This window comes from Vidua macroura, chromosome 25 (assembly GCF_024509145.1).
Source record: "Vidua macroura isolate BioBank_ID:100142 chromosome 25, ASM2450914v1, whole genome shotgun sequence".
Classification (NCBI taxonomy): Eukaryota; Metazoa; Chordata; class Aves; order Passeriformes; family Viduidae; genus Vidua; species Vidua macroura.
In genome coordinates, this window is record NC_071595.1 from 4,904,490 (window position 1) to 5,142,371 (window position 237,882).

The 237,882-nt window shown below is 42.8% G+C and overlaps 9 protein-coding genes and 2 long non-coding RNA genes across 24 annotated transcripts; 5 read left to right on the forward strand and 6 right to left on the reverse strand.

Moving 5' to 3' along the window:
- Positions 1-27,045: 27,045 nt before the first annotated feature.
- Positions 27,046-38,216, reverse strand: RRAGC (Ras related GTP binding C). The gene is made up of 7 exons (XM_053998745.1): positions 37,950-38,216; positions 34,261-34,464; positions 33,375-33,574; positions 32,397-32,511; positions 30,808-30,950; positions 29,517-29,665; positions 27,046-28,990 (listed from the first exon to the last, which is right to left on the reverse strand). Exons 1-7 carry the CDS (start codon positions 38,214-38,216, stop codon positions 28,839-28,841), a joined length of 1,230 nt encoding a protein of 409 aa, XP_053854720.1. The 3' UTR covers positions 27,046-28,838.
- Positions 38,217-40,194: 1,978 nt separating this feature from the next.
- Positions 40,195-47,382, reverse strand: MYCBP (MYC binding protein). Of its 3 annotated transcripts, none has more exons than XM_053998573.1 (5): positions 45,378-45,497; positions 45,106-45,178; positions 43,367-43,415; positions 42,528-42,657; positions 40,195-40,289 (listed from the first exon to the last, which is right to left on the reverse strand). In XM_053998573.1, exons 1-5 carry the CDS (start codon positions 45,390-45,392, stop codon positions 40,245-40,247), a joined length of 312 nt encoding a protein of 103 aa, XP_053854548.1. In that variant the 5' UTR covers positions 45,393-45,497; the 3' UTR covers positions 40,195-40,244. The 3 variants fall into 3 exon arrangements, with proteins under 3 accessions (XP_053854548.1, XP_053854549.1, XP_053854550.1); XM_053998574.1 differs by lacking the exon at positions 45,378-45,497 and adding an exon at positions 44,212-44,474 and having other exon boundaries at positions 45,106-45,333; XM_053998575.1 differs by lacking the exon at positions 40,195-40,289 and adding an exon at positions 44,712-44,899 and having other exon boundaries at positions 42,619-42,657; positions 45,378-47,382.
- On the forward strand, positions 45,772-50,395 carry LOC128818868 (uncharacterized). 3 transcript variants are annotated; one of them, XR_008440579.1, is made up of 4 exons: positions 45,772-45,861; positions 47,074-47,186; positions 49,141-49,276; positions 50,186-50,395. It is a non-coding gene; the product is annotated as an uncharacterized LOC128818868 (long non-coding RNA). The 3 variants fall into 3 exon arrangements; XR_008440577.1 differs by lacking the exon at positions 47,074-47,186 and having other exon boundaries at positions 45,773-45,861; XR_008440578.1 differs by lacking the exons at positions 47,074-47,186; positions 50,186-50,395 and adding an exon at positions 49,451-49,540 and having other exon boundaries at positions 45,773-45,861.
- GJA9 (gap junction protein alpha 9) lies at positions 47,402-63,423 on the reverse strand. 4 transcript variants are annotated; one of them, XM_053998570.1, is made up of 4 exons: positions 63,156-63,423; positions 50,748-50,860; positions 49,409-49,768; positions 47,402-48,814 (listed from the first exon to the last, which is right to left on the reverse strand). In XM_053998570.1, the coding sequence occupies exons 3-4, from the start codon at positions 49,745-49,747 to the stop codon at positions 48,215-48,217; spliced, it is 939 nt and encodes a 312-aa protein (XP_053854545.1). In that variant the 5' UTR covers positions 49,748-49,768; positions 50,748-50,860; positions 63,156-63,423; the 3' UTR covers positions 47,402-48,214. The 4 variants fall into 4 exon arrangements, with proteins under 4 accessions (XP_053854545.1, XP_053854542.1, XP_053854541.1 ...); XM_053998567.1 differs by having other exon boundaries at positions 47,402-49,768; positions 63,304-63,423; XM_053998566.1 differs by having other exon boundaries at positions 47,402-49,768.
- On the forward strand, positions 55,025-60,772 carry LOC128818866 (NF-kappa-B inhibitor delta-like). Of its 2 annotated transcripts, XM_053998572.1 has the most exons (12): positions 55,025-55,104; positions 55,722-55,810; positions 55,892-55,925; positions 56,127-56,248; positions 56,704-56,888; positions 57,371-57,476; positions 58,145-58,291; positions 58,466-58,517; positions 58,981-59,138; positions 59,519-59,632; positions 59,969-60,133; positions 60,426-60,772. In XM_053998572.1, the coding sequence occupies exons 1-12, from the start codon at positions 55,089-55,091 to the stop codon at positions 60,483-60,485; spliced, it is 1,248 nt and encodes a 415-aa protein (XP_053854547.1). In that variant the 5' UTR covers positions 55,025-55,088; the 3' UTR covers positions 60,486-60,772. The 2 variants fall into 2 exon arrangements, with proteins under 2 accessions (XP_053854547.1, XP_053854546.1); XM_053998571.1 differs by having other exon boundaries at positions 55,722-55,925.
- Positions 63,424-63,646: 223 nt separating the features above from the next.
- On the forward strand, positions 63,647-104,233 carry RLF (RLF zinc finger). Of its 3 annotated transcripts, XM_053998696.1 has the most exons (8): positions 63,647-63,799; positions 68,896-69,050; positions 74,269-74,350; positions 82,897-83,029; positions 92,044-92,246; positions 96,457-96,593; positions 98,780-98,921; positions 99,090-104,233. In XM_053998696.1, exons 1-8 carry the CDS (start codon positions 63,647-63,649, stop codon positions 103,818-103,820), a joined length of 5,736 nt encoding a protein of 1,911 aa, XP_053854671.1. In that variant the 3' UTR covers positions 103,821-104,233. The 3 variants fall into 3 exon arrangements, with proteins under 3 accessions (XP_053854671.1, XP_053854672.1, XP_053854673.1); XM_053998697.1 differs by lacking the exons at positions 63,647-63,799; positions 68,896-69,050; positions 82,897-83,029 and having other exon boundaries at positions 74,321-74,350; XM_053998698.1 differs by lacking the exons at positions 63,647-63,799; positions 68,896-69,050; positions 74,269-74,350; positions 82,897-83,029; positions 96,457-96,593 and having other exon boundaries at positions 92,218-92,246.
- A 3,274-nt stretch (positions 104,234-107,507) lies between these two features.
- ZMPSTE24 (zinc metallopeptidase STE24) lies at positions 107,508-120,931 on the forward strand. 2 transcript variants are annotated; one of them, XM_053998704.1, is made up of 11 exons: positions 107,554-107,643; positions 108,445-108,540; positions 108,833-108,979; positions 112,275-112,361; positions 112,989-113,105; positions 113,417-113,569; positions 115,506-115,647; positions 116,332-116,492; positions 117,871-117,975; positions 118,680-118,823; positions 119,130-120,931. In XM_053998704.1, exons 2-11 carry the CDS (start codon positions 108,478-108,480, stop codon positions 119,352-119,354), a joined length of 1,344 nt encoding a protein of 447 aa, XP_053854679.1. In that variant the 5' UTR covers positions 107,554-107,643; positions 108,445-108,477; the 3' UTR covers positions 119,355-120,931. The 2 variants fall into 2 exon arrangements, with proteins under 2 accessions (XP_053854678.1, XP_053854679.1); XM_053998703.1 differs by lacking the exon at positions 108,445-108,540 and having other exon boundaries at positions 107,508-107,643.
- KDM1A (lysine demethylase 1A) lies at positions 119,343-150,533 on the forward strand. 3 transcript variants are annotated; one of them, XM_053998700.1, is made up of 20 exons: positions 119,343-119,493; positions 125,985-126,150; positions 130,942-131,001; positions 134,770-134,903; positions 136,578-136,656; positions 137,588-137,680; positions 138,412-138,518; positions 139,380-139,461; positions 140,572-140,666; positions 141,510-141,652; positions 142,127-142,217; positions 143,076-143,210; positions 144,183-144,256; positions 144,909-145,020; positions 145,404-145,536; positions 146,268-146,455; positions 146,829-146,943; positions 148,004-148,131; positions 148,486-148,632; positions 149,697-150,533. In XM_053998700.1, the coding sequence occupies exons 1-20, from the start codon at positions 119,440-119,442 to the stop codon at positions 149,880-149,882; spliced, it is 2,322 nt and encodes a 773-aa protein (XP_053854675.1). In that variant the 5' UTR covers positions 119,343-119,439; the 3' UTR covers positions 149,883-150,533. The 3 variants fall into 3 exon arrangements, with proteins under 3 accessions (XP_053854675.1, XP_053854676.1, XP_053854677.1); XM_053998702.1 differs by lacking the exon at positions 119,343-119,493 and adding an exon at positions 122,873-123,172; XM_053998701.1 differs by lacking the exon at positions 130,942-131,001.
- Positions 150,534-151,346: 813 nt separating this feature from the next.
- On the reverse strand, positions 151,347-183,299 carry LUZP1 (leucine zipper protein 1). The gene is made up of 4 exons (XM_053998699.1): positions 183,204-183,299; positions 159,039-162,308; positions 156,386-156,550; positions 151,347-155,894 (listed from the first exon to the last, which is right to left on the reverse strand). Exons 2-4 carry the CDS (start codon positions 162,198-162,200, stop codon positions 155,859-155,861), a joined length of 3,363 nt encoding a protein of 1,120 aa, XP_053854674.1. The 5' UTR covers positions 162,201-162,308; positions 183,204-183,299; the 3' UTR covers positions 151,347-155,858.
- A 6,511-nt stretch (positions 183,300-189,810) lies between these two features.
- On the reverse strand, positions 189,811-191,828 carry HTR1D (5-hydroxytryptamine receptor 1D). The gene has a single exon (XM_053998815.1). It carries the CDS (start codon positions 191,657-191,659, stop codon positions 190,523-190,525), a length of 1,137 nt encoding a protein of 378 aa, XP_053854790.1. The 5' UTR covers positions 191,660-191,828; the 3' UTR covers positions 189,811-190,522.
- A 33,854-nt stretch (positions 191,829-225,682) lies between these two features.
- Positions 225,683-228,675, reverse strand: LOC128818876 (uncharacterized). Its single transcript, XR_008440582.1, has 3 exons — positions 226,980-228,675; positions 226,839-226,869; positions 225,683-225,918 (listed from the first exon to the last, which is right to left on the reverse strand). It is a non-coding gene; the product is annotated as an uncharacterized LOC128818876 (long non-coding RNA).
- Between the last annotated feature and the right edge of the window lie 9,207 nt (positions 228,676-237,882).

Sequence of the window (237,882 nt, forward strand, 5' to 3'; positions counted from 1 at the left end):
CAGAAACATTTCATCAGTGGTCACACATTTAAATTCTCAATGCTGCTTTTCCACCCCAGGTAGCAGAACTTTCCTCACATTCAAGAATTTCTTATTGTTGTTCTTTTTGGAGTATCAGAATCATTATTTTGCAATTATACAGAACCATTTGAACTATACATGACCTACACAGTTTTGAGAATGAAAGAGTTTCACTAATGAACTTCTCACAATATTGAGAGCAAATCTCACACAGCTGAATTTTCCTTGATTGTACAACCATGAGCACACATTTTCAGGAGGACACAGGAGGGTTACAATTTCATTATTCATTACTAGCAATCCAACAATATTTTCCAGTTTGTTTTGTTTACAAGTGAAAAGCCCAAAAGTGAAAACCCAGAGAAAATAACATGTTAAATTTAGAATTCAGTGCTAAAGCAGCACAGACTACCTGAAGTTAAAGGTCTTACTGCAAGATAAAGTTCAGACAAGAAAAACAGATTGGGAAATAGCATTATGTACTGTTTCTTCTGATGTGAGAGAAAGCTATATGTTTTCAGATTTTGGCCTTCAAATGCAGGTGCCAATAAGGTTCAGCTCCAGGGCTACTGAAACTGTTTCACAGTACCAGAAGTCCCTGTGCTACTGAATGACGGATAAAAATAGCTCTTATACTCACACTGGTCATCAAATGAAGCCAGCACACGAAAGTTTTTAATATGATCCTGTAAACAAAAATTCTAGATATAAGCAAGAGTAGCATGCAATAGAAAAGGTGAAGCAAAGCTCAACATTTTGAAAATAAATCCAAGGTACCTGTTGGCAAAATAGCTTTGTATAAACCAGCTACTCTCATGACAACACAAAATCACCAATATAAATGAGGATGCTAAAATTGTACTGGTCATGTATGTGAACTATAACAATGTAAGTGGTGATAAGCAAGCAATTTTAAATAGAAAAGTAAATTTAAATGTTGAGAACAGAAAACAGTGACCCTTGCATTCACCTGCCTTTGACATCACCCTGTAAATGACTGTCAGAATCAAATCACAGACCCAGTCACAGAAGGATTTCACACCAACTTTGTCCAGCATTTGAAGTAAGTATTTTGAATGGAGAGCAATAGTGAATTAAACTGTAGCTTTCTAATATAAATGGGAAATCCAGCAGCCAAAACATATTCTGATGAGAATACATCAGAATTAAACTTCAACTTCTTTTTAAAACAAAGACTTTTAGATGCTAATGGCCATTGTTTTCTCACTTAGTAAGCAAAAAAATTGTGCCACAAAAGGTTAGATGATTGCAAAGATTTAATTGACTGTCTAAAAGAAAGGAAAATGTTTCTTAAAAAAGCTAAGACGGACCTCTTACCTCATTCCTACAGTAAAATGTCCTGTAACAATAGAGATGTGATTTGCTGAAATTAAAATGCTATTATGGTGGAATTAGCACTTCAATATTTTTAGCAGCTTAAATATGCCTTCCATTTTTAAAGGACATCTGATAACAGATAATTACATTTCATCTCATAGAAACTGAGTTGTTTTCTTAAGGAAAAAATACTTTTCTTTTTTCCCATGAAGGTTAAAACATAGCCATCATTAGTAGCAGCAATAGGATTTAGGTGCCTGCTTCAGCTTAGAGGATATATATTAGCATATAAATAGCCATTGGTGGCTGCTTGATTCTACCAATTTTATGTTTTAAGGTGGCATCAGAATGCACTTAGCAAGAAACACAGGGGGCAGTGAGATATGTGCTCTGAGAGGAGTTCTGTGATATGGTGGTTCTATAGAAAGGGCATCTTTTGCTATTAAAAAAAATCACCTGTTGTTATGTTACTGAGTTTTATGTTTACTATATCATTTAAATACTCTAATTAATGAGTTCTACAGAGCAATATGACACTGTTAGAAAAAGGTGCATTGGTTTATGCAGCAGTTCTTTCCTGAGAATATGAGAGTATGTCAAGGTAGTGCATTTTCTATATGATAAATAATTGTTTATTTATTTCATATTTACCTGAAATGTGTCCAAAATTATTTCTGCCTTTTTATTGATGGGAAAAAAAATGGAAAAGCGAGGTGCAGTTATTACCCTGAACACTACTTTCATGCAATACATTTCCTCATGGGGGGCAGGCAGGGAAAGAAAGCCACGAGCATTCCCTGTCCTCTGTTTCAGAATGACCTTCAAGATTTACTGCTTTAAAATGTTAATCATCATGAGTGACATTTCTTGTGTCACTGAGCAGATTGCAGCAGCAGAGGGAGAAACGTTCTTTTTAACAACTTTCCTCCTAGCCAAGGAGGAGTGACTTAAGGTAGAGCAGAGGTGAGCAGATGGCAAACACACTTGATGCATTCTTATGAGGGAGGTGAGGAGGGCCTGCAGCAAAACAAACCTGCCTTGATGTATGACGGCGATTGATGAAGAGCCATGGATTTCATGGTTTCACAGAATTCACAGAATCCCTGGGTTGGAAGAGACTTTCAAGATCATTGAGTCCAACCCAGCCCCAACACCTCAGCTAAACCCTGGCAACCCAGTGCCACATCCAGGCTTGTTTTAAACACACCCAGGGATGGGGACTCCACCACCTCCCCGAGCAGCCATTCCAGAACTTTATCACTCTTGCCATGAAAAGCTTTTTCCTGATATTCAACCTGTATTTCCCTTGGGGCAGCTGAGACTGTGACCTCTGGTTCTGTCAGTTCCTGGAGAAAGAGCCCAACCCCAGCTGGCCACAGCCACCTTTCAGGAGCTGCAGAGAGTGATGAGGTCACCCCTGAGTCTCCTTTTCTCCAGGCTGAGCACCCCCAGCTCCCTCAGCCCTTCCTCACAGGGTTTGTGTTCCCAGCCCCTCTCCAGCCTCGTTGCCTCCTCTGGACCCTCAACATCCTTCCCAAACTGAGGGGCCAGAACTGGACACTCAGGTGTGCCCTCAGCAGTGCCCAACACAGGGGGACAATGACCTCCCTGCTCCTACTGGCCACACCACTCCTGATACCGGCCAGGAGCCATTGGCCTTCTTGGCCACCAGGGCACTCTGCTGGCTCATGTTCAATCTGTTGTTGACCAGTACCCCCAGGTCCCTTTTCTCCTGGGCACTGTTCAGCCACACTGTCCCTAGCTTATAACATTGCCTGAGGTTATTGTGGCCAAAATGCAGACTCAGCCACATTAACTCCCTGCAGCATTATAAGTTTTGCACATGTGAAGCCGTTTATTGATACACACAGCTGAGTTTATTCACCTTTTCAGCAGTAACTAAAAATAGCACAGCTATAACATTTATGTAACTAGGTGACATTGCTTAATTCAAAGCCTCACACAGAGTAGCACAGGTATGTATAGTCTTACATAAATTCTGCTGACCACTCACCTTGTACCAAGCACACCACTAACTTCTGCATGCCTTCTTCAAAGTTCTGCTTTCTGTTGCCAAGGCTTGAGACCTACTGATGCTAACATTTCTACTCTGTCATAAGCTGGACAGTGCTCCCAGCTCGGCTGTCTAGCTGTATTCCTACAGATGCACACGTAGCTCTTTTCCTCAACCACAGCAAGCAGCTGCTCCAACAGTGCAGGAACACAACCAGCTGGGATGAATGGTGGTTTAGTCTCAGTGGCACATTCAGGAGGCATGGGAAGAGGGATTGTGAAAGAGAGATACCTGGTCAGGTCATGGAGACAAGAGTGTGGTCGTGGGAGTTGGTATGTTAATGGTATATTAATGGAATTATTCTATAATAGGCCATGTTTCTGGTTCTTGTTCTTAGTTGGTTCAGGACCTGTCGCATACCAGGTCGTGCTCCAAGTTCACGTTTGTGATGGGACCCCTCCCTCAGAACACCCCTATAAATTGTTACCTTCATCATGCCTCCCATCTTTGGAACTTGCCCCTCAGATGATGAAGTTTTACACTTGTTATTTCATTATTTAAGTTCTTTATTTTTTGGGCAAGTCCATCCTTCCCTGACGCATCAGCCGGAGCTGCACTAGCTCTAGGCCGGCATCGAGAGTGGGTCACACCCCGGGAGCAGGATGACCCAAGGTACAGCTACAGCAACTACTTTATGGCCTTTTTGGCTGTCAATCTGTGCTCTGAGGAGGCAAGGCTGAGGGGAAGGCATTTTGCATAAGATAAAAGAGGATCTATTACTCTGGGGAATCTGGTGGCAAAAGACAAAAAAGGAGACAGTGGACCAGCTTAAATATTGGGGGGAGGTTTAAAGGTAGGGTACAAGTCATCAGCCAATTGGGGTTATCCTGGAGAGGAGTAAAAGGCAGGGTTCACAAAAGCATCATCCAGTGAGGGAAGTAGGGGGGGATTGGGATGTCAAACTTCAGGGGATTTCTGAAGGGGAATTCCAAGCAGGAGGTTGGCCCAAGGTAGGATTGACAGGGAACTCACTGGAGCAAGGGGCAGGTATCAGGATAGATTGACAGTGGGATGGGTGGGTATAATTTGGACCAAACCATTAACTTGGGCAATAACAGAACATACCATTAAAAGGAAACACTGCAACAGTTCCCATCCCTCTATTTTTGCCACGTTCCCCCCAGCTGGACTGGACTTGGGGTCGCAGCAAGCCAGATTGAGACACAACAGCAGCTTTCAACCTCTGCTGGTGCAGGCTCTCAACACACAGGAGCACCAGGCAAGATGATGTGAGCACTCTGGAACCACCCAGCTCATAACTGGAAGGAACGCTGCTCAACTTGTCTCCCCAAGCAGGTCAGAGGAAAGTGTTACCTGTCTTAAGCAATTGTATCTGTTGTAGATGTCGGCGAACCCAATGGGAAGAATGATGATGTCTAATTCCATTTCAGAAGGCTGAATGATTGCTTTATTATAATTGTGTTATAATACATTAATATGCTATATAAAAGAGGATACTAAATACTACATGCTACTTTCTCTAACTATCATATCTAACTAACTCACAACTTGTGACCCTGTTCTCCAGAGCCCAGACACAGGTGGATCCGATTGGCCATCAGGCCCAAACAATCCACCATGGTCCAACCAAGAGCTCACTCCAGGTAAACAATTCTCCAAACACATTCCACAAGAGAAAAACATAGAGCAGAAATAGAAATTGTTTCCTCTTTCATTTCTCTCTGTGCACCTCAATAAAAAATCCTGAGAGAGAGAGAAATGTGCTTGCCACATGTATCCAGACAATTTCTGGGGAATTAAAGCATTACCCAGGAAATGTCATTAATGTGTATCAGCTTTAGCGGGTAACAGCATAAAAATAAGATAGTCACCATGAAGAAGTAACTAACTCCTGATAATAAATGGCCTAAGCCCTGAACTTTTTAGGGTCCCTCTGTAATCACATGCAATATAGGAGGGAAGAGAGCCATTCTGTGATTCTGTGTTCTCCCAGACAACTGGCAGTAGGACAAGAGGACACAGTCTTAAGCTGAGCTGGGGGAGGTTTAATTTGGACCTCAGGAAGAAGTTCTTCACAGAAAGGGTGGTTGGGCATTGGAACAGGCTGCCCAGGGAGGTGGTGGAGTCCCTGACCCTGGAGGTGTCTAAAAACAGGCTGGATGTGGTGCTCAGTGCCATAGTTTACTTGTAAAGGTAGTGTTAGGTCACAGATTGGACTCAATCATCTCAAAGGTCTTTTCCAACCCAGCTGATTCTGTGATTCTCTGGTTCATACTCTTCTGTGGTTCATACTCTTCTGGAGAAGCTACTGGAGCACCTAAAACTCTGTTAAGGTCTGGCATTCAAGTAACTGAACCCAACCATTCATGTGTATGTGTTTTGTTTTGAAAAAAGGAGCTATACAAACACATCTTGCATGCTATTGATGCATCCTGATACCTAACACAGCAATCTCCCATGCTCCAAAAGGCTTTTTAAAATTAGAAAGTAGCCAATACTATAGACACTGCTTTCATGGATGCCACTTCTGAATATTCTGCCTGCCAATACTAAGCCCTTTTAATCAAAGCTTAGAATCTTTGTTGCTCACTGACCTTCCTTCTTCATTTTGGCCTTCATTCATTCAACAACAAAACAATTGGGTCCACAAGGGGCATAGTAAAACATAATTTCTGGCACCACAAGTACCAATATTTGAAATGCTTGTTGAAAAAGTATAATAAGAGATTTTTAGATTGGGCTGATTCAAATAGTTATTAAAAGTGTTAATGTTTAATTATAAACAAAACATTGGAAGAAATTAGATACCAGTCCCATCACTTTTGAAATTACCATCTCACTCTCAGTTAATCAAGTCAAAGAAAGGTCAAAGACCTCTATCTTCTAACAAACATGATTCTTGATTCATTACATTAGTCAAAAATTTTAGATTGCAAAAATCTGCTATAACCCTACAACTCTATCTGCATCATTATAATTTTAAAATATGTTATTTCATCTCCATGACCTTTGCATTATAGTTTCTACTGAATGAAGCAGGGCCAACACCTTGCAAATGAAACAGGAACCCTAACCAGGCACTCTCTTCTTGATTAAAAGAGCTGCTGAAAAGAATTGTTTTTCAAATTAGTAAAGTCTAGTTCTATGGCTTTTAAGTCACTAAACCAGAAAAGAATATTTTTACAATAAAGGGAGAAAGATGGAAGGGAATATATTACCTCTTAAAAGTAATAAAAATGCTTATAATATATTACTTCTTAAAAGAGCAGCTTAACACCCCAATATTACAGGGGTTTAACAAACATACCAGAAATTTTCTCTGCTAAACAGCACAAGGCTCGTCTATTATAAATCCCAAAATGGTGATGCATTTTTCTTCAAGAAGCTTTGTGAGCTCATTAACAACTCTATAAGTTTCCATGACATTGGAGACACCACTGTTCTTCCTCTACCTCCATATTTGAGGTATTGACATAATAATGAACATTAGATCTGTGCACGTCCCTTTAACAGTTGTACCCAAGAGAGTTTAAGGGACCAAACTAACTAACCAACGAGAGAAAACCAACATCAGATGTCATTTGGATTTCTGTTTCCCAGACAAAGAATATTTCTCATGTATAAATATTTTGCCCTTTCCAAAAATCTGTAATAATTTATACCATAATTCCTGTCACACAGCTTGTTTAGAAATATGCCTGGCAGTTAGGCAAACTGTGGCTCAGTGATCAGAAGAATGGAAGTCCCACAAGAACAAGGATTGAATGACAGTATATATTGTGAGTGTGACAATGCTTCTAAATGTTTCTAAAGCACAGTTTAACCTAACCACAAAGCTAATTTTGCAGCCAGAATTATGTTGGTTTATGATCTGTCTATAGCCACATAAATAGAGAAGGAAACTGAACAATAATTCCTTAGCAAGGAACACACCTTGCGAGGTGTGCACACGATAGCTGAATTTTTTTCTGTGGCAGAAGAACTCAAGGAGGTATAAACATGGCAGCCCTTGTATGCCAGAAATCATACTCCTCTCAGGCAAATTGTGCTTTTCCTGCTTTTAATGAGACAATCTCCTTCGTGGGAGAAGCTAACAACAGGAGAAGTGTCTTTGATGGGATTCATATGCATCTTTCTTTTCAATTGGAGCAGCTTTGTTGCAGGCCCTCTCCCTTTCATCTCAGAGAAAAATCTAACATGTCTGACCTGAAAAAACAGGGGATTTTAATAGGCATTCCCAGTTCATCTGACTAGGTAAATAAATGTTTTTTCTTTTACTCTCATGCTGATCACTAAAAAACCTTAGTCTGAAAGAGAGCTTTGTTCATTTGTCTTCCTGAAACAGCTGAGAAATTGCAGACTTCACAACTGATTCTATTATGCAGCCATGTACTTTTTGCAAACATAAGCATTTGAAGAAAATATACCTCAGATCAGAAAAAAAAATTATTGTGATAAATGTGAAGAGTTACCAAAAAATCATCTCAAAGTATTTTTTAAAAAGATTAGACTATTTGTAGGCTGCAGCCTCTGTCTGTAAAACCCTTTGATCCATTCTCCAGCTATAAGCAAAAGCACTGCTAGGATACTTCTGAATTCCTGAATTACCTTAAGCAAAACTTAATGACACTCTCTGAACTATCTGCTTTACTTCCAAATATACTACTTGAAATTGAACCAAACTTTAACCAAAAGGGAAAACCCTTCTCTTGAATGAAGATCTAACATAGTGACTGTAAAAATGAAAGATTTTGTAAAAGCAGTGTGCCACTAAGTTATCTTTAGAAACTGCAAGTATCTTCATAAAGAGTTAAATATATATAATCAAAAGCAATAAACTCGTAAATATTTGCACTAATGCATTCAAGAACATGCTTACATTCTTGTTAGTAAATATTTGCACTAATGTATTTAGAACATGGTTACGTTCTTGTTGGACTATTTAGTGTTGTTGTAATAATTTTTATTCTCTTAATTCATTCTCATTGGTGAAGCAACAAAGTGTAAACATTACCATGTGATCACACACCATGGAAATCAAGTGAAAAATGGAAGCTGATTTCTGCCAGGGTAGGTCTGGCTGCAGAGCTGTAACCTCATCAGCAGAGTTCCCATTTCCTCAAACCCTACCTTGCCCAGTCAAGCAGAGATACAAAATTGTTTGGTACCTCAAGGTAGCAAGGAATGAAATTCCACTAAAATACTTTAATGGTTTTCAAATTGATACTTAACATCTTGAAGAAATAAGATTACAAACAGCTTAATCACAAACTTATTTTATAAGGGCAAACTATGGTGAAATTTGCCCACTTGTTTAGCTGCCTCTCAGTTTAAACTGGCATTTCATATGTTAACTATTCCTGTGATTTTCCTTACCACAGGCTCATTTCCACTCTCCACATGAAATAATTCAGTCAACTTAATTTGAGAAAACAGACCAAAGGCATAGACCAGTATAAAGAATAACATTAAAATGTGCTTTAAAGGGACAAAATCAGAGCAGAAAAAAAGTCTTGCAAGAAACAAACCAAACTGTTGCTCAGCACATCCCATGCTGCCCAAAACATGTAAATGCTAAAGCTATATTTCTACATAGCCATTCACATGCAACTTGTGACTTTAAAATAATAATAATAATAATAATAATAATAATAATAATAATAATAATAATAATAATATAGGTCTGAAATAAAGTCTACACAGAGTCAGGTAATTTAACACTACTCTATTGAAAAAATACCTGATCTGCTTCTTCCTGTTAGCAGGTAATTCAATATTGTATTGCAAAAACAACCCAGAAATGTATGTCACATTCTGTTGACTGACTGGATGGGAAATGTGCTGCCAAGACAGACAAGCCTCCTGAGTGCAAAAACATCTGTAATCATAATTAAACAATAAAGTGCTGGCAGCATCTGTTTCCTCATATCCCTGCAGGGCTTATGTGTAGCATTGGAGGTGATCTCACCATACTGGCCAAAAGGGTTAATTACTGTACATTGAGAAGGAGAAAAAGTAACATTCTGAGGGGAAAGTATCGCTGAGGAAATGTGCATTACTGGATCAATGGCCATTAACTGAAGAACAGATTCACAGCAGGCTGTTAATGATGAGACAAAGATTACAGCTAGATACATCTTTCTGGTAAGGTCATCTGCTCAGAAGTAATAATAATGATGAGGCAGCACACACTGGAATGGATGTGTAAACAAAACACAAAGAGAAGGAAAGAAAATGATGAAGATGGAAAAAAATTATTTCAGCTGATACTTACTCATTCCACTAAGTATTTTAAGTACTGTGAGCCAATGATAGCAGTGGGGGAGCTTCTTTCTAACCACGCTTTTAGCAGATGAAGGATTTCCTCCCCCTTCTCTTTAAAAACTGTCTCTCTAGAGGTCTGTGTTGCAAAGCAGTCCATAAAACTTCAGGGGTTTTAAAGGGTCATGTTCACAGGGCCAGACACATGTATTCCATTATAACTGTTGAACTTATAAAAACGTGTCATTTTGAATTGTGAAGATGAAGTATAACACAGTGAGATATGTTTAGTTTCCTGATGCCTTAAGAATATTTTGTTCACTGTATAGTTATCACACACTTATTTCTGCAAGGCATGCTGCCTCTTGTACATGTCAGCTGAAACGACAGCAGCCCTATTCAAAGACAGATGATGAACCTCCTGCTGTGCTGGCAAACAGACACTCAACGAGACTTGACTTTCACTGCTAACAGGCATGGACAGTGAACTTTGCAAATGAAGCCTCAGACTGAAAGAATGTGTCCAAAAAGCCCAAAGGTTCAGTCTCTAAGCTGTAGTCTCTGCCCCTCAACTTGGTCAAAGCAGCTCTCTCAGTTGGCCTTGTTCTTTCTGGGTCTTTTAATCAACTTGTGAATCAAGGAAAGGTTTGAAATGGGAAAAGGCATACAACTGGACTATTGACAGTCCAAAATAAAACTTTCTGGAAAAGCAACATAGTTTAATAGAAGCATAATCTGATTTTCCCCTTAAAATAAAACAACAAATTTGCTTTAGTTTTGAAATATTATACCATCATTTTGCATAAGAGCTTTTTCTGATAGACTTTGCAGTAACTGAAATAACTTTGTATGCTGAACTTTATTTCACTACAGTAACCCAGTTACTGTAAATTTTCTAGTTAATTTACTGAAATAATTACTTGGAAGGCAAGCAGGGAGACAATCCAGGACTATTTCCCAGAAGAGGATGACAGAGATTGTGCACTGATATCTACATTACTTAAAATAATTGTAACCTGATGACTGACAAGACCTTAAAACTAAAGAATACCCAAGAAGCTAAAGCATGGAAGTTCCTTTCAAATGCCAGCAGCCAATTCTATCCTTTGGGTATGCACTTGCTTCATGTTCATAATAATCAAAAAAAGCATTAATCTTTGGTGCTTTTGAACACTCATGTTACATAAGGAAGAACTTTCTCACCATATTTCTAATGGCATATGGTAAAAGACTTATTCCAAAAAAGCAAGCAGGAGAAAGCAGCACAGCATTCTTGATCCTTCAAGGAAGATCTCTATCATGCTTAGTAGCTGAGTATGTTCTTTAGTCAAAATTATTCAATAATCAATGTATAAAAGCAGGCTAGGATTTTTTAGACAACAATTATCTGAAATTAATACCATTAAAAGGAAAAATAATACCTCAATAAGTGTTTGTGTCTTAAGAGCACAAAGTATAGAGAAATATTATTAGAGTCTGGAATTTACCACAGTGCAAAGCAAGAGCAAGTCAGAGGAATCCAGGGCAGATATCCAAGTTTGGAAGTGAATAGATATTTAAGTTTGGAAGTGAATAGAGCCATAGGAGAAGGGCAGAGGGAGAGCAATGATGGTATCTTTCCTTTCAATAGAATTTTACAGATTTATGAATGACAGTAGCCCTCCATACATTACTTTCATCTGCTTAATTAACTGCAAGCAAATTTGGCAGAAGAATGAAGATACAAAGCTCTTTTCAATTTCGTTTTTTAAAAACCCTACCAAACAAAACCCAGCAAAAAAAAACCCCAAAACCATGCCAAACAAAAAAATAAAAACCAACCAACCAAAATCCCCCCCAAACAAAACAGAAATGAGAAAAAACATGTCCCAAAGAACTAACAGATAAATAGAGGGAAAACATTCAATTTGTTGTCCTGTTGAAGTAAACTCTACGCTGTAAACTCAGTAACTGGCCATCCTTCAGCACACACACTGCCAAGACAGACTTCTCAAAATTAAGAATTTTGTAAAACACCACGGCACCCTCTATATTCTCACAGACAAGTAACAAATCCAAGCTGATTTAAAAGTGCAAATCTTCATTTAGATTTATTATAAACACACCACAAAAAAGTGCAATTGAAAGAAACAAAGAACAAAGCAAGCAATAAATTATTATCTCCATGTTTTCATAAAAATTGGGGTTTTTCAAATATTCACAGACAGATGGGTTTTCTTTCATTTTTCTGGCAAACCATTTAGTCTGCTTTTCTTTGGCATATCACTACAAAATATGGTGTGCTTGCTGATTGAGATATTAGGAAACTAACACAAGTTTTAAAAAAATTTAAAAACAAACAAAACCAGAAATATAGAGGAGTGGCTTTTTTTTTTTTTTCCTACTTGCTATCCAGAATACTTGTTAGAATTCTGCCCTTAGGCTTAAATTCAATCCTGAAAATGAAACAACACATTTTACAGTTCCAATTAGTGTCCATTTATACTTTGATGTGCTGGTTATGTGAGTCCTGAGAACAGAATATGTTGTAAAAGACATCAAAGTCAAATTTACCTGATGATTCCATAACAAGACTCTAAATAGAGAATGGTTCTTACTAGAGAACACACTTCCTTTTTCACAGATGATTTATCAGGGCTTCACAGCTCTAATCTATGTGTTATTGATAGGGACTGATACCATTCTTCACCTTTTTCCAGGCTGATAAAATATATACATGGGAGAAAACAAACATTTCATCTATCATAAAAGGTAAAACAGCAGTTTAAGGACACAGTTGCTCCACAAATTCTGGGATTTTAAAAGGAATTAATAGAATAGAGCTAATTATAGTTTAATTGCTTTCCTTAAATGTCAGATAGAGCCAATAAGCAAAATACATGAGAATTTATAGACTTGTGATTGCTCTAACCAGTAAAATCCAGTCTAGTAACTACAAATTATAACTCGGTGAACAGGATACCTTGAGTTAGTTACAATTAGATGACATTATAAACCTCTGCATTTTGCCTGTTTAAAATTGTGTTGTCTCAAAACTGTCAGATTCCTGAATTCCTCACTCAGATTCATTTTAACGTCCTAAGGGAAAGGGTTTCACCTATTTTCTCAACGTGGCCTACAGTCACAGTTTTGTACAGCTTTGGGTCAAGAAGATTTTACCACTCTCCAGCTCAGTTTGCCTTCTAGCTGTATCTCTAAGACTAATCATAAAGTCTCTTCTTTTGAGACAGCCACCACACACATAGTGCCACCATTCAGTTTCAGAAGGCTTCAACCCAAACAGAGTAACTCCATAAAATTTCAGATGGCTTCAAGCATTTGCCTAAACAGAGTGCCACCATACAGTTTCAGAAGGCTTCAAGCATTTGCCTAAACAGAGTAACACCACACCTCAACAGAAGGCTTCAGGCAGAGTAACTGAAGAACAAGAAGATGCTTGGAGACTTCTGAAGTGGAATAATGTTACTCTGCATGAAGCCTGAAGCCGTAGCAGAGAAGCTATTCTAAAATACAGTCTGAAGATGCTTCAATCCAGAGTGAATGAATGCCCCCCAAAGGGATCTCAGTGATTTTAGGAGCCTTTACTTAGAACATTGCAATGGTGGGAATAGCTCATCTAGCCTTGTAGGGTTGGATTTCCTTCCTGGCCTGGCAGGAGTAGCAGCAGAGATTTTAGCACCATAATAAAACAAGAGAACTGTAACAAAAAGATGGAATCTGACCAAGCCTTCCTGCAGACAAATTCTCTATTAAGACTGAATCCATTCTGATTTCCTCTTTGTCTATCACAATGAACAACCTGTGCATGAAGATTATCTGATCACTTTAAAAAAAAACACATAAATTGCTTGATTTTTTTTAAAAAACAGCAAACTCAAATTTAAAGCATTGTGTTTATCACTATAAACATAGTGAGGGTTGATTATGAAAACATCAAAGATGAAGCTTCTTTCAGTGTTTTGTTCATTCTACATTTGATAGCTTTCAAATGTAGCCAGGCAATCTGAAATGTACAGCTAGAGAAATGTGGAGAGGGGTTCCAAAGGAAAAAGGAAACAGGAATAAAATTCGACATAGATCTCCTCTAGTAAGTACACATTTGATTAATGAAAGACCTCACCTCAGAGCTTCACAAAACAGTGCAAAAATAACATCCTCAAAGAACTACTACAACATCTGTGGGAATTTGTTGTAGCAGCAATTCTATTCTTTTCTCTGGTCTCATGTGCTAGAGGGAAGAAAGTAGACAGTTATGAATGGATCACAGAATTTCTTTTTGTATGCATGGTAGGGTAAGTCCTACTTCCTGTTAAATGGAAATGCCTTGGCATCTAATGCTTCACAACTGCAATTTTATATTGAGTTTAGATAAACCTAATGTAATTTAGAAGAAAATAAAATAAAACAAAAGAAAACCTAAAAATAATTATACTCTTAAATCTTCCCAAGCATTGAAGGCTCTTATTATTATGAAATAAGACCCAAAATTAAATTAATGCTATCTGCACCTACTTTCATAGAACAAATAATCTATATTTAGGTAAAGTGATGAAATGAATATGTTAAGCATGCTACAATAAATTTCCTTTTATATATCCACCTTACAGAATGCAGGACCTAGTTGGCTTGTCTTTATTGTTTTTAGTACAATTTTACATTACGAATTATAGTTTCATGCATGGTGTTAAAAACTCCCACAGATTATTATCTCTGTCAAAACCAACCTATATTTCTACTATAATACTGCAAATCTGAAAGGATAATACAACAGACTTAAATTATAAAACATTTCTGCATTTGGAAATATAAAAAAGTGCAAGATTTGGAAATGCAAAAAAGTGCATTGTAACATGACCATTCAAAATTTCAATATAGAGAGAAAGTAATGCAATATTTCTTCTTTCCCAACAGACAGAAAGACAGATTAATTAGCCAGAGAGATGTCAGTGTGCTGGTCTACACTCCTTCACTCAGCTGCAGATAGGTGAAATCATCTCACTGTGTATGGATCTATCTCTCCACTACCATTGGGGAAAAAAAAAAAAACAACCCTGCAGTTAAGAAATGCCTGGCTAATAATATATTTAAAACCCCACCTGACATGATAAATGAAAGAGAATAAATGTATACAGCTAGTGAAACTTCCAGGGAACAGGGGGAGACTTCAACACTTTTGCTGACAGTGACTTTACTGTCAGTGGCCTGTCTCTCTTGGAGGCAGCTGTCAATCAGAGCCCATCCTTCTCCCCCTGAGGAGTTCATTGTGCCTGCAGACAGTTGTGGAATAACTGCTCCTAGGCGTCAGGGCGGCAGATGGAGTGGATCTGTCAATCATTGTCACTAATTATTAACTTCTGTCACTCAGAGCAAGGCAACATATCTCTGCCTGATCCTCTGTGATTTGATCTGCTACGCCACCTCAGAGACAGGCAGTTCAACCTTTCATTATGTGTCACACACAGAGCTCTGCTGGGTCAGCCCTCCTGGCTCGCTGCTCCAGCAGAATTCTGCTTCAGCCTCAGAACGTGGCAGAGAGGAGCCGGGGCCAAGGACACGCTCGGCGTTCCAATGCGGTGGTCACTCCTCTGCTGTAAACATTTTGAAGCTGAAGAAGCACAGAAATACCAGTGTCCTCAGTTTTAAGAAAGGGGAAGAAAAATCATCTAGATATAAGCCAAGCAGGTCGGATTTTCACAGGATGAAAATACTCGGAGAATTAATTTCATCATCATGTGCAAGGATCATCACGGAAAGAAAAGAAAATGACAAACATTCTGCAGGCTTCTGAAGACTGGTCTGAAAAGAAGAGACGGGACACGTGTATGAATTAGACACATTGTGAAAAACCACAAATGCCCTGCATCAGCACTTTTTAAAAGCAGAGGTGATCCATTTTCAGCAGTGCATTGTCCACAGTCTCTTGGTACTTTTGAACATTTCCAGACAACCCAATTTAGCTGAGTACAGGGCACATTTAAAAAGTTAATGGGTTCAAGAAGTCATTAATGGTTGAAATACAGTATTAGTGTGTCCCATTTCCAATGTTAAACTTAAAGGTTTTAAAAATTCAAGTAATTCAGAAGTGCTAAGATTTTGTTTTCATCTTAAATTCTATTAACTCTTTTACCCAATACCACTTAGCCTGACTATATCTTAATAATTAGCTATGCCAGTTTATTTACTTGCTTAAAAAAAAAAAAAAAAAAGGTACTAAGAAAGTTTAAATTTTAAAGTCTTTTCCAAAGGATACAGATCCTAAACAGCCCTAGGTTTAGTGCTTCTCTCTTTTCCAAAAAAAAACCCACCAAAAAAACCAAAAAGCCCCACAAAAAAACCAAAAAAACCCCCAAAAAACAAAACCCCAAAGCCCCCCACAACAACAAAAAACAGCAAGCAAACAACAAAAATAGACTTATTTACATATTTACTTTTAAATACTCATTTCTGTCTTGATGGGTCTCTTGAAGATCCTTCTCCATTTTTCTCAGAATACTTCCAACTCAAAACCAAATCAAGTTTCAAACTGGTAAACAAAATAATAACAAGGAAAATCTGAAAAGGGGAACCATTATTGCAAAAGGCATAACAAACCATATATTATATGATTATATTATTATAAGGGTTTGATATTCCCAATTTATTTCCTCATGCTAGACCATTGAATAGAACATACGTTTCAGTGCCTCTAATTATAGGGACTTTTGATAATATAGAGTTTTCTTTGGAAAATAGGAACAAAAAGAGACCACGAGACTATTTCTCTTTGGACCCTGACCATCTGTTGTCATTACAGGTCAAAGAACATTTAATTTCCTTTCATTACCTTTGACAACAGGAATCACTAACAGAATTTTAGTTGAAGAAACTTTTATAAAATATTACAAATCAAATAAATTGCATCTGAACCTCTAAATGCAATGCAGTGGAAAACACAATAGTTCTTTATTTTATCAGCTGTCTGGTCATATATACATCATCTATAACTAAAACCAAAAGTATTGAGAATGCTATTTATCCAGAGTTAGCAAAAGGAATTTGACAGCTGAAAATGAAAAATCACTAATAAGCATTACAGTGTATTGCAGAGTTTAAACAATGTGATTAAGGAAACTTTTGCAATAATAAGGAGTGTATGCAATTCTATTTTACCTTGCTAAAGAATTCCTTTGGGATTCTTACTCTGTTATACAATAACTAAACTGGAATATTATGTTAAACAAGCCTCACATTCTACCTGTATTCAGTATATATTTAACACTAAGAAATAAAGTTCTTTCAACTTATTGCCTTTCACTAAAGTATTCATATTTTCCCTCAAATTATTTGCACAGAGCAGTAAGTAGAGCAGAAAGAAAGTCAAAAAGCCCTAACTAATGCTTTGGCCACTTAGATGTTTAAACATGCACTGTAAACACATTTAAACCATCTCATACAAATCTATTTTTAAAAGAGGAAACTAGAAATTCTTCAGGAAGACAGAGTAGAAATTTCAGGGAGGGAATACAGTGAAGAGATGGTGGGAAATAAAGCATTTACCATTATCTCCTGCTGTGAGAAGCCAGTAATAAAACAAAACCAAAAGGAACAAACAAGTCCTGCAGCATAATTCTTCATGGAAAAACCCAAAAATGAAAGAACAGCAGCACAGACAATAATTACATTGTCTATACTGTTGTCTTAATGTTTAGAGAATTAAAAGCAAATCAGTCAAGATATGCCCGAGAAGAATGTGCAGATAAGAACTGCAAAATTTGTCACTTATGCTATCTGCTGTGGTCAGCAGTGATTAGACTCCACCAAGTCACCAAAACATTATCAAGAGACAGAAATTAGATCAGATGGCTGTCACTGAAATGCAAGATTCCACAAGAGCCTCACATCGTCTAGAAAACACCACACTTGATATTGTGTTCCTAAGTTATACTGAATTACAGTTTCTTTAAAGTTTGAAAATTAAGCCTAATTTTCAAACTGAATTTATGTTCCTTAATTAAGTTTACTTAGGGCACTATTTGAAAATATTCACTGAGGAACAAAATATTCCAATAACTGCTGTTATCTGCTGCTATCAACATCTTTTGAACCAGCAGCTTCACTACATCTAAAGCAGAGACAATTACTCAAAGCCTTTAAAGTCAAAATTCTCAAATTTAAAGTTCTCTATAAATTTCTTCAGTTTGTGTATTGAAATCTGCAAATCATTTGCAACTACTCTGGCGATACAGCTTGCAAATTACTATTTAGCAGTCAGTAATTCCAGATACACAAATATTTTCTAGACAAGTAAGTTACTATTCTAAAGCACAATAAAATTTTCAAAGAAAACAAAGTACGCACATGCAGAAATAATGTTTTCCAAGCTCAAAACAATTAAATGATTACCCAATACTACTTTAAATACTTCAAGTTCAAAATTGTATGCATCTGAACCAGCATTTGCAGTCCACGTGCTTTCATAGAGTTCCAAAGCAATGATGCAAAATCACAAAAACGCATCCAAATTTAGCCCTTTGATTTGTTCAGATTTTAAACCCAGCCACAAGGAGGTTAAATTCATAGATCTGTATAACTGCTGTTTGTGTCAAGTAGGTTGTCACAGGAACATATGAGTGAAAGTTTATGCTACATTTCAAATTAATTTCAGCCAGATGAGGCAAACCAAAGTCTCCAACACTCTTTCCTTTATAGTGTCTCCGCTTTAATCACATTTCAACTTACAGTGCTGCTCTTACAACCATTCCTGGATTCAACATATTTAAAATATAATCAATAGAGAAAATCAGAGAGGAGAAACATGTGTCTTGACCACTTCGTTTGGAAAACACTAAACTCAGTCTTGACAGTTCATGTTTTGAGACAATTAAAAATGGCAGGAACCCATAACTGTTCTTCCTAGCATCAGTAAGTTTTATTGGTCATGCACACAGGCATGAAGAACTAAATATTCTTCTCTCCAATCTTCAGAAAAAGGAAATACAGAACTCATAAAAGAACCATTCAGCAATAAATTTATAAGTGAGACCTATCACCCTAATTCCACTCAGTTGCCAGTCAGCTCTGAGTTCCCTGTGTATCTAAATTTCCACTGGCCAAGTTCCTAGTGCTCTAGAACTCCTGCCTGAACCTTCTCCTTGCTGTATTCTCTACAAAAAAAAAAAAAAAAAAAAAAAAAAAAAAAAGGACTAGCCTGCCTCAGTTGCTCACTGAAATCAGACATCCAAATCCTTAACAAAGTAGACTCTTAAGCCCATCATTTGCTTTGGTATTGTCTCTTTGCTTTAAAGCAATTTGGTAAACAGGCCCTTGTGGAGCCCAGTTCTGGTCTGTGGGCATTTTTTATATGGCACAATGAACACGAGATATTTAAGATCACACTCCCCATGTCAATGTAAAGAAATTCAAAGGTTTTCCAGTATCATCATTGGAAAAAGGACAGAATATATGTTGTGCCACAAAACATAAGATATGAGAACTACAATGCTGAAATAGCAGCCTACTGTGAACCTGCCTTTTTTGGCTTTCTCATGCTTCAGTCTTCCCTTCCCTGAAGGCTTCCCATGCTTCCATTTAACATCAAATTTTGTTCTCTTTATAAACAGTTACAAATACAGATAGCTAGCTAAGGCACAACATGGTAAAGACCATAAAGAAACTGGAACTCTATTCAAACTTCAAGAGACTTTTAGATATTACAATAAAGATTCTTAAGTGACCAAGGATGAATACATTTATCACTACAAAAGAAGAGTTGTGTGGCAGTCACATTATGCAAAGATGCTGAAACAATCAAGAATAGAAAATGAGCACAAGGTAGAAAATTTTTAGAATTAGGCTAATATTATAATCCCTGTGCTGTCACTATAATGGTGGAGAGCAGCACCAGAATATTCATTCAAGTAATGCCTTTCCTAGGCTAATGAAAAATATTATTCTAATGTTGAAAATGAACATCCTGCCCTGTCCAAATCTGAGAAACAATTTACAAAATAAAATGTCACATTTGCAGCAGTCCCAGAGGGACATTTTCTTTTTCCTCAGAGAAATGAATCTGGTAAAAATGATAATAATTCTTATTCTTGCAACAACAACAACAACAACATTTCATACTCAATAAGCAGGGATGCTTTGTGATCTCACAGAAATGCACGGAACCCGATAGTCCTAATGTTTGATTCTGAATGTGTCTGTCAGGAAACAAACGCGAGCCTTCAGCAGCCGCGGCTGCCTGATTAGTTTCACAGTCACTCCAGCGAGCTATCAGCTTCTCAGCGTGAAGTTCTCCTGCATCACTGCTCCAAGCCTTTAGGCAAAGGATTCTAATAATGAGTCGCAGTGCCGTGACTGAGGCCACACTTCTGCTCTGGTGAGCTGCTTGCTGAGAGGGACTGCATACTCCCTCATTATCATTTTACAGTGCTTTTTTATTATTATTATTATTTATTTTTATTTATTCTTTTGTATTCCTGTTCCTTCCTCCAAATGCTTGGTGCATTGCAGTGAGAGTGCTAAGTGCTACCACCAGGACAGAAGCCATATGCTCATGTTTAATAACCTTCTGGTGTGAGGTAGTCACATAAGTTTAGGCGGAGTATTATGTGGAAGAATAAGTTAAGATACAGTCTTCTAGCACATCCTAATAAATAGATGTAGACACCCTCCTTCCAACCAACAGAGGTTACAACTTCTGTTACTCGACACATTTCTCTTTTGTTGATGGAATTATCCAGGATTAAAAATAAAACAAGCAAAGAAAGGTGACTCACTTATTTAGCTGCACCTTAGCAGCTAGGATAAAAACCAGATTTTTTATCCTCCTACCCATTTATTATGCACTGCTGGAACAGGAATTCCTCTAGAATTTGATGAATGTTGCTTAAACCAAAAGTGGTTGTATCAGTTACATCTCACACACACATAGAGTGCTACCAATTTTCCATTTATTAATCATTTGGCAGCATCAACTCAACAAACATTATGGACAAAACTGACATCAGACTTTACATATTTCATGCTATTATGCCACTTTAATAAATGTCCCACTATTTCAGGACATATCTGGATTACTTGCAATGTCATGTGGTGATGATAGTATTTTCTCTTGTTCATTCTTCATGTAATTAGAAACCTCTTGTTATTTTAATGTTCTTTACATAAGATCTAGATTTACTTGAGTGCTATCAGACTTTATAATTACTTCTCTGGAGAGGAAGCATGACAATAAAAAAATGAAAGATTTAGAATATGCACATATAGTTCTGATTGACTGAATCCCCAAGCAAAACCAGGAAATAAAGTGATTTTAGAGCAGACAGTAAATGAATAACTAGACTATCATATGAGGAATCTTGAAGTTGCCTTACAGATATGCTATCTACATGTTTAAAGCTAAACAGAAAGAGGAGCTACCACCAATCCTCTACAGAGCTACTTATTTATATTTATATATATATTTATATCTATCTATATATATATATATATACACGCACACTTTATCATTCCAGTATCAGATATTAAAAAGGAAATTCAGTGAGAGTAAAAGGTGGGAACTTCAATAAAATTGCAGTAAACTTTTCCTGTTTTATCAAGAGTTACACATAGTAGCTTCTATACAGGATTCAAAGGAAGGAATAACGCAAAAGCTGGAAAAGATGTGATCAGCTTGGTGTGTCTTCCCAAATCTATGAGAGAATGTTGGTCTGAAAGGTGCACAGCTGGACCATGATATTCAGAGCTTCACTTAAATTTATTCTGTCCTTATGGTATTTTCAATTAAGTTTTGAGAAGACTATATGGTCTTGGCATTTTGAACAAGTATATTCTGCAAAAGGCACTATCAGAAAAGAACAGAAAGAGTGTAACACAGAGAAAAATGATTACCCAACTTTTGACTGAAGGACTTTGCTGCAGACACAGAAGTAAAAAAATCTTTTTTTTTTTTGTGTGTGTGTTGAAAGCATCTTTTCCAAAGACAAGACCTCCCCGAACAACTCTTACATTCATTTACTTTTGACATATTTCAGTCCTCCCTTCAGACACTACTGCTTTAACTGTCACCACACCTGGTGACACATCATCCTCACACAAACACAACTGCTCAAAGAATAAACCTTAAATAAACCTTAAACTTTCTACTGCTCCTTGAGTTTTCTGATTTATTTTCTTTTATGATAAACTGCTCAGATTATCAAGCATTTCTGAAAGTCAATGCAGGTTTTGAAGCTTTTTTAATAATATTACCAAGACATATATTGGAATTATATTTGGAAATATATTTAAATTAGGCAGACTTGAAAATTCTATAAAAACTAATGTATTAATAAAGTCAAATGTAATCATTGTGATTTTTTTTAACATCAAAAGACTCTTATTTGACTGAGTCAAATATATCTGATTTTTTTAACTGAACTGACCAACCAACTGTGTTTTCCAGCCTAGTCCATTCAATGATTCTGTGATTCTGTATGCAGGAGAGGCAAATTAAGGCAGTCATTTCCTAACCTAAAGTTGCTATCACTGTGCTAATTGTCACTTCTGAAAACTGACATCATTCTTTGTGACAGCAGAAGGATATTTAATAATCTTATGATCTCCCCTTCAGAAGCATTAACTTATAAAGGAATTTTTTCCAGAAAGCAATTATTTTAATCAATGCTCAATCAGGTAAGTTATCATCCCTTAACAATTGTCTTTAACAGCAATTAACTAGAAGTAGTTTCTAAACACTCTAAGATCAATGCTGTCAAGAGGAGGGCACCTCCTGTTCAGTGAGGTAGTTCAGAAGCAGGAAAAAAATACATGTAAAGACATTTAGAAACAAAAGAAACACACTGAAAAGTAAATTTCTTCATCACTGGTAGAGATTAGGATTTTTTCATTTTTTTCCTTTCTTTCTCCCAGGGAATTTTCTCCCATTTGTTGCCTAAGAGATGGTGGTGAGGATACCTGAGGGAAGTGGCCAAGGTGAGGGGAGGGTGCAGCTGGCTGCATCTCTTTGCTTGGGGGGTTTTGGGAAGTGCAGATCCCGAGGGATTTAAGGAAGGGCAGAGATCCCGAGGGATTTAGGGAAGGGCAGAGATCCTGAGGGGATTTAAGGAAGGGCAGAGATCCCGGGGGATTTAGGGAAGGGCAGAGATCCTGAGGGGATTTAGGGAAGGGCAGAGATCCTGAGGGGATTTGGGAAGTGCAGAGATCCCGAGGGATTTAAGGAAGGGCAGAGATCCCGAGGGATTTTGGCTGGGGAGGGCAGAGCTCCTGAGGGAATTTGGGAAGTGCAGAGAGCCTGAGGGATTTTGGGAAGGGCAGAGGGATTTTGGGAAGGGCAGAGATCCTGAGGGATTTTGGGAAATGCAGAGGGCCTGAGGGATTTTGGGAAGTACGAAGATGCTGAGGGATTTTTGGCTGGGAAGAGCAGAGATGCCGAAGGATTCAGGCTGGAAAGTGCAGGGATCCCGGGGGATTTAGGGACGTGCAGGGATCCCGATGGATGCAGGCTGGAAAGAGCAGAGATGCCGAGGGATTTTGGGAAGGGCAGAGATCCCGAGGGATTAGGAAAGGCAGGGATCCCGAGAGATTAGGGAAGGGCAGGGATCCCGAGGGATGAAGGCTGGGGCCGAGGGCCGGGCTCGGCTCCCCGCCGTCTCTCCCATCGCAGCCGGAGCAGGGCGAGGCAGCGCCGGTGCTGCCGTGCGGAGCACTCGCTGCCACCGCGGGGCTCCGTCCTTCGCTGCTTCCTCCCCGCTGTGGCTGAGGCTTTGCCCAGAGCAGCCTTGAGCTGGGACCTCATCAACACCGATCTCACCGCAAAGGACCCTCATGGTCTGCTCGGGGGCTCAGGGGAAACCCGAGACCCTGACCCGCTCCCCACCCCTCCAAGAGAGCCTCATTTCTGTTATCGATACATATTATAATATAGATATTATATAGATGGTATAATATAGATACATATTATAATATTGCCTTTTCGCAAATATTAAAATGGATTTTATATGCGTGGAGTTAAAGTAACTTTGTTACAAAGATACAGCTTTTATTTCTGTTGTTAATTAAGCTTAGACATAGTAGTGAAATAGCTGATATCATTTTGCTTGTGCTAAAATGCTGCTGGAATGGGATAACACCCAATGGACACAGGGTGAGCACACCTGTACAGATCTGCCACCCATCAGCACTCACCATCTGAAGGCAGTGTGGGCCAGCGCCAAAACTGAAGGTGATGATAAAAAACTACTAAAACCACAGCCAAGGAATACTCACACTCTTTTGCTCTATGCTCTTTGTCCCCTATTGTCCTTTATTAAACTTTTTTAATTTTCACAGGAGAGTGAACATGTTTTTCACAATTTCTAATTTATAATAATTTGGAGGGAAGAGGCTCATATTTTCCATTCCGAGGGAGGTTACTGCCTTCCTTGTCAGACACCTGTCGTTCCAAGACAATCACAATTCAGAAAACTGGGCAATAGATCCTTATGCTTCTCTGTACTTAACACACAGGAAATACCAAGTCCCATTCTAAGCTGATTTTTTACTTACAGGTAATGATGTCAGCTGAATAGCAAATGCTGGACTTGCTCCTTCCTGCACCAAGTAACTTATCTAACAAAATAAATTAAGAACTTCAAGAACCAAAAATTTTAGGATTTTGGGGTTTTTTTTAACAAGGAAGAACTGAAAACCTCAGGAAATTTTCACTCCACACTGCTGATGGGTGATTCAAGACATGGTTTTATTAAGCTGTTGTTTGGCAATTATATTATCATTTACAGAAGTTTTCTTGTGCAATAAATTCGCATTTTTTAATATAATGGAAAGTTTATTAGGAAATACTTTCAATTCACTGAAACAAGTTAGCACTTATCCACCTCCTGCCCAGAAACAGAAGACATACCAGCTGACAGTGGTTCCCAGAAGGTTTTCAAGTCACATATCATAATTTTTGTTCATAAACGTTAAAGTACATTGCAAATACACAAACGTGTAAAAACTGAAACTAATTAGATAAACTTTCTGCCTTACAGCTCTACCAGACTGTGTAATATTCTTTCAAAGAGAACAAGACAGCCATCTAGAGGGCATGAAAGATAAACTATCTTTAGATCACAGGAGAGCACTGAATAACCAATTCACTCACTGCAAGCCAAAAAAAATGGAATGGATCCACACTACTTTTAGTGTTAAAAACCACAGTATTTTTTTTTTTTTTGTTAAACCAGGCGGTTTAATATTACTTGATATTTCAACATATTTCCTCTTTGACTTTCTCTTACAGATTTCAGATAAAGAATAATCAGTTGGCAGCCTAAAAGATATCTGAGGGTGGGGAGATTGATGGTGGCAGAGAGGGATGGGCACAACAATAAAAACTTGATTGTAAAAATCAAAGTCAAGCAAGATGTGGACAGACTACAATAACTTCTCTTTTATTTGCTCCTAAGTGACATAAAACCAGGGAATTAACATCATTCCCTTTATCTTTGTTATGTCATAGAGTAAAAGGTTTTTAAAACACTTTGTTAGGGAATTACAGATTTAACCATATATTATGAGACAGCAACTTTCACTTTCTGTGACACTCTTTAGCCTCTCGTTCCCCAGTCTGTCCGGACGTGCAGGGTTACCCATCCCAGCTGCAAAATCCAACACTTTGTTGCGTTTCACACAGTGGGTGATTGCCCCGCCCTCTAATTTGTTAAGAGTTGACATTTCCTCCAAATTTAGTATCATAAGCAAACTTAATTAGCATCCCTTGAAGTCCAGCTTCCAGCTTGTTTATACAGACAGCGCAAGAAATTTTTACCAAATGTAAACCTCAAAAAACGCCAGCATTCAGAAAAGGCACCTCTAGAACTCATTTTTTAAAGGCTATGTTTCTCCTGCTACCCGTTTCCACAACTGTCAGGGTAAAAAACTGCGCTGGGGGGGCAGAGCATAGCAAGAAAAGGAAAGGAAGGGAGAGGATGGCCATATGCACAGCAGCAGGACTCAGTGGAAACGCATTTTTTAAAGTCTTCGTGCAGACGCGTTACCAGAGCGCCGTCTATCGCGAGCGGCTGCTCCAAGCCCAAAACTCAAACCCGCTATTCCGCACCAAAGGCAACACAGAATCTTTCCTGAATGAGAAAAGACCGCGCACACACAGGCGTCCGGCCGGCCGACAACTCCCAGCACCGCCGCGCCGCGCACTGCCCGGGCCAGACGGCGCGGCCGCAGCTCCGGCACCGCGGCAGCGCTACCCAGAGCTTCCGTGGGCGTTTCACCGCAGCCGAGTGACGGCCCAGGATCGCCGGTCCTGAGCCCGCCCCGGGCCCGCCCCGAGCGGGCAGAGCAGCTGCAGAGGCCGAGCTGAGCCCGCTCCGGCCCCGCGGCGCTCCAGAGCGGCCGCAGCGGTAGGCGCTCGCCAGCCGAGCTGAGCTGCATCACGCTCCGTGGGGACAGCAACTGACCGTCAGATACAGAGCAAGAGACGCGGTGAGGAGGGATTTCTGGGTGTCTTCCAGCCAAACGATAGGCGCTTTAGACCTTCAGAACAGCAGAGATACTGCCTTAGATTGCCCTGTCCCTCTTCCCAGACTTGGCCTTCCCCTCCATCCCTCTCCTGTGCTACAGCTGGCTTAATTGCCAACGGGAAACTCAGCCAGTCATCAGCAACGCCCCGATGCCCAACAATGCAAAGCTTTGAAAGGTACCTTGCAAGGGATTCCTTTATTCTTCAACAGAAAGAAATTTTATTCCCTCTCTCAGCAGATGGGTTACCATTTTGCCTATGCCCTGCCCTGTCAGCACCATTCTTCTCCTTATAAGCATACATCCTCAGTTGTTTGCAAAAAAAGATCGCAGAACATCCACACTACTACAGGTTCAGAGGAGGAAAAAGGGGGAAAAAAAGGCAGAAAAGTGAAGTCCCAATTGATGGTTTCCTCTACAAGTTCAGTGCTTTTATTGGAGATATTGTGATACTGCCTTCCCTTTTCTCTAATAGGATCTCTCCCTGCAGCAGGTCAGCAAGGAAAGAGAGACAAGTTCCTGCACAAGGAAGAATATAAAGCCTAATTCCAATCCTTCCTCCTCCCTGGCATCATAAAGATTTCAGAAGCCAAAAACTGTCTCACTAAAGCACCAACAGGTTATTAACACTCCCCTTGTGTAACAGCGTCTGATTTAGTTCAGTAAACTAAAGAAATACTCTACTCCTTACTAGAGACAAATTTAACTTTCAGAGCTTAGTTCTGAGTCAGCTTTTAATTAAGATGAAAGCTAAGGCTGACTAAATGGAAATGTAGTATTTAACTTTTTTTCAGTATACCATAAAAATAACATGGCTTTTAGAAGTTTGTTTAACCACATAGGCCTTTATAGACTTCTGTCCATAAAGACAAGCAGAAACAATAGTGTTACAGTTTGACTTTTTTTTCATTTTATTAGCACAAAATCCTGTAGTGGGTAAAAAGAAAGAGAACATATGCATGTACTTAGAACATGGAAAACTCACTGCACAAATGGGGATTCTTTCTTCCTGTTGTTTTGCCAATTACTTCTCCTCCTACCTTCAGAATTTGAACTGTGATAGTGCTTGCAAACTACAAAACCCAATCTATCTTAAGAGCCCACTGCACTCCCTTAATAAAAGCTCTGCAGCTCCATTAGCAAAAAGGGGCTCAGCCTAGATTTAAGAGAACAGACCTAGAGCACTTAAATTCCAGTTTCCTGCTGTAAAAAAAAAAAACATTTACACAGTATGTGCATACACCCCAATGTTAATGCATGTATATTCATTTTTACATATATCAATGGAAGCTCATTCTATAAGCACAGAAGCAGTCCCATGGTTATTTCTGACCACATAAATACAACAGTTGCAGAGATGACTTCAATTAGTTCTTCTTGCCGAAACTTTTAAAGTGGGACTTGGATAGTTGGTCCAATGGCTTTGCAACACCTATACACACATAGGGACAGGTAAAAGGAGGCAAGGTCTTTATGGGCCAGTGGCTGGGCCTCCTGCACAGCAAGGCTGGTCTACAGAATGACATCTGCAGTACTTATACCAATAAATTAAAGAATTCACATATACTGCCCATAGTATGAAAGTCAGCAGAATTCACAAAGTCAGAAAAACCACTATTCTAGTCAAATTGCACAGCGACAAACAAGAGGGTGTTTGTCATAGGACAGAATCAATGTACTCTCAAAGTCCAGTAATATTAGTAAATTATGGCACATTGAACTTAATTGCCATGCACAGGTAACACCCTCAGACATTTTGCTAGGAATTGTCTTGATTATCAGTCAGAGAGTGGAGAATCATCCACCATCAAAAGTCAGTGACCTTGTAATTGCTTTCCTTGGGAATAGCTGTAAGTGGCTGCTTTATTCCAACAGATGGCAGGTATTTCAGTTTAGTTAGCCATGCAGTTGTTTCCTGAATAGGATTAATCACAGATTTATGACATCCATGTTTTTGCAAAAGAGAGCAGGTAGTTTATTTCTGGTTTTAATCCTTCCCTTCCATCAAAGGGGACATACCAAGAAGTGTGGTCTGAAAGCAAAGTATCACTATCTCTTAAAATGAAGCTCCAGGTCAGTTCTCTAAACAAACACATGATCACTACAACAGAGCTCTCTATCTTGCATCCACTTAACAAGCACAAAATTCATGAGAACTATGAGCACACCAGCAAGAACAAGAACTACTTAATGGAATGATTTGAGACCAGTCTCAGCAAGCAAAAAGCTTGAGTTTCACAAGCCTTAATAACACCAATTTTGTTTTTGCATGACAGGAGGTAAACTTAAGCAAAAGAGGATATTCTACAGATTAATTTAAAAAAAAAAAATTAAAAAGTTAAGCAAGTGACTGTTCAGTGTTTCACACAAAACCCAACTCAATTGTTTGTAAGTTTTGACCAGGCAATCAGTCAGACACAGACTGTTAAAAGAGGACCCCAAACTGAAAACCTACTCCATTTGCAATACAGCTGATTTCAAACTGACATTTCTAACTCCACTGGCCTCAATGTATTTTCACAGTAGTTTCAGTTGCCCAACATGAGTTACAATCTGCTGTTCCACAGTTAGGACCACTCTTCTCTGAAACATACTTCAGGCTTTCAGACTACTCCTCTCTTGTTCCACAAAACTTTGGAGTGAAGAGCTGACAAGTCTATCCAAGGTCTTTAGCTTTCCTCTAGACTGCATTCCTAGGTGTGCCATTGTGAGTCACTGCTTTCATATTTGAGGTGCTTGATTGATGGTTGCAGATCCTGTGGGAGGCAACACCTACTTCAAAAACTTCATGAATGGCTTTGCGGAAGCAATGGAAATTGTAGTCTATCAAACCTGTCAAGGAGAGGAAAAACTGTGCTCAGATTGGCATATTTATGTAAACAGAGCTTCAAAATCAGTATCAAATTTAACTAATAGGTATTTTGCTACTTATTTAGTATAAATTTGGACTCAGAGGATTTAAGAAAGTTTCACTGATGCTAGTATTTATTTGTACTGTCTCATTTTTTTTTGAAAAAAAAGTACTTATTTGGAATAAAGACATATATTCATGACCAAACAGTAGGTAAGGGGCCCATTGCTCCATACTACTGATCCCACTAGAACAGATGGTAGAGACAGAGCTCATGTTAGCTACACAAGTCATTTTGGCAGAAGGACAGTGATTAAAGTGATGATTCACAAATTTAAAAATATGACCTCATTACATCTATCTCCAAAAAAATAAAAAGCTCCTCCCATAAGAAACTACACAAATTTAGTCACACAAAAATCAAGGTGACTTGTAAAGTCATACTCATATTTTACAGCTGATAAAAAATATTAGATAAAGGCTGTTCCATGGCAGAGAAGTTCTTACCTTTGCGCTCAAAACTCTCTTCTCTAAGAATGCAAACTAACGCCAAAAACTTTGTTACTTCCTTTAAGTACAGGACTGTTGTGTTATTGAGTTTGATAATTGCCATTGACTCTTTATCATAAGCACTTCCAGTGCCATCTTCTTTTAACCTAAAAAAGAACAAGTTAACCCAAGGCATAATCTAATAGGCATGCACATATAACTTCCAAGACAAACAGCTGTTAAATGCAGTTAGAAGAATATTACTCATACTGAACTAAGGAAATGGAGAACCTGCAATGCCAGTCTTAATACTATCAGTGAGTAAGACCATTATCAGACCTTAAGTTTCTCAGGAAAGCCAGATCTAAACAGGGCAGAGGCCTTCATTAGATACTATCACAGATGAGCAGTTAAGAGCAAGCTACCAGTGTGCATTCTTTTGATGTTTGGAGTGACATCTCAGTGAAATTACTTTTGGTAAATTAATACAAAGGTTTCTTTAGTGAGGCTGGGGAAGAGGATGCAACATGGAACAGGACACTTTTTGGTCTTAAGCTACACCAGCCTGCATTTACAAGAAGAGATGAGCATGCTGTTTTCTATCTTCAAGTTATCAGTGTTAGTTAAATTACTATAGAAGCAAATGATGTACTGCAAGTTACTTCTAAGCACTCCTAAAAAAAAACCCAAACCAAACAGTTACACAACCCTGGATCAACCCATCAGGACACAGACCATGAAATGCTGTGGTATTTTCTTGGTAGCACTGCATTTTCCAGGCTACAATCACAGTTCTAAGATAAGTTACCACTTCTTCAGAACCATTTCTAAAGTCCAGTGGGAAGTATAATTCTGCTGTAAATTGTGAGATATCAGCACTATATGCATCCTTCATAGAAAGTCAGCAGCAGAGGAGTTGATCTCACAAATGTTACTCTGTTCAGACTGCAGCAAGTTTCAACAATGTCACTGCAAGTTACACTTATGGCGTGCTATTGACCCCAATTATTTGCAGGTATTTATGTACTTGCTCCACCATGCCAAACCAGACACAGCAGCATTCAGATTTTACAAGAAACACAATTTCTACAAATGTCAGACAGCTGTCTAGGGCCACCAGTGGAGGGAAACAAACTAAGTATAAATGCTGCCAAATAATTTGGATTTATTTTAGTTACTCACAGAACCAATGCGCTCTAAAGACCAATTGATAGCATTTTGCTGCATGACAAAACCAGCAACAATTGCAGTTTGCAACCTATTCTACACCTTCAGAGGACTTTCTTTCCTAAGAGTATTCATCACTTACCCATATATACAGGAAACATCTATCACTACATCAATCATGTCACAGCACAACTCATATGACTGCATGTCCACAGGAGAACTGTCTGTTGCAATGTAGATTTTGCTGACTACATCGAAGAGAAAAGCTTTTTCAATGCCTGAATTCTTCAGAAAAAGAAAGAATTTGGATGAATTTTTAAAATCTCAAGTAGAATTCATACATTTTCACATTCTTAGTAGCAGAAGATGGTTTTAAATATAAGCAATTTAGAGGCTTTAAGACAGATTCAAGATTTAGAGCATATACCTTATAAATACAATAGCCTTGTTGCCATAGTACATATCAACATTATATAGCTGACAAAAACAAAACTGGGGACTCTGTTACAATTCATTTTAGTTTATTACTTAACTAATCATTATTAAGGTTACATTTTACTATGCTTCCAGAATGCATATTCAGCAATTTACCTTTTCTGTGTTCCTATTAACTCTAGAAGAGCCATAATTCACATCCTCCTAAGGAACTGGGCTCAGAGATGAGATATTTAATAGCAGTATGCTGACTCTTTTAAATTTATGCTTGTAGTATCTTGGCAGCTCAGTTTCTGCATGAAGCATTTGCCATGCAGTTTAACATGCAGAGCAACTAAGTCAGCTTCTGAAGTTAAAAATCCATGAAAAGTACCTTATTATGACTATGGAAAAGCACAATGCCATTTGTAACTGAGCACTTTGGTAACGTGCATATGCTCATATTAAGTTCAGAAGCCTTCTATGGTTCAATTTATCACACATACACTACTGACAAAGCTTCTTTTCTATTTATGCACCAGAAGCATTCCTTATCTCTTCATAGCTAGACTGAATACCCAGGACAGTGTCCCGAAGACATCCAGACAATCTTTCTGGCATCAAGATTACATCCTCATGGCACTGAGCAAGGTCAACATACCCTTTATCCACTGGGCCAGGTTATTATAAACAGTCCTCTACCAAACAAGCATTATATGGTAGCACAGGGTGACATGTCTAAGTATCAATCTCCTCCTGGATATAAATATTTTTTCTTTGTTGTCCAAATGCCTGCAACAGCCTCACAGACAACTTAAATGAGATGGTCTTGTCTCTAGGGTGATATTTTATTTGATTAAAAGTATAGAGCAGCAAATTTCTATGACACTAATTCCATAAGAAACACAAACACTAAAAGAATAAGGACAAAAGTCTCACAGGTCATATGAAATAGACAGCTAAGTCCAAGGCCAAGTTCATATTATCAAAAAAAGTCTCTGGCCAGTACAGCTACTTTAGACTAATAAGTGCCTTAGCAAAGTAATCAGTATACCCTGCAGGCAGGAAACCTCCATCAGCTGTTATAAACAGGCAAAATAGACTTTGTCAATATTTAGAGAAAGCCCACAAAGCACACACCAGTACAATTTAGCTGTGGTAAAGAGCTTTTAATATAGAAAACCAGGTTGCCAGAGCACACCTACATGAGTGCCACCCAAATCTCTCAAGGGCAGATCTAGCCAGCAATCTTTACCAGAAGGACTTGCTTTACCATTCTGGGTATTTCATTCAAAGTTCTGTTAGATGAACACTTACCGATATGAAGATATTAAGTAGGTTTTCCAGGGTTGGCAGTTGTGGAATGAGCTTCTGTACCACTTTACTGAAGGCTTCAAATATTGAATGGTCATAGATACTGGTCAAATAAAAGCTGAGATGAGGAGGGAGGGCAAAGAAAGAAAAAAAGAAAAAGAAGATTCAAGAGTATTTCAGAATTGTAACAGAAATGTTAAAGTTACATTTTCTAACATTCAGGCCTGCTACTTTTGCCTGGGATGCCTTTATCACAAATATGTCTGGACATTGCACAAAGATTCAAAGTTCTGAGCAGCTGGAGTACACATGAAACAGATTTTCCCCATCCTTGAGAGATGGGAGACCAAAAATAAAAATTTGAACATTGTTAGAACGCAGTTTGCCCACACAATGCTTATCATAAAGGTGTAAAAATGCTTAATCAGATTTCTTCCAGTCCCGTTCCCAGCCTTACACTTTATTCACATTAACATTGAGAGATACTGGTTCCACAAGAATCAAAAGAACAACAAAACCAGAGAAAAGATAGCTTGTTTCAAAGGTGTCTGTAGAAGATACCTTAAAAGCGAACCAAAGCTCAAGTAACAGACTAAGCTTTTAGAACCAATCACACTAATCACAGGGAAAAGTCAGTGCAAGTCAGGACTAGAAGGCAGAGAGGTTCCCCTCTCTTTCCCTGCCCCTCCAGCCCACATGCACAAATCTGTTACGCTGAATGAGGAGGACTTTCAATTATCACCGAGCAGGGATAAATCTGTCGATTGTAATCTGATACAGTAGCCTACCTCTTTTCTAGTCAGCCTAGCAGCTGAGGCTTGTTCAGAAATTCAGCAGCATATCTTATTCATACAAGTTGGTTCAATATTAAGAAACTACCCAGACCTTGCTCCAGTTGTTCCAGTAGGACATCTAAAAGCCTTTAATCTGTATGCATATCAGCAACAGTATGAATCACATATGCCAGAGTCTTTAACTCACCTAAGGTGAAGTTTTTCAAGCCCAGCATCTGTAAGATCATCATTAGCCCTCTGATGAATATCCCTCTGAGTTTCTATTTTATGGTCATCTGATAAACCATCAACTTTATGAATAAAAACTTCAAAGTTCATTTCTGGGTTGACCTTGTAGGCTTTTGAAACTGTAATGTGGAGTCTTGTTAAAGCTTCCATGTAGTCATCCTGTAAATCAGTTTTGGCAGGAATGAATGACAAAGTTGCTGCCTGATAACTATTCCATTCTGCACAAAGACAAAATATTTCAGTGCAAGAACTTCATTTCTGTAACTAAATAGAAGTATGGGATAAGAGAATACCTTGATGTATCATCAATCCAAGCAGCTTAGATTCTTTATGTCAATTAAGTTTCATTAGCTATACAAGGCTCAGCTACACAAAACCAGACTTCAGAGCAAAAGGTCGGTTACACTTCAGCACAAGGCAGCAGTGATCTCCAAGATGGTCCTAACAACCAGGAAACCTCCCAGGGTGTAATTCCTAGGTTTATAAGAAGCTACCAGATACCCAGTAGTACCAATATTGGAAACTGAGGTCAAAAGTGTGCTGTTATTAATTGAACTCCAGAGCAGAAAAAAGGGATAATTCAGACCATCTAGCTGAGCAGGTTCTCCCTATTATTGCAGAACAGGTAAGTTCAGAGTACGAGCCCTTTCCACTCTCTCCACCAGCAGCATATGTCCAGTCACTTCACCAAAACAAAACCACACACTAGAAGTCAGATGGCCAATGCATCTCTTCATACACAGCAGAAGCCTTATGAACTTATCTAAAAATATAAATTACTGGCCCCTTGATCATTCCTTTCACACAAAAAGCAAAAATAAAACTTCCTTGTGATTTGTATTTACCTGGGCATCAATAACATATATTAGAGCACCTGTTCCTCTGAAGATCATCTCATAATCAAATGTTGGATCAAAAAAGTCCATCTGTCCAGGAAAATCCCATATTTGGAAGTTCACAAATGAACTGTTGGAAATATCATCCTTGTAAATTTTGTTGGTACTTTCCAAGAACAGAGTCTCATTGGGAGACATTTTGTGAAACACCACCTGTTAAAAGAACACAAATAATAGTCTAGATTTTACCTTATTAGAATAAATTAGTGAAAGATTTGTGACTTGACTTCTACAAATAAGTTTACCCATTCTAAAATGTATAGCTTCCTTCTGGTAAACAGACAGCTTCCTGCATCAGCTAAGGAAATTGCCTACCCCTTAAAAGAACCAAGGAACTGAATACAGTTAAACATTTTCACAAATAACCCTACTGGCTGAAGACACAGACATACAAGTTACTCTTTCTTTCCCTGAAAGGCTAGTACAGTATTTTCAAATATATATATATATATATTTATATATATCAGCATATACTGAATATATATTATATTCAGATCTGGTATAAAGCCAGTTAATTAAATAACGAAAGCTTTTAAGAACTTTCCCTTTCCAGTCTTAGAAATTTCTAAAGAAAACTTCGCTTTTAGTCTGGTGTCAAGTGTTAAAACACAACATAATCAGATGGTTCCCAAACTACAACAGAAGAGTACAAAAATAACATCTCAGTTTTAGAGATGCAAACAGCTAGGTAGTTTGCCATCTATTAACACCTCCTTTTGAGTAGAGAAACACAGAATGGGTCAGGCTGGAAGGGAGCACAGTGGGGTTATCTGATCCAACCTCCCTGCTCAGGCAGAGTCATCCCAGAGCACATGACATAGGATTGCATCCAGACAGCTCTTGAGTAGCTCCAGTGAGGGAGACTCCACACCCTTTCTGGGAAGCCTGTTCCAGGGATCAGCCATCCACACAGTAAATAAGTAATTCCTCATATGTAGGTGGAACTTCCTGTGAAAGTTCACTAAAGAAAGGATGAAGGATTTCACACTAGTTGGCAAAAATAGTTTAGCTGCAAGATGACAAACATACTCATTGCCAGCACTCAAAAAGCCCCACTGGGATTTTAGCCCTTCCTTGTACTGAACTAGCAAAAACAGTCAGTGTCAACAGAGAAGGTTGTGCTAATGCAACTCAACTAGACCATAAGAAAGTTACTCCAAACAATGCAGTCATACACTAAGACTGCAAAGATTAAACAAGTTTCATATACAGCACTTGGTAAATCTAAAAACTTCACAATAGCAGCTGCAAACTTGGTAATTTTGGTTTCTTCAAGTGTTTCAGTTACAGAAGTCATCCATTAGAGACCTGATGCAACAAACTGTCAAAAAAACTGCAAGACAAACACCTCCACACCCAGTACAGTTTAGTGAGGTTCAAAGTAATACTTCAGCCTAGATTTTTAAGGCCAAGGGAAAGAATTTATTTCCCTGGGACAAACATCTTAGGAGGCCAGGGTCTAAACGAGGTTTTAAACAGCAGGACATTTGTATGGAGAAGTAAGAACACTTCTAGATACACGGCAGCTGTACTGCATTCTTCAAGGTTTGCAGCATAGTTTTAAAGTATTCTGAAATCCACATTTCTTTTGGAACTCAGCATCTCCCACAAAAGTAGGACAGAATTAGCAAATTCAGTTTAAAGTTGATAAGTCTCTGGGAAGCAACACTGTCACCTCCTTTTTCCTTTTCTTCCAAAATAGCACATTTCATCAGATTGATGTTCTCCACCTGAACTCTTTCCAGTTCCCTACTACATCAGTACAGTACATAAGTCCAGTTATGCAAGTCTGCACAGAAATTTGTTTATGAACTGAAGCACTGCATTCCCAAAAATCTACCTACAATTTGCTACTGAATACTCATAGGTTACACCAGTATGGAAAACCCAATTGACCAAAGGAGAAAAAAAGTCCCTCCCCAGGACCGTGGTTTTTTCTTTTGTGAGAGATCTCTTGTCAATACTGCTCTCAGTAGAAGCATGAAATGATTTAATAATTCATGTTTTTCACAGAAACTTCTAGATAATCACAAAGCCATTGCTTTCCCCAATACAACATTTATCTTGCATATACCCCTATTTTCTGGCAAGAGGATCAACAGCTAGTGCCCAGACAGAAGGGTTGGGTCTGGTTATGCCTATTTTTGAACTAGAGAGATTTAAGAGCAGGGACACTGTTAATAAGAAATTTCTTGATATTAGACTTTGCTCAGGCAGCCTCACAATGAGCTCCTAGGTACCAGAATCACAGCTTCTAATTCCTAAGTAAGGTTGGCAACTGGCAAAAGAAAAATTCTATGTCCCCTTACTGCATATTCAATATGAGACTATTCCTTTCCTATACAACTACTGGAATAGGCCCTCAAAGAATTGAAGACTACCAATCCTGGACAAAAAAAAAGTCCAAAAGCTACATCTATAAAGAGACTTGTAATGGCTTGAAATCTATCTGTAATCTGGAGTTTCTGTCTTCCTCTAGCTTTTAGGGTTCAGTTTTTTCAAAAATGGATAATACAATCAGATCTCTAATAAGAGTCTACAACGAATACCATTCACATGACTAAATGAGTTAGAAAAAGGCTTTCAATGAAAGCAGAACATTTACACATACAGTGGGAGCATTTGACCTAAATAATGGGGAATAACTGATAAGGCTAAAAAGCAACAACAGTCCAGTCTGCCACTGTATTTCAGCATAGCACAATGGAAAAGATTTCTCACTAACAGAGGCTGAAATCAGCTTAGAACTCATTGGTTTACTGCAGTCTTGGATCACCAAGCAGTCTGCATAAGGTTGCTAAAAGAAGCAGATGCATACCTTCTATACTGCAATGTCCATAAAGGCTCCTCTGCACAAAAACTTTATAGAAATCTCTGTAGATTTTCACACTCGCATCTGAAACAAATTTAAGGCCCTTAAGTCTAGAGCTGAGACTTATGCATTTCACTAGTAACATTTTCCCATAAAAATATCACCTGAAAAGTTCACAGGAGGGACTGCAAACGAAACTTGCACTGAGGGACAAGGATTGTTCTGACTGCTACAATTCTAGCGAGCTACCTGGCAAATGAAAAGTCAGTTTTGTCTTCTTTTTATTAAGAAACGCTAGTGACTTCACAAAGCTACCAACAAACCTAAGGCACCCAAGGCACCGGAACTGTTGTATTTCCTCCTTGACAAGTGACGCTCGTTTACTCCGTCTAAAGGAAACCAGAGGCTGTCTTTCTGCTCACACAAAAGCAGAAGTCTCTCTAAAAGCATCAAAGGGCAGAACAACGGCTCAAGTCTTCCAAATGAAAGCACTAGCTAAACACCACACACCTGTACCACGTAAGAAAACACCTCATGATAAATTTCACACCAGCGTCTTCACTTTTTACTTCTGAAGCCTTAAAAGTGAAGAAATACAAAAGCTACAACCTATGCTACACAACCTTCCTCTCTAGGGCAGATGATCAGAGTCCATTCTGGAAAGTAAACGTCTGTAAGGAGGAGGCTCCCGTCGCTCCAACTTCGCCACATGGGCCCACAATAAAAAGTAGAAATTGCCCGAACAGCAGCACGGCAGGGAGAACCAGCTCGGCGCCGGAGAGGCAGCGCGGCAGGCAGAGGCGGGGAGCCGCCGGCTGCCCCTCACCTTCTGGATGGAAGACTTCCCGCTGCGCCGCAGCCCCATGAGCAGAATCCGCGGCTTGGAGTCCGCCCCGCCCGCGCCGCCGCCGGGCCCGCCCGCGCCGCCCCCGGGCCCACCGGGCCCCGGGCCTCCCTCCAGCTCCGCCTCCTCCTCCTCCTCCCCGTAGCCGAAGTCCTTGGGGAACGAGTCCGCAGCCCCGAAGCTCCCCCCCACCAACGCCGGCTCCTCAGCTGTGCCTGGCGCGCCCGCCCCGCCGAACTGCAGCGCCATGTCCGCCCGAGCCCGCCGCCCCGCAGCCGCCAGCGCCCGTCCCGGGGCCTCCTTCTGCTCGCCCAGCCCAAGCCGACACGGCCCAGCCCGGCCCGGATTGGCCGCTGTCGGGCTCCGCGCCGCCGATTGGCTCGGGCGGGCAGCGAGCGCGGAAGGCTCCGGTCAGACGACCCGAGTCACCTGACGGCGCCGCCGCACGTGAGCGGAGGGCGGGGCGGGCGGCCCGGCGGAGCGGCGGCGGCCCCGCTCTGCACAGAGCCCGCCGGTCCCGCCCCGCTCAAGGCGCAAACCCAGCCGTGGAAGGGGAGCTTTCGCCGAAGCGGCCGCGTAAGAAAACGTTACCTTGCGAAGCAATAGTCTTCATTAAACAGTCATTACTTTTCTTCTAGCAGCCGTGGTGCAAGCCGACACTGAGCTGAAGCTTTAACAAATCTTTAGTGTTTTAAGGTTCGTGACATCCAAGTGCTTTCAGAGGGAAGCAAATACAGTTATGAAAACTGTAAGTTTGTGTTACTTCCCTGGCACCGACAGCTCAAGTCGGGAGCCCATGCCCTGTGATGCCTCGACTAACACCTTTACCTGCCTTGCTGCTTCTTTAGCAAGACATGCCAGTCACATTACTCAGAAACATGTTCAGCTGTACAAGACGTTTCCCACAGCACTACCCTCTCCCTATTTCCACATGGTGCAACTTAGTGCTTAATGTTCTAGCTTACATTCAAGGGAACTTTCTTCTGTCCTTCGTTCCAGAGGCTGGGGAAATTTTTTTTTGCCTTCCTTGTTTGGCTTTGGTTTGTAGGTTTAGGGCATTTTTTTCAAATTAATGCTTTACAGACTTAAAACAGTATTTCCCCCTCATTTTACTTCTCTTCTGGTCTGCTTAGGTCAACAGATACAATAGTAAGGTAAGCAATTATTACATTCACTAGCCCTTGATCCCAATGACTAACAAAAGTTCTGATCCATCCTACCACATTTTCAAGATAGTTTAACTTCCTTATTTTTGGGATGGGTTTTGTAGACAAACAGCCAATAAATCTAATACATAGGACAACTACTGCATTTAATTCCCCCTTCCTTTACTTTTCCTGTCATCAACTGCCATTAAAGCACCTAGTTTTAGGGTGGGAAACAAATGCAACTCTTTAAAATATTATTATTATTTAATTTATTTTTTATAAAGGTCTAGTTTGCATTTCAGAAGAGTCATAAAACCAATTCAGGGAAAGGAGAGAGGGAACATAGGCAAAATTAATAATAAGAAGTCACACCCACATCCCACCCCACCTGGATTTTATTTTATTTTCCCTGTTAGATGAATCAGAAAGCAGAACTCCCCACACTGTAGTGTTACATGTGCCACTCTAATTACACAGGACTTCCATCACAAGTAAGAATTTTGTATTATGTTCAGAACTGCACACACAGTTCTGGACACACAGTATCTGGATCAACTCTCCAAAGCCCAGCTTCTGGGAGCAGAGACATGGACTGCATGGGAAGAGGTACACCTCATGGAAGTTAAAGTGTAAGTTCAGTAGGTATTGCACTTCAACACTGTGCTATATCCATCACTTAACTATATTTGCTCTTCTGAGTAGTGTTACCCAGCAGCTTCAGTAGAAGTCTCACCTCAGTGCTGAGTACAAACATAGAAAGTAATTTGAAGGTCATGCTTTAATGTACAGTTGGTCCATCAGTGTCATGTCACTCCTTTCAGTTAAAAAGAAAACAAAGAGACAGATCCATAGTTCAACAGGACCATTGACCATGATGTGAAAATTACATGGAGTTGGCAAGCACAGTTATCTAGAAGTTATGATTAACTGTCATCTTTTCTTAAAAACAGAAAGCAAGAACATTGGCCAGTATGCTTAACTCAGCAGTTGCCATGGCATTTGCATGCTCATAGTAATGCATTCTTTCTTTAAGATGAAGTAACAAAGTAGACAATGCAAAGTTCACACACAAGACAGCATTTCTCAGGAAGCCCTTTATTAAGTCAAGGCAATAAAAGAAAAACTACTGTTATTCACCATGCTTCTCATCTTGAGGTGGTTCATACTGAGCCAGCTGTGGATTTAAAGAAAGGAATCTAGTTAGCAGCAATATTTCATGTAACACACTATATTAAAAAGTGAATGAAAATGTATGGTCTGGACTTGTTCCATTTACTTTATGCATTTTAGCTCCCTCATCCTTATGCAAGCCCATTTTCAAGTCAGGCAATAAAATAAATCTTCTCCCAAAACATCCATTTCTCACACTGTATAACCATGTAGCCATAACAAGGTGATTCTTAAATGCACTTTGAAGCACTCATGTCTTGCCCTTAACTTTTCCCTATTTTTAATTCTAGCAGTCTTTAAGTACTTTCATCTTAAATAGCAGTTGCTTGTGACTAGGGTACTATAAGCTTTCACTGAAACATGATTAAATGAAACACTCATTCTCATTGCAATAGTATCCAACCTAACATTTCTTACAATCATTCTAGCTCCATCATGCTTTCTGGAGAGTATAACCTGGAGAGTATAACCTGGGCAACTACAAACTTAAATATGACCTTTACTTGTAAAGTTACTACCAAAGGAAGATACAAAGTTGTTCACTTGGCCTCAGTGGCATTAAAGGCAAGTTCAAGCTTCAAAAACAGTTCAAGAATTGTGGCCATCTCTCTGAAATATCCTGGTTCAGTTTACTCAACTAAGATTCCTCACCTCTGCAAACTGCAGAGTAGGTTAAAAATAAAAAAAAAAGTACAAATAAAACTAAAAAGCATAATTAAAAATAATAAACAAAAAATATACATGTGTTCCTTCCTACCAGCAACAGTAAATTGCAGCACTCTGCTGCTAACAAGAACCACTAAAATTGTATTTTCTTATTGTTGCAGATATTTTACTACAACAGATGACTAGTATACAACCCAGTCAGTTTTCTTTTCTACCAAGGACCTGTGACTTCCTGTCCTCCTCCCAACACACATGAATATCTGACATTCGTGTGATGAATGCAACAGTAGTTACCAACAAATGCACAGATAAAGGCACATATTTTATGTTAGAGGACTGCTGCAAGAGAATGGTAGTGTTCTCCCTGCATGCTGTGTGAACTCCTACAGTATGTCAGAATGATGGGCATGACATTGTAGAGGAAAGAACAGGAAAAAACAAAACACACTAATACTGGAAAATACGTAAAGAAGGAGTTATTATTTAAAGAACGAAGCACCAAGGAACCCATGATTCCAAAAGGCTTACTTTCCTGCAACAAGTTTTGACTTCTTTAAACAAAGACCCAGATTACTCTGCTCTTATCTCTCTACTTACTATCAGCTGCATTTTTAAGTCTGCTAAAACAACTGGCTGGTCTACTGCTACTATGCCTAAAATTGTGTTCTTTGCCATATTTCCTAGTAAAAAATATCAAATGTAGCTGAGGAGTCATAATGGGTAACAGGGAAGAAGAATTCCTAGGACAGCAAGATGGCACTCAGGATTCTTGGGCATTACCCCTTTGTATTTCTTATCCATTCTCACAGAACTAAAGCGAGGTGGTTGTCTCCCAGTAAAAAACTCAGGGGTATTCACATATAACAGCCACCATCCTCTTTCAACAAATGCATGGAAACCTGTAGTGGCACGTAAGCTACTAGCATATAAAGTATCTCAGGCGTTTCCTTCTTCAGTGTTGTTAGAAAGCTGTTCACACCTCGGAGCTCTCTCAGCCTGCAGACTCATTAAAGAACCGCCCTGCCCTAGCTAGCACTTCAGATTCATTGTTGTTTCAGATAAAATACCAAGGTCACTTTAAGTAAAAAGCACAAATTATTGTTCCACACGGATCTAAATGCCTGTGTAAGATCCTGCCATGTGTAAGTCTGTGCCAAGCGACACAAAGTAATACATAATATTCCTCCTTCAATCTGCCTTTTGAAAGGGTTAATAATGGATACAGTACCTTACTTGTTTTTAAAACTGTCTTGAAAGCATGATCTACATAATATCAGACAACTTAAACACATCCAAACAAGACTCAATGCAACGTATTGAACATAATACACTTTCCCTAAGTAAATAAAATCCCTAGCTTAGCAATATTTTATGTTTTATTCTATAAGAAGTGTGCCATAAAAAAATAATAATCTGTACTACAATGAATTCTATCAGCATTTCTCAGTCATGAGGCTAAACAATGCAACATCATCTATAAGTAACTCTAATGGAAGTTAGTTCTATTCCAAGTAATGAAAATATTTTTCTTGTTGTATAATATGGAACTATAGAGGAACACCAAGTAGACTTTTACCTTGGTTTTCAGTTTTTTATTTTCTTCCAGCACAGCTTCATATTTTTCTTTCATCTCTGCCACTTCCAAGTGAAGTGCCTCTATTTCCGGATTCTCAGGAGCTGAAACTCCCAGATGATGCTTCAGAAAACTGATATTCAGATGTTAAGTATTTCTTCAGTTGTATAACTACATTTTAGTTTTAACACCTGTGTTGAAGTTAACACTGCAGTACACATAGTCAAAATTGCAGTAAGCCATTGAGATTACTACAGCAAAAAGTTACCAAAATAGGAGAGCTTTTCAAATTCGTAACTATATTCCTTAAAAACAAACAAACAAAAACAAGATATCAGTACAAATCCTTATGCGTTACTACCTCCTTTTCTCTTCTTAATGGCAGATGTTTTGAAGAATTAAAAGAAAAAAAAAAAAAAAAAAAAAGAAGCAATACCCAATAATGGAGGCTGCTTAAAAACAGCAAGAAACCACATATGCTAGTTCCCCCTTCTTCGTGTATTTAAAAACAAACAAAAAACAACAGAAAAAGGAAGTGTGAAGAAGCAAACTTCAGAACCCATTGCCACTGCAGGTACTCGAATCTAATGCTGCAGGTCTACAACACTGAAATGACCTATAACTTAGCTTCATAATTACTGACATACTGAAATACCCAGCTCTCTTGCATCCTGTCAGACTCTCTTAGCTTGTGAAAATGCAACCATTAGGTAAAATGCATTGATAAAAGTCAAGTTCTGAATGCAAGGCATTGAAATGAGTCTATCCAGTCCACCCATGAGTCAGAAGCAATACTGTGCATGAACTCTCAATAAATAAGTCACAACAAAGAAAAAGGATACTCCAGTGCACTATCTGGTTTCTCTGGCTCTTCATATAAGGCTACCAACACTGCAAATAGAAAATATTCAACAATTGCAAGAAGTTCATGCAACTCTAAGCTTTTTAAACACATATCAGCAGTCAGAAAGCATACATGTTGCATTTTTCCATTGAACAAGATTTTCACTTGTACACTTTGACATAAGCAACAGGTCTGCTGTATCAGAGGGGACAGAACATTCCACCTAGTAACAGCTAAAGAGAATTTTCTTGATCCCTAACCCCACATTGTGTTCTGGTTATTCTAGCGCAGAACACAAAACATCCTGAAAAAATTTACATATGCCACATGCACCCTAGTACTAGCTTTAGCCAGTAAGACTGAAATTCTAACTATATTGTTCATAAAACTACTTAAGCTACATCTTTAAACCACAAGACATCGGCAGTTTCGTAACTTCCAGCAGAATAGCAAACCTCCATTGAGCATCTACAGTTACAAAACTAAACAGCTACTAAATGGCTAGGTGACACTGATAATTTTTACGGGTGGGGGCTCTAATGGCCAAAACCGCCAAACAAAAGCAGCAATACCCCGACAATTTAAATAAAAAATTGCCATTTGCATAGCAACAGAACGGGAGACTGTCACATGAATACCCAGGAAGTTCCCAATCACAACCATTCCCTGCTCCCCCACAGGGGCCATGTGCCAGTTTCAGGTGTCTTGAGCTACACAACCAAACTGGATTTAAGCTAAGTACTTCCGAAGTTAAAAGCCAAGTTAGGCTGCCTCACTGCTTGGAAGACTTGGAAGAGCATCCCATAGGATGGTACTGCGATTGAAAAATCAAATGGTACTCACACACCAGGCCAAGATTCTTAGTGCAGCAGCTATTCGCTTGACATCCTAGATCTGCTGCTCCCTCTTTAAACAGCATATTTTCAATATTAGCAGAATATAATTTTTTTCAATATTAACATATTTTGCCACATTCTATTGGAAGGTTCTCAAAAAGATGTTAGAAGTACTTCGAAGATACCAAGTCACATGTGTCAAGTTTAGCATCATCATTTTCCCCGGTTTGATATGTAGAGTCATTAATCCAGAACTTAGTTTCATTCATTCTAGGAAAAAAAAGCACTAAGTTCTAGCCAAGAAAGGGTATAAAACAAAGGTTTAAGATAACATTTGCTGTTATTTCATCTCAAGCACTGACTTCCTCTGTTGAAGAGCTTCACGAAAAGCACGCATTGGAAGAAAATTAACCAAAAGTGCGCATTGGAAGTAGCACTTTGGTCGAAGAAGAGAGGTCTCCAACACACCACGCGGGGAAAGGACCCGCCTTCCCGTTCTACACGCACCTCCAGCACTCGCCCCGCACACGGTGAGCGTGCGGGGCAGGAGCGGTTTGCAGCCCTCGGGGCACGTTTCCAGCGGCCCGCTGCCCTCTCCCGGCGTGCACCGCCTCGCCGCGCACCTCGGGCTCCATTTCCAGGCCACGCCGCACCAAGTTTTCCAGGCGAGTTCTTCTGCCGGCCGCCTCGCCGGACTGAGGAGAAAAAGCGATCGGCGAGGCGAGGCGGGAAGCCAGTGGAGAGCGGCAAGGCAGCCCGAGGGACGACCGAGACGCTGCCGTGCGGGGCGGCAGCCGCTCGGTGGGAGCGGGACAGCCTGAGAGGAACGGCACCCGCCCGCAACGCCCCCGAAGAGCGCCCGCCGGCGCCTCGGGCGGCACGACGCGAGCCGGAGACTTACCCTTGGTGAGCATGTCCAGCACTCCCGACTTCTCCAAGTACTGGCGGAACTGCTCCCGCTTGGAGTCCGCGGCCTGAGGGAGGACGCCCACACGGTCAGATCGGCGGCGCGCCCCGCCTCGACTGCGGAGGCGGCCCTTTAGCACAGGCCGGTCCCGCTCTCCGCCGCAGAGGCGGCACGAAGGGCCGAGCCGGTGTCGGTCGGCGGCCCGCCGCTCCGCGCAGCCGGCACAGAGAGCGGCACCGCGCCCACGCCGGCGCGCTCCCCCCTACCTTGTGGTGCGCCATCTAACCCGCACGGCGCCTGCCCCGGCCGCGCGCCTGCGCCCTGCGCTTTAACGGCGCGAGCGCTTCCCCACGGTTACTACGGCGACGGCGCCGCGGCAACGGCCGGGGCCCCGCCCCGCGCACCGCCCTCGCTCCCCTCAGGGCGGCCTCGCCCTCCCGGTCGCCGCCCGCGGGGAAGCGGAGGCTGGCGCTGTGCCCCCTTTCTTGCGCGGCTCTGGCTCTTGTCCCGCTCTGCCCTGCTCTCCTCGCAGGGGGACGAGGAGACGGTTCCGGGTCTCAGCTCAGCCCCGCTGGCCGGGACGCGGCCCCGGAGCTCCCCGCGGGGAAGGCGAGCTGTGGCAGCGGCCATCGTCCGGAGCGCGGCCGGCCGTGAGCGGAGCCCGAGCGTCTCCGAGCGGCGGCTGCCGCGGTGTTCGGGCCGAGCGGCGAGCTGTCCTGCGGGTGGCTGGAGTTTTTTCTGTTTTCCATAGTAAGCCTTCTGGTTTGTGAAATTCAAAGTGTCTGATTAATAAATTTCAGTAGCTACAGCTGACTGAAATCACAGGAAAAAGTTGCAGCAAGCAGCAGCTGCAGAGGTGCCTACTCAAGAGCCTTTGAAAAGTGACACGTGGTGAAATCTTTTGCCCTAGCCTGTTAAAAAAAAACAAACAAAAAAAAAAAACTGTTATACCTGTTTATTTTTCTGAAAACACTGACAGATAAAATCTATTTATTGTAGAAATAATAATAAAAAATTATAAAGACCAACCAAATGATCTTGCACATATGATGTTAGGGAATTTTCACGCTTTTTCTCCATGCTCTTCCGCAATGTTTATCTTTTTCAGTAGTTACTCTTCATTTGGGAAGGTGCTGTGATTAAACAGAATGTCTGACTCATACCCAGACATAAAAAAGTTAATAAAATTCCCTCACAGCAGCAGAAAAATTCTTTTCTAACTTGTCTTGAACAACCCATACATGATGCCCCATACATGAACATCTAAATGCTATCTTTCTATTATTTAGACAGCAGGAACAGAGTGCATTAAATACAAGGCTTTTTATTATGGAGAGATTAAATGCAAAACAAGCATTAGCAGTTATTGCCCACAGAATTTTACGCATCAAGAAATGTGAGAACCAAAGCCACAGCAGCAGCATTAACTTGCCTAAGTCACACTATGTCCCAGTATATTATACAACCTTAAAATTTACAGCATAAACACAATTATGTATTTATGTATACACACAGAAGTGAAAAGGAGAGAAATCTACAGTGAATAGTTTTAATAGTTCTAGTGTGTATTTCTTACGTGGACAGGACCAAATTAATGTTGCTGCTACAAGCAAAATATCCTTTTAGGTCTTCTGGCTTCTTTTTTTACATGTATTGTACAGTTTTCAGTCAATCTGAAACATGGCTATCTGCTAAGCATAATGACAGTGCACTTCAAGAATTTCATTGTGCTGTAACATCATTATGCTACATCTCACAAATTATTTTTTTCAATAGATGAACAGTATGTCAAATCTGCTAGTAAGAAATACACACAAAAATACTAATGCATTCCAGCTGTGACCACCTCACCAAGTATTTACAGTGCTGTGCAACTCAAATAAATGCATTCCATACATGGAAAGTTTGATTACAAATGTACCATAGTATTTTGTTCATCTTTGCCTCCTTTATTATTTCAAGATGTTTCACGGAACTTCCTTTACACCATATGGACATGAACAGCAAGTGGATAAATGTCCTAATGTTTTGTTATCCCCATAAAAAGCATAAACACAAATGCTCCTCCTAAACAGGTAGAAGCTTTCTTTGATTTAAAAGTTTATCAGAATTTGGGGGAGAGACAAACAGAAAAGAAGTAGTTTTACTGTTTGATAAACCTTTTATATGTCTTTTGACATTGTAACTGAAATCAGGAAGGTACTACCATATTTGCTTTTTTTGGTTCTCTGTTTTTGGGTTTTTTTGGGTTTTTTGTTTTTTTTTTTTTTTTTTTTTTTTTTTTTGGTTTGTTGTTCTGTTTTCCATAGTAAGCCTTCTGGTTTGTGAAATTCAAAATGTCTGATTAGCAAATTTCAGTAACTTGTTTTCTGATTTTGCTGTCTTATTAGTGTTATGAAAAATGTCAAAAGTAAAGCTCACAACATATCTATAATTCATGATGTTTTAAAAAATTAGTGGTGTATTGAATTCTGATAGTATACTATAAGAAATTCACTTTTATTTTTCTGCTGAGAAAGTCAGTGGCGATATACTGAAAAAAAGTGTACCATGGAGCCAACAAATTAGTGATCTGTTTTGTAAATGCTTTTTCTCTTTGTATTTACAACAGTTTGAACAGTGGAATAAGTTTGACCTTCCGCTTTTGGTCAGCTACCAAATGTCTGTCTGAATTCTCAGACTGATTAGGCAGAGACATGTTTACCAATAAGTTCTTCTGAGAGCATCTTTAGCCTAATTTAATTTACTGGTCTTTGTAAAAATATCATTAGACTGTAAATTTTGTCTTCTACTTTTATTCAGTTTTAATAGTATCAGCTGTGATTTTATGCCTTTTTCCTAATATGTGGATTGAGAGGATGTACGTTTTCCTTTTTAGCTGGAGTGTAGAAGTTTATACACTGAGGTCTATGTCACATTTTCATTACAAAGGAAGTAAAGAAACTGTTTAAAATTACTTAGCTACTATTCAAAGGGTTACACAACTATGTAAACAGCTGGTGAAAGTTGAATTATTTAGCTGCACTTACACATAGGTCTGGGTTATATCTCTGTTCAGGAATTATCCCAGCATTGGTTAGTGCAGCTAATGGGTTAACTCACGCTATATTTGAAGATCAGTGGGGGCACGCCTACTGCTGGCATTACTTGACAGTGACTGTTGCCTAGACAGAGAGAAAAGCTTAGGACTATTCCAGCTTCTGCTTTGTGTAGATTCTGAGCTCACCACCCCCACAGAATCAGAAGTGTCTGGTCGGCTGGAATTTTTTCCATCAGCATTGTAAGGAATTTGGGCTTTGTTTACATTGAAACTGTTCTGTCTTCTGTCACTGTTCCTTGGAAGAGAATTTGTTGGTATTCCTGTGCTCTCAACCACTGCCTGTTGCCTAAGACTGGTACTAGGAAAAGTTGTACCAGGTTGCAATGAAGTTTGACATGGCATCTCAGCAAAGCTTCTCAAGTACACGTTTGAGGCAGTATCTGCATTCTGAGTATCAACAAGAAAAGGTTTCTTTTCAGCCTCTTCTTGTGCATCATGTGTCTCAGTCCAAAGCTCGCCAAGAAAGCCTTCATTATTATTTGTGCTAGCATTTTGAGTCTGATTGTCTAAAGCATTTGTAGCTGGCCTCTTCTTTGGAGATTTATTTTCCTGATTGCAATGGGTGTAATTGCTGCTGCTTTCTGTATGGTTATTTTGCACAGACTGAAACATAGAAGGAGAATTTAAAACTGGGTAGAGCATAGTGTCAGTTTGCTTTTCCATCAAAAAGGCGTAACTGCTAAGAGCACAAGGAAGTGTTTTCTGAGGGGTGGTGGATATTCCCAAAGAAGAGTGTGGTATCACAGAGTATTTCTTAGATTTGTTTATGTAGAAATTCTCAGAGTCATCTTTGTTTTTATTCTGCTCACAGAGTCCCATTTTAATTTTTCGGAATCCTAAGTGGATAATTTCTAGAATATTTAAAAGCAATGATACAGTTGCTATTGATTGCATAAATAATATAAACACTGTCTTTTCTGTTGGTCTAGATACAAAGCAGTCAACTGTGTTTGGACATGGGTCTCTCTGACATTTATAAAGGGGATCTAAGTGAAAACCATAGAGAAGATACTGCCCAATCATAAAGCCAACTTCCACTGCAGATCTTGTGAAAATATGTATCACGTAAGTGCAGAGCAAAGAGCCTCTTAGGGGTGCTTTGTTTAGCTTTCTTTGATCCAGTTGCCGGAGCTCTCTCTCCAGTCTTTTACGATTTTCAGTCATTTCTAATTCAGTGCTTTCAAGTTCCACCCTTACCTGAGCTTTCTTTTTTTGCCTCTCTTTTTCCAATGCTCTTAGTCTGTATAAGGCATGACCCATATACACCAAGGAAGGGGAAGACACAAATATAACTTGCAAGACCCAGTATCTTATGAGAGAGATGGGAAAGGCCTCATCATAGCACACATTCCTGCAACCAGGCTGCTCAGTATTGCATATAAATTCTGATTGTTCATCATTCCAAACATCCTCGGTTGCCACTCCAAGGACAAGCATTCGAAATATGAAGAGGATCGTTAGCCAAATCTTTCCAATGATAGTGGAATGAATGTGGACCTCCTCTAAAATGCCTCCAAGGAAATTCCAGTCTCCCATGGTTATTCTGCCATATTAACACTAAAATGTATGAAAGAAAAAAGTATCAAATACTGTAAATGTTGCATTCCTTCCTTAACATATTATGAAAAACACAACACTGGGAAAACTATCGTATCTCACATTGTAACCATGGGAACATGACCAACTGCTCATTGATAATTAGGTATTATTTTCTATCACCTATGAGATGGAGAACTGCATTATCTGCCTGTACCTACTTTATTATTAACATCCTGATAAGCACATCACTACAAGATATTAAACACCCTCAGTCTGCATCCTATCAGTGGAAACTAGAGTGCCTGACTTGTAGCAGGATTTAAAGAGCATTATGTGATCCATTTGAACCATCATCCAATAACAATGTGAGAGCAGTACATTTATATTTAGGACACTTATCAACATACAGGAATATTTCCTTGTCCTCTTTTTCAGATGTTCCAAGCCCCATTTCTCAGCTGTAATTATGGCAGTCCAATTAGTGTTTAACAGAAAATTGGTTCTATAAAGGAGCTCAAGAGGGAATAAATCATCTAATGAAAATGTCAATATTAATTAAAAATACATGTTGAAGCATATCATTTTGTGCAGACATTTGTTTTTTTGTTAATGGATGTCAACAATAAATAAATAGAATTGCTGTAATTGGTTTGCTTCCTCTGATCAACAATATCTGCATTTGAAATAGTGAATAGAGTGCCTAAGTGTCAAGTATTACTACTTTGGCCACAACTCTTTGAAAAATAAATAATTTACATAAAAATTCTTTACCAGCATTTTCATAAATTACTGTCATCTGAATACAGATAAACTGGTAATGTATGTGTGTAATTGTACATCTCACCTTTCTTTCATATATTTGTTTCTCCATTAACAGGATACTACATTGTGGTCAAAATTTTAAATTCCTTTTCAATATTTATGTTATTGTATACATATACAATTGTAACACAATTTTTATTATGTGTGGGGACAAGCAAAACACTTGTAGATTTACCTTTTCATTGTATGGACAGCACAATTCAATAGAATAGTACCTTACTTTGGTATTTTTTAGGATAAAGGTGCTTTAGCATAGCATTTTCTCTTCAAATGGGATTAATCTTCGCCCTATAAAACAGGAGTACTAACAAGTCAACAGAAGCTGGAATCTTATGGTTACAATATTAATGTCCATAGAGGAATCATTATGTTAAGCCTTCTAAACATGAAAATACTTTTGCAAATCAGTATACGAATAGGCAAGTCAGACATTTTTTAAAGATAAATGAATTAAAAATAAATGGTAAATTAAAAATAAAACATACCTTTCTTTACAAAAATATGAAAAACTAAACATCTTCGACGTCCAATAAAATATTACAACCCCTGCCATCTTCCATCTATGTGAGTAAATTGACACATTATAAGCAGTTTATTTTGCTACAGTAGCAAATAGAGTGTGAGCTTTGCACATGGAATTTATATTTGCTGGGGCTGAAGGGAGGAGAAAATCGATCTATTGTTCCATCTACTACCGCTTCAAGCATAATTTAACTATGAACAGTAAAAGATTCTCATTTTTAAAAAAGCTAGAAAGAAAAAATCTGCAGCTTTAAGTTCTTTGAGATTATCTTCTCTTTTGCCTCCATAGCACCTTTTAAGTTTTAGGAACAGTCTCAGCCTCAGAAAAACAGAATAAAACAGAACTTTCAGACTACATTTTAGTTTATGTATCTCAATAGCAGCAGACATTCAGCTTGCCTGTGCAAAAGAAGGTAAATCTTCCCAAACACTGTAATTGTAAATTCCTGCAGACAGTCTGTTCTCCTGCAACAGCTTAGCACCACATTCCTGGTGTAAAACATCAGTGAATGTACTTTTGGCCACTCCAACCTCACTCCCTCCTCACAGACAGCATCTCTTATATTCTGTGATTCTGCACTTCTCATTTATTCTCCTGAGACCATATTACTTGTCATAGTGATGTCTTTAAAATACTCCTGAAGTTGACAATGGTTTTGCTCTATTTTCCCCATCCATGTAATTCAGTATTTATTTTTGGGAGCAAATCATTATAATTCCTGTCTTAAATGTCAGATATACTAAAGATGTTATTCTTCTTGATAGTGATACTTATGTATAGCCTATAAAAATGACTAAGTGACACAAGTTCCATTTTTAATCCAGACCTTAAGCTACCCATCTGCATTACCTCAGCAGGAAAAATAGGGAGAACAGGCTGAAATATTTTCTGTTATAAAAGAGTGCACAAACTGTCTGGTCTCAAAGAACATTTTGGGTACTGATGGTAAGCTGGGGAAACCCTTTCAAACACTCTAAGAAATGTTGGGCAGGGGGGAGGGAAAAAAACCTTGGTTTACAAAAGGGAAAAAAGAAATAAATATGTCTATTTTGTGTATAAAATTTTTTTCTGGAGCCAGCATTAGCAGTGCAGTGGCCAAGGGCACAGCCTCATTAGGCATGCCTGGTATTAATGTGCAAGTACACTGCTAGGACCAATATGAGTTAAGAAGCATATCTAGCACTAGAATGTTCTTTTAGGTGATCCTCATCAGCACTCTGCAAAAGTGTAGTTCTGATTCAAATGTCCTATGAATAAACTTCCTCTGCTGAGAACTGTAAAAAGCTAATCATTATCTTTTAATTTTGGTGCTGAAGATCAGTCAATAGGTCATGTCCAATTTCACACTTGATGGCTTGCCTGAAAGTACTCAATCATTTTGGCAAGCAAGCATTTTCTAGCCAGCCATCTCTATGAAGTACTTAAAGCAGGATTCTAAACATGTGTCTTCTATTGAGTACTTAAAGTACGTCTCTAAATATTTTTCTGTTATTCATAAAACCCTCTAAGTCTGCTGAAGTGGTCCACAGACACACACACACCCCGTGCCAGCTCATGCAGAGATGCTGAAGCTTTGTTTGAAAACCTGAAGTGTTTGGTGAGACTGAGCTGCCATGGCTGGAGATTTACTTGCTCTGTAAAACCTAAATATTAAAAAAAAAAAATAAAATAAAATTCAACGATCCACAGTGTTCCAGGATGCATTATCTCTTTTAAAATAATACTACAGTTGAATGACAACTTGACAACTCGCGAGGGAAAATAAATTCAAGTGCCAACAATAATTTTATAGTGTTGATGCTGCTTTTTACCTTAGTTCAGACAGCTTGGAACTGTGACTATTTACATTAACTGTTTATAATAATATTCAGAATTTAGTAATTTAGTGTTGTATGGAGAGGCTATTTATTTTTCTTTCAGGTCTAGAAGCTACATCACTAGCGTTTTATTCACTGGAAAATATTCTCTAAATTTTTATGACTATATTGATTTTTCTTAGCTTAGGGTCAAACGTCACAGTAATTCTCCAATCATGGAAATAGTCTCTGAAGATCAAGGCCCTTTCATTTTTATACATCAATAATGTGCACTTTATGTGTACAATTGATTTTTATTTTCTACTGTTATCTGTCTGACCCACAATGGACAGCTAGATAAGTAGAGGCACAAACATCAGTGATGTGTCCTACATTTTCAGGCTAACATGAACTCACTCCCATAGTTTTCTTTCAGTAGTGAAGAAAGATCAAAAATTATAAACTGCAACAACGAGAAATTTCGACAACTGTACTACTCAATGTTGTCTTTAGGATCACCAAATTCAGCAGTACTGTGTTTGAAGGCAGACCAGAGATTACCATAGGAAGACTGAAGCACTACACTCCAAATTAGTGTATTTCCTGTGCTGCCTTATAGATTCACTTTTTATTGCTAAGATACACATGCAAATCAGTAGGTGCACATTTATATTTTCACTTTCACAAGCAAAATTTCTGAAGATGCTCTGGCCTAGATCAGGAAGTTTAAGGTTTTTTTTTTTTTTATAGTTTCTGTCTTTATCTTCGTTCACTGTTGATAGTTTTTAATTCATTCCTCAGCTTTAAAAATTTGTTTTTTCTGTATCCTTTTATATAGCTTGCTGTCTATTTTCCTCTCTTAATCCATGAAATTTTATTTATACATATACACTGGTACTATAGCTTTCTGTGCCTGCTTTTAGTTCTCTCCTGACCTTGCACCTCTTTGCATTTTCAAGTTTCCATGTCTACTTTATTAGGCTTCCTCCAGTCTTTTTTTTTCTTCTTTCCTGCCTGTTCTGTATCCATCTGCTGGGCTCAGGGCCTGTGTCTGTGGCTGGGGCCAGGGGAAGGGAGATGGGCTTCACCTGAGAGCTGCAGCATCTAGGTTGTACTCATGAGGTGTGAAAGTGGCTGAGCCAAGAATTAAGATAGGCTGCAGGAAGGGATGGGCTGGGGCAGCAAATGTGCATCCACTGAGGCTGGGGTATATAAACCACAGCTTCTGGTCAGGGTGCTTTGCTGCTCCTTCAGCTGCTGGCAGCTCCTAGGCTGTTTCAACTCTTTGGTCAGGTGTGTTCTGGCACTTAGAGAATGGAGCTGCCTGCCTGAGTAAGGCTTCAGGACTGGTGAAGGTTCAGCAGCCTATGGTAGTAAAAAGTACACTTGTGACGCCCGCCCCAGTCAGGATCCTGGAGGGAACCCCCCTGCTATGTGACATCCCCCAAAATAAACCAACCAGCCTTGGTGGTCTCAGAGGTCTTCATGGTCTCAGTGAGTCTCATGGTTTCCTGGAGTTGGGGGTCCCATGTGTCAGAGACTGCCACAGAAATCGGGCTGACCCCCCCATCCTAAATGCCCCCCTGCCAAGTGGGTCAGAAACCTCCCTCAAATGGGGCAGAGATCCTCCCAAATGGGAAAGACACACCACACACCCCCCAAGTGGGGGGATGGAGGGGAGCAGTGACATCCTGCAAATGGTGGGGGGGGAGGTACAGCCCGGTGTATCACCCCTCCCCCAATAAAGACACCGTGCCTGGCATCTCCAGTCTTCATGATCTTCGTGGGTCTCGTGATCCTCTGGAGTTCGGGACACAGAGCCCTCACGTAGGATGGGGAAGAGAGTCCCCCAGATGGGACAAAGACCCACACAAAATGATGGGGGCTGAGAGAGACCCTGGACTGTCGCCCCAAATCGGTGCTGATGACGCCACAAGGGAACAACCCAGGACCTGTGACCCTTCCCGACACCCCCTCAAAGGACCCCGACCCCCGGGTGACCCCGCCACCTTCACCCATCCTCTGGGTCCCGTGGGCCCCTCCGAAGCTCCGCCCCCCTGCCTTATCACTCGTCGCAACAGTGACAGCGTTGGCGTTTTGGTGGCGTTTCGCTCCGGGGCGGGGTTTCTTCGCCCAAGTCCCCCCAAAACGGTCCCCGCGCCTGCCCCGGCCCCATTTGTCCCCGGATTCCGCGGGGATGCGGCCCCAGAGAGGTATGGGAGGATAAGGGGGATGGGGGAAGTGTGTCGCGGGCCCTTTAAGATCCGCTTTTAGGGGATGCTGGCCTTGTAAGATTTCTGGGACAGGGTGCTGCCCTTTAAAACACCTGGGAGGGAGCGCTGGCCTTTTAAGACGCTCTTTTAGAGGACACTGGCCCTTTAAGAGCTGCTTTTAGGAGACACTAGCTCTTTAAGTCTCGCTTTTAGGGGACACTGGCCCTTTAAGAGAGCTGAGAAGGGTCTGCTGACCCTTTAGGCGACCTGGGGGGGAGTAGGGGGGACACTGGCCTTCAAGGAGCGGGGGGATTCCCGGGGCCTCCCCGCTGGATTCTCCCCGCGGGGGAGGAGGGGGTTCCCCGGGGAGGAGGGCGGTGACGGTGGGGGCGGGTGGTGACGCATGGGAATCCCCGTGACGTCACGACAGGGGGATTCCTGCCTCGCTCGGGGAGGAGCCAGGGTTCTGGGGGTCCCGGGGGGCCCGGTTATGACACGGCGGTTTGAGGGATCTCAGGAGTTCAGGGAGGACCCCCGAACAGGGTCTGGATGAGACACGGGGATCTGGGAGACGCCTGGGCGTTTGACATCCCGAACCTCCCCTTCCACACCCCCAGGTCCCCCCCGCGCCGCTCCGCCCCAGACGGTAAAGCAGCTGCTGAAAGAGCTACGGCAGCAGAAGAGCAGGGAAGGAGCGAGATCCCCGGTGGGTGACCCCCTCTCCCAGGTGACATCTCCCGCGGGGACACCTCCACTCTCCTCCCTGACCCCCTCGCTCTCCCCCCAGGTTTTGGCTCTGCCCTCCCCGCGCCCCTCGGATGGTGAGTGACCTCCGACCCCCCAGCTCCTTCCAGATCCCCCCACACCCTCTGCGCCCCATAAATCCTCTCCATGCCCCCCCCCCCATCCCTACGTCCCCACCCCCAGTCCTCCCTCTGTGCTTCAATTCCCCTCCGTGTCCCTCCCGCCAAACCTTCCTAGTCCCCCGCCAGGTCCCTCCCCATCACCTGGTCTTTCCTCAGGTGCTCCCTGGCCCGTTGCCCCCGCAGTGACGCCCAGCCTCTGTGCGGTCCCACATGTGTCACCCCATGGCAGCCCGGGGGGGGCCCACGGGGGAAGGGCCTCCGGTCCGAGGGGGTTTCAGGTGAGCTGGTTGGAGTGGAGAAGGGGGAGAAATGGGGCGTGAACTGGGAGATTAAAGGGGGGTCAGTGTGTTAAATGGGAGTCTATGGGGGAAAATGAGAGGGCAGTGGGGAGAGAATGGCGGGGGAATGGGAGGCAAAGGGAGGGAATAGGGGAAATGGGTGGGAGAAGGGGGAGCAGACAACTGGGAGGGGAATGGTGGGGCAATGCGAAGTTACACGGGGGTCATGGGATGGTTAAGGGAGGCAGTGGGAGGGAATGAAGGAAGCAATTGGGGGCAGTGGGAGCGGCAGTGGGGGGAGATGATGTAGGTGTGGGCAATGGGGTAGCAGCTCGGCGGACAAGGAGAGGAAAATGGGGAGGGGATCATCGGGGCAGGATTTGGGGGGGGCACCTGGAGCCCTGGGAGGTAATTGGGACGAAGCCCCCCTCCACCTTGACTGCTTCCCTCTCAAGGCTGCTGCCATCCCTGGCCCTGCCTGGCCCCATCCCACAGTGCCGTGGGGAGAATTTGGGGCCCCCCTGCTGGGAAGGGAGATCCAGGACCCGTATCCCGAACCCCAGAACCTGGCAGCCGCCCGCGCTGCACTGGGGGGCCGAGACCCCCGGGAGCTGCTGCAGCAGGACGAGGAGGGGGACACGTGAGTGGGGGGGCCATGGCAGGGCACTGGGGGGTACAGGGGTCATAACAGGGTGCAGGGATCAAAGGGTCCATGACGGATCAATGGGCTAAATTGGAGAAATTGGGGGGTGTCAATGGGGGGGCAATTTAGGGGGTCACTGGTGTGAAGAACAGTCAGTGGGGCCCATAGGAGTGCAATAGGAGGGCAGTGGGGTAAGTGGAGGTCAATGTGGTGTTCAGCGGGGGGGCAATGGGATGAAGTGGGGTCAGTGTGGGTGAGATCAGTGTGGGGTAAATGGGAGAGTCAATGTGGACTTCGGGGGTAGGCAATGGGGGAGTCAGTGGGACAAGGCAGTGCTGGGAAGCCCCCAGGGGCAGTTGTGAGCCACTGGGAGGGGCTATGGGGTGACAAGTCCTTTTGTGGGGTCTGTGTTCTGGGAGGAATGTGGGGGGTGGGTAGAGGGGCAAGGGGGGTCCCCTCTAACCCCCCTCCACCCTCAGGCTGCTGCACGTGCTCTGTGCCGGGGGACAGTGGGCACTCGCCCGGGCTGCAGCCGAGGCTCTGCGGGACCTGGGGGGACTTGAGGTGCGGGAGCACCTGGGCAAGGTGAGGGGGGGGGACACATCTGGGGGGCCTGAGGGGGCATCTGGAGGAGATCAAGATACAGGAGCAGCTAGGCAAGTTTGGGGGGGGGGGGGGGGGGAGGGGAAGCTAGAAGTACAAGAACTCCTGGGGAAGTTGAGGGCATTGGGGGTAAAGAAGGGGTTATAGGGGTAATAAGTGGGTCTTATTGGGGCAATAAGGGGGTGATGGGGGTAAAAAGACAATAATGGATCAGGGGGTGATGCGGGTAATTAATAATGGGGGTGGGGTAGTTAATTAATAATTAATCACAGGGTTCTGTTGCAGTCTAGTAACAGGGGGAGTGCTGGAGAATAAAGGGGTAATTAATACTGGGGGGGTAATAACGGATGATTAGTGATGGTATAATTAGAGTCCAATAAAGGGTAATGAAGGGGCAATTAATAACAAATAATTAATGAGGGGATGATAAAGGAATAATAAAGGGGGGCAGAGCAGTAGCAGAATACCAGGGTGATAATTTGAGGGTTCAGGGGTGATTGATGCCCTCCAACCACCCCTGATTCCCCCAGATCCCACTGACCTTCATTTTTTCCCTGCAAGAGCCCCCAGACCCCCTTTAGCCCCTAGACATCTAACTCCCCCCAGGAGTCACTCAAGTCCCCCTGACCCCCCCCATTTTATGCCCCTAGACTCCACTGCTGGTGGCAACAGCAGCTGCAGCCCCAGAGATTGTGAGGGACCTGCTTGTCCTGGGGGCCAATCCTGATGCCGCTGACCACGGGGGCCGCACGGCCCTGCACCTGGCCGCAGCCTATGGGCACCCTGAAATCCTCCAGGTGAGACCCCAACCCCCATGAGGACTAGGCAACCATGGGGACCACAAAACTCTCCCAAAGGTGACCCCAAAGTGGGTCCAGAAGGGGCACGGTTGTCCTGGGAGACCAGGGAACTGGCCTAGTGGGGTCCCTGCTATCCAGGGGGACCCCAAATCTTTCCCCTCGCCTTCCCAGGCTATGATGTCCTCAGGGGTTCCTGTCAACGTGGAGGCCAGAAATTTTGAGGGTCAGTAAATTTGGGGGGGGGGCAAGGGTGGTGGAGGGGCTTGGGGTGGGGGTGATTCTTGGGGAGTCCTTGTTTGGGTGGGATCGGGGAGAATTCAGTTGGTGGGTCCCCAACGGGAGGGGGACTCAGGGGTCCCTGATTTGGGGTATCTGACGAGTCCCTATTTCAGGGTGTCTTGGGAAAGTCCCACTTGAGGGGTACTCAATACAGAAGCGGCTTGTGGGTCCCTGGTTTGAAGGGGACACTGGGGATCCCTATTTTTTGGTAGCTCTTGGTGGGATTCCTGGTGGATGTCTCACTGTTTTGGGGAGACGGGGGATCTCCAGTTTAGGGGTCCTGGTTGATGGTAGGAGGGTCCCGGGTGTGTGTCTGTACTTTGAGGGGGTCCCTAGGAGGGTTCCCAATTCCAGGGGGCCCTGTCTGTGGGAGGGACCCTTCCTGACCCCACTTGGTTCTCCCCCAGGCCAGACCCCTCTGCACTGTGCTGTCCTGGCCCACAACGCCTCACTGCAGGGAGGGTACAGCCCCGCGGGGGGCTCTGGAGGGGGGTCCCCCACTCCCCAGGACCGATTCCGCTGTGTTGAGCTGCTACTGCAGATGGGGGCAGACAGCAGCAGTCAGGTACAGACCCTCAAAGACCCCCAGGTACCCCAAGACTCTCCAGGTGTCCCTCAGATCCCCTGGGTTCCCCGCACAGACCTCTGTGCTCCTCAAAGATGACTGTGTCCCAACTCAAGGTCCCTGTGTGCTGGGCAGACCTGAGCTCCTGGCCTTTGGGGTCCTTTGGGGTACCTTGGGAGGGTTGGGGAGGGGCAGGAGACCCCCACAACACCTGTGTGCCCCCCAAAGACCCCTGTGTCTCCCTTCAGGGTCCCCATGGGTTGTACAGACCTGTGCTCCCAGGCACTGGGATTTCTTGGGGTCCCTTTGGGGAGGTTGAAGAGGTTGTAGGGGGGTGGTACCTCCTGTGGGGCCCCCCCTGATCCCTGTCTTGCCCCCAGGACACCAAAAGCAGCTTGACAGCACTGCACCTGGCCGTGCGGGGAGGCAACCTTGCCCTGGCCCACCTACTGCTGCGCCAGCCTGGCATGGCCCCCCGCCTTGTCAACATGAAGGTTTGAGGGACTTGTGGGGCTGGGGGGAGCTCTGAGGGGTTCTATGGGGGGCTCTGGGTTCCCCCTAGGGCCTTGTGGGGCACTTGGCACTGAGGGACCTCTGTGGGGCTCTTGGGGCTGATTGGAGGGGTCTGTGGAGCTCTTTGGGGTTCTTTTTGGGGTGTGAAGGGGCTCTGAGGCTCAGAGGGATCAAAAGGGCACTGGAGGCTTTGGGGTGTCTTTGGAGAGCCTGGGGAGGCTGGAGATATTGGAATCAGATCTCAGGGGTCTCTGAGGTACCTCTAGGGGTGCTGGAGGGTGACTTGTGGGTACACTGAGCCCCCTCATGTCCCGCAGGCCCATGGGAACACCCCCCTGCACATGGCAGCAGCACTACCTGGGACCCCCAGCCAGGAGCCCCTTTTGAGGCTGCTCCTGGCCTGGGGTGCCGACCCCAGTGCCCGCAACCTGGAGCACGACCTGCCCCAGAGCCTGCTGCCCCCTGGGGCCCCCGGAGACCAGGTGAGACCCCCACATCACCCTCACACCCAGCACAATCCCCAGCACCTCACTGCACCTTAGAACTTACTCGTGATGGGGGGAAATGCCCGGAATTGCTCCTGGAACCCCAAAATCCCACTGTTTTGCCTCAGATCCCTGCTGCTTTACCCTCAAATCCTGCTGCTTTACCCCCTCACTTTCACAACACCCCCAAACCGTGGGGTTCTGTCCCAGGACCTTTGGGTGGCATCCCCATATTCTGGGGTAGAACCCCGTGTTTTGGGGACCTCCCTGAAACTTCCCTCTCCCACAGCTCCGCCTCCTCCTGAGGAGCCGCCGGGGGTCCCAGCGCCCCCCCCACACCGCCGAGTGACGTCAGAAGGCGGGGTCTCCCGGGTATCAGATGGGGGGACACCCCCATATTGGGGGATTTCCTCATGTTAACTTTCCCTGATTTCAATGAAATTGCCCCCAAATTTCTGTGAAACGAGTCTGAACCACATTGGTTTGCTGGGGGGAGGAACACGGAGGAGGGTCCAGCTCCCCTTTGCCCTCCCCCCCAGCCTCATTAATGGGGGCTGTTAATGAGAGGTGTCTCCTCCAAATTGGGGGATTTGGGTGGAGTATGCCAAATTGGAGGGGAAACCCAAAAACTGAGAGAATTCTCGAATTAAATAAAAACTTTCTTAAAATCTGAGTCTGTTTTTTCCCAGTGCCCTCAGTCTCCCCTCAGCCCCTCCCAGTGCACCCCACTGACCACAGAAAAATGAGGGGGTTCTGGAACAAAGGGCTTCAAATTGAGAAAACCTCTTTTTCTCTTCTTTTAAGGATTAAGTCATCGAAAAACCCTCCTTTGACACTATTGAAAGGCCTTAAATTAAGGGGGTAAATGGTGGGAAGTGTGAGGGGAAAAGAGCAGGAAACACGAGGGAGAAAGGGTGGGAAATGCAAGGGGAAGGAGGGTGATAACCATGAGCCAGCTGGGGTGACTTCCAGAGGTGCCCCCACATGCTGAGGTTTTCCCCTCCCGGCCCTAGGGGTGCTCTAGAGGAACTGGTGAGGGGAGCATCCCCAGAACCATCAAACGCCTCACTGCACCCACTGAGTCCCCTGACAGCCAAACCGTCCCAGCTCCCCCAATCCACCTTCAAACCTTCCCAGCATCGCCCAAAACCATTTTAGCCAGCTACAGCTCTTCTTTAGCACTCTCAAACCCCACCCAGCACCACTGAAAGGCCGATTGATACCACCAAATCAATCCCTCCCAGTTCCCTCTAAATCTACTTTAACATCACTGAAATTCCTCCTAGCATCTCCAACACCATACCAGCACCTTACAATACTCCTCCTAGAGAGAGAAATTATGGAACTTTCCTAATTCATTTTTCTACTTAATGGGGTTAATTAACTTTCAATTAATTAATTAATAATAAGCAGTGTTAATTTTCCACTTTAGCCAGCATGTAGTAAAGTTTTTTCACAGATTGCTATTGTAAGAGTAGTTTAGGGACAATTACTGAAATTTAAAGCTTTACTAAACCAACCTTGATATCCTTCAATGAACAAAGCCTGAGGGAGAGAAATGATGCTGAGAACTTGTTCTGCCAATTGACAGGGGCAATTTAAAGGACACAGACACCAGTGGAAAGAATGGTCTTATTTTACATGACTATTAAGGCAACACAAAAGTAAAATGCTACATTCAATAAAACTACACACTTGGCTTTAGCAACAAGGGAAAAAAAGCGCAAGGTAATGCACCAAATCATTACTACATGAGAGACAAGAGAGTGATTGAGAAAGATGCATCCAAAATTGTCTGTTCTATTTGCTTATCAGGGTTAATTATCCAATTACAGCTTCAGGTAATGAAGTCAGACACCCCCAGTTTGCTCCCCTCTCCTCGATTCATTTTTGTCTATACTTTTTTGAGGCCTGAGACAGAGGGTGCCCTTGGTTCTCAGGCCTGGAAGGACTGTTCTGTCTGACCAAAATGTGAAGAGAGCTTACTAACACTCTCTATGGAGTCCAGTGTACCCTGACGCAGTACAGCATCTGAGAAACACGAGAAGCTAAAACCACAAGGCATCACGCCACGGGACAGCGACATCTCCTTCGAGCGCACAGCGCCAGCCCGTGGCCGTTCCCCCGCTGCCGCCGCTCAGCAGCTGCAGCAGGCGGCGCTGCGAGCTCACCCAAGGGCCCCCAGGGGCGGCACCGTCCGGTCACGGCGCTCGAACGGAGCCCACGGCGAGGAAACGCAGCGCTGGGCAAGCAAGGCAAAGCCAGGCAAGGGACACGCAGGTGATACCTCTGTAACCTGGGTCAAACGTACAAGATGCTTGTATCGCTTGAGTTGTACCTATATAAACCTGAATCATAACTTTCTGTGCAATGTAATAGCTCGTATGTGGTAAACTAGTTGCTTAATGCTTAAATAAACAGAAACACGCCAAGTGAATAATCGCAAAAATAGACAAGTATAACTATATTGGGAAACAGCAGGATGTACTAACGAGAAATTGGCAAATGTAAAGCCAATTAGTCACAAAATGGAGAATTTAAACCGGTTATATCCAGAAAGATCAAGGAACACCATAACTGCACATGCTCCAAAGAAAGAGTTGAGAAGTTCAGATGCCAGGAAGACCTTGAGCCTTCATCGAAGAAGACCCCCAACACTAACTAAACTGGGGAAGCACAAGCGCAGTACAGAACTATTGTCTTGCCTAGAACTTCATTGACTTGTCAAGCCATGCCTACTCCTTCCTTCCGTCTTGCCATACCTTGCCTACCTCTCCCTTGAATTGTCTTGACTTTGCTTACCCCTCTCTTGCCTTCCCTTCCTGTAAGTGGAATGACCCTGGCTGGATGCCAGGCTCCCACCAAAGCCTGTCTGTCACTCCCCTAAATGAATGTAAAGTGGGGACAAAATATATATGTCATTAATTGAGATAAGGACAGAGAGAGATCTGCTCCGATCCATGGGTCCGGCGTCTCGTATCACCAGACACATTGCAAATTCTTGGTAAAAGCTATTTACCATCCTCCCCGTTCCCGTGTCTGTGCAACAGCCTCTCCAGGGCTATCCTAGAGACACGAACGTTCCGCTATCAACACCGCGCTGTTAACGGGGGATAAAAGCAACGGCAACCTAAGTTAAAACGCTGGCTCTGGCCGGCGTCCGTTACCATCTTGCAAGCCGCTTAGCCCTGCAGCCAGTCACCTTTACCGCAGAGGGGCTGGCACTCCCGAGCCGTGCCGAGCCGTGCCGCGCCGCTCCCTCCTCCCGGCGCCGCCGGAGCCCTCACGGCCCGGGGGGGCGGGGCCGCAGCGGCCCCGCCCCTCTGCGCTGAGGGCCGCGCGCGCCGCACCCCCGTCACGTGGGGCGGCTCGCGGGGGGCGCGCCCGCTCCCCGCCCCGCGCGGGCGCGGCGACGCGTCACGTGCGCGCATCACGTGGCGCCGTCCCTGGCCGATGAGGTCAGCGCCGGGTCACGTGAGCGGTGCCTACGCGCAGTGGGGCCGGGTGCAGATGGCGGACGCGGAGGCCGAGGCGGCGGCGCGGCCGGAGGTGCCGCGGGTGGTGCCGGCGCTCCGCGCTCGCCTCTGGCAGCTGCAGACGGAGCTGCGCGAGCAGGAGGTGTCGGAGGCCTCGTCCCGAGCCTACTGCCGGGGCTTCTGCCAGGTAGGATCCGGGCGGGGCGGGCCGCGGGGCGGGCTGCAGGCCGGGTGCCGCCCTGCGCGCTCGCTCTGCCGAAGCTGCCGCTGCGCAGGGCTCGGGGCCCCGTGCCCGGCTGCCCGGCGGGGCTGTGCACGCCCTGCCGAGGGCGCCCCGTGGGCTCTGCGCCGCCAGCCCGGAGCCGGGGCCGAGGGCACTGCTCGCCTGCGGGCTTTGGGATCGCTTCGGACCGGAACGTCCTGCGGCCCTCGGCTGGGTCTCTGGGGTAGGCGGGCCGCACCGCATTTCTCGGTGCAGTCTTGGCTCGCTTCCGAGATCTCTGGCTGTTTCACTTGTCTCGGGATCAAATCTGCGTGTTCCGCCTCGTTTGAGATCTGCCTTGGGGTGCAAGGAATGTTTGCTGGCCTGTAAGGACCTACAGGGCCCTTAATCACTGAATGAGCTGTGCTTTGGCTATCTTGTCTTGACTACTTGCTTAGTGCAACCCAGAGGAGCATCACCAATTTCTAAATCGAGACCCTACATTGCAGAAGAAGAGCTGATCTTGATTAAAGCCACAGTGATGGAGATAACTCGTTGTTAAGTAAACTCTTCCAGTGGTTAGTTTGTACTACCCTCACAGCATCATTTACTGTGAGCTCTAGGGTTGAAAAATTGTTGTTATGATGGTTGGAGAGTTGTCCCTGTTGAGTATGAAGAGATTATGGGGTTTAAAGTAAGAAAGAAAAAATCTGTTTTCTAAGCTAGTTTTCAACACCTCAGCTGATAAGACTATAGTATTTGGTGAATGGCAAAATCGGAGAAAAAAGCTTGCTGGGTTGTCACAAATCATGTATAAGTGGTGTTACCCTTCACAGTGTTCCATTTTGCATCCACAGGTTGTGTGCTGTACCATGCCATTCTGGGAGGATGTTTAGCTCATCACTTACTGAAACAAGAGAATAAGTGTATTTTCTAGGTTTCAAAAGTCTTTCAAACTGCAGGGTGCAGCTGCATCCTGCTGTGTTTGTCCCAAAATCAGTATATGTGACCTTGCACTGCTACAAAGTGTCACTCTGATCATGTAGGATGTTAAAACAATTTTACTAAAATTGTTTCCAATGGTGTACATTGTGTCAGAACATTGACACAAATATTCAGCTAACCCTTAATAGTGGCTGTCAGAATGATCTGTGTGTGTACATGTCCAGTTTCCCAGATTCCTTTGATACAGAAGAAGCTTCAGAGATACTTGATCAGTGGAGTGTGGTGAAAGACATTTCTGCTACCTAAAAAAATAAAGCAAACAACAACAAAAAAAACCCCCAAACCATGTCCCACAAATAATGTAGCCCTCTGTGTCCTTGTGCTCTTATTGTAGTGTGGTTTTAAAGTACTGTGATAGCACAGATAAAAATTGAAAAGGTTGGGTTTGGCTTGCCATCAGTCTGGCACTTTCTGGATTGTCTTGCCTGTACTCCAGGAGCTGCAATGGGGGACAGGGAACTGCTGGTCCTTCCTGAAGCAGCTTCATCCTTCATAGAGGATGGATTTGTGATGGCTTTGTGTAGTCAGACCACTGTGGGTGGGGTGTAATTTTATATCTGGGTTTCTCCTGATGGGATGTTTGTGATGGCTTCAATAACTTAAGGTCTGCCCATAAGTGAAATATAGGGAGCTCAATTTTGTATTAATTACTTGGAAGTTACCACTGATATCTTGTCATAAAGTTATTAAACTACAGCAAAATGTGCCTAGAAAGAAGCTGAATTTATCTGGGCTTAATTTTGATTTTGGGAAGCAGCTGACATAAGGAGAGCTGGAATGTTTTGTTTGCCATCCTGTGAGTACAGCTGAGGCGGGGGCCTGGAAGGTGCTCTGTTTTGCTGTGGAAATTACCATGGCTGTCAGGCAAACTGTGAACCAAATTAGTGAATTTCTTGTGCTTTGGGCTGTCTGAATGCTGTTTTACTACTTGTAAACTTGTGCTGCTGTGCGCAGCTTTCCAGTATCTCATGGGGAGTGATGCTGGATGTGACAATTTCCTTGAAGATCCCTATTTCCAAGCAGGGAAATGGTACTGTTGTCCAGGATAACAAAAGAAACTGCTGAAGCCTAAATAATGGGTTGACTCTGCAGCTTTATATTGTATAGGCATTAATGCTTTGCACATTCACCTTGGGAAAAACTTTGGGTTTTTTTTTTGTGGAGAGCAGTATGTACCCAAACAGCCAGATAGAACAAGTAAGGGTGTTTGAGACTGTGCTGTCATAAATGGGAAGAACAGAAGGGGAAGTTGTAGGATGTTACAGCATCCCATCTGCCAGTGCCCAGCAGCTGTTCGCTTTCTGAAATTTTTGAAGATGACATGTTGAGTGCAGTCAGATATGGGTAAGAAGATGAGAAAGTATTTTTCTTAAGAAGTCTTTTCTTAAAAAGCTGCATCAACAGGTCTGGAAACTTTGAGATCTTCATCTTTAAATTGGGTCTGGGCAAAAAAATGATGCTTCTGAGGAAGTGCAGCTAAGCAGGTGTTCTGTCATTGCAGAAAGTGAAAATCTGAGCAGTGTGGAGGGCCTAGGCTGGCCTGTATGTTGCACCTTAGGTGGATGTGGTCTCTGCATTCTCACCCCACTTTCCATCAGATGTGTTACTGGAATCAAAGAGGAGGGTGGGATGAGGTGTAAATGGGCATGTAAATTAGCCAGTCTTTATATAGACTACCAGGAGAAATCCACAGTGGACAACTAAACAACTATTACCTGTGAAATAACACCAGGGCTTTGAAGAACTTCTTTAATACAGTTACTACATTTGGCTTATTTGTCAGTATGCTAATACTAATAGCATCATAATGTTCCAAACTACAGATCCTTGAAGTCTAAGCTATTAATAAATCTGTTGCCTTGAATCTGTTTTTTACACTGAAATCATTGTTTATGTATTTGAGAAGAAGTTTCTCATAAACAGTTGCTCAGTGAATTCCTAATGCTAGCTTTAAGACTTTGATCCCAGTGCTCAGATTGCACTTGAGCAAGGCTGCAGTGTTTACTAGGAAATTTATTTAATCTTAGAGAGTATTCTGTTGTGTTTTATGATTTACATAGACCAGGTCATTTATGATCAAAGTGTCTGTCAAAATAATTGAGTACTAAATTTGGCTTTTTAAATAGATTGGGTTTAATGGATATATTTTTAGAAAAGTGCAGGGATTGGTGTGTTTGGTCTGTTTCTCTAGTCACTGTAATGGTACTGCTACTGCTGGCTTTACTAAACAGCTGATTTATGATAGTCATCAGTTGACTCTGAGGATTGCAGCTTGACAGTCTGAATGTGATTTGATGCTACAAAGCAATGTATGATTTGAGTTATATTATCAAATCCTTCATTAATCTGTTAAATAAACTTGAAGTCTGGTATTACTCACCATTATCTGCTGTAGCTAATGATCCTTGTGCTCTGCTTAAGGATGATTTCTGCAAACTTCCAATTCCATGCCCCCAGCTTAAATCTTTATAGATATTATGTGGGTTTTGGGGAAAGTTTGTAACTTCCATTCATCCAGAAGTTCTGTTCATTAATTGTTGGAGAGCAATCCACAAAACAGTGGGTTACTGATTCTTAGATGGTATTTTTTATAGATTTCTTAGGTGTAACACGATTCTGCTAGTCTGCATTGTTTTTAGGGGCTAGGACTAGTAGAGTGTAGTTATATCGCTAATGTGACATTGGACACTGGCTACTTCTTTCTTGCTGTGATGGAGTGTAGGTTTTATCTTAGAAGTTTTTGGTCATTATTATGACTGCATTTGATTTTAGCAAGCTTGTAGTAGGGTTTGTTCTGATAAGATCATGTGGGTTTTTTTAAGGTGTTAAAATAAGTTTGTTGTGTCAGAGTCCCAACTTTTAAGTGATTTGAAAACTGATGTGGCCTCACCATCCTTGTAGGACAATTTGACTTGTTTTGAATGGTAGGGTGAAGCAATCTGAACTTTTTTTTTCCCATGCAGTCTTCACAGAATTCACAGATTGGAAGAGACCTTAAAGATCATTGAGTCTAACCCATGCCCTAACACCTCAACTGAACCATGGCATCAAGTGCCATATCTAGTCTTTTTAAACACATCCAGGGATGGTGACTCTATCACCTCCCTGGGCAGGCCAAGTCTTGGCCCTAAGGATTCCTAAAACCACAGCCTCTTTCATTAGTTTTGTTTTCTTTCCAGCTGGTTTTAACCAAGATTGTTACCTTGTTTAGTCTAGGGAGAGTGCCACATGGCAGAGGGAGCTGGTAAGTACACAAGCATCACTGCTCTGGAGGTGTAGGAGAGTGTTCAGGGAAGGGCTGATGCTTGTGAAGCAAGCAGTCAGCACAGCTAAGGTGTCCTCAGCTCAGTGCCCCACTTGCGTTCAAATTGTACTTCATAGCACAGCATGGTGGTGTAGGTACCTTTTAAAAACTGTGGGATGTACTAGTGTTGTCCCTGTGTTGATGTGATTTCTGTTAAAACTGGCTAGATTTTCTATTGCTGCTTTAGTACTGTGCCCAGGTAAGGTGGGATTGATGTGGCCGAGGAGTACAATCTGGGGTGATTTTGTGTTTGAAAAATGCCTACATAATGATCTGATCTGGATTTTGGATCCCTTTCTGCTGGCTTCATGTTTGCTGTGTGGGTAATGCATGGATCTTTAAAACACTACACCTGTAGTAATATTCTTAATCTTGAGGTTTTGCCTATTTTTTTGCATTCTCACTAGTAATAAAGATTCCAGTGTTACATACATGGTTCTGTCTCCATGGTAGTTGTTCAAAAGGAGCTAATGTAGGACGTCTCCCTGAATTTTCTACTTAATAGCTCACATTTCTGCCAATTGCATCTAGCTTTCTCCCAAGTAGAAATTCTGATAACTTTATCAAGATAATGAAGTCAATAAAAATATATTTCAATAAAAGGGAGTACTTCTGTTGAGGTGAAAACCCGCTACTTTAAATTCTTCTTCAGAGTAAATATTTCTCGCTTCTGCAATTATTCCACTGTATGTGTCTGATGTTGTATATTGACATTTGTTTTTAAGCAAAAGTGTGTTATAAGAACTTCTAATGATAACTCATTTTGTTTCAGACACTGCTTCAGTATGCTGGCAGTCGGGGTGCATCGGAACATATTTTACCTTTTTTGGAAGTGTATCGGATCTCCATCCAAAGCTTTGCTAATGCAAGACCTTACTTGACTACAGAATGTGAAGATGTTCTTTTGGTACTTGGCAGGCTAGTGCTGTAAGTTTTAAGCTGGTATATTAATTTTTTTGTTGTTTTAAAAAGAACTGCACTTTATAAATTAAAGGACAAGCTGTTGAAATTGTTTATTGCTTAATTTGACAACTATATTTGCAATTTATCTAGTACATTTAGTACATTTTTAATTATACCACAAAAATGTATTTGAGCATTTAATTAATTAACATGGACAAGTTCTTTATTCTTCTGTATTTGGATAGTCATGTAGGTATTAGGAAGGTTCTCTTCTTTCTTAAAACATTCTGCAAGTATTATTTTCTGTAGAAGGAGCTTAGTGTAGTACTCATTAAACAGAAGCTTCAATATGAGATCTTCACACGTGGATTAATAAAGCTGTATGCCTTGCTCTGCAGTTGCAGCTCTGTGTGTCCGGTCCCTTCAGTGCAGGGGCATTCTGAACGTGTCCCTTGTTGAAAAGGACAAGCTGATTTGTGTTCATGGCAGTCTGAGTTGTTCTCTAAGACTGCAAAGCAGACTAGACACAACTTAAAGCACAACAATTCATGGAACAGAACAGAGAACATTTTACAGTCCATCAGCTCAATTGGGATGACCTGTAGTTCCTCAAAGTCTGTCCTACGTGCAAAGCAGCTTTTTGTAATTGAAGAGTGTAGACTGAGGCTTGTATGTGCACTGGGGTATAATCAGTATAACCTGAGAATGATAAGGTGATGTGCTGGTCGTTCCTTGCCTAGTGAGGTTTCATCTGAGGAGGGAGGGTAAAGATCTAGAACCTTGAATATGAAGATCATCATAGAATAAAAATGATTCTGTGACAGTTTTCGGGGGTTTTTTGTTATCAGTCTCTTACTTGTTTTGTGGTCTGAACTCGGGTATTCACTTTAAGATGGACTTTAGCAGTGAACTCCTTGGGCAAATGATTTACTTGGTAATGGACTGACATGCAATATAAATGAACAGCTCAGAACCAGATTATCTCCAAATAATGCCTTGAATTATCTTCTTTTTAATTGTGAGAAATACATGAACTAGAAGTGGTTTTGGGTTTTTTGAAAACATGTGAAATCAGGAGAAGTGTGGTTTAGGTTCTTACAGTGGAAACCTAAGACTTTAACTGCATTTACCTGGTACATGATACACACTTTTGGCAAAATATCTTCATTGCTTTTTCAGACTGTCCCCTTAAGGATAGAGTATTACTGTCTTCATTATACTATCATTAATTAGCTTGTGTATTTTGTTGTTTCCAACTTGAGTAATTTTAAAAGTTTGTCATTTAGTGCTTGTTTGCAGGGCATCTCTACTTGGAGTACTTTCTGTACATTTTGCCACTGTTAGATATCTTGGGGCGTAAATCCCAATTCTGTATCAAGATTGCTTTTCTCTTGTTGGGAAATATCAGAATATTCTGCTTTTGCTAATATGTTTTTTTTCCAGCTTTCAGGGGGAGGAGTTTGTTGTAGCTTGTATATTCAGAAAAATTTGTGTTAGAGTACAGTAGAAAAGCTAACTTGCTGAAATCTCCTCTTTCTTATAATGATTATATTTGAAAGGAATCTAAAGAATGAGAAATACAAAGAGTGAGGTGGAAGGCAAGGAGGATAATTGCATACTCAAATTAACTCTCCCACATTTTTTCTTTTTCATAAGTTTCCAAGGGAGTATGGGAGAAGTTAGAGCAGGAAATTAAAGATAAAAGTTGAGGTTCCATGAGGGAGGAAGACTGTTACCTAGTTAGGGGCAGAAAAACATACTGTTCCCATGTAATTGTGATTTTTGAGGAGACAGTTGGGTTACCCACAGCTGTCATATACACTGTGTTTTCACTGTGTTGAACCTTGACTGAAAGTGAAATGAGCAAACTTGCTGTTTCAAAGCAGAAGTGCTCTACTTCCTATTGAAATCCTCCTTCCCTTCCAACATTCCTCCTGGAGAAGAGGAAAAGAACTTCCTCCTCCTGACTTCCTTCTCAGCAGGATGAGCCAGTAACAGCACCACTCAGTATGCTGTGGTTTCCCCTGCTGCCTGCTGAGGTCCTCTGTGTGTTCAGAGTGCAGCTGGCATGATGCAGGGACTGTGCCTCCCGTAAGAAACATGATGCTCATGCAGTGTGAGATATTGTTGGTCCACTCTCCAACCTTAGGAAACAAAAGGAAAGCTTGGAGTGGTTGCTCTTGTAGATTGCAGATGTGACAAATGATTGAGGGTGTGTGTGGGTGGGAAACAAGAATTTTCTTTTTGGCCATGGCAATGGAGTGTCTTACCTGCTTTGCTCAAGTGGAACTTGGACAGGTTATTCTCACAGCCCCAAAGCACAGTGCATTCCCCTCACCCCCCAGTATTACTATTTCAAAGGTGTTGCCTCTGTAGAAGAATTAATAAAGAGTTAGCCATATCAGAGATGTCTTTCACTGACAGTTAGCTGGCTATCCTTGTGAATCTCAGGAGACCCTTGAAGCTGGTTATTCACTCAAGCTTCTGTAAGTGCTTTATTTCTGAGGCTGCTGTGAGGGGGAAGGTGTTACGTTACCATCAGTATGAAAATTTTACTTCCATCTAAAAATGGTTTATTTAATTATAAGATAAATAGATTAAAAAATAATAAATATTTGGTCATAAGTCACATTGTGTTTGCCACTAGCTAAGATTTACACTGCTTTCCACTGTCTCCTGTGTGCTGTGATGGCACTGAACTGAAAGGGAATTCACCACTTCTACAACTTTCAGGAGGTGTTAGTATGGTTTTTTTCAACCATAAAAATGAAAGGAGATTTGAATGCCATCAGCATTAAGAAGCAAAACTGTATTGAACCAGTCAGAGTAGTCTGCCTCAAGCTTGGAGCTCTAGCTCACCCATGGGTTGTACCTATGGAACCTGACAGATGTTGTTCAGGAGTGTGCTTCCTTCCCCCAGCACTCTGTGAGCAGGCACAGGTGACACTGAGCTGTTTGTGTCATAAAGCAGTTCTCAGCCTAATCCACTGCTGCAGTTTGCCTTACTAGCTTGCATTTACCACTTCACTGTCTGTCATTAAGAGCTAATTCAACTCTTAATAAGCACAGGATAATTCCTGGCAACAAGTGAATGATGTGTGCTGATAATCCAATGTACAATGAGTCATCTTTTTGCCTCTGAGAAGATTAGGATAGAAAAGTGTTCTAATACAACCTAAAGATAAACATGGTTCTGAAAGGTTTTAAAATTTAATTTAAAAAGTTTTTGTGAATGAGATATAAAGTGATTACTGAAAAATTGTATGCAAATAATATGTTGAATTTTGCATAGAATTATTTGCTGCAAAATAATTTATATCTAAGACATCTTTTCTTAAAAGATATTTTGAAGTTGAGTGTTTCAGATGAATAATATTTTTTCTAATAATGTAAACATTTTAGCACCCATTACAGTTTATTTGCAAAAATTGTGATTGAAGTTTAGAATTGAGTTTTGTATAGGTAGACATTGTGGTGGTACCGGGGAAGTAGGGTTAGAAAGGTTTGACTTGATGGCATGATCCTGGTATTTTGATTTGTGGCCTATTGAAGCACGTTGAGCACATTGAAGTTTGCAAATGTGTTACTGGGTGTAGCGTCTGTGTGACGTGTATGAAAACAGAACGCACACCTGGGGATTTTCTTGGTTGGTTGGTATGTTGTTGGTTTTTTGTTTTGGATTTTTGTTGGTTTTCTTGTTCCTTTGTTGGGTTTTTTAAGTTTTAGGGGTTTTTGTGTTCAAATAGAGTTCAGGTGTTTCATAAAGTTGATTTTGATAGTCTGTTAGCAACCATCTGGATCTAAACATTTGGGCTGGTGGGTTAACTTGTACTGCCAAGTTGGACTACAAGGCAAAACAAGGTCCTGGTTATTTTATTGAATTGAGACCTATGGCAGTGGGAATATCTGGTGGTCCTGTTGCCAGCTTTTTCATCATCAGCAAAGTCTTGTGCCTAATGGTGTGAATAATGATGGAATGACACTGGTGAAGGGTGTTGTATTTTCTGCCATTCTAATAAAAGTGCTTAGGGCTTTTTGCAGCAACCTCTATTTCAAGGAACCAGGATTGGGAGTGAACTCAAATGTATGAAATATGAAAAGGATGGCCAGATACTTATTCAATATTCATCCATTTGGTCTTGTTGATGTATTTGACTGCTGAATCTGGCTAAAAACTGAGTAGGCATAGCATTTGGTAGGTAACTGTTCAATGCATTTATCAGAAGTCAGGAGGAAGATGGACTTTCTTCTTGAGTACTAAGCAAATCTGAAACTCCTGTTTGCTTTATGGTCATCTCTTCCTTTTCCACTTGCCCAGGCTCAGTTCTTCTGTCTGTCTGCCATAAGACTGAATGTGTTGCCCTGTCATTCTTCTATTTGAGAATGTTTTGAAGAAAAAGTAGCAAGAGTTGAAACTATCAAAAAGTGTAGGTGTAGCTTACAGCAGTGATTCAGTGCTTTTTTATAGGTGATGTCCTAGATTAGTTTTCTTTCACGATTTATGAAAACACTTGTGCTGTGTGTAAGCCTCGTGTATCTCTAGGCAGTGTCATGGTTAGCACTTTTAGTTTGACTAGGTCTAACTGTTCAGTAGGGTTTTAGGCATTGGATAGCTCCTGTTTGAGAACAAGACAGGCAGCAGTCCTGCCGTGGCAGGTTGCAGTTTGTGCTGTAGGTATTGGAATGCTCTCCCAGTTGGTATCAAAGCTCAGAAGGTGTTTCTAGGTGCTGATGCTCCTCTTGACATATTTTGTCCAGATCCATTTTGGTGCTGATGCATATGTCTTCTGTCAAGCTGTCTCTTAGGGTTTTTTTTTCTTACATATGTCAGTACTGAAATGTTAAGTGAAGCTGGCTTTCATTCTCCCTCTAGGCGGAGACCATGCTGGACTCCAGTGAGCTTTATTTAGAATGGTTATTAGGTTTCCTTTGAGAAGAAAGAATAGAATTCTGTGATGCAATGATCCTGAGCTACATTGAATGGACTATCTTTATGATAAGAGTAGCTGCAACCTTAAATTGGAGAGATTGTGTGTAGTAAAAAGGAGCACTGTATCCATATGATGAATCAGTCCTGATTTACAGGCTGTTTCAGGCCTTTAATTGATTTGCACAATCTAACATGTTTCAGTGTTTCTGTCATTGCTTATCTGAATACTAAGTAGTATGTGCCAGAAATGTTATTTAATGTAACAAGACAATGTGTTCAGGTAGCTTGTTTACTTGCCTTTTGCTTTTCCAGGAGTTGTTTTGAGCTACTGCTTTCAATTCCTGAAAGTGAATTGCCACATGAGGTGTGGTTAGGATTCCATCAATCCATTCAGGTAAGTGTTCTGAATTTCTTTTTTGCAATTTACTTATTAAAAAAAAAAAAAAAAAGGCTGCAGTTGTATTCCTTCTCTTCTACCCTTCCCCTGAGTTCCACTTGTCCAGCATTGCTGTTACCTAGGCAGCAAGAATTTCTGAGCAGCAAAAGTCTGACTGCAGCAACCGTATTGGGAGTCTTAAGGCCCAACAGCGTATTTATAACCACACGGTTGATGGCAACTTAAGCAAGAGAACCTTAGTAAGTTCTGATGGAATGATTTGTATGAGAGACAGACTGAGTTAAATGAAGTGATTTAACAGCTCTGACATATTGCTTTGATGATAAAAGAGCTTTTGTGGAGGCCTGAGTGGCAGGCTAGTGTCTGTACCTGATTATTTGAGAGGGATGGAAATGATAGGACAGGTCTTTAGTCCAGGTGGTTCTTAGAAGTGTTTCTTTATGCATGGTGCTGAAATAAGCTCATGCTGCAACATTCCTACACTCAAATCAAGATGGCTAATGTGGACTGTGTAGGAAGAAGAGATGTTTTCTGGGTTTTAGTCTGGAGGTAGTACCTAGCTGTCTGCAGGAACTGGTGTTCCTCATGGAGCTGAAAGACAGGAGTGCTATTGATGTATTCATATTGATGGGCCCTTCCAGGACCAGGGACTGCTCTGTTTCTGCTATTGCCTATTCTGGCTTTAGCTGTGACTGGTGAAGTTGGAAGCTAAAAGTTACTGGTAAAGACCTTGGCAGGAAATAGTTGGAAGGGAACTTAGACCTTGCAGCTGTCTTTATTGCAAGACCTTATACCCCTTTGGGGATTTTCTCAGTCCCTGAGGCTTGGCTACTGCTGCATTAGCTCTGAAGATGCTAGTATTGAGCTTCTACTTTTGTTTTCCCTGCAGTTAAGGAAACAGGAAGTGTGAAAACTTTTCAGTAGACTGAAGATGAATAAACCTGTCACTTTAAACTGAGAGAAGCAGTCTAGCAGAGCTTTGTAGTCCTGCTTCTAGCAGAAGGGACAGAGATGGTCTGTGCTTGAGTGAGTCTAGGTGTAGAGAAACCTCCTTTTCCTGAAATATCATGGAATATTTACTATCATGAAACAGCTTTGTGTAGCATGTACTCGGTAATAGAAAGAAATGCAGTAGGTACAGTTTAAATCCTGTTGCCTTAGTGGTGACAAGGATCTGTAGTTTATTTTGAGTGCATAGGTCCTGTGACTCCCTTAGTGACTGTAGTAGAACACAGTGGACATTGCAGCACTCCAGAGCCAGGTTTGAAAGTTCATTTTGACAATGCCCAGCTATGCTGTCTGTCTGGCTATTGGCCAAAAGCTGGGCCTGTGCTCCCAACCTCTTTCTTTGTGGGGATGCCACAGGTAAGGGTGGTCAGCCACAGTTTCATCTTTTATGTTAGGGCTGATGCAAGACATTGAAACTTAGTGTTTCCAAAGTAACTCTTCTTTAATTTATTTATACAGTCATTTAGGGTAAAGAGGAGTGATTTGGAATCACAGAGTACCAGGTTGAAAGGACCTCAAGGATCATCTGGTCCAACCTTTCTTGGACAAAGTCAGGGTCTAGACAAGATAGCCCATCAGCCTGTCCAGCTAAATCTTTAAATTGTCCAACACTGGAGAATACACCACTTCCCTGGGGAGATTATTCCAGTGGCTGAATCTTCTCATTATGAAAAATTTTCCTTGGTTGTCCAATCAGAATTTCCCCAGGAGTAACTTGTACCCATTACCCCATGTCTTTTCTATGTGAGTTCTTGTAAAAAGAATTGATTTTTGTAGCTACCCATTAAATACTAGAAGATGGTGATAAGGTCTTCCCTAAGCCTTATGATCTTATCTTACACTAAAAGGCAAATACATTTGTAACTGACATGTCCTAGACCTGAAACAAGATGCTCATAATATGGGAGGGCATATACAGACTTTTTTAAAATTATAGCAGAGCTACAGTGCAGCTCCAGAAGTTGCTAGCTTTTAACTGGAGGGATCTGCAAGGAGAATTCTTGTTACCAAGTTTAGTGATTTCTATGATGTAACAGATCTATGCATTTCTAGGATTTTGAAATAAACAATCGGACTTTGATACGTCTGTCAATAGAGAGCAGAATTTTAGTCTGATGAGATGGCTCTATTTATGCTGAATATTTTGGAAGGGAGCTGTTAAATTCCAGTGGTAGAAGGGTGTGATGTCCCATTCTTAAGAGGGACAGAACATCCAAGATTTGTAAACCCTTGTGGCCTCAAGAATCTACAGAAGTCAGAGGATGCAGAAAACCAAAATTTTATTAGTAAATTACATGCTTGGCATGGAAATTGGTGTATTAGTGCTTTATCTAATGTGTAGGCACACAGCAGGGGGCTTGGATAAAGGGTTAAGCCATATTTTGTTCTTTCTCACAGTGTTTTATTAGCAACAATCCTTGTGTGTTATTACCAACAGTGCTTGGTTGGGTCCTCAGCATCTCACTACTGGTGTTTGAGACATACATGTAAGCCCTTGTCTTCTGGGGTTCTACAAAGGGTGGCACAAGCTCAGATCTCTTATGTCAACTTTTAGAACGAAGGGAAAATTCAAGATGTGCTGCTGCCAGGAGCAGTAATATATACTTGGCTTTTGTAGTGACTTTTTAAAGCTACGGCTTCCAGGTTTAGCACTCACCTAATGCTCCCCATAGTTCAGATAGTGAACTGATTAAACCTGGTGATATTCTGAAAACTTGCTGAAGAGGTTTGTGGACTTTTACAAACAGGTGTTTCTAATAAGATTTTGAAGTAGCTCTCTGGCAGAAGTATGAGAATGACAACGGTTGTACCCTGTCTTGGAGTACAGTAGGAACCCACTTGTCACCACAGAAGGAGTAAGTCAGTCATATGAAGGGCAGTAGGGACCTTCAGACAGGAATCACTTGTAGGCTGTCTTGTAGGTTTAAAGCCTGTGTGTGACTCTGTGATGTGCAGATCTCCAGGGAAATCCATTAGGAAAGCACTGCAGAATGTTATGTTAGCACATGCCCAAGACTCATGGATGTAAATGTGCTTATTGCTTTCCTAACAAAACAGACAAGTGTGGCTTCAGAGGACCATAACCCCTAATATGGGAGGTGTTTTTTGGATCTGCCTGCAGTAATTGTTGCTCTGTAACAATCTACACAGGTAATGGGAGTCAGTGAAATTTCAAAAAAAAATTTCATCCCAGGAATGTGAAAGGTGAGGGAGGGCTTGCATTTCAAAGCATCAAGGTGTGGGGACTGTCCTAGACCTGAAAGTGGAGTGTCAGTGGTGTCCAGCTTATACTGGACACACAAAATGCTGTCAAAATCTTCATTTGGTGTCTGAACCTGTTCATTCTGGTATCCTAAATAACAGCAGTTATGTCCCGCAGTCACCCGAGTTCAGTTTTCCTCATCCCTAAGCAAGATCAGAGGCAGCTTGGGCAAAATGAAAGCAAGATGTGAGATTGTATGGCAGGAGTCTCAGCATGCATTTATTTAGTGGCAGCAAGCAAAAAGACGCAGACACAAGTGAGGGAATGCTGTAAAAGATGAGTGAAAGGATTGGGGCAGAATTACAACAGGGCTCTTGATACAAGTAAACTGTTAATCTGGGGGAGGAGCTCAGTGAAGAAGTACTGTGTGGATCAATATAATCTAGTCAGGTGAAGAAGGTAAAACCATGCATTCAAAAACATCTTCAGTGGGAGTAGAGATGTGTTGTTCTGAGTATTGAATATGGGTTGTGGAACAGGGTTCCCTTCGAGCCTTACAAAGAGCATCAATGCTTTATTTAGAAAAACTGTGAGTTGAGGGAGAGCATAAGCCAAAAACCTCTGTAAAGCTGTATTAGATGGTGGTCACTCTAAACTGCCAGGACTGAAAAATCCTGATGTCTTCAGTAAACTTCAGTAAATTGTTTCAAGGCTTGTCTTTTCTTTTGAACTTTGTCCATAGACTCTTACTGTATTATTCTTTCCTGACTTCATCTAGAATGAAATGTTTATGTCCTGCTCTTTAGAACCTGTTTATGGTGTTGTCGTAACTTAATGAGATCTGTAAATGTTACATTAAGTTTCTTCAAGGACTTTTGATGTATTCATGATAGATTTTTGCATATAGTCCCATTAATGTTAGCTTGATATTCTTCAGCAGGTGCAATATGGTTCAGCTTAGCAGTGTAGTGGAAGGGGAGTGTACTGACAGTAGTTAATTACTTAGGCTACATATGTTGGCGAATTTTATATTTGGTATTTTGATATTGATACCCGGAATCTCAAACACAGGGCTGACTCAGCAAATTAGTTTGCTTCTATCAAAAGCCCCTTCTTTCTCACCTTCTTAGGTCCTTTCAGCCTTTAATACAGAGGTGCTGACATGTGATGGATCCCCATAGTTGGGCTGGGCTCTGCTCGCTCTGTACTGCATCCTGAAGCCCTCAGATTAGGGAAGAGGGCTATTGCGAGGACTTTGTTTATGTTGGATGTCTGGATCATTGAATGTCATAATCTGAGGGACAGTGGTATTTTCAGTACCTAACCTGTGTCCAGGTTGTATGATTTTTAAGTTTTTTTTGTCAGCCATGTCATTCCAATAGTGATGGCAGATGAGTGGCCTGCTCTGGCTGTTTCTGAGGCTGTGGCTTCTAACTCCTCAGTGCTTTGATGGGTAGCTCCAGCCCTTTGTAGGGCATAACACCTGTGCTAAATAAAGCTGAGTAAAGCTCATGGAGTTCAGTCTTCAAGGTGAAGTTTGAATGCATAGGCTCTTAAATGCTGATGGTTTTTTGGAGTTAGTCTTTGACCTGAAGTATACCTGAGACTGAGAGAGATTAATGCTGTAACATTAGTATGAGGGGAGAGAATGCATCGTGGATGATCTGGCAACCTGTTGTGTTGAAAAGACTTAATGCTGTGTGACATGTAGTTGGGAAGGGCCTGAAGTAGAGGTTGTTAAAATGGGCTTCTATTGATTTTTTTAGATAAGATCCAGTATGTCGTCTACCTGCATATCTGTAGCTGTTTTCTTAATCATCCTCAAGACTGAAGAGAATATACATAGACTTCCTATAGGAAGTATGTACCAGTTACAGAAACTGGGCTGTGGTTAGGTGTTTCATGGATGCAAATTCAGATCAGTTTGTTGTTTTACAGTGGTGTTTTTAAAGCTGTCCTGACGCTACAACTTGAGCATCTTTTGGCAATAGCATTGTGTTAAGCATTGTATGTCATTCACCTGGCTGGTTCTATTGGCATGCCATTTAGCTCAGTGTTAATTGGGGAATTGATAATGTTTTAGTTTTAAAAAGCAAAATAAACCCAAAAAACCCCACTTCATCCCTAAGGGTCTTTGTGGTGAGTTTTGTTTGCTGTTCCAGCATGCAGTGGAAGCAAAGACTTGAGAGGAAGAACAGCTGTGTGAGCCTAAGGATTGCTTAAGTGATGTTCTCAAATGCTTAAACACAGCCTGAAACCTTTGTGTGTCAGTGTCTCAGTGCTGTTAGCTAAGAGCAGTTTGAGCTCTGCTAAAGAGCATGTAAAGTCCCTTGCGTCTTTAGGGTCCAGCTGTGACACTCCAAAATTACTTTTAACCTTGTGAGTAGCGTTTCAGGCTCAAGACAAGAAACCAGTCATTGCAAGCATCCTACTTGTCTATCTTTGCATCTGCCAATTAGCACCAACTCCTCTAGCAATACCAACACCTGATTTTTTGAGGTGGTCTTACCAATAACTCACTCACTAGTTTTACTTCCTTTATAATCACTTTTAGAAATAGCATGGTCTTTAATGATTTCAAGTTAGCAGGTTGCTGTGAGCTAACAGTTGGAACACAGTTACAATAGTTACCTAAAACTAAAATTACCTTTGGGGAAATATCTACAGAAAATCTTTCGTACTGCTAAGGAAGATGAGATTGTTAAAGTTACGAAAACTGCTTGATTGTTGCATTCAGCTATGAGACTTCTAATTTTATCGTCCTTAGGAGGTGGAGGTCTGCACTATAGTTCTGCATTTGGAAAGAACTCCTAATGTGTGCTTTTTTTGCTCACTTTTGATGTTGGTTTGGTCTTTTTCTTGCAGTTGGAAAAATACTCATATAGGGCAGAAGCACTGATTTCCACAAAGTGTGCTTTCAGACATAATTTCAGTGTGCTTTCTGACATAGTTTGAAATTTCAGTGTGTTCAGTCTGAAATTTCAGTGTGTTCAATCTCTGAGGTTTCTATTGAGGCAGAGGCATGAGTTTGCTGGAAGAAAGCTCAGTTACCTGATCTACCTCTTCACTCAGAGGGCTTTCTCAAATCAGGTTGCTTAGGGTCCTGCCCCACCACATGTTGTCTTTAAGAAATGGAAAATGCACAAACTTGCATTAATCCTTTCAAAACTAGTGTTTACATATGGAAACACTTCCCGCACACACACTTAGAGAATTTCCTTCCTGTGACTCCCTCACTAGACAGCTCCAGCTACCTTCTGGCAATATAGTGGAGATAAAGACAGCTCTAAGATTTTCCTTTTCACCCTTTCTTCTGCACGTGCTAGTCTTTGCTGGACACTGGATGTGAATTACTATGGCAAATGAATTGTACAGGACAGTTGCAGACTAGGTGTTGTACTGCAGTGGAATTTCAAAAGTGCCAAATGGAAATAAGCATTTCAGGAACCTCTTGGTTATGCTTTTTGAGACTGTCCAGCACAGCTAGCCTTGTTTGCAGTAACATCTCACTGCTGACCAACGCTTAAATTACAGACCCTAGATACCTGTGATGCCAAACTGGAACCTAGCCAGCTGGTCACCAACCTGTTCTGATTCTTGGGGTTGTAGCATGTGCAGCGCTTCCATTTGCCTGTGTTGAGCTTCACTGGGTCCCTGTCAGTGATGTTCTGCAGCCTGTTGAATGTCCCGATGGCTGCCTGCCCAGCAGTGTCAGCTGCTCTCCTGGGTCTGTATGACCTGTGGGCTGGCAGATAATGAATGTGCTTTGTCCCATTATTCAGACAATAAATGTGTTCAAAAGACCAGCTCACTGTTGACACTGAGAAGTGCTGCTGGGAGACAGCTGCCAGTTGGGTTTGCACAGTTTGTCACAAGCCTTTTAAGTCTGGCTATTGAGCTGGTTTTTTTTTACCTGTATTTTGTCCACTTTTCCTTATTTTAACAATCTGGTTTTCAAGATACTGTGGGAGATTGTCAGAAGCCTTGCCAAGTATGACTGATGTCATCTGTAGCTTATCACAGAAGGTAGTCAGATTACTGGATGTAGTTTCCAGGAGAATTTGTCCCATGTTCTTTTTGGGGTCAGGCTATGCTGACTGGCCCGTAGCTCCCCAGGGTTTCTTACTCTTGGTAATTTCTTCAAGTCACTAGAAACCTCTCTCCAGTATAGCTAAAGGGTACAACAGAGGCTGTCAAAAGCAAGCCTGAGGTTAAAGATTGTGTTAAAAATACAAACAGCTTGAAACACAGCTCAGCAGAAGGAGGGGACATTGCCACATATTGAACTTAAGATCTGCTGTGAGAAGCATTTTTACTGAAGGTGTAGCCACAAATTGCTTACAGCTTTATTTGTCAGCATTAGGAAATTCTGAAAGATTACACTTAATTCTTTCAGTTCAAGTCACCCTACAACTGTTTCTCTACTAGGGACATTAAATGCTTGGAATTTGTTTCAAGTTGCTTTCTTTTCTATGTTAGACTCTTGATTCTTCCCATGTGTAATGTCTTTTTTTAATTCCTCCTTTACTCCTCAGATTTTCAGAATTCAAAGCAGTAGGGCGCTGATCACTCTGAGCAATGTGCTGTGTATTGAGGTTTTGTGGGTGAGCTTCAGCTGGAGGCCTGCTGGTCATGGAGAGTCTCTGGGTCAGGCTTCACAGCATCAAATCTGCTAGGATCAGAAATCCCTGGATCTTAGAGTAAATGCACTGGACATAGAATAGTTTCTAAGAAAATTGCATCTTCATTTCCAGTTGAAGGATGTTCTCATCTTAATGATGTATTATCCCATGGCATTCTTCAACTAGTGACTGATGGCTTTCATGGCTCTCAAAGTGAACTGACTGGCTCATCTTTAGTGTTAACTGTAGTTAACAGTTAAATGTTAACTGTACCTAAGTGTTAAATGTACCTTGTGTTACTCATTTTGAAAATTTAGTCTTTCTTCTGAGTTTTTCAATAGCATATGCTTTGATACAAAACCATCCTTTGCCTTTTATACAATTGCTTTGTCTCTTATACAATATATATACAGATGTACATGGAGAACCATAAAAATTGCAGAAGAGTTACAACTGCAGAATAGGCTTTTTGATTTAAGCCATTTCAGTCAACTCAGTGGTCTGAAATTGGAACATTTTGCAGTAGGATTAGAGAAGTGAAAGAACATTGGACTATTAAAATCCCAATGCAAACTTGTCAAAGCAGTAATGACTGGGAGGAATAGTGTGAAAGTATTAGTATGTAATGAAATATTAGGATAGATAATGTAAAATTACATTGGCTTAATTTTTAGCTAAGACTTTTAATGACTTTTTTTTACATTTTATAGGATTCACATGATGCTTTACTGGAATTTGGGAATAACAACCTCCAAATATTGGTGGATATCACAAGGGAAGGGGTATGGAAAAATCCAGTTCTTCTTAAAATTCTATCCCAGCAACCAGTAGAAACTGAGGAAGGTAAGAGTGTGTTTTTAGAGATGATGTGTGGTTGTTCAGAAATTACTTGGGCAGTTTTGGTGGGTAAGCAGTGATTTGAAGACAGAAGAGTTGCATTTTAAATTGTATCGTGGGGTAGTATTCATATGTTGCTAAATAATATTTATTATGAAACTGTCTCACTGGCATTTTGAATAATGTGTCCAATTGTACAACCAATGCATCTCTTCTTGGACTGTACTATCCATCAGTTTGAATATTTTGGAACTCCATTTTTAAAAAGAATTATTTCTTTTTTGATCATAAAAATACAGAAATTTTTCTTCCTGAGATGTTTTGTTTCTCATAACTCTGTGCTTTTAAATGTTTTTCTGAACTCTTCACAGGGAGGAATTGAGTATGTCCATACTTTTCAGAGGCATAAAAGATTCATGTGGAAGGGCAGTGTGGAGTGTTATTAACTCTAGGTTGGGAGGTGCTTTGTGTTTAGACTATGGAAATAAGATCTTGATTCAGAAACTGCTGAGAGGTGAGGAACAGGATGTGCTAGTGTCACTTTATGTAATATAGTCTTTCTAATGTCTTCTAGTAAATTCTTTCTTTACTCTGAATTTTTTCCCATTAGTGATGCCATTAAGTACTTGCAGGTATTTTATCTGTTTCATTAACAGTGCAGTAGACTGCAGTTTACTTCTGGTAGTCTAAAGTTAAAAATAATACAGAAGGGAAGAAGAGTTTAAAATAGTCTTAAAAATTAAGGAGAAAAAAAAGGTATTTTAAGTTAAGTTTTCTTCCATAGCAGAGTCCTTTCTTCTTTGGAGGCTTTGGGTAGCCTCTCTTTGAGTTGAAGTCTGTCAGTATTTTTAATAAATAATAAATAAATAAATTTAATAAATAAATAGAAACATGTTACAGTTATTGAGACAATATGTTGTTCCTTGTGCTAAAAAAAGAGCAGCTAAGTTGGACTGCAGTATTCGCTAGCCTTCATGTCAGGTATTAATAGCACGACAGAAACATTTGAACTGTTGTGGTTTAAACTCAGCTGGAAACATTTAGCCCCACTCAGCTGCTTCCTTTTCCCCCACCCCCTCTGGTGAGAGGGAGATAAGGGCTGAGTTGAGATAAGAACAGTTTACTTGTAAACAGCAATGAGATAAAATGAACAGTGACAGCAACAATACCAGTAACAACAGTTTATAAAAGAAGGTGATTACATTCAAAAACACTCTCTGAGGAACTCCTACACTTTGGCCACAACAATCCCCTGCAGCACTACAGTGGCAGGATGTGGCCAGGCAGAAAGGGACCTGGGGGTGCTGCTGGATAGCAGCTGGACATGAGCCAGCAACAGGTCCATGTGGTCAAGAAGGCCACTGGCACCTGGCCTGGATCAGGAGTGCTGTGGCCAGCAGGAGCAGGGAAGTGCTTCTGCTCCTGTACAGTGTCTGGGCTGCACCTTGAGTGCTGTGTCCAGTTCTGGGCCCTCAGTTCAGGAGGGACATTGTGATCTTCAAACCTGTCCAGAGATGGGCAATAAGGCTGGTAAAGGAGGAGTGTCTGATGGAGCTGGGGTTGTTTAACCTGGAGAAAAAGAGGCTATGGGGGGACCTTTTCACTCTCCACAGCTACCTGCAGGGTCTAGTCAGGTGGTAGTCAGCCTCTTCTCCCAGGCAAGCAGTGACAGGCCAAGAGCTCACAGTCTTAAGCTGCATCAAGGGAAGTGTAGGCTGGACATTGGGAAAAAATTCTTCACTGAAAGAGTGATTGTGCACTGGGATGGTCTGCCCAGGGAGGTGGTGGAGTCACGGTCCTGGAGGTGTTTAAAAACAGATTGGATGTGGCACTCAGTGCCATGCTTTAGTTGATGAGATGGTGTTAGGTCATAGGTTGGACTTGATGATCTCAAGGGTCTTTTCCAATATAGTTAATTCTGTGGTTCTGTGACATTCATTGGAGCTCTACTGCACAGGTTCATTTTTAGGTAGTCTGGAATACTCCACAGGCACATCTAAACAGTCTGAATGTGAGTCAGGAATCCTATATTAGACAAATCTGGCAAAAGCACATTTCTCAAGTAAAGTGTTAGACATTTAAAGTAAAGAGTACTTCTGAGAAGTTGAATATATGCCTAAAATGTTGCTTCTATCATGTGTCTTGCATTTGTGGCAATCTTGGAAACCTTGGTTTGTTTTTCTTCTTGCTCTGTCTGAGCAGCTGGAATTAGTCTCTTGACCTTGTGTAGGATATGGTTGGAGTTGGTATTAAGTAACTATCTGTAGATGTCTACTAAATTAACTTAATTGTTTGTTACCTTCAGAATCATACCAAGTAAATACTGATTTCTGTAATAGATTGTAAGTCACTGATGAGTTACAAGGTTTGGCTTTCTTTCACTTGTGTCACTTCTTTGATCTTTATGATGTTCTGTGCTAGCAGGCTCCATTTGATAGAAATAGGAGGAATCAAAGTGTAATTCCTGCAAGACCCGGAAGGGATGGCAGTTCTGCTTTTAGACCTGGGAGTTGGGGCTGCAGAAGGGGCTCCAGTGCAATGGATTTTCAGTCGCCTTAGTCAAACTGCCATTTTATCATTCAGTACAACAGCAGCTTCACAAAGTGTCCCTTTCAGTCATCTAAAGCTTAGTTTCTTTGAATAGTTTATATTTCATGTTTTTTGGGTTTTTGTGATGAGTACCTGAAAAGCATTCCTAGTTTTTGCTGCTGTGAGCCAAATGTGAGAGTAGCTTAGTGTGCCTAGCTGAAGCTGTGTTTTGTGAACTGGTAGTTCATGGTAATAATGATCATCAGATGCTTACTTGAGTAAACAGTCCTGAAGGTGTGTCAGGTTCCTGTCTTTCTTGTTTAGAGTTCTTCATTTTAATTCTGTTTTTAAATGCACTAGCCTAGAAGAGGAACTGACATGAAATATAAATATGGTTTGCCAAATTTGTTCCAGCAAAAGTTTCATAGCAGCATTGCATTGGGTTCTGTCTGCTGCTTCTGTGGCTGTTAATAAATTGCACTGCCATGTGCTGGGCTGGTGGTTTGTAATTTTTACTGTCAGCTGGCTGAGGATGGTTGGTTGGGGCATTAGTATTTGCTTGAGGAAAGGGCTTTAAAAAAATAATTTTAACTTGGGCCTTTTAGGTGACTAAACAATACCAGCATCCTGGTGGGACCATAGTTGATGCTGTTCAACAGTTGTGACATCCCATGTAGTTCTGTGCCTCAGGCAGTTAGCTTTAATAGACTTCCTCCTCACTTTTGTCTTAACAAACCCTGAATCAAGGAGGTTGAGGTAAGCTTGTTGCTGAGTGCAGCAGATGAATGCCAACAACTTGGTGTGTCTGTCTTGATGAGAGTTGGTTTGTAGGACAGCTGGGATAATTCTACAGCACACTGCTGCTGTAGAATACACAGACCTCAGTGCCAGTTGTGCATGCTTAACATATCTTACTGCACATCAGCACCTCTCCTGTTTTCCTGTTCCACAGGGACTTTCAGCAGAAATGCTCACCCAAGATGCTGTTTCTCTGGAATGTTCATCCTAGTGACCACAGAGTCTTTTCATGCTCTAGTGCCATCCATGCTTTATAAAGGTTGTATTCATAATATTGTGGTGTAACATAAATTATCTTTCACTGCAAGGGTTTTGGGTGAGAGAAGAATCTCTTATTGTTACTTTTTTGGTCCTGGCTTACGAGAGCTCTTAAGATACATGTAGAGTTGGAAACTGCGCTGCCCTTTTGGCTAAAGGAAGAGGGAAGGGTTGCCGAGGGTGTCTGCTGATTTTTATAGCAAGCTGTTTTAGTCTTGAGAAGTTTGATAGAACACTGTGACAGAACACATAACAGCAGGAGATCTAGGAAGAGAAGGAACAAGAAAGCCTGTTCATGGACATGTATGGAAATGTAACAGATTTAGGACTGAGTACAAAATTAGGTTCTCTGAGGGAAAACAACTCTTCTCATTTTGCTGTCTATTCCTCAGTTTTTGTTCCTTTTCCAGGAAAAGAGGAAACTTTCCACTTTAGAGTAAAGCTAAGTGCTTAAGATGTCTGACTAGTGACTCATTTCTGAATTTTGCTCCTACCATCATCACTTACATCTGCATGACAGAGGAGCTCAGTTTGTCATTTGCCTCCTTTTCAAAGTTCACTACACACTCCTTTAGGTGTGAAAGAATTGGCCTGAGGACACAGACCTGCCACCCTTGTGGGGACAGCATGTTCTTACCGGCTACTCTCAAAGACTGCAGCAAGTTGAGAGCCTCTTGTGCATACTGGCAGAGCATCCGCCTCCATCAAAGTTTCTCTCATTTGTGCTGGAAGATAAAAAGTGTAACTGTTAAACTGAAAGTGTTTAATTTGGCCGACTGCAGGTAGTCTTAAAATAATTCCCATGTCTTGACTAGCTGGCTCTGACACTTCAGTAAAATTTGATTTAAGCAATTGCCTAGTGCATGTCTAGCTGAGTAAACAAGAGGAATCTAAAGAATTCTTAGAGGAGGTAAAAAGAGTATTTTTTCCTAGCATGTCCTTTATTCCTCTGATGGACCTGAAAAAAAAGTATTCTTTGAGCCAAGAGGTGTAGAAATAGGGACTTAGAGAATTGCTTTGAATTGCTTGTGGCATTCAAATCATTCCTGCTAGGCCCATGAATAGCAGTTCCACTTGAAGAGGTGGCTGATCTGATAGTGGGTAAACCAGCTTTGTGGGAGTTTTCCCTCAACAGTGATCTCCTGGCCATCTGTTGTGGTAGTGTTAGCGTTCAGGAACACCCATAATCATGGAATATGATTATATGCAGGTGCTTTATTGAAGAGCTCTGGGAATCAGGGGTACAGACCCAAATCTGACTCCGACATGGCTTTTGAGCTGAACGTATTTTATATTCTATCCTTATATAACTTACATATTAATTATTTAATTTATATTGTTCTATTGTATACATTGATCGTATCCAAGCATGAATTTCTCGTGATTTCTCTCAAGCCCCTGACCACAGTTTCTCATGATTATTCTTATGATTAATCAGTAATTATATTTAATTACTAAACAATCATCACATCTAACAATTATATCATTTATCATATCCTGGTTACACAGGTGCAGGTACAAGGCCTATACTTTCCCAGGGTATTTTCCCAGGGCCAACTAAGCCTAACTTTCCTTCTGACTCCCCAAATCCCCATGATTTAAAAACCCTTTTACTATCAGTAGCAGTCTCTTATATAAAATATCCATATTGAAGCACTGTTAGCTTTCTTCGATGAGTATTCAAGCACAGTGTCATACAGATGCAATTTTTAAGGAAGAGAGGAGGCTTGTCTCCTAGCAACTGGGGATCTTACTGCAGGCTGCCTCTTGGTCAGGCAGTTCTTTTTGCTTTATCCATTGAAGTTCCTTTAATGTGAATTGTCAGCTGGCTCAAGAGTTTAATGCTCTGAGGTTTTACCTGTGAAAAACAGAAACCATTACCATAGATTTAAATCTTAAAATTATTCTCTAATGGACCACTAAGCTGACTCTTGCAGAATACAAGTAAGTTTCACTACAGGTATGTGGTGTGTACCTGGCACCTGAAATGATTTTTCTGTTCAGGTGCACTTTGTGAGTTTTCTGCCAACTAGTGTAGTGTCTGTTAGAACACACTGTTGCTTGTTTGGGCAATATTTAAAGTGCAGAAAGCATGAAAACTTTCTTGTTATGTGCAATCCTCTCTTTTAGAAATACCATACATACCATTGGTGTCTTAACTACCCATCTTGCATAGTAATAAGATGCTAAGTAGTGGAAGAGCCATTGAATAGAAATATTTTCTTAAGTTGTTAGTCTAAAGCAAGCATTCTTTTTTGACTAATCCAGAGTCTCTTGTAGGCAGCAGAGGTAACTGGTTGACTATAGTTGGTGCAGAACAACATTCTAGTATGAGTTTTATCAGAATGTCTCATGCATTTCCATGATTTCTTGTACAGTTCATCAGCCAGTTTGTTCTTTGGTTCATATGCATTACTGCATGCACTGTAAGCATGTGTTGAACTATCTTTCTTAATTCACAAGATTCTTTTGAATGATGTACAGATCTGGAGACTCGTATCAAGGCTTTTTGAAGATATTTATGTTAAGCTGGAAATAGCACCACAGATATTTTGAAGCATATGATTTCATCATGTTGGTTTTGCACAGCCTGATTTTTCATAGCAGGGGGGCCATGGAGGTGGCTTCTGTGAGAAGCTTCTGGAAGCTTCCACCATGTCCAGCAGAGCCAGTCCCTGATGGCTCTGAAGGTGGACATGCTGCTGGCCAAGGCTGGGCCAATTAGAAATGATGGTAATGCCTTTGTGATAACAGATTTAAGAAGAAACTCAAAACAAAGTGAAGGCAATTTGAATTTCAGCTAGAGAAGAGGAGGAGGTGAGAACATGTAAGGGAAACAACATGGAAACACCAAGGTCAGTGGAGAAGGAGAGGGAGGAGGTGCTCCAGGTGCCAGAGCTGAGATTCCTCTGCAGGCTGTGGTAAGACCATGGTAAAACAGATGTGCCCCTTCAGCCCATGGAGATCCACAGAGGATGCAGAGATCCACCCACAGCCTCAGGGGGAGGTGCCCGGGTGAATGCCTGGAGGAGGCTTTGATCCAGTTGGAGATGCAGTGGAGAGAGGGGGTCCCTGCTTCCAGGCTGGAGCAGCCTGTCCTTGCAGGACTGCAGCCCGTGGAAGAGTGACCCACACTGCAGCAGTTTTGGCAGGACGGTCTGCCCATGGGAGGGATTCAGGTTGCAGCAGTTTTAGCAGGACTGCTGTTCATGAGATTGGACCCACGCTGGAGAAGTTAATGGAGAACTGTCTCCTCTGGGAGGGACCCCACAGCCTCACAGGGGAAGGACTCTTCTCCCTGAGCAGCAGAAGAAAAACCTTGGGTGATGAACTGACCAAAACCCCCATACCCTCTCTCCCTGCACTGTAAGTGGGAAGGAGGTAGGGGTTGGGGGAAGAAAAGGTGATTTTTAAGGGCTTATTTTACTTCTCATTATCCTCCTCTGATTTTATTTGTAATTAAACTCATTTTTACCTCTACGTTGAGCTTGTTTTGCCCATAGAGTGTTTTCTTATCTTTCTGGTTCTTATCTCAAGTCACGAAGCCTTCATTAAATTTTTCTCTCCTCTGCCCAGCAGTAGCAGGGGAGTGAGAGTGAGTGACTTTTGTGGGTGCCTGGCGTTTGGCCAGTGTCAAACCAAGCCAAGTACATGTACTTTATCAAAGCTTTTGATGCTGGCTCTCACAGCATCCCTGGATTAAATGTCCAGGACACAGCTTGATAAATCCATAGTAGGATGGGTGAGGAGTGAGCTGATAGGTCAGGTGCAAAGAGTTACAGTAAATGAGATTGTCAGGGTGGTGAGCAGTCAGTGGTGGGGTTTCTTTAATGTCTTCATAAATCATATTGGTGTGGAAGTTGAATGTACATGAAATAAATTTGCTGATGATACTATGTTAGGACCTGTGATCTCCTTTGAGAGCAGAGCCCTTATAGAGAGATCAAAATAGACCAGAGAGCTGGGCAGTCACTAGCCATATGAATTTTAACAAGAGTAAGTAATGAATTCTCCGCCTGGGACATGGCAATCTTGGTTACATAGACAAACTAGGAGATGGAGAACAGCCCTGTGGAAAGAGGTCTGGAGGATTTGGGTTGATGGCAACTTGAATGTGAGTAAGCAGTGTGCCCTGGCAGCCAGAGAGGCCAACTGTGTCCTGGGGTGTATCAGGCACAGCATTGCCAGCCAGTCAAGGGGGAGGTGACTGTCCAACTCTTTTCTGTGCTGAGGTGGCTTCACCTTGGGTCCTGCTTTGGGTTGAGCAGTTCTGGGTACTTCAGTGCAGGAAGGACATCAGGCTACTGGATTGTGACCAAGGTGGGGGGAGGCCTTGAGGCTCCTCCTTATGAGGAGCAGCTGAGGTCTCTTGGCTTGTTGAGCCTGGAGAAGAGAATGCCCAAGGGTGACCCCATCAGAGTCTGTATCTTCCTCAAGAAGGCCATGATGGGGAGGTGCTGGTCTCCTGTCTCTGGTGACCAGCAGCAGGACAGGAGGACGTGGAATGAAGCTGTGTCAGGGTAAGCACAGGTTAGACATGAGGAAAATGTTCTTTACCCTAAGCGTGGTTGGATACTGGAACAAGCTCCCCAGAAAAGTGGTCACAGCACCAAACCTGCCAGAGTTCAGGGAGCATTTGGCCAATGCTCTTAGTCATACAGTTTAATTTGAAGTATTCTGTTGAGGAGCAGGACTTGTGGGTCCCTTCCAACTGAATTCTGTTTCTATGATAAACCCCTGGGAAGAGAACAAAACTAAATCTGTGAGGTATTTAATCCAAATAAGTAAATTTTGCTTGCTATTTACAAAAATAATCTGAAGTGGCATTTTTACTATTGAATTAGTTCATTAAATCTCATAATGATTAGTAGTATCTGCTTGTTTAAGAGCCTAAGCCTAGAATGTCTTAAACACAATTCTTCAAAAGTCCCACAAAGATAATATTTTCACCCTCAACTTCATTTTACATTTTTGGCATTACATGGGGTCTTAACAGCTTGGGTGGAAAACTTTCCAGTTGAAAAGCATGTAATGAATGCCTTGAAACGGTTTTTGATTTTTGGAATATAAAACCACAGTTGAAAGGTGATGATTCTGAACCTCAGTTAAACTGCTGGTATCTGTCTGGTGTGGTCAGTGTCCTTTAGCCATTGCTAAAGTACATACATCTTAATGGTGCTGTTTTTTGGGGGGCATGGCAGGGGGTGGCTGTGTGTGGGGGTCTGTTTTCTGTGGCTCAGCATTCTCTTCCTGAGAGAAACTTCCCAGAGTTTGGGAGAAGAGAGTTCATTGCAGTCACTTGTCACCATGCCTAGAGTTTCCTAGAAACACAGTCCCTACACAAATTTGCGAAGAAGTGTGAATGCAGTGAGACAATTTCATTTAAGTGTCATCTGTAAACTGGTCTGTTCTCAAAGGATTTTTTCTTTTCCTAGCTAATAAATTGATTACACGAGAAGGGCCTTCCTTTCTGCAGATGCGAATAAAACATTTGATGAAGTCAAACTGCATCCCTCAAGCCACTTTCCTGTCAAAATTGTGTGCAGATTCTCCAGAAATTGCAAATGTTTCATCTTTTCGCCAAGCCTACATCACATGTGTGTGTTCAATGCTGCCTAATGAAGACTCCATTAAGGAGGTTAGTAACCTATAGTCCGTTTTTAATATATATTTATGAAGCTTTTTAGAATTTATTTATGTAGCAGTAAGAGTTGAAGCTGAAGAGTGAAACTGTTGCAGCAGAGTTCCATAAGAGGAATTTTGAAAGATTATTTTGAAAGATTAGACAATGTGTGGTCATCCTTTTCCAGGAACTGGATGTGATTGGTCTGGCTAAGTCAGGTGTGGAAGTTAAATTGCTGAGCTCCTACAAAATAAACTACTTCTGTCTATATCTATAAGTAATAGCATATATACGCACACACAAGTGTATATATGCACATCTGTATGTGCATACTTCTCTAGAGGTATGTAAATACATGTGTATTATGTGAATGTCTAACTCTGTGTGTGTGCATACACACTGTGTATAAAGTTGTCCCTTGCACTTCTGGTACCTCCTGGTACCTTGAATTGATTCCGAGGCACGCATGTAACAAGAAATACAGCTCTAGAGTTGTTTGTTCACTGCTGCTCTGTGTGAATGTAGAAAGTAGAATTAAGGATCACTGTCAGGCTTTCAATGTTTGGCTTGATTTTGCCAATTTATTGAACCAATTAAAATGTTAATTAAAGCAGTTATCCTACACAGTAATTAACTATTGCAAGAGCATGAAGCCCAAATATTCTGTGATGTAAGATGGTTTTCTCTGCAAGACATGAGTGCCAGCCACATGTAACAATTAAAAAGGATTTTGAAATGCAACAACCAGATAAATTAAAGCCATATTGAGTGTTTTAATGTTAACTGTCTCTGTCAAATGTCAGTGTGAGTGTTTGCTGGGACACATAGGAGCTTCATATAGCCATCTCATTATCAAAGTAGGTTTTGTTTAATTTGGAATTCCTTTGGGAAAGACTGATCCAAAGGTGACGAGTAAAGCTCTTCAGGGAGTCAATTTAAGCAAATGCCCCTTATCCCATTCATAAAAAAAACTCAGTTGTGAAACAAGCAGTCATCTTTTGGAGGTCTTCTTCAAATAAAGAGTATCAACATGGTGTCCTACTGAAAATTGGTAGAGGGCTAGGTTAGTGGTAGGACATTTTTATGATGACATAAAAAATAAAGTATCACTGTAATGTTACAACTTTTCCTTCAAACTAAAGTAACATGGAAAACAAAGACAAGTTAAATCTTACATGGTTGTATGTTCTTTGGAATAACTTTGAGGAGTAAACTGTGTTAATAGAACATGGGGAGGAGGGCATCATTTTTTAACAATTCTAATTTCAAGTATCTTAGCAGTGTTTGTTCTATAGTCTCCTAACTTTCGGTGAGTTGTTGTTCTAGTTGGGTTTATAACCAAGTAATAGTGGTCAACATTTCAGGTTTAGTAAAGACAGCTCAGTACGTATCTGGTTTGTCACTTAAGTGACTGGCTGGATATTGTTGGATGATTTCAAGATGTGCATTTTGAGTTAATCTTGAATATTTAAAAAAAAGATCTTACAAACCATCTCACAGCAAAAAAGATCTCACAAACAAAAAGCAAAAACCACAAGATCTGAAATGAGATGAATTATCATTGACCAAGTTTGAGATAAACAGGACTTGAAACCAATTTTCTTGTTGCTTACTCAGTAGTTAATGCCCTGAATGCAAATGAGTTTGTCCAAAAAGAATCAAATTTCTATGGGAGAAGAGCTCTGATGTAGCTGTAGGTCACTCTGAGTGCCAGGCCATGCTTGTGCTGGAGCTGGTGTTGCTCCTGCTGGTCCAGCACACAACAGAAGTTTTGGGTCTGGTTGAGGAATAACTGATGGCTATGAAAAATGTGGGATTTATAATTCTGTAGCCTCAGAAACCCTAGTAAGTAGGTTTTAATGTTGTGGTTTTTGAAACAGTGGTGGTGGTATTCAGTGATTGTTGTTTTAATGGAACTGGTGATGAGCGTGCTCTCTGTCAGTAATGTCTGGCTGAGTAGCTCACAGGTAGCCTGCCATGTTGTCTTCAGATCTGTGGAGGAAACATGTCCCATACTTACATGAACTGACAATAGTTGTGTCTCTGAAACCCAAAACTTGGAAGATCAGACTTCTATCAAACTGCTGCAGGCAGCCTCTGCATTATTTAAGAATATTTGCTGTAGTATTGAGGAAATGACAGTGTATAATTGTAGAAATTATTAAAGATAAAAGTTTGTGTCACTTAGCTTTAAATTTAAATTTTAGCTTTTTAAATCTACCTTATATACTGATTGAAATTGTTACCTATAAAGAAGAGGAATAGTCGAGTGGAGAGAGACAGTAGAATACTGTGAGAAGGCTGGAGTTGCCCAGCTGTCAGACTTAGTCTTCCCACCCAAGCTGCAGCACCTGTGTAGCTGTAGGCACTGGAGGTCGATGACAACATAAGAAAGGTGCTGCTGGCAAGGAATGTTGGGGGGAGATGGCATGCAGCAGTGTCCTGTTACCTACAGGAGCCCCTTTCTCTCCTGGGCAGTGATCGACATAGTCACAATCCTGTCATGAGGCCATCGGTCACTTCTCAGCCCTCCCCAGCCTGCTGGAGGTGGCATTTGATTTACAGATACTGTATGGGTTTATTGTCTTTGGCATGGAGGGAGCAATGATGTCTGTTCCCTTAGACAGCAAAGCACTGTCACCTAAATCATTTTCTGAGGTTTCTCTTGTGCCAGGGATGAATCAGTGACAACTCCCTCCCTCCTTCCCCCCCCCAAATCTGTTGTATTTTACTTAATCAAATGCAAAACTGACACATCTGCAAGGCCTTTCAGCTTGTGAATTGCTCTGGAAATGTCTGCTGCAAGAGGTCAGTTCTGGGTCTCAAGTTGAACACCACAAGTCAGTGGACCCTAGCAAATGCTGGCAGTGCTCAATGAACTCCAGTGTCAAGCCTGAATGGGAAACTGGGTTAATATCCCTGCTTCTGTTCTTCCTGCTGAATGAGATGTTTGCAAAAATTAGTTTAACTTCCTGTTGTTTGTTCTCTGTCATTGTTATTCATGAGGAACAAGAAGTTTGAAATGTTTATAATGTGAACAGCTGTTTAAAGTACATATTGCTAGAGCACAGTCTGTTCTGTGAAGCAGAATAGATCCACTGGAAAAATGTATTAAAACCTAATGTTGTCTTAGTAGTAAATGGTCTTCATAATTACTGTTTGTGGCTTATATCCAAGCTGACACCCTGGTTTGATACACAGATATGTTCTACCTTAAGCAGACATTCCAGAAGTTCCTTGGGATTTGTCTCCTTGTTGTCGTTTAACCCTAACTAGACCCAGGCCCCTCATAGCTGCTTGCTCAACTCCCCTACCAGCAGTACCAGGGACAGAAGTGGAAGGGTATAAGTCAGAAAACTTGTAGGTAGAGGTAAAGATAATATAAAAGGTGAAGCAAAAACCGTGCATACAAGCAAAGCAAAACCAGGAATTAATTCAGTTCTACCCATGAGCCTGCACCTCCAGGAGAGCAAGGCACAGTCATGCATAACAGAGACTTGAGAAGACAAATGTCATTTCTCAACACACTCCCCTTCCTCCTTCTTCCCCTCACTGTATGTAATGAGCATGGTGTCATGGTCTGGAATATCCCTTTGGTCAGCTGGGGTCACATGTCCTGGCTGTGTCTCCTTCCAGCCTCCTGTGCTCTCCCAGCTTCCTTTGCTCTGTGAGTGCTGCTCAGCAATAAGAAAAACATCTCTGTGTTATCAGAAATCCCAAACACAGCCCCATACCAGCCCCAAGGAAGAGAAGTAACTCTACCCCAGCCAAAATCAGCACACTACTCTAAACACTTCTGTTTCTATCATCATGCTTTGAAATGTGGTTGTTCAGAATCAGCACCTAGGGGTGAAGAGAACAAGAGACCAGCTTTTTCACAGCTCTTGATCTTTACAGACCTGGGTTCTAATTTTCAAAAGTAACACAAGAATCCCTGTAAGTGCAGAGAGACAGAATGGGAAGTTTTAGGTAGATGGTTGCCTGCATGCAAGTATTTAGCTAAGCTGCCCAAAGTGGAAGGTTGTCCCAAATAAAGCTAATATTAAGAAGGGATCAAGAACTAACAGGTGAACTTCTCATAACATTTCGTAGCTGAAAGGTGTGGCATGATCTCTGGGTATGGGAGAGGTAATGTTTTGTTTGTGAGACCTTGATATAGTAAATGTGCATTTCTTTTGTAAACATACTGAGAATAAAGTGCCTTTTCTTTTTCATTTTCTTTAAGATTGCAAAGGTGGATTGCAAAGAGGTACTAGACATCATATGTAATCTGGAATCTGAGGGACAAGAAAACACTGCATTTATTCTTTGTACAACATATCTTACCCATCAGCTTCAAACAGCAAATGTGTATTGCTCTTGGTACGTATAAGCTGCTTCTGCTAACTGTTCCTCACTGGCTAGAATTGAGTGAATACAGTACAAAAATATGTAGAGAAGGTGGATTTATCCTTTATTTGAGAAGTGCATCAGACTGAAGCACTTCCTAGATAATTACTTCTTTTGTCACAAGTTGCTATGCTAATAGAGCAGTTAGACAAAAGTAATGTTTAAACAATTTAGAACTGAAACAGCACTCATATTATTGGCATGAACACTAATAATGGGGTAGTAGATCTGTCAGTGGTGGTGGGTCAGTGCTTTCAGGGTTGGTATTAAACCCCTAGCTTTGTGGTTCCACAAAGTATGTTGTCAGTCTGTTCTTCCCTTGGGAATACTTGACCCCATGAAAGTCTGGTGCATTTTTTGACCTTTTTTGACAGAGATGTCAGTATTAGGAATGAGCAGAAGTAACACCCTGTAAAAACTTCTCTCCGCTTCCCCTCCAAGAGCCTTTTTATATTTTTATAATTTCTGTAACTCCAAGAATTGTAGTACTAGATTTTGACCTGATTGTGACTGTGAAACTCTGCCCTCTTAACTGTCTGGAGATGCAGAACCTTCTGCACCTCTGTTTCAGCAGTGGTAAACTTGTAGAGCCAAAGCAGAGGGGCTGGTTTCTGCCTTCCAGAAAATGGGTTTGTAGTTTTGACTTTCAAAGCATGGCTAAATATGTGGTTTTCTTCCATTTAGATCCCCACCTGGATAAAGCTTTACATGGCCAGACATATCAAGAATACGTTGGGAATTTGGTTTTGGTTAGCTGTGGTATTGGTTATTTACTCCATGTTTTAAAGCCATTAAAAAAAGTTTTTACAGTACTTCAGTGTCTGCAGGATGATTGACAGTTCAGCCTAGTCTAGTCATGTGTACAAATAGGCCAGAAAGGTCTTGTTGAGCAAAGAATGCCTTGTAGAAAGAAATTAACTTTTTGGAAAACTCAGAAGGGGAGAGTTCACCACACTTGAAGTTTTAGAGGAAGTTTTTTACTATAGAATTTTTAAATTAGGGATTAGAGTAGAATTATATCTAAAGAGGTACAAGGCTAGAGTACAAGAAGTACAAGGTGCCATAGAGGTACAAGACTATAACATTATTCTAGGGTAAGTTACATTGCTTGCTTTTGTCCAAGAAGACATGATTTGTTCCAATAGCTGTATCCCTAGGGTGCAAATGAAGAGGGTCAGACTGTTGGGAAACAAATGTGGGTAGATTTTTTTGCTTGCAGTATGAAGTCTGAACTGAAACTCTTTAGCATTGGAATGCAATTTTCAGGTCCTGTAGGTCTAACTCAGACCTGTAGATTTCTCATCTCCATGTCAGTCTGACTCCCAGGTCAGGCCTACCTGAGGCTAATGCTACACAAAATGTCGTGCAGCTGTAACATGCAACTTGCACATCAGCTTTAAACTTGGCTAGCATAGGTGACAGGCAGTGATGGCTTGAAGATCCAAATGCTAGCACAGTCCAGCAGCATAAATATGTCCCTGCTTACAGAAGGTTAACAGGTTTGTGTCATATCATTATGTCTACACTGTTTTTAGTCATTCTTAGGAAAGATGCTGGGTCAAACTGTGTTGCCCTGTCCATGGATAGCACAGTTCCCCCTCCACTGCTGTCCTGACAGACTTACCAAATTCTAGCTACCTTCCTTGGGGATGAGATGGGAGAATTAAGTCTTCTGTCTAATGGTAATGCTGACATTGTAGAGATGTATAAATTGAAGTTCCAGTAGTGTACCTAGCAGTCCTTGTACAGCTGCTTGCTTATTGGAAGAGAAGTGGCAACTTTCCATTACGATTCATCTTACCCATTTTAAATTTCTGTGTGAGAGGTAAAGACTCTGGAAGTGTGGGACTGTTTTTTTTTTTTTGTCTAGAAAGGAAGTCTGCAGCTATAGATGTGTACATTAAGTGAGATGAATCCCAGTGCCAGTATCTTTCCCCTGTAAGAATCAGGAGATACACTGGAGTTGGATCAGATGCTAGAGTGGGACACAGGAACAGTTCTCTTCAGTGTCACTTGGAGATCAGGACCTAATTGAAGTGTATGCTGTCCTTGAATAACACTTAAATTTTTCTTGGCATCAGCTCTGAACTGACACACTGTGACTGCACAGATTGTCTGTATCTGCAATGTTCTTACATTCTGCTTTCAACTCATTGCAGGGAACTGACACTTTTCTGGAGCAAACTGCAGAGAAGAATAGATCCTTCCTTAGATTCGTTTTTGGAGAGATGTCGTCAGTTTGGCATCATTGCCAAGACACTACAGCATCTATTTTTCTTGATAAGAGTCATACAATCTGAAGTAAGTAACAGTCCTGAGTCTTTGGACACAGCTAGAGCTGATTATGTGAATTTATTGTTTTATTACTAATTCTATTGAACTGAAAAAAATATAGCTTATTTCATTATTCATACGTTCTGATTATGCCTAAAAACATACTAATAAAAATCTTCTGTTTCCTTTAAACAGGCAGAGGAAGCAGGACTTGCTGTGTCTGTGTTGTTGTGTGTGAGGGCCCTTCAGATCAGGTCCAACGGAAGCGATGAAATGAAGACATCAGTGTGTAAAACAATTGCTTGCCTTTTACCAGAAGACCTTGAAGTTAGAAGAGCCTGTCAACTCACAGAATTCTTACTTGAGCCAACTTTGAGTGGATTTAATGCATTGGAAGAGCTCTATATGCAGCCAGACCAAAAATTTGATGAAGAAAATGCACTGGTTCCAAATTCACTCCGCTGTGAACTGCTTTTAGCTTTGAAAGCATATTGGCCATTTGATCCTGAATTTTGGGACTGGAAGACTTTGAAGCGGCATTGTCTTAAACTATTAGGGAAGGTAGCTTCTGATTCCGAGGATGATGCAGCTTGTCATATGTCACTCAATGAAACCGACATGTTAGAAACTTTCTTTAGTGACTATGATGAGACAAAAGAACACAAATATTATGATGGGAAAGACACAATGAACCACCCTAAGGAGAAAGCAAGAGTAAAAAAACCAATTGGTTCTTCAGAAAGATACCAGAGATGGCTTCAATACAAGTTTTTTTGTGTGCTCTGCAAAAGGGAGTGTATAGAGGCCAGAATACTGCATCATTCTAAGATGCACATGGAAGATGGTATTTATACATGTCCTGTTTGCACAAAAAAGTTCAAGAGAAAGGAATTTTTTGTACCACACGTAATGGAACATGTTAAAATGCCACCTAGTAGAACACACAGACCTAAAAAGAAAATAATTCTGAAAAAAGAGAGATCACCGCAAAAGGCAACAGCTTCCAGCAGCCCACCCCCAGTGTTTCCAGAAAGGTCACACCAGGCACAGCTCCCCGAAAGCTTTGACGATGACACAGAGGAATATGTCACATTCAGCCAACTGGAAAATTGCCAGCTGCAAGACAGAGACATCTACCCCTGTCCTGGGACAGATTGTTCTAGAGTATTTAAGCAGTTTAAGTACTTAAGCGTACATCTGAAAGCTGAACATCAAAACAACGATGAGAACGCAAAACACTACTTGGATATGAAGAACAGGAGGGAGAAGTGCGCGTTCTGCCGCCGGCACTTCATGACGTCCTTCCACCTGCGGGAGCACGAGCGCGTGCACTGCGGGCCTCAGCCCTACATGTGTGTGTCCATGGACTGCTACGCCAGGTTTGGGTCGGTCAACGAGCTGCTCAACCACAAACAAACACACGATGATCTTCGCTATAAATGTGAACTGAATGGCTGTAACATTGTTTTCAGTGACTTAGGGCAGCTTTACCATCACGAGGCGCAGCACTTCAGGGATGCGTCGTACACCTGCAACTACTTTGGTTGCAAGAAGTTTTATTATTCAAAAACTGAATTTCAGAATCACCTTGCAGCACATGATATTAAAGTGTCAAATGGGGAGGGGAAGCAAACGCTGAACCTTGAAGGGTTGGTTTCAGAAGAAAAATCCCGTTATCTTCCAGAGTCTCAGCTGCTTGAACAATCTGAAAATTCCAATCTGAACGATAACTTCGATCCCTCAGGCTCTCAGGAAATTCCACAGGTGAAGGAAGAATCTCTCTCTGACAGTGAAGATCTCAACAGTGAAAGTAATTGCAGCCTGCATTGTGGGAAGCACAGGGCAGATGCTGCAGCAAGCCAAGGTCAGACATCTCCACAGCTGCTTGGAACAGTGGCTCATAACCAGTCAGTTCCAGGTTTTGTCATGTCCCAGGAAGGAGTCTTCCATCCAGCAAATATGAAACAGCAGTGTTCCAATGTGGCAGTTTGCTTTGATGAAAAAAGTCTTTCCTGTGGTTTTGAAGGCTGCTGTTCCACCCACAAAAATTCCAGAAGTATGCAAAAACACCTTCGAAGGGCCCATCCATACAACTTTAAAGGTAAAAGAAATATGGAAATGAAAACTAAATACTTTCTCGATCTGTTGAGCGATGCTCAGGACAGTAAATCCCCTACAGATATGAGTCCAGAGTTGGGTCATAATTCTGATACAAATGCTGACTCTCCAGAAAGTGTGTATTGTGCTGTAGATGCTAAAGAAAGCAGTGGCCTGAGGGAAGAAACTTGTCCTTCTTCCCCAGAAACATCTTTTTATGACAGCTCTAAAGAACTAGATATTGAAGATAACATGTTGGAACTAATGTTAGGTTTGAAACATCTAAGCTTAAAAAATGCTAGCATTCAAAATTCTTCAAGACAGAAATCTTTTCTGGGCTATTCATCTAGGGATGCCAAGTGCCCTGAGTCAGTTGATGAAGCTACCTCAAAATTTCACCTTCAAGAGCAAGAAGATAATTTACCCAGTCAGTACCTTACTCAATTGGCAGCTAAACCATTTTTCTGTGAATGTCATGGATGTACATGTGAGTTTGTGACCAGAGAAGCTCTCTTAATGCATTATGTTAAAAAGCATAACTATTCAAAGGAAGTGGTTCTTCAGCTAAATATGTTCCAGCATCGGTATTCACCATTTAAGTGTCACATTTGCCAAAGATCATTTACAAGAAAAACACATCTTCGAATTCACTATAGAAACAAACATCAAATTGGCTGTCAGATGGTGGCTCACAAGGCGTGTCCTAGTGAAAAATTTGATCATGTAGGTTTATGTACAGAGGACATGCATAAGAATAGCACTGCTCCAGTGCCTGCCTGTGCAAACAGTGTTGGGTTCTCTGGACATTCGGACTCTGAACAGCTGTGTCACCCAAAAAAGGAAGACTGCTCTTCTGAGACTGATTTGGAGTCCAATGAAGAGACAGACAATGATGTAACAAGAAAAACATCTAACGTAACTTCTCTGGACAGTCATAGGGAAGAACTGGAAGCAAGACAGGGAAGAGGGAGCAAAAGAACAGTTGCTAAAGGAAACTTATGTTACATATTGCATAAGTACCACAAACCATTTCATTGTATACATAAAAGCTGCAACTCAGCATTCACAAACCAGAAAGGTTTGATTCGCCATTACAGAACTGTTCACCAGTATAATAAGGAACAGCTCTGCTTAGAAAAAGACAAAGCAAGAACAAAAAGGGAACTTGTCAAATGTAAAAAAATATTTGCATGCAAACACAAAGAGTGTGGTAAGCGTTTTCTGTGTTCTAAAGCTCTTGCTAAACATTGTAGTGACTTCCACAATGAAATCTTAGAGGATCAAAAACTGCTTTCTGAAGCTGAGTCTGCCAGATTTGCTTGTAACCAAGCACACTGCCATGCTGTATTTTATACATTTAATAAGCTTAAACAGCATCTAATAGAAGAACATGCCAATGAAGAAAAATTAAACAAAGATTTTGAAATACATTGTGACCTTAATGGCTGCAATCGAATTTTCACAAATTATAGTAACTATTCTCAACATGTATATTTCAGACACAGTGAATATTATGATAGTCTTTTTGGAAATCAGAAAGAGGAGGAAGATGATGAAGATAAAGATAAAAATGAGCAAAATTGTTTGAAAGACAGCTTTAGCACAAGCAAGCAGAATGGGAAGCAATTAAAAGAAAAAGCAAAAAGAATTAGCAGAAGCAGGGAAAAGCATTTGCTGAATTTCAAAACAAAAGAGGAAGCCCTACAAATGTGCAAAGAGAAGTCTAACCAGACCCAGTACCCCTGCATGGTCCAGGGGTGCCTGTCTGTTGTCAAACTGGAAAGCAGCATAGTGAGGCACTACAAGCGCACACACCAGATGACCAACATGTACATCGAGCAGCGCCTTCAGAAACTCGTTCTTTGTGTTAAATGTGGCATCATGATTGAAAAGCAGTCTTGCTCTGGCACAGCTTCAGACTTCAATAAAAAAGGTGTAGAAATTAATGAGGATAAATCAGCTAATTCTGAGCCTGTGCAGGAAAGTGACAAACCCCTTGTTCCAAGCCCTGCATGTGATCCTCCAGATGTGAGTAATGAAGACCAAAAGCAATGTTCACCGAGTAGTGTGAATTGTGATGCCAGTGCCTGTGTGTATTCAGGCACTTTAAAATATAACCACAGTTCAAAGAACACTTGTTTTGAAGAGCCTAACACCGGGGAGACAACTGTGTGTAAAACTGAAGATCTTTCTGAAAGCAGTGAAAGAGAGAATAGCTCTTCTTTCTCCAGTTTACAATTAGATTTGCCAAGAGAGAAAGACCCAGAGGAATGTCAACATAGTGCGGTTAATCAGAATGCAAAAAGAAATGTACTTTGTGCTGCAAAAGACAAATTTCAAAAGCCTCCTGTGTCCAAACCATTTGATTTAAAGACATATAAACCAATGGGATTCGAGTCTTCATTTTTAAAATTTATTCAGGAAAGTGAGGGAAAAGATGATGATGATGATGATGATTGTGATGAGGTAGTAGAATGGGAGTCTCCTGAGCATTTGCCAGTAGATGAAACATTGCAAAAAGAGGGAGACAGTCAAGGGAATACACCAGTAAACAACTTTGTAAGTGATGAAAATGTAATCATAACCCCAAATAACCCTGGGCAGCTAACAGAGATCCAGCCCTTGCTGTCAGAGTCTTCATCTGCCCCTTCTTTAGAAAATCTGAGGGCAATCTTGGACAAGGCCCTAACGGACTGTGGAGACCTTGCCTTAAAACAGCTGCATTACTTACGACCAGTAGTAGTTCTTGAAAGATCCAAGTTTTCCACACCTCTCATAGATTTATTTCCAACAAAAAAGGCAGATGAGCTGTGTGTAGGAAGTACATAAGTAGCTTTGCTTAGAGCAGATAGCCTCCACTACTGCTGTACGGGGAGAACTTCAAATTAGAACAGTAATTGTTACAGTACACACTTTTTAGGTTAGTTTTGACTGTTTAATTCCATGAATGTATAATATCTGTCAAAAGTAATGGCCAAGTTAATTTAGCTCCCCATTTTTTTCAATGAACAATGCTGATTTTGGTGCTATTTAACACATCAGAATACTGGGGGCTTCCTCTTCAAGAGTAAATGTGCATGATTGTATATGGAACAAGTACTGGGGTACCAGGGTTTGGGGGGCGATGGAGTTATTACTTGACTTGAATGTGCACCCCAGGGTGCTTTGTGTAACATATTGTACACTACAGCATCTTATATTTTTTGAGTTATGAGTTTCAATAAATTACAGTTTTTCACCCATTTGTTTACTGTACAGTAAATCTTTAATGTGCTTTACTTGTAATTGAGTTTGGGACCATTCTGAGTGCATTGGACGGTGTTGCTTAAGTTTTATGCATTTGTAGATAATTTATCAGACTGATAAAATAGATACAGAAAAGTAAAGTATTACATTTTATTTTACAGCATTCTCTGTGCTTTTTTCAGACTTGAAAAAACTATAATTAGTACAAGCTTACTAATTACACTTATGCATGAGAAAGTCTTTGTTCCTTTAAAGGCAGAGGGTGTTTTCTGAGACTGTCTGGCACCACCTGAGCGTGTGATGAGTGTTGCCAGACTTCCAAACAGGTTGTGTCACATGAAAGTACCAGTATACATTTAGGATTCCCCGGTTAGCTTTTTGGACAATGAATGAAACCTATCTGGAAGATTTACCAGAAGAGTCAGCTAATATTTTAAGCTCTGTTTCTTGTTCTGTGTCACATTTCTTACCACACATGGCTACGTCACGAGGCCCAGAATCACTGTCCCCTGTATGGGGTATTTCCCCATCTCCGTGGGGATTCTAATGAGCAAGCAGCAATCACTGCTTCTTACTGACTGAGGCTTGGGTGTTGTTGGGGCTTCTGGGGTTTTATACTGTGATCTGAAAAGCAGCAGTGGAAGGGAAATGGAAAAAACTTCAGGAAATGTTTAAAACAGAGCATGAGTTTTGGTTGGTTGCAGGAGTAATGGCAGCTATCAGACTGTCTAGTGAACTGTGGTATGACCAAAGTGAGGCAGAAATGGCATCTTCATACTACGTTTAGGAAAATGAAATTATTTAGGCATCCTTAAAAGTTAGGTTAAAAATCATACATCAAGCAAGAGAAGTGTAGCTTACTGCCTAGCCTTTCATGTAATTTCCTCACTCTAAACTATAAGCTTCTTTTAATGAAAGAAATGTGGTGCATCAATCTTCTCACAAAGTTCTAAAAATGGAAGTAAGTTGTGTCAAAAGGTTAAATACTGCAACATAATCAGACAGCCTTCAGTGTGTTCCAAAGTAATTTCTCACTCTAAAATAATGAAGTACCCTTTAATTTCAAGTTTGAGTCATGTTTTAACATACTTGAATCTTCAAGATCTCAAAACAGAAGAGTTTAACAGCAAACTTAATAGACATGTGATGGCTGCTTCAGGTATTGGGCCAGAGAGATTCCCTTACCCTCTCAGGGTTTGAGTATCCCAGAGAAGAACCTGTTCCTTTGTGGCGAGCATCAATAGTAAATTCTTTGAGGTTTGGAGGCTTCAGTTTCAAGTCAAGCAGCTGTATTTCCCACAAAAGGAGTTGCATGTGAAACTCACTTCCTCAGATGCAATTGTGCTTTTACCAAATGCGTTTCGTGTGTGCCTGCAAACCACACAGAGTGCAGACTGCACAGTGCACGCTGGTACTCCCTGCACCTCCGGTGTTACAGAGCCTGTTGAGCAGGGTCCTTCTGTTCAGTTACTGCTCTTTCCACAGGCTGGGAAATACCACAGGACAAGACAGGGACAGACATCATTTCTGTCTGCCAGGTATGGAGACAAGTCCTGCAACATTCCTCCATCCAAGAGCTGCATTTAGAAAATGGTTGAGTTGCTTTGGGCTGCACAAAAGCAGCTTGGAGGCATTTTCCTGTGGTGATGTGGCACTCCATGCACTGCCAGGACTTTTGGTAATGTGGGCTCATAGGGTGTTCATACTTCAGTTGAAAGATACCAGTACAGCACTTGTTACAAAAATTGTATCTTGCCCATTTTAGAGACTTGTCAGTGTGTTTCAGTCTTTGAATTCCATCATCTGCAAAATGCACTACTGACTCAATGAGGTAATAGGTGTCGCACCATCAAAACTTGAACCTACATCTTTATCCCAATTTCCTCTTGGACTTTTTTATCTGATCTAATTGCCTGGCGCAGATGGGTGTCAGAGAAGGAGGCCACAAAAGGGTAAAGGTTTGAAGAGTTTTTACTGTCTATTTCTGTTTTCATGCCATGAGGTAGACCATCATTTCCCCTCCTAAGTGCTAACAGAATTTGTCTTACAAATGTTGTAACATTTCCAGCTTCTTGCTTTCAAGCATACGGGAGAGACATTTTGTTCTGCAGTAAAGGAACACCATTGCATTGACTTTCCAAAAAAAAAATTCTTAATGTGAAGAGCAGATACCTCAGAAAACACAGTTCATGGGGAATGTTGCTTCCATTTTTTTGAATTGTTGTCTTGAAATGTGTGGATTTTATAGGACAAAACAGTGTTTATGTGTTGTGCATGCCTAAATTCTCCAAGGCTGTGGGCTGCCCTGCCGTGTTCCCAGGGGTAGTAAAGACCTGTAAATACCTTAACAATGAGAGACATCCCAGACTGACCTCTCTTTCTAGCAGAGCTCTCAGCAGAGCCAGCAGCACTTCCTCATCTACCTTGTTCTTCTGCAGGGATATATTAGGTTACAGAAAAAGCTAGGTTTCAATACATTTGACAGGTCGTTCTTCTATATAGTTAAAAAAGGTAACTGATAGATAATGAGAACATTAAGTTGGCATTATTTTATTAAAAGTTAATGATTAAAAATCACAGACATGTTCTGTTATACTTTAGACCGGTAGAAATTAGATAAATGGCTGATACTAAAATGCCATATCTAGAAGTGGCTCAAAGTTAACACCCCTCTTACTGCATCTTTGTCAGATTACACGGTGCCTGTGCTCTGCATGGCACACTTGTCCCCAACCCTGCCGGGTGAGCTCTGGATTTCAGCAGCACCGTGCTGTCTTCATTACAGAGCATTACAGAGGCCAAATCTGAAGTGCGCGTTTCGGCTTTAAATAAATCAGCCAGTACTGCAGCAGTGTTAATTTTTGTACTTAGTGTTTCTCTAAAAGGTTTTGGACAAGTACTAATGAGGCTTTATATGCGTTATTGTGCATGGTCCAAGTAACTTATACTGAAGGAAAACAATTTAAACATTTGCCCAGATCCTCGCCATGCTGCCCCCACCACGCGCTTCACTGGGGTGGCCGTGACAGGCAGAGCTGAGCCGGAGCCCAGCACGGAGCCCACCATGGAGCTCCTCATGGAGCCCAGCACAGAGCCCACCATGGAGCTCCTCACGGAGCCAGCACGAAGCCTGTTGTGAGTAGGCACGACGGCAGAAGCCCACCATGGAGCCCAGCACGGAGCCCGCCGCGGCCGCCCCTCACGGCCGCCCCGCCCCGCCCTGCCCCGCCCCGTCCTCGGTTCCTCCGGCCGCCAGGCGGCGCCGCAGCGTGCGGCGGGTGGAGCGGCCATGGCGCTGTCCGGCGACCTGTGGACAGAGCTGCCGGCTGAGCGCCGCATCTTCTGCTCCGTCCTGCTCTTCTCGTGGGCCGTCTACCTCTGGGAGGCTTTCCTGGCGCACCGGCAGGTCGGTGGGGCTCTGGCGGGGACAGTCGCTGGCGGGCCGGGGCTGTGCGGGGCCCGGCCCGGCCTCACGTGGAGGATGTCCGGGGCCGGGGCCGGGGCCGGGGCCGGGGCTGGGGCTGAAGCCGGGCGCCGTGGGGTCTGTCACCTGCCTGTGGAGGGCTCGGCCCTGCCCGGGGCGCGGCCTCAGCGCGCTGTAGCGGATGGTGGGAGCGCTCACAGCGACGAATTGGGCGAGTGCGGTAGGGTCACCGGCGACTCGGCATCCCTAGCAGCTCTGTCCTCCTCCCCGGGACAGTTGAGAAGAGAGAGCGGTATGAGCAAAAATGAGGAAATGCGTGAGTTGAAATAGCGACAGTTTAACCGGTGAAGGAAAGAGGAAGGAAGCGCTGCGAGCTTCCATCCCCGAGCAGGTGATGCCTGGGCAGCCTCCGAGCGATAGCCACCCTGGAAGGCACATCCCAGCCCCCGCTTCTTATTGCAGAGCACGACATAGAGGACGGAGTGTCCCTTTGGTCAGGTGCTGGCTGTCACCAGCCAGCCACATCTCCACCCCCAGCCTGCCACCTGGCAGGTGTAGCAGCATTCACACACCGGGGTGTTTGAGCCCTGGGATCAGGGACAGTGCAGCCTGATGCCCCGAGAGGGGAGAATGTGTTTTGAAGTGACAAAGGGTAGGAGCTTTTCCTTAGAGAACAGGTAAGTATACTGAAACAAGACAACTGAGGGAAAAGACTTTTAGTCTTAAAAATTTTTCAAGTGGCAAGTTCTTTACTGAAAATGAAATATCACCTCGTTTGTGCAGCCACTCCGTAGGTCTGTGTTCTGGTGAAGTCACATGGTTTGCACAGGAGGATCTGGTGTTTGTTTTCAAATGAGCTTAGCTGTTAACTGTGGTGTGGTAAGTAACATCCTGTGAAAAAATCCGTTTGTGTGATCTGTATTTGATCACACATAAGTTATTAAATCAGCAGTTCAGTTCCTGGTTACAACATAATAATTATGCTTCAGTTTTATATTTAGAACTTAATAGAAAACTGGAATTTAAGAATAATTGTTCCTTTGTGTGTTGGTTTTTCTTTTTAATTTTCTGTGGTGGCTCATGGGATCATTTTATGTGTTATTTTAAAATCTTATTTATCTCCTTTAAAATATTAGGTGTAGATTTTTAAGTTTTGTCTTCAATTTTTCAGAGGCGGGTGTATAGAACAACAACACATGTACCACAGGAACTGGGACAGATCATGGACTCAGAAACATTTGAAAAATCTCGCCTCTATCAGTTGGACAAAAGTACTTTCAGCTTTTGGTCAGGCCTCTATTCAGAGGTTGAGGGCACTGTAAGTACCTTTCGTATGATATTTTTCATGTACTCAAACTGTGAAGTACTTTGGTTCTTAGTGATCCCATGCAGCTGCACCATTGGCATTCTGGTGTCTACAGCAAACACTGACATTTATATTCTGGTTTTCCTTGTGGCTGTATTTGCTACACAAAAAGAAGTAATTATTCGGAAAGCATGTCATTTCTTTCTGCAGTGCTGAGTCATACCGCACAACTACAGTGTTAACTTACATTTTAATTATACTCTATAGGAGTTTCCATTGCAAAATAATTAAGCAGCATGAGAGTTATTTTAAACTGTTAAAATACAGACCTTTCCCTGTGTTTGGAGGAATGCAACTACTTTCATTTTTAGGTAAAATTTAAGTAGAAAGTAAAAAGAGAAGCTTGTGAGAACAGGGAATGTACTAATGGATACTTCTGAAGTATAAGAAGAATTACACTGGGCAAGTAACATTCACATATATGAGAGAACAGAGCCATTAAGTTAGAACAAAATATTTATGTGTGTGATTTACAGTCTTAAGAGAAACCTGTTCTAACTCAGTGCTGAAATGCATTGCTTATCACTGGCACAAAAGGAATCATGAAATGCCTGGCATTGCAAAGTAAAATTGAATTATGATCCTACTTCATGATGAACCTAAAGAAGCATAAATGTCAGTTATAAAAGATAATGAAAATAGGATTGTAAAATAGAGTCAGTCATGTAACTGTAGAACAATGATGCAAACCCAGTACTCAGAAATTTGGGTTACCTCTTAACTTTCACATTTCCTGATCTCCTTTGTGCTGCTTGACCTGTATTTCATTTCCTTTTGTATGAACTTCTAAGAAGGATGTATTGTCAATGCAATCTGTTATATTCCTCTTGTTGGGATTTTCAGTATTCTCAGTAGAACTCGAGACAATTTTTATATGAATTTGAAAAGTTTTATGTTTCTGACTGATTTTAGAGGCAGTATTTCATTTGGAAATCAAAGCTGCTCTCTGGCAGTGGGTTGGTGGATAAGGTGACGTGGAACCAGCTAGCAAATACAATGAGTCAAAAGGCTCTGAAGCTTTTTCTTGATTTCCAGAACTTTAGCCAAAACAGGTTCCTAAAGTTTCTAAAGAAAATACGCATGATTGGAATGAGCATCTTTTACCACTGAATTTAGTGCCCTGCTATTCAAAGACTTGAATCAGTTATCTGTGCTTATCTTCTTCTGGGCCTACTGTTGTTATAGTTGCCCAAAACATTGTAGCTGCTAAATAAGAGACATGAGTTTGCCAGATGGACTGTTAGTTGAATAAAGAACTGGCTGGATAACTGCATACAAGAGATAAAGCAAATGGCTCAGTTTTGAAGTGGAAAGCAGTGATGGCTCTCAAGGGTCCACATCTGGGAGAATGCTGTTTAGTATCTTCAAGGGACTGAGCGTACCCTTGGCAGGTTTGCAGCTGACACCAGGCTCGGTGGGCAGCTCATGGGCAGGAGGGACAGATGCTGACCTTCATCGGCTGAAGGCAAGGGCTTATGTAAATCTCATGGAGTTCAACAACGCCAGGTGCAAAGGGCTGCACATGGGTCAGTTCAATCCACAGCACCAGCACAGGGATGAGTTGACTGAGAGGAGCCCTGTAGAGAGACTTCAGGGTCCTGGTAGATGAAAACTTGGACATGAGCTGGCAATGCATGATTGCAGCCCAGAGAGCCAACCTTGTGCTGGGCTGATCCCCAGCAGCAGGGGCAGCAGGGTGAATGTCCCCCTCTGCTTCACTAAGATGAGTGAAGCACAGAGGGAGATTCACTGCCACCCATGGAGAGGCACAGCAGGACCCATGTCCTGCCAAGTGGGGTGAGTGAGCAGCTTGCCAGCACGGTTCCTTATTAAAACTAGCTCTCCAGGTTATGTTTAGTCCATTTCCCGTTGTTTCCAGGCTGGGAGGAGGTGGTTGAGCCACAAGATCCTCTCCAGCGTGCTGCCTTTGTTCTCCTGAGCACTGCGTGGTAGGCAGTGTAGGGACAGCCACCTTTTGCCTTTGTGTGGAAACAATGTGGAGCTGTCTCTCTTCAGGAAGCAATTTTGTGTGTTTGGTAGTAAATATCATTGTGGGTAAAGCACTTTCTCTTGTGTCCTCTTTTATTTATACTCCTGTGTTTATTCACATTATTCTTTGTTTTCTCAGCCCACAAGGTCCAGTGTTGCAGTCCTCTGCCATCTTGTTTTTGCCTTGGGGGGACCGGGCAATATCTTGCCTTTGTTGGTTAAACCAGTTCTCTCTTTTGTACAGTTTTCTTTTCAAAGTTGTATTTACTGCTGTTTTCTTCAGTAAATTGTGACTCTAATGTATAATCACTGAGTTGGGTTTTTTTGTTATTCCCCTCCACCATTGAAAAGGTGCACTTGAGGTGTCCTTAATTTCTCCACTGAACTTTTCAAATCACCACACTTGCTTTGATCATTTCCATCTCCTCCTGACACTGAAAATACACCTTGAGTGTTAGGTTGTAAGAGTAAGCCTTTTCAAAATAAAGAAATACATAAACCCCATGTGTCATCAATATTGGAAGGCTGCTTGCTTGAAAACTGATTTTATGTATTGTGACGCATCACTCGCTAAGAAGGTAAATGTGAAACATTTACAAGTTGAGCTGTATGAGAAATGCTGCCAGGCCTGGCTGTGAGCTGCAGTGAGCACTTACTTCAGTAGCTCTAGCATGGGTATTTCTTTGATGTTGGTGTATCCCAGATGTTCACTCCCTGTTCCTTGGCAGCCAATATGTCAGGAGAGGCTGGGAGCAGGCACGAGGAGGAGACCATGAAGCTTTCTTCAACATGGCTGTAGCAACTCCAGTACTGAAACTGGGGCTTTTCTCTGGGCAGGGAACACAGGTGAACCTCTAGGAGAAGAGGGCAGCTCCTCTTCAAGAGGAGAGGCTGCAATATGAATATATGTGTGTGGTTATACAACCACAGGGCACATGAGCTTTAAGTTCTTCTGAAGATGTACCTTTCATCTGAGCCAGTACAGTGGCAAAGTATACAGAAAATAGGCTTGGAAATATGCTAGGTTTTCACAGGAAAAAATTACTTACCTGCTCTCTGTTTCTGTAAAGTAAAAATTAATTAATGCCAGATATTGCAGGATTGTTTTATCACTGCTATGATCAGAGGAGTGGCAAAAAGCTAATTATAAAACTGGTCTCATTCACCCTTAAAAGGTTCTTATCATGCTGAAACGTTAGTAGACTAAGATGAAAGTGTGTTTCATACTACCTCTGTGGTATGTGGTTTTGTTTTTAAGATGATTCTCCTCTGTGGAGGAATTCCTTTTCTATGGAAACTGTCTGGTCAGATCTCTGGTCGTGCTGGGTTTGGACCAGAATATGAGGTAAGTAGGTTTTAAATTCCTGTGAGAGTGTTTAGTCCCTACTGCAATAATTATTTTTAAATTGGTATTTAGTTAAAAGTGAGATTTAGCTAACCTGTAATACAGTAAAAATAACAGATATTTTCTGGTGCACACAATGACTCTGATTCTGAGAACTGGTAACAGAAAATTAGCTTGCTTTTAAATTAGCTTACTAATTAAAACAGCCTTATGTGTTAAAAGCAAAGTCTGGTATCTGCTTGAGTCAAATGGGATGGTGGGCTGGGGTTTAGGGAGCTCTTTATTTGGATGTTTTATTTTTACTAATCCTAGAATTGATCTACCTGCACACTAAAAGGGTAAGAAATTTGAGTCTACTGCTTATGTTACCTTTGTGCTGTGGATGAGGCATGTATCCAAATTTGTGTTCCAAATCTGTGTTCCAAATCCTTAGTAAGCTATTATAGTGAGCAATAATTAGTCATCATGAACAAGTTAATTCTGTGAATTTATCTAGCATCATCTTCTAACCAGTTTCAGTTAAACCACAACCTAAAAGCCATTTTTAACACCCAGAATATTTGTTAGTATGGGTCAGTAAATATCAGGTGGTTTTGATATCAGGTTTTGTTTTGTTTTATTTTTTAGATTGTTCAGTCATTGGTATTTCTGCTGCTTGCAACACTCTTCAGTGCATTGACTGGTCTCCCATGGAGTTTATATAATACATTTGTCATAGAAGAGAAACATGGCTTCAATCAACAGGTATTGCAGAGAGCACTTGTACTGACCAAATTGGTTCCGATTGCTTAGATAGACTGGTCCTTTCATGAATGTGCCACACAAAATAATGGTTTGGGTCAGGCTTTACTAAGGAAGAGTGCATCTGCATGGGCTTGAATCCATGTAAATGTAAGGAGCTACTAGGAGAGTTCCTTTTTGACTGACTCTGATTCTTATGACACTGTCATTGCTGTTTTGCCATTTGTCTTAACTGAAGGGATCAGTTCACTAACCAGAATGGCATATTAGTATTTACATTGACATCACTGATCTAATTTATCCTTTCTTTGCAGACACTGGGATTTTTTTTTAAGGATGCTATCAAGAAGTTTGTTGTGACTCAATGTATTCTGTTGCCAGTGACATCCCTTCTGCTTTACATTATTAAAATAGGGGGAGACTACTTTTTTATCTATGCCTGGCTCTTCACGTTGGTTGTTTCCTTGGTGAGTATGAGAAGAGGTTTGGGTTTCTTCCAGACTCCAGCTTACTGGCATGGCTCACCATGCTGAATGCAGCTGAAAGGAAATGAAGAAAAATCTAAATCTCCTGTGAATTTTAATGTCTACAAACTGTTAACAGAGTGTCTTGCTCTCAATATACTTGTTCAGGAATAATAGCTCATATTAGTTGTCCACATTAATGTCATATATATATATAATCTATTTAATACTGGAGTGTCTTCATCAATTGAAAGAGAAGCACTGATAAAGCTTTAGAATAGGTACTGGAAATACAGCACTATGTGGTGATTTGTTTTCCTTTCTCCTGAACATAGAGGTGAGAACCAGAAAATATGCCACGTTCCTCTCTCTCACTTTCTTATCACAAACTAGTATTTTATTTTTGCTCTGCCTGCACCTTCCTGTTGAGCTGTCCACATAGATTTTGTTCTGAGGTTCTACAGATGCTTTAGAACCTGATATAACAGGGGTTGGTCTATCTTTTATACTACAAAAGCTAGAAAATAAAGCATCTTGGCAAGCTGCAAACTTCTGTATTGAAAGAACATTTTCCTGGCTCACTCTTTTCCTCTGAGCTCCCTCCACCCCTGAGAGTTAAATGCATGCTTAGACAATTGGTGTGTTGCCACCTCACTGCAACTTTATAGTTGCATTTTCAGGCTTTAATGTGTTTGAACAGCATTTGACATGCAAAATCATCCTAAGAGGTATTAGATGTACCCTTTAGAGTCTGGTTTAGGGAAAATTCCAGTTCCATAACTCTGTAATCAGAGTTAGAGTTGCATCCTCCTACTAGTCTGTTATGCCTGCTGATACCAAGGCATTACACAAAGATCTGAGATAAAACCTTAAAATTAGGCCCCACGTGCCTATATGGTCTGAAACACTAGTCTGGACTGAAAAGCTGATTTTTACTCTATGAAATACCCTCCTACACCTTCTGCAAAATATCTGCAGAGATTTAAGCCCCTAAAAATTACAGTAACAAAACTTATTTTAGTGGTGTTTCATATTGATGCCCTCACTTGCTGTGACTTTGCTAAAGTCAGTTTTTCTGATTTTTGTTTTCATTGGACTTTTTCAGCAGTGCACCTACTGTCAAAAGTCTATGTACTTGTTTTCAGTAAAATAAAATGTATCAAGATAATTTTGAATTTAATGTTGATGTCCGTTTGCCTCTCATATTCTGTTCCTTTTTATCTAACCAGAATTTAAACTTATAAAACAAATAAATAAAAATAATTTTGTAGTGATCCAGAGTGTGAGGAAAGGGAGTTCAGCTTTTCTTTCCATCACATTATTCTAGTTCTGGATTTCTCAACTGGGCTGCAGCTGATGCCAGTTTGAAGAGATGCAGGTGCACAGTACTGATGTTTTTAGGTCAAGGCTATTAGTCATTGTGGAGACAGAGGCATTGGGCAGACAACTGCCTTAGCCCTGCAGACAGCTGGGAGACAGAAAGCAGGGGACATGAAATTTCTTGCCTCTTTTTAGACAGTTGTTTTGCAACTTAGCAGGAATTAGTCCCACTTCTTCTGTCTCTTGGTTCCTTCATCTCTCTGCTGAGTATGAAAAACTTTAGAGCTTTCCAGGCTTGCTGGAAGTGACAGCCTTTCACTGATGAGCCCCCTGCTCCCAGAGGCCTTGTCTTCTGCACTGTTCACAGTAGTTCTGCTCAAGTGTGTAGGTGGTTTGTGCACAGTTTGCTGAACTGTGGACTGGCCACCAGACAAAGCAGCCCATAGAGAGCCTGCCTATAGATCCCACTTCATACAGGACTCTGAATGACTCATGAATGCTGTATGACTTTATCAAATGTTTTTTTCTGAAATTGTGCCCTCTTTTTGAACTTTTTGCTCCACCTTTAGCACTAAATAGGTTTGTATGTCCTGTTCTTAATATCTGCATGTGTTTTCAGGTGCTTGTTACAATCTATGCAGACTATATTGCACCTTTGTTTGATAAATTCATTCCGCTTCCGGAGGGAGAGCTCAAGCAGCAAATTGAAACAATGGCAAAGAGCATTGACTTCCCATTGACTAAGGTGTATGTTGTTGAAGGTGAGGTTTTGTTATTTTTTTAAATAAAAAGGCTTTGTAATTTTAAACTTCTGGGATTTTAGCATTGACTGTGGATGCTGTAGTAGGGCAGTTGCTAACATTGCTCAGATACTGCAATACTTGCTAATGTCTGTAGCATTTGCGTGGTCTTTTTCCTGAAGCTCAGTGCACAGCCTGAACTCATCTTCTGGTTGGAAGCATTTTCCTGGGTCTGTGGAATGGAAATACACAGCTCGGTCAGGAGTGGAAGCACAAAAGTATGCAAGATTATAATTTTAGAACTGTGAAACAAAGGGAATAGCTGTTTCCTTTCACCTTTGCTGGCACATTTGAAAGAATTCTACATGATTTGGCACAGGTTCTTTGCCTGGAGCAGTGTCAATTCAGAATGCTCTTTCTACTCTAAATCTGAAATTGCAATCAAATTTGCTTTTCTTCTTGGACATCAGCTGTTCACGACTGCTCTTATGGTTTTAGTGCTTTTAGTGATTACACACTACATTTCTCTATTGGAGTCATCATTACTTAGATTTTAGAATATGTTTCAGTTTCCAAACAGATCTGCTTGATGTACAGTTCATTTGGGGACTTTGAGAATTCCTCTGGAAGAATCTGGTCTGTCATACTGTACAGGCTTCAGTGCATGGAATTATTCAGATCATGGTCTTTAAATTTTCCCCTCAGGTTCTAAGCGTTCTTCCCACAGCAATGCTTATTTCTATGGATTCTTCAAGAATAAGCGGATAGTACTCTTTGACACACTCCTGGAAGATTATTCTGCTTTGAACAAAGAGCCAGCAGAAGGAGAAGATGGTGAGAATGAAGAAACAAAGTCCAAAACCAAAGTGAGTTTGTCTTTCATTGTGTTGTTTATATTAACTTCTTGGTGAGATACTCCCTTGTGTTTTCTAATGTGTTTTGAAGGTCTTGAGTAAATTGCTAAAACCCAAACCCTAATGATTTCAACACTGAATTATGCCTTGTTTGCTAATTGGAATTCTGAGGCTATGTGAGTTCTGCAGATACCACCAGAGACTGTAAAAATCCACAGGGGCTTTAGCAAAACATTAGTTCCTGCATGTAAAAACTAGATCTTCCCTATAATTCTTTGAATAAGGGACCTGTTCGGGGTCCTCATCTTCTCTTGGGACTGCCATACCAAAGCTTCCCTTTGAAGAAAATACTTCTAATTCTTAGTGTGTCATTTGTGTGCCTTTTACTGCATGCAGAGTTTTTGGTGCAGGAGGACAGACAGATTGCACATGTGCATTCTCTCATGCTCTGGTCAAGAACAGGATGGTGGCCTGCCACTGGCCTTCCTTTGATGTGCAGCTGCACATCATGAGTCTGCTGGAACTGCTGTTGTGGCCTCAGAAGAGTATGGAAATGACTAAAGCTAATAGAGTATTTTCTGGATAACCTGAAGGACTTATTCTGAGAAAAACAAATGGCCTTGTGCAGTTTAGACCTAAGGTTAGGCCAATTTCTAGATTGTTGTTCAGTCCAGCTTCTGTTCCTTGACACGTCAGTGGTGTCCAGGGTTTTGTTTGGCAAATACTGCTGAAGTGGGTGGTGAGAGGGAGGGGATATTGAGCTCACCTGATCTGGTCATAATGAGAGACTGTGTTCCATTTCAACAGGTTCTTCAGCCTTTATGTTTGCTTCTGACTTGCTAATGGAACTTTGAAGGTGCAGATGTCCTTCCTAATTATAGCTTTAAGGCGTGTCATAGGGCTTTTTGAAGAAGACAGTTCCTTTTAAAAGGAACAGTACTGCCTTGGGAGGAAGGCTACATGTTGAGTGTTGAAGGAAACAAGTAACAAGGCTTTGCTCTCAATTCCCCTCTGAAGGTCTGCAGCTCTGAATACCTGTTTCCAGTGTAATGCTTTGCTTGAATAAAAAGACAGGATGAGAAGGGATAGGAGAGCATTTGGAAGGCGAATCTTCCAGTGTTCTTTCAGATTTGCATTAGCATGTTTGCATACATAGAAATAAGAGATCACCACCTCGTAGTAGAAATCTTCTTAACCTTAAAAGGTTATATTTCTGTAAGTATCTTCATGAAAAAGGCTCAGCAAGAAATTATATGTGTATTTCTGGTATTAGAAGGGAATGGCCTGATCTAGGGACACTTAAGTGATCAAGAAAAAAACAAATTAGTAAGAAATTCATTTGGTTGTGTTCAGACATACCTGATAATACTTCTGCTTTGTTATTCCTCAGAATAAGAAACAAGGATGTAAAAATGAAGAAGTTCTGGCTGTACTCGGTCATGAATTGGGTCACTGGAAACTAGGTCATACTGTCAAAAATATAATCATCAGCCAGGTAAGTTATTTTAAACTTTTTTTGCTTTTTTTTCCTGGAGCATCTGTAATTGTAGCTGTTTCCAAATGCCCTCTTTCAGATTTGTTAGTGTACATTCACCTGATATGCTGTGTGACAGGAAGCTGGTCTGGATCACAGCCATCCTTCTTTTCTGTTCTGTGTGTTTCAATAACAAAAAATATTCTGGCACCTTCTATTTTTAAAAAGACAAAAAACCCCCATTTGGATAGCTAATCACCCCCTCTAGAAAACTTGATAAGATATGGTCCTGCCTCTTTGCTCTGAAAAGCCAGGCAAGCACAGTGTTTGTACAGGACGCTGCACAGCTTGGATGGAAGCACAGATTGTTTCCAGGAACAGAAGTACAACACAGCACAGACACATTTTGTTTGGCTTTAAACTTTTCAGAACCTATACTTAATTCCAAGGAGATGGGTTCTATCCTGTACTCCCTCCTCTCTTCTCTTCTTGCTTTTTCATCTCCCTTCATTATTTGTTTTTTGTTTTTTGGTCACTGGCAGAAAATAGTGCTTCTTCTACTGTTGCATTTTCAGAAAGCAGGTAAAGACCAACTGTTTGTTTCTCTCTGTGTATTAGTTCAAAAGTAATCTACTTGTTTTTTTTACAGTGGCATCCATTTGCAAATCTATAATGTGATGTTATGTAGACCTATCTTAATCAAGAATATTTTTTCTTTTCTCCAGATGAATTCCTTCCTTTGCTTCTTCTTGTTTGCTGTGCTAATTGGTCAGAAAGAACTCTTTGCTGCATTTGGTTTCTATGACACCCAGCCTACCCTGATAGGCTTGATGATTATTTTCCAGTTCATTTTTTCACCTTACAATGAGGTAACTTGTTTTCAAGACATAGACTCTGAAGTATCATCCTATTTAAATAACGATTCTGTTTTTTCAGGGGAAGGTTGAATTTGTAGGGGCTGTATTGGGTGTCTCATTTTGATAATCAGGCTTAGTGCTGCATGTTGGGTAGCACTCCCAGTTTCAGGTGTGGCTTGGATAAAGCTTAGTGAGATCAGTCTACAACCACAGCCATGCGTGGGATGTGGGAAGCTAGGTTTGGTGGTATTTACTGGCACTGAAGGAATTTGCAGATAGCTGAATTTTAAAGTAATTTTAATGCATTTCTCTCCACAGGTTCTCTCATTTTGTTTGACAGTATTAAGCCGACGATTTGAGTTTCAAGCTGATGCATTTGCCAAGGAACTTGGGAAGGCTAAAGACCTATATTCTGCTTTGATCAAGCTAAACAAAGATAATTTAGGATTCCCTGTTTCTGACTGGATCTTTTCAATGTGGCATTACTCCCACCCACCCCTTTTAGAAAGACTTCAGGCCTTGAAAGATGCAAAGCAAGAGTGACAGCACTGATTGCTGGTTCAGAGACAGTGCTTCCATCTCAGAAGCAAAGTTCAGAGCTGCTTTTTAATTTTTTTTTAAATGGATAATGCGAATTAAGTGCGCTGTTAACAGCACCACAGATCTGAGTATCCTGAAACAGGTATTAAATTATAAATGACTTATTTTTAACAAAAACAAAACTGTGGAACTTAATTTAGAAAAAGTGCTGGGTGAAGACCTTCCCCCCCACCCGCCACACTGACTTTTATTTCCATATCATAGTATAGACTTTTAAAGGGAGGAAAACAAGTGTAGAGTTCAAAGCACCTTTCTCTTCAAGTTTATGTATGCCTTGAACATAGCTTTTGATGCTTTTTCTATTCTCAGCATTCTGTGAACCTTCCCAGTCTCACCCTCTTCACAGTGAAGAGGCTTTGGGTGACTTGATTTCCTGTATAACGATACTTGTGCTTGCCAGTGTGTTTTAAAAAGCTGAATGCAGCTGCAGGCTTTTCTCCTGCATTCATGTGTGTCATAATGAAAAATACTACTTAATAAAACCTACTTTCTCTGAAGTGTGGGAAGAAGGATGAATTATAGCTGAGGAAATGTACCATGTCTTCCTTGAAAATGAGCACTAGGTGGTATTTAGTAGCATTATAGTGGGATTAGGCTGCTCCTATTGCCCCCAGGGCTGCTGGGGGTATGGAAGGATGTTACAGAGAATCAGAATGGGACCCACACATTTGAGAAAATTGCTAATTCTCTCTTGTTCTCCCTTTTTCCACATCTCCGTTCCTCCATTTCTGTTGTGCTTTGCCTAGATTTCTTGTGTATATGGAAGTGTTCAGTTGCTCAGACAGTGTATCAGAGCCACACTTTCATTCTGAGGGGGCTTATCCTCCATTCCATTGAGGGTTTTTCATTAATATGAATCCAGCTGAAATAGTAGTGTTGGCATACTTACTCTTCATCATTGTTCTTATATATCAAAATTCTTACATACAAAAAGCCCAGGAAAAAGTTTGCCCACATCAGTTACTGAAGAAAAAAGTGGGTAAAAGTGGAAATGGCTTCAGCATTGATTATCTCAGACTTTTCTGATGAAAAATAGGATTATATTTACTTTTGTTGAAGTAAAAATAAAAGTAAGATATAAGTTTGCATGTGCATACAAATGTTTTAACCAGTGTGAATATACATACTCCATATAAAAATCAGACTTTCTATCTGTAGTAAATTAAAAAGTTCTGCTCAGCTCTGTACAAAGAGAGAAGTCATCAAAGCAAATTGTCATTGTTTCACATGTCATAATATTCTCATACATTTTATTGTTAGCTTAAATTTGTTTTTCTGATCATAAGGAAAAATGCCTTACAAGATGATGGGCACAATGATGTCTTGGGTGAAACAAGATGTTGCTGAAAGCCCTTTGTATGCCTTATTCTAATTGAGTTTATACCCCAGCAAATATGGAGCTAAGCTATAGATACGGATTTAGGAGACAGTTTTACAAGTCTGGAGAGCCTATATTTGTCATGTGAACTGTATTTAATAAAAGGCCCTCAAAAATAAAAGCATTAACTTGAATCTGTCAATTCAGAAGAATAAATGTGTCAAGTTTTGAATGAGATGTTGGCTGGTGTAAAGCTATGTTAAGTGTGCTCTGAGAAAATAATTTGTCTCATCCATTAGGTAAAAATTGTATGCAAAAATTAATTTTCTGGCTATTCCAGAAATTTGGGTAAATGCAAACAAAAGGGGATTAAAGTGTGAAGATGAAGGAAATGCCAGTTCCTATGGAAGCATGAAATACTTAAAATACCTAGCTCACAGGTGAAGATAGTGTTCTTATAGCAATTGCCTGTTACTTCCTTTTCTCCCCTATCAGTATTTAATTATCTCTGCAGTTCTTCTAGCTGGATTTCATATATAACTACTGAACAAGGTTTCAGAGTTGGTTCCATTCTGCTCCAGTTGCTTCTCAGCTCTACAGTTGTAAGTGTGTGCTGCTGAGCTCCTACCTGCCCACATTCCTACTGGGCATCTGGAGTGCATCAGCTACACCTTGCAGACCTTCTACAGCCTCATATTGCTTCCTGTCTTTCTGAGAATGGTCAAAATTACACCTAAATCTTCCTGTGCACCTTCTGCCTTCCCAGGTACCTAAATGCTCCCACAGTGTCTACACGGCCATGTGATAAGCCAGCATCAGCTTTGTGACAAAGTAGGTCTGCTTAAGAGCAGCCACCTCCCTTCCAGGGAGTGACCAATTTTAAGGAAAGAGGCAAGAAAATTACCAAGCGTGCATTTAGTTTTCTGTTACTTCTAGCAAATACTCTTCAGATACTCAAGGGAGCCCAGAGCAGAACATCTCTGGCATCTGTGGGACTGCTGGGCATTCATCAGCAGAGTCCTGTCCAAAGGCTGGAGCTTCAACTTCTGCTTCCTGCCTTACCAGCTTTTTCTGCTGGTCTAAGTAGAAACCTGAGAGAAGATACGCTGAGGAAAAGCAGACCTTGAAAGGTGACAGCAGGACTAAAACTTGAATCCTTTGTCAACGTGAAGCTTGATGGGTCTTGGCAATGTGTGCTGGCGGCCCAGAGAGCTACGTGCCCTGGGCTGATCCCCAGCAGGGATGGCAGGACGAGGGAGGGGATTCTGCCCATCTGCACAGCTGCCTTCAGCTCTGGCATCCCCTACACAAGAACGATCTGTTGGAATGAGTACAGAGGAGGCCACAGAGATGTTCCCCCCACAGAGATGGTGGAGCCCCTCTGCTCTGGAGACAGGATGGGAGAGCTGGAGGTGTTCACCTGGAGAAGGCTCCAGTGAGAGCTCAGAGCCCCTTCCAGGTGATAAAGGGGCTGCAAGAGAGCTGAGAGGGGCTTTGGACAAGAACCTAGAGTGATAGGACAGGGATGGATGGATGGCTTTAAGCTGAAGGAAGGTAGATTTAGATCAGATATTATGAAGAAATTCTTTCCTGAGGGACAACTGGCACAGGTTGCCCAGAGAAGCTGTGGCTGCCCATCCCTGAAAGTGTCCAGGTTTGACAGGGCTTGGAACAACCTGGTCTAGTGGAAGGTGACCTTGCCCATGCTTTAAGATGATCTCTAAGGTCCCTTCCAATCCAAACCATTCTGTGATTCTGTGATAAAACAGGCATAAACGTCTGCCTTTCACAGCGTTTCAAGCGCCTCCATTTGTTCACGCAGGACTGTTATGGGCATAGGGCTCCTTACTGCTCTGGGTCGCCAGCACCTCCTGCTGCTGTGCACGCGGGGCAGGTGCGCAGGCCGTGCGTGCCGGTCGGCTCGCGATGCCGGGGGCGATGCGCGAGCCCCGTGCCCGCTCAGGCTCCGCGGCGGCGAGCGCGGCCCGCGGGGCCCGGAGCGGCAGCGGCGCGGCTGCCAGGCCGGCCCGCGAGCTGCAGGGGGCGCTGCGGCGCAGGACCCGCCCGCGGGGCCGCCTCCGCGCGCGCGCGCGGCGGCCCGGACGTGACGTGGGGCTGGGGCCGCAGCCCCGCGCGGCTCCTTTGTGCGGCGGGGGCGATGCTGGCGGGCGGCAAGAAGGGCGCGGAGGCGGCGGCGGGCGGCGAGGCCGGGCCGGAGGCGCCGGTGCCCCCGCCCGCCGCCGCCGGGGCCCTGGGCTCCTCTTCGGATAGCGGCGGGGCTTCGGAGCGCACGCCCCGCAAGAAGGAGCCGCCGCGGGCCTCGCCGCCGGGCGGTGTGTCCGAGCCGTCGGCCGTCGGGGCCACCCCTGCGCCCGGCGCCGAAACCACCGGCATCGCCGAGACCCCCGAGGGCCGCAGGACCAGCCGCCGCAAGCGAGCCAAAGTAGGTGTGGGGCAGCCCGCTTGCGGGCCTCGCCGGCGCCTCGTGCGCGACGCGCTCGGGCCGGCAGGGGCGTCCCGGCCCCGGGCCTGGTCGGCCTGCCCTTCCTCGGGGCGTCCCGGTCCCGCTCGGCCAGCCCTTCCTCGGGGCGTCCCGGTCCCGCTCGGCCAGCCCTTCCTCGGGGCGTCCCGGTCCCGCTCGGCCAGCCCTTCCTCGGGGCGTCCCGGTCCCGCTCGGCCAGCCCTTCCTAGGCCCCGGCCCTGCCGGGGGGCTCAGCACGGGACCGGGCCCTGCCGAAGGGGGCGGGTAGCATGCCTGGGTCGGAGGGCTCCGGTGTCGTGAGTGCGAAGGACAAACACGCGGGCGCGCAGGAAGCCACATTGGATTAAGATTAAGATCAAGATATCTCCTGTTCTAGCTCACTTTCGTGGGCTCTAGGGAGGACTCATGCCCAGTCATAAAAGAGAGTTTTATGCAGCTGTTTAGGAACTTTCTGCGGTTTCTGATCGGATACCGAGCAGTAAAAACACCCCAAGTCCATGGCAGTGCATTGGAACGCTCGTGAACTTATATTTTATCAGCAAATTCTTCTGTTACTGTGGTATATGGATGCAGCCCCTCCAGGCTCATGTGCACGGGATGATGCTGGTTTTGCAGGGTTGTGAAGGTGATGGCCATGCCTAGTGCACTGTTCCTCACCTTCCCTCTGTTGCTGTTGGAGAGCTGAGTCAAGGCTCTGTAAGGGTGGAATTTAGCAATGAAATCTAACAGCTGCAAAAGGTCTCCAGTAGTTTGGGTCTGTAGTATGTAATTCTCATTTGTTCTGAATATATGAGAGCATAACCTTTTTTTTTTTTTTTTTGTAAAATCTTTTTTTGGAAACCTTGTTTTAGAAGATATTGAAGATCTGGAATGTGCCAGGGGTTAGGGTGTTTGACATGGAAGCTGAAATTACTTTTTGGAACTGTTTTGTCCTGTGGTATTGAATGTGGCTCTTCAGAGCTGTTGTGTGATGTGATGACTGAACTGGTCTTTCACACATACGAGCTGTTGGGTTGGTCAGTCTGGTGCATCTTTTAAATCAAAATAAAGTAGGTGTAGACTGGACATAAGGAAGGCATTTTTTGCAATGAGGGTGTTGAGGCCCTGAAACAGAGAAGCTGTGGCTGCCTCATCCCTGGAAGTGTTCATGGACACATTGGAGAGGGCTTGGAGCACCCTGGTCTAGTGAAAGGTGTCCCTGCCCAAGGCAGGGTGGGTGGAATGAGATGGGTTTGAATGTCCCTTCAGTGCAAACCATTCTGTGATCTTCAGAGGCAGCATTCCTTCTTTATAGTGGTCTGGTAACTAGTAGGAATTAGTGCTTTATGTGGTTGTGTGTTGGTGGTGTTTGCACTGACAGTACCCATCTGCAAAGGGTGTTTGTCTCTTGTGGCACCCCTTGAGCACTCAGGCCAGCATGAAGTGACCTTCCCATGAATGGTTGTGGTGTGAACACAGTTTGGGAGGGTATCTAGGTTAAAAATAAATCTAGAGAAGAGCTTAGGGTGTTTAATTGAACTTGGTTGTTCTTCAGAAGTTGTGGAGCTCAAAGGGATTGGGAGATTTCGAAGGGCCTTTGGACAGAAGGAAGCTGTGTGTGGCTTCAAATAGCCCTGGTAATGTACAGATGTGCTGAGTGCTCACCGTTACTTGCTTCAGAGGGGGAGTTCACAGGAGGTCCTGGAGGTGCAACAGTGTGAAAAACTGAATATGCTGGATGTTGTGGAATATAAATATTTAAAAGACAGCAGATAATGGATTATATTAGTATCTTAAAGAATCCAGGGTTTCCTGTACATAGGCTTCCCAAAGCTACTTTGAATTGTGCCCATTATTGCTCTTTTTTAGTGGCTGAACTTTGACTATGAAAGATTTTTTCTTCTGGTGAGAATTCCAGAGTTGTTTTTGTCATTTCCTGGTGGAAGCTGACCTGTTGGATATGGGAGGATCACTAGCTGCTTTCTTTTTATTTTTCCCATGGCTGCATATTGAAAAGTGCTTTTTTCCTTTCCAATCAGTAAGGGAATTCAACAGTGGTATACAGAACTTTCTTACTTTGGGTTAAAGCTTGGTTGACTAAGCAGTATGAGATGCAGCCCTTCCAGGCTAGTTCTTGGGGTTTCCATGTTCCTTCAAGTTGGAGTGAGTCTTTTTTGGCTGATAATTTTATTTATTTTTACTGGAGAACAGTAACAGAACAAGACATATATGGCAATAAAGACTGAGGGGGATGAGGGGAAGGGGTATTTCTTGTGTTGAGCCACTAGTGTGACCATTCTTGAGAGGCAGTAGCTGTGAGCCTCTGTACCAGGACAAGATTACCAGTAGGCAGCAAACCATACAGGGCACAGGTGGGATTTCTGCAGGAAATCTCATGTGCACTTCTGGTCATCAGTCTTAGCAGATGAAATTTGAGTTTGAATACATGGAGTGAACACAGAAGCTGCTTTTCATCATTTGGCAGGGATGTGAAGGAAGGGAAGAAAATGAGAGAGGTTAAATTATAATATAATACACATTAACTGGGCTTGATGAAAGCTCCTACTACAGGGTGCTGAAGATTTTTTATTTTAGGTGGAGGCAAAAGCATTTGGAACTTGTTATGCTTTGTTGCATTTTATAACATGGTATCTGCAGTAAGAGTCTGCATAACTCAAGGTAACTCAAGACGATTCTTTAAACTGTAAGCAATTTTGTTACTTGCAACATTAATGTTAGTAGCCTGACTTACAGGCATCTTCAGTGTGTTTATGTTCTGTTGTGCTTTTCACAGGTCGAGTATAGAGAGATGGATGAGAGTCTTGCAAACCTGTCAGAAGATGAGTATTACTCTGAAGAAGAGAGAAATGCTAAAGCTGAGAAAGAGAAAAAACTACCCCCACCACCTCCACCAGCTCCTGCAGAAGAAGAGAATGAAAGTGAGCCAGAGGAGCCGTCTGGTGAGTAGAGAGAGACCTTCTCCTCTGAAACTATTTACCAGATTTGTTCACAGAAATTAGGTAGGGCTGGGTGTGGCATCATGAATCCCATGTCTGGTTTCAATCTGGTTTTGAATAATTGTTCTACAGTGTTTTATTTGCTGGCCCCATATGTGGAAAGAGGGGAGAAACACAGAACAGCCTGATAAAGATAGGAATATGCATTAATTTAATTCCAAATGAAACCAAACCTCTTGTGCTAGGTTCTCATGATCCTTACTGACTTGTCTTTGGAAGCTTGTTGACCAGAATAGCCTCTCTGGCTCTCTGCTGCCACACCTGCATGTGTATGAACATTCACTTAGACTGGGTTTATGGGTGGGGGGGGGTTGTTATGCAGAAGAGTAGATTTAAACTACTGTGATTCCTGTGGCTTTAAACTGTGACTCTAGTTTTAAGTTCTGGTTGGATACTGTTTGCTTAAATTTCAGTATTAAATTTCAGTATTCAGTGCTTTCCTTATTAGCTTAGAAAGAGCTTCACTTTACATTGAGATGTTTTTTGGTCAGTCATGTTCAGGAGGCAGCTTTTGAAATTCGTGGTAGTAGCAGTACCCTATTCTTTACCTCCATTGTGTTTACAGCTGGCACCATTAGTGAGGTCTGTTGGTATCACTCAGCTGCCAAGAAGGTGATGCTTTTGCAAAGTTCAGAGTGAAGAGATTTCATGAGATAACGTGTATACTAATCGGTGTTAGACAAGAGCTGAAATCTAGCAGTTCAATCTTTGCAGGTTCATCGCTGATGTGAGTCACTGTTAGTCTTCAGTTACCTTAATTTTCTTTCTGGCTGGCAGGTTTGAGAACATAGGGCTGATGTTAGCTTGGGGATATCTACCCTTAGTCGCAGAAAAAATATTAAAAGCTGTGGGTGTGTTTTATCTCTTACAATTTGCCATTGTAACCTCTCCTTGTTGCAGCTGTTGGCTCCTGCCTTGATACAGGAGTACTGTAGCTCATATGCTTGACAGAAATACTTGCAGTGATAAAAATCCTGCCACCCCAGCTGTAGCTGATGTAGCAAAAATTGAATTTTAATAGGTGTAATTAAGCAAATATTTTAAGCTTACTATTTAATTTAGCTTAGACATTGTGTTTAATCCTTGAGACAATATTAATATGCTTTCTTATTTCTCTCAGATTCCATTTTGTGCCTCTAAGAATGATTACTGAAATCAGTTTGAGGCTTAATCAGTGAGGTACAGTGGAACAGGTTTTGTCCCATGAAGGAAGAAACATGGAAGATCAGCAGTGATGAGTCATGCTGTTTTATACACACAACAGCCTGTTAGTTACTTTGCAAGCACTGTATTTAGCCATCTAGATACAATCAGTTTTTAAATAGGCTGTATCTAGCTGCCTAGAAATGAGTAGATTTCAGGTCATCATATAATTTTTCTATTCCTAGAAATTCTGTGAATATGCATGAAGCAATAAAGTAGAAAGAAGACAGATTTCAAGCTGTCATTCCTCAGCTAGTCTTGCTGTAATTTTAAAGGTTTCTGAGACTATATATGTTTCTGGATCTCTCTATTTTTGTCTTTATTGATATAGGTGTCAAGAACATCAGGTCATCTTATGCTGGCTGTTAAAAGTGCATTGAAACTTCTAATTCAGCCACCCTTTAGAAGGAGGAGGCGGCATGGAGTCTGCTGTATATAAAACCAGTGTTTATAATTGAGGTTTTATCTCTGTCACTTTGAAGGAAAAATTGAAGTGTTCAATAAATACTGAATTGGACAGTAGTACTAGTGGAGGATTGCATATTGAAAATCTAGGAAATTTTTAGTTAGCCTGGGTATTGCTGTTAATTTATTTTCATTGCAGACCTTAAAAAAATCATTTCTGTGTTTAAAGCCTGTAAAAATGCAGGTAATGCAGTAGAAGCATAAACTTGTCACATTACAGCTTTTGAGCTGAAAAGCCTGATTGTGCAACTTAAAAATGTCCTGGTGCTCGTGTCTGGTATTTCATTAGCCTGTCCCCACAGACAGCTTATGGTGAAGGGGATTATTAAGTGTCACACTACAGGTGACAGCACAATGCTGGTCTTCCTTGAGTAGGTTCCATTCATGTGTTCAGCTGTGGGGAATTCCAGGTGTTCTGGCTATTACAGTCTGGATTTGCAAGATATACTGCATGCTACTGCAGAGCAGTTTCAAAAGGTGTGACAGTATTTCATGGTTAAGGGAATTTTCTGAGAGTATCTCTCCTCTTTTGACTTGAGGAATATTGTCTAATAGCAAAAAGCTTCCAAACTCCCTTTCAGTGCTGACTGATGACATTTGTGTTCTTGTTTGCCAGTATCCCTTTTAGACTCAAGGAGCTCGCTTCTTTTGGTTTTTTGGGTTTTATTTTCCTCTTAAAATATTGATTTTGTTTTTCCTCACCAAATTGGATTTTCATTTTTAGAACTACAGAAGATTTTCTTTACTAGCTCCTGGCCTTTTAGTGTTGTCAGTATTCTTACTTTGTGGTAATCCTATATTTTTAGGTGCTGTTTTCCAAGGAACTGAATGTGATCAAGATTAAGATCAAGGGAATGGTCAGACTTAGTGGTGCTTTGTCTCTATTTTATCGCACTTGTTTGTTTTCCTAAATAAATTCAGTACTCTGTGATACTTGTGTGCAGCTATTCTTAATTTTGAGACAGTGGATAATAATATGAAGTAGATTTCCTTCTGGACCTTCTTCCTAATTGCTCTTCAGCTCATGGTCTGTTATTCTGTTGCCTTGAGACTTTGAGCAGATTCTGCTCTCACACATGTTCTGTTGAGCTGCAGTAGTTTGATGTTAGCAGGGATCAGTGGTTTGCTTGCTGCTGGTTCCTTTTCAACTAGGAGAGGCAATCTTCACTAGCAGGCCTTGTTTCCACTCCTCTCTGCTCAGATTGAGTAGCATTTAGAATTGTGCCCAAGCAATCAGTAATAACAATGAGAAGAGGAAGATTCTGATTTCTTTCTGTAAGTAAGCCAAGAGCAATTTTTCCCCTCTGCTCACTGTCAGTATTAATTCAGGGATTATGAAGCCATAGACTAAAGTCACAGTCTGTTTAATTTCTTAACTTATGGAAGGCACAGGTGAAACTCTTATTGCAAATCAATGGCCCATGCTTGATTGTAAATATTCGTGTTTCAATTGTGTTAGTCTCTCCCAGAATGGAAGCAAGTCTTGAAATGTTCCCTGCAAAATAAAGTACTTGCAATGTAGATCAAGTAAAGAATTACATCTTGCTGTTGCAGATACGTTTATTCACAGAATCATAACTTGGGGCTTGTGAGATCTGTCAAAATACAATTATTTGTCACAGTCTCTCTGTGAGTTTTTTTATTTCCCAGCTGGCAAACTGATTTTGTACAAGTACTAATTGTGGCTCCTCTGCTGTACTGAGGGAAAATGTCTGTCTTGTTTCAGTTCCTATTTTGTTTTATTTGTAGATGTTTAATGTTGTGACATTCTAGTTTAATCCAGTTTAGCACAGTATGGAAACATTTGTTTAACTTCCTGTGTCTTGCTTTAGGGGTTGAATCTGTAGTTCAGATGAAATTCTCAGTTAGTGTGTTAAGAGCCTTAAATTACATTCTGGCAAAATTGTCCACCCAGCCTCTAAAGAGTATTAACAGTTGTATGTTCATCCTCAGGTTAGACCTTGCTCTTACCTGTTTGGAGATACGCCTGAACAGTTGTGCTCTAGGAAGCGGCTGTTCCATTCCAGTGACCATTGCAGTGTGTTTCAGTGCATGTTGCTTTGGACTTGATGACTGTTGAAGTGTGTGGTGTGAAAGAGCCTTGGTACAGCAGGAGCCAGCTGAACAGCACTGGGCCATCTCTGGAGTGTGCCATGGCTTCCTGAGCTCTGCAGGTGATGGGACTTCAGGCAGACATCTGGTGGTGGAAGAATATTGCTCATGAGCACACCTCAGAGTCAGTGCCTCCTGTGAAGTGAGCAGTGTGTGAGGTGTGTAATGGCTTTGTTCCTGCAGACACTGCAGCTGTACTCATCTCTTCTCAACGTGCTCTGTTCCTGCTTGTGTTGCAGTCCTGTTTAGGACTTAGATACAGGCTAAGGTAATTCTGAGACTTCAGATCTTTCAGATGTGTGCTTAGCCTTTCCTTATGTTTCCACCACTGGGAATGTTGAAAGACTGATGTCTTTCAGTGCTGGGTATTGATCACATCACTGATCAATGGCATGATGTGTATTTGGCTTCAAAGACAATCTTAGTGTGTTAGAACACTGATGATGTATCAAGGGTACTGAAGCCAAATAAGTGGTCTGAGCCTTTCAAGAATTGTTCTAGCATCAAGCTTAAAGGAAGAATTTATGGGGGAAAAAAATAGGGTCTCCTGAACATAAGAGGCTTTTCAAAATGCTTTAAACTACCTCTTTGGGATGTGGGGAGACTTGGGAGCACCAAAGGCAAGATTATTAAATTCTTAGGGTTTGAGATCCATAGAATCTGATGGTATCCATGTGCCAGATCATAAGTATTTAGCCACCAGGAATGCTACATGTGGTGTACTTCTTTATTTCCCATCAAATCTGATGTAAAGCATTCCAGTAACCTGGATAACACTTTAGAACAAAATTTTTTGGTGCCCTGAACCTAGGTTTCAGAAGATGGGATTCTCAGAAAATGGGTTTAGTTAGTTGGTAGAATTTAATACCTAAAACGCCAACTGCCGGGCCTTTATGTCCAGTATGGTTTAATTTATGGAGTAAGGTCCCTGAGTTCTCCTCTTTCCTTCCACAGGGCAAGCAGGAGGACTTCAAGACGACAGTTCTGGAGGGTATGGAGACGGCCAAGCATCAGGTGAGGGTGGCGTTTGATGCTTGCCACTGAGTAGCAAGAGCCGCCAAGTTAGGGATTGATGCTTGCAAGTGCGCATGGGTGTGGTTGTCCCGAATTTAGCAAGAGGTGCAGGAGTTGTGTAGCCACCCGTTGAAAAAGTGTGGGGTATTCAGATTTCAGTTGAGGTCTGTAACAACTGTGGAAAAGGGCACTAGCTAACCTGTGCTGAAATGCCTCAGGCCGATCTCTCATCCCTCCACTCCTCTCCATGTTCAGAGGAGTCTAAACATACAGAAAGCTGTTTCTTACCTAGCCAGTTTGTACCACCTAGACTGACACAAAGAGCTTTAGAACAGTGTACCCTTTTTTCTAATCTGCTGAAGAAGCATAGCATGGAGTACCTTTTTCTCCTTTCTTTTTGTCTTTTGAAAGGGTTTGTGTTTGGCCTGTGTGCCAGCACTTAGCCCAGGAGATTGTCTGCTGGGCAGATCCATAGTCTGCTGCTCACTGGACTGGACTAGGAATTGCATTCGCCATTTAGCCTTGGCACTGCTGCTGCTAGCAGTACTCACTCACTGCTTCCTTCGCAGGATTGGTGTCTTTACTCTTAAGTACTTGGAGTGCTACTTTAAATCTTCCTCCAACTCTGCTGCTTTTGCTCTCACTTCAGGATTAGGGTTTTAAACAAGAGTCAAAGGCTCCAGAACCTATTCTGTATGCAAGTTGCTCTTTTTGAAGCAAATAGAACTTCAAGATACTCATCTGAGAGTGCATCCTTTGCTGTTGTAAGTAATGGAGCTGAATACTGTTATCGATGTTACCACTTGCATGGAACTGCTGGCTATTATGGCTCATGGGCTTAAGGATGCCTTGCCTATTTCATTTTTAGGTAGGCATTGGCTGATTGGGTATTCTGCATATTTTGCATTTTGTATTATATGCTGAGAGTATGCTCTAACAACTGTCCAATTCAACAGCCAAAATCCTTTCATTCAGTGTGTTCATCTGCAGATGTTTTAGTAAGTCTTTAAATGAGCAGCATCCTTCAGGATTTCTTCTGTGGGCAAGGATATACTCAGAACATCAGCCAATTAGTTGCTAGTGCTGAATGTCAGGAAATGGGCAGGTATGTTTGTGCAAATGTGTGTGAAGAGGAGCTGATAATCCAGTCTAGGCAGAACCTTTCCAAGGAGAAGCATGTAGTTTTGAACTGGTAATCCCTGTAATGTGTAGCTTTCATGAAGTACAAGCAGTAAGGGTGTGTGTGAAATGGGATTTAGTAAGCCTGAAATCCAAATCCATTTAGATTTGAGCTGTGTAGTTGCAGAAGTAAATTCAGGGACATTTAGTTCTTAGAAGATCTTCCAGTGGTTGGCCAAATAAAAATGCTATCTTTGCTATTAATAGCTATCCTTTTTCTAAAATCTTGTATGATACACTCTTGTGGGTTGTTTTATTAGCTTTTTTTTCCTGAATACCTGTGCACATCTGGAGCTACTCTTATTCTAGTTTTAAACTTTTGGAATTGCCGTAATAGGTATTTGGCCTTAAAAGCCCCCCGACTCAACCCACCTTGGGAGTTCTTTTCAAAACTGTTAGTAGCACCGTGTTCTCTGGCTGCTCAATTTGAAGAAATAAATCCCAAAGCTTTTCAGGACACTGCCAAGCTGCCTTACATCCATACATCTGAGAGTTTGCTGGTATTTGATGACTACATGGCTTTTTAGGAGGTACCTGGAGAAGCACACTTCTTTTAGCACAAACCTGTAAGAGTCAGGGAGTCAGGTTCTGCATTTCAGGTCTTTACTGACCGTTCTGTGAAAATTGTGCTGCTGAGCTTTTTGCTAGCACTTGAGCATCTAGAGCCTTAATTAAGATTGTTAGCATTAATACAGTATCAGAGAACTGGTAAGTGATTTGATTTCCATGCCCAGTTTTACAGAATTCATAGTTGAGCATGTGCATTCCTACACAGATGTTGGCACACTTGGGCCAGTGTTAGGTGGAAGGACAGCAGAAGGGCTGGGCAGTGGTTGTTGCTGGAGAAATTGAAGTCGTAGTGGAGCTATGGGTTTCTATTCCATAGCTGAATATTAGTTCAGGAAACATTGTGGGTGTGTCAACTTCTCCTATGGTTAATTTTATTTTACTTGCAATGCTCTGTAGCTTCTGTTACTAATTTCTTCTTGTAAAATTTGTGTAACTGATTGCAGACAGTTGACTCATCACATAGGTCTTTTGATCTTTACTTGCAGATGAATTTTTGGTTATGGGTTTTTTTTTGGTCAGTTGGTTTTTGTTTGGTTGGTATTTTATTGTTTGGTTGGTTTGGGTTTTTTTTTGGTTGTAGGTTTTGGGGATTTTTTTGGGGTTGTGGGTTTTATTTGTTTGGTTGGAATTTTTGTGTGCTTGTTTTTGGTTGGTTTGTTTTGGGAGTTTTTGTTTTGCTTTGGTTTTTTTTTGTTAGTTTTACAACCATCTCCTTCCTTGATTGTTTTTCAGCACCTTTGGGAAGTAAAAATGCTTGAAAATTAAAGGGGTGTGTGGTGGCACCAGAATTAAAAGCAGGGAACTCCTCTCCCTGGTACAGTTACATGTACTTCTGTACATGAACTTCAAACTCTTGAACAGTTGTCTTGGTTAGTGTAACACACTGCAAGCTTATATTTACTTTGCAATTTATTGTAATCTTTTGAGCAATTCCAGTTTCAGCAAGTGATCTTAATCATACTGTGTTACTCGTGGGGTTTTTTGCCCCTAGGATGTATTCTGTCTTTCTAGATTGAATGCCTTATCCTCTGTCCTGGTCAAAGTCACTTCTAGGACGTGGGAGATTTATGTTTTTCTTGCTGTACTTCACATATCAGTATGTTGTTTTGCTCACTGTGCCTGCAGGATTTGTTTTCTGCCCTTGTGCTGTAGCACTTGATGCAGCTGTGTCTTAGTCACTTTTTCTGTAGTACAACATAACAGAGACTGAGGAAAGCAGGGTACAGAAATGTACAGAATGTTACATCACTGCCAGTGTGTGAATTGGTACAAGTGCAGGTTCCTGTATGAATGAAGGCTTTCCATAGAGAAAAGCTCTCCTGTATGGGTTCAGCATCAGTCTTTTACATGTGGAGCATTTAGAAAGAACAGTAGCCTGTTATTTGTAGGCAGCACTTGGGGAGGGAGCACAGGAAATGCATAAGTGTGATTGTATTTCATTGCACTGCCTCCTGTAAATATATCAGATATGCAAAATGGGAGTTTAAGGTGGGTTCCTCTAGCTGGGGGAGGTCAGTGCAAATTAAATTTTGAGAAGCAGGTGAGAGGGGATGGTAGATGCTGTGCTTCTGTATTACAGATATTTTGGCTTTGGACAGGTTCTAAAACAGTTTTCTGGTTCTGCTAGAAACTGGAAGCCACACAAATTAAGGGCAGCATCTAAAATAGTTCTGTTTTATTGTTCATGCATATATATGTATGTGTGTGTGTGTGTGTGTGTTATATAATGTATTGATATGTGCCCCCTACTTAGTTTTCAGGCTTTATTTTTTGGGGGGGTTTTGTTTGCTTTGTTTGTTTCATCCCCCCCTGTAGAGTAGCTTTTTCATTATCTCTAGATACCTGTAATTCAAAGAACTGTTGACTTGGAAACCTGTATGTCTTGCAGAAGTAAATAAAAGAACTAAATGAAAGCATCCCATTAAATTGGCCACCGTATCATCTCCTGGCTGAATGCACTGGCTGGGAAGGGCAGTGTTCCTTTGCAGTGCCTGTAGACTACTTGTCTTTTTATTGTAGGTGTGGAGGGTGCAGCTTTCCAGAGTAGACTTCCACATGACCGTATGACATCTCAAGAAGCTGCCTGCTTCCCTGACATAATCAGTGGGCCACAGCAGACTCAGAAGGTGTTTCTGTACATCAGGAACCGCACCGTAAGTTTGTTGTAAAACTATTGGTGAAAAAAGGGTAGGAAATGTGTGTGCCTTCCCAAGACTTTTTGGTTACCATGTCTAGTTGATTTAATTTTTGGTTTTGAGGCAGTGGGGTTTCATTTTTGGCATCCTGTCATGCTCTTAAGTTGTTAAGAAATGTGCTATCCAGTTCTTGATCAAAGCAGTGCTCTGAGCAGCATAAAGAATCTGTTGTGTATTTACAACATCCAAAACAGGGATCAAGGCTTTCTCCTGTATTTTGAAAAGAGTATTTTGGAAAACTGAAGTAAAGTTAGAAAAATTACAGTGTGAAGGCAAGAAATATTTTGAAAATTGCTGTGTTACCATAGTTAAGAGACAAAACATCTTATACACCACTCAGTTTTTTCACAGACTAAAGATGATCAGGAAACATCATGGGGCATTGACCATGGTAACACCCAGTGCTTAATAACTTTAAGAATTTATTTAAAATTTATGTGTGGTGGATATCTTCATGCTAAGAGCATGACTTCTGCTATTCCTGAAATGCTTTCCTCTAACTCAAGCTTTTGGGAAGTCATGAGATGTGTAAAAACAGGCCAGAGCATGCAAAAAAGTTTGGAAAACAATTTGCACAAAATGAACAGTGAGTAATCCTTTTCTGCTTCCAACACATTTGTAAAAGCCTGAAACTTAGAAACTGGAAAGAGACATTTGCAGGGAAAAGCAGCACTGCTGGTCTTTGGGCCTTATTCACTACAGAGGAATGTGGAGAAGCTCCTGAGCAGTCATCCTCTTTGAGGAAGGCTTGTGAGAAGAACACTTCCAGCAAGAATGGCAGACTGTAGAACAAGCTGCTATGAACCCAGTGCTCAGCAGAGCTGCAAACTGCACTGTGCAGCCTCTTAATTAGCCATTTGCCTCAAATAGCCTCCCAAAGTATAAGGAAATTATTTCTTAACCATTCCTATTCTTTATAGGTGTAGGATTTCCACTTTAATTTGGTTATCTGTGAGGAACTGTGAAGCTCAGTAATGCAACTCTAGAGAAATACTCAAATAAATTACTAATTATGGAATGCAAAACGGAGTGGAAATGTTATGTATGACCTAGACCTGGGCATGGAACAATAAAATTATTTATTTACTCCTGCCTCTGTGCTACAAAGTAGGAGTTCTGTTGGGAAAACAGTTCTTTTCTAGTATGAATTGACCTAATAACATATCACAGAGAATTCTTCCTGCTCAGTTTTTGAACTGTAAATGTGCTTTTTTTGTGCATGTGTGGTCAGTGTAGTCCATGGTTGTGTCTTATATTGGTGAAGATGGATTGGGTCATTAAATGTCAGAGATAAATAAACCTGACATAAATAAATGTGGTAAGTTCTGCTGTAGCTTTTATGAAAACAAGAGATCTGATGCCAAAAAGACAATGCTGGCTGACGCTGCCAGCCACACACATCTTTGTGCTACCTTGGTGTGTTTCCACTTAACTTGAAATGGTGTGAGAATTTCAAACAGACTGTATTGCACCTTAAGAACACTGGAAGGTGAAGTTCAGTGTGGCTTGGGTAGTCCTGCCAAAGTTTAGGGGGTTTCATCTCCTGACAGTATTTGGTAGCAAACACAGGCCGGGAAAACACCTCTTTTGTATTGCTTAATGTGATGTGTTGTGTTGTTTGTTTAAATACAGCTGCAGCTCTGGTTGGATAACCCAAAGATTCAGCTGACATTTGAAGCAACTATCCAACAATTAGAAGCACCTTATAATAGTAAGTCAGATTTTTTTTTATTGCCAAAATGTATGCATCATTGCTGTTTTCTTTCACTTTTGTTTGAGGAAAAGCTGCTTCAGATGCTTCAGTCATTTGTTAGTGGAGCTCCATGAGTGGTTGTGTACAAACTGGGATATTGCATTATACTCATGGTTCGGATTTAGTTAGAGTTCATTGTCTGGTAAAGAAATATCACTAGCAAGATTCATAAAAGCTGCTAAAAAGATAGATTGTTACAGTAGGGTTAATTCATGTGCAGATTTTAAGGTTTGCTACAGCTTCTTGGTGGTTTTTCAGCTGTAAAATGTTATTAATCATATGTTTTTTGGGACGGTTTTTTTAAGACTTAAACAGACTGGATGTGATGCAAGAAGGCAGTAAAAGAGTGAGGGGTTACTGCTTGCAAATGGAGACCATTCCACACTTTTCAGACAAGATCCCAATAAACTGGAAAAAGGTGGAGGCTAGCCATAAAAAAAATTGAAGAAGAAAATAGTGCTGAAATGAATGCAAATATACTATCAACAATTGCAAAATAGTGAGTTATTGTGCTTTAAAAATAAAAATGAGAATTCAGTGCTGCAGTAAGTATTGGCATAATACTGGCAAATCACATCACAGTTCTGTGTCATGGTATCGGCATTTTGCAGTTAGTTTCAGAAAAAGTGTTCTTCTCCACTAGGTTAAAAGAAGCACCTAATGTCCTGTACAGTTTTTCAGGCAGGATTCAGAACTGCAGTACAGCATGGGTGTTTTTCAGAAAAGTAGCCTCAGGCCTCCTCAGGAAAGTGAGTGGGTCAGTAGGGCAGCAGAGCTGTAGGGCAGGATGTGTTTAGTGGCACTTGAACCAGGTTGCTGTCAGTATTGCTCAGTATGTATATGTTGTTGAACATACAGAATAATTTTGGAAATTTATACATTCCTTTAGGTGACACAGTGCTCGTTCACAGGGTTCACAGCTACCTGGAGCGTCACGGGCTGATCAACTTCGGGATCTACAAAAGAGTGAAACCCCTTCCAAGTAAGAGACTTGAACATTGTTTCTAGTTTTATCTTGTTTTATCTTGTTTTATCGTTCTGTGCTTTCTTAGGACAGTTTTTTGAGTGTTCTTTTTTAGAATTGCAGTGCTAAGAAAGCTTAAAAAAAAGGCTGGAAGGCCATCTGGCTATTGATGTTAATGTGTTTTATTTTGGCCTAGAGAAGCCATGTATTTATGTAAATCACTTTGAGAGGAAAAATTATTGGCAAATCTTCTGTAGATAATTCAGTGACTGTCACTTTTTAATGAGTTATCTTGGTTCCTCATTTGAATACCTAAAGTCAGAAACACAATATTGTACTTAGATCTGTTACATCCTTATGTGATTCTTGAATTTTGCAAGTGGACTTCTTTGCCCTTTTAAAGTTTTATTCTTCTGGGGCAGAAAGAAATCAAACTATGATACTTTGTCCCCTGTAATTAATATGAATTGCTTTCTTCTTCAGACAGTTGTCTGGAAGCATTTTTTCTCCTGTTTTCTTCCTTGTTCCAGGTGTACTGCTAGTGTATTTTCCTTGTCCCTGTCTCAGCATTATGTTCAGAATTATTTCAGTTTTCTTTTTGTTAAAGAGTTCGTTCTGTCAGAACTACTCATGAAAAGAAAGTTGCTTTTTGTTTTTGGTGTTTCTTAAATGCAACTTTAACAAGACTGTTTGCAATTTAATACTGCACATATAAAGGGTTGCTGTAGCTGATTTTTCTCTTTCTTTAGCCAAGAAGACAGGGAAGGTGATCATTATTGGTTCTGGAGTCTCTGGGTTGGCAGCAGCTCGCCAGTTGCAGAGTTTTGGAATGGATGTCACAGTTCTGGAAGCCAGAGTATGAATTTCTATGCTGTTTTACTTCTGTTCCAACTTATCCAGTAACCCTGTTCAGTACTAGAACAGGGCTGTGTCCCAGCAGCATGCCTGGGGTGGGTCACTGTGTGGTGTTCAGGCAGGATGAATTGCTGGTACTGAACCTGTCTCACAAGGAACTGAGTGGATCTGTTCTTGCTGGTGCTGTCTGATGCTTTCTCACAGCTGGGCTGGATAGTCAGGTGCTAGTGTTGTGTGCTTACACCAGGAACAGCTTAAAACAGCCTTCTTTCATTATTAGAAATGGGTTTTTCATCAGAAAGCAGAATGCAAGTCCAGAATGCTAGACTAAAGGGAAGACTAAACAGAATTTCAAGAGTGTATTATTACGAGTCTGTTAAACTGTGAGAGAGGGCAGGAAAAGTACTAGAAGTTATAGCTGTGTATTGACAGTCTACAAAGTTACAAATACATGAAAAATATATAAAAAGCTAAAAATCTTTAGGCATAAGGGGGAGGAGGAAACTTAGTACATAACTAAATTTGTGCATGGACAGTGAAGGGATTGGCTTTGGAATCACAGTGGATCCTACGGTAGAAATAGTGAAATCTGCCCAAATCAGATTAGGTATATTTTTTTCTATTTCTTTATTCTTTTCTTCTCCTTTTTAAATACTACTTAAGCATTTTATTCCTTAACTTAGGCAAATTAATTGTGATAGTGTTCATTTGCAGAGGTTTTTGGAAAAGTGTACATTCTATTTATTGAACCCTCAGTTAAGAGAATACTTGCACCATGTTTTGTAGATGTTTCACTGATGTTATTTCAGTGAGATATCTTACTGAATGTAACAGTAGGTTTAATATCTTGTGCTTTTCAAAGGACCGAGTAGGAGGAAGAGTTGCTACCTTTCGCAAGGGGAATTACGTTGCTGATCTAGGAGCAATGGTGGTGACAGGACTTGGTGAGTTTTTCAAAACCAAAAAGACAGGGAAGGAAAACTGGGGGGCAAGATGCTGTAAATGTGAAACCTTAATGCTATTTTCGTTCATGGCCAAAATAATTGGATATTTTTAACTCTTTAAAAGAGTGTGTTCTCATTCAGCCTTTTTGACAGTTTATAGTTTTCATAAATAGCAAGGCTATATGATGGGAGAGACCCTAAAGAGACAGATTGTATTCTTTCAATTTACATGGGAAAACAAGGGAGGAGGGGAAATGGAGAGTCATTCTGAAGAGAAAGCCCTTCTTCAGAGTTGAAACCTCAAAAGTACTTTCTCCATATGATTTCAAAAGTAGATGTAAAAGTAATGACAAACAAGCCAAATTTCTTCCTTTGAAATGATAAAATACTGTAAAACCTATAATAAGCCTCTGTTTTTACTGGAAGCCTAAATTTGGTGTCTGTCTCATGATTAGTCTTATTAAATTGCATACAGAAACTGGTTCCAAAGAACTGAACTTGCACAGTCATGGAAAAACAGATTTCAGTTTGCCTATTGAAAGGCTGTGATATTTTTATGTTTAATTCATAGAATCATGGAATCTTAAGAGTTGGAAGGGACCTTAAAGATCATCTAGTCCCAGTTGCCCTTGCCATGGACAGGGACACCTTCCACTAGACCAGGTTGCTCAAGGCCTTGTTCAACCTGGCCTTGAACACTGCCAGGGTTGGGGCAGCCACAACCTCCTTGAGCAGCCTCTTCCAGTAGCTCACTACCCTCACAGGAAAGTACTTCTTCCTAATAATGCAGCCTAAATTTCCCCTCATTCAGTTTGTACCCATTACCCCTTGTCATATCAATACTGTTTCTGACAAGGAGTCCCTCTCTGGCTGCCCTCTAGGACCCCTTCAGATCCTGGAAGTAGGTATTTGGTGGGCAGGTTTTTTCCATGTCCTCATTGCAGGAATCACTGTGAAGTGGAGCCCTTTGGCAGGGTTACACTAGGTCACTGGAATGCATACACTGGAGCTGCTGTTTAAGTCTCTGAAATTGCTTCAACTGTGGAGTTTTTGTTTAATTGCAGACAAATTTTACAGGAGTCTCTGTTAACTATATAAAATCTTTTCCAGGAGGAAATCCCATGGCTGTGGTCAGCAAACAAGTAAATATGGAATTGGCAAAGATCAAACAAAAATGTCCACTTTACGAAGCGAATGGACAAGCTGTAAGTCTGAGACTGTTTCCATGAACCTTTTAAAAAAGAATACCTGAAGTATGTTTGTTACCAGGCTATTGGTCTAGCATGAGATGGCTTCCAGAGAGAGGGAAGAAGGAAAGTGTGTGTCCCTTTTTAGGCATTTTAGTAATATTGTAGCATACCTGCACATATTCTTCTAAAACCTGCTTTTTCCACATGAGTTTTTACCTTTGCATTTCAGAGGTTTTGTGGAAGCCAAGTTCTCTCACCTTTGTTTAACCAGTGAGTGGTTTAACAGATGTGAGGTTTGCTCTTTCCAGCACTTGAGCTCTCATCATGTAACAGGTATTTTCACACTGGCAGCACTCACTATTTACCTGAGTATCATTAGTACAGTTAAATACCACCATTCCATATGTGTCCTGCAGTGTTTCCACCATCATCCTAGAAAAGCTGGATTGGTAGTTCTTACTCACAGTGACCATTCCAGAAAATAAATTACTGTCTGTCTACTTAACTGAGCTATGCCAAGCCTTCTAAAGCCCTGTGCTTGTGTAGAGCCATCTTGCCATCAGAGTCTTTTGGCAAGCTTATGTAGCTTTGATGAGCACACCTTCCTTTCCAGTAAGGAAATCTTACTAGCCCATAAGGCAGTTTGGTTTTCTCTTGCAAGAGAAGTCTGTGTCATTGTGGTTTGACAGCTCTTCTTGTGCCCATCCTGCCAAAGTGTGACATTGTGTTGTACAGGCCTTGGTGTCTGACCATTTGCGAGAGCTGAGGGTATTACATTTTTTTTTCCCAAGGGGTATTCTCAGCAGCTGTATTATTTATGAATGGATTAAGAACAATGCTTGTTCTTTTGTCTCCTAGGTTCCCAAAGAGAAAGATGAAATGGTGGAGCAAGAATTTAATCGTCTGCTGGAAGCCACATCCTATCTCAGTCATCAGCTGGATTTTAATGTTCTCAATAATAAGCCTGTCTCCCTAGGTCAGGCTCTGGAGGTTGTCATACAGTGAGTGACTTCTCTCTTTTTGGTAGACTTTCCTATTTTGGGGATGAATTTCCAAAAGTTACCTCAAACAATTGTGGTGCTCCTAGATGTAAGCATTGCCCTCTTAATACAGCTGCTTGATGTCACAGATGGTTAAAGGAGCAAACCTCTCTTCTTGAAAGGTTCCTGAAAATCATTGCTAGAGTGGCTCAATGTGATTGGTGTCCATACAGTGCACTAACACCACTTGAAAGCTAATGGCAGTTGTAATGGCCTTTAACAGCAGAAGGTAACTTCACACTCACATTTTAGCTAGTCATGTATCCCTTATTTTCAGAAACTTCCATTAATGTTCCAATTGCCACACAAATATTTACTAAAATATCCCATGACATGTGGTTTTATTGTGTTCCACTAATTAGATTGTGATAATAAGTTTCCTCATTAACACAAAGATTTTATGTTGAGCTGACAATTGCTTCTCACCTTTTCCAGATTGCAGGAGAAGCATGTGAAGGATGAGCAGATTGAGCACTGGAAAAAAATTGTAAAAACACAGGAGGAATTGAAAGATCTTCTTAACAAGGTCAGATGATGACATTTAGAACAAGATGATAAGCAATTTTGTTCCTCAGAAAGTGGCAAAACATAGAAAAATGTCCAAATAAAAATATATCAGAAAGTTGCTATTAATGCTGTTCTTAAAATATCTCTTTGCTTAAGACCTGCATAGAAGCCCTGTTAGGACAAAGGTGTTGCCTGCTTGAGAAGGAGAAATTGATTAGGCAGAAAACCATAAGACATAATATGGGAAAAGAAAGGAAGAGGACAGGCACAATAAACAGTGATGTTTCATGGCTTCCTTTAGAGATGTTGATACTGGCTGAGGCTTTTGGGGGCTATTTAAAAATGTTTACTGTCTTTACAGTACACATCTGATTTGTAGTACAGAAACAGTGGTTTAGGACAACTTCCATTATTTTTGCTCATAGTAAATGATGTTTTTACTTTTCTGTGTTTCTCAAACTAAAAATGCTTGTGAACTACTCTCAAATTACTTGCAACATAGTAAGAAATCAATGATGTTGGTCAGCCTTGTTGTTTAGGGTTGATGATATTTACTGTGGCTTCTTGGAGGTAGAATTGCATGTATAAGGGATACCTGCCAAAACCAGGAAATCTCTTTTGTATAATGGCACAATTAGAGGTGAATATCCAGTTTACACAGGAACTTGTTGAAATCTGCCTTTTGACATTATCCTCTCTTTCCTTCCTCTCTTTCCTTCCTCTCTTTCCTTCCTCTCTTTCCTTCCTCTCTTTCCTTCCTCTCTTTCCTTCCTCTCTTTCCTTCCTCTCTTTCCTTCCTCTCTTTCCTTCCTTTCTTTCCTTCCTTTCTTTTCTTCCTCTCTTTCCATTTCTTCCTTTTCCTGCTCTATCTTAAAAGATGGTGAATTTAAAAGAGAAGATTAAAGAACTTCATCAGCAGTATAAGGAGGCATCAGAAGTGAAGCCACCTCGGGATATCACAGCAGAGTTCCTTGTGAAAAGCAAGCACAGAGATCTGACTGCACTTTGCAAGGTAAAGGATCACATACATACAGTGTGTCAGACTGTTTTCTCAGGACTTCAGCAGCCAAAAATTACCAATTAGTCACATTTTTCAGAAGATAAAAGTAGCCAGTATAAATGTTTCCACCTCTCACTATGATCCAGTGCTTTCAAGAGAATGTGATTGACAGTAACTCTGGGTTCTAACACTGATAGGTCTGCTTTGAGTACCTTTAGCTGGGGAATACTACGGCTCAGTTTTAGGTAAGTCTGCTGGCTCATGTCAGACAGCATGTAATGTTTTGAAGATGAATTTTTCTCAGATTAGGTCTTTAATACAGCTGGATTTCACAATAGTCTGGAAATAAAATCTGCATTTGAAGAGAGATACCTTTTTCTCTAAGATAAATAAAGGTGGTTTCTTGACTGAAAGACTTCTTTCTATCTAAAGATTATCATGTACAGAGCTCTGTCTTGACAAGCAGAGTTACTTCCCCTCTCTGGGAGTATCTTGATGTAGAGATGTGCCTTAAAAGGAAACTAGAGAAGCTTGAATTGGATCATGTCTTCGGTTTTTAAGTATGATTGATTCTGCTTTGGAAATCTCCATGTTCAATATTAGCTATAAACTTTTAAGAGACAGAAGAACAGAAGAAGTAGTTTGTGGAATATGAAGCTCTCAGAGCCATAGGAACCCCTAAAATATCAGGAATGTAATGGACTCTCATGTTCTTCAGTTCTGAGTGTTTAAATTCCTGAAATATCACCAAACTAATCTTTTCTGCAGTGTGGCACAGAGTTCTGTGTATACAAAGAGCAGAAGAGCAAAATATGCTGTATTAAATGTTGAAAAAAATAACAAACTTGATTTAGGCTCCACTAGATCCATGAAGTGATTTTTCTAGTGATTTCTCTTGAGACTAGGTCCAGTCTGATGCTACATGGTATCTTCAAGCTCTTTTACATGTAAACTGGTTTTAATGTCAGTTTTTAATCTTAATAGGAGTATGATGAATTGGCAGAAACACAAGGAAAGCTGGAAGAGAAATTACAAGAACTTGAAGCCAATCCACCAAGGTGAAGAGACAAACTATAAGGATAAATACTTAGGAAGGCAGTTCTTTTACTACCTTTTCCCTGAGTTTCAAAAATGGTATGGTATTACAGGAACTCAAGAGGTTACAAAGGCACAGACATGGAGTTTGAGTTCCCTCAGCTTTAGAACTCATTTCCTCATTTTTAGAGATGATTTAAACAGAAAAAGTGGTCCTGAGCTAGGGTGATTCTGTAGAAATCCTGACAGTAATCAGTGTCTGTACTCAAAAGGCATTTGAGGTTTTAAATATCTATCAGTAATGATAGCATACAATCCTACTTATACTGGTAGAATATTATTATTCTGTGCAATTTTACTTTGTTTTGTGTTGTTGTCTTTATGCATGCTACTTAAGCCATTATTTGTGTAACTTTTTTATTTCTGGAGTTTTTAGCTTCCCTTTGAGTATTTTACATTAATTCTGCTTTAAAAACCTGAATTTGCTGGGTTTTGGTACTCAGCTTTCACGAGAGAGGTCCAGATGTTTGAAAGAGAAATGTGTTTTTTAATGTTTTTATTTCTAGACTAAGGAGAGACTCAGAAATTACTTGTGAAAAATTTTCAGAAAAAATGCATTTACAGTATTCTGTTCTAAAAAACTAAATGTCTTTGTGTTATAATTGTTTTTTCTAGCGATGTTTATTTGTCATCAAGGGACAGGCAAATACTTGACTGGCATTTTGCAAACCTAGAATTTGCTAATGCTACACCCCTTTCTACACTTTCACTGAAGCACTGGGACCAGGTAGGTAGCCAGTACTCAGCAATTCACTAAAAACTTAAACTAGGTTTATTTCATTCTCATGAAAGTTTGTCCATGTTAAGAGTTTCTAACTGTTGAAGCGTGTCTGCTTTTGTGCAGGTACTGAATTTTTATGTTATTAATATTTGATGATGAAATTCCGGACAGCTTTTTGTTAATGCCAAAACAATCTCTAACAGTACTCTGTGCTGAAAGTTTCCATATTTATTACTTGACGAATAATCAGAAATAATTTCATGTTTGTTTGAATCTTTAAAAAAGGTTTTTAAATATTTTTTGCCATTGTGTAGAGTTGTTGATTATTTTCTGTTGACTTAGAGGACTTCATTATGAATGCATGCATTCATTATGCCTCTTCATTTTAGGATGACGACTTTGAATTCACAGGCAGTCACTTGACTGTGAGGAATGGCTATTCCTGTGTGCCAGTAGCCTTAGCAGAAGGGTTGGATATTAAATTAAACACGGCAGTTCGACAGGTTCGCTACACTGCATCAGGTACATGAAACCTCCAGGAAACTGCTTTGAGGGAGTGTGGGCATAGAAAGTAGATTTCAGTACTCCTTGAAGCAGTTGTGAGGAGTGATACTGTATAACCCCTCCCATGACATGTTTGGGGGTTGATAAACAGCCATGTTTCTTACTGGATTTGTGTACGTAGTTGCTAGAGATTTATTAGTCTTTAATGTTTTTTTTATTATTTCTGTGACTCATTTGACACAGTCTTTTTCAGTTGTATTTACTTATTGTTCACTCTTACTTATTTACCTCAATGATTGAAGCATTTGGAGTAAGAGGTCTGGGACTGTTTAAGGCTTGGTGCCATTGGACCTGGTATTAGAAGTAAAAATGAATGTAATGGAAGGAATGTATCTTTTTGTTGTTCTTCAAAACATTGGCCTTGGGAAACTGTCAGCTGGGAGAGCAGTGTAATGAAAGGAACACTCTCTACTTGCTGTTTATTTATGGATGTATTTAAATAATATTTACTGACCTGGATGAACCTTTAGGCTTATCCCATTAAGGCCATTTTCAGATGCTACCTTAATTGTGTTTCCTGGAGTAGAGTTAAATGGCCAGTAACAACTTGCCTACAAGTTAAGTACTGTTAGTGTAAAGCTGTCTCCATAAACAAAATACTTTCTGATATGGTTATGGTAATTTCTTTAATTTTTAATCCAGTGCTCTTGCCTCGTGGCCTATTAAACTGTTTTTTCTCCCCTTTACAGGCTGTGAAGTGATAGCTGTGAATACCCGATCTACTAGCCAGACCTTCATTTATAAGTGTGATGCTGTGCTGTGCACTCTGCCCCTGGGAGTGCTGAAACAGCAGCCCCCAGCAGTTCAGTTTGTGCCACCTCTTCCTGAGTGGAAAACTTCTGCAGTGCAGAGGATGGGCTTTGGCAACCTGAACAAGGTACGTTGTCACTGGGGGAACTGCAGCAGGCCAGAGGCTGTCATAGAGAGAATCTGAAATGTGGGTGGAATGTAGCTGGTGGGGGAGAGGAAGAATGCCTTTTCCACAGCTGTTTTGCTAGGGTTTGATGATGAAAACTGTCTGGGGAACTTGCAGAAGTAGATCTGATGGAACTTGTTAACCAGAAAATTGAGAGCACACTAACATGTGGAAAGGCAGGTGCAGGCATATGCTTCTATGTATTATGTATTTGCACTCTATATTCACCACATTTCCCTTTCATGACCTGTCCAGTGATAAACATCAATGAGTGTAATTGTCTTTATTTTTATTTCTTCCCTGCATTCTTCCTTACTGTTGATACTCTTTCTAGGTTGTGTTGTGTTTTGATCGTGTCTTCTGGGATCCAAGTGTCAATTTGTTTGGCCATGTTGGGAGCACTACTGCAAGCAGAGGAGAACTTTTTCTCTTTTGGAACCTGTACAAAGGTAGCTGTGGTGCATGTCTGCTTTTGCCAGTGTCTTATTTGTATAGTTTCAGATCTAGAAAAAAACACTTCATAAAATGTTGTTGGGTATGATAAGGAGATAGTATTTTTAGGAGGACAAATGGAAGCAGAGAGCAGCACTGATTGCAGACAGTTCCAGGTTGTGCCTGTTAAATTGCATTACTGCCACAGCAGGACTTTGCCATCAGTAGTTATGGTTTATCTGTAGCTGGTGCTGCCACAGTAGATTGTCAGGAGATCTCTGCAGCAAGTGTACTGGTTTTGTTCCAGCCATTGACCAGACTAAAAGCAAAGGTATGTATAAGGAGCATTATTAAGTGAGTTACTTGTTTAGCAGATGACGAGTGGGTTTCCTTCCATTCTGTCATAAGCAGGATAGATTTCTCTGTTCACTGGAAAAAAATTGCTGTGCAAGGGAAGTGCCTTTCTAGATTATTGAATTATTAAAATGTTTGGCAAGATTTTACTGGAGAAATACAAGTAAGGAGCCTTGAATAGCAAGGCTGTTCATGTGGCTTTTGTGGCTTTAAGATGGCCCTATTATATAGTTAACAAGTAGGGTCGTGGTTTTGGTTTAGATGGAAAGATCATGTCATGTACAAATTAGCTTCCCATGTTACATTCTAAGCCTTCCTTTTCATGAAGATAGGCAGAGCAGGTAGAAATGAAACAGAAATGCAGTAAAACCTCATGTTGAAGCACAAGTCAGATGGCTGAAATCAAAAACAACAATTACCATTTCACCATTTAACCACCATTAATGTGGTTAGACCATAAAACATTGAAACATCATTCCTGATAGTTTTATTTACTTTTTAATACATCAGTTCTCTTGATAATTCTAAATAGTACCAGGGCATATAAAAATTCATTTTCTTTTTGACATAGTGGAAAATTTAGGACTACTTTTGTTGGATTTGTTTAGTCTCTGACTTTGTGCCTTAACTGCAGATCCACGTCTATCCAAGTCCAACTTGTCTGATCGAAATGTTCGATTTCAATAATTCAGTTGTTCTTTTTTCTCTCCTACCCCGCCACAGCACCGATTCTGTTGGCCTTGGTAGCAGGAGAAGCAGCAGGGATCATGGAGAATATCAGTGATGATGTCATTGTTGGTCGGTGCCTCGCCATCCTCAAAGGCATCTTTGGCAGCAGCGCTGTGCCCCAGGTCAGTACAGCCCGGGCTGAAGGAGAGGGAAGAGTGCACTGCCATCATGTGGAGAGTAGGAAAAGAAACAGAGCAAAAAGTGCACACAGAGCAGGTGTGTGCAGCTATAAATGTCTGAATTCCAACTGAGGATCTACATGAGCAGGGTCTGGTAATATTTTTGAAAGACTTAAGGAATTGCCATCAAAGATTGATCTTAGTACGTGTTATCATAGAATATAAATGGGTAGTTCCGCCACTAATGTCAGCCCAAGGACTTTGTCCCTCATATTGTTGCAGTTTGCATTGTTTGTATTTGTCACAAACTGTAGAATTTGCACTTTCTCAACAACTGAAGCTCCTGTCTTGTCTCAGCCTAAAGAGACTGTGGTGTCCCGCTGGCGTGCTGACCCCTGGGCCCGGGGATCATACTCCTATGTAGCTGCTGGATCCTCTGGAAATGACTATGATTTGATGGCTCAGCCAATTACTCCAGGACCAGCCATTCCAGGTGCTCCACAGGTGAGAAACTATTTTTACAAAAAGCTCAGAACAAAATGATTTTTCTGAGAAATTTGCATACATATCTAAACACCAGTTTAGATAACTTGAATCTTAGGATGAATGATTAAAACCTGTAAAATATTTTTTTTTCATTCATTAATTCTGTCATCACAGGTTTGGTGTCATTTGCTTGTTAAAAAAAAGAGCATTTTTATTCAGAAAGCCAGTTTGGTTATGTCTGAACAGAGTATTTAATATTATACCTGTGTTTTGTACTCTGTATTTTTATTGTCCATCACCATATTTAGGTGAGTTGTAGTGATTTGAAAGAGGGTGAAGGCCAGAGTGAGAAGAACAGGTATCAAAAGGTCTCTTCCAAATTGGGGGCCAACACAATGAAGGCATCTCCACAATGAAGGGGTCATCTCCAGATCATGTTGAGAGAATTAAGTTTGAAAGCAACAGCCACTCTTGAAAGCACTGCCAGGAAAGGCTGTGTGGCTTTGGCTTTATTTGAGTTCTTGTTCTAATGATACAAGTCATTAATACACACAGCTATGAGTAAAATGATTCCCTGCATAATGTAATATATGAACATACATTTTTCTCCCACTTTTTAGTGGGAGTAGTTGTTTAAGGTTTCTTGTTTAAAAAGAAACTGCTGATTTAAGTGAGTTGTTGAAGTTTTTGTTTGCTTACTCTGCTAGAGTTCGTGTTCCAGGATTAGAAAGTATTCTTCCTAAACACGTTTGGCTGTAGAGTTACAGTTACAGCTGGGACATGACCCTCCTCTGCTTCTCTGGCTCTGCAAACAGTGCTTATGGAATAGAGCTTTATTTTCTTAGTAATTTGTACATAACTTAAAATAACTAATATGGAGTAGAGCTTTAATTTCTTGGTAATTTGTACATAACATAAAATAACTTCAAATTTGTGCATCAATCTGGCCTATCCTGTATGCACCGCCTTCACATTCCTGGAGGTTGTGCTGTGATTAGAGGACCTTTAAGATTCTTACAGTACCATTTGCTGCAGAATCTGATGAAACGCGAGCAAACCCTGGTGTGTTGTTTGCCCCACAGCCCATCCCTCGCCTGTTCTTTGCGGGCGAGCACACCATCCGCAACTACCCGGCCACGGTGCACGGCGCGCTGCTGAGCGGGCTGCGCGAGGCCGGCCGCATCGCCGACCAGTTCCTGGGGGCCATGTACACCCTGCCCCGGCAGCCCACGCCCGGCGTGCCCCCCCAGCAGGCTGCCAGCATGTGAGGGAAGCTGGAGGAGAGGAAGAGGAGTGCGAAGCCCGCGGTGCTGCTGGTGTGGACCCTGCGATGGAGAAACTCGAGTAGTTTGTAGCAGTGTCTGCTGAGAGGACCCTGAGTCACTGTACAAGCCTTGTCTGAGAATGGCCTTACAGAAGCTTGCCAGACCTTTGGCTTGGCAGCCTTTTACAAAATCTTAAGCTATTTGAAGGGCCAGTGTAAACAGAATCCTTTACTGCAAAGCTGGTAAGGGACTTTGACTCTGCAGATACTTCTTGGAAGTCAAAATAGCTGGAGGGATTTTTAGGGTGTTCAGGGTTTTTTTCTACCTATGTGTGTATTTACAATTTGGTAATTGCACAAGGGCCTCTAGAAGCTGGTTGCTACGAATACTAGCTTAGTGTAGAATGTATGTAAATTTGTGGTTTTTTATGGCTTTGTTTTGAAGAGTAATATTTTTGACCAATTCTATTCCTGTCTGGCATTCAAGAATTTGGGGCAACTGTTTGCCTACCAGTAGCAAATCACACCTCTCCAAAATGGTCCATTGGCTGCTACACCATCGGCATTTTGCTGTAGAGTAACCTGGTATCACTGAGTATGCTAAGCATACTGTTTTATTAAATACTTCCAACAAAAGTAAAGGTACTGAACTGTGTTCCAATGTCCTGAGGTGAACTCTGAGGTGTGTAGTGCCTGGTGCTGTACTGCTGAGCACCTGTTGCAGTATATGAAAGCACTGAATGCCTCCTGGTTTGTCAAACATCCCAAAGGAGACAGAAACGATCATCCCGGAGCCTGTAACTGGAATGCCAGTGCTTGTCCTTTAACCTTAACAGGGAGCAGGAGAACAGGCAATGCTAGTTGGGATGAGAGGAACAATGGGACATCCCCAGCCTGGAAATCCCTGCTTTGGGGCTGCTATCTGATGTAGGGACATCGGTATAATGCCTTTGTTGTGGCTGTATCTTCCTGCCTGGAAAGCTCTGGCACAGGGCTGACTCCTGGTACAGAAACGGTCTGGCTGTGACCCTCTGCCTTAACCTGCAGCAGAGCTGGTGATGCTCTGTGTCCACCTGGCACCTGTGACGCCAAGCTCGTGGCAAACATCCACTGCTCTAGAACCACTCACGTAGCGTAGGCCATTCTCAGCAATGCCATGTCCAGCTCAGGGAGCCTCAGTGGAGAATGGCTGTGTACAACTTGGTGTGCTGTCTTTGCACCATCCTTCCTCAAATGCATCCTGGAATGGGCGTGTGAGATCTGCCTCAACCAAGGCACAAAAAGAAGTGCAAGGTGCTCAGTTCCAGCACTGAACCACCCCGCAGCGTGCACACGCAAACAGAGAGACAGACAGACGCACAACACACACACACACACACACACACACTCCGCTGCCTCAGTGCCTCTCCCAGGGGCAGCAGCACCCCCAAGCAATGGGCACTGCTATAAACACCAACACCACACCATGTAAAAAGAGAAGAGTGTTTATTGGTTATATACTGTAGCACTGACAGTGTTTGAGTCAGGAGAGACATGCAGATAAGTGTGTGTTTACATTTGGCATGCAGACTAAGAGCACTGTGTCGCTGGAAGGAGGTGAGCACCATCTGTATCCACTGCATGGGCAGCCTGGGGAGGAAAGTACTGGCTTTCCTCTACTCAGCATGCTGAGACAGGGCAAGTTCTAAGGGTGGAACACTGCTCATAGCTCTATTGGACACAAAGTTTATTTTAGGGGAAAAGGCAATACTGCAACCCTGGAAAATCTGCTTAACTTGGATGAACCTGTGATTATGAAAAGATTTCTTGCATTATTTGTCTTCTAACTAAGCTGCCCCACCCAAATATATGTTCAGAAATACAAAAAAATAGATTTTTTCTCTTAAAAATACATTCCATGCAGCCTGGAGTGCTGCTTCCCCAAAGCAGGAGCCGGCACTGCACGTGGGGCAGCCCAGGAGGATCCTTTGGGCCCTGGGTTCTGACCATGGGAGGCATCTGCTAACAATGGCTTCGTGTTCTGTTCACAGCTCAGCCTGCGGGGGCTGGCCTGGAGCAGTGCCCTGATTACTTCAGCCGTGTGCAAGGGTGGCAGAGATGAGGTCTACTGCGTTAGAGATGACACCAATGTGACTATTGCTTCAATCTGTAGCTAGGAAATCGCTTGTGTCAAGTGTCTCTTGAAGCACCAAGGCACGTGGCTCTGCCCTGTGCTTCCTGCCTTTTTCCCTTGCTGGGGTCCTGTCCACGGGGGCTGCACTGCACAGCACCAGTGGCCAAGCTGTCACCCCAGGCCCTCCAAGGAGCTGGACAGGCAGCTCCGGGGGCTGCAGAGGTGTTTCCAGACATGAAGGAAGCCGTTCCATGAAGCAGTGAGCTGCTGGGCCCTCACATGAGCCAGCCCTTCTGGGGAAAGCACTGGCTCTCCAGAAGGGCCCAGCAGCTGAGGTTCCTTGGGAGCAGCAAGCACTGACACATTGCCTCTGTACAGCAAATACATTTACAACTTTGGAATTACCCGAGGGCTCGATGCATGGCCTTGTGCATCTTCAAGCCTACTGAAAAGCCGGTTATATTTATATGCTATAATTACAAATACTTCTTCAGTGATGGCAATATTTACACATATACTCTATTTTACAGCTGTTCAAAAAAAGTGTGCAATTCGAGTAAACACATTGTGTTTCCTGAAGTCATTGCTATAAGATTAATAATACAATCAGCTCCTATTGCACTCATTGACTAGAGGGCATGGCCCCTTTCCATACTAGGTAGGGTTTTCTTTCTCAGATTTAATCTCAGCTGTGGTAAAAACAACCAGTGTGCAGTTACCAAGTGACATCTGTGTCCGGTATTTACAAGCAGTGAAACTGAGTCTAGAGCAGGAGTTCAAGGTATCTGCTGTAAAATATTGAACAAATAACTGAGGCAGCTGGAGAAAGGAGAGACATCATCTGTGAGAAGCACCTGAAGACAGTGCCAGCAGCGCTGTGTTGCTGGGGCAATAGCTGGGGCTGAGCCAGCAGGGTAAACCCCTTCCGTTGCTTGGGCGTTGCCTGGTCCTGGCTGACAGAAGGAGAAAACCCAACAGCTATTGCTGCTGGTAGTTCTTCCCTTGCACTTCAGACATGGGGCTGTGTTCTTGGGGTGAGCAGTGGGGTTGAAAAGCTGATAGGTAAGCCAGTGTTTTGTGGGCAGGCACAGGGAAGCCTGCATTCACCCCACACGTTGACTCACAGGGATGCAGAGATTTCCTCGCCACAACTGAAACCACTTCCCTTGGAAGGCTCTTTGGGAGCACTGTGCTAAGCCACATCCATGCCAACAAGATGAGAAGGAGAAAGCTGGTGGATGTGTAGGGACGTCCTGTGGTGTGTGGACCCGTGTCCTGCAGCAGGATGGGGCTGGGACTGTGAGGGAAGGCATTCAGTCACTGCCCAAAGTGATCCTTGTCCTCCTCAGTCCGTCCATGCTCGTCCAGCAGTTTGTACAAGCTGCAGGTCCTGACCTAGGGCAGGGGAGCCCCACACCATGCTGGGTTTCTGGAGGCAGAGCAGCAGTGCCCAGCAGTGGCTCTCCCACGGCCACTGTGACTGGTACAGGTGACAGCTGGAGAGCTGCTCAGCAGCAGGTTTGGGAATGTGCAGAGAAGGAATCCCTGTGACATCTGAAGAGGCAGCAACATGCCAAGATGCCTCCCAGCTGCTTCCAGGGTAAGCAAGCAGGTAGCGTGAGGCATTTGGGCAGCTGAGGCAGCAGGTTTAGTTTGGAGGGGCACATGAGAAGAAGGGGGAGAGTCAGAGGCAGCACCCTGTGGTGGGCAGGGCCAGCAGCAGAGCAGAGCAGAGCTGGGCACTGCTGGGCAGGCTCTGTGGGCAGGGAGCAGGGCACACAGAGGCAAGGGAAGCTGGGGCTGCTCAGGCAGTGCAGCTGGTTCTGGGTGGTGAACCTGGCACACAGAGAGGGATGAGCAGAGCAGGGCGCTCAGGAAGGATACAGCCATTGCACAGGACTGTTACATCCACTGGTTTCAAACTGCACAATCCAAAAGGATTTCCAATCCTTCCTGATAAACATGGGGCAGGGGGAGGCAGTAAGAAGTCTGAATTTAGCTTCAGAATTTCACTTACTTTCATTTTTAGTTTGGAGACTGAGTTTAAATTTTTTCCCATTATCTCATTCTACTAGCACTACCATGTCAATGGTAAGAGAGAGCAGTTTATACAATTTAATATAATTTAAAGATTACTAGAGCTGCCACTCAGTACTAATTTAAAAGAATCTTTTTGCCTTGTTATGCAGGTTGACACATATGTCATAACATGTAAAAGAATAAAATGAAGGGTTAAAAATATACACTTGGGAAAACATCTTTAGAATTTCAAAAAGAAACTTTTTTTTCCAAAAATAATTTTTCCCTTCCTCCAAACAATCTTTATAAAAAAAATAATCATGTCACTAAAACACATCCCTTTTATATAAATGTTTTCATAGATATTTTGCAACCAGTTCTGTTTTTTTTTTCTTTTTGATTAATTTTCTTCTCAGAATTGAGGTGTATATTTCCCAGGCCAGGGAGGAGCTGCAGCACAGGGAGGTGCAGTACAGGCAATCAGATGGCTCTGGTACCTGCTCCTCCAGAGGTGCACTATGGGCACAAGTGTGGGGTGCAACTCTTCCCACAGCACCTCTGAAACAAATCAAGGACCTTTTCTGTCTGGAGCATTCTCCTTGTCCTGCTGCAGAGAGGGACAGGCAGCACTGGGGGTGTCAGTGGTGTTTGTGTAGGGGCCAGCCCAGCAGCTGGGGATGGGATGGAAAGGAAGGACTGTCCGAGCCCTGCTGTGAGAGCCAGGTGCAATCACCTTGCTCAGGACAGAGGCTGCTGATGACCTGAGCACCTCCTGGAGCTGTGGGGACGTGTCTGCCCCCCAGTGACACCAGCTGCACTCGGTGGCCTGCGGGCACTGGGGACACACACCTCTGTGTCTGAAGCAGTCTCTGACCATGCCTGGGTCCCAGGCATGGCAGATAGGGGTTGAGGCACAGACCAAAGCTACCATACGTCAGCTTAGGGTCCAATCCAGTTGTCTCCACCCTGTTTTGGGAAGGAACAAGGACATTCTGCTTGTCTGTGAGGAAAAGCACTTGTTTCTTTTTCTTGTAGGGCTCAACTGCCTTGCACAAGCCACAGAGTTGTTGCCTGCAGAGTGTAACACATAAAGCTCCAGATAAATGGCACCCTGGTCCCAGGCAGGAGGAGGTGTCACTGCTGTGTTGGTCTGGCTCAGTGGATGACTTCTTGGTGCAGGATCTCAACTGGTGATGAGTAGATCATGCAAAGCTTGTTGCAGAGACTGACAGTGATAGGGAACCAACTCGTCCTAAACAACATTTTCTGCTCTCCTTCCCTCTCAATTTGTAAAGCAACAAATGGTAACAGTCTCCTCTTGCCTAGAGACTAAGGGTGCTGGAAACACAGATACTGAGGTGACCACTACCCCAGCCAGTAAGGGTGTATTAGGAGAATGCAAACTCTCCATATGAACTGAAAGCTTTCAATTGTGGTGGACAGCTGTCATGGGCTGGTGGATGTAATCACAGGGACACTGCTGGGATCTTGTGTGAATACAAGTGAATAAAAAGTTCTCTCTTGTGCAAGGAGTACCATTGTTCAGAGAGGCTAGGTAGTCAGAGTTTCCATATGGAGACAGACCTATCATCCTACAGGGAAGATTAAGATTGCAGGTACAGAGATGAGAAGTGGGAGTCCCCTGAGCAAAGTCTCTGCAGCTGCCTCTTCAGCAATGAAGAAAAAGAATTCACTGGTAAAGCTCCTGTACCTTTCAAATCGCATTGCAAAACTGGTTTCAGGCAAGTTGAAGCCTCTGGAGAGGTTACAAACAGGTGTGATGCCTGTGAGCTTGGTACTATCCTGCCTCTTGCTTCACCATGGTCACTGAGAAGAAGGGAATGCAGCTCATCTCCGAGATGTCCGGCACGCCCGGGCAGCGCCCTGGAAGAGACAAACCCGAAAGATCACAGACTGCCCACAACCCTGCTGCCCCTGCAGCATTCCTGCTCTGCAGACAAGATTACTATTGCCCTTGGCAACCATCCCAAATCTCACCAGGATCACAGTCCTTTAGGTAGCAGAGCAGCAGGGGTGTAGCAGCAGAGAAACACTCCAGTAGTAAAGCTGCCAGCTGAAGCAGGGAATCTTTTGTCTCTCCAAATGTTTTTTGTAATCCCTGATTGATTCATGTACCAGAGGATAACTAGATGCAGAGCCACTTAATTCTTTGAGAATATTCTTAGCCATAAAGCTTGCTGAAACAAGTTTATAAGAGAAAATACAGCAGCCACTCCACCCCTGGCAAATGCTAACTTCAGACTTGATTTCTCCTACAAGAGTGGAGAGTTTTTGGACAACTTCTCTAAGTTAGGTTACTGGGAGGTCAGTTCAGATATTGGTTTCTTGCCTTGTAACTACCTTCCTTCACATACCTGCTCCTCTCCTTGGAGCCCTGGTAGTGCAGGGGAGCTGGATTCAGGGTCCTGCAGTTCCACCTTGGTGGCTGTCCTTTTCCCCAGAGTGTCAGCCTGGAGGAGGTACTCAGAAGAGCCATACTGCTTCCTTCTGGAACTGGACACAAAATCTTTGCTTTCATCCTGTGCAAAGGAAAATAAAAAGGGTTGGGACCCAGGGTCTATGAAGGATCTGGAACAGCACAGGGGTCCTAGTGCCAGGTTTGCAGTGTAAGGTGTGGGCTTGAGTCCTTTTAGCAAAGAGGGACTTAAACCAGCAGGCCAGCTCTGCCATGGGCCTCATTTATGTGCTATTTCATAAAGATCTTTTCTCAATAACCATGCAGTAATTTTAATCCAAGTTATGGGTGCATGGTCACAAAACAGGACAGATCCCTTTGACAAAATTACTGAGGTCCAAGGAAAGATTCATTCTATTTTCTCTCTCCTGTCCAGTTATGGGAGGGAGTGATAGAGAGGGGCTTTGGTGAGAGCCTGGCATCCAGGCATCCACCCAGGGTCAACCCACTACAGATGCCCTGTACATTAGTCCCCAAAGCAGTGGAGAGAAAGGGCAAAAGGCAGCACATCCCTGGATGCTGCCTGGGAGACTTTTCCAGCAGATGCACTTCTAACATCAGAGAAGTGATGATGGCTTCCCTTGAAGACAAGCCTACCTTTAGAATTTTGCCAAATTTATGCAGCAGACAGCCCAGTTCCAGTCATTAATGTCAGAGGCATAAGAAAACCATGCATTCATCTGACATTGCTGCTGCTCATCTGCTCCCTGCCTCCAGCACATTTGCACTAATTTTCATCAAACATCACACCAGAGGAATACAGACTTCACTCTGTGAAACATGAACCCTAACTCAATGACTGCTTGAGGTCTTGCATTGCCTCAGGTCTTTAGGGAGCTAGAGAAGGCTGGCTGCCAGCAGCAGAGGGAGCCGGTCCCCAGGCTGCAACACCCACTCATCCATCAGCAGCTCCTGCTCCCTGGGGCTCCCAAAGCAGTGTTCCAAAAAGTCAATACCTCCTGTAGCTTCATTACAGACATTTGCCGAAATCAGCAATGCACAAAGGAAAGGTTGCAATGGAAGAGAGGAAGATAGATTTTGGCAAAAACAGCACAGATCTCATGTTTCCCACATAAGATTCTCAAGGCAATGTCAGACTGTGGATAGTGGAGCTGGAAAGAGGTGACAGTGATACCTTTGTAGGACAGCTCAGTGCCCAGCCTTCTGCCAGAGAAAATAGCTACATCTTTAACTGAAACACAAATCCCAGCAGAAACAAGCTGCTGTGATATATGAGGCATATTACAAGCCTGAAGACACCCCTCAAAGGGTTTTTTCCCAAGGCCATATGCAACAATTTAAGTTGCATACAATTTGCTGTATTTAGTACAATTGAGTATCTGCAGTCTTTCAGGTTCATTCCATACTCGTCATTTACAAACTAAAAGTACACAATCTATGACCAAGAAGTCAGGTTTGTGACTGTGTGGTGCCAAGGGTGATTTTATTGCAAAGTCCAACACACAGAGAGATCCCGAGCTCAGTTCTGTGTGAATTAACCATGCGGTTGCTCTCCTGACAGAGGCAAGGCTGGAAGCCAGCTAATCCTGGATACACATAGCCAGAGAAGTGGAAGAGAAGATTTGAAAATGTAAAACTCCTTGCCTATCTCCACCAGTTCATCTTTATCAATGCCAAAGTCATTCAGTTATGAACCTATCCCCTCTGCCACCAGCCCTGTCAGATTATCCAGCTTGCTTCCTCCTGCAGACTGGCAATAGCAGGAGCTGCTCAGAAAAGTGCTAAATGGATAGCAGAGGCAGGAGCTCCAGCATGAAGCAGTGTGGGGTTTAATGGCCAGAAGGGCACATGCTGCCAGTGAATTCACTTGAAATCTGCCAGAGCCTGCAGCTCCAGTGGCAAGCACATCTCACCAGACAGCTGTCTGCATGTGTCACTGCTTCGAGGGACTCCTCTCACTGGTACCAGTCAAAGGAACAGGAAAAAAGCACAGCTGTCCTTGTGGCTCTTGCTCCTTTTCAGCTGGAATATTGACACAGAGCAAGGAGGGAGCAGCCTTGTGTTACCAACCATCATCCATCTGTTTAGGGGATGCCCAGGAAGCATTTCCAGACCAGAGTCTGGCTTCATGTGAGGAAACCATGAAGCTCTTACCAAAAAGAGTTCTATCCATCTCTACAGCTGCCATTAGAGCTACAACTCTGCCTCAGGCACAACCCCACTCAAATCTGCTCATTTCCACAATTTTTTCATTGCTACTCCAAATTTAAAGTGCCACATAAAGTCACTCTGAAAAGCGTATCACATCCTACTGTGACTATATCTTCTCTGATGCTACTATGTAGTTATTCATATGGCATTACAAGACCCAAGCAGATGGATCTCATTTCAATAAGGCTAAATCTGGTAATTCACACATGAGAAAGTTGTGGGCGCTGTGAATTGTGAATTCACTGAAGGAAGATAGCAGGAGCTGAGAAAGGCAGCACTTAGGAAATAAGCTGTAAGAATTTCAAATCATGCAGCCTACAACGAACAGGCAACTTGGAAAACCTCATCAGCTGGAAGAGTGTTGAAGAGAGGATACTCACAGGTAGCGTGGTGCGCTGCCAAGCAGCAGCTGCTGTAGGGTCACTTGCATAGCTCCTGCGTGTCAGCAGTTCTGATGCACTTAAGTTACTTTTGGTCCTTCGGGACCCCAGTTCAGGGGCACTCCAAGAATTAGCTGTGGAACTTGTCCTCGATGAAGTCTCCTCCAGGAAATCTGTTTTTGAACTATTCCCTTCCCCTTCTAAAAGGTCCACTGAGGATCTACAGAAGTTTGTGGCACTGAAAGTTGCACTTTTCTCCACTTTGGTTTGAGAGTCCTCCAGGGAATGTAGGCCTTGTCTTGTTCTCCAGGAACTTCTGACAGTGACATGCTTTGTTTCGGACGAACCTGCATCTGACGAGCCATGGCTCTTCCAGCTGATTGTCTCCAAAGGTGTCTCACTGTTCCTCTCTGTGAGTTCAGAAGTCTTTAGCATAATGCTGCTTCTCGAGACCACTGTTTCAGCTTTACTTCTCGGTGCTGCCTCTCCACTTCTGTCTGTCTCAGGTGACTTCAGAGCACTTCTATTAATAGAGACCTCAAAGGGTGAAGGGACATTGTTTGTTATTGATGGTGAAGGCTCATTTGAAGCAACTCTGATGTTGCTGGTGGTAACATGCCTTTCCTTTGCTACTGTATCTGCAGTGGTCCTTGGAGCTGTTGGCTCAGAAGGAAAGATTGTGATGCTGCTTGTCATTTTATTGGTTACCATTTTAAAAGTAGACTTCTGTTTTTCTGACTCTGCCTCTGAAACAGTCCCTCCCATTATTGCTTTCATATCCTTCTCAACAATTGCAGGTTTAATGATGGCTTTTGATCTCAGAGCTTCTCTAGGGCTGAAGGATCTTCTGGATTTCAATCCTCCAGTGCTGGCATCTGATGGTTTTACGCATTTGGTAGAGTCTTCATCATTCACAGTTTTTTTGTCATTTTCAAAAAGTGATGCTCTAAAAACTCCCCTAGAATTGGAGAACTGCTTGGAACTGACTTTCTTTCTTGTCTCAAAATCTGACTGAGTAGTTGGTTTTTTGCCTCTCCCTGATTCTTCATCTGAATTAAGTTTTTCCTGGTTACTCTGAATGGTTTTGGAGTCAGTTTTTAAACCCATATTTACATAATCTGTTGCTGAACTCGAAGACTGCTCGGTGCCTTCTTTATCAAGACCTGTGAGAATCTGCAGAATGTCTTCCTGACTCCTGGAGTGATGGGAACGCTTTGTTAGCGTCGAAAGCTTCACATTTTCAAGTGATGTGTCTGCAGCTTCTTTTTCCTGGGAGATTATTGCCCTTTTAGCTCTCCCCTCTGAGGACTGTCTGTGTGATGCTGCAAAAGTGCTCACTGCTTCCACTTTAGAGCCAGCAGAGTCTGAGACTGACACGCTGGAGGACACGTGGTACCTGTATGCCGAGGCTGTGCCATTGGAAGAGGTGTGGTTACCCCTTGTGAGCTGCGCATCCCCCAAGCACTCACTGACTTCAGCCTGACTTGTTTTCAGCTTCTCAGACAAAGAACCCGTTGATTCTCCTTTGCTTGACTTTTCATCCCGTGTGTCAGCACCATTTTGGCAGTTCCCACGGAGCACCTGAGATGGCTTTTCAACCTTGGATCTCAGGCCTGTATCCCCAACAGGTTTGGAAGGTGCTTTCCAAGACTTCTGCTCCTGTGCAGCAGGAGGATATCGGCTGAGGACAGATGGCTGCTCTTTGGATCTCTTCCCCTCATTCTGCATGATGCAGCCTTCCTTCTGACCAGAAGAAATAGTGGAAACTAAAGATTTCTCTTCCAGTCTTCTTGTATCTGTGACAGCAGTGTCTGAAAGGGCAGATGCACCAGAAGCTTTCCCTGCTTTTCTGTTCATTAAGCTTGGACTGGGCACCCGCTTGCCGCTATGGCTGTAGCTGTCATTACTGAGAGAGAAGTCTCTGTTCCGTGCTCTCTCCCGGCGCTGCTGTGGTGAGAGCTCCCTTGGCTTGTGCTTAGCAGCTGTCAAATCTGTCATGACACCTCTGTATTTAGGTCGGTCATGCTTTCCCCTGCTAGAAAAGCTTGTATCTTCATTTTCAACTTCTCCATTCTCCAGATCTTTCTGTTTCTTTATTTGCATTTTTATTTCTTCTAGCTGACCTGTTAAGAGTTTGTTTTTATTCTGCTCACTCAAGTAACTGTCTTGCAGATCATTATTTTTGGCTCTCACTTTTTTAAGTTCTTCTTCTAAAGATTCAAAATGTTTGATCTGAATTTTAAGTTTCTCAATTTCTTGGGTGAGATCTTTCACTTTGTTGTCTTCCTGGTTTTTATTCTTTTGGTTTTCTGATTTATTCCTGGTTTCATTTTCTACATGTTTCAGGTAATCCACACTTCCCTTTCTCCTGGTCTCTTTAGAAGGCAGTGCAGAACTCAAGTCATCTTCAATTCTCATATCATTTCTGTCCAGAAGATTGTTGGATGACCTTTCTAGCAAGTTGGATGCATTTCTAGTTTGATCTGCCCTATTTAGTTTATTGTTTTGTTCTAGTTTCTGTGTTAGCTCCTGGATTATTTTTTCATTTTGCTTTTCTCTTTCATTAAAATGTTTTCTTTCCGTGATAAAGCTCAGAGCTAAGGATTTCAGCTTTTCTAGCTCAGCTGTTAAGGTCTGCTCAGTTTTATCCAGCCTGTCCTCAGATGATTCCAGTTCTTTCACTTTCACTCTAAGTATTTCTAATTCTGTAGATATCTTTTTGGTCAAGTTCTTTTCTTCATTGAGGCTAAGACACAGCTGTGTACAGTCATTCTTGCTCCTGCTGAAGGCCTCCTCCAGCTTCTCCAGCTCTGCCATTCTCCTCTGAAGGAGTTCAATTTCTGACTTCAGATCTCGAGTGAGGCTCTCCTCCTCTTCAAGCTTTTCTTTCATTAACCTGCAAAGCTCTTCAGCTTTCCTAATTTCTTCATCCTTGCCTTCAATCTTCAGCACTCTTTTCCTCAGGGCTTCAATGTCAGCCAGCATGCTGGAGTTGCTGCCTTCTGCCTGGATAACTTTGTCCTGGAGGTCAAGCAGTTCATCCTCTGCTTTCTGCAGATTTTTAGTTGCTTCCTCCAGTTCATCAAGGCGGCGACTAAGACTCTGCAATTTGAAACGTAGGTGCCGATTTGAGGTTTCCTTGTAACCTGTACATTCTGCCATGATTATTTTATTCCTTTTAGAACAAAGCTTTTCTTAGTCTGGGTAAATGGCATACACCTTGTGTATTTCCAGTATGTTATTGTTCCTTTGAGTGGAGGCAATGTCACTCTGAAAGAAAAAATACTCAAAATCAATATAAGAGCTCAGAATATAAATATACTCACTGTTTAAGTTAGGCTATCAATGTTTATATAAATAACTTTTTAAATTAAACTTATTTCTGAGTACTAAATTAGGTGAAATGAAATTGCAGAGAAGAGCCACAGTCCATTTACTTGGGTTATACAGGGTTTCCAAAACCAGCCTGTTCCCCATAGCTAAGGGCAGGAAGTGTCCTCCTCTGCTGGTCTGCACAGGTGCTTTGTGCACCACCAGTGGAGGCCCACCCAGTGCTCCACAGCCAGTGCAGCTCTCACGTGTGAGATCCCAGGCTGTAGAGGGTCACACTCCTGCAGGACTCAGGTCCCTGTACACAGACATGCCCATGCAGCAGACACCTCTCTTTCCAGCACTGCACTTGTCTCCTGAAGACACCTCAGTGATGAAGATTCAGGAACTATAAACAGAATTAGGAAAAGGCAAACCCCAGCCACATGGTAACCACTGAGGATGGGGCAAGTCCCCCAAGCTAGCTGGCAGATGGAGGGGACTGGGAGCTGCTGCCATTTGACACTGCCAGTATTTCTACACATCTCAGGCTGCTCAGCAGAAATCTTCACCGGGGCTGTAGTCACATCCCAAGGACACTCTACCAGTGGAGTTTTAAGTTTCTCCCTCCCATTTCCAAAGCTGTTGTTGCCCTCGGCTGCCACCCACTCACCCACCCAGGAGATGAGCAGTTGCTTATGCCTCTCCTTGCTGCTGCTGAGAAGATTAGAACACATCAGCACACTGACATACTCAATGTGAACTCTTCCCAGCTCAGCTCAGAGCTGGCAGGGTGTTTTTTAAATAACCCCTCTGTGCTTTGAGGGAGGAGCAGGAAGGGGCTCCTGGGCAGACCAGAATGGCCACTGGGGGGATCTGAAGTCCCCCTCTGGCACTCGGCATTAGCACTGTCCTGTCCTGGGCCTGAGGCAAAGCACGCAAGGGCTACTGCAAACCTGAGTGGAGGTAGGATGACTGCAGCTCTTTGATCTGCACCCTTGCTCAGGCAGTCTGTCTTGGAACAGGACTTGACCTCCAGAATTTTTGTGGACTTCTCTGCAGAGGAAACATGCAGGAGTTTCCTATTGCATAGCATCAAGAAGTGATGAGCAGGATGTGGGCAGGAGACAGTGCCAGTAAGGGAGGCAGCAGGACCCTGGCGCACACCCTTGGGCTGGAGGTGATCCATTTCCAGGCAGGCAGGCAGGGAGGCCCAGGCTGCACCCACCATGGGGACCCTCCGGGGTGCACACTGGGCACCTTGTGGGACCCATCTCCTGAAGGACCACTGAGGGATTTGTGGGGGAATCACCATCCTACGTGGTTGGGCTCAGACTCTTCCAGCCCCTGAAGGGAGCACCACAAACAGTACCAGGAGAGAAACCTTGGCGTCCTGAGCACAGCAGTGCACCCAGCCTTGGCCACATGCCTGTCCCCTCCCTTACCACCGTGGCCATGTCCTGCTCCTGGACCACCTTCCCATATGCTGTCCACACATCGTTGAGGCCACTGCAGCTGCCTGCAGGCAGGAAAGGCTGTTCAGACCCCAGCAGAACCCCAGGAGAAATGTCACTGGACCAGCACAGGAAAGAGCACAGTGAGCAGATTTGCAGTGCTCTGAAAACAAAAGCCTGTCCCTGCCAGGCCATGGAGTGGGAGTTAATGGTTAACCCAGCACCAGCTCCTGGCTGGGAGCCAGAGCAGCCTCCTCCCCAGACAGCCAGAGCACGATGGGACCAGACCTGCACAGGGCTGGTGGCTGCTGCTGGATGTGGCATTGCTCTAGCACTGCCAAAGGGTGCAGACAGGCTGTGGGACATTCACAGAGGTATTCAGAGCTGTACCAGAGATGGCTCTGGAACTTCCCAGAACCCCCACATATGATTTACTGCCAGAGAGGAAAGAGGCTCAATCTAATTAGTTTAATAAGGAGAAGGAGATGTAAAGCAATATCTTCTACAAACAATAAGATCTACAAACAAAAGGATCTACAACAAATCTCCTAGCTGGAGGCCCTTTAACTTCCTGGCATAGCCAGAAGTAACCTAAGTGCTTGGAGACAGAACCAGACCAAATCAGTGCATTACAAATAAAGTGCACATTTATAAGACTGAGGGGAATTAACCAATATAAAATATTATCTTAGGTAGTGACCGCTTTGAAGTCATGATTTGAGTTAAGGTTTGGACCAAAGGGGAGTCAAGGGGACTTCCAACCTGAACTACTCTGGCTGTTTGTGACTGTTCTTCTCCAGTCTGTCAATGATACCAAAGTATCAGAACAAATGGTACAGAACGCAAACACTGGGACTATTATTAACGCTAATTAATATTGTTAATTAATATTGATATTTAAACAGGAGCTGTTAAATAAATCTGATAAAGCTTGCAAATGTACTGAACAATCTGATATGGATGTATGGATTTAATATTTTTCTCTCTTTCTCTCTCTTTTGGAAAAGTGAGCAGTTCTCAGCCTACCTCTAGCTTACAATTTTTGGAAAAAAAACCCATCAAATACCCAAACCAACAAAAAAACAAAACAAAGCCCCAAAAAACAAACAAACAAAAAACCACTCCAAACCATTGAAAACCCACGCACCAACAAAAAAACACAAACAACAACAAAAAACCCCACCCAAAACTAAACAAACAAAAACAAAAAACCAAACAAACAAACAAAAAGCCACAGGAAGAAAAGAGGATGATAACTTTCATAAACAGCAAGTAAACTGTGGCAGTGGAAAGTGTAGTAGGGGGAGTTCAGCTTACCAGAGCCATCTCAGTCAACAATAAAATCAGATTAAAGACTCTGGCAGGCTGTATTCCTGGACACACTGAGAAGGCTCAATGGTCACAGCAGCAGCTGATGTATTCCTGCAGCTCAGGGACAGCTCCTCTTGGCTGTACCAGAGGAAATACTGAACAGAAATACAACAGTAGGGATGACATTATTTTGTATGTGGTACTGGACTGTATATTTACACACCCAAGACTGATGCATCTCACTTCACTTAGCTCCAGAGTCTTCTAGATTCAAAGACAAAAAGATGCTCAGCTGTCCTCACCTGACCTTGACAAGGAAACATGACTTTCCACAGGAGAACTCTTCCCCCACTGACAACAAAGGGAGCCCAGGCATGGCTCAGGCACATGGCCTGGTATCTGGATGGCAGTTGTTTCCCCCAGGAATGATGCCACTCTTTCTCCAGGGCCATGCCTCAAGAACATGAACTGAAAGTTGAGGAAAGCTTTGGAAAAGCTCAGAAAAGCAATCAGATGTGCTTCTTGACTCTTTAAAACTTAAAGACCTGATTTCATCTCAACAACAAAGGCAGTCCTACATTAAGCCAAGAGGCACAATAGCATCCCTTCAGATATGAGTTCTTGAAAGAACATTCTTCAAATGAGACACGTAGGAAGCCTGGGAAGCCTCCAACTACCTGTTACTCAAAATATCAAGGCAAAATATGTGGCCAGTAACTACCTACAGGAAAAACACATTTTGTGTAATCTAAAAGGTTCTTTATTAGGGCACATGGAGTCAAACCCCAACTTCACACATTTTAACCAATTCAAAGTGGTACGTAATACCAAATACTGCAGTGAATTCACCAGCATTCACTATTTAAATGACTCATTCTGATTCTAATTTCCCCCACAGATTTATCATTGGGTTTTCTGATCTTCCTCAACAAGCATGCATATCTCCTAATTACATTTATATTTAGCATTATCAATTGCCTGCGCCCACTGTTTAAGATAGACTGCCTTTGAGGGCTCTTCTGACTCTGCACGGTTTTGGCTACATCCTGTTAAACAGCTGTGAGAATTCAGTGTTCAAGACATTTACTAGAGTCATAACTCTCAATTACCCTTCATGTTCTTAAATTTAATTTTTTTCTGCACACTCACTTTTGCTCATTATCTAAAATTTTATGAAAATATTTCTTCAGCAGAATTGTTGGCTTTAACTTCCCCTGGAACTACTTTAACTTGCCTGCACAAAACACATAGTCAGTTCATAGCTGTGAACAGAGGGAAAAAACCTCCAGCTAGAAACATTTGTGTTAGCTAAACACTTTATGAATTGGGAGATAATAATCTATTTCAGGAACAACAATTAAATGACTGCTACCTGAGACCTACTCACATCATCTCTGCCAGAGTTCCTCAGGCCTGCAATGCTAAGGAACATAAGGAACATCTCCAGATGCACAGAAGCATCTTACCCTACACATCACGTTCCTTGCTCTGATTTGGTTGTTGGGATGAGTCCCACAGGCACCCACTGCTCTTGATTTCAGGATGTCCCCAAAACACTCATGTGGGAAAATAACTGCTGGAACCAACTCCTACAGTGCCCTCTGTTATGCCAAGATAAAAATGCAGCCAGCTGCCACACACGTCTGTCAAGTACTAGGAGACACTGATATCTCTTACAAGCACATTTTGCATTTAATCTTTGGGTTTTTTAATCTTTTGCTTGCACTTTTATACTGATAATGCAACATCCCTCACTGTGGCTGGGTGAGCCTGAGCTCCGAGTGATGGCACTGCTGGTATGTCACAGCAGCCATCATCACAGCATATATGGTACATTTGGGCTTTGCCCAATTCTAAAGATGAATGAGAACTATTAATGGCTTAGTCTGCAATCTCTTTTTACTAATTTATTTGTTTGCTCTTGAAATTGCCAGGGTTTCCCATAGACTCTGGAGAGCAGCACTCATCAAAGGCAATAGAAAATCAATAGATGCAAGCACAGCTATAATCAGAGAATAGAAAAGCAATTTGCCTCATTGGAGTTTGAGTCCTTGGGATCCTCTGTGTTGTGAAACCACACAGGCTGAGGTTTGCATTCCTTAGCTGACAGGTGGCCCAGTTTCAGGTGAGGAGCAGAGCAGGGCTATTGTCCATGCTCTTATGGATGAAGCATATATCTGGTACTACTCCCTCCACTTCCCCAAATGCTGGGGTGAACTTAGATCCCCCCTTTTCTATTTTCTGTTAAACTATTATTCAGAATATTGCTGCAAACTGTGTTTTTGCATTGAACACAATGCTAGGAGTGTTTGGACACATCTGGGGAAAGGGAGCCTTAGGCAAAGCCTCCAGACTATGAATTCAAATTACATTAGATGGCTGACAGTTACTTCAGGCACGAGGACAGCTCTAGGGATGTACATCAGCAAAACCTGGGGTAGGCAAGGAAGTTCCTCTGAGCAGTCCCCAATGGCCAAGCAGCTCAGGGAGAAGCTGATGAAACTATCCTGTTCTAATGCATACTTTTCCACCTGAAGTATAGGTTAGATGCCTTGGTTGGATTCTGCCTCATGTGCACATACACAGTTTTAATTAAAAGGTTTTTGGTGTTGCATACGTATGCAAGGGAGTGTGAACATGTCATGCTCACATACAGTAATGCTGCTGATGAATCATGCTTGTATCACAGCTTAACGTGGTGAGAGCATCACTGGGACTTCTCTTCCCTGCCCCAGGGTGAAATGGGCTGGGAGGAGCCCAGCATGTCATTCTTCATTTGTAAAGTAAAATTTCTCTACCATCTATACAGAAAAAGGACATAGGTGCCACAAATTGCAGCAAATGGCAATACTGTGGCCAGAGCCTTCAATCAGTTAAAAAGAGAAGGAAGGAAAGCTTTTCTTAATAGGATTTTGCCTTTTGCAAGTTCTTTCCAGCACCTGGTTCTTGACTTGACACAATGACACACAGTCATAAGAACAGGAGAAAAACACTCAAGAAAAAGGGCATAAAACAAGACAGACTGAACAAGAGCCAAAGACAAAGACATCAAACCTGCATGCACCTGCAGGCATCTCACAACCTCCTGAGACAGCTGAGGAGGCAGATGATGTATTTGCTTACATGGGAAGGGGACAGGGGCTCCCTGGACCCACTGAACACAAAGGCAAAATGACTTTTGGGGATACACATGTTTTGAGGGATGAATTGTCTCAGAAATTGCTGCATCTAGTGGGAGAGGAAATTCTAAAACTCAGAAAAAACCTCAGCAATCTGGAAGTGGATTCACGATTGACTAATACAATATGAGACTAGAGATGTGAAATAATGAGACAGCAGTCAAAAATAACCACAGTGACCACAACCTTCAAGGAAACTCAGATTATGACACCAAATAGCATCCACAGCAATGTGAGACACTGCAGCAGGCTCTGCAGATGCTGGAGAGGATCTGGCACATCTGGCACTGAGTCACACTGACCCCACGTCAACACTCTAATCACCCAGTGAACTCCTCAGCATTGCTCTTCTCCTTCCAATATAAAATAAATTTCCCTATATGGAGCTTTGGCAGGCAGGGCCAAAGCAAAAGCAATAGAGTATAAAGCCATCCACGGCTGCTCACAGCAGATGCTTTGAGTAGCACTAGGGTTTGAGCAGTTGTGTTTTACTGTGCACAGCACAGCAGAGATTCTGCTTTCCTCTACAAAGCCACTCTCCTCCAGCTCCTCCTTGAAATCACTGCTTGATTCACACTGGAAGGGCTCACTGAAAGCAGGTCTGAGCATTTGCTGACCAGGTGCAGCATCTTCCTTTCAGCAATACAGAACAGTGTTAATCTGCACAAGTGCCAAAGAGAGGGTTGCTAGTGGCATCCTTGTCCTGGGAGCTCCATGGCAAGGAAGATGTTACCCATGCTCTGGAGCTCTTGATCAGAAATGGATTGATACTTCCAAAGCCCCTCAGCATGCTACTCCTATGTGCCATCCTGCACTGGAATCAAAGCTAAGAAAGAGGTTTTATTTCTTCCCATGCTGCCACTTGTACTGTCCTCAGAAGCAGATTTTACTGTCACATTTGATTTCACAAACACTATGCAGGCACTCTTCAGCGAGTCACAAACTTGGCAGCATCCTGCAGATGGCATGGGAAAAGCAGCCCCAGCTCAGTGGTGCTTTTGTAATAATTACTGGACACAGAAGTCTCCCACCTCCTTCACCCTCCATCCCTCCCTCCCATCTTCATCAAGCTCAGTTTGAAAGGACTTCAGGGACCATGGCTCTCACCATCGCTTCAGCCCCAAAATATGTGCTAGCATGAAGGTAGCTGAGCCACCCATGGGCTAGCTGAAAGTCCCAGACTAACTGAAAATATTCAGGAGAGATTCAGAGCAAGCAAGACCCAGAAAACTATCAGAAAAATGAATGAAATTATATGTCAAAGATTATTGAATGTGAAGAACCCGAAGTTCTATGACTTGGGATGTCCCTGGAAGCAGACAACAAGGAAATACATATTCATTATTTTCATATTCCTCCCCAACATCTGGTTTGGGCTACTGCTACAGCTAGGATGCTGAGGAGAGAGGCACCTCAGCTGGACCTACAGTGCCTTCTCCTCTGTTTCTTTTCTTCTCTCTTGCATCACTGCATCTTTTGTGCTTCTCAAACTTCCAATATTCCCACATATTCTGCACAGAGTAAAAGCTCTTCTCAGACTTCTCTTCTACACTGTCACTTGACTCCTGAACTTGGTCTTCTACCCTCTTCATCTGGCCACCATAAATCTTACCTTTCAAGCACAACACTATTCCCTCCACCCTCTTCTGAAATGCTTGTGCTGAAGGCTGGGCCAGTACCATCAATCCCAGTTCCTGCTGGTGTTTTCACTCCCTTGTCCCATCCTGTTACCTTCTGCTTGTCTCTGGTTGTGCTCACTCTGTTCAGTGCCCTACTTTTGCTTGTATGTAGTGGTACACTAGGGAACTTCTTGCTGATGATGTTATGGAAGCTAGAAGTCCTCATGGGTTCATAAAGCAGCAATCAGATACACTCATGGAAGAAAAATCCCTCAAGGTCATTCCTACAGGGACCCACTCCTAGTTAAGCAAGACCACTTGAGACAAAACTTGCAGGTTGGAAGAATCCTTTGATCTGCATGGTTGCACGCTTCCCCTGTTGCTCTCCCTCCCTCCCATGTGTCCATTTCCAGCCATTGCTCTCATCCAGTAGAGCTCTTATTACCTTCTTGGACTCCTTTATTGTCCTGTCACAAACACTTGTCCAGGTGAAACAGGACTAACACTGCACATCTGACAAGTGCCACACTGCAAATTAGCTACACACCCAAATGCACACACAATTTTTCATCCAGCAGCATCTATAGAGCTGGGAAAGGCCTGCCTGGTACAATACACATAATAAGATTAACTTCAAGCATTCAGAACCATCTTTGAATCATTTTGCTCATTAGGCATAGGCAGCTCTAACCTTCACATTCTTTCTAACGCACTATACCCAAGACCCACATGGCTACAAACATATCCCTGTTGGCATGAAAATTATAGAGTATTGTGTGTTTCTCTGCATCCCATCTGATACAGGGCACATTCAATTCTCCTAAGAGAGCAGAAGGACATCTGAGTCAGCTTTGTAGGAACACTCCTTTGATTACTGTCAGTTTTTCTGGCTAAAAGATTGGCTCAGGCACTCAGAGGTTTCCATGTAGATCCCTCCAAACCCTGCAGAAAACTGGGATTAACCAAACATCCTCCCAAAAAAACGAGCTCATGAACTCTGTAGCACAGTCAACTGGCTACTCTTGTGACTTTCTCCCTGGAAGAATTCATTCAATTAAGTTTCTAAGTGCTAAAAGGAAAGCTTTTCAGCTCTCTTACAGTTGCCACAGGAACAGCTTGGGGAGCTGCCATAGCTACTGCCTCTCCTGGACTGCTGCAGTTCCCAATCCATCCATTTTCTGCCTTGGACAAAAATGAAAGGACAGGCAGGCAACCAGCCTGTATGTGACACATGTGTACCCAAAACGTAGTCTGCTAGAGCTGTAAAAATATTCAGGCATTCACCACAGACAAAAAAAATCTGCACCACTGTCAGATAATCGCCCAGCTGATCCCAGTTTGTTAAGGCCAGGTGAAGACTGCACTGTCATCAGTAACCAAGAAGAGCATTAGGGTACACCTGTATCAGTACATGAGCCTGGCTTAGGCCTGTCCTCTGTGCCAAGGCCAACTGGCACGGAACAACCCCTGCCCTTTTAAACCTGCTTTGCCTCCAAACATGACAGACCTTGTCTGGGAAGACCCAGGCCAAGCCATGCCAAGAACTGTACAAACATAAGGCAGCATTGATGTGATCAGGATTGTCCCCACTCCTTAGTACTAGCAGGGAAGATCTTTTGGGAACAGCTTAGACTGTCAACTTTAGCTCCATTTCAGGAAAGTTGACCTGTCCTCTCTGCACATCTTGCCCTGCACTTCCTTCTGCTCTGTGCACACAGGATTTTGTGAGCAGGTCCAGCAGGCACTGCACAGACCCTCAGAGTGATGGCATGGTAGCACAAGGAAATAAAATGTGACCTGAAATAAAAATGATCATTCATATTTCAGTAAGTGTCTAAATTTTAATTTTCCATTAATCTTTACTGACAACCCTGTAACTCAAAAATTCTAAGCAGACAGCTAGGACTAATTACTCTGATAAAATTCAATATTCAAGCATAAGCCCAGTTTTAACTTCTGTCTTGTAGGTCAGCTTTATAAATCATTAACATTGCTATCCACCCATTGAACAGAACAGCCCTACCTCTAGAAAGAAACATGATCATCAGAAATCTCCCAAATCAGTAGAAGTTTTACCCCAAGTCTCTGCAGAGCTGCTCTTCCTGAGGGGATCCCTCTTCAGAGCACACTATTGTTCCCCTTGATTTGGCTGTGAGAAGCTTGTTCTGGCCTGGCTAACACCTGACACATGCAAATCCACAACTAGCCCTGCTTAGTGCAGATGCTGAAGATTAAATTGCTGGCATGTTTTCAGGACCCTACCCTGGAATAGATGGACAGCAGTACTTCTGCAAGCAGGCTCAGCAGCCTGGCCTGCCCCGTGCTTGCAGCTGAAATGCAAAGGGCTGAACAAAGTCTGCAATTAGTAGCAATTCAGACTCATGGAAGGGCCCTGAGGAAGCCAGGGAATCTAATTCAGGTTACAGGTGCCACTGCTGCTCTCTTGGAGCAAACCAGGGTTTAGACTTGAACTGTAAACTCCTGGTGAGAGGGCTGTGTGTCAGGAGAGCTGCAGTGCCTGGCATGCAGGCACGCTGGCAGGGGCAGCACTGCAGCAGCTCAAGCGCGTGCTGGAGCTCACTGCAGCTGTGCCACTCTGCAGCATTTGGACAAATATTTGTTAGATATGTGGGAGAGATCAGCAGTACACCTCAGCTGGGCTGCCTGGGGAACAGCAGGGTTAACATTGCTGTCATGAAAAGTCCAGGAGGAACATGTCATCCATTAGAAATGCCTCTGGCATAAAGGCTGGCCAGCTTGGGTTACACCAGCAGCATCACTTCCAGCTTGAGGCAAACCTTTTGGCCACAATTCATGAAATCCACACGCTCCGAAGCAAGACACTGGGTGCTGTTACCAAACCAAGGTGCCATCACCAGCTCAGGGTCTCTTCCAGAGCCACTTGGTTGCCCTGCAGGAGCAGCAGCTGAACCCAGCAAGTGCCCAGGACAGTGAGCAGGCAGGCAAGATGGGGCATGATGCTGCAGCAGGACGCCCTTCCATCAGCCAGGTACCCACGCACTGCGGGCACTGACTCACAGGCAGGGCAGCCAAAGCCTGGCTGATTTCTCCCCAGAGTCATGTGAACTGGGTGGACCATGGGCGCAGTGTCTCACAACCACTTGCGCAGGTAAATGAAGGCTGGCTGGCTGACAACACACCGTGAGTAATCTCTACATCCTTCAAGGCCGCCCAATACAAACAGTTGGTAACCCTGTCCCCTGGCTGTACCACACATACTAATTGTGACCCTGGACTCCCTTATAAACACCAGCTTTTTTTTCCTCTCTGAGCTCCCAACCTGCAGCTTTTTTTGTTCACTGGCAAGTGAGAAGTCAAATGAAAGGAAGTATTCAGGAACTTTAAAATGTCTTATAAATCACTCTTAAATATGATTTGCTCAATGAGGGCAGCTGGGTGGATTGGAAGATCCTAACAGTAGTCTTTGTGTTCAATTTATTGCTGAAAATACCCTCAGGTAACAAAAAAGTAAATAAAATAACATTTACAAACAGGAACATGCTGCCTTTGTGAGAGCATGCTTGTAGCTGTGGGGACTTTAGCCTCAAAATTAACACTCCATGGACAATGGGGAGACTCCAAGACAAGCTGCCAAGATGGTGTTATGACACTGTGACACTGGGCAGCTCTGCCACTGAAAACTGCCCACTTGAAAGCCTTGACAAATTTATGGATGGAATACATTCACTTGCAGGCTGAGCCTCTCAAAATGACAACAGGCATTTCACACACGGACATACAGCATTGTGTAAGCAGGACATAAAGGTGAGGGCACCTCATTGCCCTAGCAGGCAGAGATCAGCCACATACCCTGCACCACACACTCAGGGAAGAGCTGCAAGGGCACCTGATATTCTCCATAAGCCAGAGGCCCAAGGTCTGGTAACTGGCTGGGGCATTCAGCAGTCACTGTTGGGATTCTCCTTAGTGCAGAAAGAGATAGCAGAGGGATACCTGGCCTCTGCTCCTCCTTTCCAAAAATGGGCCAGAGTAATTCCTCATTTGCTTGGGGAAAAGTGTCTCCTCAGTGCTTGAGGATAAAGCGTCTCCTTTGACTAGGGAGGGCACTGAAACAGAACAGCTGTTCTTCCCAGAGAGACCATCCTCAGCACCCAGCTGCCTCCTTCAGTAGGCAGCTAAGCAGCTGTTTGGAGACAGAAGTGTGGGACAGGATTTCCATCAGGAAGGTCCTGAGCTATACTTCTTCCACAGACAAGGCTGAATAACATCACCAACTTCAAAGTTCTTCTACCTCCCACTAGCTTCTTGTCAATAGGACATGAAAGGGTTAAAGATGCCACTCCACTCATTACTATCATGGGAAAACTTTGTTCCAAATTCTCCATTTCATGCTACTAGAATTCTTCATTACATGCTACTAGAAAACCAACAATCTTGAATTTACTTGTATTAAACAAGGCAGTTCTATAGGGCAGCCTGCATTTGCTTTTAAGTCCACTGGTTATCCAAGGTTGTCAATTAATCGACAACAGACAGACAAATTCTACTGCTCTTGGAGCACAGGTATTCCTGCAAGCATTACACAAGATGCTAATGACAAAATCTGCACGCTTAATGCCAAGCATTAATTTATCTGAATCCTATCCTAAATGAAGATCAGAGCCAAGAGGGCATATGCTTCTCTTGCAGCACGTTTAGGAAGCGGAGAGTGAGAAATAGAGCATGAAGCAAAAATGGCAGCAGAGGATCCCCTCCAAGACTCTTCTTGTCTAACTGTGCTCACTTGCATTGTTATTTACGTGTTTTTTTTTCCCTTTGTACTCCCTGGACTGAAGGAAGGATGTTTCATAGGAAGGAAGCACTGCTGTGACTGTACTGAGACAGGGTCACACTGCTTCCCCCACCATGCTGCTCCTTTCTAGAGACGAGGGAAAGAGTAGGAAATTCACATTTTCTCTCTCAGTAAGGGGAGGAAGCTAACCTCAGTCCAGCTCTGATTTCAAACAGGATTAGTGTCCAAAGCTGGAGCACGTTGCTCAGGACTGCATTAAGTTGTGAAAATCTCCGGGGTCAGAAATGCTCCAACCCCACGGGCCCTGTTTCCTGTCAGAACAATCTCAGGGAGAAAATTATTTTCCTTTATGTTCAGTCAGAATTTACCATGCTGACACTTTCTGCACCTGGAATGGGGCAATACCCAGCATCAGTTCAGACTGGTGGATGAATGGATTGAGAGCAACATATAGACTTGGGGGTATTGGTGGACAAAAAATTGGACATGACCCAGCAATGTGTGCTTGTAGCCTAGAAAGCCAACAGTGGTCCTTGGCTGCATCAAAAAAATTACAGCTAACAGGTCAAGGGAAGTGATTCTCCTGCTCTGCTCTCATGAGACCCCACCTGGAGCACTACATCTGGAGTTCTGGCATCCTTAGGAAGACTACAGTGGAACCCACAAGAGGCCACAAAGAAGATCCAAGGGCTGTAATACCTTTATGAAGAAGTGCTGAGAGAGTTGGGGTTGTTCAGTCTGGAAAAGAGAAGACACAGGGGAGACCTAATAGTGGCCTTTCAATGTATAAAGAGGGTTTATAAGACACAGACAGACTTTTTACCATGCACTGTGGTGATGGGATGTGGGCACTGGTTTCAAACTAAGAGAGTAGGTTAAGATTGGATATTAGGAAGAAACTCTTCCCTGTGAAGGTGGTGAGTCACTGGCACAAGATGCCCAAAGAAGCTGTGGATGCTCCACCCCTGCAAGTGTCCACGGTCAAGTTGGATGGGGCTTTAGGCAACCTGGTCTAGTGAAATATCCACCTGAATCTCATAACACTTCACACAGCATCTCACCACTCCTGAGTAGAAAAGAACAGCCTTCTCTTGATCTGCCTCCCATGCAGTCACTGCCATGCTGCCAATGCTTTGCTGAGTCTGTCTCTTGCTTTTGCAGAGAGAGATGCTCTGTGTGCCCCACCAGTTCATACACAACTGGGTTCCAAAGCAAGGACTGTGCTGAACTCTCAGCCACATGCCCTAGCAGTTGCAGCAGTCACTAGAGGTACACAGGACAGAGATTACTAAAAAAAGAAAAAAGTGAAGGAAAAAAAAAAAAAAAAGAGAAAATCCATGCTGCTCTGCAAATCATCTCAAAGCGTAGGCAGCTGAGGAAAAGTGAATGGAGATGATCTGTGTGTAAGGACTTGGGAGCGTGTTCTTGTCATAAGTCAACCAGACAAAGCAAGCTAGAGAATGGGGCTTGCCACTCCTGCTGCTGGAGGAGGGAAATGAGGGGCAGGTGACCCAGATCCAAGGAGTGCCACCTGGCAATCAAGGCAGTCAGCAGGGCACAGCTGTTTCTGCCTGCCTGCACCTCCAGCCAGCCTCTCAGCCAGCTCTTACACACCAGCTACCAGCAGCCTGTCTGTGGTCTGTGCTCTGCAGAGAGTACACCCCAAAGAGCCTCCCCATCTTCCCATCACTGCTGGAAAGGAGTTCCCCACCTCCGCAGCTCCACAGTAATGCTCCACTGCAGCATTGATCCTGCAGTCACCTTCAAACACACACAATTTTACAGCTTTCCCAAAGCACTGCTGATACTTGCTGTTCCCCTCACAGCCCCTCTGACAGTGGTTACAGACAAAAGGAAAAGATCTATTCCAAACTGTGCTTCTTGTTTCCATGCTCTGCCCAATGCATAAAAGGTAACATCCAGAGAATTTTAGAGCATATGTAGGCAGTTTACAATATACTAACAGCCAAAACTCACACAGAAACATCAACACCCACCTTACACAGGATACCTTTATGCAAGGACATTAGTCACATTCAGCAAAATTAAAAACAATCCTGAAGAGCAGCTATACAGAAGAGGATGCAGACAGAAGAGTGAGAGACTTCATTAGGAATTCTCAATTGCTTTAAGTTCAAATTCTCACCACAAAGCAGTACTACTAGTTATTTATTATCATCCAGGAATTATTGTTTTCCAGTAAAAACAGACATATCTCCAAATGATTCATACTACCTGAGACATTAATGTTTTTGCAGCTCTGTTCCAGATCCTAGGTCAGGAATCTCCATTCTATTCCGGTAAATTCCACTAAGATATCACATGTAACAACAAGTTCTTGAAGAAGTTTCATCAGATTTTCCCTTTAAGGTAACCCACTGCACTCCCACGTGAGGCACAGGCACCTCAAAGGCACAAGCAGCTGAAAGTGCTGCAGTGGAATCAGATGATCAAGACAACCTTGGAGCCTCTGCAGCCTCAGAAACATATCCTGTGATTTTCAAATCAATCCAGTGGGGAAGACTCAAGCCAGTGCTGAACCTTAAGAGCCAGGTAATGCATATAGAAGCAATTTTAATTAATGCAATTCTGAGAATGAACGTGCCTGACAGATTTTGCTGCAACATGTACCGAGGGTGCAGCACTGCAGCAAAAGCTGTCACTCCCATCTGTGCAGAGCTGTGCGGCATGCAGCACGGGTGGCAGGGCTGACGACACCAACCATCAGAACCACCCTGTCAGGAGTCCTTGCTGCACAGCCCAGAGCTACCTTTCTGCAAGCACTGCATTGCATGCAGCAACAGAGGAAAACGTGAAAAGTAAGCATTCAAGTTAAAGAGAAACATTCTTGAGCTAATTAAGAGTTGCTTGAGCTTATGTTCATCGTGATCAGTCATGCAGAAAGACATTTTCAGCTTAGGATGAAGCCACCATTTTTAGAGGTCAATTAGAACACTTACATGAGAAGTAGGAACACAGGCCCTGCCATGCCACACAACAACATGCTCCCTCTTTTGCTCCCACACCACCTTTACCTACCCTGGCACTTGCACCTCCAGTGCAGGGTACTTGCAGTCACCTGCTCCAGGACCCTCAGGGGAGATGGGAGCAGTCACTGGGATGACCTGCTGCATGTTGCCCACTGGATCCCAGAGTGGGAGAGCTGCTGTCCTGGAGCAGAGGTGATGTGTGTCACCAGAAAGCACCTTCCTCAGTTGCCCCACAGGACTGCTGTGCCATGGCACAGGTCAGGCAGCCCTCTCACATCACCTGCCTACAGCCACAGATGCTTTCCTCTCCTACTGTGCAGCCTGACACATGAGCCCCAAGCTCCAGTGGTTCTGTAATATTAACCACCAAAGACGAATCCTACCAGGGCTAAGAAAGCCTTGGTTCTCATCTCCTGCTGCTCTGCTTTCTCAGAGGCATACCGTGCACAATCAAGGATAGCCACAACACTATTTGCAAGGGGTCTGAATGAAATCAGTCCTACTACTCCTGAGCCAAACAATCATAAATCCAAGCAAGGTACACGGGGTTTTTGTGGCAAAAAAATCTTATTTAGATCAACGCCCCCTCCCCCCCTCGAGGCATCAAGTTTGCAAGTTGAAATCACAAACCTCAAAACCAGCTGAGTTAATGAGTTAATTCAATACTAAGTAAGGTTTGATACTATGGCCTGGGCAGTACAGCAGGTCAAACTATGACTTAAAAACCAATTAGCTAAGTAAATTCAGAACTATAAATGTTTACATGCAGGGGCTTGTCCACCCACTACTGATTAAAAATCGTTAAAGCCTACACTTTCCCCTTTGTGACTTGAAGCAGCTAAACCACCACATTCCCCACAAACCAGGACAGACAGCAAGGAGGAGTGATGAGGAAGTATCCACACTTGACAGTGCATGTCCCCCATTACTTCATCCTGGAGCACTCAGGAGCCCACCTGCCAGAAGCAGACATGGAACCGTGGAACCAGGCCAGTCTGCCTGCACCTGCAGCCAAGGGAGGATAGTAAGCATGGCTGGGTTGTGGACAGCTGGTCCCCTGACACGCAGGGCAGGGCAGCATGACAGCTATTATGCTGCAGCAGGCCAAGGAGCAGCCATACAGAAGTTTCCAGCTCACACAAAGTATTTACACACGTAAGACCAGTGCACTTTGCTGGCCCATGTTCAATACAGCTGCTCAGAGCCCAGATGATAGGACTCTGAAGTTACTTTGTGAGGAGGACATTTGAAGTTTGCTCAATTCAATGAAGCTCTGACAAACAGGGCCAAAAAGATTGGGACTTAATAAATGTAGAAAATTTTCCACTGAAGTCCTCTAAACATGATATCTCTACTCCTCTGCCCAAACCTGGGCAGCACTTTGTGCAAGCAGGAACTTTGCAAAGGTAGCACATCCAATCTCACTGTGAAAGCATGGTGGTGACAGAGACTTCAAGGCAGACAGCAATGCTTAGATGCTTGAGAGATGCTATTACTGCACAAGTGACTTCACAGACTTTGGACCAGATAACTTAAGTTTTATAGTCATTTTCAGGTGGCCCTGCACTGTGCCTCCTTCTAGCTTCATGCTCCCCTCCCTTGGCCAGAGTAAAGCAGCCCTACAGCCAGGCTGGGAATCAGGCAGGGTTAAAGGGAGTGGGGGGAGGCTGAAGTGGGGGGTTTTCACCAGATCAACTCTCTGAATACGGCTGCATGAAGTTTTTGTCAGCTGGGGTAGGGCTAGAAAGGGCATTTGGAGGAGAAAGTAGTTAGCACAAGGGGAAAGGCAAACCCACCTTCTCCAGGCACAGTGCCCACCTGCACTGATGTAGCACTTCCCAGATCCATGACTGGAGAGGATGTGAAAATCCATCTCTCCTCCAACTTGATAAAAGCAAGCAGCCACTCTCATCCGCCCACTGTCACACAGAAATAAACTTACCAGCTTATCTGTTCTTATACTTTATACCTGTGTATTGGCAACTTTGTTCCTAAGCAAGGAAGTGATACATTTCATTCCTGTGGTTATTGGGCTGGATCCTAAGGGGCTTTACTACGAGAAGAGACAAGGCTGCAGAGTAGGCTGAGCGCTAAGTACAACATTAAAACCCTTTTTTTCCTAAACACTCCCTTCTCCTTTCAGACAATCACTCACAGGGTGCATTCACCTTTCTGTCATGTGTTTCTATGTGAAATTCAAATGTTCAGGAACACAAATGTTACATTTGCTGCACAACCATCACAAGAGAGCACCAAAATATTCTCAGCCTCCTTTTACAGAAAAGGAAACAGAAACTGCCTGTGCACAGAATTCACGCTTCTGTGCATGCTGCTGTCACGCTTAGGTAAAGCTGTGTGTTGCACCTGCATATCTTACTCCACCCTGGTGAGGGTTAAAGCACACAGGGCTGAGGCATCCTTACAACCCCTTATCTGCCCAGATTAGGGCCTCAGCAGGGGAATATCACTGCCAAAACCTAAGACACCACCAGAGACACAAAAGCTTTAAGGCCTAAATTGCCACATTCTGATGGCTGACATCCAATGCCACACTTTATATTTGATCATTTCAAAAACACTGGTTTTCAGGCTGCTGAATCAACCCAAACCCCACCGACTTCATGGGAATGGCATGCCTTTTCAGTCAGGGTGGTTAGGAAGGCTCCTAAATCTGGACAGTTAAGGGCAAATGGTTTGTGGGTTTTCTACCAAACTGATTCTGTCACCAGCCCCAAACCCTCAAATCCAGAGAGATTAACTGTCCACAGTGTGTGCAGTGAGTGGCTGCAGTCACCACCAGGAGAAGGCTGCCAGCCCGTTACCCTGGCAAACAGATGAGCTTGGACAGGGAGATTATTCACACCTTTGGTGGCTATAGAGGGAAGAGGAGATCAAGTTAAAAGACTAAAACCCTCCAAAGACTCAGCCCATTGAAAGCAGAGAGAATAACAGTGTGGAAGGACAAAGTCAACCACCAACTTCAGGAATGCAAGAAGTGCTGGCAAGCAACACCTGCTCATCAGCTGTCACCAAGTATTGGAAAATATTCATGCTTTCTACTTCATGTGTGTGAATACAGGCATTACCCAAGGCAAAAAGTCTGTACAGCAGGCCTTAGACGTGTGAAGAGGTATGTAACCATGCCATGATCATCACAACAAAGGTTCTCTGTTCCAACACGTTTTAAGGGCTCCCATGATCTGCAGTCCACTTGTTAGTGTAAAACATATTACTGCTACGAATCATCACCCTTGTGGGAATCTTCCAATAAAAACGATGCTTCATTTTAGTGTAACAATTGTATCAAAATTGTCCTTCTATGTCATTTCGCTCAGTAATGCCAGCCATATTTTCTGAAAAACTCCATGAGGAAAGAGGCCTCTGGTTCCTCACCAACTGCAGCCCACGGTGGGAAGGAAACATTTCACGGAGGACATGCAGAGCCTCAGAGACCCTGGGTACAACACTCTGCTCAGGTCACACTCAAAGTTGTGATCACCAACCCATTTGAACATACAAAATAATGTGGCCTAGATTGCAAGGCATACTGGGTTTTTAAATATTATAATTTCTTGTAAAAGCCACATTTGAGAGTTCTCTTTTTTAACACGAGTTATTTTTGCCTACAATTCCTAGCTCCACATTAAACAAAGAAAATCACTAACTTACTCTCAACTGGGCAATTTTCAGAACACAGCCAGAAGGCTAGCAAAAAGTCTATGCTCTTGTAAATTATTTCTACTTCTTAGGAAGTCAGCATTGGTCAGACTGACTTGTACTGGAGTGCAGAATCTTTACTATTTCATAGCATTATGAGGAAGCTGAGGTTGAAGAACTACTTAGATCAGGAGATGCAGGGGTTAGTTAATGGGGACCTGATTACTCTTGAATTGTGCTGCTCTCCCACACTCCTTCTACCTCAACTCATTCCTTCCCCCAGGAACTTTCAGACACATATACAAAAGAAACACAGCAATCAGCTCTCCATATCCTCCTCCTCCTTACAGTGCTACAGAGGGCTGGCTGCCCTGAGCAGCCCCAGGCGTCCAGGGGTCCCATGCCCAGGAGGGCTCTTGCACACCAGGTCCCTGCACAAGTATCGGGGCTCCTGGAGTGGGGGTGTCAGCCTGGCAGGCACTGCCGACTGTTTTGTGCAGTCCTTACTGCTGCAGAGCCGATACAACGGAGGAATTACACTTCTGCAAGTGCCGCAGATGCAAACCAGCCACAGCGCACGCTGTCCCTGCTGAAATATGCCAGCTGGCTACTGGGAGCACAGAGCTGCTGGTTCTGTACTCGCACAGACTGTAACACTGGGGAACGACGCCTCCCCTCACTGTCCTGCAGGTCAGCAGATGCATACCTCTGCCATGAGGCTGTAGGCATGTGGGAAGTTACTGCATTTTTTCCCTCTAAACACGGAATACCACAGACGATTCCAGGTTGTAAAAATCCTCCTTCCCACTGTCATCACTGTGGTGAGAGGCGCTCACCCACCCCAGCGGCTCTCGGCGAGAGACTCGATAAGTAACAACCGCAGCACACACGGCAGTGACGAGCGCTCCTTCCCCCGATTTTGTGGAATATTTTAACAGAATTTACGCACCAGTTAAAACCTAATCCCACTGCACCTAACTCAAACTGCTCATTAGTTGGGGTGGTAACTTTAACTTGTGTTTAATTGGTTTAAAGGCTTCAGATGTAGCATTACAAAGGGGAAAAAAAATCCAGATTTGCAATGAAAGCGCAATCACCAAGGACAACAAGCAAAGGTCTGCTGTGCCACTGGCTTCACATGCCAGCACATGGGACACCTGACAAAGCCAAATGAGGGAAGTTTCAGAAATTTTTGAAAGAGGCAAAGAAAAGTTTCACAATGCTCGTTCAATTAATTCCCTCACGACAGGGGAGCAAAGAAGTTTGAAGTGATTAACAGTCAGAGCATCAGAAAAGCATATATATAAAAGAACGTTATTAATTATATGATAAACGTGGGCGGGCTGGGAAAGAAGGGGGAATTCATGAAAAATAAGCAACAGGAAAGGGAGTATGTGGCTGCAGCAAGGAAAAAAAAAAAAAAAAAAGGTTATCCACAGAAAAGGCGTTAAGTGCCTGGAAACCTCCAAAATCTCAACCAAGCCCCAGCCAATGGGTTTAGGAACTTCCTTGCGGGCAGCTCGCTACAGCGAGGAGCGGTGGGACCGTGCCCTTCCCGGGCGGGGACGGGGCCGATCTCCGCTCAGGAAAGCGGCTGTTCCGGTCCCGTCGGAAGGAGCCCGACGGCGGCTCCATTTCCGAGCGGGAGCCGAGGCCCCGGCGGGCGCCTCAGGGCCGGGTCCCCCGCGGGGGGTCCCCGCCGCCGCCGCCACCCGCGGGCGACCCGGCCTTGAGGCACCCGCTTGCCCGCACGGGAAGGGACGGGAAAGGCGGCGGCGGTCAAAGACAAAGCGGATGCCTCAAATTCCTCCCCGCCCCGCCGGTCTGCGGCACCCCCCGCCCTCCGCCCCTTCATCGCCCATCTCTGCCTACCTGGGCAGCAGGAGCGGCCGGGCTTCGCTCCTTCCCAGCCCGGGCTTGGGCAGCCGCAGCCCGCGAGGGGCTCCGGGACTCGGGCGACGGGTGCGGGCGCTGACAATGAGGGGAGGGCCGCGGTACCGGGCGGTGCTTGACGTCAGCGGGCGGGGGCTGGCGGCCCGGCCCGGCCGCCGTGCGGCTCCGCGGCGCCCGCCCCCGGCCCTGAGGGGCGGGCAGGCCCCGGCCGCCATTTTGGGGGGGTCGGAGGGCGCTTGGGGCGGGGAGGGGAAACTTTCCGCAAGGCCCCAGCGCGGAGCTGGGCGGGCTTGGTGTCGCTGCCGTGGCTGGTTCCACGGTGGGTTCGTGCTCCGGAGCCTGCCGGACAGCCCCTTCTCCGGACCCGGCCCGGGGCTGCCGCTGCCTCGGGGCTTTGGTGTCGGGGCAGGCGGTACCGGTCCCGGCTCTTTAAAAGCAGGGCAGAGCCCCGCGCCAGGTGGCCCAGGGAGGTTTTGTCCTCCTCTCCCGCCGCATCCCCCCGTTAGTGCCATCTCTTGGAGAGTTTGGGACTTGGTGGTCAATCCAGCTCTGGTTGGTTCCACCTCTGGTATCTGCAGCCTGGGGATGCCGAGATGGGATCAGAGACAAGAGACCTCCCCCAGCACTAACCGGGAAAAGTTGCTCCTGGTGTAGCTGAGCGGTGAGCAGAGCCCGGGACTGCTGACCGGGCGGGTGGCAAGGTGAAGGACACCGGGAGTGTGCCCGGTGCTCTGCACAGCATCGCGCTGCCCTTGCCCAGCTGGGTCCACAGCAGACGTGGTCAGAGGCCGGTGAGCAATTCCAGCCTCCCGGCCAGGCAGCAAGACGTGACAGGCTCGGAACCTACTGACCGTTGTGGGGGCGTCTGGGGAAAAAGGGGGGCTGCCTCCTCACCTTGTCACATCCCTCATTCCACTTGTCCTTTTCTGTACTTTTCTGCAGCTTCCTCTGACTGCACTAAGTCCCCATCATTAAAAATATTAAAGAAAAAAATTGCTTTATCATAGAGGAGCCAGAGCTTCCTTAGTTTTCCTGTACGTCATTTCCTTTCCCGGGACAGAAATTTCTAAGTGTCTAACATCACACCACTAAGCTTTTTTCTTCAAAACACCAGCCGGGGCAGTGGCAGCCCTTGTTGCCACGAGCACTATACCACCAGCTGCAGCCATGCTGCTTCTGCAGGACACAGAGCAGGCAGGTTGTCTCTCACTTGGATCCAGAGATTTGACATTTATCATTTACTGGGTTTCCATTCACTCTCTTTCTCACACTGCAGACCCCACCTGGCAGTTGGTTCAGCTGCCACTTTGGTGAGGGGCTTCTTTCTCCTCTATCAGCTCAGCTCAGTTTGTTTGCTGTCACCTCCCTCCATCACTCATGCTGGGTGGGTCAGGATTTACCTCACACCTTGTGCTTTCCCTCGAGCAGCAGTTCGGTGTGCCAGTGCTGCTGGCATCTGTGGCACAGGAGGCTGAGGGGTGTCTCTGAGTCCTTAGTGAGCATTTGCTCTTGTTTGCACTACTGACAATGAGAACTCACCAAAGCCTGAGGCATGGTTGCTATGCTTATCTCTTGTATTGGAAGGATGGGTGCTGGGTTTCCAAAACCCAAAGCAGGGTGCCAGCACCACTGGTAGAAAACTTTTCCCCCAGATGTCTGTGGCAAGCACATTTCTCTCTCTCTCAGGATTTTTTATTGAGGTGCACAGAGAGAAATGAAAGAGAAAACAATTTCTATTTCTGCTCCTTGTTTTTCTCTTGTGGAATGTGTTTGGAGAATTGTTTACCCTGAGTGAGCGCTTGGTTGGACCATGGTGGATTGTTTGGGCCTGATGGCCAATCGGATCCACCTGTGTCTGGGCTCTGGAGAACAGGGTCACAAGTTGTGAGTTAGTTAGATATGACAGTTAGAGAAAGTAGCATGTAGTATTTAGTATCCTCTTTTATATAGCATATTAATGTATTATAATATAATTATAATAAAGAAATCATTCAGCCTTCTGAAATGGAGTTAGATATCACCATTCTTCCCATTGGGTTCACCGACATCTACAACAAGTGGTGACCCCGACGTGATCGTGATGGGGGGGTGGGTGTGGAAACCATTGCACAGATCTGCCCTGTGAAGTCTGCATCAATGAGACCCAGGTGCACAATGATTTCCTGAAGGGTGGCACTAGACCTCCCCATAAGGAGAGCACTCATGCCTTCACCCAAGGGACCAAAGGCATCCAGGGGAACCTTGTGTATCTTAGACGATTCTAAAACAACTGTTGCTGCTGTGCAGACATCCACGCCTGCTGATCCCCAGGTGCTGGCTGCAAGCTGGCTGAGCAAACCTCCAAACACATTCCACAAGAGAAAAACAAGGAGCAGAAATAGAAATTGTTTTCTCTTTCATTTCTCTCTGTGCACCTCAATAAAAAATCCTGAGAGAGAGAGAAATGTGCTTGCCACAGGTGTCCCCACAATGACTGATAGAAAGGCTGCATAGTCCCAAGGGAGTGGGGTGTAAGTAATGTGGGTAGGTGTGACCAGAGATGATGGGCAAGGAGAAATGACAAACACAATAAAATCACAAATGATATGGGGAAGCAGCAGAAGCTGTCAGTGTGTTTGACAACAGAGGATCCATATGGGTGTGGTAGCTTAAAACAAATAAAAGTAACTCATGCATCTTATGCACAGCCTGATAACGTGAAAAATGGATGGCTCTAGGATGCCACCAATACCAGAGGCAGGAGAGTCAAAAGGGATTAGCCAAACTTACAGAGAGCAGATTTCTCAGTGGTTATTAAAAATGTCTATCTGAGTCATCTTCCAGTTCATGAAGTCCCTGAACTTCAGGTATTCTTGCTATTCTACTCTCTCTGCTTGTATGGTGAATTTAAGTGAGGTGTCTGAGTTATCTTGCTGTTGCTGACACATGCAGTTGTATGTCCCTCCTAAAATTACTTGTGTGTATGTGCTGCTTGTTCTCCACCAGTTCTGGCATTTGTTCCGTTCATCAAACTGCCAGACAACTGACTCAGAGTGAATACTTCTCTGCCTACAGTGAGTTGAATTAGCCCAGTGTTTTATAAGCCAGCCAATTAGAAGTGGAGATTCTCCTGTTATTACCTGATTCCAGGTGTTTGGGTTTTAAGTATTTAGAAGATTAGATTCATGATAAGATCCTGATGTTTGTTGAATTAATTTCTAACAGCTCCCAACAGAGCTGGAGCCTTGGTTGTGTTAAATGCCACACAGAGTTTAGGAACAGTATTAAACACAGCAAGCAGGGAAAAAGAAACAGAATCATGCTTGTGTGGACAGAAGTATTGCATGGCTTGCTAGTCTCACATCATTATCAGCAGTCGATATGGCAATGTAAGTTTTATTGTGTTTGGGGTTTTGTGTGTATGACTGTTTCTTGTTCCTAGAATCAGCTACGTGCCACCATGAGTCCCCACAGAAGCCTGCAGACATGTCAAGGTATGGTAACAAAGGCACTGAGAAGCCTGCAGCACATAAGAAACGGGTTGATGTCTTGTTAGTTTGTACTGCTGCCATCTTCCTCTCAGTCAAAAAACATATGCAGTCCAGTGAGAACACCATCTCTTCTCAAACCTAGGGCTTTCATATCCGTCTTCACCAGCTGCATAAGGAGCCAGAACCTGACACACCTGGAGAACACCAGGATGGGGAGTGGCAATTGCTGGAAGTAATAAATACACTACGAGTAGGGTTTGTCTGAATACATCAGACATTTCCACTACTGATCCTTCTACACAAGTCTCATTTCAATCTTGCAGCATAGGTAATGTAAATAATGTCATTAAACATTATGAGGGGATGTTTCACCTCTTCCTGGAGCAGACATCTTAAAAATGTCAGCTGAATTTGGTCTACACATTGGGCCAGAAGGGGTGCATTTAAGGATGCCAAGGGTGCTTGCCAATATAATTTCAAAATTGGCACCATAGCTACAGCTGTCTCTCTTGATGTTTGTTCAAGGACTTCCAAGGTTTACTGCAGAGGGAGTTGTGAACTCAAAAAAGAAAAGCAGGGTACTGAGTAGTTTCCATGGTGGTTCAAAATTTGAAATTGTCTATCCATTATTAACTGCTACAGAATAGACAGGAAAATACAAAGCATCACATCTTCACAGTACCAAAATACCTTTTGTTAGAATATCAGAGTGGTAAAAAATTGTATTTGTCAATTAAAGCATTCTGACACTGTGTTAAAAAGCCTGTTCTGCAAAAACATTTCCATCATGTCACAGACTGATTACATATGCAAAACAGGAAGAGGACTTTTGGGCATGTGTGTTTGTGAAGATGTGATCTGTTCACCAATAGGGCTTCATATACTTAAGTAGTCTTACATATTGTTCTTTTGTTCCTTTGTGCATTTCGTTCCTATTGTGCATTTGTTCCTTTGTACTCCCCTGACAAGGGGCTGTTTTCTAATTGGTGAGCATGGTGAGATTGCTTCAACCCACAGGCTTTCAATGACCATATTTCTTTCATGTAGCAAGGTTCAGGTTTGTCGTGGGAGGCGTGATCATGTTCCACATTCATTGTCCTGCCAGTCTTCTGTCATGGTGACTCCACATTGCTGATACTCATCCTCTTCCCTGGTTGTAGGAATAACCTGCACTGGAATTTAAATGCAGGGTGCTGCAGTGAACACACATGCTTTGACATATATTTAGCTATTTCTTCTGTTTTCAATAAATGTTACAATATCATTGAAATAACTCTCTTCTTGGACATATCAATATGTACTTCTATACAAACATAACATGTTTTAACTTACCTTTGTGCTCAATATTGCAAGAGCTTCACTGGAGAGGCACTGAGATATCACTCAGCCCTCATGTACCTTCTATGAAATACATTTGTGTGCTCTGGACTGCAATTCACAGAGCATTGTAAAACATGGTAAATATGGACATTGATCTCTGTGACATGAGAGCCTCCTCCTTTCAACTCAGAGTCTGTGGGTGTTATTTAATTTATGATCATCTCTAGCGTTTTCATCTGCCAGTTCCATATCACTGTTTTTTTCCAATATAAATTACTGAGGCATGCTATCAAATATTTACTAACAATAAGAATAGTGTAATATTAGACCATGTGCCTTTTAATATTAACCTATAATCTAACCAAAGAAAGGGCCTACTTTGTTTTCTCTTGAATTAAACAGTGTCAAAGAAGAGTAGTGGATCACCTTCCTATGCTGTATTTTGCCATTCTGTTCATAATTGGAAATCTTCAAGAGTAGGAAATACAGGAAGAGAGCAGCATAGTTGATACAGGTGGGGAATGCACTAGCCAGCCTCTCAAGGGCCCTTCTGGGACCATGATTTGTAATTTTATGTTTCACACTGAGCAGGTGAATCACCCAGGGATCTTGGAAGTCATCACGCACTGGCCCAAAGGTGAACATTTTGAACTATCATCATCAGAGGAGGATGAAAAATTGACTGCTGCTATAACAGCAAATTGAACAGTATCAGGGACTGGCCTCAGGTGTGGGAGTTCACCTGGTTTATGGTTCAAGCCTTCCCCTGTGGCCTGTGGCCTGTGTCAGCTCACATATCCCCAGGCAATGAGCAGCACAGCTCAGGAGTGAGCGCAGGTGAGAACCTGCACTGGCAGTGGCCACTCTGGACACACTTTGGGAGGACATTGTGTGGACATGGCCATGTGGTGGCACCACCCAAATCTCTTAAGCTTGACAGAGCTAGATCAGTGCCCTTTTGGGAGGGTAGAGGAGCCATGTCCCAAACAGAGCAGCCTTAAATGCTTTCAGTGAGAGAGAGGACTGCCCTACTGTGACCACACAATTGCTCTGTCTGACTCTGCAGCATGTGGGTGGTCCTGGGGCATCACTTTATGGTCCATCCTCAGCAGAGGCACCAGTAACAGGGAGAAGCTGCAAAGCTGTGCTACAAATGCAAAGGAGAGGTTGAAAGCTGTGGTGGACATGCACTGTGGTGGAGTGTGTTGGGATGGCCACAGCAGTGGATGGTGGAGATGAATTGGGGTGGGCTGAGAGATGGAAGGGTGTACAGAAGGATTATGGGGTGATTTTCAAAGCAATGTGTGGCTTTCATATTCAGTATAGACATGACACTTCTAAAATGCCCAGAGACTAAAACGTTGCATGACATTTGGGCTGCACCACTTGGTATGCTGTCTTGTCTGAGACTTCATCCAAGACCTCCATGTGCCAACTTCCCACCTGCCAATCAGGGAAGTAATCCCAGAGGCAGAGAAGTGCATGTTAGAAGGGACCTGCTCTGCAACCCTGGCAGAGGGTTCTGACAGTGATTCCTGACCGCAGTTTGTTTGACCAATACTTAAAGAATTCCAGAGACAGGGATGCCAGATCCACCCCAACAACCTAATTACTAAGAAAGTTTTCCTTGGTGTGTCATTTCGTTCTCCCCTCTCTAACTTCCCATATCTTATCACCGAGGAGTGAAACTTATGGTTATTTTATGAGGTCCTAGTCATTCCACACTTGCACTAACCATATTCTCCTGTTTCAGTTTATGCATTCAAAAAAATAAAATGACAGAAATATAAGATCAGTGATTTTCATGCTATTTATTTTGTTAACATTACTGGCTGTTCTATTCATGATAAAATGTGTAATAATTAATTCAACTAAATTGTCTCCTTTCTACACTTCACCAAAAGCATAGATTCAAATGCAGCATTTGTGAAATATCCACATAACTTACATCTGTGCTATGCTTCTCTGCCCTGCTGCTGATTATAGTCAGGCTGTGTCACACATCTTCTGAAAGAGTTGTAGGTTTTATCAGCTTCACATGGGTAAGATACATGCCATAGAAAATAGTAGTATCAGATCCTGCTCTCCAGAAACTTTCTCAGCCAACATAAATGGTTAATAATATACAGCAGAAATACTAATGTCTTGTAAATACACGCACAATTTCCTCTTCTCAGGTTAGAAAGCATGGTAGAATTGGATAATGTGTCACCTCATCACACAAGACACTCCTTGGTTCACACACCTTGCCTCGTTGCAAAGCTTATTTCATGTGTTGTTGATCTTATATACAGACATGTTCACTGCAGAGACCATGGACAAGTTCTGTTATGGCATGTACAATCCCAGACAGAAAGTATCAAATTAGCAAGAATTTCCCAGTGACATGCACAGAACAGAGTAGAAGCAGAAATGGCAATTACCACTCCATTCCTTAGGAATAAAAGCACAGAAAGTTTTGGGTAGTCTGTGAGATTGCACAAGGGTCAGTTACACAGGAGGAGAGTCTCAAGAGGAACACATTTTGAAAAGTATTAGTTTTTGGAAAGCCTGTTTAAATTCTTCATTAAAAGCTGTATAAATGACTGGATTGATTAATGAGTTTAGGTAACCCAACCAGGTAAAAAAGTCCAGTAGGATGGGATGAAACCAACAGGCATCTTGGCAGATTGGTAGGACTAGGGATATGACAAAAAAAGGCAGCCAGCAGAAAATGAAAGCTCCCAGAATAATGCCTAAAGTTTTGGTAGCTTTCCTTTCTCTCGCAGCAGAAATTCTTTTCCTTTCCAGCACACTATCTGCAAGTTTTATTTTAACATGACCGATAAATATCGGGGATCCACCTGAATGGGAATGCCCTTCATGGAGGCTAGCATTAATGGAGCAGAGGGAAGACCCCGCAGAACCAGTGATCAGGTGTGCAGTAGTAAAACGTTTCCCATATAATGAGGGTGGCTTCAGAATCCTGGATCGAGCTGCTACATAAATTCTACCATACAATATCAGGAGGAGCACAGTTGGGATGTAGAAAGCTCCACAAGTAGAATAAATCGTGTAGGAAATTTGATCTGTGTTTACAGCACACTTCGCAATTTCTTCATGAGCTTTCACTTGCCTCCAGAAAAATGGTGGCACAGAGATACTGATAGATATCATCCAGACCACGGCAATCATGAGGGCTGCTCGGCCAGCAGTGCGGCGTTTGGTGTATTCCAGAGCGTCTGTGATAGCCCAGTACCTGTCCAGGGCAATGACACAGAGGTGCAGGATGGAGGCTGTGCAGCACGTGATGTCTGATGACAACCAGATGTCACACAGCAGCTGGCCAAAGGCCCACGTGTGGGTGACAGTGTAAGCAATGCTGACAGGCATCACCAGGACAGACACTAAAAGATCAGTCACTGCCAAGGAGCCAATGAGGTAATTTGCAGGTGTGTGGAGCTTTCTAGTCAGAAAAATTGTAATAACAACAAAAACATTTGCAAGGATTGTTGCCAAAGTTATAACAGACAGAAGGATTGACAGTGAAATCTTCAGCCCTAAGAGTGTCCTTTCATCCCAAGACAGAGGTGTTTCAGTGACATTTAAGGATTTATTTGCTGAGCTCTGGAGAGAGAACTGTGCTGAATGGTTGTACTGAGTCATCCTCTGCTCTGATTTCACCTTCCAGTGTAAACTTTCTGGGACAATGAAGAAAGATGTTCACTTTTGTTGATAAAATAGAATTTTTCATATTTTGGTCAAACACTGAAGAGTTATTAACTTGTTGAAAACTTCAACTGACGCAGTAGATGAGGTACTCTCCTTTGCAAGATTTTCCATCACATCACATCACATCACATCACATCACATCACATCACATCACATCACATCACATCACATCACCACATCACATCACCACATCACATCACATCACATCACATCATCACATCACATCAATTACGTAATTGCTAAAGCAAAATGTCATCCAGACATGAGTCTGGTGTACGACAATGAAAACAGTACTATAAGTGATAGGAATTCACATGGTTTTCATCTTGAAGAAAGCTAAATAATTCTTTGTTATCTTTTTTTCACACCTCCTTTCTGACCTAATCTCTGCAAAGTTGCATAAATCAATCCTGAAGGGTAAGAGATGGAAAAGAAACATCTGGGCATGCAGTTGATGCCCCTTTGTTTGAGACAAAGCTACCCTCAAAATTATTTTCCTTTCCTCTCTAATAGTTGAGTGTCATGTTTTTGGTATTTACAAGGGACACTTTATTAGTAGAGTACCTAACATATAAAACAATACTTCTGAATTCCTTCTGTAAACATAATTTCTCCCAGATTTGCAAACCAAGACTTCTTCAAGTACAGATCTCCATTTTTATTTATTTCTCCAGCCAATTCAGGTTTTCCCTTCAACAATTAGTCTTCAAATGCTGAAGTCAGGTGTTGGGTGCCAGACCCCAACGCACTGGTGCACATTACAGCACAGGGTGCAATCTACAGGCTTTCCATACTTTTCCTTGTATTCACCAGGACTGGATTTCCTGAAGTCTTCACAAACCTGAAGGAAACATCCTAAGACAGATTTCCATCAGGCCTTCCACTCACTTTCATGAATACCAGACTGTCACTTGTATTACGCCAGCCCAACCCTTCTTGAAGGAGATCCTGAATGTGGGTCATGAATGGCTTTGAAGTGTGCTCTGAGGGCTACAAGGAGGAACACCAAACTTCTCCAAGGAGATAATCACCAGGCCAGCCTTCTCCCAGCCATGGAGGAGAAAAGCCTCTCTCTGTCATGGCTGGTACCAATTCATGCCATCCATCCAGTCACTCAGTTGGGAATCTGTGGAGCAAGAGGAGCATAATATTCTACATGAAACATCAGCACTTTGGAACTCAAACAGCCTCTCTTAAGCTCCTAAATCCTAATATAAGCAATACTTTTCAGTTTGGTGTGTTTGATTTTTTTTTGATTTGATATACAACCTCCTTCTGTGAGTCAAACATTTTCAGACATGCTTTTTCTTTTGAGGTGTACTTTTCTAATAAGGAGACATAGAAAAGTCTTGTATTTCACACTAGACTATTACTTTCTTGATTTTTTTTTCTCTAGGAAGAGAAAATTCCTTCCTCATGGCCAATTTGTGACACTGAGCAAAGTCAGTGCATGATTATTTATCATGTATTCAGGGAAGAGTTACCATCTAGACAAAATGAACATATTTCCAATAATTTAGTATTTCAATGAATTACCTTTTACTCAACAAAAGAATGATGAATACAGGTAAATTATTTTCCTGTTAAAAAGAAAAAGAAATTAAGTTTGTGTAAATGACAGATACTGAAGAAATATAAAATTAAATGACAAGCAGTCATTAAATTATGTCAAGTACAAGGTCATACACATAACTGCCTGTTAAGGAAAGCAGAACACAAACACACAGACATTACATATCCTGAAATACCAGAGCCCAGGAGTAGGAAGTGGCCATCCAGCATGTTTCCTGAGAGCAGAGGGACATGCTGCCTGGGCATGAGGAGCACTGGGCAGAAGCTGGGTGTTGAGGAATACATTTCATGCCAGTAGCTCAGGGTGCAGCTGCAGTGCCAGCTGCAGGTTGAGCTCTTGTAGATGGCAGCTCCTAAAAGACATCTGAGAGTGCCACGGGAAACCTTGTGTTGATCTGGTGAGGAAACCAGGTGTGCCTGTGGGAAACCAGGTGTGAGTGTGGGGGTAGCTGCCAGGGGGCTTCGGTGGTGCAAGTGTGACTGCCAGAGTGGCTCCTGGATGGTCAGACAGGGAAGTTTCCCTGCTGCTGGTGGTGTTAGCACCTCTAGATAAGATAGCATCACTGCCTCCCGTGTGTGCCACGCGCGGGCTGGGTGGGTGCGTGTGGTGGCAGTGCAGCCTGCAGGCAGCTGAGGGCACGGCCCGACGGCGCCACCCGGCAGGGCATGGCAGGTTTGTCACCCTGGTTTGTCACCAGGTCTGTCACACTTCACAGGACGGGAATCCTCTCAGATGCCTTGGCTGCATCACCGCTGTGCTTGGTCCATCTTTCCTTGGGCTTCACTTGGTGTTCTTGGCCATGGACTGTGGGTATTTTTTTCACTTCAAAGTGCCTGAAATAAATTGAAGGTGATGTCACAGCCAAACAGAGTGAGATTTTCACAGCACAGCACGCTGACATACAATGCCAAGCTGGAGCAAGCCAGTTTAACTCTCTGCAGTTAAACTCAGGGAGCAAGGGCAAGGTGGCAGGGGAGAGTCTCTCTGAGGAAAAAATGAGCACCAGGTGTGCCAGGGCAGGTACACTGACAGGCAGAAGGCTGGGTGGCACCAGGAGCTCCTCAGGACCAAGTGTCGTCATGTGGGCTCTGGGCATGTGTGGATACAGGCATGGAGCTGCAGAGATTGCCCAGATAACCAGAGGTGCTCAGTCCCAAGGGTAAACAAAGTCCCAACACATTTCTGTCCCTTCTGGAGCACAGCTATTCATGGAGAGTGAGGCAATTCCTGCAGACTGTAATTTTATGGTGCAGCTGACACACTTCCTGAGGATGCTGGGCTGCAAGAAGGCTTTGATGCACCTCTGCAATGCTGGAGTGCGATAAATATTGTGTACAAACTAGTTATGTTCAAATAAAAATACAGAATTTAGTCTTTCACTAAATAGAACAGGAAAAAAAAAAGAAAATTAGATAAAATGTCCTTTAGTAAGTTGCATATTTCCTTTCAGTTCACACTAAAGTTAGAGGAACTAGGGAATTAATTTTCTTCTCTTGAAGCTGGAGAATCACAAAGGGATGGCTGAGAACAGAGCTAAAGTACAGCAAACTACTGAAAATTCATTTTGTAGCTTATTTTCACTTTTCATATAAATGTAGAATCCACTAAATAGACCAGGTCTATTCTGTCATGCTGAAAGTGTGATCAGCAGTGAAGCTGCTTCCAGTGAGAGCCAACAGCAGGTGGCCAGAAGGCAGGACAGGAGGTGGCACTCCGGCCAAGAGCAACCCCTCTGAAGGTCCATTTCAGAGCAGAACTTAAAAGAGGGAGCAAGTTTTGAGTAAGTTCTTACGTATTTGGGACGATATACTCAAGCATGCATCATAGAGTAGGTATGGAGCCCAACCTGAAGACAAAAGCACTGTTCAAACAACATGAAATACATTTAGAATTAGCTCTAGGAATGTGCCCATCCACAGATCATAACCAAACCTGGATGCAGCTCCTGGGAGAAAACCAGGCAATGCTACAATGTGTTGCACTGAAAAATCAAAGTATAGTCTATGTAAATTCTGTTTGCATCAGAATTTCTGGTCAAGCCCAGCAGCAGCTGGGCCTTTTAGGGCTGAGCATCTCTCTTCACTGCCAGTGAGGGGAGCTGGTAGAGAAGAGTTCATGTTTCTGGAAAAGTGTACCTGGCTCTGAGAGTGTTTGCTCCAGCACAGCTCATGCAGTGTGGCTGGATGTCTAACCTGCCAGGATCATCGTGACTATTTCCAAGTAAATGAGGCATTCCTATTTTGTTCATTTGATACAGAGAACAGCATTCTATATGAGAAACTATATGCAAAACATTTCTCATTTTAAATAAGCAACTATAGTAATTGGCAAGCAAATGTTAACAATGTTTAACACCTTCTCTCCTCCCCACCTTGGATTTTTGCTCAGCTTGTAAGAACTTATTGGTATTTTTCCTCTCTTACCTTTATTTACACACCACCAAATATGTATTAGCTATCCCACCTATTGATAATTACCCAGTTACAATTGCCGTTATGCATTATAACTAAATATTACTTATCAAAGAGAAAGTCTGGGGTTTAATGAGCAGTGATTCTGGTAAATACTACATTGCAAAAGCAGCCTCTACAATATGCTATCAGTAAGTTCTCTGGAGGGAGCAGGGACTGGAAAGCTCTCAGCCATAAAGTTAAGGACAAGTGCAAGGTAGGTAGTTCAGGTAGAAATGAGCAGTTCCCCTGTTGTGTGATGGAGAGTAACCAGCTCAGCAAAAGTTCTGCACAGTGTGGGATCAATGTGCACTGTCAGCAGAGCCAGTGACATTGTACCAGGGCAAAACAGCAAACACCTTGGCAAGTGTGTAACTGGGAATAAGGCCTTGAATAGATCTTGTTCTGTTCATTTTGGAGAAGGCCAAATGGCAGCCTGGCATTCAGCTCTGGGCACTGTTCTCAAGAAGATACAGACCACACAGCAAGAAATCAGAAGAAAGCAGCAGGAATCATCAGAAAAGAAAATGTATGGGAATAAACTGCATGGGAACAGGGATGTCGGGGTTTAAAGAGCACAGCTGAGAGAGATGTTCAACAGTTTCTGTGCATAAAAGCATGCAGAACAGGAAGGAATAGTCTGTTCCCTGCGGCTGTGACTAATATCACTGAAAGGAAAGAGACTTAACTACAGCAAGGAGGACTGAGCCCTTAGGAAAACTTTGGAGATAGTAAGAGTAGTGAAACAAAGTATTCCTTAGGGACACTGACATCTCCACCTCAAAAAGTCACAAGGACAGGTCAAATAATCTTTTTGGAGTGTGATTTCCTATAAGCAATGAAGCACCAGGAACGTAAAGTGAATTAGTCTGCCCCATATAAAATGGTGAAAACCAGAATTTTTTGACTGCAATACAGTGCAAACTTAATTAACTCCAATTTTGAGCTCCAATTCAAAATGAACAAAAAAAACAAGATAGTGAAAGTTTTTGCAGAACATCACAGTTCAGGTCTGGAACTAGCTCAAGACTCAGCATTGTGGTGCTGTGGTGTTCCACATGGGCAGAGAAACACAGAGAATTTTTGTTGCTTTCAAGAAGGGACTGGTGAGGAATGACAAGGTTGCCTTTACCAACTGTCAGTGGATGTCATTGGGGCAGCAGAGCCCCAGGCTCCACCATTTCAGAGCATGAACACAAGGAACAAACTCCCCATGACTGTGGCAGGTAAGAGCACAGAATATCCTCTTGACAGACTGGGCCATCAGCCCCATGAGCATTTTCCATGTGCCTCTGGCTTTCCAAGCATTGTTCCCTAACAGCTCTCTGCCATCCTCTCTTGATGCACTCTGATCTTTGGTAATTCCTCTACTTCAGCTTCACTTTCTAGGATGCAGACACAGGGTTCCCTGACATACAATGTTTGTTCCTTTGGTCCCTGAATGTTTGAAATAGCACTCCCCTATATGACTCCTCAGCTCTAGCAGACCCAGCAAAGAAGCTGAACAGTTGTTACTCTGACCCCAGTCTTTATGGCCATGATGCTGGTTATGTTTTCCTGTGGTTTAGAATCAACTCCCCTAGCCATCCCAATTTCATGGAACTCAGAGATGAGAAAATATCTAAATTCCTTCTGTACAATGTCTCTGTGCTCATCCAGGGTCAGGAATGGGCAGGCTGGGAACAGGCAGGAAGGAACACCTTGGTTGAATTCTGCACTGCACCTGTGGGGATCACAGAGGGTGGATTATGGGTTGTGTGCACGCCGAGGGATGTCTTCCTTTACATGTACCTCTGAGTGCACGACCAAGGGACAGAAAGGAACCTTTACTCAAAAGACAGAGGAAAATCCAGTAAAGTTTTATGCTGACTTTTGATATCTGGATGGTTTCCTTCAGAGCTCTATGTAAGACAGTTCTATCCAGGCAAATGGCAGCAAGACAAGAGCATTGCTCTGCTGTGTACGTGCCAGAAGTGTCTGACACTTGTCACTAAGTTTTGTTCTGCATTTAGGTGAGCACAGTACACTGCCATCATTCAGACTCTGTGTTAAACACCGAAAGTAGCCAGGCCCCTCCTGCATTTTGACATGTCTCAACTCAAAAAAATCAATTTCCCAGATTTCTAAGTAAGCTGCAAACCAGCAGAGTTCACACCATGGGTTGGATTTTTTTTTTTTTTAATTTCCTTGTTCTGTGCCATTTACTTACACATGCTTGCACTGCACGTTCTTGATTCCCAGCCCATCAGAAGTGTGATACATCTGAAGAAAATTAATGACTGATGACTGGTGAGAATGCTACTCCAAGATCAACTACATCTAGGGGTAAATGAAAACCAGAAAATGTTACAAGCAACATGAAAAACAACAAATTGAGTATTGGTTTGGTATTTGCTAATTTTAATATTTGATAAGCCTGTAAGATATACATCCTAAATCCTTTGTTATGATGCTGCTTTAACTTTAAAGTCAATATGAAAAGGAAAAACAAATTTGCCTTGAGAAACCTCACAGACCCCAGCCATTGCTTTCTGGAATAATCTGTTTAACACTCTATTGGCAGCAGTTTTTAGAAGGAGGAAGTTACAATTACTGACAAAGTAATCTCACCTCTCTAAAGTCAGTTGCCCCCTTAATTTTGCAAAAGAAGTTTCTTTTCCTGGGGTTTACATCAGGCTCACAACTGGGAAAAGGACTGTCTCTCTGGGGAAGCATTATTCTCCTTGAAGTCCACGTTCCAATTTCATGCATTGCTGCCCGCAGTACGCTAGAAATACCAGACTGCAACGCTGGCAGTCCTTGTGCTTGGCTGGGTCCTGCTCTTTGCTGCAGGACCAAAGCCCATCCCAAAAGTGGCTCACATTCATCACTGATGCAATAGGCGACAGGTGGCCTGCTGGCTCCATGTGAGAAAACAGAGCATTTTGTCCTGAAAAGCCTGGCTTGCATCCAAGCAGGTACATACACATGGATAGGTGAGGATTCCGAGGGTTCAGCATCACAGTGGCAGCTCCTGGCTTTGCCCTAGCACCTAATCAGAGGTGACCTTTGGCCACCATCGTACCCAAAGCAGGAGTGAAGAAGAGACCAGGCAGCTGTGTCACTCGTGGAATACAAACCAGGATGGTGTGGGACAATAATGGAACAACCCTTAAAGCAACCCAAAGCTTTCCCCAGAGCAATCCACATAAAATTACACTTCTAAAGTGGTCACTTCGTTTGTACAGTATTACCCTGTACCTTCAGGAAGCATTTAAAGCTCTAAATGCCTGTGAGCTTCCCTCCCAGACACACGGCATAAAGGGTCACCACGGGCTGCCCAGAGAGGCTGCGGCTCGAAACATTCAAGGTCAGGTTGGACGGGGCTCCGAGCAACCTGATTTTGTTGAAGATGCATCTGGTGGCTAGGGGGATGGGCTAGGTGACCTCTAAAGGTTCCTTCCCACCCAAACCATCCAGTAATTCCGTAATGCCCGTGTCCGGCGCTGCGGGGGTCTCGGCTCTCCGCGGCTCCGCAGGGCGATGCCGCCACGGAGCTCTGCCCGCCTCATCCACCGGCGCCCGCAGAGCCGGGGCGATGCCGGCTGATCCCGGGGCGATGCCGCCGCAGGCCCCGGCCTCCCGACCCCCGCCTGCCGTTCGCCCTCCTCCGCCGGTGGGTCCCTGGGCTTTTTCCGGGGCCGCCGTGGCGAAGCCCCCAGCGCTCTGTCCCCGGGCACCAACTTCAGCCGGGGCCGAGCGCCCGCCCCGTCGGCAGCGCCCGGCATCGTCCCGGCCGCCAGCACTCACCCTCTGTCCCCGCTGTCGCCGCTGTCCCGTTCTCGCCCGGCTCCGGCAGCGTCCCCCCCGAAATACCGGCGGCCCCGGCCGGACTCGTCGCGCCCGCGCTGCGCGTCCCGCTCCGCTCCGCTCCTCCGCTCTCCTCCCGTCCCCTCCCCTCCGCTCCTCCGCCCGTCAGCGTGGCCGCGGCTCGCTCGGAGCTGATGCTCGCTGCTCTGCCCGCCCGAGGGTCGGGGCAGCGGGGGTCCCTCCGGCCAGCGGGCAGTCCCGGCTCGGCCGGCGCTGGGCCAGCGCTGTCTGGGGCTGCGGGGGGCGGCTGCGGCCCCTTCCCGGCAGTTCCCCGCACCGGACCCCGCTGCGCCAGCCCGGGCCGTGCCCCGGTGCCGTGCAGCGGGGCTGTGGCAGGCTGCGGGGTGGGAAAGCCTCGTGCTGTTCTGCTTGATGCGAGGATCGATAACTCTCGGGTAGCGGTGATGAGCAGAGCGGCTGTGGAGGCCAAGGATAGAGAACGGCTCGGAGCTCCTCTGGATGGGCTTGACCCAACTGCTGCTTCAGCCTGGCTCCGACCTGGGGTTTGCACACCCTCTCAGCACAGCCCTCTTGCTTCCAAACCTAAAAGACCCAGTGTTAATTCCAGCATTTTTAAGCTATGCAGTTAGTGGGGTTTTACCAGTTTTAGTTGCTAATGAGAAATTAATGTGTTTTTTGGGGTTTTTTTGTTTGTTTGTTTGTTTTTTTTTGTTGTTGTTTTTGGGGGGTTTTTTTTTGTTTGTTTGTTTTGTGGTTTTTTTTGTTTGTTTGTTTGTTTTGGTTTTTTTTCCGAAGAAGCAGTAACTGTTCATACTACACAAAACTTTAACATAAAAGTAATTCAGATTCCAAGGTCTTGAAACAGAAATGCTGAAGCCACAGCCCCTTTGCAGCATCATTTGGCCTTAAATAGATTCTAAATTAGCCATTGCCAGCTGTCTCCATTTTCCTCTGGCAGCTAATTTACATATTGGATTACTTTCAAAATATAGATAATCTCTTGATTTTTGCACACTTAATACTGTTGATAGCCAGGCTCTGCCCTCTCCACCACAGTGTCTCAGTAAATGATTTTTAACCCTGAGCCCAAGCCTGACTCAAAAATGTCACGTTCTCTCCAAATATCTTAGAGGGTTTTGTCCCATCTTCAACATCTCAAATAGCTGGCTGCTCCCAGAACAGCAGCATTTTACCTATTCTCCACTGCAATGGAGAATGGTTGTGAACCTGGAATGGCTGTAAATCATAAAGCCTCACTTGAGACTGAGAGGAAAATACAAGCTTTTTAAACTGCAGCCACATGGTGTGAATCTTACACAAAAAATAATAATTCCTTGCAGCATCACTTCTCTCCCAGGCTGGGAGAGGACACATGGTGAATCTTTTGAGCCTCCAGAATTTCCCACTGAGACAAGAGTAGCTACAATAGGTTTTCTCTGAAAGTCTGAAGATGCCTCTCCATTTATTTTCCTCCCAAACAATGTGGGTGTTGTTCTGTGGGTGGGAATGTGTTTGATTTGATACAATGTGAAAGGAAAGAGGTTGGCTCTTTTATATCTCCAACTGAGGAATAAATTCTGCCCTGGGGGTAGAGATACTCCATGGAACCTTGCAGAGCTTTGCAGCAGAGTGCAGGCTGTTCTGGGGTCTGTGGCCACCCCAAGATCCCTACAGTCCCTTGTCAGGAGAAGAGAGCTTGTGTGCCACAGACAGAGGATAGATTCCTCTTAGAATAGGAAAAAAGGAGTAAAGTTGCTGTAAAGTTGTTGTTCTCCCATGCCAGGACTTCACAGATGTCAGTTATCTTTCACAAACAGTAATTCTACGCAGAAGAAGAAAGTGTCTGGTGGCTTTCCTTAGGCTGACCGGGAGAATCAGGGAAAATTTCAGGGTGCAGACTGGTGTTCAGATATTAAAAAAAAAAAAAAAATTCTTCTCCCTCTTTGATCCTCCAGATACTCTCTAATAAGAGCTATAGCACAGTTCTCTCATGCTTTACAAGGTCAAAATCAGTATTGTATTTAATATCCTGTGTTGAAAGTCCTGCTTAGAAAAATAATACAACTACTCTTTTTTGAGATAGATTATCTTCAGTTTTGATGGAGCAGGTGCACAGAGAGAATTTGTGCACAGGCCCAGAGCCAGTACAAATGTGCACCAGTAAGACAGACAGATTGTACGGATAAAGGAGTCTTTAAAACAAGTCTACTCTTTGGTCTAACACTAGGGGAAAAAAAAAAAAAAACACAGCTGCATTGGCATGGTTGGCAGAGTCACAGCAATCTGTTGGTGGTGCTCAGTCTGTAGATCCCTGGGTTGGAGATGTTGGTGCTGTACATCACTGGAACTCAGGCACATCTGCATCCACTTGGTGCTGTCTGAGGCAGGGTCTTGGGTGAAGATCAGGATTTCACACACAGCTGTTAGTAAGTTTCTTCATTTAATCCACTCATTAAACTTTCACAAGGCTGATTTCATTTTTCCTTTGTAAACTGAGCCCATCTAAGCAGTCCTACCTCTAATTTTGTATCCTATCATGTTTGACTCCCAGAATTTCTCACTGCTGCTGCTCACAGCTTAAACATTTCCCCAGCAGCCTGAGCCAAAGTTATGATGCAGCTGAACCTTGGTCCCCAGGCTGAGGAGTGGTCGAGTAAGGGTTACAGGCACATCCAAGGAGAATTACACCTCACTCAGACCTCCTGTCTCAGAATCCTGAGTGAATGCCTCACCATATCGACCAGGCTTGATTGCTCTAAGGTGGTGAAGAGCAATCTCCTGGGTGTCTGATTTCACAGGGCTCAGGTTTTTATTCCCTTGCTGCAGAAGAAAGGCTGAAAATTTGATATTTTCACAGTGTGGGAAACAGTTTCCTTCCTTGGTGTAGCTGGAAGGCCATCAAAGACAGAGCTGATGCTTTTCCTCTCAAGGGTGTTGGCTGTCCAGGCTGTCCCAGAGTGAGCCCACAATCGGTGGTGTGAGCCCTCCCCTGGCTTGATCTAATTCAAGACCAAACACATTGTGGTGATGTTGCTTCTTCCCCTACTGTGACTCCCCAGGGAAGGTGATTAACTATTTAACTTTCCCAGAAATTCTGGAGGAGTGTTTTCACTTGTTTGAACTGGCAGGAGGGGTGACAATCAGTAATGAAAGCCTCTGCAGGACCGAGCATAGGCACAAATAAATTTGGTTCTGGTAAAAGACTGCTGTGCTGCACTGAGAACCAACACAAGTAGAGACAAAACCTCTGAGACTAGAATTATTTTGCTGCCCTGGTTGTAGCTTTTTCAAGAACTGGAAACTATCCCAATTTTTTGTTCAGCATGTGGGAGGGTCAGTGGACTGAGCAATTCCTGTGAATTAGCATGAAAACCATCACCTGGACACCTCCTCCTCAGAAGATGGGAAATGACAATAAAATGGCTGCACCTCAACGGTGTCCATGTAAAAATATCTCCCTCCTCATCAGCAGCATGGCTCCCTGTGGATGCAGCACAGTCAGATCCATTGCTTATGTGAACAGAGATGCTGCTTTTTCTCTTTGTAGATCTTGCCAAGGCCAGAATTAAGGAGAGAAGGCTGATGTCATCCTGAGTACTCTAGCAAGTACTTCAAAACTGTTTTTGCTCACCATTAAACTGTGGTGAGAGCACTAATACAGAAGACCCTCCTAGTTTTCAGTCTAATTTTGCCCACTGCTAATTTACATCTATTTCTCCTGCATCCAGCAGGATCTTCCTTGAGGTTTACCCTCATTATTTACCCACCAACTCTTTTTTGAGGCAACAAAATGTACTGGCTCCTTGTCACAGAAATTTACTTTAGCTGAGGAAGACAGATGCATCATGTGAGGTCCCTCCTTTTGCTTCAGGAATTCTCTTAGCTTTTTGGTATTTGATGTCACCTTAATTTATCATTGAAAACTTAATTAAACACCCAGACATTCCAAAAAAAGGAGGAAACTCACAGTACTTTTTTCCTACATGAGCCATTTTCCTCTGAATTCCACGTTTTTGTCACATTCCAAACCTCACACTTAGATGCTGACATATGGAGAATTCTTCAGACACTGCTTCTCTACAGAAGGTGTATTTTGGCTTTAAAGGATGTATTCTCAGCCTTACAAAGGAGCAGAACCAAGAACCTAGCCAATGCTTCCTTCTTCTGAGGCTCCTCTCCTTTCTTCCTCTCTATCAAGTGGAAAAATGCTCAGAAATTGGTACATAATCAAAATACAGAACCTCTGCGCTGACTGCTGAGGTAACTTGTAGCAGTGCCTTGAACTTTAGGAAACTTTAGGAAAAAAATTTTCACTGAAAGAATAATAAAGTACTGGAATTGTCTTCCCAGGGAGGTGGTGGAATCACCATCTCTGGATGTGTTTAAAAAAAGACTGGACATGGCACTTGGTGCTATAGTCTGGTTGAGGTGTTAAGGCATAGGTTGGACTTGATGATCTTAGAGGTCTCTTCCAACCTCATTATTCTGTGATTCTGTAATTGCTTGGCAGTTGCTTTCCCCAGAGTTCCTAGAGTTCTGTTTTAACCATCTGATTGATGCAGAATATGGTTGAGAAAGGCAGTCAGCTCCCAAGAAGTTGTATGTGCTCACTGAACTCCATGAGGTCTTATTTACACATTAAACAAAATGATATTGTTATACACAGACATGAATTTTCTTCCACAGAAGAGAGGAATTCTCTGTCAGCACTGTTCTCCCGCTGACTTAGTGAAGAATTTTCCTGGACAGAGTGTAGGACCTGACATCAGGGCTGGAGAAACCCACCAGACATTGTGTGAGGAAAGACTGATGGACCTGGCATGTTCACTTTGGAAAAGACAAGGGGGATCTAACTGCCATTGCAGTTAAATAATGGGGCTATGGAAGATGCCAGGGCCTGTGTAACATCTCCATGCACAGCGTGGGTATTTTACTGGCTCTCATAAAGAAATCATCAGTCACAGGTGAGGTAAGGAAAGGGCTGTAAACAGGCTGACTCAACATTTATTTCTTTTGACAGTGATCCCTGCATGCAAACACTGAGGACCCTGGATTTTAGGCTGACATTCAGCTCTGATGTTGTGGCAAATCCTCTGTGGGGGAAATGTCTATCTGCCCCAGGCCTCATTAATGGGAAGGCTACTGACTAAATATTTATATTCTTGATTAAAAGTGATAGATCTGTATCTGTTCTTTGCCATCCTTCCCTTGCCTTACAGGCTATAATGAAGTTAATGTGTATGAAGAGAAGAACAAGGGAAAATACCAAAGCACAATACACTTTGATTTTATTCTAAAAAAACACTTTTCCCTGTCAACTCCCATTATTTTCCTAACAACATATGTTGCTAGGAGGAGTTCAAATACCCAAAGCTGTGAGAAGAAGCAGTCCATGATGCCCTGCTCTCCAGTGAAGAGCTGCAGCGTGCAGGATGGTGCCAGCAATGCAACAAGGCACATGGGCAGACAGCAGCGAGGAGTCCTCTGCACTGGGGGCTCTCGTGGTGGTTGTCCTGATTTTTAAAAGTGTTAGCCTTTCTTTTATAGTTCTTTTGAAAGTTTTAAAGTTCTTTTAAAAGTTTTCCATGCCTTCTGATGTTTATATATTTCAACTGGAATTCTCACAGACTGTTATGTAAATAATGATTGTTTTTCATTCTTCTTTGCGGGAGGAGAGAATTGATGGACTGTTGGTTTGACCAGTGTGGTTGGAGAGGTGGCAATTTCATCCTCCAATCCACTGTCACTTTTGGAACTCTATATATTGCGAGGTCAGAAATAAAATTTGCTCTTTTTCCCTTTTGAACTTACCAAGCTTCTGTGTACTCATTTCGTGTCCAATAGCGACAGTGGTATTCTCACAAATGTCAGAGACTGAAATAGTCTCACTGTATGGAAACACAAGGCAAATCACAGGAGAACTGGAAAGGATCCCTGGAGCTCTGTAGTCCAATCTCCTGCTGAAAGCTGGGAAGTCTAGAAGCTACAGACCAGGTTATGCAAAGCCCCATCCAGCTGAGGGCTGAAAACTGATGAGGATGGAGGTTCATAAAGAGTTAAAGTCATAAAGAGTTCATAAAGTTCATAAAGAGTTAATGGGTTACCAGGGGGTGAAAAAGAAATTGCCACCCTGTGGAAGCAGTTCCTGTGAAGGCAAACCACCAGTGATCCCAGTGGCCCATTGACACATCCCAAAAAAGCCCAACTGGCAAGCAGCCAGCAAGGTGTTAGAGAAAAGAAGATTATAGCACATAGCAGAGGAAGGAGATAAAACAGATAAAAAATCAAAGTAAACTGAATGTTCGTGTCTTTAGTGCATATTTCAAAATGATACATTTGATTTTTCTCAGTGGCAAAAAATATTGGAGTAGAAAAAGAGAAGGATCAGCCTGGGAATGGAAGATCTTCTGTTCATGATTCACCTAGAAGAACTAGTCTTGTATCTAGTCAGGAGAAAAAAGAACGTACAGACATAATAAATAATTCCTCATATTTTGTGAATTTATAGGTAATTACACATTAGAAAATATATGGGGAAAACAACACTGAGGAAAAAAAATCTAAAAATAATTTCCATTTTGTACATTTGGAAAAAATAATTTTTTTACATTTTGTCCAAAATCTCATTAGATTTTTCAAAATTTGTGTTTCTAAACTTTTTATTGGCTATTATTTTTTGTTTTCTGTCTTCTTTTTTCCTTTGGTCCAAAATTTCGAATGGATTTTTAATTACTTTTGCTCCATCTTTTTTTCCTTGCATTTGACATTGTCTCACCGTGTTTTTTGTGGGCAAACTGAACAGTGAAGAAAATAAACTATTTGTGCTCATCCAAATCCTGTCCAAAACTACAGTGGAGAAAGAAAATGAAAGAAGGGAGAGGATAAAACCCATCTGACCAGATGAAATAAGGACAACATACTGCTTATTGACCTTTGTGTTATATTTGCATCCAATCTCAGCACTGATACAATGTCTGAGCTACTTGCTATTGTTCATGGATGTTAGTGAGAGGGTTTTACTATTATTATCTCCCTTTTTATAACAATGGAGCTACTTTCACTTTAATATCATATTTAGATTCCATGCTTTCAAAATAATTGCTTCAGTATCTGTCATTGTCATTAAAGGAAGGTATTTTGGATGTTTCCCCTGGGTCTGATCCAATTTTTTCCTTAGAATTGTGGCAAGCACCCCCATCCTTACTGAGGCAGTTCACAATGGAGCTTTAGTGCCTAAGGAATTTAGTAATTTACTTTTTAAAATTTTAGCAGACAGCTAGAGTAGATAAATGCATTGCTTGTGATGATAAAGACATTGTTCATTTTCATAGCACTGGATAAAAATACCTCAGAAATTTCTAAGCCTGGCAGAAAAGAGAGCTAAGCATTATAATAACATTTAAATACCAAATAAAGAAGCAGATACTGTGTAGTTTGCCTTTGGAATGGAACTGCTTGGCCCACAGCTCGCAGAGAATTGCAATTGCTGAGCTGAGCCTGGCCCAGCAGTTCTCTGATCACTTACAGAAGAGCTTATTTCATCCGAATATTGCCAAGGTGAAATACACAAAGCAAAATAGAGCTGGTGGACCATCACCAGGTAAATGTCTAAAGGTTGTTTTCTAATTCTTTTGCTTCCTTCTTGTATTTGCATACACAGCACTTGCATACACAGCAGTCACCTAGACAGCAAAATCTGAGGAATGGGTGAGCTGAAATGGCCCTGCAGTTCCCTGGGGGCTTAGGTCCAGGCATCCCTCCCTCCCTGTGGGAACACTGAGGCTGCAGTCACACATATTCAGTGTCAATGGCCTCTATGCTGCATTACTAGAAAATGTTCACTTTGAACACTTTTTGGATCTTCCGTGCTGCGGGAAATCTCCTCAGGGGCTCCCTGGCTGTCTGAAGATACTTCTGCTCTCACTCACAATGGAAGGATCCTCTAAGAAGTGCTTTCTCCCACAGCAAGTTTCCTTACAAGCTGCACAAAGTAGAGAAAATTGGAGTGATGCTTCATTTCTCTCTTTTGATTTCTGCTTCTAGCTAGGAACAGGGCTTACCAGTAGTCTTTCCTTTAAAATGAGCGCTGGCATGTTGGGAGTTACTGCTTTGTACAGAGCACCTTTCCCTGCTGAGATTGTAATTCATGGCCCATGCTGTGGGTGAAGTCACACCCTCCTTGCTTCCTTTTTTTGTCTTGTTCTGCTCTCTTTCTTTTTTCAACTTTTTTTAGCTTTCCTCATGAAGCAGAATTTACATCACTTGCTTTAAGCCTCCACATTGCAGCTGTCTGAATGAGTCACCCTGGAAAGCCAGAAAAAAGCAGAGTCTCCCAGGAAGTGATGATCTGAACCCCCTTGGGTCTGGCTAACTGCACCTCCGGCGCGTTTGCTGCTAAAGGGAGGAGTGAGCTGGACAAAACCCACCAGTTTCATCCACCACTTACTTCCACAGTGCAACTGGGGCATCCTCCAAAATACCTCTGGCCCCAGCACCTCCCCTGCAGAAGGACAGGAAAACCAACAGCCACCTTCCTTTGGAGTTCTGCCTTTGCTCCACTGATGCCTCAGGGTTTAGTTTTTATATCTTTCAGGTTCTGCTTTAGTGTGTGGGTCTGGGCTTCATATTATGGGATGGTGAGCTCTCTGCACGGAGCAGGGAGACAAAACAATTCCTTCTCTAGCTGGGGACCAAGGACAAATGATCCAAACCTCAGGCCCAAGAGCACAAACAATGTGGGCTGAAGAGAGAAAAACAAGCAAGATGGGACTGCATGGGCTAGAGCTGGAATTGGACAATGAACTCCAAGGTGCAAATGGAGCAGAACTGATCAAAGTGTGAGACCCCATGACCTGTCATCCATTTTGTGACCATTTTGGGTTGTGCTGCCCAAGGTGGATCTATTTGAGGCCTCTTAATAAATCCCTGCTTTATTCTTTAGCTCTGTCTAGTCTCTGTTCTAGGTCAGCCTTCCTAAGGCATCACCACCCCTTTAATGTGCCCTCTGGGGACTGTGCACCAAAGGGTGACATCCCCCAGAGCCCCAGCCCACCAACCATCCTTTCACCAAGCAGAGAGGATCAAGCTAGCACTGCCACCTCAAATGGGCTTCTCCCATTTGGGCTTTCTGATCCAGAGCTTCCAGCAAACACTGGCCACAGGAGAACACTGTAAGTCAGTCTGCAAGTCACCACTGTGGAGGTTCAGCCACAGGGTGCCAAAGTGCTGCTCAGCCTGGAGCATTGCTGGGCTGGACCTTCGTCCTGTTCCTCCTCTTCCTTTGCCAGACTCTTTATTACGTGGTACAAAAAGCCAAGTCCATTGCTCTTCCCTGCTCATGTGAGAGGAGCCACAGCCACAATTTCCTCAGATATAACCACTCCACTCTCTTTCCATGGGAGGCAGAACATTCCTGGTGGAAGTTCCCCTTGGGTGAAGCTGCAGCTGTCAAAGCAAAGGGGATTTTGGTGTGGAAACAGCAGGTCCACAGCTCTGAGTTAGAAACTCTGTGATGCCTGTGGACATGAGCTCTTTCCTGATGTCACAGTAACCCTGTGATTCCCAACAGATGTGACACAAACACCACTGTTTGATTGCTGATAGTACTTTGTGGTACCTGCCATACAAGTTGTCTTCTCTGCTGTGTGGTTCCTTGCAGAGCCATCAGCACCTGGGTGACCCTCTGAGATGCTGGCTGCACCCATGGCCTCTGCCTGGGTGGAGGGTGGAGACTTTGGGTCTGGGGCACACTGGGCTTTCCCTCACTTCCTCTGCTGTCCCAAACTGAGCGTGCTTCTTCCAATTTCCAGAAAAGTTGATGAAAAGAGGAGAGAAGAGTATGGAGTAGGAGGGCAAGGCTCAGTGCAGCAGGTTTTGTTTGGACAGAGCAGGAAGGTTAGGGCTGCCTTGGCTCCAAAGTGGAGTTTAGGGAGCAGTCCCATAGCAAGAACAATTCATTCCAGGAGAGAGAGATCAGAGGAAAGAAAGAACACATCCACAGTGGCACTGGGACATGGCATCTCACTGCTTTCTGCTTGCTTCTTCTCACTGTAGATGTGATGGCTCGGGTGAAATTATCCTGGCTGCTCCTGCAGCTGTCTGGTGTGTAAGAAGCTGTATTAAATGTTCAGTAGCAATTCCTCAGTTTGAGGAACTCTCTGAACCCTCTCCTTAACATCTCCCTCATTGCTGGATCACTGGCTTCTATATGCAATGACTGTATTTCATATTCTACATCCTGAAGAATATCACATTGGTATTATTCAGGGAATTAAAGATACACTGGATTATACTTTGCACACTTTCCATTGCTCCCTCAAAATCTGCAGCACAGAGATTTCTTGCTCTTGAGTTAAATACACACCACAAGGCTGTTTTCTTGCTCTCTGCTGAACAGTTATTCCATAGAATCCTTTCCTTGTTCTATACGCACAGAAAGGAGCAATATTCCAGGTAAGATGAGGTGACAGATGTGATGCCTTCCAATTATAAACTCCTCTGAAGGTAGTACCTGACCAAACCTTCCTTGGTTGTGAACTGCAGTGGAAAAGTCTGTGTGATTTTCTATTATCACTCCTGGTCTGTTGGGTGTGCTGTTTCTTGGGCTTTTACTTATCACCAGTGTCTAGATTTGACTTTGCAGTTGGCTAGGGATTGGGAGAGCTTTGCAGAGAGGAATGAAAAGGTACTAAAGGGAATTACTACCAGAGCCAGAACAACCAGACACAGCCAGAACAAGCCATTTCCACTTTGAAGAATGTCCTACAACAATCACTTCCACAGGGCAATCCTTCATTCTTCTTTCTGGCAGACAAGTTCAAAGATGCTTCCCAAAGGGAAAAACCCACATGCTTCAGAGATAGTGGAGAGAGCTTATTCTTTGCTGGGTGGCTGATCCACAGCACAAACAGGCATGGCAGCACAGCTGCCAAGGGAGGGTGGGTGGCAGAGCTGAGTCACCAGCTGGCAGCACTCGTCTCAGTGCCTTAGCTCACTTCAGCACTGCAGTCAAGTGGAGAGCACAAACAGACACAGAGACTTTTCCTTTTGGGGCAGAGTCCTCACCCTGTTCCTGTTGGTGACCCTGAGAAGCAGTGCAAGAGAAGGTCTCACCAGAGGCATCCACAGTTGTCTCTGTCTGAGATGGTCTGGCCTTGTTTATTGTCAGCAGAAAAAAAATGAATCTGAGGGGGTCACTTGGACATTCCAAAGCAGTCAGCTGAGCAGCCCTCAGGAGAACAGGGTTAAAGTATCCTGGTAATTATGAGATTAACCCCCCCTGCTTTACAAGGTAGGAGAAATGGATCCAGTAAAGAATCATGTGTCCGTGATAAACCTCTATCAAAGTGATGCCTTATATCAAGACATTTGCTCTGCCTGGCTTTGGAGTGACAAACCACCAAGGCGTAAGCATTTAGTGGGGTTTCCTCCATGAGCAGATAGGAAAAACAGTTTCTACATCTCAGTTGTTTTGGATAGTAACGTTCCAAATATCTTCTGCACACACTCTCAAAACCTAGGGTGCACCAGAGCCTCACTCATACAAAATCTTTGTGACTCACTCTGCTGCCAATGGGGAACATTTCCTATGCATTTTCTCCTCTTTGTGAAACACAAAACACACAGAAATGTGCAGCTTGTGGATGTGGAACAATCTTTGTTTTATCCTGAGAGTTGTCATGACTTGGTGGGGAGTTTGAGCTGCTGTAATGCAGGGGAACTTTGCAACACCCAATTCACTGAACATTCTTGAAAACCCATTTATTTTCTTCTTGTAGTTGTGTAGCCTTCTTCCTACTGTTAAATAGAAAGGTAGAGATAACGGCATCTGTTATTTTAAAAATACTTTGACTTTAAACTTCTAATTATACAATGACCAATTTACAGAAATGTCGTATTTTAATCACTCTTCAGTATGCCAGAAAAAATCACTTTTAAAAGGCAGTTCTAACTGCGTTTTCATGTCAGTGGGAGAGGTGCAAGCCAACATTTTGTCAAATATGCTAAATTACATGAGGGCGGGGCCACACATATCTTTAACTGAGGATGCTGTGTGAGGAAGGACCTGTGTGGAGAAGGCTCTGGCAGGGAGCAGTGAGTGATGGCAATGCTTTGGGCAAGAACTATTGGGGGGAAAAAATACAAAGCAACATCCATCACAGCTTTGTCCAAATGCAACCCCTTGAAACTTCGGTTCAAACCTGAATGACCAATTCATTATAGTTTTCTTTGCTATTTGTTTATAAATTGCAGAATTATGGAGTAATATGAGACTTCTAGGGACCACCTGGTCCAACCAACCTCCCTAAAGCAGGACGAGCTTTAAAGGTTGAATTGGTTTTCAAATTAATTCAGGTTGTTGAGGGGCTTTCATATTTAATATCTTCAAGTATGGAGCCTCCATGCCCTCACTGGCTTCCTCTTCCAGTGTTTAATTCCCCACTACATTTGGAACCATTTGGTATTTAGAAATCTGGAGACAGTAATTCATATTCTTCTATCAGCCTGAGCAGGCAAGTTCCAGACTGTTTCACAGAACTGAAAAGTCAGCAAGGCTCATGAAATAGTTAATGAGATCAAAGCCTCCTCCTCCTGAAAATCCCAATCAAACAGCCTGTTTTTCTCATGTTTTGGAGCTGTTTCAGCTCCAACCAGGTGGCACTCATCCCCATTATCAGTTTCCTGGGCAGAACATGTTAGCCTGCACTTGCTGTGTTCTCTGGAGGTGCCTGATGCAATCTTGAGTCCATGTGCTCTGACTCACTCCTGGATCAGACCGGGGGAGCTCTTGGAGCCAGCTGATTTGCAAGCTGCTTCATTTCTTTAATTGATCCTATCTGCCTGTGAGCATGTTTGTACTCAAGATAAGACATCTTTGATATGAGATCCAGCTCCAGCATGGCAGAGAACATCCCATGACCAAATAAAGTGAGATTCTGTATGTTTCCCTCAGTGGCACTGAATGCTGTGCATCCAGTCTGCCTGGCAGTACGGGAGCAGACAGGCAGTTTGTAGCTCAGGCAGATCCAGTCACTCTGCAATAATGTTTGCAGACTCTGGCATGTTTAGGTCTATCATAGGCAAGGAGGGAAAGTCTGCAGTGGCTTCCACGGGATGAGGTTTCATGGGAGCACAACAGTGAGCTAGCAGTGGAAGCAGGCTCTGCACCAGGTTTTCCTGGAGCTGGGGGTGCCAGTTCATCTCCTGGGATAATAGTCCATTTTTGAGGGAGCCATGTCCATGCCACATCCATGTTGTTCCAGCTGCAGTGCTTTCAATTTAAAATTTAAATTAAAAATCAGTGTGAGTGGAAGGCAAACTGTGTCAGCAAAAATGGACAAATATGCCTCCTTGTACATCCTTCCCACCCCACCACTCCTGCAGGAGACAAATACTCTATTTCAGATAAATAAGAATATTTTCTGTTGTTCCCAAAAGAAAACATTTTGGTTTTCCAAATTAAATTAAATCCAATATTAAATGTAATGAATGCTGAAACCACAATGTCTGCATTCCCTTCTGTGCACAAGCAGATGTTTCAGAGAAAAGTGCAGGAATCTCTTTATAGCAGTGTTGTCCCAGCCCTACCAGACCAAACCATCTGCTTCTGGGCTGAATTTTAAAAGAGAGGGAGTCTCTGAAGAGCAATATGCAGCTTATCCCCAGGAGATCCACACAGCTGCATCTAGAATTCCCAGGAGTGTTTTGGTGCTCCAGAGCTTCTCTGTTCCTCCAAACTGGTCCTCTTCCTACAGCTTTGTACACTGAGGTGAATTATTCTCTATCCACAGATTAAAGAGGGCACTACATAAAACTGTGTGCATTTGTCTGCTGCAAAATGTCTCAATTCTACCTGGATCCTGCCCTCCTGTCCCCACATTGCCCCCAGAGGAGGGTCACTGAGCCCCTCTAGAGAAGGGTTGGGCTGGGTGGGGGAAGCTGAAGCCCCGTTCACACTGTCAGCATGAGGCATCCAAAGTTCTCCAAGCAAGACTTTTGCCAGTGACAATCTTGCTGCTTAACTCAGTGTCAGCTGAGTCTTGCAGAGAAGGTTTCTAGCAGAGGCGAGTCCTGTGATGCAAAATTGAGTCTATATTTGCGCACAGATAGGAAAGTTCACCCACTCTATGCAAGGAAACCTAAATGTGTCGTGTGTGTTAACTGCTTTTTCTGTGTGTGCTCACACACCCGCTGTGACAAATTTAGGCTGCTCTACAGAGCCAGCCCTTCTCCTGCTGATGTCTGGATCCCACAGTGGCTGCATTACACAAGAGAGAAGAACCAACACAGCCGTTCCCCAAACTGTGTCTACAGCTAACCCTACATCACCCTCTATGAGTCACCATCACTCAGATCTTGTCACACAAAAGAACATTTTTGACTCTGTGGTCAATCCAAGAATCTAACTGAAAATTCACTGCAATGAAAGTGCAGCAGAACTTCTAAGGAGATTTTAAACTTTTGAGTAAACCTGGATTATTTTTCTCAAGCCTTAATAAAAGTTCAGCTTTATGTTCTGGAGTTATTTAGCTCTTTCACTTACATGAAGCTCATTTTTCTAAGCAAATGTTGAATATTTTCCTTTAGAAAATTTTTACACCAAAAATCTTACCAGTTTGTCTTCTTCTGGTCTTAGGATTTAGCCTGCATATTAAATGTAATTAATGAGATATTGTGTAAAATATCAAATTTAATTATCTTAATGACAATTTAAACAATAAGCAATTTTAATAAACAATATTTCTTAAAGCCTAATTTCATAAGCACTCCAGTGGTGTATTTAAGTAGTGTTTCCCTTTCAGCTATTCACACAATCCCTTTTTCTGTGCTTCTTCATTTTAGATTGAAAGGAATGAGAAGGAGGTGTCTTTACAAAGTGTGGGCCTGCTGGTAGAAGAAGTCAGATGCTGACAGGTGAAAGAAGCAATGGGGAGAAACCAGAAATTCCATAGGAATTCCACTAATTGACACAGACTGTTACTCACTCAAGACTGTGTTAAATCCCTGGACTTAGAGAAAAAGAAGAGAGACACAGGGAAAAGAAAAAGGGGGGTATATATTAGAAGGGGGTCTGTATTAGGTGATTTGAGAAGTTTGTACCTCTCAAGTACCTCAGCCAATGGCAAAAAGAGAGGGAAATGTGGCCAGGAAATTAGAATAAAAAGGAGGCGGAGCCCTCTAACAACTTGAGACACCCCATGGGAAATGCCCCATGGCCTCTCCCTTTATTCAAATAAGGTTACAGGACTCCTCTGTCTCCTTTTTGGACAAAAACCTCTGGTGTTTGTGGATTAATTTTCCTGACAAGATCTTTTGAGCAGCAATCTCTCTCCCAATCAGCATAACAGAAGAGAAAATTGTGTTTGATCTGTGGTACTTTGTTGTCAGCCTGCTGTAGGTGTGCATGTGCTCTGCTGAACTCATCTGCAGCTTGTCTTGATGCAAAGGACAATTCTCCCTGTGCTAACCAATTTTATGGCATGGTCCCTACCCTGGTTTTCTCCTGATGCTTTCACACACAAGATGTGAAAAATCCAATCAAAGTCATGTGTCATGGAATGATTTTCTCTGCACAGCCTGGGCTATGTGTGAATGAAATTATTTCTGTTGCACATCCTGGCCAGAACAACATCCTGGCCAGAATAAAGTCATGCCTCAATTCTCTAACACTAAGAATGTTGTCGGAGAGCTTTTGTTTTTCCTGCAGTTTTGGTGACAACCTGAACTGGGGTGAAACTTTTTTGTGGTTACTCAGATTGACATCCAAGCTGTCACAGAGGTGGGAATTGATGCTCCCTTTCTCTGCAAAGCACTATTTAACTGCTGTTGTGTTTAGCCACTCACCGCCTCCATAGCCATATTCCTTCCTGGTACAGACACCCTCCTACTCCTCTTTGCACACAAATCTTCCCGTTCACATACTCACTAAGTCAATGTGTTGCACTTGATGCTCAGAAAAGAGGATGGTTGGAGTACTAGTGGTGCCCTTGGTGGTTCTGTTATTTTCTTTCAACAGCCATGATCAAAGAAGTTCTCAAATGGACTACAGAGGTGGTGTCATGAATTTCCTAGGGAAAGATTTATCATCCAGAGCATTTTGATAACAACATTTACAGTTAGGTATATAGTTTTAAATTTAGTCTGAAGACTGTAAAGTCAAAAATCACTGATTTTGGCTTGGATATGTGAAAAACTTCCATTGTCATTTGAGTGAGTGGCCACATGGATGAATTAGCCTGTCAAGAGGTCCCAACTGGAAAAAGTCCCAAGCAAGCTGTTACAACTGGTTCCTTCCAGGTCCTTTCATTCTGTGATTACATGATCTATTAAACAGTCCTTTATGGTTTGTGGAATAAAGTGACACACATTTTGTTAGCATCTCAAATGCAATCCTGAATTTTCAGCAGCTCATTAAATTGCTCATTAAAGCCAGCTCAATGAGTGCTTTGAGTGGGTATTTGCATCAGTAAAACAGGAACATTGAAACCTTGCAAGGAGAAAATGGGAAATGACACAGAATGCAAAACACAAGTGCTCAACTGAGAAAGTGCTCTTTTCAGCTAAAGTAGCACTCAGAACCAGTCTTACTGAGCATTTTCCACCCAAACGAACTGCTGGCACTGAGTCAGCTTTCCTGGAGCTCCTAGCACTTGCTCTTGAAGCACTCTTTGAGGCACCCTGTCCCTTGGACCAAGGCTGCGATGTGGTGTTTTAGGCAGCCCAGCTAAACCTAATGCCAGGACCAGAGGTGCTGCCTCTCTCTCTCTGCATATGCCCAAGGATGCTGGCAGGGCAGCAGGGTTGGAACCTCCTCTCCAGAGTGTCCTCATTTACACACAAGGCTCCTGCTATCTTTGCACTGGCGCATCTGCCTGATCTCAGGTTTACAGAAACCCTTGGGAGCATTCTGAGGAGCTTGTGCAAAGGTTCAGGTGGTCCATGTTAAGCAGCAGATGAGGAAGGCTCTGCCTGAGCAGTCCCTGCAGTGGGAGCAAACTGGGACTGTGGCCAAGGGGCTGCATGAGTTGCACAGGAAGGCTGAGGAAGCCTGTCCCATGGAGCCGTGCCCTCCCACGTGCTGCTCTTCAGATGGCAGGTTGGCAAGCCATGGAAGAGGTGTAGGAATTGATGTGGAAAGCAGGAATCAGCAGAATTAGCTGCAGATGGGACATGAAGAAGCCATTCCCTGTCCTGTAGCTGCTGTGTGCCTCAGGGAGAGACTGCCAGCTGCACTTGGGCAAAGGAGACCTTTGCTCTCACTGTCTTGGACAGCTCAGGGGTTCCTGTCACCTCTGCTAGTCTTGTGCCAGCTTGTTCTCAAACAACTACTGAGATGAGCCAGCCATGTGTTAGGCAGCCACGAGGGCAGGTCCCAGCGCTGCAAACCTTATAAAAATTTTTAAGTGGTCGTTTCTCACACTACTGCACAGGTCCACAAGCACGCTGCTGCTCCACTGGGCTGGAAGTTTGCTGCAGTTCCCCAGCACGTGACAGCTCCTGGGCTCCAGGTCAGCACTGAGGGCACGACAAAACCCCGTGATCGATCCTAAGCAATTCAGACATAGTTCCTGGCTGCCACGGCACTTTCTAGCAGGAGTAATGTTACCTTATCAATAATTTAACTCAGTGACTCTTCCCTCATAAGAAACCAATACATTATGTTGAAAAATTACACAGTAATCTTATTTTTAATGCAGAAAGAAATCTGCAGTGATTATATATAGGAAAAAAACACATTAAAGTACCAATAACTCTTAGAAATTCTCATGAAACAATAGCATCTAAGTAACATGGAGAGGAAGAGGGTCAGAGAATATGCCGCAGATGAGAAAGCAATCAGGAACTAGTGCAGACAAACCTTTTAAAAATTAACTTCCGTGTTGTCCATATGCTGCATTATTTAACATAGTGTGGTTACAGTACACTTTCATTTATGCAAGCTGTCATCTTAGAACCAACTTCCTATGGCTCTGGAGATGTCTGGGATACAGGAACATTAAGGAAAACATCCAGTTAAAGCTTCTGTTTGAGGACTGAGACATGAGAGTTAAGTGTCCTCGAGGTAAGTAGTCATCAGGGCTTTAATGAGAAAAGGCAGAGGACTCCACTCTGTTATCTTCAAACAGGCTTCAAACCTTCTGTAAGTATTGTACCCTTTGGTCTGTTCTTTCCTTACAACTTTAACAAGACTTTTTGTTTTCATTTTTCATCAAACACTACTGCAAGTGACTTTGTCATTTCACTGCCCCTGCACAAGGCAAATCAAACCCTCTGCCAAACCAGGCCACATCAAAAGTCACTTCTCTTGTGGCTTCCCTATTCTCTGCTGCACAAAGCAGTCACCTTTCTTGCTTTCAGCCCTTCCAATGTCCCTCTGTTTCCTGAGCCAGCTCTTAACATTTAGCTTGTAGGCCTGTAACTTCATTCCAAAAGCACCTTGTGTTATTTGTTGAACCACTTATTTGACTAATGTGACCTCAATGTTCCCTCAGTACATGGCACCACATGACACTGGAGATGTGTTACATATCCTAGCATCAGTGGCTTCCTCACACCAGGTGGCTGCTGTAAAGTGCTTTCTGGTGTCCTCATTTAAAACTAGGATTTCAGCTCTTCTCTTCTGGCATCTGTGAGGAAGAATGAGACCCTTCAGGGGCTAATGGGCCTTAAATGTGAAGCATGACAGCTCCTGTAACTCAGGATTCTGTTATCCAAGAGCCTCACATGGCTGTCTACATTCCACTGGCCATCATGCAGTGCTACTCCTAAATCAAATACGATTTTTAACTCCCAGTGGCTGACTTTGAACTACAATCACATAAGCTTGTCCTCAGCATTGATCCCTCACACTTGCTCTGCCTAAAGCAGATCCAACAATTTCTGCAGCATAAGCAGCAAGAGATTTCCTCCCTGCAGCCACCCTTTCATTCCTCAGTGCAGGGAATCATAGCCACTCCTTTATCTCCCAGCACCTGCCAGCATTCCACCACAGCACAGCAACATCAACACCTCAGGGTGACTGACACGTACCTGCCTGGGATAAACATAAGGAGTGTAAATGCCTTGGGAATAGAAGATAAGAGTCCTCCCACTGCCCACCAAGAGTGGCATAAAGGGTGAAGAACAGACTGGCATAAAAGGTGAAGAATGTGTGCCCTGTGGAGAGCACTGTGCTGGTGGCCCAGCACGGGTTAGAGGGCTCTGAAGGGCTGCACGTGCCGTGTTTGCACACCCCATCCTGGCACCTCCTGTCTCCTCACTCTGCTTGTGGATCAGCCTGGATCCAAGTGCAACTTCCAAGTGAGTTTGTCTCCTCTCCCATACAGAAGGCTCCTCCTCTGGATGCAGTAACCCTGTGCTATTTGATATCTAACTTGTGGACACCTCCCAGAGCAGCCCAGGAACTGCTGGAAGGGCTCTACAGCGGGTACTTGGTCATTGTCCTCCCATCACACCCCTGCATGGACCAGAGCCAGAATTTCCCCAGTCCTTGTTGGAACCAGGAGCAGAGCACTCCAGACCCAAGCATACCTGACCCAGTGGGACACAGACCATGGGGACAGCTCTCTGCACCATGTCCCTGTCCTGCCAAGAGACAGACTCTTGCTCACAGCAGAAAGCCAGTCTGAAGTCCTGAAGCCCATGGCCAGAGCAATGACCAAGAACAAGCTGGCACAAGACTAGCAGAGGTGACAGGAACCCCTGAGCTGTCCAAGACAGTGAGAGCAAAGGTCTCCTTTGCCCAAGTGCAGCTGGCAGTCTCTCCCTGAGGCACACAGCAGCTACAGGACAGGGAATGGCTTCTTCATGTCCCATCTGCAGCTAATTCTGCTGATTCCTGCTTTCCACATCAATTCCTACACCTCTTCCATGGCTTGCCAACCTGCCATCTGAAGAGCAGCACGTGGGAGGGCACGGCTCCATGGGACAGGCTTCCTCAGCCTTCCTGTGCAACTCATGCAGCCCCTTGGCCACAGTCCCAGTTTGCTCCCACTGCAGGGACTGCTCAGGCAGAGCCTTCCTCATCTGCTGCTTAACATGGACCACCTGAACCTTTGCACAAGCTCCTCAGAATGCTCCCAAGGGTTTCTGTAAACCTGAGATCAGGCAGATGCGCCAGTGCAAAGATGGCTGTAGCAGGAGCCTTGTGGGCAAATGCATTTCATAATAGTTTTCAGAAGTGCCTTTTTGGAAGGTGTCACATTCCAAACACAGGATGGTGCAAAATCACTCTGTGAAGGGACCATCCTTTCACTCAGCACATTTGCATTTGTCCTACTTCTATTCCTGTAGACCTAAAACTCATCAAATTCCTCCTCTCTGATATGCAGTACCACCCTTCCCAGGATGCTATACCACAGCATTTGAGCAGAATATGTCAGAACTACACAGAAAATATTTTAAGATCCTACCCTGCGTCAGGAACTCCCCCAAACTCACGTCTGTTCTGATTTCACTTCACCCCAAATCACCTGGACAAACAAAACAAGAGACAAAATAGGAGCACGAACAATGCCTGTTTTATTTTACAGCTTCTCTGTACAGTTTTTTTTTAAAGTAAGAAATAATTACACCAAAAACCAAAACTTCAGTCTCTTATGCCTTCAATGAGCACTGACCAGCTGGTGCTGCCTACAGCTGGCACAGCCCAGCAGCCAGGCTGAGCTCTGTCTCACCCCTGATATGTATTTACAATGAGACTTCAGAAATCAGTAACAGCAGAGCAAAAAGCTGCAGCCAAAGTAGTGGCTGAATTCCACTACCTTTGAGCAGTTGAACAGGTGGGTTAGTGGTTGCCACAAGTTGTGAGGACCCAGGGACTCTTACAGGAAGTGTTGCAGATCCTGAGAGCCCCCAAGAACACAGATGGCCAGTTGTGTCCTGTCCCCAGCCTCCAGAGCAGCAACAGGACAGGGCTCATGCCCTCTCCAGGATAGAGCTTCTAGTCACCGGTGTACTTAGTGCAAGGGTGGTGTTAGGTCACTTCCTGATGGCTCCTCACAGCAGCCACCCTGCACAGTCTCAGGAGCTGCAGGCCGCAGATGTTTTTCTGTATGTGTGTCCTAGGGAGCTTGTAAAGTCATTCCCCTCACTAGGAGCAGTCATTAAACATTTCTAACCAGGCAAGACTGTGGATTTCTCTAGCCCCACTGTCTTGGGTAAATGGTATTTGTCACAGCTGTACAACATCTGTGACATGTGATGGCTGCGACAGTCCTGCACAGTTCTTACAGGGATAACAAACATGGGACTCAGGCTGTTGAGTCCAGCCTACTCCATTCCTCTCCTCCCCACAGAAGTGTTCAGTGGGAATGCCTGGGAAAGCAGCAACAACCCCAGCTGCTGCTGACTGAGGCAGTCCCCAGGGATGGCACCACCAGGACATGTCTCTGTTTCACACAAACCTCCCAAAGCAGGAGTGTGACCTCCTCCAAGCCTGTAAAAGGCCTAGGGCAGCACAGGGCTGCAGCTCCTCTGCCCTGGAGAGCCAGGAGAGCAGGAGCAGGGGTCCTGTGCTCGTATACCAGGGAGATGCCAAGGCCATGCTTCAATGAAACATCTCTGAGGGGACACACAGATCCAGAGTATACCTCTTGTCCTATTCAGAGGTTTCTGAGTGTGCCAAGCAATCAGATCCCAGGTGAAAAACCTTCCCATGCTTCTACAAATAAAAGGACAGCTAGAGCATCCAGCCCACTGAGTCACAGAAAACTACAGCACAGTTGCAAGGGAGCACACTGGGAGAGGAGATCCTTGCCTGCAGGGCCTGGTTTGGGCAGTTCTCCAGGCACAGCCTCCAGCTGGGCTTTGCCTGGAACAGGGGCCTCCCTGCCTGCACATCAAACCTACATATGAATATATTCATTTCTGGGCAGATCCCACAGCAGCCACTCAGCCTGCTCCGGCCAGAGGCCATACTTTCCATCCACCAGGAAAACATTTATTTTTGCTAGTAAGCAATTAATAAAGAGAAAAACCAGAGCACTAGCCCCAGCAGGAATTTACTCTGGGGCTGGAGTGGGTCTCTCCAGGGCTGCTCTCAAGGGAGCCCAGCTGTGAGCCTGGGATGAGGGGCTGGGAAGCAGCTCCCCTGCATGCCAACCCCCCACAGCACCAGGGACAGGTACACAGGGTGCATGAAACCATTCCCACATTGCACAAGGAAGATGAGGGCAGTTGCATACTTAAATCATGAATCCCCAATATTTTATTGCACTCAAGGGGCCTCAGGATCTCAAATCTGATTAGAGACACTTGCTGCCCCGCAGGAGGTGGCTCCAGTTTGCACAGGGGTGCAAGGAGCCTGGAATCCCCAGACTGGAGGTTCCCAAAGCAAAAGGCAGGCAGAGCTACAGGTTCCCAGCCAAGGCAGCCAGGGCACAGATTTCACAGAATTTCAGTGTGAAGATCTCCCTTGAAGGCTCTGAAAGGTTTGATGTAGGAGGGAGCTCAGTGACAGAACTCAGATGTGGGAGGCAATGACAGCAGCCGTGGCAGACAGATAATGAGGCAGATCATCACAGCAGACCATACTCAGGTAGAAGAGCTGTCAGATGGATGTGGTGCTTTCACAGAGGGGATGATGGGAGTTCACTGAAGTTCAGGACCACACCTGAGCAGGGCCCAGTGACAGCCAGCTCCAACACCTCTTTTCCAGGTAAGGGGAAGCCATGGAGGAAGGGTGCAGGCTGTGTGCCAAGGCAGGGCAAGCCCTGGAAAGCAGATGTAGTCCCAGTTCCCCCCCTGCATCACAGTATGTACCCTAGGATGCCATATCCTTGCTTTTGCTGCTTTATGCATTTGTCCTAAAAATGCACAACACACTCCAAATCTCCAAAAGCCTTCCTCATCCAGGAGAGGCCGAGAGCTCATGTACCACATATAACCACAGAATGGTTTGGGTTGGAAAGGACCTTAAAGTTCATCTCATTCCACCCCCTTCCATGGGCAGGGACACCTTCCACTGTCCCAGGGTGCTCCAAGCCCTGTCCAACCTGGCCTTGGACACTTCCAGGGATGGGGCAGCCACAGCTGCTCTGGGCAACCTCAGGCCTCCCCACCCTCATGGAGAAAATTTTCTCTCCAATATCCCATCTAACCCTGCCCTCTGGCAATGGGAAGCCATTCTCCCTTGTCCTGTCCCTCCAGACCCTTGTCTAAAGTCTCTCTCAGCTCTCCTGGAGCCCCTTCAGGCCCTGGAAGGGGCTCTAAGGTCTCCCTGGAGCCTTCTCCAGGCTGAACAGCCCCAGATCTTCCAGCCTGTCTCCACAGCACAGGTGCTCCAGCCCTCAGAACATCTCTGTGTTCCCTCCTCACCCAATCCAGCCCATCTCTGGAGACACACAGTCCCTGAGGGATGGGTAGAGGGGTCTCTAGTAACTACCACTAAAACCTGAGGTGTGTAAAGCTCTGGGGAGGTCATGACAAATGAGATTTTATTACTTTTCATGTTTTGCAAGACTCTGTAGGAAATCCATTTCATCATAAAGCAAAAAGAAGCTGCATAGAGAGAAAATACAGGAAAAAGCATCAGAAGTCAGAAGTGGATACAGTAAAGTCTAAGGCAGAAACCAAGCATAAATTTTTGGAGCACCAGGAGTGATCACAGGGCACATATTTAAATTAGATCACAACTGACAGTTCATGACATTATCAACAGAGAAATAATCATTGTCACCTGCTGTCCTTTAGTTTAACGTATTTATATCAGTTGCAGGTGGGTCAGGTTCCCCCAAGCCACCCATACCAAAGGAAACTTTGCACTCACTTTCCTGGTAATCTTACCAACCTGTTATCCCCAGGTCACAATGGGATAACAAGCTAATTTGCAGTGATCCTGATTAGAGTGTGCTTTCCAGGCACATCTTCCACAGTCCCCCAAAAATCATTAGCACCGACATAACCAACTCCCAGTGACCCAGGCTGCTAGCAGTGTTGGTTCCTGCACAGTCTGACCAGTGGAGTTCAGAGCAGCAGAGCTCAGGAAAAAGGATTAGTAACAAATTTATACTGCAGAGTTGTCCAGTTCCATTCCAAAGCCCATCTTGGATGAAGGGCAGGCCCGGGAATGCAAAAATCCCCAAAATTATCACCAAGGCTGCTGCAGTTGTCTGGGAACATTTGTTTCTGGAGCTGCAGGTCAGTTTCCTGGTCCTGTCCTGTCTCTGTGATGTCCCCATTCCCAATGCTGCAGCCCAGGCTACATCTGCCACCTCAGCTGACAGCACCAACATTTGCACACTGTTTTCCAATTCAGTCTACTGCCAAATTTTTCTGATTTCCTTACAAAGATAAAATTTAAATATTGGCCTTCAGTTGTTTTCTCAGTTGATCTTTACAAACAAAATTATGAGTCAATGAGTGCTTTGGTAAGGGACAGGTTAGCCTGCATTTCTTTAAGCATATCTCTAATGCACCTGCCCTCATCCCAAGGCATTTCAGGTAGCCATAATATTAAAAAAAAAAAAAAAAAAAAATCTGATTTTTAATTTGAACTCCAGCAGGTGGCAATAAAATCACCTGTAAAGAGCTGCTTGTTAATTTTTACAATGCAAGAACTGCACGCCATGAAGAATTTTGTCTATGACTGATCAAGTTAAATTGTCGGGGGCAAAAAAAAAAGTAAAATGCTGAGAACGTAACTCTGTTCTAGCTCTCTTGGAGCCCCTTTAGGCACTGGAAGGGGCTCTGAGGTCTCCCCCAAACCTTCTCCAGGTGAACACCCCCAGCTCTCCCAGCCTGGCTCCAGAACAGAGGGGCTCAAGCCCCCAGAGCAGCTCTGTGGCCTCTTCTGGACTCTGTCCAGCAGCTCCTTGTCCTCCTTGTGCTGGGGACCTCACAGAGGGGGATGCAGCACTGCAGGTGAGGTCTCACACAAATACAACTTACACACAAGATTCATTTCCAATTCACAGGTGCCTTTAGAAAAAACAGTAATTCACACAATCAAACACAAATATAAAGCAAGTTTATTCCTGTTCTGGTGGACTCACAGGGCTGGGGATGGCTCCTCATCTGTAGCCAATGATTCCTTCAGGCCAGTCCTAGTTGAAGTGTCTCTTCTCTCCCCATGAAAGTGATTTGCTTGGTTATTCACAGGATAAACTTTTTCCATAATGTGCCCAAATGAGAAATTTGAGAAGATTTTGTTTCTTTGAGGACTGTTAGAGCTGAATCAAACATCAAAACTTTTGGATTTTAAGTTGCCAAACATGTTTGGGTTTGGATGTTTTTTTAAGTTGCCAAACAGATTTCTTACAGGATTAACCGTAATTCTGTTTTCATGGCCAAGTCTCCAAAATAACCTCATGCCAGCTTCTTAATTTACACTTCTGTAGTAGCTGTTGTTAGGAAATGTACATTCCTGCTATTCAGCAACATTAGTACAATGCTGCATGTAAAAAGGATTAAGCATAGGAAAAAAGAGTGTCTTTCTGAGGGATTCTGGTAATGTCTGCCCAGCTGAACTGAAAAACAAAGCCAAACTGATCTCCACGACATGCCAGAACACTGCTATAGAAAAAAAAGGGATTTTGAAGTCAATATAAACATGCACACAAATTTTCACCTCTTGAAAGCAGATCTGCATGGGCACATAGGCTACCTTCCATCGTCCCTGGAAAGAACCAAAAGGAGGAATACTGAAAACACACCGTTGGGTGCATTCTACTCTCTTCTCAGTCCTCCTTTGAAATAAAAGCTAGCAAGCCAGGATGAAGCCAAACTCTTGGTATTCATGTAAGCACAAGGTAGTTCACTTTCATGTGGGTGAAGTTTCCCCACAGGACTTGGCACTTCACAGGAACAAAAGCCCAAAATCACAACTTCCCATTTGTTTCACCATCATCTCCCAAATCAACATTCAGAATTAATTTTTCTTCATGAGAAATGTCTTTGATTTTGCTTACAATGGTTTTCTGTCTGATCTTAAGCATCCAAGAAAATACTCAAAACAGAGAAACTACTAGCAAAGGTCTTGTGTGCACACAGCAGCTTCAAATAAGGTTTTTATTCAAAGGAAGCAGTTATGAGTTTCTCTTCTCCCTGCATGATCCAAAGGAAACATCAGAAGGATGTACCTAACACATGGGAACTTGGACCCTTGGAAATCATCCACAAAGCAAAGACTTCAAAAGATGTTTATTTAGGAAAACCAGACATTACAAGAGGGCCAAACAGATTGTACAAAGGCACGTGCAGTTTCTGGTACAATGCAGAGAACAAGGAAAGTCTGCAAATACAGGTAACACACCCACCTGAACTGCTACCATGGGAACATCAATGCTCAGGTCACTTGCCATGAAAGGCAGATACTGGGGTCCTTCAGGCAGCCAGCCACTCCCTGGGATATTTCACATTTCCTGCAGAAGTACAGATTGTACACAGAGCTTTAATGACAGTTAAAACAAAATTACTGCTGAGGAATTCCTACATCCAAGTTGGGGCATTAATATACTGTATCTCATAAAATTTTATTTCTTTGTTTTCATTGAAGGTCATCTAGATTTCATGTTCTTATAATGCATTTTTCCTCACAGATAATAAAACCTTGCTGTCTACACATGATTCTGCCTAGCAAAGCGTATCTGAGACTGTTTGCTTTGTTAGCTAAGGAAGAGATCTAGATTTAATTACCTGTCAAAACAAGGTAATTCAGATGTATTGACAGGCAAGTCCCTTATAACCCACATCAGAGAACTGAGATATATATTAGCTAATGCTTTTATTAGGCTTTAGAACAAACATGTCCTGAACTTGACCAAACCCAGGAATTCTTGTCTTTAAAGCATAGCTAACAGTAACCAGCAATCCCCCATCACAGAGTGGAGAGCAAAACTCACTGAGCTCAGCAGAGAAAAATGAGCACGACCAGCTCAACAGCTTCTAGCAACAAGTGCAACACTAACACTAGTTCTCAATCAGGAAAATGAATAGGAAAAATATCTCACTGAACAGATTGGTGAATTTGCATCTGTGTCTGTATCTGAAAGGACAAGTAAATACTGCAAGAATGGTTAAAAATCTAATTCTCAAATTAGTCTCTTCTTCTCCCCATATAATATATAATAAATGCCCTGTTTGCCATTTTGTAATGGTTTTAGCAACTGTCTGATCAATCTGACAGATGTCCATAAATCAATCAATATCTGTCTATAAACTTTAAGGATTGCATCAGAAAAACAAAACAAAACAAAAAAAACAAAACCAAAAACAAAACAGATTAACTATCCAGAACTTGGTTGTCAACCCCTTCACCCCCAGCCCCAAGCTCTAAACTTACCTTCTCTGTTGCAACACAGCTGATGGATATGCTATAAATAAAGACAAACATTTCAATCAACACTGAAATTAATAAATGGAGAAAACACAGCACCTAAGCCCTCCTCAGACACGTCACACCACCAGGACCAGATAGGAGTACCTGCCACCAGAGTGCACACTTCAAGTCCATGCTTTAGTGCCCATCACAGTGTCTATCCTTCATCATCTAAAAACAGACCAGAAATAATGGCATTTCAAAGAGGAGAAAGTTATTAAAACAAAGAGCACAGATCCTGCAATCCTACCCCATGGAAAAGAGAGAGCTGGCATTCAGCAGATACAAAATCAGCAAACATGAATAAAATAGAATTGACAATCTCAGGAAAGGCTCTTTGTGGTGAATAATTTGAGATTGCTAGGTAGTAATATTAATATGCAAATACTTAATCAACTCTCACACACACTGTTTACAGAACTGCAGTGAGCACGAGCAGGTGTTACACCATCCTCCTGCCTCTATATAAAACCAAAGGAAAGTGAAACAAAGTCACCTATTTTACATGCCGCCAAATATCCCAAGTTACTGCAGGAGACCTGGAAAGATCCTTACTGGGTCTTTTTTTTTCAAAATAAGCTACAACTCTTTGCATCAATTATCTGTAAGCTAAAACTTAGGACTGCATCTGGAAACAAGAATGCAGGTGATCACCTGAGCTACTGCTTCAGCTCACTAAAGGAAATGTGACAGACTGCCAGAGCTGATTTCAGCTATTTTTACACTTCAGTTTTTGAATACCAGTTTGGAGGTTTGGTCCATGGTAAGTAATGAACATCCATGTTTCTTGACTTTAGCAGTAAGGCTTTTTTTTTTTTAATTCAGTTCTTCCTGCTATATTTTAGATGCTTCTCTTAAGCATGCAGAATAAAAAGAAATCCTAGCTATTGTGGAACAGATCATCATATTTTCCAAACTGGCCATTAAGGAGAGAGAAACTGTTCAGAGATGGATCAACCTGAACATCCTGCAGATGAAATAAAATGCAAGTCATCTCACTAACATCTGCTCAGGCAATTCATAACATTGTGCAGCAGTGACATTAACTGGTGTTTGCCTACTCTTTTTTCAAGGAAAGGCAAGGATTTGAAGTCCTAAATGACTCTGATGTACTCATATGAACGATGAATAAGCAGGCTGCAAGATTTTGTGTTGCATATGCAAGTGTAAATGATAATACCTGTCAAGGTGCCACCAGCAATGTGCTACTGCAGGAGGCAGTGCACTACCACATTCCCCAAGAGCATTTTCTAAGACTAACGGCCAAAATGAATACAAAACAGCCAGTTCCAGAGAAACTAGAGATTTTAAGATTCAAGAACTGTGATCACAACATCCTATTTCTCTAAAAAAACGAATGAAGCCTGAAGAGATCAAGAGGCATAAGCTAAGCCAGGCTGATGATCCAGCCCAGGCCAGAGACCAAAGAACCCAGAGGAAAATCACTTGCCTCAAATGAATGCAACCAAATAACTGTTCCAAGAAGCTGTGAAGGCTGATGGGGTCCTGCCATCAGTGTGCAGATACAAAGCTCTAAAGCTCACTCAAACCAAGCTGATTTCTGCACATAAAACTCTTGGGTCACAAGATAGGCAATTTGTATCAGAAAGGGCTCAGACAAAGAGCAAAACCACAGAGCAAAACCACAAAGCCAAAAAAAGCTTGATCTAATCAACAATGATCTCATTACCTCTGCTAATGCTCTGGAAGATGGAAACTCTTCCAACTCAGCAGTGCCAGGAAGGCAGTACTACAGAGATGGGAACACCTCAATGGAATGGGAAGGTTTTCAGAGTCAATGAAGCAGAATCACCTCTAACAACAACACCTCAAGCATCACCTAATACTGCCACACCTCAGACATTACCCTGGACTCTGAGTGATGCCAGGAGGTCCTATTCATGGACAAAACCTACAAAAATGATCAAAAGCACTGAAAATATTTTACTTATTGTAAATGTAAGCCAGGTAGGAGGCTGGAAGACCAAGCCTTGAAGAGCTATCATGAAAAGGGGAAAAGGTCCAAACCCAAAGAGAAAGGGTCGCACATGAAGTGGAAACACAGATAAGCACAGACCTCCATGGCTAAACATATAAAAGCTGAAAAGCTGCAGGCAAAGCTACACTCTTTATTTGGATTTTGGCAAGACCAGGAACTTCCCTAAGAGAAACTGGAAAGGATGTAGGTGTATGGGGCCTGGCACCTTTGTGACCAAAGAGAGAGAGGCTGTAGGCATAGGTCAAGCACAAAGACAGCAAGGGTTGAGCAAGGAAAAGGTGCACCAAAGCCTTACCTCTCTCCAGCTCCCAAGGGCTGCCCTCCTTCAGCCAGGTCATGCAGCTCTGTGCTGCTCTTCACCAGGTATCAATGGACAAAACACCAGAACTGTTTGGTTCAATTCTTCTCCCAACCCAAATCACATGTGAAAAAAGCAGGCATTGAGCTCCACTTCTGAGAACACAATTGATTTTTATCCTCCTCTGCCTCTCTTGCTGTGTCAGTGTCACAAATATTCTACCTGAGCCTTGCAAAGCAGCAGGTACCTGAGAAGGCACTGAGTCAGGTGACACTCAAAAAGGTGTTTTCAGACAAATATAATGAACAAACACTTCTCTATCTCACCTGTACTAAAAGCTCATTAAAACCCAGCTTCCTAATCACTTCCATTTAAAATATAGAAAACCTGGAAGATGTGAAATATATGTTTATTTTTTTTATTTTCTTAAATGTTTGCAAGGAGTTCTAAACTGTGAGGTAAATATGAGCCAAGCCTTCTGACCCTGCTGACTACTGGTGCATGATGAACCATAAGAGATTGAGAGGGACAAAGCCTAAGTCCAGGAAATGTAGGAAACACCTAGAAAAGGAAAAATATTCAAAAAAGTAATATATATTGAAAATATACTAGGCAGTCTTATAATGTTCTGTCCAACTTCTCTACTTGTCAGTTATTTCTTCTTCTTCTTCATTTTTTTCTAATTTTCCCCCCAGTGTAAGGTTGCAAAGGGGCACTGAGAAGCCATCTACTGGTATGCCCAAATTCCTTCAGTCCACATTGAGATGAAATTTGTGTGCAACACTGTAAGAAGCAATTATAAATACTTCAAACACAAGTTTTGCCTGAGCAGTTTCAATTAAAAAACCACTGGGCTAAAAATAAACTTGATTTAAGTAGTGGAGCATATCTTGATTATTCCAGGTATTATTCTAACAAGTTTAAGAGCCCAAGAATCTAGGATGTGATTGATACTTGTGCTCCAGTAATCCCTTTCTACATGTTTCCTGTTCTGGCAGCAGCTGCATCAGTCAGGCAGTGAAGAGCAGCATTGCCTTGCAGGCTACAACCCACAGCACTGCCACAGGCCAAGAGTCACCTACAGAGAAATAGCAATTTTGCTAGTTTTTTTGTAAATTTAAAAGTATATCCAGTCTCCAACTGATTTCACACTGTGCCACAGCTTTAGTATCCTAGTGTGTGTGCAGAGGCTATAATACCAGATGGCATAAATGAAGTCCTGAAATCCTTTCAGGAAAGCCAGCAATCAAACTTCTCCACACATACAAGGAGAGATAACTTACCAACTCCATTCATATGGCATCATGAATGTTCTTCAGGGATTATGAGATGAGAATGGAAGTTAAAACATTATTAGTAGATAAAAGGGTCTAGGCACTTGTGTATTAAGATACAAAAATGAGTTTTAACTTCTTCAGAGCCTGATTTCTGATTGCTGTTAATAACTATAGTTTCCAAAAGAGCTTATTTAGACAACTAATAGAGGAAAAAAAATAGTGTACATTAACACAGCCATAGGCTTTTTCTTCTCCTTTCATTCTGCCAGCAGCCATCTTCTTACAGCCAGCCATAAGACACCTGCACTGGCTGAACTGTTATAATGACAGGACTGAACTATGACTGTAACAAGCAAATGAACATCTAATCACACTTACATCTCAATTTTCATCAAGCAATCCTATCTCTGTAAGTAACTGCAATCATTCTCAGGCTCTTGGTAATAAAGTCTGATTGTGGGTTTTTTTCTCACTAAAGGTTTTGCGGTCTCAGTTTGGAACAGAGAAGAATTTTTTGTTAACACAAGCAGAGGATCTGTGCATCAGAAAGGAGTCTGTCTTTGCTTGAGATCCACCTGGCTCTGCCAATCCCACGCTTCCTCCTGGAAGTCTTCTTACATATTTATATGCTGCAGTTCCTCCATGCCCAGGGGATTAATCAATTCAGGCATCATTATCTAATTTTCACCTACCAACACAGTACATGACAATAGAGAATCAATGTGAATTATATACCCCATGTTTCTGTTACATCAAGAGCAAAGTTCACAGTCTCTGTGGCCAGATCCAGCTCAGTATCTGAAAAACACGTATTTTTAAATAAAAAAAAGTTACACCAAACATCCTTGTGGCCTGTCCTGCATTAATTAACTTATTACTAGAGGCTTTGTAAGAAATACACAATGGTTAAAAAGATGTAAAACACACAACTTCTTTGCATTTCAAGCTTGTAGGAGCTCAAAGTGAAACAGCCACAGAGGACAGCACTGATATAATTTAGTGTTAGTACTTCCTACTCCTCTCCTGGCTACCCAGCCTACAAGCAGGTCGTTACTTTGGATTTGGATTTCATGCATTAGTGAAAAAGACTGCCTCTACTGGTCTAATATACAACTACTTTCCTAAATGTCTGATGTCCCCTCTTTTTCCCAAGGTCATTCTGTAGAAATACCGAGTAGAAAACTTTCGGAGCTAATTCACTTCCACCCTTTGTTCACATAAAAGCAACACTGAAAATAGCCTATCTCAGTAGGAACTGCTCAGATCATATCTGCAGACACATGCTTTCAGTTGCACTTGAGAATTCAAACAAGACAAGTCTATCAAAAAATAGACCAATTTTCTTCAGAATGCCAAAAAACTCTACCCTGAAGAAATAATCTTCATGGAAAGTCAGGATATCACACCTGAATCCCAAGAACTCAAATATATGGCCATTGTATAATTAGAGAACAGAAAACACAGAATCAGTATAAAAAGGTCAAACAAGTGAAAATTACTGAAATTAAAGGAAAAAACATTCCAAATATTGCCTCTGAGAAGAAGGATGATTATTCCCACCACAAAACTGGACTCTAAACCTTTATGCTAGAGTCTAGACTTTGCTGTAAAAAGAGCACTGCTTTTCAAGTATTCCTGAAATGCAAATTTCCATTACTACTTATTCCTCAGTCAAAGAAGGGGTGGAGCTAATCACAGCAATTAAGAGCTGAGCAACCACGTTAGTGTTCTTCCATATGTATAAACAAACACTCTGCCCATCCCACACTGCACCCATCTCATACCAGAAAAATCACAAAGAGCTACTCAAATACTTGCACATCTGTATCTCATTTCAACAACTTCTACTGATACAGTAGCACATTTGATGTTCTTTAGCTGCTTCTATTTTAAACCTCAGCCTACCTACTAAAAGGATTTTTCAAGCTATTTCCAATGAAAGAAAAAAGATGACCTACATTGGTGGAGATACCTCTCTGGCCTCCCACAGTGGGGAACGTGCAGCCTTCACTGCATGGACCCCATTTCAGCCCAGTGAAATAGATTTAATTTGTGATCTTTAGATTTTATATGCTACACTGCAAACCCTTCTGAACCCACTCCTAAGGCACGTAAAAGAAAACATCTATTTGACATGAGAGAAAAGGCTAAAGCTTTACAACCAAGAGTCAGTCAAGCAGAAAAGGAGAGGGGAAAAAAAGCACATTTATTTTCTATGAACTGCCATGGAAGAAATATAGTGAAGATTTAATGTTTACCAGAACATCGAAGAAAATATATGTTCTAATGCTTCACAAACATGATGAATGATCAATGTTTTTTTGCATAAAATGATTTTATGAGCAAATTAACTCCTAAGTGCATGTCTACAGTTCTCTGCAAAATCTATCATCTAAAAATGCTGACAAAATTAGTAACTCAAGTTCTCATACTTCATTAGGTAAGGAATAATATCAAAGAAATTTAAAGAATCCTGCAGTATTTTTACCTTTACATACTACACCAAAAAATAATTTGAAAACCAGCAAGGTCCACTCAAAAAAATCTCAAACCTTGCAACAGGGCTTTGCATCTGCACCAGCAGCTTGTTGGTTCAACAGATCCAAGATACTGCAGGGAAGATCCAGGTTGGGCTAAAAATAATCTCGAGCCCAAGATCCAGGGAAGATCTGTTGTTCAACAGATCCAAGACACTGCTTTTCTCCTCTTTCTCTCTACATGAACAGACAAGTACAGGTGAACATCCAACCAACAATGGGAGAGGAAAGGAAGAGTAGAAACCAGAAGCTACAATGCTACCATGAAGGGTTTAAACATCCTCATTTCTCAGGAACCTTAAATTCAATGTCTCTACTTGTAATTACTGGTTTGTGCAGTATCAAAGTAGCAAGAACTGCGTCCAGAGAGCAGCCTCGTTGTAACAAGGGGAACAGCACTAACAGTAAAATATTACTTTGGATCTGAATGAGAAGCAGCTGAGAAATCCTGCTGGCAAGCTCACCAGGAGAACTGCTACAGACTCACTCTTTAACCTGAAACTGAATTTTGCATCTGACCTATGTGTTCAGCTCAGCAGTGCTCTATCAAAAAGCCCACAGACTGCTTATTAGGTGTAATGCAATGTATTAGCATCCTGCAAATGTACAGCAGTTTGAAAATCAAAGCTACAGAAATAAAAAAACAACACGTACGGCGTAAAGACCGACTAGGAACTCATTAATAGGGTTTTTGTAGTGAACCCCTAAATAATAGCTGAAAGAAAACTGGTGGGGCAGAAAACCAAATCTGACAGAAATGGTTATGGTTAAGAGTCACCTTTAAAGCTGTGTCCACCAAAAATTTTAAATTGAATCCAGAACTGTTTGGAAACAGGAGAATAAAGGTGGCTGCTCAACTTTCTGGAGTAAGCACAATCAGGTAAGCATGACTGTCCTTATTTATGAGCTACGGCTCAGCTATCTGGCTACTAAAGGACCTTTTTATGATCTACACTCCTCCAGTTTTTGACCGCGTTGAACTTGACTTGCAGAATGCTAGTGTGCTAATATTCTCCTGGCTTAATTTTTAGCACTGTACAAGATCCCTGGATTCCCAGCAGACTTCCATGAACCCCTCACTACAGCCCTTTCAACTCTGACCTTCCTGGTACTGCATCAAGAACACTTCCAAGGTGGGAAGAGAACACCCGCTGCAGCACAAACAGATTTATAAAATACTTAAAAAGTGGCCATACCAGCAAAAAGAGAAAGCAAAATGAATTCAGTCGTTTTCCTCCTCCTGGAGCGGCACACAGCAAACTTTGGTAAGAGGCCCCAGAGATCTGATGTCAGACTAGAGCCATCCCTGCCAATAACTCATGTTTACTGAAAAATGATCCAGCTGTTCCTGAACTGCTGCATTAGTGGGGTGTTTACCAAACCTGACCAGCTACCACCTACCTGCAAGGACCCTACTGCAACTCCTCTGCCCTTCCCAGGGAGAGAAGGAAAAAGGCGCCCAATCCACAGCATGCTGTCTTTCCTTGTTTGGGACTTTAGGTTTTTCATAAAGGTTGTTTGGCTGGTTTTGGCTTTTTTTTAGAACTGCAACTATTTTTAATCACAGGACTTTTAGCCCATGCAGTGTTTCACTTCTCTTTTCCTGCAGCAGTTAAAGGAGCACAGCAGGGAATTCCAGAACAGAAAGAAGCATCCATTGCTAAGACAGCTGAATGCTCTGCAGAATTAGATTCCTTTCCTATCATGAAATTATTGCAAACACCACATCTCCTCTGAAATTCCAGCTGGGGTATGCACCTTCTGCACATCAAATCTGAACTGTCTGAAGGTATGTCAGAAAGAATAATGTCATGTGAACAGATGCTGATACAATGGATGCTCATTCTTCGAAATTAAAACGTAAATACAATTATCTCTCACAGGTTGCTGCTAAGATTTAAAAATAGAGAGAGAAAAAACTGTGTATCCTACACTTATACAAGCTCTGCAGAAGTTCAACAGGAGAATCCAATGAGAAGACTGCACGCTCACTGGAGCTAAAGAAGGAAAAAAGTGAAGCTTGTGTCTGAAGCAAGGATGGCAGAACTGGAATTTGGCCTGCTTTTTGTTCTTTTTTCTCTTTTTTTTTTTTTTTTGATTTAATGCAATTTAGCAGCTTATGATCACAGAAATACATACTTATATTGTGTTTTAAACTCATAAACTTCACTGATAAGAGACTGATGTTTTATGAAAGGAGCATGTCCCATTCCCATCATTTCCAGCTATCTCCAAATTCCACATGTGCAAAAGCCAATCCATTTAGTTGCTTTTTCTCCTGTAAGAGCCTTGCCATCTGCTTCCTTTCCCAGAGACAGGCCACCTGAGCATGTGCAACACATCCTACTCTATGGGACATGCAGCCTGGAAAATCCAGAATTGAGAGATCCTCTTTTTTTCTGTTTACGATCTTTCAAGTGAAAAAACATTGATGAATTCGTGTGATCATAAGTGTTCTCGAGTCGCGGTATGCTGAGTAAGGTTTATCTGGAATGAAACAAATACTTAATTTCTGAAAATTCCTTACAAAATACCTGTACTCACCAGGCACATTTCTTCTGCAGTTGGTGTCAGAACTGGCATGCTATTCAGTCCCACGGTAAACAATGACTGCACCTGGAATGCTCCTCTAGCCTAGTAAGCTTTTCCAACTTCTCTGCTCCTTTCCAAGTACTGCATGAACAAGCAGGAAAAGACAAGTCTGCTGGCTGAGGAAAGGTGCAAGATGAGCAGGTGCCATGAAGAATTCAACATGTCTAAGTATTTGATTTGCAAACCTGTTCTTCAGCTTTTGCCATTTGTTTGTCTAGAATCAACATATGCCCTCCACAAAAAGAGATAATTATTAAAATCCAGTGGGATTTTATAATGGGACCAACTACAACTATCCCTTGGTACAAAAGCCATTCTCTCTTGATTAGTGCCTTCTAAGCATTATCAGGTTCAATACATAAATGATTCAAACTCATGATATGCCAGTTTTGTTATTTCCAAGGCAAAATTTTATTATTTTCCAGAGATCTACTTGGACAGTTTTCTTAACATTCTTAAGCTTTGAAGAAGTGTGTTGCAAATTCATTGCTTTTCCACAGGTGGGGAAAGAAATCCAACCCATACCTGGATTTAATTAGAGAGGAAAAATTTAAATGTTCAAAATGTTTTATGCCTCCAGCACCCCTGAAAGAGCATCCATCTTTCTTCTGAAGTGCAATCATCTTTATTTTCAAATTAATTTCAAGAACCTATGCCATAACTCTCTTGAACATGGACAGAATCAGCCTCAACCTTTACCTTCCACACTTGCAATCTCCCCATGGCAATGGTAGATTTTGAAAGCTATTCCAGTGTTCAGGTCTGTGGAGCTCATATCCTCCCTCCTCCCACACCAACCCTTTCACCTTACTGAATGAAATGAGAAAGAAAGTTTTCTTACCTATAACTCCAAGGTTAATGTCCCCTGCGAACCCCACCTAGCAAGTCGACATCATGACATGTCAGGTCAGCCTCAACCACGCTTCCCTGATAGTCAGGTAAAAGGAAGGAGTTAAAATACAAAATTGACACTTGCAGATTTCTGGACATCAGAAAATATATTCTGAACTGTCTTTCAGAGCTTCTGGTAACCTCCAAGTTGTTAAAACAACATTTCTTCAGAGGGATTCTCCTGTTCTAAAATTTCAGAAGTTCCTGATCAGTAACCAAGTATCGCAGATCCACCTTGACTATTTTATTTGAATGAGTCCAAAAGCTTATGGTTTCCCTTTGGTACAAGTGATTTTTTTTCTCCCTACTCTACACATTTTATCAACCAATACATGCTCAAAAAAACTGCTCTGGGTTTCAAAGGACAATTTAAGCCAATAGACTAGAACAGCATCATTCAAGTTCTAAGTTAACAGAAGCTCTAACTTCTTTTTGTTGTTGTTTTAGAAAAAACAGGAACACAATGTGGTACACTCTTTCTATAAGGCTCTGAGCTACTCACATAGTTCAAATGAATGACAGAATTCCTCTGAAAACCTCCACCGTAAAAGCAATCCTTAATCACACACATACTCCACCTCAAGTTGTGCATGATCAAAGATTGCTGATGACAGATTTCTAGGCTAGGTCCTTGCTGTTCTATGGATGGGCCACCAGCATTTTTGGATAACAATTAAGTCTTGCTGAAAATACATTCATTCAGTATGGTCTGTGGGTCTTGATACCAAATGTTTTTGAGAGGTTTAAGACTTTTTGCTCAGCACTTCACATTTGTTTCTCTCCTAGCCTTATAATAAGAGTGCCCTCTCTATTTTTTTTTTTTTCTGTGTAGTTCAAATTATAGAAATGGGCTTAATGTCCAAACATAGAAGGGACAAAGAGTGGTCAGGTTTATATACAGAGTCACCAAAATCATGCGGTGATCTTCTACTTCGAGTTTATTTTGGAAAGGTTTAAGCAATGCAGTTGTCATTCTTTAATAATCAGACTACAGAAGCTGAGATTTAAAAATAAACAATTGCTAGAAAACACTTTGAAAAAATGCAAACTATGTTGAATGAAATAGTAAAATTATAAGCTGAGTTTAGTAAACTAACTTGTTAATAAAGTGAAATTAAGTATATAATAACACAGTAGCTGTAAAAGTATTTTGCTCAAGTTTTGGAATTGCTAGCAATCTGGTAACTTGCTTCTTAAGTCAAACACCTTATCAATACAGACATTTAAGCAACTGCTATAAATGAGTGATCAAATGATTATTAAAACTCCATTTCATGGCTCCTCCTCCAATGCCAGCAGGACACTCATAAAAGCTGAATATTGGTGTGCAAGTTGAAATCCATTTTCAACATATTATAGCGGATTTTTGCTAAGTTATACTGAAGAAACAATCAAAAGAAATGCACAAGAGTAA

Excerpts from the sequence above, each read along its gene's own strand:
- RRAGC (XM_053998745.1), bottom strand. The coding sequence starts at position 38,216 with ATGGCGCTGCAGTTCGGCGGGGCGGGCGCGCCAGGCACAGCTGAGGAG. Across the intron at positions 33,575-34,260 it reads TATATGTTATTGATGCCCAG|GATGACTACATGGAAGCTTT; the intron begins GTAAATACAAAT and ends ACTGATTTACAG. Across the intron at positions 29,666-30,807 it reads GATGTTTCCTGTATATATGG|GTTAAAAGAAGATGGCACTG; the intron begins GTAAGTGATGAA and ends GTTCTTTTTTAG.
- MYCBP (XM_053998573.1), bottom strand. Across the intron at positions 43,416-45,105 it reads GCTGGACATGCTCACCAAGG|TGTTGGTAGCCTTATATGAA; the intron begins GTAAGTCTCCGG and ends TTCTATTTGCAG. Across the intron at positions 40,290-42,527 it reads ATAAAAAACTGAAAACCAAG|CTGGCTCAGTATGAACCACC; the intron begins GTAAAAGTCTAC and ends TTAAATCCACAG.
- GJA9 (XM_053998567.1), bottom strand. The coding sequence starts at position 49,747 with ATGGGAGACTGGAATTTCCTTGGAGGCATTTTAGAGGAGGTCCACATT.
- LOC128818866 (XM_053998571.1), top strand. Across the intron at positions 59,139-59,518 it reads GGGCAGACAGCAGCAGTCAG|GACACCAAAAGCAGCTTGAC; the intron begins GTACAGACCCTC and ends TCTTGCCCCCAG. Across the intron at positions 59,633-59,968 it reads CCCGCCTTGTCAACATGAAG|GCCCATGGGAACACCCCCCT; the intron begins GTTTGAGGGACT and ends CATGTCCCGCAG.
- RLF (XM_053998696.1), top strand. The coding sequence starts at position 63,647 with ATGGCGGACGCGGAGGCCGAGGCGGCGGCGCGGCCGGAGGTGCCGCGG. Across the intron at positions 69,051-74,268 it reads GTACTTGGCAGGCTAGTGCT|GAGTTGTTTTGAGCTACTGC; the intron begins GTAAGTTTTAAG and ends TTGCTTTTCCAG. Across the intron at positions 83,030-92,043 it reads ACCAGTAGAAACTGAGGAAG|CTAATAAATTGATTACACGA; the intron begins GTAAGAGTGTGT and ends TTCTTTTCCTAG.
- ZMPSTE24 (XM_053998703.1), top strand. The coding sequence starts at position 107,527 with ATGGCGCTGTCCGGCGACCTGTGGACAGAGCTGCCGGCTGAGCGCCGC. Across the intron at positions 107,644-108,832 it reads CTTTCCTGGCGCACCGGCAG|AGGCGGGTGTATAGAACAAC; the intron begins GTCGGTGGGGCT and ends TCAATTTTTCAG. Across the intron at positions 118,824-119,129 it reads TTTTTTCACCTTACAATGAG|GTTCTCTCATTTTGTTTGAC; the intron begins GTAACTTGTTTT and ends TTCTCTCCACAG.
- KDM1A (XM_053998702.1), top strand. The coding sequence starts at position 122,888 with ATGCTGGCGGGCGGCAAGAAGGGCGCGGAGGCGGCGGCGGGCGGCGAG. Across the intron at positions 134,904-136,577 it reads TGTACATCAGGAACCGCACC|CTGCAGCTCTGGTTGGATAA; the intron begins GTAAGTTTGTTG and ends GTTTAAATACAG. Across the intron at positions 136,657-137,587 it reads ATTAGAAGCACCTTATAATA|GTGACACAGTGCTCGTTCAC; the intron begins GTAAGTCAGATT and ends ACATTCCTTTAG.
- LUZP1 (XM_053998699.1), bottom strand. The coding sequence starts at position 162,200 with ATGGCAGAATGTACAGGTTACAAGGAAACCTCAAATCGGCACCTACGT. Across the intron at positions 156,551-159,038 it reads GGCAGCGCACCACGCTACCT|GATGAAAGCAAAGATTTTGT; the intron begins GTGAGTATCCTC and ends TCCTTTGCACAG. Across the intron at positions 155,895-156,385 it reads GGCTCCAAGGAGAGGAGCAG|GGCGCTGCCCGGGCGTGCCG; the intron begins GTATGTGAAGGA and ends TGTCTCTTCCAG.
- HTR1D (XM_053998815.1), bottom strand. The coding sequence starts at position 191,659 with ATGACTCAGTACAACCATTCAGCACAGTTCTCTCTCCAGAGCTCAGCA.